Consider the following 243,882-nt stretch of genomic DNA (forward strand, 5'->3'; position numbering starts at 1 on the left):
CGGGGGATTTGTGGGTGTGAGAAAAATTTCAAAACGTGCCCGAATAAATTACATACTACACCAAATCCACCCTCCGTCGAAGAAATATGGAGATAGAGAAGACCTTTTGCAATGGAATTTGGGTTCCTAGACATATTGAGGGTGACGCGGGGGATGTACACAAATGGATGGTAAAACCATTTCAATTACCATAAACGATGATGAAATTCTGTGTATAACCGATTCAGTTGAATTTTCTCTGCTATCTGACATGATATTTTCATGTTTAGCTTTTCCTCCAAATTGTTTCCCAACTGATCTTTCGCGTTTTTCCACAAGTTTTTCTTTCGCTCATAAAATAAGCCAACACACCGTTTACACAAAGAGGAATTTTAATTAAGTCCCGAAGTTTATATTTCTTGTAAATGTCGAATCGGAAACATTTTGTTTAATTTTTTTTTTATTGTCCAATTCTTGCATGTTTTTTTTTGACCTCATTCATATACGTTGTTTCTTGCATTAGAGAATAAAGGTAGAGGAGGGTAGATTTATGAATTTCATTGTCATGACAATTTACCTACGCGCACCAATAATTGAGGTATTTGTACAAGAAAGAAGATATTTTTTGGGAGGAAATAACAAAACATTTCATGTGATTAAAATATTAGGGAGGACAGGGGCAATGTGTTATTAATTTCCTCATTTTTTATATGAAGATTAAGAATCCTTATAAATTTTCTTCTCAAAGAATTAAGGATTTTTCTGTCTTAATTGCAATGAAAAATTGAGTTCATCGCACTCAAAGCTTTTCAAAAAACTAATAAGAAATAATTCGCCATAAGTTTTATTATAATATTCATTTATTGGAAACATTGGGCCTAATTCAGCGACCAAGAAACCCTTGAAATCTTTGAATTTTGTACTGAAATTTCAAGATTTAAAGCGAATTCCAAGGGTTTCTTGGTCGCTGAATTAGGCCCATTATTCCATAAGTTTCCAACTACAATAAAATGGTTAAGCTAATGATATGTAATTTGACTCATCCCATCCACCCCCACACAGCTACAGGGGGTGAACCAAATCATTATTTTTGCATACAGACAAACAAATGGAAATGAATATTAATAGCAATTTGTAAAACAACATAATTATACCTCTAAGCAGTTCTCACACAACTTTAATATTCAGCAATCGCTTTGAGCGCAATATTGGCAAAAATAATTTATTAAATTGTTCCGCATAACTCTCTCCGATAAGCAAATGACGTCCTTTGATAAATTTTGGAAACTTTATGGGGCACTTGACCCGAACCATCAGGCGATCGAAAATTCCACACAAAGAGAGAATTAATAAATTAGTCTTAAGTACGTCCAATCGGATACCCAATAGAGCGTGATGCGAATGGCATGATTTTATCTATAGTATAGGGATATTAAATTAATTATAACATGGCAATATATTGTGAAATTTGTAGCATTGGCCAATACTCCAATATTCTCGGGAACATAGCGTAGAGCGCTTGAAATAACGACTCCTCTATCAAAAGTGGAATTAATACAGCAATTTATTGTTAAATTTCCTCGCCATATATAATTATATGGACGAAGGGATGGATGGGTTTTTTAAGGCACCAACAAACCACAGACATTGTTTCGAGAGCTTTATTCAGCTTTATGCTGTAAAGAGAAAGAGAGAGTGTTTTGTGTGTATTTAGTGGGATATTATTATGTACTACAACTATAAATATAATGTATAAAGTAAAATGTATTGAATCCCAAGAGATGTTCTTTGTAGAGTTTTCCACATGAGGGAATTTTCGAGCATTAAATAATTTTCACTATCCAATACATAAAGTGAATAAATAGTTTCACGTGTATGTAAAATAAAATCTACAGGAAAAACTACAAAATCAATACCTACAGTTTTATATGTACTTTTGTGCCTTATAAAGTGTGTTGAAGAACACCAGACAGTGTAGTAGCTTTTATAATATCCTGGGGTTCCATCTTTTGATAAAAAAAAATAGGATTTTGGTCATAAAATTGTGCATTTAATCAGGAGAATATTCCGTTTCAGTAAGGATGATGTCAAATGCACAATTTTCTGGGAAAATTCTAATTTTCTGATAAAAAGATTTAACCCATATTTTGTATATAGATTATCCTTAATGTTTTTCTTAAGATAAATTAAAAGGATTTAAGAAAATGTTATTTAAAACAGCAAGCACAAAGACATTTTCAGTGTACAGTCGTACCCCGCTTAATCAAGTCTTGGTTAAACACTTCTCACCCATTAATTTTAATGCGTAAGAAGAGTTTAACCAAGACTTGATTATGCGGGGTATGACTGTATAAAGGAAAAGCACAAAACTATTAAAATTCAAACTGCAGACGTTTGAATAAAGTTCCTATATTTATCCTGCAGAAGAATTTCTTTTAAATGTTTTTATTTCATTTTACCTCAAAGTTCACATGAAAAAGAAATTTTAGATGAAAAAAAAAACTCATTCTTTGTCTGAATTTTCTCATGCATTTCGTCAGTGGACCACCCATCGTATAAATTAAAACTGAAATTTTCTCTCTTAATAATCTCATGGTTTTTCATTTAACCATTATATAGATGGTGAAGTTTACAGCACCCCCTGAAAAGGAAATGCTTTTCTCGCTCTACATACCAGTCGTTATGACCGTGTACATTTCTCTTCAAATGAACAGAGTGGAGTATCCGGGAGTCATTCATAGCATCTGGGAAGTGCAATCACTCTCAGATTAGATCATTGTGCTATCATCATCATTCTTTCTCTATACTGCGTCCTCCTTGCGTTTTTACCATCTACTACTCTCGTGTGAATATTTTCTTCTATCCCGCAATTGAAGAACATCGTCTTGGTGGATTTTACTTCCATTCGCCGAGACAAAGACCATCCGAGAGGAGAATGAAAGGGGATGTAACACAAGTGAGCCACACATTCTGTCGACAATGGATAAATGATGTACATAGTGATCGGGGAAGAAATTATATATGTCGTGCTTAGGGGCATGTGCCACAGTGAAGAATGTTAGCACTCAATAATGCTCTCACATGTGCTTTTTCCACCCTCTCAAACACACACAAAAAATTCATTCTGTCGAACTTATGCCTAAACATTGTTATACAAAATGATTAAAATGTTAAGTGGGTGATTGAGATAGTAAGGAAATTTTCTTCTTCGCACCGGAAGCATAAGAAAATAAAATAAAATGTTTGAGTTAAGATTTTGGAATTAAAGTGAATTTCCTACGTAATACGGTGAGGTCGTTAAGGATAATCAACGTTTTGAGAATCATACTATTTTTAAAAAACCCTATATTTCTTCCTAAAAGACGGTCATTTAAAAACTTAAATTTTCCCCGTGAAAAGTGTAAAATGAACCCAAAACTTTATGCTAAATGGCTGTGTGCTCAAATGGAGTGAAATTGCATTGAAACTAAAATTCCTCTTGAAGACATTGTAGCACAAGAAAACTTTTCAAATTACATGAAAATTTTTCTTCTTGAAAGTTCCTTTGAGAAATTCAAACGTAATTCATTAATATCTTTGATCAATTTTTTTGTACAGCTCTTACACAAAGAGTTTTGAGTCGTATATGTATTATTAGTTGTAGTGACTGGAAGCTTTTTTTTTATTTATGACTAGATTTATCGTTGAATTCCTTTCCACTGTTGCTTATTTCACTGCTTTTCCTTGTTTCTTCTCTGTGGAAGCTATTGGAGTTGTATAAGGAGAAAACTTTTACAATCACGTCGTACACAAGCTTTTATCTTCTCAAACAGATAAAAAACTTGGATAAAAATCCTACATGATTCGGGTTTTTTTTTCAGGGGTGGTGTATTGTCTTTCACGTGAATAGAATAGATGAAGGGGAGTTAAAAGAAATATTGAGAGATAAGAATATAAAAAAAAGAGATAAGAATATTGAGACAAAAAAAACCTAATAGAATTCTTATATACGAAAAAAAATGCTAGATTTGATTTCACCTTCATTTCCCGTTCTATTCCACAAATACCTTCGTCTTGAGTTTTATTTCTTCCCACTGACACTTAAATATTTTCTCATGCGTCGCACACAGCCCTTTGTTTTTCACCCCTAAAATTAGATTTTCCACCTTCCTGCCCTCCAGAGTATACTCCTTTTACATTTTCTCCATATTTAGCACAAAGGGAAATCATTTATATAAAATAAAATAACTTTAAGTAGCGAAAGAAAAAAGTACAATTGGTTCTCTCCTCTGAATGTCCACCCACTGCTGGTGCAAATTTAAAATTTTCCGCACAAGAAGCTCTTTTTAGGGCGAAATTTACTGTGAATATTTCTCGTGAGATAAAATTTTATTCAACTTTTTTTTATGTAAATGTCTTTTCATAGACCATCATGTGAGAAGAATTCAATCCCTTTTTGTGTGTCGTTTCTTCCCTCCTCGAAAAAAGGGATAAAGCGTTCAATTTTGTGGACAAATCTCTCCGTATATGTATTTCACCACAAAATAAGAAAGCTTTTCGATATTATCCCAAAAGCTTCTGCTAATATTGCTCCTTTTTTTCCTTCGTCGACGGTATTTTGAGAAGAAGGGAAAGAAAAAAAAAATAAACCCTTGTGGTGTGTGGTTCAATTTGCCCTCCATGTGTGTGCCACACAAAAGGAATCTCATGTTTGGAAAATGATTCCCATGGTGTTGTTCTAAGTGTATATTGTTAACTTGATATATGTATGTAGTACATGACATCAATAGAATGGATTGTATATTATATGTATGTATTTCTTTTTATAGAGAGAGCTTTTAATCTACCTACCAACTATTGAGGCATTCATTTGCAATATTTCTTTAAATTATTCATAAATAGTTCAGAAACAATATTTCTTGGGAAAATCCAGAAAATCTCGTATAGTAAAGGGATGAAGATTCATTGATATATGCTAAAATATATCCAGAGCTATGTATTCTTCATATACATATGATAATAAATATACTGCAAAACATTTTGAGTGCATAATGGAGACTGTGCGAGGTAAATTGGGGGAACAAACACAGCTTTGCTGGGAAAGACGAGAAAGAAACTATGTTTTATATTTAAAAAGAATGTCTTGAATGCTACATATTTGCAAGAAATATTTTCTTCTATTTAATAAAAGGAAGAAAAAATAAAAACTTACGTAAAACTGAGTGAACAAAATTAATGGAGTAAGTTGGACAACCTTCTATTTGAAAGCTTCTTTTTTCACAAAGCTCCAACCGAAACTTTCTGATAATTTAACTTTCACACAGCTTTCAATAAAAGTTATTTTGGAGCGGTTTTTCCAATGAACCATTTAACCTCATTTTATTATACAGTCCAAAAAAGCGATACCATCGTAATATCACATAAATAATTCAGAACAAATTAAAATAAATTAAATTTAAAATTTCAAGAGATCTCTTAATAGATTTTGAGTGCAGCTGTGAGTGAGCAAAATGTGACTTTTCTTCTCTTTTAAAAACTTTTCCGTGTAGATTTTCACAAACTATTTCATGAAAAAAAAACCTCCCTATACAATTATAAGGATGAATTGAATGAGATTAAAAGTTATTCCCCAGCAGTCTTTTTTCATGCTCCAATGCACTTAATACAGCAAAGTGCAGTTTTTCACCAAAAGGGGGGAAAAAGAACGAATGACATGGAGCTTTCAGTGTGTTGGTTATACATTTTAATTTATTTGCACAGACAGCGTGAATTATTTCTGGTTTCCGGTGTGTACCTCATTCTATGTCAAAACATCAATAAATGGGGCTGAATAGTATGAAATAATTTATATATTTTTTCCCTTCAGGGGAAATTCATTTCACTACCGTGCGACACAATTTATTTATTCATAATCTCTTTATATGTATATCGTTGATTTTATCTCTCGTACTTAAGATGTGTCCTCGCCACATCAATCCAATTTCTTATTTGTCATCTTGCGTCAATTAACGAATAATTATGCCTTTGAGGCGGTAACAATCAATGTGAAAATGCCATGAAATCCATAACACGGTGTAACGAAATTTATGTTTCAACTAAGCAGAGATGTCAATTTTTTTTTAACTAAGAAGAAAATAAGACAAATATAAAAATATAAAAATAATTAAAAGTAATTTAGAATAATTAATTGGTCGAATGCAATAAAGGGTTGAGAATGTGAATATTATTAAGTCATATGCCGTGACAATTGTTGTAGGTCTTGAAAAAGCTCTAATCGAGATCAAAACGCCGGCGGAAGGTAAATTAAAAAAAAAAAAAGAAAACTTCATAGCCTCTTAAGAAATCTTATAGGAGTTGTTTGCCTTGCACTTTATCTCATTTCCACCTCAGCTTTTCTTTGATGAGAAATGCGGGAAATGCGACTTTTCAAGCTTTTTTAAACTTTTTTGCAACTTCACCAGAGGCTTCCATTTCCCATAAATTCTTCTTGCACACAACTTTCTGTGAATTCTTGAAAAATAAACAGCAAAATCAATAACCACATAGGGTTATTTAAATAATAGAGAAACTTGGGGGAATTTAGCCATTTTTCAAGGGTTTCAGAAAATTCAACATTCACTCCTTTCACGTGAAAATAGAGGAAAGTGTTGTCGAACTGAGAGGTCGATAAATTTCCTATAAAGGATATTTTTTATATTGCCACAAATGATCGATATTACTGTCAAAGGTACACAAAAGATGGCCAAACTCCTTGAGGCTACATGTGAAGAAATTCTATATAACTTTAAAATCTATTTTTGGGCAATCTTCTTTGCAATTCTCAAAATAGAAATAACTTTGAAACATATGAAAACTTTGTAGCATTAATGTGTCTATTAACTTTCTCGCACGGTTTGTATTTTATAGCTCTGCAATAAACATATTCCCTGGGGTGGTCAGACAAGTCGTAATTTTGACACTAGCCTTTCCAAGAACCACCATGATGAATTAAAGTTGAGGTTGTTAACGCTTATTTTGAGAATTCATAAATATTGGGGAAATTTTGTGAGTCTAGGATTAAAATAGAAATCGTTCCTAATGTGAAATGTCCTTTTTTCTTTTAATAGTTTTTATTCTGTATATAAAAAAAATGGCTTGAATGTGACTTTATGAAAAGAAAATTAAATCTGTCCTTCAGGACTTTTTTCTCTACGACGAAAACTTTGCAAGATATAGATCTCACACAGCTAAAAAAAATAATCTTCAAGTAATTTTTTAATAGTTTTTTTTCAAAGGAATTTAGGCTGGGTACTGTAGAGATAAAAAAAAACTGAACATGACAGGGGTGAAAAAAAAGTCAAAAGAAAGAACCTGGCATATTTATAATTGAAGCTATCAATCAATGCAAAAAGTGTGTTTGATGGTTGTTTTGGAAATAAAAATGCTGTTGCACGGTGTTGTTATTGAGGTATGTGTCAGCAAAGGGATCTATGAGCGTTAATCAAATACCACTGAAATTCATATTTGACCCTTCAACTTCAGCACTAAACTGATGGGATATAATAGAAGCTTTTCTTCTTCCCCCCAAAAAAAAATTAATAACGTGGCGCCAAATGAGATGAACAGATGCGATGGGGCACAGAATTAGGGATGAGATACGGGGAGGTCTTTTCCTTTGCGTGGATTTCCCACGAAATATAGCCCATAAATGCCAGAAGCCAACATTTTTCCATCTCACTTTTCTTTCTGCATCAGTGGAGACATGGCCAAATTAATAATTGCCCCATCATCGATTTAATTTACATCGCTTCTGCCTTTCAAGAGGGACTTACGTGCTTTCGGATGATTGCTTTCTCTTCCAACTCCTGTGATCCCCACTCGACAGGTATTATAGCGCGCGGTGTACCTCTTCTGAATAGGATATTCAGCCAGCACTGTTTTTGTGCTTTTTTATGTATCTTGTTGGAAAAATGTTGGAACTTTTAGGAGAAAAAAAAAGACACTCTAGAGTACTCCTGTTTCACTTTTTCTTCCTTTACAAAACAGTAAAAAAGTAACTCTCACACTCCATAAGCCGCGAGGGGAGTGATAAATTTTTCACATGAACAACCAAGACAAATGTCCATATAAATCACTTATGAAATATTTAACGTGTTCACTAAATGGTGCACGATGGGAAAAAAATCAATTGGTTTTTTTTTATTCTCATAAACTTCTTCTATAAGTTTGTCTTGATGTTCTTGCACGATAGGAGTGGGATTGTTGATAAGAAGGAATGTGTTGCTTCAGCACACGCTCCCTTGTTGATGAAGTCACTCCTGGTGCTTCTTCATAAAAGACCGCTCTCTGAGAAAATTTCCTCAATGATACCCAACTCAGTGATATGACTTAAGTTTGTGTCCGACACATTCGACTGTCGCAGCGAAACTGTTATCGTACACAGTTCATCGTCCCACAAGAAGGGGAGTGAGCTTTCTGTTATAATATACAAATCAAAAGCTCTCGCAAGTGGGGGTAGATGTTGGGTCCTCTCGTGCGCATGGAAAGTACATAATATGGGGGGAAAATGTAGCGTGGAAAATGTTTCCCCTCATGGAGAGAGAGAGAGGACTGCAGATTCATGCAGATGGGCTTAAATAGTGTGCTAAATGGGAAAATTATTGTTCGTCTTGTAGATAGATAATAGCGCGAGTGGCAATATCTCCGCAACGCAAAGTTCCATATTAATGGTTTTTGTGTCTGCGAAGCTTTTGTATTGTACCTACATATATGTTTATACCTCTTCATGTCCATCTCTCTCAGGAGGGTGAGCTTTTTGTGACATTCCCCGTTCAACATAATATCCAATATATAGAGGATCCTGCCTTTGTTCCTTATCCACCTTCACTCTGGGTGAGATGTCAATAAAATAGGAAAAACAAGAAATAGGAAAGAAGAGAAATAAAGAGAGGAAATCAGACAAATATTTGTGTGATGCCACAGAGTTGGGCTGCTGAAATATCCACACCCACAAAAAATTCGGTACGACGGTTTACCCCACAATCTAATTAGGATTGCAATAAATTTCCTTGTTAGCAAATTGTTAGTGAATTGGACCAATTTTGCCATACAGTGAATTTCATTGATTAAACATCCCTCCGCTCCCAAAATGTACCACACATCTCCACCCACAAATGTGTGTGTATTTATATTAGGTAAATACACTTTGCACGCATTGTGACAAATGCGGGGGTTGATGAAAAGAGAAGAAAATTCTCTGTGTGGAGTCAATTGTGTCAATTTGATATTTAATGGCTTTTGGCAGGTATGCGGTGAAGCAATTGCAAACATTTAGGAGAAGTGGAAAACATATTTCCAGTCTCCCCCGCAATATTATCATTTGGATACACTTCAATAGATTCCTAATAGACATTGATGGGAGTTTTGTGACTAAACCGATATATTTTGTGACATTTTGTGTAAAGAAACATTTTTTTTATATCTCTCTTCACGGATCACACCATGAGATTGGAAATTTTGGGTTATATAGCTTAAAAGCCACACCAGGTAGATCAGATATGAACTTCTAAATATAAAGTCTTACAGACGGGAGGATGACTAAGCGAAATGTATTCGCAATAGTAAATGTTGGTGGGGAAAACATAATTTTCCTAATAGCAATTTTATTTGCTTCAAAGGGATACTGAAAAATCACCTGAAAAGTAAGAAAAAAAAATATCATCATAATCGATTACTGACTTCTTGTTATAAAAGTTTAGATGCACAAAAATCAAAAGATTTCCTTTGTACAGGATTTCTCTCTCCTTTTTCCTTGTTGAAGAGGTAAAAGCTCTTTACTTTGAAAAGATTGAGAAGATAGCAAATTACTTATTCTATAAAGACTCAAGTCCTTTTCTCAAAGGAGTTTAGTCACTGATATTAGGAATAATTCCTCATACGAGGAACATTTGGAACAAGGTTAATCTTTTAGAGAATAAAAAAAAACCACAATGATGAAGCAGTTTTTTTGCATTTTTGGACAAATCTTAGCCGATTTTTCCCCGTAAATCCTAGTTTAAAAAGAAATTGGAAGTTTCTTTGGCTTTTTCTTATTCTGCTCTAATCTCTTACAAGGAAGGAGGAATTTTTCCATTAAATGGAACATTCACATGGATATTTATCTGTGTTTCCGATATTGAAGGTATCTTTAGTATTATAGTATAAAGTCCCATTTAATTGTTTGGTTTGAACAGGGGAGATTAGATTTTAAAGAGCACAAAAATATGCATTAAACTTGATAGTTAAAAACATTTATAAAACGTAAAATTAATTTATTTAATTATGCATTTACAAGATTAAAAAAAATCTATTACCTAGTAAATTTAACAACATATTAATAAATCAATTTTACCTGTAGGTAGATCGAGCACTTTGGAAAGTTCACTTTGTTGGCTCTTTGATAGCGAAAACTTTATCTTGCAAGGTGCCATAGCGACGAGATATTTTACCTTTGCAAGAGGTGGAGTATTTTGAGTGAAAATATTTCTTTCTTTTGTACTTCGAAAGTCTTCAAAGTGTAGCACGTGTGGTGGATATGGGTCAAAAGATTTCTCTTCAGAAAAAGCTAAGAAAAAAAAATGTTCTGTGTGAAGTAACCCCCAAGACGTCTTCTCAAGCGTAAATTTACACAGATTCTGGGGAGCTTTCAATGAAGTTCAGGGAGAAAATAAAAATACAAAATACTGACGTGTATCCAATACTAATACGGTGTTACTCAATTAAGCTTTTCATGGTGCAAAAGTAAAGGTAAAAACAAGAACAAAACATTTGTACTGGTTCTACGATTCAGGGTATTGTGGCATAACGTAATTGTCCGCACATAAAATCACAAAAACTCCCATTAAACAAATGGATTTGTTTTGCAATAATGTAAAATATTTCAATCCTATCATGTACATCAGTTGGAATTGTTCGAACTTTTTACTCTAATATTGTTTGAAAAATCAATGAACATATCGCAAGGGTTGTTTGCAGGGGGAGTTAACATGTCAAGCATTGTTTATAATTTAGTTCAATTTAATTAATTTATAATAGAATGTGATAGCTAATGAAAAACTATAGAAACTTCCTCCCTCATACGTGGTTTAATTCATCAAACTCAAGAATTTTACGAGGAGTACCTATCATATATAAAGAAAATTGTTTTGAGCTAAATTAGGTTTAAGCTTTAGATTTTTTTTGCAATAATGTCTATTTATTACGTAAGTTGATAAAGATATAGAAAGCTCTTTTTGTAACTTCAGGAATTTATTAAAATGTTATCTCTTCGGATATAAGCTTTTCTACTTCCTTCTACTTCTTCTCCTTCTTCACACTTAAAATCATTAAATTTTAATAGTTCTTTTATCTGAAAAAAATATTCAAACAAACTTACAATTGACAATGAAGTATATTATCTTGATGAAACTTTTGGTTGTCACGTTTACATACTTTACATTGTACATAGTTGCAATAAAGTACATTGTGTCGTATATCGTGAGTTTCTCACACAAATTATGACGGTATACCATACTTTCACATCAGAGTGAGAAAATATTTATCAATGAACTTATGTAATAGAAAGTTTACATGGAGTCTTTAACGGTAGAAGAATTTCTCAAGCGATTTACCAAAGAATCTATTCAATCTATTTTATCATTGATGTAAATAAAATCACGTTGAGTGCTCTTTTGCAAAAGAGTTCTTATGTGGTTTCAAGAGGAAATAATGAGCTTTTTCTCCCACTTCAAATCCCTATTAACATCCAATGACGTTGAAGTTCATCTAATTTGCAGTTTCTTACATAACAGGGACTCATTCCAATTAAAGCTCACGACGATAAGTAGACCAAGTTGTAGTTTAATTAGCAAGAAACTGAAATGAAGGCAATGAAAATGTATATAGCTTTACAAAAGCTTTCAAGAAGAAGAAAAATATGGAAAAATATTCTTCCAAAGATATTTTTTTATATTCAACCTTTAACGATATAAGTGAGTTCTCTTTCAGGGAAATATTAATAGAGAAGTGAGTAATTGAGGAATTAAATATTTTCAGAAAATTAAAAATTCAATGTCTTGAAAGTTAATAATTAAAAAAAAATATCTATAATTAATTTTCACTGGTTTTCCAAGTTTAAAAAGAAGTGTTTGTCTTTGTCTTTTTATGGTTTGTGGAAAAGTGTTGGCAAAAAGAAAATAATGATTCGAGTTGATTTTCCAAGGAAACCGAAGGTCTGATTTCTTGGAATTTATATAGGATATATACTTCCGTGACAAAAAGTGAGAAAAACAATTCAGGGCAATTGGGGGTAAAATTTTATCCGAAAATAATTGGGTTGAAAGAAGTGAAGAAAGAAATTCTATATATTACCTCCAGGAGGAAACATAAGCCTCTTTTCCTGAACAAGAAAATGGGAAAAAACGAAAGAATATGATTTCTAAGGATGAGGAAAAACATTTCTCTAATGTGGAATTTTCTTATATCCCAACAAACATTTTATTTGGCTTAAAAGACTAAAAGTTCTAAAAAGGTGTTATAATGGTGTAACACAGAACTTTTTGTCTTATAAAGGGATTAAATAGGCTATATATTCTACTAGAATTTTGCTCTTATAAGCCATGATTGTAGTTCTCTATAGGACTTCGATATGAGTCATTTGTTCTCAAAAAAATAATTCCAATAGTCTCTTCTTATAAAAGCCTACAGCCCATCCATATAGGATCAATCATCTACAAGAAAATATGTTTCATAATGGGGTATTATAAGTTAAAAATACTCAAAAGAAAGCTTATAGCATTCAATAAGAATTTTATAGAACTGCTTATAAGATTTTTATGAAACCTCTTTCTCCCTTAATGAAAAATTATTATTAAAGTTTAATTTTTATTGCTAAATATAAGTTATTATTTGAGATCTAATCGATCTAATATGCGCAACAATACATCATCTAGTTGATTTTTCAAAGAAAAAAAAAAGAAAATATTTTTTCTCGTGTTTAATTAGCTTTGACATATCGCCTCTACCATGCAAAAGTATGGTAGCTGAGAAAGGCAAATTTTCACATGAAAAAGTAAATTTATCGCGTACGTACAATACTTTCTCAAGGGAGATGCGAAATTTTGTTAGAGCATTTTTGAGGAGCTAACTAGATCGTTATAAGAATTCAATTCTCAGAAGGTTCTAAAGAGTTCCCATAATGTTCTACGAGTATAAAAGTGTACCAAATATCCCGTATACTTCGGTAGAAATAAATTCTAAGGAGTTTTGTTAAATACGAAATTCACACACTTGCCTGGCAAGATATGTGTGTATTCTTAACTCTTTCAGATATGTTCCCGGAATGCAGAGGAAGTTATCCAAGACATATGTTCATCAATTATACATATGAATTAATGAATTAATCATATAATATAATCACAAAATAATATGATATATAAATACGAAATATCAAAAAAATCAAAATAATATAGAAAATTGGAAAAAAATAATAATTAAAAATCTTTTTTAAAAATTTTACGAATTTTTTGTTAGTTCTATAATGTTCTCATAAGCAGTGCTATAAGTTTCTCATAGTATATTATAAGACGCACTAATAAGTAATCAAAATTTCTTATAATATTTTTTATAGACAGTTATAAGACTGTTATAGGATAAACCTGGAGAATTCTTGTAGGCCCTTATTAGTGCGCCAGATTGGCTCATAATGGTCTGAGAGACATATATGAGCTATCTACAAGCGTTCTCTAGGAAATTCATGGTTTTATAAATTTTACTTGAAGTATTCAATGAGAATACTATAGAACTTATTTTGTTCGTTGGGATGTATATATATTTTTTTTCATTTTACCTTTGTTTATATGGTTACGATTGAAAAGCTTAACTTTAATTTTAATTTTCAATCATCCTGGCGGAGTTGAGAGAGGTATGGTGTCATTGTTTTCCTCAATTGAAGTGACTCTCCCCATCCCTTTCAGGACACCCCAACACGTGTGACAGGTAATCAACAGCCCCATGAAATTTCATTTAGTCCCGAGGAACATGTTTCATTATTACTTTCCCCCATTTATGTAGTGGATACCACGACAGCACAATATCTTGTGGACTGAAAAGAGGAAAAGTTCAAACTAACGTTTGTGAGGTTTGTGATGTATGGCAATCCTCTCTGTAAGTATCCTGTTTTCGGATTAACCGTGGGCAGTTTAGAAGAGATGAATTGATCCATTTGTGGATTTATGCTGTAGCATGCAACATAGAAAATCCAAATGATCCAAATGGAAAATGATAGAGACGATACTGAAATCCTTCCCTCGGGCGTTTACATTTCCGTCGCACGTGTTTTGACTTCTTGTTCTTGGCAAGACGCATCTGATTGTGAAGGAAACAACCCCGTAGGCTAAACTCCCACCCACCCACCTATTCTACTTTGATATTTTCCCACGATGTCGGAAAAGTGTGACCACTTTATAAGTACTGTGTGAGATGATATGCTGACAAACACAAGGATCACACAATGTATGAGTTTTCTCCATTCTACATACATACTTTTTAGTTCTTATGAAGTGTTATATATGTACATCATATTATGTTGTATATACCCCCAGTTGCAAATCATCAAGTTTAACCACTTTCACAACATCCTTTACGAAATATTCACCACATAACTACACCCCCGAGTTATCAGGGAGTGCTGAAGACAACATAAACATTTTCACTGGCAGCTCAACAAAGTGCACCAAGGCGGAAACATTTTGCACACACAACCACGAAAACTAGACGCTACTCGACTATTTCATTATCACCACCTCTCCGGTGAGGCTGGAAAAGTCACTCAGCCATGTGAAAGATGCATAAACTTTGCCAGAATGACGAGCTTTCATTATATTTACTTCAAATGAGGCCGCACGGAGAAAAATAAATAGCCAAGGTAGACACAAAAAATATTTCTCCCAGCTATTTGGCGTTAGAATATAATAATGTCCAGGGTAGAAATGGATTATGTCTCTCCCAGACATTTGAAATTTCTAGCTCAGAAATTTTAGAGAAAAATCAAAACATTCAAAAATTAGGTTATGGGATGGTGTTGTTGATTTCACTGAAGAAATGCAATTTTCCTGTGAACTCATTTACAGTACCATCTCATGATTTTTCGGAAAATCTGAGTTTTCCCAGTGATTTATGAGAATCACCATGTTTATGTGTGTTTTGTGCATGTTCTATTCATAGTGGTTCCTTCTCTTCCTTTTGTGGATTCTTTCTCATTGTTTCTCAGATTCGCGACGATCTCAATGACCTTCCCGCGGAAATTCTTAACATTTTCCTGGACATTTTCAACCTGCTATGGTCTCCTAGGAGTCACTGAAGGTTTTCCTTAGTGCTAAATTTAGTGAAATTGTGCATAATGAGATCTTCCCGGACAGAGAATTTAATCATCAGAGAACTGAACTTTATTCCCTGATTTTTCAAGATTCTAGCTTCTACCATTCCCAAGGATCTGTTTAGGTAGTCTTACAGCTATTCCCTATAATCACATCAACCAATTCAATTCTCTATGGGAAGAAAAATGATAAAATTTTGCAGGTAGTTAAAATTATTTTCTTCCTGACAATAGAACTCAAGCTGGCTCTATTAAAAAAAATTATGCGTGGTAGAGACATATAAGAATTTCTGGCTTGGATATTTGTCAATTTCTGTACCGTACAACTTTTTTCTTTCCGTGCGGTGTGTATATTCTACTAGTATACTCTCAACCACTCTGCGCCTCATTGTGTCAACCATCAGAAATTGTGCAAAATTATATATGTACGAAAAAAGCCTCCTAGGCAGAGCCTTAATATTTTTACAAGTGCAAATAATGGTGGGAAAACACTCTCGAAATTACCATGAATTTTCACATAATTAATGAACAATTTTTCAAACCACTTTTCCCACCACAACCCACCACGCAAAATATACTCTTGAGGCAATTTTTATTACTCCATGAAAACTACATCTGCACAGCTTTCATGTAAACCCCGATGCTTTGAAAGTTTTCCCCGTTTTCCCAACATTTTTGCATTTCATCGTTTGCTCTAATTAACCAAAGGGACTCTGTGATATTTATGCAACAAAATATTTCACGTATTTTTTGGGAGACACAGAAGAGCTTCCATAAATGTTTTGTGCAAAAAAAGCTTTATTACATTTTACTAAAAAAAAAATAAATGGGGTATTTTAGTCATTTTACATTAACTATTTTTTTGCAGATAAAATTTATTTAAATTTATAAAACGTTGAGGAAATTTAAAATTTTGTTTTTTGGATCTTTTTACACAAAAACTATTGAAAACTCAGAAAATGGGCCTTTGTATTGAAATTTCAAGATTTCAAGCGAATTTCAAGGGTTTCTTGGTCGTTGAATTAGGCCCATTTTATTTAGGTTTTATAATCAAGAAAAAAGCATTTTTTATGCAAAATTGTCTTATCTAGCCATATTTAAACGTTCAGTTTTGTTAAAGTGTTTGAATGGTTAAAATAATTTTCTTTGATCAATGTTGCTTTTTCATTTAAAGTAATTGCAAATATTTATTCACTGTTTTACCATACCCATCTATTTTGAAAACCACATAATTATAACCCATTATGGATGGTTAGTCATTTGAATTAGGGATATTTGGTTAGTACATACACATAGGTACCTACATACATTTTGAGTGTCATAATATGTAAACTGCACAGTGCACATATCATATGCTATCTTCATCTATATGTCGTTATGTTTCAAATGAATAGGGCAATTTCCACTTCGGATCAAGTGGTTTAAATCACACTCAATGTAGCCCATAATGATGATATTTAACCACATCACATTTATCTGTGACTTCCATATTTTCTGCATATACAAGTGTGGTCTGAACCTCTGCACACATCATCAGGATATTCCGGAAATTTATGAACTTTAACATTGTTTCAAATGCAAAGAAATTAAGCATATTTACTACAAGGTGGTTGAGTTGTGGGATACGGTATTACATTAGTAATGAATAGATTTAGTGAATAACAGCTGTTCGGAAAACTTATGAAATAAAATAATATTTGAATTTGGCGCGCACTCGAAGTGGTGAATTCGTGTGGTGAAAATAGAGAATGTAGGGAAAAAAGAATGATTTGGCGGTAAAAATGACAGATCGGTTTTGGAAGGCAAGGAATACGGATGCAAACGTGCCTGCTCCGTAATAAAGTGTAATTTATCGCGTATAATTCGGGGAATTTCGCGAACAACAGCTATCAGGCAAAGGCACACAATTTGTTGGATATATACATATATTTGTAGGTAATCTTTTTTTTACATTAACACTTACAATTATTTATTTTTATTACCTACAAATAAAATAAATAGAGTTAATGGATAAATACATAATCTAATTTACGTTAAACCTCGTTCACCATTTTATTATTTAGAAGAAATTAACATTTAAATTATTTTTATTACAATCATACCGACATAAATTTTATTGTAATAAAATAATAATGTTTTATTGTAATACATATATGATTTGAAAATAGAATTAAATTTTCGTTGCATGAAAATTACATAACAACAAATTTTCCAAATTCCATTTTACATTTTTCATGAAAATCCACATGGACTAGTTAACAAGATATTCCTTTTCCGCATAAGAGAAAATAGCTTTGGAACTTTATAAACTTGTATGAGCTTTTGCACATTTACTTAACCCCCAATGTTTGTAACTAAATAGTTATATCGCCATGAAATTGCAATGTGGATAAGAAAGATAAATTGAATTGGTTTTGGTACTTTTACTGTGAGAATTGCTCTAAAAGGAAACTTGTTAAGAAGAACTTCAGCTTCATTTCCTTTTAAACTCAACCCAATTTTCTAATCCTTCTTCGTTTAAAGTTTGTCACTGTGAAATTGTAATACATATATTGTTCTTTTATATTTTGGGAGAGGGTGTTCTGTGTTCTCTGAAAAAAAAGTGAAAATGATGAAAATGATTGTTGGATGTAACAAAGGTTTTCAATAAATTACATCTTTTGTACTGACAAAAAAATAAATGTTGGACGTTATTTTCACGTGAGTGTCGGAAAAAATGGACGTGAAATTGTTTTTAACAAATAAAAAAATCTAAATTAAATTTCCTTGCAAATGAATACATAGCATACAATGTACAATCTACTAGTTGACTCATTTGTGTGACCAGCATGACGAAAAATTCCGTAATTAAAAAATAGTAGAGCTTTTAAAGGATAGTGGGGCATTCTTGGATAGTTTTGTGAATTAGATATCTTCTCTCTATTTATATATTTTTAAAGAATATTGCTAAGCTTAAATTAAATAGAGGTGTAATTTAAAAAAAAAATAATATTTTATATTTTAAAGTGATTCTTCATTTTAATCTAAAATGAAAATAATTTAGGATCCAAAAACTTTTAATCACTCTCTGCTAAATTGCCCCACTTTCCCTTATATTGTAACCCCAGATTGTTGAGAATTTAATGATTTTTGAAGTTTCATATTTCATATTTTAAAACGAAAGTATTTGGGCGATAGAAAATCTTTAAAATCCAGGCTTTACTTCAGAGGTCTAAAATAATTATTTCCACAAAGAAATAAAAAAGATTTGGAACTTTTAAACGTTATTGTAAGAGAAGTACCAAAAGTTAGAATTTCACATGAAAATTGGCAAAATCTTTTAATTTTAATAAAAAATATATTTCCTTTAAAATGATTTTTGGCTCGTGGCTACATTCCTGAAATCAAATATATGTTATAATCTCTCATGTACCTACACGTTGAAATCATAGAGTATGTTATGTACACAAAAAAGTGATAAAATGTGGTATTAAAATGTCCATCATGTGCAAATTATTTGTGATGGCTATAATTGATTTTTTTTTCAAAAATGTCGCATTTATAAATTTATTTAAAGGTGCAAAAACTCCCTGAAACAGGTGCATAATTTCTTATCTTTGCAATGCAATTTCAGTGGTATAATTGCTTTTGAAAGGATGCAATAGAACGAAGCAAAATTCCACCCCTTTGATGTATCATGCATTAAATTTTCACCTCGACGCTCAACTCGGTGCTTTTTCTGCGCGTGAGATGCAAAAGGGAGGTGTTTTGGTGGTCGATTTGTGTGGCAATTCACACAAAATGTTTCCCCTTTCAGTGGTGTGGCAACGTGAGGGAAATTGATGTGAAAAGTTTTACTGCATGCTTTTAAGCACTCCAAATCTTTTGCAACCACATATGGTAAAAAAAAAGCTCCTGCAGAGAAAACTAAAAGACGGTTGAACATTTTACTTTCAGTTGAAAAAGTATTTTTTCTTCCTTTTTTTTACCTGATTGGCAGAATCTCACTTTTCAATTTCATTTGAACAAATGTGGTTTCCTTTTCTCACTTGCTTTTCCTCCGCCTTTTGCAAGTGAAATTCAATTTTAGTTTCAAAATAGTTTATATCAACTAAACCCACATTTATGTATGTATGTCAGCTTCTAACTTTGGACACGTGTATTTAAATTTGAAACCGAAAACAAGTGAAAAATAGCATAAAAGTTTTCTTTTGCATTTTTTTCATCTTTTCATTTTGAAATAAATTAAAATTTCTCACAACCTTGAAAAAAATTTTGCCATCGTTCTATAACTACTACCTATATAATTAAAAAAAAGAAGTTTGTTTTAGAAAACTTTATTCATAATCCTTTTTCAAATTTTTATCTTTCAATTGAGAAAAATTATATAGAAAAGCTTTCGTGATTTTTTCCATACTTAAGGCGTTTTTCTTAAGATATTATGTTACCAAAGAAGAGCTAAAAGGATGCTGGTTTTGTATTCGAACCCATGACCTTTTATAAAGTGTTTTATGAATATTTCAATCCTTATATTAATCTGATTCGTCCTAAATCCAACTGTAAATTTTTCTTTATCTAAAATTCGTTGTTTTTTTTTGCAAAAAATTGCTTAAATTGAGAGTTTTTTCAAGTATAAATGTTTTGAAATGCTCTCAAATATAAATTTCTCTGCAAGAAAATATAAGGTAGAATCCAAAGAAAAAAATGGTTCAATTTGGCTAATCCTCTCCTATTAATTTTTATACACTCCGCAGTTTCTTTAGAAATCCAATGTTATTTTCTTTAAAAAAAAAAGGTTTCGTATCTAATCTATATCTAACCCTAGAAGGTGCTGTAAATAATTAATTTGTACTGTCGACATAAAAATTCTTTATATCAAATTATCCATTTCGTATCCACTCTACTGGAAGGCGAAGCAACTCAAGGAGATATACGTTGGAATTTAAGGAAGAGGAAAAAAAACGATACGCTCTTCAGGTACTTTTGCAAATAATACCTCGGAAATTAAATGCTTCAGAAAAAGGATCATTGTACATGGCATCTAAATTGTTTGTTTTCCCCGTTTTTCCCCACACCCTTCTCTCGAAGTTTCATGATGTACTTTCACACCTCATGCAAAATTTATTCAACATATCTCACCCACGAGGCAGATTAATTAATTGTCCCACATTTTCGTGGATGCGAATGTGGGTATGTGAATTTTCAATTAAATTCTCTCGATGGGAACGAACTTTCAGTTCAAGCATCAAAAGCTTTCATATCTTTCTCACTGGGAAATTAGTTTAAATTGATTCGGAAGTGAAGCTATTACAGCATTTTTTGAGATTTCAATAAACCGTAATAAACTTTATTGATTTGATTTCTTCAACGTTTTCCACGGTGTGACCTTCATATAATAAAGTTTTCTTTTTTCTTAGATAAATTCGATATTCTTCTCATGAATTCTACGGTTGAAAAGTTATCCCCACATTGAGAAGCAAATTTGCGGAAAAGTGCAATGGCATATGGTAAAAGAACTTTTCTATCTTGCAGCCCTTCTGTGAAAGCTCCAAAAACTTTTGCTTTAGCAGTCTTGGATGCTGTAGTTGTGCTCAAAGTAAGTGGCTCTTGAGAAATTACTCTGTGTGAGTATTGTGCATAAAAGGGCTCACATGGAGCTCTTAATACAATTTCCATGTTCTGCAAGCTCAATATAGTGTTGTTCAACATCAAACATTTGTACAAAAGATATCCTTTTTTCTATATAAGTAAATCAACTAAAGACATTTTCTCGAATAAATGCTCCTGGGAAGATAATTTATAAAATTAATATATAATTGATTTATTGCTTGTAAAATAAAATTCAGTTAAGCGTTAATTCGTGTGAAAATACCACATTTTAGCTTTTCATTTATATGTTAGGAAAATGATATATAGCGAAAACTTTTGGTGCTGATGGCATATGCCCTGTGTATAACCAACTATGTATCTTTTAGTGTGTAACAAAACACATGTCACAGTAATTGCATCGTTACAGAAAGCCCCCTTTCCTTGTAAAACCACAAATAAACATTTTATACGACGTTTGTATTCTCCTCGCAGCTCACTCTCTCTTTGGTTTTCATTTTGCATTTAGAATTTCAAAGTCACATTCGCGGAAAATTAATTGGCATAAAATCTTGAATTGTCTGAGCTCCTAAAAGACAGCATGTGGTGCAATACGCTTTATATGCGAGAGGATTCTTCGTATAACTCGTGAAGCTTTCATTTGAAATATAACTGATATGAAGCATGAAAATCCTATCCTAAAAGTTGTGTTAAAAGTAAAATCTTGAGCAATAATTCTTATACTTAAAAGTCATAGAATTTCTCGTGAAAACTTAAGCTGGAATTTTAAAATAAAGAAGATTTTAAGATGTTTTGAAGAAAACTTTTACAAGAGCTCTCACACTTGCTAAAGTTTTGCGCTATCATATGGAAAAATTTCAGAACACACCCAATACGAACTTCTCTTATATTATGTACATTTGAAAAGCCGGCTATTATGTAATGACTGGTAATCGTTGACCCAGAGAGTAATATTTCTTTTTAACATTTCTTCATGTTTTGATAACAAATTGTCTAAACAAAATGATACAGTGTGTGCCTAAGAAATGGCTGATGAACAAAATAAATATCAATGAGGAAAATTGAGAATAAATATTGAGACCACAGAGTAAATGTTAAATCCATTATGTGAAGAAAATTATACAGAGAAGTATTTGCATAATTTAACTAGAAAAATATTGCTGCGTTATGGAGGTGAGGAAGAAAGTTTGCGTTCTATTTAGAATATTTTTTAGCAGGTATATAACTTGTTCTAAAACTTAAAGGAGTTTATTCGTTTTGTGGGGCTCTCTGAAAGTTACCAAAACAATCAATCAGACAAATTTTTTAATTGTTTTTTACAAGAATTTAGTTTTGGATGCCATAAGAATCCAAATGTTATTAAATCAAAGCTTTTTTCTTTTCATTTGTATATAAAGGAAATAAAACTTAAAAAAAACCCACGAACTTTTCAAGTAATCTTGACGGTCATTAACAAACTAGACGAGATAAAAATGAAATTTCCTTGAAGTCTTCAAAAGATTCTATAATGTATGCATATTTTGATTAATAAGTGAGGTGAAAAAAAAAACAACAGCGAAACAACTGAAGAAGATGAACTCTAATGAAGTAAGAAAAGAAACCGACCTAGACACTGAAATATCAACACCGGCTCAACAGGTTTCACCACTCTCGTACACATAATCTTTGCATAAAGTTTAAACATTTCAATTTATTTGCATCAATAGGGGATAATTTTTTTCTTATCGTTTCTGCGAATTTTCTTGCAAAAAACATAATATTTAAAATATGTATACATAATAAAAATTTCCATCGCAGAAAAATCGGTTCTTTACAAAATTTTTTCTGACTTTAGGCAAAAGGGAATAAAAAAAAATTCTTTAACTCTCTTTACAGTTTAATGGAAAAACGGAAGAAAAACGAGTCAAAGAAAATATTTTTCATTTGGGAATTTCCCTTTTACGTTCATTCTACGAAATGTTATGTTGTTGTGAGTTTAAAACAAAATAAGGAACTGATTATCGCCTTTGGATTTAGAAGACAAAATAATTTTTAGAATTTCAATTTTAAGATAAAAGTAGGAAAACACCAGCTATAATTTTGGAATAAAAAATAGATTTAACAGAAAATGAGTAAAATTTTAGATAATTTTCCTCTTCTCAAAATCTCAAAGCAGATGTTTTTTAAAAAAATGAATTTTTACTTTAAAAAAAATCTTCAAGGAAATTTATTTATTTTACACTCTCTTTCATTCGATGGAATATAATAAATAAGAAAATACATTAACTACCGTGACCATCTTGATTTATTTTCAATTAAAATCTCCCCCTTTATGCCTCTTTATGATTCTCAAATGGTTTCTGAGAAATATTTTTCACGGATTTGTTTGAATTTATTGCCTTTATCGGAAGTGCAAGTGTAAAGAGGAAAAAAAATGAGAAAATCTATTGCACAACATCAAAGGAGAATATTATCAAATACATATTGCTATCGCGGAGAAAATGCGAGTTGAAAAAAAAAATAGAAAAATTCAAACGCGTTGGACGAAAGATGTGACAGTATATGGAGAACGTTGTATAGAAAAAAAAACCCCAATGATGTGGTTTTGTGTATTTAAATGAAATATAATAAATTGCCCGTAACGAAGTTGTGGTGCTGCTGTATAAAAGCCTGATAATTCCCGAAGATGACCAGTTGTGTCTTGAATTTCAACTCACACACTTCTCAAAGTTTTATTTCTTTTTCACAATTTCAGTGTTTTTAGTGCAGTAAAATAGTGATAGTAGTGAATAAGAAAAAATAAATAGGAAAATCACAAAAATGGAATCTCAATTCAGTGAGTTTTCTGAGTTATTGCCTTTGTAGAATTATCTTTTGTATTTTTAGCTCGATTACATTCATGCTTTCGTGTGTGCACAAGGGGATGGTTTAACCTCATTTTCAGTGAAGAAAAGTCACTTTTTGTTGAACAAAATGTATGAGGAATTCTCGAATCTCGCTCAATCTCGACCGATTCCCGAGAAACACTTTAACTTTTTTTATATTAATAATGTTATTTCGATAATGAGATAGGGATCAATCGAAAGCTAATTAAATGTACTTTCGATTGCAAGTGGAATTGTTCAAATTGATCCCTTCTTTTGATCGGAAGAACCTGCTGCCTCACTAAAAGTACTGATTTCTCGGGGTTGGGCATCCCATTGTGTGTGCATGATGTTCAATTTATCTGATAAAGAGTTTTTCCCCTGCGGTGTGATAACATACATGTGTGGAAAACTGATAAAATTCCCCGGAGTTTTGATCGAATAAAAAGTACCCTACCTAGCTGCTGCTAAAATACCAGAAAACCATTTATACGTTCCCCTGTGAGAGAGTGAAGTGCGAGTGTCTTCTTGTGCATTTTTAATTTCTCTGAGGTATTGCAGAATGTGAAAGAATTTTTCCAATTTTCCACACAATTCTAACATGACACATTCGTTCGATCAATTGCACGATTTTTCCATAAATATTCTATTTTTCAACTATTCAGGAAAAAAAGTTTAATTAGTGATTTTTTTTACCAACAATACATTTTTATTATCAGGTGGACGTAAAAACCCAGAAACATTTCTGGTTTTTTCACATTCCGTGATATTTATACCTACCTATATTACTCTCTGTGCCATACATATCAATGAGTATTTTGCTCACTTGACCCGGTGGTTTTGTGATGTAATTAGTGAAATTCTCGTTGTGCTTTTTCATACCGGATTTATCAATATGCTCTAAGTTTTTTTTTGCTCATAATTTTCACAAAAAGCAACACTGTGAGCTGATAATTAAAATAATTGGTTGATGTGCTTTCTATTGGGAAGAATGGGGATAATAGATCAAAAGCGATTTTGTAAGCTTTTTTTTTCTCTGAAGCATTGTGTTTTTCGTTCAATATGCAAAAGGAAAAAAAAATGTTTTTCCTATTGTTCAGAAATGTTCCTTTCGTTGCTCTAACTATATGGAATTGAAGGAATTGAATAGGGCACATTTCGCTTTTCGAGACATTTTTTTTTTAATTTCAGTTTATTTTTATACATTTAAAGCTTTATTCTTTAAAAAAAATATATTAATCATACTATAGTATTTAATTAATAAATAAATACTTTAGCAGAATTTTAGTTAACAATTTAACTTCTTTCGATTCAATCTACAAGAAAATCAAATTCATTGAATTCTTTTAGTTTTTTTCTTGTAAAACATTAAACAAAAAAAAAACTATAAAACACTATTTTCCAAAAACGGACAATAACTTGAACAAGAACTTGAATAATCAATTTCATGAGTTTTTAGTGCTCTTAAAATAATTCTAATGATTTCTCACGACCTTCGTGATTAATATTGAGACGGTTTCAATTTGTTCTGGGCATTTAAGGCAAGATTTCTCTCATTAGAACTCTTAGAATAGATACTAAAAAATATATAAATAAAAATAATCCCTTTTTATAATTTTCTTAAATAAAAAAAACGCACTGAAAAAAAATTTTTTTTTAAAGAAAAATTCGAAAATGCGTGCCTTTAATGCCATCTTCCTCTTCAAACCCAAAGATTACTCAAGGCTAGCAGTGTCAGCGTTTGCTCATACAAAAGCCGGGGAATTTTAATGTTTTTTTCTCTGAACGCATACGCCTCGATTTTTGTGCTCGCCCGAGAAGGCGAATGATTCATTCCACCAGCACAAATAGTTTACGTCATTGTGCGATAAAGATTGCGGGCTTCGATGAAATTCAGTCTTTTGGTGGTGCTCAGTAGAATAAAATCTGGTATTCTAGTCAAGCATTAGGCAGCTCTTTGAATATTTTAATCACTCCTCGCAGTATTCTTGTGAATCAAGCAGTAGGATATTTAGCTGAAGAACTTGTTTAAATTCCAGTGACAACTTTCGTTCTACTCCTCGCAATATCCAGCACAATGGCCGATCCAGTCCCAGTATCCAAGAGTTTCTCCAAATTCGCCATCCAACTCTATCAGGTATGTCAGCAGCATCCTCTTTCAATAGCATTTCCAGGAGTAGAGCATTAAAACATAATTTCTCTTCAATTTGTAGCAATGTGTTGCTGAGAAGGGAGGAAATGTCATTCTTTCCCCATTCTCCGTTCAGTCGGCACTCAGTTTAGCCCTCATGGGGGCCACTGGGGAGACTGCGCGCGAAATGTCCACCGTCATGGGATATGGAACTCAAGATAGGAATGCCATTGCCGACAATTTCGCCACTCTGCTCTCTACGTACAAGGATAGCCCACTCCTGAAGATCGCCAATAAGATTTATGTCCAAAATAAATACCATGTCAAGGCGCAATTCAATGACATTGCCACGAAGAAATTCAATTCTGAGGCTCAATCACTCAATTTTGCCCAGAATGTTGAATCAGCTAAGACAATCAATACATGGGTTGAGGATAAGACCAATGATAAGATCAAGGATCTCATCCCAGCTGATGCTCTCAATGAGGATACACGAATGGTCCTCGTCAATGCGATCTACTTCAAGGGGCTGTGGGAGAATAAATTCAAGCCTGAAGATACGAAAAAGATGCCTTTCCATGTCACAAAGACATCCGAAGTTGATGTTGATATGATGTACACCAAAGCGGTGAGTATTATCTATTTTTTCTTTTATATTTCGGCTGTTGAAATGTCGTATTTGCTGAAGAAATCGCAGTTTTTTATGATATTTGCTTTTGCAGATAGCGAAATATAATTTTATATATAATTCATAGTAGAGAGCTAGTATATAATGAACTTAAAGTAGGTACCTAAGGGAAAATTTAAAGCTACAATTATTGCAATGAACGTTAAATCAAATGATTTTTTTTTCTATTTTATGAAATCCGAAAAGAAAATTAATTAGAAAAGCATCTTTAAGCAGATGAGGTCACGCTAAAACGCTAAAAGAAAGGTCATCTCAAAGTACTCATTGAATAATTAAAAATCACAAAAAAGATATCAAAATTAAATTAATTTTATTAAGGATTAATTAATGGTTAAAGCTCCAAAACATTTTGTTACAAAATTACATAATTTATATGATTTTCGCAAATATGACCAAAAAATTCGCATTAAAAGTAGCTCTTTCCATCACTTTTATGTGTGATTTACTTCAAATTCTTATCACAGTTCATTAGAGAAATCCATTTGCTTCATAAAGCATTTTTTTTGATAACGCTAAGAAAAAAAATTCACTGCAGTACATAAAATTTATCAATTCGATATCAAAATGGAGCTTAACCCCTTCAACTTTCAATTATATATAGCATGGATTGTTGCATAATGAAATGATTTTGATAAACTCCTTCGGTTATCTGTCTATTCAATAAAAAAAATCGAAAAAATTTATTCTTTTCTGCAGAACTTCAAGTATGGAATTCTGGAGGATTTGAACGCCGTGGCTTTGGAGATGCCTTACAAAGATTCCGATTTGTCAATGTTGATCATTTTGCCAAATGAGATTGATGGTTTACCAGCTCTTGAAGCCGCTCTCGGTAACAAGGATTTGAGTGAAATTACCCAGAATCTCTACAAGACGGAAGTCATGGTTTACCTTCCGAAATTCAAGATTGAATATGAGATTGAGCTGAAGAATGTCCTCTCCAAGATGGGAATGGCACAGATGTTTAGCAATGGAGCTGAATTCAAAGATTTGCTCGAGGAGGAAGAGCCTCTTAAGGTTTCCAAAGTTATCCACAAGGCATTTATTGAGGTGAATGAGGAAGGTGCTGAAGCGGCTGCAGCTACTGGTAAGTCGCAAATTAAATTTATTTTGATGCATTTTAGACCCACTGCACGTACCCCATGCTTTATATCTGTTTTTATATATTATGGGGCTGTGGCTTTTGGTAGTTGCGTATTTTCTTCCTTTGAAAAAAAAAATACAGATTTCCCAAAAAAGAGAATTCACCTTCTCTGTAGTATTCTACACTTCTAAATTCATATAGCAAATGCCCAATGTTTAATCACATAATCTTTCCAATATTCATCTTCCTCCTTTATAGGGGTTAATATAAGGCTTAAACGCTCACTTATTGATCGCAATGTGGAACTTTTTACCATCGACCATCCATGTAGATTCTATTTGATGTCCACATCGGATAGAATTGCAATTTTTGAAGGAGCTCTCATTGATTTTCCGCGTGATTCTTTGTCTACTCACGAAGAGCTGTAGGGACATTCCATGCTGTGTAAACATTCTCAGTGAATTTTCACGTTTTTAAATAAATGTCGTTTGCCTTTTCGTTTCATATTTCCTCTGTCTATAGAGAACATACAAAGATGTTAATTTTTATTACAAAATAATTAAATATTTAGCTAAAGAAGATCTTCACATGCATCAAAGATTCGAACCATTACTTATGTGTATGTTTATGAGTGGAAAAAATAGATGGTTCTTACATATGTATGTAAACACATACACACATAGCAAACTTTAAATTTAAACCAATCTTTTCTGTTTCATCTTCTTTTTTTCTCCACGGAGTACAATTTCCTCCCACACAATTTACCTGTTAATTATTGACTTTGTGCAAGAATTCTCCCCATGTTTACACTGAGATCCTAAAATATTTACAGTTCACTAAATTTCTTGTAATTGGTTTGCTCTTCATTATGTTTATACATAGTATACCTGTATTTATGCGATGAAAATATCCAAATCCACCACAGTTCAATCTTCTGTTTTTACTTCACAACAACCCTTCTTGCTATTTTCTGCCCAACTTCTCCCTTGAAAGAAATTATTCAAATTTTTGCAAACGACGTCATAATTCCATTTTATACAAGGAGCTCTATATGAGACTTTGATGTGTCGGCATCTTTATTCTCTCTCAGCTTTTGATTCTGCAAATGCAATAGCTTTTTGGGGATTTGAAATACGGTGAAATCATGCTTTACGTTATAACACTTCTATGTAGCTTCTAAGAGTTTCCACTATCCTTTATCATCCCTATATTGAATTATATATACTATTACATTTCCGCAAATACGCTCGCACGTTCTCACAGGCGTGAAAATTAAATTTTGGGTCTTCAAATTGCAGCTGCTATATGGGATGAATGTCTGAGTCTGCTTGAAATTTCAAGTGAAATCAAAATTAACCATCCATTCATGTTTGCTGTAATGAATGGTTCTTCTGCATTTTTTGTGGGATGCCTAAAAAATCTATAAAAAAAATATTATAAATAAAAATGATTTATTAGTTTATGATGCTGCGATGTCTCGCATGATTTGGGACAAAAATATGTGGGTAAACATAAAAATAATAAGAATAATATTTTCATTCTGCTATTTGGGCTATATTTCTGACAACATTATCATTGTATTCATAATAAAAACAACCGCACGTAATGCAAATTACAGAATATGGCATTTTCTTGTGCTGTAATTGCATTTTATAGAGAAAATAGACATTGAACTTGTTCAAAATGATTTATCACTTTCGGAATAAAAGGAATTATTCAATAAATGTCAAGACTATTTCCATCATTTTATGGGACGATTTTAATCAACAAATAAAAGAGTCTAATAAATTTACTTTGCAATATTTTTAAATATTGCTTTACAACAAACGGAAATTTATAAAGCTTCAACTTTTTTAAACAACTTATAACTGAATCTTGGTGAAAAATTGATGAATTTTCCAAACTTTGAAAGTTTGGAAAGTTTGAAATAAAACCAGAACATTTTAGTTTCAATTTTTTTTTAGTAAAAACACTCTCCTCGAAGAAATTCTGCTTTTGCTTCTGGCAAATTTACTTTGTCTTTCCAAAAGAGAAATTTTTAAATTACTTTTGAAATTCTAAGAAAAATTCACATTTCACAACCTTTGTAGAAAACTCAAAGTCTTCAAATCAAATTTTTCTCTTGAATGAGTCCATAACTAACTTACAATAAGATATTCTTCTATATTGTTTCTTCACATCTACCCCATCTTCCCCTAATACTTATTTCAAAATGAATCAATTTTTAATCGTTTATTAAATTTATTCTTTTGTGAATATAATAAAACAATTATTTCATAATTTAAATTCCCAGCAAGGGACTACATAATATAAAGGAAGATATCGATTTGTCTACCTATTCATTTTTCTATTTTCACAGCTGTATTGGTAGTGAGGAAAACTGCTCGTGTTAGGCATGTTGATACTTTTAAAGCTGATCATTCATTCTTCTATGTAATTAAAAATGCCGAGGAAAAAATGCTTTTCAGTGGAAGAGTTCACAATTTTTAAAATCTATCAGTTAAATACAAATTTTTGTTATTTCTTTTAAAGAAAATACTCTATTATCTACTTCATAAAGTCGTGTTCGTACAATAAAATTTATTCAAATTGACAAAAAAGTGTTTAATTTAATTTGATGGAACTTTTTGCATAAAATTCAAAGTTATTAATACATTCATTTCGACTTTAATTAATTAACAATATTGTTTCATAATGAAATTGAATTAACATAAATAATCATATAAAATGAAAATTGCCTCGGAAATTAATTTGGGAATGAATAAAAAATGTTTCAGGCGTCATCTTTGTCCCGGGATCTGCGCCGATGCCACAAGAAATAGAATTCCTTGTAGACCATCCATTTTATTTTGTTATCCTTAAGGATCCACAGAACATCGTTTTTAGTGGACGTATCTCAAAATTCTAAATTTTCGATTATTATTGTCTTTCAATGTGCAGTAGGTAATTTTTCAATGCAACGAATACCTTTTGAGTCGTTTTTTACGTGAAAAATATCTAATTATTACTTTTAGGACTCTTGATGGTGGATTCATTGGCAACTTATTCTAATCCAGACAAATTTTTGGCCGATCATCCATTTTTCATTGAAATTTTGGAAAAGAAAAATATTATCTTTGCTGGGTCGTTAAAGAAATTGTAAAAAATATCATAAGGAGGAGCTTTATGTATGTACTGCTTACCTCAAATTATTTTAAAAACTACCTCATTTGTTTCTTAAATAAAACAAGAACGTTAAGAAACTATATTATAATGAGCACTAACTAAAATGATAATGGCTTGAGGGATGTTAAATATTTCATATTGTTGCTCATACTGTCCGAATTTTCTTTTAAATTTTTTTTCATTATAAATGATATATTTTTGGGAATATATTTTCTACAATACCTACCTATAATTTTTTCAGCTGTTATTTTCATGTTCGGTTCTTCACCATATCCTAGGCAATATCCTAAATTCTTCGTTGATCGTCCATTTTACTTTGCCATTCTTCAAGATTCACATTATACCATCTTTAATGGACAAGTTCAGAAATTCTAAATTTAAAAAAAAAATGTGACAAAATTGTGCATCAATTAATAATCTAATGAATTTATAATCCATATTTAGTTGTTTAGTGTAAAAAGTGTGAGCAATAAAACAAGTTTTTAATTGGCAATATATTTTTTAATAAAATTTTTAAATGGTTTATTTTTCCATTTATGAATGATGAACTCTTCCAACTGTTAAATTTCAAAAATTTTGAATCTATACTTATAGAAATTGAAGAATTTTAAACTCTATTTATACTAATGATGGCTTTTCACTTGAATCTCACTGATGTTTCACACACTGTCGCAAGATTTCTGGCTGTTTTTTTATATTATTTTATTTACCTTTATGGATAAAACCTCCTATTGTATTTATAAATTTTTCAGGTGTTATATTCATGCTGGCTTCTATACCAGCCCCTAAACAAGAAATAATTTTCCACGCGGATCATCCATTTTTCTTTGCAATTCTTCAGGATTCACATTATTCCATCTTTAATGGACAAGTTCAGAAATTCTAAATTGCAAAATTTGAAGACAAACAATTCTGCGTGAATAAAAACTAATATAATTTCTATTAAGTTGTTTACTATGAGCAAAATAAAGTACATTTAATTGGCAATAAATATAAAATTTTATTTTTAAATTCTTAGGTGACGCTTCAACTAAATATATTTTGAAGTTTCTAAAAAGAAAATACATTTACACTAGATAGACGCCATACGGCAACAAATGACTCTGTGTATTTAAACGCCGTGTAATAAAATGCTGCTAAATTAACCCGACTGGCAAGAAAGATGCAAATGTTCGTTCTTGATTTTTAGCTCCTTCTGATTTCAGAGGAAATTTGTTAAAAAGTTAGTGAAAGGGTTATTGAATATTTGAGTAATTAAGAGATGTGTGCAGTCAGTCAGAGAATGTTATAAAGAAAATGACAGCATCCAATCCTTAAAAATACTAGGACGGCCGGGTAGACTTTTTCGACGAAATTAATTTTTTACGTCATACGTATAAAAACAATTTTCGAGTACTATATATTCTTCTAATATATTCCATCAAATATGGTGTCGGAAGTAATTCCATCCAATCTAATTGATCCAACCAATTAAAAGTGATATCGGCCAATGAAAATTGCATGCTCTACTTCCCAAGCTTAAAATTCTTCATTTCACAATAAAAATTCTTTTCAACGAAGAGTTGAGAATTTGAGCAAAAAAATATTTTTTCCACAGGAGCTCTGTATGTTACACGATCAGGACATGAGACACTTTTCCTTGAAAAACTCAGAGTGGATCATCCCTTCTTCTTTGCAATACTTTCCACAAATAGAGTCTCCGTTTTTAGTGGAAGTGTTCGGAATTTGTGAAAATTCTTCTCAGTTTGTGTTACTGGAAATGTTTAACTAAAAACTTCGTTAAGTGTTAGCTTTCTTTTATTGAAAAAAAAAAAATACTTCATTCAATAAAATTTTATAAAGTTTTTCATATGATGAATTATATAGCCCTTATTCATTTACATTAATTTTCAATATGTATTTAACGACCTATTTAGACCTTTGAAAAAATTAAGACTTAAAGTTTTTTTTTTGAAGTCATTGAAATTCAAAAGATTTCCCCACTAAATAATAAAATAATTCATATAAGTGTTTAAGCTTTTGTGATTAACTTTTAACGTGTAAAAGCTCATGGGATATCTGCATGAGTGAATTAAAGTTGTTGTGGGATTTTTTGTGGATTTAAAAAAATGTAATTGGTTGTATCTTCGCAGGTATAATATTCGTTGAATATTCTGCACGTTACATTAAAGAAGACATATTGAATGTGAATCATCCGTTCTTCTTTGCAATTCGAAATACCGAAGGAACCGTTCTCTTCAATGGAAACGTTCGCAATTTCATAAAATAAATTGGCAAATTCTTGAATGAAAACAAAAAAAACTTGGTAAAATTTTATTTTCTATTCTTTTTTTCATTGATTTCGGACGACATGCAAATAATTTGGTTTTCTTTGGTTTTTCTCTCAATCACAAGAGCAATCATCAAAAAATAACTTGAAAAATTCGTCTCAAACATTTTTCATTTCATTCTTTTTAATTTTTCTTTTGTGATGGATAAAATATTCTCATTGTTTGTTTGGGAAATTCTTAGGAAGATATTATTCTATTTTCCGCAGGAGCTATCTTTCTCACAAGAACAGCACATGTGGCAATATTCCGAAAGACATTCAAGGTGGACCATCCCTACTTCTTTGTAATCAAATCCAATGAAAATGTTCCAGTTTTTAGTGGGAGTGTCAAGGAATTTTAACGCACAATGAAAACTTTTTTAAGCTAACTTTTTCTTCCTAAAGTAACTCGGCTTATATAGTTTCACTACATTCTTACTATGTTGTTTTAGTATTTCCCTGGTACAACGAATAAAATGTGATGAAGAACGTTAATGGATTATTTTTTTTTATTTTAGAATTCTTTCTTACCCTAATTTGTAGTCTTTGATAGATCTTTTCTTCTTGTGATTAGTTTTTTTTCCCAAGTTCTGAGAAATAATGGAAAATGGATGTAGGTAATAATTATGGTTGAATTTGCTGTTGAATAATTTTAGATGAATAACATGTGAATTATGATATTTATCATAATTTCAGGTTTAATCGTGGATGTTAGAATCAGCCTGCATTACATGTTTTCGAGAATTTTTCAAGCTGATCATGCATTTTTCTTTTTCATTAAGAATTCCGAAGGATCTGTATATTTTTCAGGGAGTTTTCATAAAATGAAATAAATAATTTTGCAATCAAGTTCATGTTTTAAGATTTACGAAACTATCTTCTCTTTATGTTCTCTTTGGCATTTCCTTTCTACATCTAAATTCTATTCTATGATTAAAAAAAATAAAACTATGAAATAAACTGTTTTAAAAACACGTGAAGCTACCGAAAATGTAGTTTACATAAGCTACAAAGTGATTGAACTCTGGTCAGTGGCTTGCAGTGGTCCTGTTTAATTATAAATGAATATATTTTATTAATACAGTGGGACCCCAGTACAACGACCACTTGATTATACTACTCTCGCGCATTGAAAATAATGAGTGCGAAGAGTACATCCGAGTGGTTGTTGTACTGGGGTCCCACTGTAATCAAAATATAGTCTGCGTATGATACTAACAAAAAAAGCAAATAATAAATATTCGTGGCTTTTTTCATTGCAGTCGATTAATTTTTTTGTGGAGAATTTCAATATTAAACACTTCAAAGAGGACAAAATTATTGCCAATACAGCTCACTTAATTACCTGTACAGCTTGTACATTAATTAAATATTGATTGACAGTCATTTTATATTTATTTTACTGAAAATTATATTCAGTGAAACAAACTTGAGTGTGTTATTATTAATTCTTCCGAAAAAAATTGTGGGAAAGAGGACTTATGTATATATTTCAAAAATTAATTATTTTTAAGTCTTTCATCAATATTATCTCTGTGGGAAACTGGGGCAAACTTTGTTATGAAAAGAAATTTAAAAATTTCAGAGCGCTGAAAATTAACTAATTGGTTCTAGCTAAAACTTTTTTAATACTTTAGGGAAACTACAGAAATTATTTTCTCATTTTTCTCCTATTTATTTTAAATTTTCTTTCAGTCCTATTAAAATTAAAAATATTTCTAAAGATCCATAACTCATCTTTTTAGCTTTTTCGATTTCTTTTTTTATGCTTAATTTTTCAAAATCATTCTTAATTGTTTATTTTTCTTGTCGGGCTGAAAAACTTAAAAAAATACATAAGATAAAGGATATTAGGTACCTATTCTAAATTTCATAATTTTATTTAATATTTTTTTCTGTTAGGGAGATCAATTCAAAAATTTTCTTATTTTGTAGGTGTTATAATTGCTCCATTATCAGTTCGTCGTGAACTTAAGTTTACTGCAAATCATCCCTTCGTTTATGTCATTCGATCCAAAACTGAAACACTCTTCGTTGGTGCTGTGAAGAAATTTTAAAAATCTGTGAAAACTCTGGTTCCTGAATAAATGAATGAATATTAATGATAAGCTAGAACTTTTTTTTGCTGAGGTATACATTGACAATGAGAACGATTGCAATGAGGTGTTAGGACATTTCAAAAAAAAAATTCTTTAAATTTAAATATACCTATTGGTTAAGGTTAACCCTAAGGTTTCTTTTGATTCTAAAGCGTACTACAAAATCATACTACACCATAAACCTTCTGTTCAGGCATTCATTTTATATTATTGGTGTAAAGTTTTTTTTTCTAAAAATATTTTCCTGTTGCCAACAATCTTTCATGTAACTTTTAGCCCTTAAATGGTAAACTGAAACACTTTTGCATTCAATCTTTGAATTGTAAATCAATTTTTTTTAAAGAAAATTCTGGAAACTTTTCTTTTTAGGCTCTACATTTCAAACGTTTGGAAAACGTCCTAGAATAGATTTTATGGCAGATCATCCCTTTGTCTATGCTATTCAATCCAATGAAATCAATACAATATTCTTAGGTGCTGTTAAGCAGTTTTAAGAGAATTTCTTATGAAGACAACATTTGCAGAAAATAATATTAAATATTATAAAATTATCTTGAAAAAAAAAATGATTTCACTGTATTTCTATCCCTTTATGTGTTCTCTGTTTTTAATTTTGTAAATTAACGAGCTTATGTACCTCTCAATGTGCTTTACTACATATTTGGTTCTCATGAGAGGTTTGAGGATTGTCCTGAAAATGATTTCTTCCTCTGTTTCAGCTGTCTTATTTATGCGTTGCATGGCAATGGATCCGACCGTCTTCAAAGTTGATCATCCGTTTATTTATACACTCAAAACACCAAGAGAAATTCTCTTTATGGGCTCTTATGCACAAAAATGCGACAACTAATAATATAAATACTGCACTATATACCACTGAAATTGATTAAAAAGAAAAAACTTTGAGAAGTGTGTAATAAAATCCTTAAAATCAATCATAAATTTTTCATATCTTTCTGCTGATAAAAGTTTTATTAATTTTTTTTAAGTTTTCTTTTGAAAATTAATTCAGTTCATAGTGCTGCGGTGAAGTGGAGATGGGGTGGAAATACGTGAGTGAATAAAAATCAAATGAATTAATCTAATTAGGTATATTAGGATCTAAAACTTGCATTTAAAGTAGATTTAAAGATGGAATTTAACTCGTTTTCATTTCTAAAGGCATATAAGAATTGTAATTGACGCCCTCAAAGGATTGACCTCTTTATTCCAAAAATCCTGAATTTACCTCATTATATACACAACGTTTTCTTCTCCTTATTCATTTTCTAAGCTGCAATATACGAAATTTCTCTTTGGGGAATTTAATTCTTGCACAGAGAAGATGTAATCCGTAACACTCTGGAGAAATTACGTTCTGGATAATTAAATTAACTTAATGGCCGACAATTTAATCATACCGCATAAAAACTTCCTAATAAATCACTAAAACGATGGTAATATGAAGGATTAAAAGAAGCAAAAAACTTCCAGTCAGCACTTTTTGGCAATTAAAATTATTTCATTCGTACTTGCAATTCATTTCTTGCATTTAAATTGAAACGTTTTCCTAATTTGTCGAATGAAACTTTCCATATAAATCATCTCTTTGTGCAAAAAAAAGCTAGTCAATGTTTTAGTTGAGTTTTTCTCTTTCTGTCTTTGCTTTCTTAGCGCAATTTATGTGGAGATTTCAAGTGAATTCTCGCAGAAAATGTTTAAAGTGTTGAACGTTGACTTGGTGGTGTAATAAATCTATTTCATGTCGCAAATTGTAATCCAAAGAATAAACTGCAAGAGTAACTTATTGAAAACTTTACAGCAGTTTTAGCGTGCTTCACCACAAGTGTACATATGGCTAAACCCAGAATATATTTTAAAGCCAATCATCCGTTTTTGGCTCTCGTAAATACGCCCCATCGTTATGTTTTATTTGCAGCTTCAGTTACTAATTTTCCTTAAAAAATGTATAAAATTATTTTACAATAAAAGTTAAAAAGTTTCCTACAAGAAAAGCTTTTTGGGAGATAAGATTTTCTCTTTTATCGTGGATAATCAAAGACGGAGTGAGGAATCTATTCAAATTCCTATCTGACTTTAAAGAAAATTCGCATTTAATCTCTCTGATTGTGATATAAATCTTTTATTTTCTTTCCTTTCAATTTGTCAGTTATAAGATTTTTGCTATTCTGGGAAAAATCTTATAAAATTTTGACAATCGGATTTTTGAAGGAAAATTATTTTCCCGGGGCTCTTAAACGATCCATCTGTCAATATTTTAAAATAACTTTTAAGTTGTTAGAAAAGATAAGAGAAGATTTTTATCAGAATCTACACACTAAAAATAATTTTAGTTAATTTGCTACTAAATTCACCGTAAATGTACTTTTACGAGAAAATTTATCTTTTTTAAACGTAAAACCAGTGAATTTCCTAGGATTATGGTTAAATTAAATAATTCTTCTATTTTATTAGGAAATTGATCTAGTTATAAAAATTTTTAGTAAAAAACCTTAACCTTGTGACAACACACAACTTAGAAGAATTGAAGCACTCTGCATTAAAAAACTAAGAGAGGTTTCGTACTTTTTACGGTGAAAATAAACTATTTTCTTCAGCTTACAGGAAATTTATGTTCAAAAAGACTAAAATTTTAGTAAAATAAAAAAACTAAGACGTCCACAGAAATACCGTAGAATGCCCATTCCGTAAAATTTACGATGAAAAATTTTTTAGTGTGTTCTCCAATGTATAAAGTTTTCCTTTAAAGTTTTAAGAAGGTGAATTCACAGAGTGTTTAAAATTTTCATTTTGTATATAACATACACTACCCTAAAAAAGTTTCCGGGCAAGGAAAAATGGGGTATTTTTGAAGGCAAATTTCAAGTGGCTATATCTCCGGCTGTGGTCAACCGATTTTCAAAAATTTATTAGTTTTGGAAAGGTACATTTCTCACCTTTCCAAAACTGGCAAATTTTTGAAAATCGGTTAACCCGTTATTTATTGGCAGCCATTTTGGTAAAGCTAGGAAAAAGCTTATTTTTCACGATTTCACAAATTTTGACTTTGACCTCTTGCATCTTGGCCGCTAGTGCACCGATTTTGATGAATAGATAGTCGTTGGAAAGGTAATTTAATTCCCTTTCCAGATCTGCTAAATTTTTGAAAATCGGTCAAGCGGTTCGGTTGTAACAGTCATTCTATTGAACTATAGTGAAAAAATACACTTTTGACTATATCTCAGCTTAGGGTTGACCGATTTGGACAAACTCGGATTCAAATGGTAGCTAATAATGCCCTCTAACTTTTAAAAAAAATTTCATCCCGATCCGTCACGTGGTTCTTTTTTAATGTTTTTTTATGTGACCCCCTTATGTTACAAAAAGTGTACCCTAACTTCATTCGCTTCCCAGATTTTTTTATAAGTTACACCTGGCTCAAATTTCATCAGAATTAATAGTAGATATTATCATCTATCTTTTAAAAAAAATTTCACTCAAATCCATCAAGGGGTTCTCCTGTAATGTCAATTTTTGTGAAGCCATGACCCATTTTTGCGTTAAAAGTTGTCATTTTGACTTAAGCAATCCATCAGCTCTTGAGCGTGATTTGACTCAAATCCTTGTTAAATCGTCTTAAAAATGTTAGTAAAGATGTCCTGGACCTTATTTTGATTTGTTATCCCCATTTAATGAAAAAAAAAAATTTGACGATTTTTCGCCCAAAATCTTAATATTACCAACCTCAAGAGCCACAATATGAGTATTAGCAGATTTCAAGTTAGGAATTTATTATTTTTATTTAGAATCAAATCCCATTGGCATAACAATATAAAAGAAGGTCAAGGATGTTTGTACAAATATTTTAAATACAATTTGAGTCTTGATTTAGTGGGGGGAGGGGGGGTATAACAGGTAAAAGACAAAAATCGCGCATAGCTTCACAAAAATTGACATTACAGGAGAACCCCTTGATGGATTTGAGTGAAATTTTTTTAAAAGTTAGATGATAATATCTACTATTAATTCTGATGAAATTTGAGCCAGGTGTAACTTATAAAAAAATCTGGGAAGCGAATGAAGTTAGGGTACACTTTTTGTAACATAAGGGGGTCACATAAAAAAACATTAAAAAAGAACCACGTGACGGATCGGGATGAATTTTTTTTTTAAAGTTAGAGGGCATTATTAGCTACCATTTGAATCCGAGTTTGTCCAAATCGGTCAACCCTAAGCTGAGATATAGTCAAAAGTGTATTTTTTCACTATAGTTCAATAGAATGACTGTTACAACCGAACCGCTTGACCGATTTTCAAAAATTTAGCAGATCTGGAAAGGGAATTAAATTACCTTTCCAACGACTATCTATTCATCAAAATCGGTGCACTAACGGCCGAGATGCAAGAGGTCAAAGTCAAAATTTGTGAAATCGTGAAAAATAAGCTTTTTCCTAGCTTTACCAAAATGGCTGCCAATAAATAACGGGTTAACCGATTTTCAAAAATTTGCCAGTTTTGGAAAGGTGAGAAATGTACCTTTCCGAAACTAATAAATTTTTGAAAATCGGTTGACCACAGCCGGAGATATAGCCACTTGAAATTTGCCTTCAAAAATACCCCATTTTTCCTTGCCCGGAAACTTTTTTAGGGTAGTGTACATATGTAGGTACATAAATAAATTCAATCCATTTGGCAAATGATTCCACACAGAGATGCACACGAGAGTGATTTATTGAAAACATTGCAACACTTTCTAGAATTTGGAGTGAAAATGCCCACGGGATGGTCTAAAATTGTATTTCAACACAAATATAAAATCTATATAATTTTTTTGGCTTTCGTAAATACGCCCCTATTGCAAAAATTAGCTCTGCTAAGCTTTAGTCACGTGTTTTTCACTAATAATGCTGTGAAAATTTTGTATTATGTGTCGCTGTAATACCTTAAAACGATTTTAGCAAGTTTAGTTTCGTTGCGCAATATTGTACGCAAAACATATCAGTTTTCACGTTTTGTTGGAGAATTTCATGGAATTTATTACAAAAGGATTTTCGTGAATATTTTAGAGCACTCTGTAGCTTTTTGCTTATGTACAGAGCTTTTGAATATTTCTTTGATTTAATGAAGAAGCGTGATAATTTAAATTTGGTCTTTTTCACAGCTGTAATTGTCATGACATTTGCTGCAGTTTTCCCGGAAGAAATGCGCATTGACCACCCATTCTACTTTGCAATTGTGGATTCAAAGACACATATGACGTATTTCAGTGGTTCAATTGCCAAAGAGAATTTTCAGTAAATGAAAATTTTGTACAGAATTCAATCATATTTTGTGCATCAACACCAGGCTATGTATGTTGGATGAAGAGGATGGAGAATAAACAAAAAATAAATAAATAACAGAAAACATCACATGTTGAGAAAAATAATATTCATTCGCGAATATGATGCAATATGGGGAAAAGCTGGGAAATTGCAAAATGTATCACAAAGCTGTTTCGGAGAATATTGAGAATGAAGAGGACGATATTGCTGTTGTGCCCAGGTAACCGTTCACCAAAGTTAAATTGCAGGTTGGGGTCCAATTAGCGAACTTTGCAAATTCCCTGCTGTCCAGAACACAAAGAGTGTGTGAGGTAGCAAGGGGGGGTGGGAGAGGTGTGGGTGTGCGGGATGTCTGCATGAGCGGGAAAGTACATTGCATATTTTGCATGGATGGTAATCCATTGTTTGGTATGGCACATCAGTAAGTGACTATTACAATCTTGATGACAATTAATTCAACTCTCTGACGGAAATTCCCTTTTCCAAGAAGGGTATCCATTTGCAATGAGCTATGTCCTCTCTAACACACAAACAATAAGGGACTAAGGAAGGAAATATTTGTTTTACTATGTTTCCCATTTTGATCTACAAACTTCAATCACTTCAATGTTGTATTTAATTTATTTCATTTGAAGCACCTTTTGAGGGTAGTTTTAATTAAAAATGTTGACGAGTATTTAACGACAACACACCCAAACTACTCAATTCCCATTTACCAACCCCTTTTTTCTCGTATCAAACCCAATGGAATATACTCGTGTTAATTAACACGCTCCAAAATGCAATTTTTTCTTCTGCATATATACGTTACGTGGATGTATGCCCAACGATGTGGACCAGACTGTGAGAATTTGCAGATACGTTATAGAATAAATTGCATTCTATCTCTTCTTCAAATTCACAATCATACCTCAACATTTATTTTTGCTCCCATTCACATGGAGTTCCACATACCTTTACATACTTCTCCTTGGCGTGGGTGTTTCTTCGTAAGGTGGTATTCCATCGGGTCAGTTCACATGGTTGAAGTGCTAATGAAGCGTACACAAATTACAAGGATGCTCATATATATACAAAGTACATAACTAAGCACAAGAATTTATTGCTATTTTTGGCGTGTGAATGAGCATCAAACACTAAATTGCCAATTGATTTGCACACTCAACAAAACCCGTCCACCTCAATCATGTCAATTGCAATTTCTTTCCCTTCAAGTTCTCCCCATAATCTCCATGTAGATACTCTCTATCGACACACGAAATCATTTTATTAGTTTCACCTATCATAGGATTATTTAATGTTGTAGGAAAATGTTATTCCATACGATATACCATCGTGGTATCCCAGTGAGTAGGATAAATAGCATCCGGTTAACCTTGATAGCGGTCAAATAGGTAACAAAGTTCTGTCTTTTGAAAAAAATCGAAGGAAAAGTAAAGAGAAATTATTTATTTCTTAAAATTGAAATTCAAAGATTCAAAATGAGTTCATATAACGTATTTGCATAACGGTCATCAAGTAGATCTCAGCAGCATGAAATTAAATCTGTTACACATTCACAAAGGATTTCGTGTTTGCAAAAGGATCCACATCTTTCGGACAACTGACTCCTCCGAGTCCAAGTCAAAGAGCTATTATAATGAGAACCGTAATTGGTGCCTGAGGAAGGAGAAATAAAGCTGCGAAACGTAGCAAAAAATAATAAACGAGGAATTTCAAAAAAGGTCAGATCCCGCGTTTGACTCCACCAACATTGAGAAATGACCGAAGTCCAATATAAATTTGAATATTAAAGGATTGCATTGCATCTGCGAATTTATTCACATCCTCAACCCTTTAAAATCCATTGGGTCATACGCTGACCCAAAGGCTCAATTTTGAAAATGTTTCATTTTGTAAAGATATTTTATGAATATTCAGTTCAAATTAGTACAAGACTATGTCTTTACAATTCTTGATCATTTTATGACCACAAAAGGACATTCCCAAGGACCCACAGGATCAGGAAGGACGAAAAACTGAAAATTTTTGAGTTGGAATTTTTTGCCAAAAATGTCTTATTTGAGCTCAAAGAAACCCATAAAAATTATTTTTAGTTCAATCAACTTGCTAGATTGATCGCGGAACTTAAAGGCTTAAAATCATCCGTAATTGGTTCTACCTTCATTTATTCCATATTCGAAAATTGATCCGTTTTAGCACAGGTTTTATCCTACTTTATACGCATCCTCACGGTTCTGCATGTACTTACAAACTAATTATTTTTTTCACAAACGGCTTCATATCATAAGTTAATCTTTATCTGAGAACTAATCCGCATAATTAACCTTTTCGCGGCCATATAGAAACGTAGATTCATTGAAATATTTTTTTTGATTGATCCTTTGTATTCTTAAGAATTTTTTTTAAATCGGATTTTCAGTTAAATATTTTGGTTAAAAAATTTTATCAAATAAAAAAACTAAAATAACATTTTATCAAAAGACTTATTATAAATATACGTAGGTTTCCAAGAAGGGGATTTCTCCGTTGAAACGTTTTTAGATAATCTCTCCTAATAGAAATAATTACCTAATTTGCCTAATTTAAATCCAGCAAAATTCAATATTTTTACTTTAGGTAAATCGATTCTTTTTTTTTTCAAAATAAAACCGTTTTATTGAAATATGTTATGTCTATTATATCTAGCAATAATAAGTGTGGAGAAAAGTTATAATTTCTATTGCCACAACTTAAATTTATTAATCGGCTTTGAAAACTATAACTTTGGGACAAATTATTGTAACGTTCCACGATGGCTTAACTCTCTGCACTCTCATGTGGTGAACTTTACATTCCAATTTCAATTTGCAAATTTACTTTTGCACTGTTTCACCGAAAGATCTTCAAATGGTATTCAAATTGAATTTTAGAAAAGTCAATTTAGGTGTTCTTGATAACAATTTGAAATACAAGGAATGGCTACATTGGCGATGTCATAGTAAAATAAAAGTAAATTGAGAGTTGTCTAAAACAAGCATTTCAAAAAAGTCAAGAAATTTGCTTTATTTAAATTAAATTACGGGCGAACTTAGGGGAAATTTGTATAGAAAGAAATCACTACATTGTGTTTAATCTAATCACGCTAAAAGTAGATTAAATTAGCTCTATTATTTACTAACCTTTCGCAGAATTTAAATAGAGTATGACGGAAACAATCGTATACCGTAAAGAAGGAATCTTCAAAGAACTTTTCTTTCCTAATTGAGCATGCAAAACTCCTTCACGTTGAATTTTATGTTGTTATGTTGAACTTTTTAACTTTCAGGATTTACTATTGTTGCTCTGAGTTATACTGCACCAAAGAAATTTAAAGCAAACCATCCATTCTACTTTGCCATCGTCAGTTCGAAGGAGAAGCTGATTTTCTTCAATGGACATCAAGAAACATTTTAGTAATAAAAAAATAAACTTTTACAGGAAAGGTCAGTATTTTGATACACAAATATGAAATTTTTCCTACAATTTATTATATAATTTCCTTATTCTGTGAAATAAATATGCATGACTGAAAAAAAAAAAACGAATTTATTGAAGTACAGTATAAGCGATACTTGCATAAGATGCAGCAGCTTTTATGATCTGTAAGTAGAAGAAATTTTATTATTACTTTTACTTAAAAATTAATTAGTGAACATATAATTCTTAAAAAAAAAGAAATAAATCAAATCGATTCGATTAAAGGAAAACTTTTCTTGTGCAAAAAAATACACGTATCTCCACATTCCCCTAAAATTAAATAAAAGAAAGAATTAATTTACCTGAGCAAAGGTGTAGATTGATATAACTCCAAATCCAAATGCCTCAATTTTAGCTGGTCTTTGGAATCTTGTTAGAAGGAGAAGAAGATTCTTTTGGCTTTCAATGGGCATTTCGTACCATTTTGTCATGTAAAGTGCCTCTGCAATGGCCTCTGAGCTATTCTGTAGGAGTTGTCCGAAGAAGCAGAGAATAAAAATTTGCGACAAGACTATTGCAACGCAAACAAGTGCCGCTAGAACGAACTTTGCATTGAATGATTGGAAAATATACAAAATCGTGCAGAGGTAGAGGATGATCGTTATGAGTTTGTGGAAGTAGACGTGCCAATAGCAGTGGAGTAATGTCTTTGAATTTGCCGTAACAATTTGGTGAATTTGGCAAATTGTTCTGAGGATATCTTTGCTGTTTTTTTGGGCGACTTCTGGTTCATTAAGTTCCTCAATTAGTTCCAGAATAGCTTGATTTTCACCACGATAATAGCAGATTGTCGTCATGATCACCGCATCTGCGCCCATTATTGCTTCGAGGATTGCAAAATAGAGGAGAATTTGGTAAGTGATGTTACATGGATAGAAAAATAGACTACTTTGAGGAATTCCAGGGATAAGAAAGAGCATTGGAGCAGTAAAGTTTGTCAGGAATAGGTCAAAGGATGTTATAATTATGCCACCAATTGACACAAAAATTATAAATATCCTAAAAAGAATTTACAAAAAAAATTATTAAAATAATATATTGAGAGCTTTTTGGTAAAATCTTACTTTGTCCACTTCAAGGCAACTTTAATATTCTCCTCGAGGTGTTTCTTTCGAATCGCCCAGGAAGCTTCCTTTGAATCCATCATTCCATCAAAGTAGGAAAACATGTTGAAGAATTCATCCCTGTAGTAGATCATCATGAGCAAATAAACCAACAAGCACTGATGTATCCCAATTAAGAAGACAATATTGAAGGCAAACGCTAGTAAATCACTCAAATCAAAACGATAGAGAAGATTCCATAAAATGCAGTATTGACCGAAAATTAAAATCATCGGATAAGTTAAAAGTTTGATTTTTTCAATTCCAAATCGCGAACAAATGGGTAAGAAATCACCGCGAAAAATACAAAAGAATGTTGCAACAATTCCCTTGAGCTCACTGTGATGATCCTTAATCATTCTGACAACTTTAATTAGTGACTGTACGGTGTGAACTGTACCCCAAAACTGGGAACTTAACCCTTTTATGTTGTCTAATTTTGTGATTGATTTATAAGAAATGCATTAGATGCCTAATTAGGTGCTACTAAAGTTTTGGGAAAGGAATAGTTCTGGGTTTTTAGGCTTATTTCTTTACATAAAACAATTTTATGTCTTAAAATGTGTTGTCTTTTTAATTTACAGCCCTATGCTTTCGGTATTAGATGATTTGAATTTAGAATTTAAGTCTTAATTCATTTTTTTTTGAAAAATACAAAAAGTCGTTTAGCATGGTTTTATTAGAATCTTAATTGCTCAATAATTGATTATAAAAGATGCGTAAAAAATGAAGAATAAGCCAAAAGCTAATTGAATTAGCTAGATCAGTTAATCAGTAAAGAATGAAAGATTCCTTAGTAGGTTAGTTCGGTTTTATCATGAATAATTCACAAGATTTTACAAACAAAAATTAAGAAAAAACGGAAAAGTAATATCCGGATAAAAAACTATAAAAATATTTTGAAATAAAAAATACAGACTCAATATTTTACAAAATCGATTTTTATTCTGTTTCAACTAATAGTTATTTTTTTTTAATTTCACGCTAAATTCAATTATAACAAAATAATTGTTGAAAAAGTGATTTTTTTTTTAACTACAATTGTGTACAATTTAAAGTGAAATTACTGAGCAATTTATTGTGAGAGTCATATAATCTTAAAGAAGAATTTAAAAAAAAATCTTAGAATAAAGTTCTAAAATAATCTTAATATTTTGCAGAAGATTTTTTTAAACAATAGCCAACATTACCTTTTTGAAATTCTCAAAACCTTAAAAACTACCTTTTTCACTGTCAGCTTTCTTTAGAGTTTCCAGAAAGTTTCCTAATCCCGCCTTTTCCCCAAAAAAAGAACTATTGCCTCCCAATAATTTTTTTTTAGTTTCTTTAATGAAACAATTAAAAAATCCTTAATTAGGTATCTCATTATCCAATTAGTTTTAAAAATATAATTATGATGGCTGACGTAGGTCGCTCCATTAACTAGACAAAAACTAACTCCGTTATAAAGTATGAAGTCCATCGGTTAGTTGGCTGAAGTTTCTCTCTCGAAACTCATCAGTAGTTTTAAAATGTATTTTCTTTATGTTTACAGAACAGATATTAGTGAAAATCATATCAAAAATCGTATCCAAGGTAAAAGTGAATACACTTTTTTGTTTTTTTTAGTTTTCTTTCTTCGAATAGCGCCGTATTTTCCGATTTATTGAAATATTTCCCAATTGTACTATTTTTAGATTCAGAAAACTCGAAAATTATCTTTTTTTTTAGTTTTAATTGTTTTTCAAAATCGAATAAAGTTGGTTATTTATTTAACAAAAAGTTAGGTGCGTTTCTTCATAGAACTGGTTAAATAAAGATTTTTAGAACTTTCTACATACAAGAATCTTCATAATTTCATTTGAAGTCAGACTTTCTAAAAAAAAATTTTAAAATTCTTTGTTCTGTTATATCTGACATAACCTTCCCTTGTGAGTTAAGTATTTTAAAACTTTTATTATTGAATTTAAATTTAAATAAAATCATTTTTAATCTTTGTGGTATATTCAGAAACCTAATTTAAAAAGAAACTAGAAGACAGAAAATAACAGCATAGCTGCCTATCAAATCGAATTTATTCGCTATTTATATTTTTAGTAGAATAACTTTTTAAAAAAAATCCTTCAATACATATTTAGAAAATATCAGGAAATTTTTTTATTAAAAAACTAGAAATGAAAAGTAAAAAAAAATAATGAGAAAAAGTAATTAAAATATCATGAGCAATTTTTGTAGTTCTTCTATCATATTTGACTTCGTGAACCATTTATTTATCACAGATATATTGTGTATAAAAAAGGTGGTAGCAAAATAACATAAAAAAATTTGTGGCATAGTGTAAAATTGAAGACTGAGAAATATTAAATCGATAACTTCAATAAGATAAGGTACTTTACTTTCTAGGCGAGTAATAAATCCTACACACGATTTTTAAAATTATAAATACTTACCTATTTTGTTTAGGATAATTTTCATCAATTTTATATCATTTTTATTATATAAATTACTTACCATCTATCCGTTAAATCTCGCACCATAGGTTAAACGAAAGAATTTCAAGGAAATAAATTGAAAAACTAAATTTTTTAACGAAGTCAAATTGTTTTTTTTTATTTTATTTCTCTCCCACTTTAATTTCAAATTTTCTTTTCGATACGTCAGAAACGTACATTATTTATCTTTCTTCTTTTTTGGAATAAGTCCCTTCTTACGGAACTCCTTACGAACGTGTTGATAAACATTGAGCAGCTTACCTTTACACGTGGTAGTTCTTCGTGATGGTGTATAGTACACCAATGGATCCTCATTCGGGAAAACTTGTTTGATGACATTAGCCATGTGTAGGAATGCTCCTCTGTCCAGTCTGAAATTTAAGAAAAAAATCTCTCTTAAACTTTAGACATTGAATTTAATTTAAATTTTGAAAAAAATTTACTCAATATCGTAGTCTTTCTTCAAAATAGTGCCAATTACTGCATTCACGAGAAGTTTGCTCTCCGTATTTGATAGACGAGATTTGTCTTTTAATCTCGCCTGAAGAGATGGCAGCTTTACCTCAATTAATTTGATGAGATCCTAGAAGGATATTTTAATGCGATTTTATTTTATTTCTTTTTTTTGAGTTTTTTTATTTGGACAACATACCTCTTTAGTCATAAGCCAGTTATAGATTCCCGTGAGTGCCCTTTCATCTTCAAGCTGTTTTTTGCGCATGTTGTTTCCTTCTCTTCCTGGAGATAGCGGATAGGTCATGGACACGGCTAAGGGATCCTCCTCGTAGACTATCTTTGTTTGTTCTACTTCTATTTCATCTGAAAAAATGAGATTTTCCTTTATTTTTAAAGGTTTCATACAATCTAGCTTTAAAACCTTATAAATCATCTATAAATAAATGACCACAATCAAATATTATACGCTTAGTAGGTTAGACTAGAGGAGAACATGAAGATCCTTAACCACAACACAACGAAATAATTAAAATTAAAAATATTTTCAATAAATTTTACTCAAAATTTATTCGATTTAACAATTTGTTACAATATATGGAAACTTGTATATAGATAATACGAATATATTTAAAAATGTATTTATATCTTATTCTACTGCTTAAAACAAAAAATTTAAATTTAGGAAATGTCGTGAAATGTCTTTAAAATTTAGATGAAAAACTACAAAGAAATGATTTTGGAACCATATTAGCCGATTCAACAAAAATAATTGTTGATTTCTGATTGCTTAAGGTGGTTCTTTAAATTTTGAAACATTCCTTAAAAATAATAATATAAATTTCTCGCCAATTAAATTTAAACTTATTCAAAAAAAAAAAACAGATCAATATATGAAAAAAGTCTGCAAAACAATCGAGATAGATTATAAAGAGGAATAATTATAAAGATATTAACTAAAAAAAAATATTTCCAAGTCAATGTTTCAATTCGAAACATTTTTCTAAATGAAAAGACGTATTAAATTGAATCAGGGTTTTTATCAATTTCAGAGTTTATTAACATTTTGTTGAAAGCTTCAAAATGAATATGTAATGATATCTTCTTTGCCGCCATAAAAAATAATATTATTCAGAATCCTGAAAATTTTCTAAATATTTATGATTTATTTTTATTAAAAACTTCTTTTAATTCCAACATAATTTACCCCTTAATAAAAAAAATGATAATAAAGAATTTCTTAAGAAGTTGTGAAGGAAAAAAAAACTATTTTTAATGAAAGAAGAGCGTCCTTTGAAGGAAATTCGATGTGATGAATTAATTTACTTTTTTTTCTACAGATTATCATTTTGAAAATTAGCATAGCGTCTGCGTCTTCTGCGAGTTGTCGTGGATTTCTCAAGGTATCCCTGTTCTCGCAGTTTCGAACGGAATAAGTGGTAGGCATGGTAGAGCTTTCCCTTTGAGTGAGGAACAATTGAACCACACTGTGGGGTGAAATAGACAGAAGGATCCTCCTTGGGGAAGACTTCTGTTATCACTTGGCAAAGGTAGAACATTGCATTCCTTGGCAATCTAAAACAGGAAAAATTAAAAAATTTCAAAATTATCAATTTATTGAAAATGTGGGAAAAGACTATAGTTACTCTAGTCGATAGTTTTCAGATAGCACCGCTGTAATAATCAGTCTCGCGAGGTTATTTCTGTCAGCATTCGTGAGGAGCCATCGCTTTTGATACTTTTCATACAAATTCAAGTCATTCTTCTCAAGGATTTGAATCAAATACTGCAATTAAAAATTAATTTCAACTTTTAGAATAAAATTCTAATTATAGTTTTAGAAAAAAATTTCTCTGAAACCAACCTCAGCCGTAAGCAACCAGGTGTAGTCACCATCACGTTGTTGAGACATATAGACAACTTCCATTGAATCCGAATCCGAAAAGGGATCTGAAAAATAAATTAAATTTTTATTTAGAAAAAAACCTTTTTTTTAATTTTTTTCTTAATCTACGGAAAAGCAATTTAAGATTATTTGCCACTAAACTAATTCCCATTTCAAAAAGAAAAAATATCTTTATATTTATTTCATATTTTTTTTTTAGTATTTATTCAACTCAAACTTTTAGAATTACATTATACCTATAAAATTCTTATATAAAAACTATGTTAGAAAAATAAATTTTAAATGGCTATAAAAAGTCTCAATGTGCAAAAATTTCTCAAAAATTTTGTATGAGAGTTCAAAAAAAAATACATTTAAAATTCTTCGCAGAAAACATAAATCGGGATACATAAAAATGATTTTTTTAATATGTAAAAAATTCAAGGAACTTTTCTTTAATTTTATAGTCTGGACTTTCTCTTTAGGACTCCCTCATTAAATAATTTTCTTCGATAGTTGTGATAGGCATTGTAGAGTTTCCCGCCTTTCTGCTTTCCTGCCACACCTGGGAAGAAGTAAACGTAGGCCTCCTCTTCCGGGAAAACTTCAATAATGCAGTTTGTCAAGTAGAAAAAGGCCTCTCGGTCTAGCCTAAAAAAAATTAAGGAGATTTGTTAGAAAATTGTAGTTTAAGATTTAAATTAAACTACTGTCCTAAAAATAAGTGAAAAGGAGTTTATATGTTTCCGTATAGATAAACAGGATATGCGTAACCTATTAGAATTTTAAAAGAAATAAGACTAAGAAATCGCCAAAGAAAAATTTCACATTTTCTATTGAAATTAACCTAAAAAAAGCCGACAAGATTTTCTCAAAAATGTATACAATGACGTCATTATTCCTTTTTAATTTTGAATGAAAGAAAAGTAAACGATTTTGATATTAACTGGTTTTGGAATCAATAAGCAAATTGCTACGGAAACAAGAAAATTTCCGCCAGTTTTATTTTCAATTTTTTTAAAAGGAAAACCGAAAATTTTCCAAAGGAATCCTAAAATAAAGAAATATCCATTTAACCAAATTTCGACTTACTCAAGCTCACAACAAGATCCAAGAACTTCATTTATAATTAACCTTGCAATTTTGCAACGATCTGTATTGTTGAGCTCTTCACGATGTTGGTATTTGTCGTAGAGAATATAATTTTCCTTCCTTATCAATTCAATTAGTTTCTGAAAAGTAATTAAAAATTTTCCTTATTAAAAAGTTTTTAAAATAAATAAGAAAAAAAAATAGCTCACCTTTGCCGTCATGAGGAACTTAAAATCTCCAACGGATATTCTCCTCTGGAGCTCAAAAATATCAGCACTTGGGAGCTTACTTGGCAACTTGTATAGATATGTATCTGAAAGAAAGAATTGCATTCTAAAGTTAGATTAAATTTAAAGAAAAAAAAACTAAAAATTTCAAAAGAAAAATACGCAAAAGCTTCCAAAGTGCAGAATACAGAGAAAGAAAAATAATGAAAATTTTCTAAAATGTGAATTTATTTCAGTGAATATTTTTTTTTAATATTTAATAATAATAAAGATTTATCTTTAAAAACTACTACTACAAAAAAATTAAATGTAATGTCAAGGAACAAAGGGTTATAATAAAGTCTGTTTAGCTGCAAAAATACTTTCGGTAGCAAATATAGGAAAGTATTTTTTTTCTTCTTCTAACTAATCTTCTAATGTATTTATGATTAATATTTTGTTGATTTCTTTGATTAAATTCCTGCGCATTTAATAGCACAATGTTATAGGTTTTAATGTAATGTGTGTGTGTGTTTGTATTCAATGGCAATTTAGTAATCATAATCCCGTCGCTTAATAAGGCCGTGCTTCTTTAACTCCAATCGACGATTCTGGAAACGTTTGTAAAGTTTTCCACTGGTGGGCTTCTTCTTTGACGATGGGACATAGTATGTCTCTATCCGTTCATTGGGGAAAACATGCTTTATCAATGTGAAAAGGTAGATGATGGACTTTTTCCCCAGTCTACAATACAAATAGATTTTTTTTTTAAATTTTAGAGTAAAAAAATTTTTTTTTTCAAAGATTTTTCTTACTCAATTTCAACATCTTTATCCAGAAGGTGTTCAATGATCAGTCTAACCAAGAGATTTTGATCCGGATTCTCCAAATTCATTCGCAGTCTTGCTTTCTCATACAAAGCAGCCCCTTTGCGCTTTAGCATCCAAACAAATTCCTGAAATTAATTTTTAAAGATTTTCCTTTTTAAAAATTTTTATTAATTCTCTAAATACCATTAAGTAATTTGTTTTAAAGAAATAAATTTTAAAATTAGGAACAAACAAGACGTCTTAAAGTTTCAAATTTTATAACAAGATGGCGAATTTTTCACAGTGGCTGGGGCATTGAAGGACGCCATTATGACATCGTTTTAGCATAAATCTTAGCTCTTAAGTTGAAAAAAAAAATGAAAGACTAATTTTAAAACAAAAATAAGGCATAAAATGGTTAATTAATCAAAAAAAACTCATAGTCTGATTTGAAAAATCGATAAAAACATAATAATAATCATTTTACGAGAATTTAAACTTTATTGAAAAAATATTAAAAAAAAAATAGTCATTCATATTACTCTACTATTAAATGTTTTCTAAAGTAAAAATAATCCCTTTTATAGGAAAATGCAAATAGATTGAAAAAAAACGTTTTAAATAAATTAGGTACGTTTCCTAAAAAAAAACGATTTTTTTAATCTTTAGGCTCTTAAGGAGAATTTCATAAATTTTTAAAAAAAAAAACTAAAATTACATTTTGATACTGCTGCATAAGAAAGTCTGTATAAATACGTAAACTTAAAGAAAGTTTTGTTAAAATTGAATAATTTTTTTGGACTTGATAAAAGTCTTAAACTGACTAATTTTCATTATTTTTTTCTTTCAAATTTTTTGCCATTAGGGAATTTTTAAAATTCTTTTTTAAGGAAAAGCAATGGACTATGTCCGTTCATATTATATGGAACTAGACCGGAAATTAAAAAAAAATATATATATATATATATAACCTAACTTTAGCTGTGATTCTTTCTCTGTTAAAATAGAAAAGCTTTCGTCCTACCACCTAAAATACATTTAATTTTAAACTCATAAAGAAATCCCAACATTTCGGTTCCAAGACTGCCCTTCATCAGGCTTGAATTATAGTAAAAAAAATCTTTAGATTCTCACCTTAAGAGTCAACAATTTGTCAAATGGCCCGGCGAAATCATAACGAATTTTGATGGGTTGATGAATCATCATTGGATGCTTGAACAAAGGCATGTGATGGCCATAGATATTAGGTGCGTCACTTGAGTCCGAATCAATGAAAAGTGGATCTAAAAAGAAGGAGAAGAAAGTTGTACAGTTAGTTGAGAAATTGAGTGGACAGAATTGTTTTGTTAGTTTGAACAAACATTCTAAATTCAGGCACAACGATTTTCTGCATACGCCATAAGACAACATTTCGCAATGAAATATCTATTTTAACGATTTCTCTCTAAATACATTTTTCATTTTCATTTAAACAAAATTTTTTTGAAAAGAATATTGAAATATTTCTTTATATTTCTCTGAAGTTTCTTTAGGAAAGTCTTCATTGATCTATATTTCCATCTGGTTTACCAAGTTATAAAAGTCGGGGCTTCTTGCTCTTCTTAAACCTAAAACAATTAAAGAAAAAATCAGAGTTAGTTTTTTAATAATATTTTTGAGGAATTAAAATTCTTACACGTGTTATAAGGTTGGTGGAAAAGGTCCTTCTATTGCATTAAATTCAATTTTTTTTTTATTATGTGCGGACACGTCCGAATACCAAATTCACACCAATTCAATCTCGACAAGTCCTAAAGAGATAAAAAAAAAGTAAATATGATAATAAAAATAATTATTATGGACAAAAAAATTCTTCTAACATTTTAATTTGAAAAATAGCCATCCATCCTGAATTCCTATCGAGTTTTCTTCTTGTTCTTACGAGCTTTTGCCTTAGCTTTCGGTTTTGCTTTCGGCTTGACTTTTGCCTTTTGAACTTGCTTTCCTTTTCCTGTAGTTTTTTCGGGTTTCCCAAGAACACGCAGTCTGTGGTATGTAAAGTAGAGCTTTCCAGTGGGGAGCTGATCATTTTTTGATGGTACATAGTAGTCACTCACTGTCTCCGAGGGGAAAACTTCCTTGATCACTTTAATCAAGTGAAGGAATGCAAACGTTCCCAGCCTAAAAAATTAACGTATTCGCTCTACAAATCCATATACGAAAGATTAAAAAAAATTGCTTTCTTACTTAATATTTTTCCTCAAGCCCAACAAATGATCTACAATTGCCAATGACAGCATTAATTGTTCATTTACATCCAGCTTCTCTTTTCCCGTTGCCTTCTTGTGCAGGACCTCGTATTGTTGGTTTTTTAGCAATTCCCAGAGAGTCTGCAAAAAAAAATTCAGATTGTTTTAGAAAAGTTTTCAGATAGATTCAAAGGGTAAGGGCAGCTAACTTGAGCAGTAAAGGTCCAGTTGAATTTTGATTGGGAACTTAGTGTCCCAGCGCGCTTTCTTATTTCATCCTTTAGGCTCTCTTCATCCGTCTGTGGTGCTACTTTTACTGCTCTATCGTGACGATCACGACGGAATTTGCTCTCAATCAAAATAGGTGATCCACGATCATCTTCACTGCTTCCATCTGTTTCTGGTTTGTACGTTGGATCACAATCTGAATCACTCTGTGGCTCAGTCTTGATTGTATCTAAAGGAGATTCTTTAAAAAAATATATAAATATTTATCAAAATCTTTCTTTTTTTTTGTAAAAAGTATGTTAAAAAATAAAAGAATTTCTATGTAGATTGAAAAAATAAATAAACACAAATAATTCATTGAATTCAAAAAGAACTTTAAAAAATAAAAGGAAGAAATATATGCATATTTTGAACAGGAAAGGAATGTATTTATTTCATTTCTATTATAGATTCCAAAAAGTAATAAGCTACATAGTATTAAAGTTTTTTCACAAAATGATATTTTAATCTTTTGCATGTATTATCTTTGCTCCAAATTAATTTTTTTTTGAATTATTCCAGATAATTAAAAATAAAAAAATAATACACAAAACCAAAATTCATTAAGGCATAATTAAGACTTGAGGGCATAGAAAATTATTCAATGTTATTATTCAAATTCCTTCAGACTTTCATCGTTTCATTTCTATTTCTGTTTCTGTTTTTTTTTTATTTTTTATTTAATTTCGGTTATAATTTAAAAAAGAAAAGTAACAAACATAATCCAACATGTTTTTTTTTAAGTTAAGAAGTGACTTTAGCAACTAATTCTTTGCTATTACAGCAGAGGTAAAGTCTTCTAATCTAATAATTTCTAATGCCTAATATCTAACATTTTAGTCATAGTTTAAGAATCACACGCAGAACACTCATCTATATCTAAAAATTTCTATTGAGATTTCTTCTTATTTTTCGTGGATTTTGCCTTGGACGTTCCCTTAGGTTTTGCATATCGGGTTTTCTTGTATTTTCTGTCTCCAATGGTTTTTCCCGGGTACCTCCAAAAACGCAATCTGTGGTATGTTACGTAGAGTGACCCAGTGGCGGGGCGACCATTATTCCATGGTTCAAAGTAGTATTCCTCCTTCTCCAATGGAAAAACTTCCAAAATAGCACGGCAAATTTGAAGGAAAGCATATTTTCCCACCCTAAAATACAGTTTAAAAAAATTAATAAATAAACCGCCAAAGAGAAAAAAAAGGGAAGTATATTTTCTTTCTTACTGTATATCCTTATCCAATCCAAGCAAATATCCAATAATCATTTTGGACAACTCCAAACGATCTTGCTTTGACAACATTTCTCGTGTAATTGCTTTCTTGTACAGTTTTTCATGTTTTAAATTAAGCAATTTCCAAAGATCCTACAAATAAATATTAAAAATTAAATTTAGGAATAAAAAAAAAGGGAAATAAAAATATTTATTTGGCATTACTTGGGTATTAAAAAGCCATTCGAGATTTCCTTGAGAGTTGAAATGAAGCTTTTTAATATCGCATCGCCGCAATTCCTCCACATCTACATCTTCATCATCATCATCATTAATTTGGACAATTTGAAGTAAATTTTCCTGCAGAATTACATCGTGTTCTCCATTAAATTCCAAATCACCAAGTGGATCTACAAAAAAAATTAATAAAAAGCTTGTTGAAGTGATTTGAAAAATTCTAAGAAAATATAGAGCATCAAAAATATTTAAATGATCTAATTAGAAACATATGACATCATTGAATATCGTAGTGTTGGGTAACACTTTAAATTTAAAACAATTTCATAAAAAAAATGAAATAAGAAAAAAAATAGATAGTTAAGTAAATAACAAAATTCTATATAAAAAGGAATCACTTCTTAATGAATTTTATCTCAAATAATTACTGAGAATTTTAATTCTTGTGCATAAACTTTATTGTAAATTTTTGTTAAATAAAATTAAACTTCACATACTTCTTGTTCTATTTATTTTAATTTGTTCGAGACGATGGCTTAGTGGACTTGATAATCCCTTTTTTAAGAAGAACCCAACGATAATTTCTATAAGTATCTAGGAGTCTTCCTGTTGAATGTATCCTTTTCCGAGTTGGTACAAAATAGTATTTCTCATTTTCCAATGGAAAAACTTCCTTGATAGCACGGCAGATTTGTAGAAAACCATATTTTCCAATCCTAAAATATAATTTCAATCAAGTAAAACCAACAAAGTTTAAAAAAAATGTGTTTTTCTTACTTGATGTCCTTGAACAATCCCATCAAACTTTTGATTATCATTTGACAAAGCTTCTTTCGATCACAATCATTGAGAGCCTTATTTTTACAAGCTTTCCTGTGGAGTTCATTCTCATTTCGCAACAAGTCTCTGAGATGCTGGAAAAGAAGGAAATCAATTTTTATTTTATTTTTTTTTTTTTTGTATTAAATGATTATCCATGAAATTATTTCAAACTTTAGCATTGAAGAGCCAATCGAGATCTCCTTGCGTATCAAATTGAAGTTTTTTGATTTTCTGAAGGCGCAACTTATTAACAGCTGCGTCGTCGTCTCCTCCATCGACTCCAACAGATTCGCTTTCATTAGTTCCAACAATGATTTCGTCATCATCTTCAACTTCAAATTCATCGTCAAATTCCACTGAGGATTCCCTCTTAAAATATCTGCTCTGAGGATTCTCGTCTTCGTCCGAAGATTCATGGAGAGGATCTACGTGAGATTAATGAATGCAAAAAAGTAATAAATAAATTGTCTGATTAAAAAACAAAAATAAATTTAAAAAATGGAGATATTTTGAAAATTTTGTAAAAATCATTTAAAAGAAAGATGTAAAATATGTGAAAATACTTTTTTTTATTCATACGCACATATTATTTACTTTTTTTTGATAATAATATATTATTTTATTTAATGAATCATTGTTATATTATAAAATTAAATATTTATTATAATTAATTGTTCTTATAATTCTAATTTTATCATTTCTTTATTTTATTTATTCCTCGCATACTTTAGGAGTTTAAGAAACAAATAAGTTGCACCCAAGAAATTGAAATTTCACAGAAATAAAATTCGCTGGTAAACTCTTAACTAGGTTTAAATAAAATATTTTTTTATTCTTAATGGTTAGACATGTCTAACATTAGGTTTATTGCACGATAAAAAAAATAAATTCTTCCTTTTTGAGATTTTTTGAGATCATTAGAACTCAAAATAAAAATTCATACAGATTTTTCATTTTGCACTTCAGATTGATTTTTCTGAACTTTAATTTTTTTCCCGAAGGCTTTTCTAGGACAAAAACTTCTAATCACATATATTTATCTTCCAACTCTTTCAAGAATATCCTGCAGTCCCCCAAAATGAATAAACTTCTTTACTGATGCAATTATTTGGCATAATTTTTGGAATAATATATGCAAAAACTGACTTGTTTTCACCCTCAAACGCATCAAATAAGGTCAATTGTTGCAATTTTATATTTGCATTTTTTTTTAGATACTTTGTATATTTTTTCCAAAAGTAGGATGAAAAATCCTTAGCCCAGTTATGATCAGGAACAAGGGGTGTTTATCTGGCGAATATTTTGGTTTTTTAAGCGAATCATTTGACTTTACATGAATTCCTTTTGCTAAAAACCGAACAACTCAAAACCGAATAAAAATCCAAAAACGTTTTTAGGACTTTTGGTTTGAATTTCCTTGGCAAATTATGCGAATATTAGCGAATAATTCAAATTATATATTCCGAAGAACCGAATAATTTCGTCCAGATAAAATTGCTTGCTCAGGAATGTTTTTTGAAATTATCGCAAATCTTATATGTATTTAAAATTGTCTAGAAAAGTCAGTTTTTAACCAAAATTCCTTAAATGTCGCACAAAAAGTTCTCAGCATTTGATTTTTATGAAAATAAAAACTTTTTATGCTATTTTCATGAAGTAAAATTAAGTTTTAAAAAAATTCCAAGTAGTACATATAGTAGGTACAAGAGGAGGGATATATCAGGGCTAATAATACTTAATGTACATATATAGTTAAGTTAGTTTATTTTACACACGTCTTCTTAATAATTACACTCTTGTCTCGAATTATTACGTCCTTTAATATCGGATTGAGTAAAGGACCTAATATTACGAGACAGTAGTACTACCTACATATACATATATGTATCTATGAAAATAGGGGAGAGCGGGGTTAAAAAAGTCACCTAAGGGTTTAGAAAAAGCTCAAAATATCATATTTTTCAAACAGATAAAGTGGAATGCATAGCTCATTTATTTAGGAAATTTATTGCCCTATAACTCTTTCTCAGATCATTTTGCTCTATCTAGCTAGGAAATATGATATTTTAGGCTTTTTTCAAACCCTTAAGTGACTTTATTAGCCCCGCCCTCCCCTATATATAAATTAAAAACTACCACATGATGCATGCGTTTTTTTTATGTTTTATGTATTTATTATAATATTCATTAGTTCGGATTAGAAAATTATTCTGCCAAAATCCGCGACCCCTTTTTACCATATTTAACCATTCTCCAGTATATTCTACAAAAATTTCTACTTTGGATTCAATTTAATACTTCTTTGTGTAGCTTCAGTGAAAATTCTGAGGTAGTCTCCTTGCAGCAGATACCTCAAGAAGACCGCACTTGTTGGCTGTGTAGCGGTAGTGCTGGTAGCTGTTGTACAACTTCCCTTTGCACATTTTTCCATCACCCGATGGGGTGTAGTATGTTTCCGGATCTTCTTGCGGAAATACATCAATGATGACATTGCACAAATGAATCAGAGCATCTCTCCCGAGTCTAGAAAAAAGAAGGTTCTCTTTGAAAAATTTACTTTCAATTTTAGGAAGAAAAAAAACTCACTTCAGTTTACAATTCGTTGAGAGAATTGATGAAATTATTGTTCTGGATAATTTACTTTGATCGCAATTTGTGAGAGGTTCACGATTTTTGGCCTTTTGGTACAGGACCATTGCATTTTTGCGAAGTAACTCCAAAACTTCCTGCACAGAAAAGAGAGAGAGAGAAAGTTCGTTAGGAATAGATGAAAAATTTTAAGGTTTAGTAAGAAAAAAACTAACTTGTGGTGTAATGAGCCAATCGAATGAAGATTTGAGAGTGGAAAGTCTTTCCATGTAGAGTCTTCGAGAGCTTTCACGGAAATGTCTGAATTGTCTCATTAAATCAGAACCTGAAAAGAATCTCACAATTAGTAAATCTGTTAATAAAAAAAAAATAAAACCCAAAATGAGAAATAGAAATATTTACACCGGACGGATATTTTCTACTTAAATAAATGATAAATTTTTTTAAATAAATAAATAAAAAATATTAGAAAAAAAATCATAAAAATTAGTTTGTAAGTAGGGGAAGGATCCTACAAGTAGGAGAATCGTACAGAGAAGGGGCAAATAGAAATACATTGAAGATTTGCGATTAAATCTGAAATCCACATTTATTTAAGCTTTATTATTTGATCATTAGATCATGGTTAAGTACACACAATAATATATTTTATGTTAATTCCAAAATCCACATTACAGAGTTAGTTATAGGGTGATTAATAAGAGAGATTATTAAGGGGTGGGGGTGGTTAATAAGTTAGTGTGCTGGATTAGATGTGCACAAAAAGCCAATTTATTTGTGCTCATGCTTAAGCTGCTTCTTTGCATTATTGCAAAATTGCGCATTGACGTGCCGACGCAAATTGCTGAGAATGTTGGTCTTGTAGCCGCACATGTAGCTGCAGTAGTACTTTGGTGGTACACCACATTCATTCTTGAGATGGCACACGAGGCTGTTGCGCCACTTGTAGTTGCGATTGCAGTTGAGACAAACCCACGGTTTGTCCTGCCCCGAAACATACCGAATGGCATCCCTGAATCTGCCCTCATCTTTCATCTCCATCGTGCGCTTCTCCTGCTTCACCGGGGCAACTGCACGCTTCTCTTCCTTCACCGCAGCCCGTCGACCCTTGTCAACCTTCCCCGCGGCAGCACCCTTCACTGGCAGGAAGGACGATGCTCGCCACATAAGTCGCGACGGCATACCCTTGCTCTGGGTAGCCGCACCAAATCTCCCCGCAGGGGCTTTACGCATTCGTGAAGGAGTTTTAGTAATGTTAGTCATGTGAGGTTCTATTTTTAACTTTATCATGCGACCACCACCACCTAGAGATGCTAAGGAGAAGAAAGAAAACAAAGAGAAAAGAAATTATGTTAGTATGGGATTTAATTATTTAAAAAAAAATTAGCCACAAACTATTGGAATCATTCACTCAAAAAAAAAAGTAAAACATAAACGGAAAACGATCTGAAAATAAAAAAGAAAAGAAAAACATAAAAAAGTATGATTACATAACAAATAAGCAATAAATTTCACAATTTTTTTCAAAGTTTTTTTTCTTTCTATTACACATTTCCTTTAATTTTTCCACAAGAGAGGTATACAAACATAGTTTTTTCTCCTCTATTAAAAATAACTCATCAATAAATATATAATTTATCCCTGAAAGAAGTCTCACCTTTTCTTTATTTCTCTCTCTAAAAAAACCAGAGATAATTCTACTGAAAGGAAAAGAAGTTTAAGCCTAAATACTAAATATTGAGACAATCTCGTATATATTTTCATGATAATTATTTGTTTTTTCTTTACATGGAGAAAAATGGTGTTTAATTTCACAGAAAAAATAAATTTTCTTTGTACAAAACTCGTGACTAGTTTGGCTCTAAAAATAGCTCTGTACTTGATGTCCTGTAGTGGAAGATGGTCAAGAGACTTTGTATTTGCTAGAGATAGTATTTAATACAGACACCCGATTCCAAATGCCTCTTGAGGTGTGTACTCTGTGAAAATGCTTTTCCGCACATCATACAACGGAATTTCTTCTGTCCACCACATTCGTATCTGAAAGAAAATAAAATAAGTTAATTAGAATGGAAAGAGAAATTTTTCCCAAATGAAAAAAGAAATTGAAAATTTAAAGAATGGTCTGACTTGATGTAAGCTCTAACTTATGGGAATTCTTTTGTAAATCTTTATGAAATAAAGTTGAAATAAAATTTTAAAAATATGCCCTACGCCAGAAAATTTAAATCATTCAAAATGTAGAATTTTCTAATACATATTATGCTCACACGAAAAGCAGAAGAAAAAAATGAAAAATATTATTTATTATTCAATTTTAAAAAAAGTTATTGGCAAAAGCTTTTTTTTGCAGTGAAATGGAAAATTTTTACTTTTCCTCCGGTCTGCGTCGGAAATGAAATCTCAGTTCAGAATTAAACGCGCAATTCTGCCAGAGCTTTCGGCACAAGACAGTGCCTTCCTCAGTGGATCATGTGCATACAATTTCTGAACATCGTCAAATAGTTTCTTGCAGAAGGCATACTAACATGGAGAGGGCAACAGCGTAGTTGAAAAATTGTCGTCCAGCAGAGACTTCAACATTTCATGTCGGCTTTTTTTTGCTTTTTTGAATAAATTTCTTAGTGTGAAAGGTTTAAAATCGTTTCGATTATGACTTCTAAACATGTTTAGATTCCGTAAGACGGGGTGTTTTGGGATTTATTTTTAGAGGTATTTTTAAGGCTAATTTTTAAAAAATACTGATTGGATTTCAAGGGCAACCTTAGCTAAAATTTTCCGGGGAGTCCGACAACGGCCACAATTTTCATCCCCCTTCAACCCCACCCCCCAAAAATTAGGTTTTTTTTTTGTTGAGAAAATTCGTTCAAGAATAGGCTTTTGGAGTTTCTAATGAAAGCCCTTGAAATCCTAAACCAATTTTAAGTCTCCTTAAGCAAAGTATAGACTTGGTTTAAGCTTGGTTTATGTCTGGTTTACGTCTGGTTTCAAGCTTTTTATGTGTGGTATCAAATGAAAGAAATCTTAATTTCTTTAAATTCTAAATCAATTTTAGATAAATATACATAAAAAATTAGATCTGGTTTATCTTTGGTTTAAAGTTTTTTTTTAAGTGGGATGTTAAATGAAATCTCTATTGATTTCCTTAATTTCTATCTGTCTGATAGAAGTTTTCTTCTCAATTAACTTTTTCTTCATCTTTTTGCAAATCTCTTTTTTCAATTAACCTGTAAATCCTCAAAATTGGTCTCAATTTTAAATTTCTTTTATTTAGCTGTTGAAAAGTTCCTTTACTGTACACAGACTTAAAGAAGTATGGTTGTAAACTTCCAGTTGCTCAAAAAAATGAATTTAAAACTTAAAAACAACTCCTTAATTTCTAGGACAATTCTAAGATATAGCGAAAACCAAATGATTTTAAGAGCTCTCTATTGAGCTATAGCTGAGTATATAAACTAAAATTAATTACCCAAAACAATGATTTCGATTTGCAATGATTTCAATTTTTTTTTTTCAAAAGAATATAGGTTTTTGTTTTGCTGACGTTTCGATTTTGATAGAACCTTCTTCAGGCCTTTTGACAATAAATTCTGCTGCGTATATTAAGCAAAATTAATTACTCAAAACGTCGCAGATTAGCGTTGAAATGATTTCGTTTTTACAAACGGATAAAGAGGTTTGTGAGATGACGTTTCGATTTCAATAGAACCTTCTTCAGGCCTTATGACAATAAATATTTCAAATACGAAAGAAACTCGTCTAAAGCATCATAAAAAATCTGGCAAAAAACTCACCTAATATGCCTCTGAAGTGAACTCGGTTCTTTGTAACTCTTCCCACAATTTTGCCTTGGACATTCATATCGTCCATTTGCATTTCTTAATTTTGAGAGATCAGAAAATTTGAGATTGTACCACATATCCCAAATATCTCGCTGACCAACACAGTTATCACCGTCTGGAAGTAAATTCAAAGAAAAATCTCCATTAGTATGGATAGAAAAACAAATCACGTAAAAAGAATCATTTAAAAAAAAAGAACCGAAGAAAAAAAATTCCAAAAGAAAATTATATCAAATAAGTGCTCAGTTAGTAAATTGTGATATAATATTTTTTTCTTTATTTCTATTTACACGAATTTTCTTCTTTTTTTCTTTGTTAACTAATTTATCTACTCTTTAGTTTTTCCTACAAAGGTTTTTCTTGTTTAGTTTAGTTTTTTGGGATATTTTTAATGTTCAGAAGATTATTTTAAATCATCAAACTTGAATTTTGCATCTCAGACTGAGAAATTTCCTCCGTCGGGCCTCAAATATTTCTCTAGAATAAAGAGAGAAAAAAAACAGTGAAGGGAGGTGAGTTTTGGTGAGATAGAGAGAGAGAAATAAGTCTTACCAGAAGATGGAAAAACTCTAACTTACCTCAGTTTTTGAAGGGAAAATGTGAAACGAAAAATTAAAAAATTAGGAAATATGGATTTCCTTTCGTTTCGTGGTACTTTGGCGCGATTTCTTTTTTAGTATTTTCTTCGACGCCTCTGAGGTCTCATGTGGGTCCTAATGTGATCCTTCATTGTGTCGGACCTGCGATTAACGTAGGGACAGAAGGGACAGCCCAGCTTTTCGCGTGATGATGCCGTGTAGACGCATTCACAGCGCTGATGGCGACTCAGGCTTGTTTTGAATTTGTATGATTTTTGGCAGAATTCACACTGATGCCGTGACCCGTCCGGCATCACCTGCGGCATCGTACTCCGGTCCACCTTGTAGTCCTGGTAGTATTCGTCGTAGTAGTAACCTGCAATGGTATCAAATGGCCAAAGAAGAAAGCCAAGCATTAGTAAAAAAGAAAAAAAGAAATCCGCGTGCGAGAAAAAATCTCTTCAAAGGCGCTTTGTTAGTTTGTTAAGAAAAGCTCTTTTGGTTTTTTTTTGGTTTCTACTTAAAAAGACATCATCATATAATATTATTTAAATTTCACAAATTTAATTTACATGGCGAAAGTGGAAATCCCCCATTGCCTCAATGAAAGACTACACACAATTTCCAATAAATCTAATACATGAGAGATGAGAAAAATCTTCAAATTTAGATGATTTGTTGCTTCATGATATCTCTGTGAAAGGTTGTTATGTGGCGGTGCATGTTGAAGAATTTGGTGGTTTTGTACGTGCATCCAATAAAGGGGCACGAATGTAAATTTTTTGGTGGTTGCTCATGGCATTCGCGCCTCTTGTGCTGAATCAGTGTGCTAAAGCTCTGGCAAGCTTTGAAGCAACACTGGCAGTACCAAATGCCATCAAATGCCTTCTCCTCTTCATCCTCATCCACGGACCATTCCTTATCATCTGCAACGAAAGGGAAAAACAAAGGAAAATCAAGTCAATAAACATTTAGAAAATCCCCTCAAATCCTACATTTTTTCTTCATCTATACTCCACTAAATAAAGAGACCTCACAATTTCAATCAATAAATCTTATTATTCTTTTCATTTTTTTGTACATTTTAGATAATTCTTTTTTCTTCTTTGACTTCCCTAAGACAACAAGGTAGTTTCAGTTCCATTTTGAACTTCACATAAAACCATAACTAAACGATGTGTGTTAGTGATAACAGATATTACATATCAAACCCACGATGCAATTGCAATGTCCCATAATTTGCAATTTCGAGATTATATTTTAAAGAGCCTCCTCGTGTAAACTCACTACAGTTCGATTAAATATTGCAGAAACCTGAAAAGTAAAATTAAAAATTAGTTTCTTGAATTAAAACAAAAAAAAATCATTAGATACTACACCAAATTTCCTAAGCCTGGGACATGTTTGGTGGTTAAAGATTTGAAGGTGATTTGTGCAGAGAGGACTCTTCAAATTTATTTTTAAAATAATTTTAGCTGAGCTATTGGTTTCATTTTGTACCTTTAACGCCTACAAACCTAGCTTGTGAAAGAAAATTTCATTTTGTTGATAAATCTCTGAGAAAAAATTAAGAAATTTCACGGAAAATTGGTAGAAATGGCACGAGTTAAGTCCAAAGCTTTACCATCAAAATGTAAAGGTTACAGAAAGACGTTCCCAAGTAGGTATCATTTGTCAGTTACATCCGGAAGATGCTGCATATAAAGCAAGTGGGAATGTTCACTAGTTAGACAGACTTAAGATTCCTTAAGAAAGACTTAAGTTTTCTTAAAATTCTTAAAGATTACTTAAGATTCTTTAATTATTCTTACGAATGTCTTAAGTTTTCTTAAGGTTCCTTGAGAAAAAAAACTTAAAATTTCTTAGGAAAAATTTAAGATTCTTAAGTTTTTTAAAGGGAAACTAAAGATTTCTCAAATAAATCGAGCAAAATGGATATTTTTGATGATTTTTACAAATTTCGATGCCCGAAAGCGATCAGAAAAATCAGCGAACAATATGAATTTAACCTAATTCAGCTTAACTGAAGAAACCTTAAGTTTTGCTTTAAAAAAACTTAAAAATCTTCAATTGTTCTATGAGATCTTAAGTTTTTTCTTAAGGAATCTTAAGAAATCTTAATAAAATTTAAGACATCTTAAAGAAAACTTAAAGAATATTAAGAAAATTTAAGACTTTCTTAAGAAAACTTAAGTCTGTCTCAATAGTGAATTTCACCTACAGTCAGCTGTTAAGCTCTTCATTCTTGAACAACTTGGCCAATGAACCATCAGTGAAGCTAAGAAGGCCAATGCTTTTTACACCGTAACGCCCCTTAATTTCAAGTAAAAGACTTTCATTTCATTATTTTTTTTAATAATTTGGTTTTTAGAATATTTCTAATAAGAGAAGAATTTCTTTTCTCTCAATGCATTTGTGGGTCAAATGTGATTTGATTAGAAGGAAATTGTTAAAAATAAATAAAATAAAAAGAAATTATAGATAGGTAGGGGAGAGCGGGGTTAAAAAAGTCACTTAAGGGTTTAGAAAAAGCTCAAAATATCATATTTCCCAAATGGATAAAGCGAAATGTATAGCTCATTTCTTTAGGAAATTTACTGCCCTACAACTCTTTCTCAGATCATTTTGTTCTATCTAGCTTGGAAATATTATATTTTTGGCTTTTTCCAAACCCTTAAGTGACTTTATTAGCCCCGCCCTCCCCTACTGAAAATAATTAAAAATTTGCTTAAAAAAAAACTACAAAAAGTGACCAAAAGCTCTTGAAAAATTCAGAAAAATAAACTCTTAATTCAATTGAATAATTTTTTTTATAGTTTATTAAAAATCTTTTAAAAGGTTTGATTTTTTGTATTATTTGCAAATTACAAAAAATCATCCTTAATGATAATGCCCAATTTGTGTTAAAATTATTATTTTATTAATTAATTATTATTATTTTTTTTTAATTGCTAAATTTTAATGTTCTTTCCTCTCAAAACTTGGAAAGTAAAAAAAGGGTGTGGTTTTTGCGTTTTTCGGAAACTCTTTCTTACTTTTGAAAGATTTAAAAAAAATAATTTTTTGATCTTACATGATCTTTTTTCTTAAGGATTTTTATCTAATAAGTTCATGAAATGAACAACAATGAGTAAACTCCTTTTGTGATTTTTTTTCAATCTTTTTTTTTTAATTTCTTTTAACGCAAAATCTATCTGTCTTTTCTCTAGTATTAAATTAAAAAATATAATACATTAATTGATTTTAATCAATGAAAATCGATGTTTTTTTTCAAATCTTTTTTAACATCTTTTTGATCTTTCTTTTCAATAGATGAAAAAAGATTTTTTATTGTGAATTTTAGTTTACTTTTTATTAGGGAATTTGGTGCAAAAGAATGTTAAAAATTTAAAGAAAAAACTCACCTTTTCCTCCCAGAATTCCTTCAGCTAGGAAATTCCTTCGAATTTGCCATCAAAATGAGTCCTCATGTGAACACTGAGCTTATCCCTTCGACGATTCGCGTAGTTGCAGAAAGGACAGTAGAGCATCTCGGCGAATCTCGTCATGGGGCAATCATACTTCTGATGTCGCTTTAAACTTGAATTAACTCTGTAGATCTTCCCACAGTAGTCACACCGAAATGACGATCCGGATGTACCTGTGGATGAAACAGAGATACAGCAAATTAGTTTTAAACACAAAAAACGATGGCGTAATGATGCAAATTGCGAATCACTTTTAGTTTTATTTTTTTTTTATCTTTTCTGTTAGTACCAGAGCGCGATAAAACCTGAAAGGAGACTCCAAAAGAAAATAAAATGTTAGTCATTGTTTTACATTGAAAGTGTATGTTGGAAAGGGATGCTGTAGAAGGGAAAATGTGTTAAAATATCCCACCTGTGATCTTTCTGTACAGGGTGCACCAGAACAGAGACTGAGAAGAAAAGATCAAGAGTGAAAAGACCAAAAGAAATGTCTCTCTTTTTCTTACATTTTACTTTACAATGTTATACAGCAATTTTATTCACTTAAGTGATCTTTCTTTCTTATTTTTTTTTGGATAATTTATTACAGATGGTTGCTGGAGGTTTTCTTCGTCTCCCTTAATCCTCTCAGGAGGATCAGTCGCTTTTGAGGGGTTTGGTTGAGTGGGTGGTGTAATGCCTCTTGAGATGGTATTTCCTCTTGAAGTACTTCTGGCACTGATTGCACTGGAATTTGCGTTCTGAACCACAATCAAGCCGCACATGGCGACTCATTGTGGCGTAGGTGTGGTAAGCTCGGCCACAGCCATTGGAACAGGGGAAGAAGCCCGGCATCCAAAAGTCGCTCGAAGAATCTGCATTGGCATTCATCATGAAATAGAGGAAAAATACCAAGAAAAAAAATATTCATCATTAGTACGTGCATTGAGTCACTAAAGTGATCGAGCGGTGTGTGCTAAAAGATTTTTATTAAAGTTAATTTTCAAAACGAAAAAAAATACCTTTGCTGAATAAAACAAAAATAAAGAGGCAAAAATTTTGAAGAAAAAAAATCAAATAATAAAAATTTAAAAATTGATTAAACATGCAGTAAAAAGGAAATTAATGAATATTTGAGTACAAAAGAGTGACTGTTTTACAATTTATTCCTTAATTTACATTCAGTTCATACGGCAATACAATAATCTCTTTCTCTGTATATCGTTTTTGATTGATTTTCATTTAATATAGTCTTGGTTAATAAATCTAATTCGCTTTCAGTTAAAAATACGATTTTTTTCTTTCTAAATACTTTAAGAGTAAAATGATGTTAGCACTGTGAGAGAAGGGTAATTTTTAAAGGAATTTTACGAGGTATTTTTTTTAAATTATTCAGTTGAATCTTGTGCCGAAATAAATTTCCTTAATTTATTTAGAAAGTTGTTGTTTTTAAAATTTTCCTTAACAGCTTTTTTTTGGAAAATTGAAAAGAAAATATTCAAACATAATTTTATTTTCTTAACATATTTCTTGAAAAAAAAACGTTGAACAAAGAGATCATTATTTATCGATTAAGAAGAAAAGAAATAAAAAAAAAACATATTTTGTTGATTAATTAGATTGAATTCCGAAATCAAATTAAAATTTTAATCAAAACTTCGATGTTGAATGAAAAATATTATACAAGATCTTTCTTAAAAACAAATTAATTTTCTAAATAATTTGTTTTCATTCAAATCAAATATTTTTCTTAAAAAGTCATAATTAACAGCAGAAAAATTAATTAATAATTATTTAATTATAAAAATAAAATTACACAATTTTATCTCTTTGAAGATTGTTTGTTTTGATTTATATAAAAGAAATACATTTTTCTCAGAAAATAAAGGAGTCTAGTCATTTTAGTGTAGTCCCAATTTAAAAAAAAACTCATGTCACACCCCCAGTGTAATTTAAGGGGGTCTCCTTTGAGAGCTGGTGAAATTAAATGTTTTTATTTTTCTTGGGGTTCTTCTTAGATTTGGTTTTCCGGTGTTAGCCACATTTAAAGACTTATTATTGAAGAGTAAGAAAATTACTTTCCACCATCTTAGGTGTGACGCCATCTTGTGATTTTCAACGATACTGTTTCAAAGCACAAAAGTAAGTTTTTCTCAGGATCTACTGGATGGATTTTGATGGGATAAATAGAAAATGAAAAAGGAAATATCAATGCACAATTTGTAGGAACAGAATTTTGAATTTCCATTCTGGAACTGATAAAAGTGGAAAAACGTCAAAAATATCTGAATAAATATCACATTTTTCCATTTTTCTCAGCCCCAGAATGGAAATTCAAAATTCTGTTCCTACAAATTCTGCATTGATATTTCCTCTTTCATTTGCTTTTTATCGCATCAAAATCCATCCGGTAGAACCTGAGAAAAACCTACTTTTGTGTTTTAGGGTAGTTCTGTGAAAAAGTCGAAAAATCACAAGATGGCGTCGCATCTAAGATGGCGAAAAGCGATTTTTTTTACTCTTCAAAAATTAGGCTTCAAACGTAACTAAATGTTTTTTTTTTTATGTTTTTTTTTACAAATCTTTTCAGATATATTTGCCAGTTAATTCCAGTGATCAATAGAAAGTCTTTTTAACTCTTCTTCAGCTTATTCTTCTAGATTAATTATCTTCAAATAAGACAATGGCATGATCAAGCGTTCATAGACTCCTTCCATCTGCAGACCTTCAATTTTCATTAAATAATCGACTTTGAACAAATACCCAAAAAAAAAAATTAATGGAAACACTTTTTGGCACAAAATTCCCCTGATGTAGTAGATGTGAAAAGAAATGCGTTTAAAATTGAGAACAAACCACAAAGTATATGCAAAATATGAACAATCTTTGGCCATATTGAGTTGTTTCACAAATTTCAGCATCATCCCTAGGACATTTTGCTAGGATGGAGACGCTTCATGTGCTGCTTTAGATTCCATTTCCTCCGGAATCTCCTTAGACAGATTGAGCAGAAGATTTTCTTCTCAACACCACATTCGTGATTCATGTGACGCAACATAATGCTGCGCGTTGAGTAGCTACGGCCACATTTGCGGCACGTATAGTTATCGCCCATTCGTACAACTCTCTTTGTAACTGGCTTCCCCAGCGTACTATCGGCGAACTGTGCCACGTAGTAGTAGTCACCCCAGTAATCTGAAAGAGACAATATAGCAGGTAAGATGAATTGTTTTACCTTTGAAATTGAAAAGAAAAAATAAATAAATAATAATAAAAGCTCAATTACCCTAATACTCATCTCTCACAAAAAATCCTCCCTCTAAGCACACACACAAGAGACCATCAAAGGTAAAATTAAAAAAAAAACACAGAAGCATCAGCAAATAAAAGTTAATTCAAAAAATAATTAAATTAATAAACTGAATTTCATCGATAAGAAAATAAAAATTTACGAGAAGAAGCTTTTTTATGTTGTAAAATCTCTCAAGAAAAAGACCTCCATTGTACATTGAAGAGGATTTTTTTTCGTTTCATTTCTTTTTTTTTTAATCAAAGGAAATAGAAATCTGTTAAATTGCAAAAAATCTCATGATTTCTGTTTTTTTTTTCTTCTTCTTTTAGCACAAAATCTAATGAAAATCACATTTCAAAATTGAGCAAGAGCTTAATTTTTCTCTGCTCTGCGGCACAATCATTCGAAATTCGTGTCATCCGCATAGGCTGACTGGAGGTACTGATCGAGTAGACCATCCTTCGCATGTCTCTCCATGTGTTTGGGTAAATTTCGTTTCTGTGTCACAATTTTGGGGCACAGTGGGCACTGGGCACCTCTTCCGCATTCCTTTCGATGGGCTGGAAGGGAAAGAGAAATCCCCCAAGGAAATTCAGAAAAATTTAATTTCTTTTCAATTAATTTTTTAAGGTAAAAAAATTACCTTTGAGAGCACTGAATTTCTTGTACTTGACACCACACTGCGGACAAACATATCGCGGCAGGCCATCATCCATGAACATTACTAGGGGTCCACCGTCTTGTAGGAGATCTACAAAATAAATCATATTTGTTAGATCAAGAAAATTTCATTTTTTTTTCACAAAAATATTACTTCTTGACCCAAAAAAAAACCTGAAAAAAAATTCTAGGCGTAAGAATAAAGTTAAAAATAAATTTAAAAAAACTACAAGTGCCAGTGAGAGATGAACTGACTGGTGATGATTTCAAATGATACGTAACTGACCTTATTTTTTCAGTTGTTTGAATTGAAATTAAAAATTAATTTCTTTTAAAAATTTCTTGAATTTATGTAAAGATGTTTTTCAAAGTCACGTAATTTTTTAAGCAAAGAAATATTTTTCAATATAAAATTAGAAATTGAAATAATAAATTAAAAAATAAATAAAACAAATTTTTACTAAATAAAAATAAATTTTCAATCATTAAATTAAACTTATTAAAAAAAAATGATTAATCTTTTTTTTTTTAATAAAAGGATAAGAAATAAAAATTTATTCAAGTTCCAGAGTTTATTCATGTTCCAGAGCTTTTCTTTTTAATTAAATTTTACCTAACCTTTGTGAGCCTGATGAAGGGGTTCTGAGTAAAGGATTTTTATTGTAAATAAACAAAAACATGTGAAATTAGGAGAAGACTGAATTCTATAATAAAGGTCTTCTTATCCTTGAGTTCTTACATTCCCAAAAATTTCGATTTGTCTAAACTCCTTCATCAGGTTCGCTAAAATAAAAAAAAATATATTTAAAAAATATTTTAAAAAAATTTAGAAAAATTACATAAAATCCTTTATTTCTAAAAATCTGTTTAAAAATAATTATTTATGATTTGTGTAAAAGACTAATGGGAATGGTTTTATGATGGTCAAGAAAAGTACAACACCTTCATGATCAGCGACGTTTTACTTTAGACGAAAACTTTTTTTTTAGTCTACAAATTAACAAAAAAGAAATCAAATTAATTAATTAATTAAAGATTCCTTGTTTTGTCAATTTGTAAAGCCCGAAGAAACTTTTGAATAAAGTAAAACGGTGCTTGATGTAGTTTTTTTTCTTTGACTATTCAAAATTCATCCCCAAATTTTTAAAATTCTACAATCACTCAAACTGGCACTTTGTAATTTTTTTGTAAGGAATCCTCAAAGGTTCTAAATTCAAAGTTAAGCTACAGGTTATTTTTTTCGAAGGTTAAAAAATAAATAAAACTAAATTCAAAAGAAATATTTTTTGCATACGAACCTCCACCACTTAAAAACTCCTAAAAGTAAAATTTTAAGGACTAAAAAATCCCCTGAGAATTGGAATAGTCACAAATTGCAATTTTGATTGTTTTATTAATATTCTTATCTTCTTTTTTTAAGTGTAAATTAAAAGCAAGGATTTCTTCTCCATAATGGCAACCTCCACTGTACAATCACAAAATTATTGCGAAGGATTTTTCTTTTAAATCTTTTTTTTTTGTTTTCAAGGATTCTATTGGTGATGAGACTATTCCCGAATCTGCTTGTAAGCTTCAATTGGTGAGAGTTTGTGGACATGCTGCAGGTGCCGGATGACAATGAAGCCATATGTGAATTTCTTGTGACAAATTGGACACGGATAGCGCCTCTTGATGTCACATTCATTGCGAACATGACGAATTAGGGAATATTTTACTTGGTACCTGCAAAAGAAGTCAAATATCGTTAATTTTAACAAATTAAATATAAATTTTAATTTTTTTTTTTGCACTTTTTTGCGTACTTTCTTCCACAATTTGCATTGGGACAAATATAGAAACCGCCTGATTTGATAATTGCCACCGTGGATCGCTTCAATTGACTCCGTGGAGGACGATTTGTGGCATCCATTGGATCTGCGAAAGAAAACAAAATGACCGTATTAGTGGGAGAATTGTAGAAATTACAATTTTGCTAAAAATACAGAAAGAGAGAGAATAACAAAACAAAAAATAAACATTTTGAGTAGATACCATAATCTAATTTAAAAAAAAAATGTTATTCCTAAAAGATTTACTTCCACAACTAGCACAGAAAGTAATAATTCTTTTTTTTTATGATTTTGTTTCCATTTATTTAAAGACTTCTTCTTTTTTTTTAATAGTACTTTTAGTGATAGTAATTTATATTATCCAAAAAAAAAAGCTCCAACTTCCAAACTTCTTCTCAGACTCTACTGATTGACAATTTTTTTTAAAATAATTTTTAACAAATCATTTTTTTTTATTTCAAAAAGAGTTCAAAGAAAAAGTATTAAAGAATAACAAATTATTTTTTTCTCAACTATAATTCAACTGTTTTCTATGTGACAAAAAATATAGTTTTCTTTTTTTAATAGCTATTAGATAAATGGTGTTGTGGTGTATTAAAGAACAAAAAAAAACAAAAAAGAGTTATCTAAATAATTATTTGGTTAACTGATGATCTTCTATTGTTACTTGACCCAAAACCCCGTTTTATTGTTAAAAATATTTCATTTTCATGATATTTTTTTTCTTTCTTTCTTTCCTTCATCACTAAATTATGGTTATTTCTGTAATTTTCTTTTTCTCACAATAAAATATGTTTGAAGATTATGTTTTTCTTGTTTTTAAAAAAAAAGTATTGTTTATATAATTTAAACAAAATAAAACTCCACTGTGTCAGTATTTTTTCATTATCTATGTTTTCTTTTCCTATTTTATTATTATTTATTTTGAAAAAAAAATGAAAAATCTGCTCTACAGCTTCATTGCTGATCTGTTATTGTTTTTTTTTCTTCGCTATTTTTACAATGTATTTTTAAAAAAAAATCTTCACTGTTGCTTCTATGACTGGGTTGCAAATGTAGGATTTGCATGTCCTACAAAATGCTCGGTAAAAAAAATTGACTGTAAATTATTGTAAATATTTTTTTTTTTAGAGGGGAAAATGTGTTTCTCTTTTTTTTCTTTCATCTCTCTTTATCCATTTCTGCACAATTTTTTTCTCAACTTCTAGAAACAAAAAAAAATTAAAGAAAATATTATTTGTTAATTACAATCACAAATAATCACATCAATATTTCCGTTCACAGCTCCATGGTTATATTTTTTTCATCTTCTCTTATTTTCATCTTCATCAACTAATTCAATGATGTTCCACTATTTCATCTTTTCTCCCAACTTCTCACCTTTTTTTCTTTCTCATTTAAATATTGTTTTATGTAAAATTTAATTGATGTATTGTATATAGAATATAATTAAAAATATATATTTAATATATATAAATCGATTATGTAAATATGTTTTATAGTGTTATTATGTTATTTACAAATCTTTCCATTTTTTCACCGTTTTCTCTTTTTTTTTTCAACTATAAATTAATTAATGGTTTTATTTTTTATTTTTTCATTTTAATTCACTTATAATTCATTTCCTAATATTATATTTCCAAAATATCAAATTTACACCGTTTTCAAATTTCCTCATTCGGCGCTTTTCTTTTGTTTTTTTTTTTACTTCATAAATTTCCTCTCTGAGAGATCAACATTATTGCAAAAAGAAATTTTTTTTAAATAAAATAAAATAAAATTCAGTGTGGAAATAATTTTTTTTATGATTTAACAATTCATTTTTTTTACTTTGTAATAGAAATTAATTTCTCTATCACTGGAGGAAATATTTAAAAAAAAAAATGTTTTTCTTTAAAAAAAATATAGAATGGTAATAAAATATCGACTAAATTAATCACGACTATGTTGCCTTGGCGCTTGCGCCCAAAAGTTCAGTAACTAATTATATATATATACTTTTCTTCCTTCTGTACAAATTCATCTTCAACCACTAGAATAAAAATCTTCTTCATCATCATCCACCACTCCGTGTGGCGGCGGGTGAAAGAGACCCACTAACTGACTATACTTTGATATCACATTCCAATTTTTCTTTTTTTTTTCACTTTTAAAAAAACCAATTTATCGTTTCTTTTTTTACAACATTCCTCACACATTTGCCCACAGCTGTGGGACATGCGGAGGATCGTATGTGTGTGTGTGTGTCTGTTTAATTGCAGCAAATGGAGGAATAGCCAAATAGGGGCACTGGGGGTGATTTTTCGTGAGGGAGGGGGCTGGGCGTTTTGTGGGGAAAGCAAAATAATTTTGAAGGTACGCAGAAGGTAGTCCAGAATCGGACAGCCGGGCGATCGTGCGAAGGGCAGGTAGGGGCGCGATCGCACATGGATCACCGGCTCGATCATCATCGATTCTGGTGGGTGCGCATATGAAGGACGAGATTGTGCTTATGCTTGGACTTTTTGTGGCACACTGGACACTCAAATTTGGGCTCAACCCCACACTCGAACCGTATGTGTCGGTTCAAGCTGTGCGGACGCGCATAGGAATTCCCGCACCGATTGCACGTGTACGCCCCACCGGGTGTCGTGAGATTAGCCCCCAGCAGCCGGACACCACGTAGAGCTGACAGCGATGGCGTCAGGGTGGCACTGTGCTGGTGCGGCGGTGGCACCACCGTTGGCTCATGCACGAGACTCGTGCTTGCCGTGGGTGTACTGGCTGTTGCCACGGGTGGGCACATGGCGAATGGATTTGGCACCGTGGCAGCCGTGGCGGGCTGTGCTGATGCCGCCGCCAGCTCCCTGAGGCATGTGGCTGGTGTGAGGAGGCGCAGATCGCACGGTTGCTCATCCTCCGATTGCTGTGACACCGGACTCATCTTCCCGTGGTATCCTGTTGGGAAAAACTACAAGAGTTAGTGACACCCTCGCACACACCGCTAAAACGCTTCAACAGTGACAGATCAATTAAGAAAGAAATGTGTTAAGGACAATGGACTTTTTTTGCATCAGGATCTTTTGCCTCATAAAAGTAAATTAAACGGAAATGACTGTGCAGCGATCGCACAAAATATACGATCTCTTCAGCAATCTAAATCCGCATCAGCGACAAACACACACATGGATCATTTTTTTTTCTCTCTCTATCTAGCATCCGGCTGTAATCTTCCAGCACGATCACCGATCGTATGCCAAAAGGATCAATTTTTTTAACGGTGCGATCGCGAAGCCAATTTCTCTTTTCAAATCTTGAAGATCATTCTTCATTTCTTCTTTTTTTGTTTGTTTTAAATTTAATTTTACATCCGATTACAGCTTCTTCACTCACTTGCGCCAGATTATATCAATGAGAATATTAATGAAAATATATAAGATCGTGTTAGGAAATAAATAAATTGCAATATAAAAAAAAGATCACCCAACCAACACCATATTTGAATGCTCTGAATATATAATGCACATAATATATAGCTATCATTATTGTCATAGTTTTAATGATATAACAGTGTGGTATATAAATAAATGTATCGATAAAAAAAGGTATTAAAAAAAATTTACAATATATTTTTTTATAAAAATATTCCATGATCGTTGCATATAAATTTTTCTGAAGATTGCTGACGATAAAAATAAATGAATACAGAAATGTGATTGACCAAAAAGAAATGGGAGGAAAGACACATTTCGGGGATTTCTTTTATTATCTTTGATTTTTTTGTTTGTTTTCTTCTCCTCATTGGTGTGTGGAAGAAATAAATCCATTGATCTTCGCATTAATTATTTTATCAGGTAGTCTCCCATTTGGCCATGCTACTTCTCATTTAAAACTAATTTTCCCCATCTTATAATTTCTACGATCATCTTCCTTCTCAACTTTTGACATCCGGGCTGACCTGAAAGAGAAAAAATATATTAGTAAAAAATACTTTGTAATAAAAAAAAGTCCCGATCGCGCGATCGAATGATCTTCACTGCTGAATCTCGATGCTCCATGACTTTGGCTCCAATTTTATTTTCTTCGCTTTTATTTATGTTAATAAATCCTTTATTCACTTCAAATTACATTCACTCTGTGATGATCTACATTTACTGTGTTGGTAATATTTTTTTTTAATTTATATTTTTTCATCTCATTTTTGAAATATATTAGATTAATTTCTATATAATTTCATTGAATAAATTAAGTAACGCAGAGACTAGATCAAGCAAGATGCTTATTAGACTAGATTTCTTTTCTTCCTTCTTTATTAATGGAATTTATCTTTCTATAACTCATCTACTCATTTTTTATATTATTTTATTTTTAACCAACTACAATCTATGCAATAAATTACTATTGATTATTATATATTTTTTTTTAATTTAAATGCCATCGTATGCACAAAGAACACAAATTTTAAACAAACATAAAAATTATCTCGTGTTAAGTATTTTTTTCTCCTTAAAAGGATTTTTTTCTTCTCCAAGGACAAACAGGATGCAATGATCATTAATAATTGTGGATTGAGAAATTGTTAGTTACAATTACACAAATATAATATTTCCTAGGGATGACGTGTACGTTTGAAGCCCAAGTGTCAGTACTTGTGCAGTACTGCAGTACTGCAATACTGACAAAAAAAAACAAAAGTAGCAGTACTGTGACATTTCGTTGGGAGTTTGTGTAGTTGAAAATCACTGCAGTAAATGAATTATCCTGAGGAACACCATGAAGTGTCTGAAATGTTTTAGATAAGTCTAAAATTTAAGCTTCTACTACTAAATGAAATAGTAGAGGGCTGTCGGGATTATCCACGCGGGGGCATTTTTACGAATAACAGTGTATCAATCTCACAATCTTATTGATTAATTAAATGAAAGAGTTACTCTAGTGGAATCTGACGAAATTTTAATATCTTTGTTGGTATAGGATAAATCCTTCCGATTGGGTCAGCCAATGGATGGTAGGTCAACCCAAACGCATCCTTTCAATCTTAGGGCCAGAGTTTTCGACGCTTTGATTCCCAAACAAAGACACAATTGAGTAAGTTAGGAAATTTTGAAAAATTGAAAAAATGAAATAATGGGCCTTATTCAGCGACCAAGAAACCCTTGAAATTCGCTTGAAATCTTTAAATTTCAGTACAAAATTTAAAGATTTCAAGGGTTTCTTGATCGAAAATTTACAAAAAATGTTAATAAAAATTTCAGCCACTGAGGAAGACACACAGAAGCGTCGAAAGCTTTGGCTCTAATAGCCTTCTAGCAGTTAATCAATTAACAATTGAAATTACTGCTTTTTCGTTTATAAAATTTTACTAAAAAAATAACAATATGGCACAAAGGAATTAAAAAAATATAAGTCCACAAAATTTTTAGTGAAATAATGATTTTTATGGTTTTTACTAGAAGAGAGAGTTACAGAGGGCTCTCGTGGTGCATTACATAAGGGCCAGTTACGTAATCTATGGAAACTTTAGCTTTCTCAGTATCTTGTGAAAAATCTGAATTTCAAAGAAGAACAAAATGAATTAAATACTTCATTTACTGCAGTAATCTTCAGTCATCTTTACACTGAAACTATTTACTGCATTATGCAGTAGAACTTAATAGCGATACTTTAAGCTCTAAAGCATTAGCTGTCTTAATTTTCAGTACATACTACTCAAAGAAGTTCTATTGACCTATGATTCATTGGATAAAGTATTAGAGACTTTGCTACTTTGGTTAGTAGACTCAGAGTACAAAGGAGATACTTTTAAGTATTTCAATTAATTCTTCTCTCGTACATCACACTTCAAAGTGTCAGTACTTGATCTCAAAACATTTATAACTGGAACTTCCAATCAATAAACATCACAGTACTTCAAAACTTTTAATTGGGATTTATTGGTCAGTTAAAAATTGCAGTATTAGAGAAATATGAAAGAGGATCTTTTCTGAATGTCCTACATTTTTTTTTAATACGACATTTCGGACATCGTAGCCCCTTCATCAGGTCTGAAATAGTTTTTTTCTGCACGTCACTTTACGAGTTTCAATACTTGATTTTCAAGGGGAATTCATTACTCTCTCCATTTTTATGTGAATGCAGTAAAATCAAAGTATTACCCAGAATTTGGTAGACCTGATGAAGAACTAAGGAAAATCTCCGAAGCGTAGTATAAATGACTTGTATTTCTTGCAAAATTTTAACTTTGATTAGTCGAAATGAAAGATTGGTAAAATCCATCGTTTTGCCTTTTCGTCCTTTAGGGATTTTGTTTTGTCCTTAAATCTTTTTTTTATGCCATGTTTTCTGCTTTAATGAGATCTCGATTTTTGCAAAATTTCGAATTGAGATGCCTTTTCAAGTTGCTGTGAATGTTGGTCTTGTAGCCACACATTCGACTACAAAAGTACTTTGGTGGGAGACCACATTCATTCTTGAGATGGCACTTTAAGCTATTCTTCCATTTGTAGTTGCGATTGCAATTACGGCAGATCCATGGCTTTTCACCCCCAATATACAGGATATCATCCTGACTGAGTAGCTGTTCCTCCTTCTTCACGCGAATTGCACTGTTGTTGAAATCCCCGGCATTCGGGGTGGTGCCTTGGCGTTCACCCTGTTGCCCACTCGGCGTTGGGGGCTTTGACTCATCCACCCCAAATACGGGTTGTCGCTTGATAATGATGGACCTGATGCCGGTTTTTGCATTTGACTTTACACACGTCGTCCGCCAGAGCGGTGGGGGCGGATTGTCGGCCCTTTTCGTCCACGTGGGTGGATTAGTAATGTTTAAGTTATAGTTAAATGATGTGTAGTGAGGAGGTGTGTTAGTAGGGCTAGTGGGCTCTAGTTTTATCATAGTTAGACCACCACCAAGACCATTACCACCTGGATAGAAGGGGGATAAAATAGGTGCTGTTAGTTACATTGAGAGAGAGAGAGAAAACAATGTAGTTTGTTTTATTAGTTATACAGATCAGTGATCGTACATCACACGATCGCATGTTAGCACAAGAGAAAGAAAAGAAAATCAAACACACAAAACTAATGTCCCACAAATATCACACACAAAGATCATTCACACCTTCAGAAAAGCGTTCTTACTTTTTTTTTTGTTTTTGTTGAAAAGAAAAAATAAAATTTAAAAAAAAAATGCGAAAGAAACTAAAAAGAAAAAAAAATAGAAAATAAAGTTAATTGATTAGAGAAATACTCAAGCAGTTCATTAGTATTTATTTTTTTGTCTTGTAAATAAATCTGACGACTTCTTATTCTTCATTGTTGGAAGATCGATGGGCTCATAAGATCACGCGATCACCTCCCATTAATTTTATTCTTCTTTTTTTCTCTCTTTCCACATGCCATGTTTAAGCAAAACGTGGGAGCAATTAATCATTCTCATGTTCGTCTTCCTAAAAAAAAAAGAGAAAAAGACATTAGTTAGTGGTGTGAAGGTAAATCAAACCAACTTGATCCTCAAGTGATCCTCAAATGATCCTCAGTTGATCCTCCAAGTAATTTCCACCAGAAAAGAATCCTAGATTTAAAGAGAAACAAAAAAAAGACACAAAAATGGAAGAAATATTTGTTAAAAAAAAAGTGCAAAAAAAGAATTTGTATAAAAGCATTGAATTTTTATTAATGATAATAAAACTAGAAAAAATATGTATAAATCCTAAATCTGATATTGTGGTAAGTTTTTTCTTCGTTTTTTTTTATTTCTCAGCAGTTTAATGAAATGTCTTTTCATTTTTTATTTATGATTGCTAAATGGTATGTAAGATTCATTTCACAAATTCTACATTTTATTTATTCTTCTTTTCATAATATATTTTTTGTTTTAAATCCATTGGAATGCTAAGTAAAATGTGATTTATCATCTGTTTAATCATTTTTTTTTATCTCACGTAAACAAAACTCTGGATATAAAAGTTAAAATTGTATTAAAAAATAATAAAAAAAATATTAATGAATAATATAACAATTGAGTATTCATGAGTATATATAATATAATTATTAATTAATAATAAAATGAATTGACGCACATAAAATTATAGAAAGACATAAAAAAAGAAACTTTTTTTTAGCCACATTTACAAGGAATTATCTCTCTCGTCGTAACTTGTTCTCTCAAATAAATTGATTAATTTGCAAAGATTAATAAGGAAAAAGAAGTTTTGAGAAATGCAAATTACAATTTTGGACCCTTCACCATCAACTATAATATATATTTTTTTTAATTTTATATTTTGTCTTTTATAATTCTCATATTTTTTTTTTAAATATATTTCCTCTATCTTATTAACCAATTGTTTTTTTTTAATCACTAATTAGAGCGAGGTCCCTAATTTCAATAACTCGCTGTCTTTTTTTTTTTGTTGATAATTTTTATTAATTTTCTGGAAAAAAATATACAAAAAAAAAATCATCGCCTTTCATTTCATATTTCTCCAATTTTTTCGCTCTTGAAGGTCATTTTATTATTTAAAAAAAAATATTATCAAAGAATTTCTCTCTGTGGAAAGTAAGTTTTCTTTGTTAGATGTCTTTTATAAGCAGAAAGCAGTACTAAAAATAGGTTCAAGGACCTCTCCTATAACATAATATGCAATAAAGACTTTTTTCTTGTTTTATTTATTTTTTTAAATCTATAAGCAAAGTGTAAATGTGATTTTTTTTCTTTTCTTTCTCTATTCCTATTTTAAACAAAGAATCCTACATGTTTTTAACAGACATACCTGTCCTCTCACCCTTTTATTCATCTGAGTCTGAAGTTTAAATTGTTATTTAAAAAAAAAATTGAAGCAACATGTCACCCTAGCACATGATTAAACCTTAAAATTACAAAAAAAATCATTTTATAATTTACATAAAACTCCATATTCTCGTATCTCATCAGTTATGTAATTTCTTTAAACAATAATTATTCAATATATATTTAAAAATTATAAATATATATAGAAAAAAGGCACGTGGTAGGAATCTATTGTAGTTTTTCATCTTTCTTCGTTGAGGTAAATTGTTGTTACTATTACTTTTAAAAAAAATTTCATAAGTTACTATTTTTTCGTTTTTTTTTTTTACTATCTTGTTAATAAAGTCCGTTTACAACAACACAAATGACAAAAAAAATGCTGCAAATTATCGCGATTTGCGGTAACAAGTCTTTTCTCAAGTATTTCCAGTTTAATTTTTCCTTCTTTAAGAAGAAATCTATTTTTTAATGTTTTTTTTTTTAACTTTTCATTATATTTTGTTGTGTGTAGAAAAATGAAAATTAATTCTCCTTTCAATACTTTGCGGTGTGTGTGTGTGTGAATTGTGATCTTTTGATGTAAATGCATTTATTTCATTTTGTTCTGGTTCATCAGTTTTCTGTTCTCTATATTTTTATTTTTATTTTAAAAAAATCTATGAGTAGAATGTCTATTAAAAAAAAAATAATCTTGACTGAATGGAAAAAGAGGAAAACTATACAAATTCTACCATTACAATGTAATATATATTTAAAAAATTATATTATTAAATGATTTTGCATTTTATATTTCATTTTAATTTTTTTTTTCAATCACCCTACATCAAATAATTTCCTTTTCAAACTCAATCGTTTTTTTTTTAACTTCTCAACTTTGATTGTAAAAAATTGCTCTTATTTTTTGCCACATTTCGTGTCTTCTAATTTCTATTATTTTCTCTTTTTTTTTTAAACCTAAAATATATCACTTTCTTACGATATCTACATAGTAATAAAGGTTTTAAAAAAAAAGTTGAAAAAAGACGCAGATTATTCCACTCGTCGTCGTTTTTTTTTAATAATAAATCTAATATGGTTAATAGTCCGTCATGAGTTCGAGAATGGAAATACAAAATAGTAAATTTCACTTTATAAATCCTTAAGAATCAAAATAATAGATCTAATATAAAATATATGTATGTATAAAATGCACCGTAATCGTATTTTTCTTTTTTTTATATATATAATATTTCTATATAGTAAAAAAACGATGTAATTTCATCAATTCGTGGAATGCTTCATGAGTGTTTTATCCTTTTTTTTTAAGGACAACAATTTCACTGATTTTTTCTCTTAAAAAAAAAGATATTAAAATTATTATTTAAATTATATATCATTCACCTTCCGCGCATCCCCTTCTGTGGCTAAAACATCCGGGGCGTGTGGAGGTTTGTGAGGAATAAGGGAAAAGAGGGAATAATGAGAAGGCAACGCGTTTACCCGCCCCCATCTATCAGATGGTATTATTGTGTGAGGATAAATCACTTCCCTCCTCCAATTTCATATCCTTATCGTGTTCCAACTTGATGAATTTCTCCTTGTGCATCCTCTCCATGTGCCGCCCGATGTGCATCTTTTGCTTTGCTCTGTAGACACAGAAGGGACACTGGAATTGCGGCTCCTTGCCGCATTCCCACTTCTGGTGGTTCCGCAGCGACGATTTTAACTTGTAGAGACGCCCACAGTCGGGGCAGGAGAACCCCGGATTGAGATCCCCCTTGCCACCGCCCTCCTGATTCACTGATAAATCCGTTGGGAACACCAGGGGGTGCACACCCTCACGCAGCTGCGTCCAGAGTTGGGCAATTTCATGTAAAATTATTTGTTTACATGATTTTTACATTTTACATGTAAAAAGCGTGTAAAGTATACAAAAATGTAAAAAAGATGTAAAGAATTTGTAAAAAACAAATATTTGAGAGAGAAATGAGCGGAAAAACCTAAAGTTTGATTTTTCTTTGAAGTAATTAACTAAAAGTCCTTAAATCAAAAAGTTGTTTTACATTAACGGAAAAATTAATTTGTAAAAAGTTTGTCAATTTTATTAAAATGTTTTTAATTTCTTAATATGTATGCAAAATTACTGATTGGTCAGAAACTTAGGGGGGAAATCATCTTTTAAATGAAACCCGTTAAAATATTTTTTAAAAAAATCTCAAAATAAGAAACTTAGGTCAATATTAATACATAGTTTCCTTTTTGTAAAGAAATCGATGAAATATCATTGATTTCATTCTATTGATGTTCTTAAAGCCCACTAAATGATTTTAAAATGGATATTTTTCGTATTTCGATAAAAAAATACTAAAAGTTAAAGCTCAAATTACCATGATAGGTCATTACGCGTTTATTTGAGATGAAAACTTATACATTTTTTCATGGAGAAAACGAATCTAAAAGGTAAAGTATACATAAATGCCATATTAAGAATTTTGAATATAGGAAAGAATGGGTCAAAAAAAGGGAATGAGTTCAATTTCAACAAATTTTCTCCTTTATAATGGAGCTGAAAACAATTTTTACAAAAACTATAAATGAACTTTCCCATAAAAGTATGAGAATTTACGAACCTTTAACAAATTAATTTTATCTGTAATTTTATAAAACATTTGAATAGCGTTAATAAAATCATAAATGCATAAAAATTTACTTTACAATTTTGTCTCTGATTAAGATTTTTTTGTGTCTGAATAAATAAAATAACTTTTTACATAATTTTACAAAATAATTAAATTTTTTTGTCACTTAAAGAAATATCTTGCTACCATTATTTTTCTTTACATTATTTATGTAAAATTAAAATGTAAAGAAAAGTATGTAAAGAAAAGAGCATGTAAAGAAGGGAATTGTTTACAAGTAAAAAACCATGTAAAATGTAAAAATGTAAACAAACCGCCCAACCCTGGCTGCGTCACCAACGGCATGGCTAGTCTCGCATTCCACTGATCCCATGTTAGCCCGGCTATTCGTGTGATGCTTAAATCTTCAGCTGATGCTGCATTTTTTTTTTCAAATGCATTTTATTTGATTTTTTTTCGTTTGTTTTTGCACCCACATATGAAACACGTTTTTTGTGTTTTTTGTATTTTTTTTCATTGTTGGTTTTTCATGCCAACAAAAAAAATTGGGGAAAAAACAAAAAGAAAAACAAATTAATTAAAATAAAGAAAAAAATAAACATAAACTATTTTACATTATACAAAAAAAATACAACAAATTATAAAAAAAAATTAATAAATTAGAAGTCGATAACAAGCGATAAATTACAAAATTAAAAAAAAATTGGGGAAAGTGTAATAGAAAAATAAAAAAGGGGGAGAAAGAATTAGTAAAGGCAAGCAGTAAAAAAAATAACTAAAAAGTCCGATATTACAAAGGAAGCTAAGTGACAAGCATTTTAGAATAATAAAGAAAGATCTAAAATAGAAAAAAAATTGTTTTTATAAACTATAGATGCAAAATAAATAAATACGACACTCATATAAAAAATGTATTTCAGTAAACAACAAAAAAAAATATTAAAAAGCCATTACATTTGGTTTGTCTTTTTGGTCTTTTTTTCTTTTCAATTTATGCGGTAAGTTCCATCTTTCAGAACGTCTTTTGGTGTCATTTTTTTGTGTTAATTCTGTTGGTGTAAAGGATTTTCACCTTTTTTTATGTTTTTGGTTTTTTTTTTCTTTTTTCAAAAAACAAAAGAAAAAAATGTGGGAACGTAGGTTTGTTCTGTTTTTTTTTCTTTCATAAACTAAACGATTAACAATTCCATATTTAAGAATAATAATTTAAAAAAAAACACACAAAATTATTCATTCACAAAAATGAATTGTTTTGAATTAATTACCAAAATATTCATCATTTTCACTTTTATTCCATTTCCCGGAGAATCTTTCATCGAGTCTTCCCGTTGAATGTCTTCCGCTAGATCTTTTCGAATTTTTTTTATTAATTTTTCCTTAAAGTTTTTTTTTAATCATTTTCGAAGTTTCTTCATTGGCGTCTACCTAAAAAAAAAAGAAAAATACGTTAGTGATAGGAAGTGGAAACTCTCTGAGATACTTACAGATTTTTTTTAAAAGATTCTCCGATCCTTTGGTCCTTAACTTCTTTTCAGACATATCTGGTAAAATCGAAATGAAAATCCATCGATGACCTAAAAATAGTTAAAAATGTTAGTAAAAATATAATTTTTAAAAATTCACAAGTCCCACAAAAAGTTCCCAAAAAATGCCTCCAGAAGCGCCAAGACTCGAAGAAAAAATAACCTGAAAATAGAAGAAAAAAAAAACAAGAAAAAAATATAAAAACACAGAATGAAGGCGGAGACTTTTTGTTCAAAAAGTTTATTCAACATTCATTATATTGAGTTATAATATATATAGTTTATATTATATTTTGAATCTTACTTTCAAAATTTATTTTTTGTATTTTTTTTCCATCTTACACGCTATGTCCTTAAATCTAGGCAATTATTTTTCTTTTTTTTTGCTTAAAATCTATATTTTTCTTTCATTTTTTTTTCTTTAAAATACGAATTCTTTGATATAATGAAGTGATTTTTTTTGTATTATTTGTATTTTATGAGTTAGTAAAAATAATTTCTCATTTTTCTCGATTTTTTCTTCTTCTTCAGTATTAGAGACAATGAAAATGCTATAAACTAGTTCTTTTTTTTTTACTTATAAAGTAAGTGTTAATGCAACTATAAGTCGACAAAAAAATTTTAAATAGATGCATAATTTCTCTCAAGTCTAGCATTTTATACGAACTAATTATGATGACTTACTAATTTTTATTTTTTATTATTTTATTATAAAATGAAAAATAAGAATTATGATTAAGCTTACGTGATAAATGATTAAGACTTTTGTTGTTGACTAAACACTAAGAAAACTCCATTAAAAGAGACAAAAAAATCATATATAATAATAGTAAAATGTGAGAAAACTATAACCTATTGGGATTACTAAAAAAAAGTTTAAGCATTGTAAATATTTTTTTTTTATAAATTCTTCTTAAAGTTTTGTAATGCAAATTGTTATTTTTAAAGAACAAAATTCTTCTTTTCTGTCCACCTACCACTATGCGCACTAATGCTAGAAATCTATACTCACTGAAACTAGACAAGATTTATTTTCATTATTAAATTTTCTTTCTTTTTTTTTTAATTATTTGTGAATTATTTCAACATTCTGAAAATATTGTTGGGATTGGTGCTCTTAGTGGAAATATTTCCTCTATTTTGTTTATGTTTAAATCTTTTTTTTTCTTCAGCTCTTCCTGCCCAGCTTTTGGTGATTTTTTTTTTTGTATGATAAATAAAATATCTTCATGGGCAGTTTAGTTTGCAGAAAAGAAGTCACTTCTAAGACAAAATACTCATTTATAGGGCTTAATTACTAAAGTACAGCATTAAAAAAACTCAATCTGACTACATTGGCAAACAGAAGTCTCAAAAAAGTGCTTTTCTTTTCACTTAAAAAATAATAATTTTCACCAAATAACGTACACTGGGATATCCAAATGATATTTAATAATTTTTCAATTTAAATAAATAAATTCCTAAGAACCCTTCGAGGGGTAATATTTGATTTTGGCTTAATGAAAATAATTTTTCTTATTAAATTTTTGAAAAGAACAATTCATTAAAGAAAAGAAAAAAGGTTTGTCATTAATACAATTTCAAAGTTTTTACTTTAACTCTTTTTTTCGAGAAATTTTTTAATGAGAAATAAGTTTTTTTTTATCATTAGAATTAGAATTATCATGAGTCTTCTCTGTTTTTTTCCAGTAAAATGACAATACTTCTCTCAATTCTTTAACACTGTATCCCAAAATAAAATTTAATAATGAAAATTATTTTACTTCTAGGAAATTTAGATTTTTTTGATAAAAAAAAATAGAAAAAATCAAAAGATAAATAAAAAGTTGAAGATATTAGTGATTGAGTGTTGTGTATAAGCGTCTGGGGCAGCGACGTTTCGGAATATAATTTCTTAATTGATGCCAAAGGTAATAAAAACTCAAATTTCCTGGACAGAAGAGAGATCCCATGAAAGTAATTGATTTTTGTCCTCTTCTCTTTTGGAAATGAGAACAAAAACTAAGAATATTCATGAGATTTTTTCAAATTTTGAAACATTTTTTCAACCTTTTTTATAAACTCCTTGATTAGTTATTAAGTAAACAAAAAAAAATAATTCAAATTAATACCCCCAATACCAATGAAAACACTGCTTGACATTGTTCGGTAAGCCGAACTGAACCCGAACTCCGAACAAGATTGCAAAGCAGCGTTTCCATTGGCTAATTTCTTTCAGTTCATAACCTCAAAGATTTCAAAGGCAACTTTAGGAGCTCAGAACTCCTTCCGAAAGCGTCGGCAGGGAATACGCGTCTTAATCCAGCCGAATTAAGGGGGTATTTTTGGGTTTTTCTAGAGCTTGGTTTTCCGGTGTTGGCCACATTTAAAGATTTATAATTGAAGAGTAAGAAAATCACTTTTAGCCATCTTAGATGCGACGCCATTTTGTAATTTTACAACTTTTCCACAGAACTACCCTAAAACACAAAAGTAGGTTTTTCTCAGGATCTACTGAATGGATTTTAATGGGGTAAAAAGCAAATGAAAGAGGACATGTCAGTGGAAAATGTACCAGAACAAAATTTTGAATTTCCATTCTGGGGCTGAAAAAAGTGGAAAAACATCAAAAATATCTGAACAAAATTCACATTTTTCCACTTTTCTCAGTCCCAGAATGGAAATTCAAAATTCTGTTCCTACAAAATCTGCATTGCTATTTCTTCTTTCATTTGCTTTTCACCCCATCAAAATCCATCCAGTAGATCCTGAGAAAAACCTACATTTGTGCTTTTAGGAAAATCACACTTAAGATGGCGGAAAGTGATTTTCTTACACTTCAATAATTAGGCTACAATAATGTAACCAACATCGGAAAACCAAGTTTAAGAAAAATTTTTTTTTTATCTCCACTGTTTGCACTTCTGTGTTAAACACATTTGAACTTGTTTAAGAAAAATGAAAGCATTTATATTAATTCCATTAATTTGCCCAAGAGACCCCCCTTAAAACAACTATCTCCGAAGCTTTCGACGCAGTTTGCGCATCTTCCTCAGGGGTCAGTAAAGTCTAACTTTTGCGGATTGCGTCAATATCGCGTATATCTCGCTCAGCGATATATTAGAGGGCTTTTCGGATTTTTTATCTACTTCTTCACAATTTTCCACAAATTTCAACATTTACAACTTCTTAATCGAACTCTTTTTCTCTTTAAGCCTACAAGATGGACGAGAAATTTCTCGTCCATCTGTTGTAGCCTTTATTAGATTTCTTTGATTTTTTTTTTCAATTTTGCAGAGTTTAAAATATTTCTTTATTAATTCATTTCGACATTAAGTGATAAATAAAATTGCTTTATGCAATACACAAAGAAACGAACACATACGATTCATATTACAGCTACATGAGTGAATTAAATTAAAATCTTTCACTTTTTTTGGGTGGGAAAGTCAGTTAGTTTAAAACTTTATGAAATCATACAAGATATGAATTTTACTAATGAAAATTCCTGATAAATCTGAAATTAAGACACAAAACAAATAATTATCCCAGTGTACCCATAATCTTCCACCTTCTCAATCCAACACTGCGACAAATACAATTATAGAGCTCTTTTTATATGTCTAAAAAAAAGGAGAAATATCTCATAATGTTTAATGCATTATTTCGTTTTTAAAAATAAAATAAAAAATATGAGGGGAGCAACGCTAAAAGAGATGCAAACGTTTTTTGTTTAAAAAGGAAAAAAAAATCATTCAAGTACAAAAGGAGACAAGGAAGCAAAGGAAGGTATTGATGAGTGTCAAGAGGGGTTCTTACAGCGAAGCACACACAAACCACACCCCCATCTACATTGACCGATGCTTTCGGCGTGTCTCCAGCTGTGGCATTTCCGAATGGTGCTTCCGTATGTGCACCCCGAGGTTCCCCCTCTGCTTCGCCCTGTACGCACAGTGTGGGCACTGATGCATTGGCTCCTTCCCGCCGCACTCCACATTCTCATGCCGGCGCAACGTTGACTTCCACCTGTACTTCTTGCCACAGTGCCGACATATATACTGCCGCCCCCCATCGTCATTGGAGTCACTTTGGGAAAATTCATAATTCTGCAGGGGACGCCCCTCAATGAATGCAAATTTGGTGTCATCTGCCGAACGACTTTCGTAATTCGAATCGGCACGCGTCTGATCGCGCTCTATGCTGTCGGTGGTGGAGTCCGAGAAGCCAATTTGTGTACCATCGGGCAATTCAATGTCGTCAATTTCGTAATTTGACAAATCACCCATGATACTTGATTGGAGATCTTCATTTATATTGGATGACTTATTGGAATTTGGTGCAATTATAATTGAGGCGGGTACTTTGGCAATTTCAGTCTCGATCACACTAAGTGTCGATGCACCACCACTTGCTGTTGTGGTGTTGGGTGCTGCACTCGCGGCACTCCCTCCTCCTCCCACACTGACACCCCCCACGGTGGCAGCCCCACCCAATAGCGCCCCAGCTGCCTCCCCAAATTGCTTCCCATACTTCCGCGAAAGGGAAAAATTGAGAAGTTCAAATTTGTTAATTGGCTTGTGCATTGACACTGGGACTGGCTGCTTCATTGAGTACTTTATCCGTGGATGATTCTTCGTTGCCACTTTCGGTGGTACAACAGCAGCAGCAGCTGATGTGACAACAGATGTGGTGACAGCTGTGGGCTTTGACGCCTTCTGCGATTGCTCCTGCAAAGCTCTCTTTGCATCTGCAATGGGAACAAAAAAAAAGAGCCACATCGGGTTTTGTTAGTTTAATCCACCTTTCCTTTCACACACTTTCTTTCATTTTTTTTTCAAAATTCTTCTCACATTCCTTTTCCTACCAAAATGCACTACTCTCGTTTTTTTTTAACACAGCAAAATAAATAAATAAATAAATAAGAAAACCTCTCTGTGGGTTTTTATAAATATTTTAAAATAATAAACTTAATAGCATAAAATGCACAATAAAAAATAAATCTCAAGAAATAGCAGATAGGGTGTAGAAGAGAGTGCTAATTAGAAATTAGACAAATAATCTGTAAGAAAAAAGGGGGATTAATCATTTCGCATGCTACTAGCAAAATCAATAATACAAAATTTTTAATTTAAAAAGAAAAAATTCTTCTCATCTAACATGCACTGAAGAAGCTACAAAGAGAGCTATTCACGATCTGAGGAGTTAGTCCCCAAGGAGGTTACCAAATTTAATTTTTAAATTATCATAGGGCATTGTCAAAGACTCAAGAAAAGCGTGATCATTTCCCGGAAAAGCGCTGGGAAATATACGAATTTTCACATTTTATGTCAAATCGAGTGAAAACTTTTTTGATTTTTTTCTTAATTTCTAGTTATTCTAGAAAATTCTTTTCTGCGTCATATGAAAGCTATTTAAAGGCCTAACAATATATATTTAAACCATTTTCCTACGGTGGAAAACTCGCGAGATTTTCCGGCATTGAACTTTTCTTTTGCTTCCCATTTCTCCAATATTGTTCGTGACCAATTTTAAAATATCTCATTTTGTAGCATTTTTAATTATCTTTCATTTGGTATAACATTTGCCGGGGAAATCCGCTGGGAAAACTCGCTACAGAATGATTTTCCAAAGTTAAACGCGTTTTCACGTTGGAAAAAAAGAGATGGCCAATTTTTTTCTAGAAGAATTCTTAGAACATTCTAGAAACATCAAAGAGAAGAAATCGTTTATCTCTTTTTCTCCAACGCGAAAATGTGCTTAACTTTGGAAAATCATTCTGTAGCGAGTTTTCCCAGCGGATTTCCCCGGCAAGTGTTATACCAAATGAAAGATAATTAAAAATGCTACAAAATACGCTACATTAAAATTGGTCACGTACAATACTGGAGAAATGGGAAGCGAAAGAAAAGTTCAATGCCGGAAAATCTCGCGAGTTTTCCACCGTAGGAAAATGGTTTAAATATATATTGTTAGGCCTTTAAATAGCTTTCATATGACGCAGAAAAGAATTTTCTAGAATAACTAGAAATTAAGAAAAAAATCAAAAAAGTTTTCACTCGATTTGACATAAAATGTGAAAATTCGTATATTTCCCAGCGCTTTTCCGGGAAATGATCACGCTTTTCTTGAGTCTTTGACAATGCCCTATGATAATTTAAAAATTAAATTTGGTTACCTCCTTGGGGACTAACTCCTCAGATCGTGAATAGCTCTCTTTCTATCGAAGTCATGTTCTCTAGTTTTTGAACATTTGCATTGAAATGATGAGTGTCTTTGCATCACCATTTAAATGCAAATTAATTTTTTTTTCACTTGTCGTCACTCTTTTAGAGAATTTTGACGGTTTAAATAATAAATCCGTGCTCATTGGGTACCTGATGAAAGTTCACACAGAGCCGAAAGCTCTGAAAGTTTATAAATTATTTTTTATTTAAACAAAAAAATATTTCCCAAATTTCTTAAAATTTTCTTTAAATTAAAAATAAAATATAAAAATATTTAAATAATCTTAGAATATTAAAAAAGAAAATAGTTAATATCCTGACATTGTAAGGTTTTTCTAAAATAAACTTTGAAATATAGTTTTATAGTCAAATGTAACCTGAAGAAGTAGAAATACATTCCCGAAAAACTTCCATCTAATTTCATTCATACAATTTTTCGGGGATGATTACAACCTTCATCAGGGTCACATGAACAAAATTAAAAAGAAGAAAACAAATAATTTTGTGTTAAAAAATAATAAATAATGTTAAAGAATTCGTTATAAAACATTCAAACTTTTAATTACTATTTAAATTAAGACTTTAAAAAAAGGCTTTAATTGTAAAATTTAAACTCTTCGTTGTAATGGTCCCTTCAATTTTAATAATTTCTTCTAACTAAAAAAAACTCTTGTTGTAGCTAAGTTTAAGTCTTATCATTCTACTCTTAACAAACATAATAAGTCTCTAACTTCATTTAAAAGAAAAAAAAACTAAGAAATCTTATGGGAACCTATTGCTTAATTATACGTTAGCCATCATTTTTTTCATTTCCTCAATTAGGAAGGATGTAAAAAGGAACGTAGTAGAAAGGATTAAAGAAGACTAAATTAGCAATCACGGACAGTCGAAGATTACTCCAACATCTAATGCCATTTTTGACCTCTTGAGACTATCGACATGACTAAGATAGTCAAGTAATTTCTTCAGTGTTTTTAACATTTCAATCCCAAAAGCAAATACATTTTCCGTTTTAGTTTTTACAATTTTTTCTTTTTTTTTTTTTATTAAAAACTCCTTTTTGAGAAGTACGAAGAGTTTTCTTTTTTCTTCAAACACATAATCCTTATTTTAGATCAATTCAGATTCAATATAGATTTTTAAAGTTTTTAAGGAATTTACACAGAAATTCCTTTGAAAATGTTTAAAATTGAAATAATTTTTTTGACAGCCCCTGAAGAAGATCCGGATCTTAAAGGCTAAACCATACGTTTTCTTAAAAAAACGCGTTTACCTTGTTTTTTTTTTGACAAAGTGCGAGTGAGAAAAAACAACATAAACGCGTTTTTTAAGAAAACGTATGGTTAACACTTGACGGAATGCTTTGAAGAGAACTTTTATTTTATTTTGAATATTGATTCTTCCTTTTATATCTTTTACTTTTTCTACTTCATCTAAATAGATTTATTCAACTCTCTTTGCGTCCAATGACGTCTTAGTGTTAATGACTAACTAACCTATCAATTAATTCTTCTTGGCTTTGTTTTTTATCGTATTTAGGATCTAGTTAAAAATCCAGCTTTATACCGAATTGAACTAAAAATCAAGATGGAGTCGTTGATGTTTTAACCCTTTCAGGTCCTTTTGTGGTCATAAAATGATGAGGAATTGTAAAGACATAATCTTATACGAATTTGGACTCAATGGGCCTTATTCAGCGATCAAGAAATCCTTGAAATTCGCTTGAAATCTTTAAATTTTGTACTGAAATTTAAAGATTTCAAGCGAATTTCAAGGGTTTCTTGGTCGCTGAATAGGGCCCAATATTTATAAAATAACTATACAAAATGAATCATTTTCAAAATCGAGCCTTTGTGTCAGCATATGACCCAATGGACCAGAAAGGGTTACCTTATATAGACAACGAACGGTCCTTATAAGGAAAAAGGGATAAAAAGGAACATTCTACCCATTTTCATTCCATTATCTGATCATTTTCTTATTTTATTCCTTAAGAAAATGCCTCGAAATGCTTTCAAAATGGGTAAAAAAATGTTTCTTTTTAATAGGTACATTTTGTGCTCTAACTAGAAAAACATAATCCTAAAAATAAATACATGTGCTGTGCTATTGAATATGTATAATTAGGTAATATTATGAGTAAGTTTAGGATGATTGTAAACATAGTATATTGAGGAAGATAAAACAAATGGTTCTAAATTATGTATTTGATGAGTATGATGGTAACACAAAAAATATGTAAGAGTCACTTAACTAATGAGAGAGAGAGAGATGAGTATTTGAGAGTAGTAATGTAAAATGTATATAAAATATATAATAAACATAAAAACACAAAAGTTCGTGACACTTTATTTCGAGAAAAGCAACAACAGAAAATATGATTTACATTTAAAAATAAATAATGTTTTTTTTTCTTTTTCACTTAAATAATGAGAAAATGTATTGAGAAACAGAGAGAGAGAGAGAAATGAGAACATGAGGATGGTGTTGTTGGAGGATCACTGAAAAATGGATGAGGATCGTGAAATCGTGAGGATTGTGATGTAGTGTTTTTTGAGGGAGTTTGTGATGTTTTAAGATTTAACAAAAAAAACTTCAAATGGACGGAATTGGAAGAGAAGAGATTTAAGAATCAATATTTTACCACTGATATCCGTAATAACTGCCCTTTTAGTCTCCCCCTCAGCTGTCTCTTTCCGTTTTTCCGTTGATGGCGTATTGATTTCCAGCAGAACAAATTTATCATTTTTCTGTGTCACCACAATATTCTCATTTTCCAGGAGGCATCCACTGAGAACATCCCCAAATGTAATTTCACGTTTCACATCTGAAAAATATATTTTTGATAAATTAGTTTAGGGCCTACATCCACCGACTATCCCTTAAGAATTACATTTTATTGTTTAATTAAAATTTAAAAAATAAAAAAAAAACCATGATTGTTTTGATGTGATCAAGTATGTGTTTGTGATCAGTCTATAAAAAAAAACCTATGCCGGCCGGATTAGTGAGAAAAGGTATTAGGGAACAAATATACCGTTAAAAAAAATTCCAAAATAAGATGAAAAGTTAAAAAATGAGAAAGTTAAGGACACTCCACAATGTACAAGAATTTTTTTTCGCTGTTTATTCGTTGCACCCTGCAAGGGAAGAATCATTGAGAAACATCGAATAAAAGATCATTTTATTTGTTATCTTGAGGATCTATAATATGATCATCACGTCACACTTGTACGGAAATGCACATTCCGATGCTTGAGATTCATATGTGATTTTAAGCTGTGCCGATATCTCGTCACATAGGAGCACAACCTGCACTGTTCCATGGGCTCAACGCCACACTCAAACTTCAAATGCCTCTGCAAATTCTTCTTATACGTGTACATCTTCTGGCATCGTGGGCACGTATGCTGGTACATACGATCGTGCCCACTAATTTCATTTAGATGCGTTTCCGATGCCAACACATAGACACGATCGCCCGATGGGCCAAAGTCTGAAAGAAAGAATAATTTGTCATGTTAGTAAAAAACAGAAAAATAAACAAGATGATCAATATTTTTTTACTTGAAATTAAAAAGCGCATAAATCACCGCATAGTCAACCCGGAAGCGAATCAAAAGAGACAGATCAGTTGAAAATATTTTTTTTCTCATTTTTTTTTACAATACACAAATTTTTATTTATTTAATTTCAATCTAAATTAAGGATTTTTTTCTCTTTTCTATAGATTGAATTAAAAGTCTCTGTAAGAAAGGCTTTTCTTGCGATCATTTCAAATGGAGCTAATTTAACAAAAAAAAAAACTTTTTTCCTTCTTCTTTAAAACTACGACCCAGCGACATTTGAATGCCTCTTGAGGATATGACCCTGCAATTGGTTATTTCGTTTGAATTTCACGGCACAGTATGAGCACTGATACTGTGGTTCCTTGCCACATTCATATCTGTAGTGTCTCTTCATATTCTTGGACAGTGTAAAGCGTGTACCGCACTGTGGGCACGGATACCGTCGTCGGTTGTCCTGTTCATCCACCCCACGGACGTAGGAACGCTCTTTTGGCTCCTTGAGATCCTCACTATTGGCACTACTCTCCTCCACGGCATTGTACATGTAGTTGTACAGATTGCAGCTGACAATCCCACCCCCAGCACCTGATTGTGCCGCCGTCGCTGCAAAGCTCGTTCCTGTATAATTGCCCCCTTGTCCGTACGTTTGACTCGTTGCAGCATCATACATGAAGTCATCGCACAGATTGATGTATTCCCCATGAAATTGCCCATCTGAAAGAGATAAAAACATTCACAGATATCGCAACTATCCTGCTAAAAAAAAAGAAAAATTTAAGAAATAAAAAATAGAACAAAATTGTAAATGATAGAGAAGCTTTTAGTAATGTCAAACTTTTTTTTTTTAATGTAAGACCAGTTAGTTCCATAATATAGGGCGGAATTCACTACTCAGTCAGGCTTAAAATCTTAAGCCTGACTTAAAAATTCTAAGTCGGTCTTAAAATTTAAAGTCGAAAAGACAGAACTTAATTTCAATTTCGAATTCAAAGAACTTGAATTCAATTAAAAATAAATATCAAATTGCATTGAATAGAGAACAAGAAATTTATAAAAGTTAATGTTTCATTATAATATTTTTTTTCTTTTATTTTTTTTATTTAATTTTATTTTTTTTTATTTAATTTTCTATTTTATTTCCTTTTATGTTATTCTTTTTTTATTTTTTATTTCATTTATTTTTTTTTATTTCTTATTTTTTTTTTAATCTTATTTTATTTTATTAATTTTTATTTCTTTTATTTCTTTTTATTTATTTTTTTATATTATTTTTTTTATATTATTTTTTTTTATTTTATTTATTTTTTATTTTATTTATTTTTGTTATTTATTTTATATATATTTTTTTAATATATGTTTTTTTTATTTTATTAGTAAAAGAAAAAATCGTGACTTCTTGATGAAATGTGTATAATTCACTGTAAACCACTTTCCCAGATTAAGCCCTTGACATGGGCGTAATTCACTACTCAGTCCGGTTTACAATTTTAAGTCCGTCTTAAGGTTTTAAATCTGACTTAAATTTTTTGAGTCGTAACGAAAAAAATTTCACCAAAAAGTCACGACTTTTCCTTTTACTAATAAAATAAAATAAAACAAAATAAGTAAAATAGAATAAAACAAAATAAGTAAAATAAAATAAAATAAAAAATATAAAATAAAGTAAAAAAAATATAAAATAAAAAAAATAATAAAACAAAATAAAATAAAAATATTTTAATGAAGTTGTAGACTTAACTTTTATAAATTTCTTGTTCTCTATTCAATGCAAATTAAGATTTATTTTTAATCAAATTCAAGTTCTTATTCAGAAAATCTTACATATTTTCCAGCACAATTCAGGAAAATCTAAGCCTGACTTAAAACCTTAAGACGGACTTAAAATTTTAAGCCCGACTTATTAGTGAATTCGGCCTATAATCTACACGCCACACCCTCTGGCTATTGAAAGACTACCGAGGATTTGGGGTATATTTTAAGAGGATCTCTGATTTGTTTTTTTTTACAATAATTTGTTTTTCATTTGTAAATTTGCAATGAATATGATTTACATTTTTCTTTGCGCCGAAGGATCTTTTAGTGAATTTCTGCAAAATGCTTAAGTAGGGTTTCCTTGTAGATACACCCAAAGGAACACAGGTGACACTTGTACGTTATCCTACCAGCTGGTGTCTTTGTTGTCCTCCCAAATCTCTGATATGAAATAACTTCCTTCACATCATCCTCAATTGCATCCACTGTATCATCTTCAACTGTTTCAACGATTATTCCCTCCTGTGGAATCTTCTTCAGTGTCAAGTATTCAATTTCAACAGGTTCATCATCTGAAACGATACAAAAATCAACATTTCCAGTTAGTCTACTAATCACACACACCAGAAAGAAACTCTCAAGCTTCCCAAGAAAACTCAATTAAAAGAAACATCCAAATTATTCCAAAGAAAAAATTGGTTCAGAATTTATTTGTAGGCAAACTTATGTAGCTACAGTTCTCTCTAACTTGAAACTCTTCCTCTTGGTACTCCTCCACAACCTCCTGATACTCAACATCACTACTTTGCAACTTCTCCCGCGGACTCTGCTGCATTTTCTCCCCCTTTGAGCGTCTCTTTCGTCGTGAATCTGGGAAATGTATGTACGTGTGCAATTTGAGATTATCCTTCCGTTTGCAATGGTAGTCACACACGGGGCATTTGAACAATGTCTTGGGCCCTGTATAATCACACTCAAAATTTCGATGACGCTGCAGACTCTTCATGGACATATAGGTTTTGCCGCAGTCAACACAGCAGTATCGAACTGCAACTGAAAATGCACACAAATACCAAATTACCACAAAAGCCATCAATCCCGATATGGTAACAACAAATAAATTAAGTAAAATTAAAACTTTAGACTACAACTCATTCGTATCTATGTAGGCTTTCTAACAAATTTCATTGCATTCAGCGCAACAAAAAAATATATTAAAAGTTATTAAAACATAACTCATCTATATACATATAACTAAAAGTTCCATAAAACTCAAATTAATTGCAAAAGTTCTTTTAACAAAATCCTTTGTTTTTTTTTTTGCTATATTTTCACACAAAACAAATCAAAATCTCCTTCGGAAGAGAAACTTTTTTGAAAAGAGTGATAAAAAAAACTCTGATGATGCTTCAGTTTTGTTCAGTGTGCTCTCTTTTTGTGCTTTCCAAACACCCCCATCGACGGATCACGTCCATCTAGAATATTTAAATTAGAATTATATTAGAAAAAAGTTTGTTCCTAACTATTCTTCTTTTTTTTCTCTCAAAATTTGTTCCCCAGAGACCCCGTTTTTGTTAATAAAAATCTCATCTTTGCACAAAAATTTATTACAAAATCATTATTTTTTTCATAGAAAATCTTTTTTTTTATCCAAAACTATCTCTCTCTAAAAAAATGTTTATAAAAAAATTCAAGATTATTTTCTTGTTTTCTTTTTTTAATATAATTTAAATTAAGTAAGACAAAAAAATCTATTATCTAACACATAAGGTAACTTAAAATGGAATTACAAAAATATAAGGAAAAAATATCATTTTTTTTGTGCGAAGAAATATTCTTCGAATGGTAAATGCAATAATCTATGGCTTGAGTGTCTTTTATCTTTGTTTTGTTTTTCATTTTCTTATATAATAATCATTATAAAAATAATACAAAAAAACCTTAAAAATAAATATAAATAATTATTTCTTAAGTTTAAATATAAAAGGAAATGTGATGAAATAGAAATAGTAACAGTCGGTTGCATTTTGTTGGACTTTTGGATAATTCAAAAACTTAAGTTTGTAATTAGTTTTTTTTTCTCTAGCTAAAAAGGAATGTTGAAAGTACTGCAAAAGTAATGCTAAAACGCTTATTTACGTAAATACTGTAAAATGTTGATAAATATGCTGAATTTGTTAAAAAATAAATAAATATTTAGAGTTTTTGCTTTATTTTTTGAACTTTGATTTGTACGTACTTGTCCTAAGAACTTTTAATGCAGGTATTAAAAAATTAATTCAGATTTTTGATAATCCGGTTAAACACCCACGTCAGAATTCAAAATATTAATTCAGATTAGAACTTGATATTCAAAAACTATTTTGTGTGAGAATGGGCCCAATTCAGCAACCAAGAAACCCATGAAATTTGCTTGAAATCTTGAATTTTCAGTATATCGAGAGACTACATTGTAAAACCGGCTAACCGACTTAGCCGTTTTTGCAATGTAGCCCTTGAAAAATTTCAAAGATTTCACTGCTTTCTTGGTCATTGAATAAGTCCCAATATTTCAAAAACTTTGCCGTATTCTTGAAGTTCTCAAGAACCGAAAGTTCCAAAAAAGAAAATATTTAAGAAAGAATTTTAATTAATTCACAAGAATAATTAAAATTAAGAAATATAATTTATTGCAAGGAGCAATACCATTCAGAATTAGTTTTGTTACTTTCAAAGTATTTTTTATTTAAAAAAAAAATGAAAACAAATGAATTTTTTTTTCAGGATCTTTTTAATTAAGAAATGAAGTTTTCGATTGTTTTTAAAAAATAAATCGTTTTTTTTTCTCAAAACTACAACGGTTAAAATGATTAAAACAGCTAGAAAAGGTAGAAAAGCCAGACCTTAGCCCTTCAAAAAAAAATCCCACAAAAAATACAAACCGCTGTATTTGTCACAAAGTAGTTTTAAAAAAATAATGTCATTCAAAAGAGATCTTTCCATACAAAATAGAACACTCATTTGTCCCATTATTATTTTTTCTTCAAAGTAGTATATAAGTAGTAAGAAAAATTGATCCAAAAATGTGGATACAAAAAAGTAAAAAAAAAACACACGCTTTTTGTCATGAAAATATAAATCATAAAACTCCTTATTTTTAAATAATAAAAAAAATCAGAGACAAGAATACAAACTTATATGCTAAGAAATTATGTGATTAAAATATTTTAGATAAAAATTAGAGCTGTTTTTCCCTACTAAGCAGCTCCTCTCACATGAAGAGACAAAAATACTGATGAATTGAAAATTCTTTTAAAAGAAAGTGCAAGAAAGAAATTGAAAAAAAAAGAAAATCTCGTACATATCATTAAAAAATATTTTTAAAGTTAATTAATATAGCCTTATTATGTTTTTGTCAAATACTTTTGAGACCAATAAATTTGTTATAGAAAAATATATGTCCACAGCGTGGAATAATATTATTTCCTTCCCTTTCACTCTCTCTCTCTTTCTTAAATCTATCGTATCTTTGTTTTCTGTTTTTCTTTTTTTTTTGTTAAATATATATACTCTATAAAATATATATCAGAAAAATTTCTATATCAAAAAACTTTGATGCAAAAATAGCCTTGGCAGGTAAGAAGAAAAAAACGTAGAAGATTTCTCTTTTACTGCATATCATTTGGTACGAATTTCTGTGGTTGCGTTGAGCCCGTCAATTGGGGGCTTTTAATTGTAGCCGATGGCAATTCGGCTGCTTTAAATTGAATGTTCATCTTCATCTGAAAATCCTCCGGAAGTGGTGACGAGCTACCCTTGCGCTTGGCACGATTGCCACCCCCCGTTGCGCCGGGGGTCGAAGCAGATGGCATTGATGTGGACTGATGCGGATTTGAGCGCTTCCCGAGAATTGCCCCAGCGGAGAATTTGTCAAAATTCATCAAACGATTGTAGATTTCAATGCTATCAGCAAGTGTTGCCCCCTCTGTGGGTGCTACACCCACCACCGCCGCCGCCGCATCATCCTTCTTTGTCAACCCACCAATGGAGAATTTCTCAAAATTCATCAAACGATTGTAAATCTCCATATTTTCATCCAACTGCTGCGCCTCACCACCCGCTGGGGCTTCCTTCTTTGGCACAATAAGACTTATGGCACGATTGTACATCTCCACCTCATCCTGCGAACTCCCATTATTCATCCCACTAATGTCCATCCCCGATGAATTTGGCGTCATTGGCTCCATCTTTGGCGTCACGATGCCATGCTTTGAGTTCAAATGACGCACCAAATGGTATTTTCGACGAAATTTCGACGGACACATGCTACAATTGAATCTCGGCGGTATACCAATGCACTCATCGCGCATATGGCGCTGCAAATGGCGCTTACGCAGATAACTCTTGTCACAAACATTGCAAAAGAAACGCTGAGATTCTGAGTCATTGTTTAAAAATTGTATCGATGGTGTGCATGTCAATTGTTCTGCAATTAAATGTGGAAGAGAAGAAAAAAAGAAAACAACTCATCATTTTTTGTGTTGTGGGTGTCACTGTGTTTTTCTTTTTCTTGTCTAATTGTATAATTAAGCAAACTTTTCTTTCTAATTTAAAAAAAAAAACACAAACCAAAAAAACTTTCTTTTACTAAATAAAACAACTAGAAAAAAATACTAATTTCAAATAAAAATCCATTCAAAAGAAAAAAAAAAGCTAAAAATAAAATCTAAGTTTGTGTAATTGTGTCTCTGGCATTGAGAAAAAAGCACAATGGCACAAAAAAATAAACAAATTTTTGCAAAAAAAAAAACTAACATTTTTGTTCTACACAAAAAAACTATCAAATTTAACATTTTACGACTTAAAACCATAAAAAACGTGCATCTAAAATTAAATTCTAATTCAAAAACGTACAAAAAAGGACTTTTAAAATTTATTTATTTTAGAAAAAGTCTTTTTTCTCATTTTTTTTTTAAATTTTTAAATAAAGAGTTGTTTTCATTGTTTAATGTTTGGCAAACACCTAAAATCTAGCTCTAGATATTCTTTTAAAATACCTTCAATTATTGATTTTTTTTAAAGTAAAAACAAAATTAACCTTTTAATACTTTAGGCCATTGCTCTAGAATATTTTCCAAGTTCAAAAATAAACTGAATTTGTCTGAAAAAATGAAGAATAAAAATTACAAACTAAACAAAATGAAAAAAAAATCAGCTAAAAAGAATTACCAAAATTTTTATGATAAAATAATTTTAATATTTCGTCACTAGAACGATTTTTGAAATGAATTCTATAGAACGTATTGGCCGCTATAAGATATTTTTTGTTTTACTTTAATTCTTATTTTCTTTTCTAGGGAAGAACTTTGCTGACTAAGAAAGTCTATGCTTAATATTTCTAAATTTATATTTTATTTTAAATAAATCTTCCTGTTGATATCCCTTCCCCAACCGATTCAATAAGTTATTAAGCTAATTTGCATTTTCTTTCTATTCAATATATCTCATACAATTTTTAAAATTTTACTAATTACTAAAGTTTTTTTTTAACTTTAGAATTCTAGCTAAATTTAAAGTGTTTGCCAGTTTGGGATTTTAGAAAAAAAATAAATTATTAGAAATTCTTGTTTATTTCTTGCTTTCATTGGCCTTTTTATTTTTAAATTAAAAACTTAAAAAAAATTCAAAGATTTTACAATTAATTCAAAAATCTCGAACCTTTTAGTTTAAAATAGTTTTTATAGTCAAAGTTTAAAGCAACATTAAAAAATTTTGAAATTAGTTTAATTAATTGAAATTCTAACTTTAAATATAATAAAGTTAATAATATTATTTATCTCTCAGTTATTAACTTTTTCATAATTTTTTTTTCAAGAATTTCTTATATATTATTTTCTTTCTAGAATCCACTAAAAAGGTTTTAGAGTAGAATTTGATTAAGTGCTTTGTATAAGTGTATGTGTTTTTGACCCATAGTTCTTATGTATCTTTTGCAAAGGAAATAAATTCAATGGGGTGGGCGAGAAGGACAATTCATCCTGAAAGATTTATAATAAATCCTTTTGGTTTTAAGTAAAAAGTCATTCATTTCAGAAGAATAATTTCTTTATTTTTTTTTTCTTCATTTTCTATTTGTTTTTTACACAATTTGTCTTTTTTTTTCTTCTTTTTTTTTCTACAATTTCCTATAGACTCCGTGTTTATACCGCAAATGCAACTTCAAATCGTACTTCCATGTGCACACAAATGAGCACAAATTGCACGTAAAATGCGTCACCTTTGCGGATGTTTTCTTTGCAATGGCAACTGGTGAGGATGTCAGTGGACGTGGGTATGCATTTCGCTCAATTATACATTCATTGCAGCTTCCGGTATTTGTGCAACATTTATACATTGGCCTTATCGTCACTTCAGGCTCAAAAGCTGGCCCAAGTGAATCTGAAAGTAAGTTTTTAGAAGAATCGCAAATTTCATCATTTGTTCTATTCCTTTTTCCTCTTTCTATGACAAAAACCCATAAATTCTTTTTACATTTTTTTTTCCTATGAAATATGACCTTTTACCACCCAAAAGTGTCTGTATTTTCTTACTAATTATTATATTAAAAGAGATAAAAACAAAATAAATTGCAAATTCCAAATGAAAAAAAAATATTAGATAGATGTTAGAAATTTTGATGAAATAAAAGAAATCCCAAAGATCTTTTTCTTTTCTTAAAAATTATTCTTCTAATATCCCATAAATTTGTTATAAAGTGTTATATCCATCCATCCACATAGAAGAACCCGTCGTCAAGAGATTTTGTTTAATTGAAAATTTATAGATTTATTTTAAAAGAATTTTTTTTTTATCATTTAAAAAAAAATCATGTAATTACATGGAATTCATCTTAAATTGATAAATGGAATTGATTTCTTTTTTTTTTTTTAATTCTCTTCATTTTTTGTAAAAGATTTTTTTTTGGCACACACCTAAAACGATTAATTGGTTTTTTTTTTTGTCATTTCATAGTTTTCCAGAAAAGCGCATCAGCTCAAGTTTTTTTTTTATTCCCGTGATAAAATTTATGTATTTTGGTATGTAAGTGCATCAATTTGTTTCTTCTTCAAATTATGCACCGTATTCATGTGACGTCTCATGTTGCTGCATTGAGTAAAATTTCTGTTGCATATTGGACATGGATAGACAACAATATTTGCCAATCCGGTGCACTCGTGCTTCACATGTCTGGCCAAATTTCCACTGTGCCAATACGTTTTGTCACATCCACTGCATCTGTATATTGCAGAACTGCAACAAAATCAGTTTTTTTTCCTTCATTCAAAAACTTCTTCATTTTGTTTCTTAATTAATTTGCAATCGTGCAGTTCTTTGCAATTTTTTCTTCTTTTTTTTCTAAATAATTAAGAAAGTTTTGCAGTTTTTTTTTTGTTCTCTACATTACCTCTTCCGTGATGACCATTGATTATTCCGACGTCTAATCACCGCCGTAGAGCGTCTACCTCGACGAGCCACACAGCGAGTAGACTTTACAACGCCACGCAAATAGGAATCTGTGTACAGTTTTGAGGAAAGTTCCATTTCAGTTTGTGAGAAGATTCATTTTCTTTTTTTTTTTTTCATCTTCTTAACACGTATTTTGCTTTTTTTAACACCTACTTTCATTATCATTTTATGGCATTAAATAACTTTAATAATTCTACGCTGATTGAAAATTAGCAAAAGTTATGTAAAATCTTCTTTTTTTTCTCAATATTTTCTTCTTTAAAAAGCTTCATAGATTTTTTTAGATGAATATTCTGTTGAAATTATTGTGAAAATAAAAAAATATTGTGAAGCCCAATTTGCAATTCAAGGATTCTGAATAACATTTCCATTTTTTTTTAAATAATTGAATGTCTTCTCAAAAACTTTCTATCAACCAATAAGTGAGCTAAGAAAATTGTTAAAATACAGCATTCAATTCATTTTAGTAAATGAATTTCCTTCGAAAAATCATCATGAGAAAATTTAAAAGCGATGAAATGAAGAATATAATAATGCCCAATGAAAGTAAGTGTTAAAAGCTCTCCATATTCCGAAATATATATATATTTCTCTTCACTACTTTGTTTCGAAAGCTTTCCCCCAACATGCAACAAACTTTTTCGAACTAAATAATTTTAACTTTTTACGAACGTGTCGATGAAACAAATGTTTCCCTCCCGGAATGAAACATTTTCTCACTCAAATGTATGAAAGTTTTCATTGTGTGCGTGTTAAATGTAATGGTGTGTGTCTGTGTTAAAAATGTTTCATGTGAAAATGTTTCTCCGGAATGTCGAAAAAGCAGACATTTGTAAATTTAGTCAAGACACATTTTTTAAAAATCACAAAACGTTTGAAATAAAAGCTACACCACTTTGCGTTGTACGTTGGCCCTCAAAAATTGATACGAAAGATAGTAAAACTATAAAAAATAAATAAATAGAACATAAAATTAAGGTAAAAATTCGTTTAAGAAGGAAATTAATGTTGCAAAATCGAATCTAAAACGTTCACAATATTTTATCCGATTTTTTTAACGAACGACTCAATGACGAAAAAAATATACAATCAGTTCAAAAAATGCATTTTCCTAATAAAGTAATTACTTTTTTTTTCATTGATAATTACGTCAAAGAAACTATGAAATCTATTATTCACAAAATTCAATATTATCCCTTATTAAAAAGCTCTAGCAATACTTTCTTTTACTAATTGAAGCTTTTCATACTTGATCATTTTCTTATGAGATTTTTCTACAAATCTCTGGAGAATATTTCTTTATTTAATCTTTCATTAAAATTAATTCAAGAATATTCTCATAAATCAAAAGAATAATTCTGAAACCTTTTCCTTTGTCAAAAGTTTCTGTCTGAAAAATCTCCGATACTGAGATGAGAATTTATGAATATTAAATTATTATTTAATTGTGTTCTAAACACCTCCCCACCCCACCTTGTTCATAACAAGATTACAGAAAGTCAATCAATTAAAGCTCTTTCTCTGAAAAAATTCATCACTTACTTTGTAAGCTTAATCCTTTAACTCTAAAGGACACAAAAAGCCATTAAGGTCTATTTTGTCCATTTAATTCATTTTTCATTAAAAAAAAACTATTTTCTGTCTTTGACTTTAGAAAGAAATAGATAATAGAAACACCACCAAATTGAAGTGAACCAAAAGATGGCGCTAATCTTAAGCAAAAATAAAGCTAAAAAGCTCTTTGAATTTCCGAAATCACCTTCAAACCATTCTTAGACACAAAAAAAAAGAAAGTTTTCTCGTTAAAACTTTCAAGATCCTAATTTCCCCGTAAAAAGAATCCCAACTAACGCCACCTCTTGATACACATTTTTCCTTTGGAAAGGATGTTCATTTATCTAATTTTCCTTAATTAAAAAAATATTCACAAAACCAGAGTTAAATGAATTTGATGAATTAACTTAAAATGTTCTAAAAAGGCATGAAAATTTGCAAAATAAACACAAAACTTGCAGAAAATATATTAACTTTTGTGAAAAAAAAAATCTTTCGAGGATTCTTTCCAGATTTTCAATTTTTGCTATAAAAAATCTGAAAAGGAAGTCTCGTTTGACACATACCATAAAAATTGACAATTACGTTATAATAAATTATTTATAGTCTCAAAATCAATTTAGTTCTTAAGGGACGTGTTCTTGCACTAAGGTACATCCCTATAAAATTCTAAATTGATTTTACGATTTATATTTTTATGTAACAAAATGTCAAAATTTATAGTAGGTATGTGTCAAGTGTGCTATAATTTTTATAAGAACTCCTCTCTTTAATTAAAATAATTATTATTTCTGAAATTCCTTAAACTTGTACAATTTTTTTAAAATATATTTAAATTTTCTTGCTAAAAATTTAATGAAAAACACCAAAATATTCCATTTTTTATAGCACAAAACATGTGTCTTGGCTATAAAATTTAAATTCTCAAAAATTCACAGCGAAAAAGTTCAATATTTTACCTTTTGTATATTGTAGAAGAATCAAGTTTTTCACTTCTATTTTGTATGCTGTGAAACTTAAATAAGAATATATTTGAATGCATAAACTACGTTGTACGAGATTTTCTCGAGATTTATCATGAATTTTCTTGGCTCCCGAACCTCATGTACGATTATTTCCGTACTGAGAATGGGAGAAAATTCAATGAAATAATTAAAGTGTAAACTTTAAATAAAATATTATTTAAAAAAATGCATTTTTTGAATTGACCATACCTTATTTTTTTGTCTTTTTTCCTTTTGATTAAATTTTTCCCGCACGCGCAAACACTTCCACAGATTTATATCGTTGGAAAAAACACACAAAACTCGCGAGAAAACGTGGCTGAAAAGGAATTTTTCTTTTTTTTTATGATTGGCTGAAAGAGAAATACCTTCATTATGGCAATAAAATATTTCTTTGCAATTGATATAGGTAAAAATACGCACAATATAAAATTTTATCGCACATAGAAGAAATATTAAAATGAATAATAAAATATAATTTATATATCAAAATAGAAATAAGAAGAAAAAATAGTCACCGTATCGATACATTACGGTAACCTCATACTTACTTCTCTCTCTCTCTCTCTCTCTCACAAAAACCTCTCTTTTAATAGCATTTATATATTTATATATGTAGGTATTATTAACTATTTTCATGAACTCTGTGTGCTTTTAGCGCGTTCATTAAACTCTCGGAACGCTTTTTCGTGTAATATGTATGTCTCTCATTCACAGTGTTATATTATTGAGTGTTGTTGGTGTTGAAGATCTTTTTCTTTTCTTCTTTTTTATTTGCGCGCATTTTGATGTTCCCCCCAACACGAAAGCAATGTGGAGAGCTTTTTCTTCCAATATCGTGTACTCTGTTGTACACTCTTTTGTGGAATTTGTCGTGTTAAGGGGGGGGGGGGAGAGTTGGGAAAAGGAGCACACATAGTTATGTGGTGGCAATTTGCGAAAAGTATGAGTAAAGAAAAAAAAAACAAGACGGTGAAGGAAGAAGAAAATATATGGAGTTGTAAGAAGAGAGTATGTGGCTTTTATAAATAAAACACACATCTCTCCCAACACTTTTCTTCTTCTTCACTCTCTTCTTTTTTATTTTACTCCATCTTTACACATATATACATACCTCCACATACATCACAGAAAGTATGCTCTCCCCTTTTCCTCTGCGCCACCCCCCACCGTTGTAGGTAGGTAAGTATTGTGTGTTTGTGTGTTTATGGATGAAAATACCTCACTGTAAATTAATTAAAATTTACAGCTACATTGAATTACGATTGGAGACTTCATAATATACGTCGGGGGATCGTATGTTGTCGAGGAGAGCTCCTCCACTCTCTCTATGTACCCGCGGCGCCCCCTTAAAACCTCACGATGATTGTATTTTCTTCACTTGAACTTTTCTTCAACACATCTTTTTTTTTTTGCTTTTCTTCACACGCTCTCATGCCCTTCCCTCGGCCAATGTCTCTTCGTCGTTTAATTTGCTTTTTAACCACGCACACAGATACATATATATATTGCAATATTTTGCAGCAGCAAATTTCACAAGAAGAAACTCATATTGGTTGTGGCTGATTTTCTGTCTTGTGTATTTGTTAAAATAATTCTCTTTGGCCGAGGAAATTGCAGATGAATGACATCATCATTTCACACACTTTTCTTCTCTCTCTCTCTCTTTCTGAAGAAATTATTTTTTTAAGTTGGTTTTTTTATTAATTAATTCACATTTCACTTGTTTTTTAAATTTTCTTGCACATTTCACTATCAAAAAAAAAATAATCCCAAAACATCTCAAGATCCACCGAAATCCTACAAATCTTCTCATTTAGAAAATTTTCTTAATCAAAAAATTTCCATTATAAATTGCAAAAAGATTTGTAGATTTGAGAATCTTAAGATTTATTTGGAAGGTAGGTTAAAGAAGTTGAGGGAAAAAAATCTCAAAGCTCTTTCACGCGAACCGATCAAATAAACAACAACAAAAAAAGAGCTCCAAAATTGACCGACATTTCTCTCGTGTCAACCGATTTATAAAATTCGCGTTAAACGATTTTTTTGTTTTGTTTCTCCTCTCAAGTCACGAGAAAAAAAATGCCCGGTTTAAAAAAAAAATAAACGAAAATGACGAAAAGAAAGAAGAGAAATTATACATAAAAAAAATTGAGAATAAAAATGAAGATAAAATACTGAAGATGTGTGTAAAGTAAATATATAAAAAATAAAGGAAAAAGCATTTTGGATAGTCCATGCGAAAATGAAATAAATAAATTATAAATAAATAAAATGAAAATAATGCTTTTTCTTTTCAGAAGCAATAAATAAGTGGATGATTTGTGTGTTTTATAGTAGGTAGAGGTTGTATATAAAACATATAGTAATGTTTATGTATAAATAAATTAGGGTTTTTAAAAAAATATATAAATAATATATGTACAGAATTAGAGTGAAAAATAATATTGTGATAAGATTAGAAAAAATATTAATGGTATAATAATAAAATAAAGTAGGATGCTTTTTTTATCAATAGAAGGCCAACGTTCCCCATAGGTTTTTTTTTGTTCATAATATTCTTTTTGTTTCATTAAAACATTTAAAAAAAAAAGAAGTTGTATAAAAAAACAAATAATATCAATATGAATTAGCAATGAATGTCCTCTCATTTTTTTTCTTGATTATTTTTATATCTTCTTTCAAACTCTCATTTGAAGATAAATATTCATGTTGCTTTTTTTTTTAAATAAACTTATTGTCTAAAATGTATTATTAGGAAGGTCGATTAGCAAGAAAAATTAATTAGATAAAAAAATAATGATAAATTATGAGTATAAATATAATTTAAAAAAAAAACTTTTTCTCTGAAGGATGTAAAATTAAAAAATGAAACTAAAGAAAAAACTTCTTTTATACATATCACCCCACATAAATTACTAATTAAAAAAGAAATACCATGGAAATTCTTTCAAAAAACATTTCTTTTCAATAAATTCCTTTTTTTTATTTATTCTTTCAAAGCAATTTCTCACGAAACGAGCCAGAGACACAAACCAATGAAAAAAACAAGCAAAACATTTTTTTCTTTAATCGTGAAAACTCGAGAAATTCACCTCAAAATAATTTCCATGCTATTTTCTTTTTTTCTTTCATATTTTTTTTTGTCTCAAATCTACCACAATCACCAATTTGTAAGAAAATACAGAAAAAAAAACTCATTACTACACGTTTTTCACACTGTAGTCGACGTGATGAAAATTTTTAATCAAGTTAAAAAGGTGTGAAAGAAACAAAAATGATTTGCTATTGAGATTGTAAATTCTTTTTCTCGGTATAAATGAAGAAAAGACAAAAAAATGAACATATATCGGTACATAAAAGCAATTATGATGTCTATTGCTTCATTATGAACATTATAAACGAGATAAGACATGAAAGTCTCTTTATACTTGTTTGGAATTAGTTTTTCATTCACATTTTTCATCAAACACTGATTCCTTAATAAATTTCCAATTGAATGGGATAGAAAATAATTTTTTATTTCCTTAAATATTTTCATTAGAAATTAAAAAAATAAAATATTAAAATTATTAATAAATAAAAGAATAATCAAGATATTTATATTTTCTATCCTCAATTGGAAATTTTATTTATTTTTTGCACTTACCTGCATTAAATTTTTTTTTAAAAATTCATAATTTTTCAACACAATTATATAAAAAAAAATCAAAATCTACAACTAAAATGCAAAATATTTTTGCGCATAATCCAATAAAAACTACCAACTAAAATGCATTTTAATTTGCAAATTATTAATGCTTGAATTTATTTTTCTTTCTTTTTTTTTAAATTCATTTTTCATTTTAGAATCAGTGTTTAATTTTCTGTATATGCAATTACGGGGATTTTCTTTTTCAATTCAATTTTCATCACGTTTCATTTCGACTTCAGTGTCATTGACTATGCAACAAAAAAAAAACTTTTATTACGATCCGTGATTTGTATGAAAATGCTTCGACGGTTTTAATGGTTACAACAACAACGAAAACTTTTCTCTCTCTCTCATTTCCAACAATATTTTCTCAATTTCTCGGACGCGCGCGCGCACAAAACATAAAAGCATATAAATGCAATTAATGTCATTAAATTCAAAAATTGTAAAATGCGCGCTAGTTTGAGGAACAAGCGTGCACATTTCTTGCTAATTTGCAATGGAATTTCACGAGATGGCAAAATTGTTGACACGGACAATTTTTTTTGGCGGATTTTCTTTTTTTTTGAAATTTATTTGTTTTGAGAGAAAATTTGCACACACGCACACACCTCGTCACATTTATCATACCAATCACTTTTTAAGAGGATCGTCTTGATGAAATGATTTTTCAGCCTACCTTGTGCATCCCGATGTTGTCCAGCTGCTTCCTGTCCGGCCATAAACACTTCATCTTGAGATCTTTCAATTTGCCATTGAGCGTATCCTGAAGAATAATAAGAAAAAAAGAAAAGAAAAATTATTAATTAAATAAAATTTATTCATTAAAAAAAGATTTTTTAAAGAATCTCAGAGCTTTAAAATTCTCAAAGAAAATTTTATTATAAAAAATTTTCATTCAGTAAAAATTAAATATTAGTTGGTTTTCCAGTATTGTAATCGTCGGAAAAACCGACCACCTCAGATCGGGCTCAAACTTGGTATGAGCACGTTTCAGACATCCCACAATGGCGGTAGAAACAGATACAGACTTCGAGTTTGAAGTTTTCTATACAAATGTTGATGTAAAATTTCATTTTTTTTTTGCATTTTCAAAATCCAAAATGGCCGCCGTACGCCATTTTGAAATACCGTCAACCAGTTCCCTTATAGCTACAGGTCTGAAATTTTAGTATGTTTTAGGGCTCAGTGAGACGTTTTCATCGACTATTCATACTTGAAAATCGGTCAAGCGGTTTAGCAAATATGGCGGCTTAAAACAAAAAGTGTTTTTTCGATATAACTCGAGAACGTCTTAACCGATTTTGACCAACTCAAGCTCAAATCAAAGGTTTCAAGAAGCCCTATAACTGTCTGGAACATTCCAAGTTTCAAAAATGACCGCAAGAGGCGCTAAAAGCAAAAACAAAAATTGCCTAAAAAGGGGCAATATCTCCGAATCCACATTATCGATTTCCTTTAAATTTTGTTATGTTGTAGCTGGATTCAATATCTTTCACCAACTCGAAAATGAAGAAAATCTATGTGGTCGTTTAGAAGATATAGCCATTTGAAAAATTCTTGAATTTGAAAAGTTCTAAGAGCCATATCTCTTGAACGACTTGTCCGATTTTACTCAACTTGGTATCAAATTAAAGGTTTTACGATTTTCTATAAATTTCTAAAGCATCAGAATGATCTAGAACTATTCCTAGTGAACAAAAAATGCAAAAACCTGTTTTTGTGAAACAAAAATCCGCCATTTTGTGTTCTGTAGGTCAATTATTTATTCAAATTTATTCAAATCATAGCTTATTCTAAAACCTTTCCATAACTAGTCCAGAAATTTCTGTAAGTCTTATCGAACCAGAGACTGTACGTACATAGTAGCGCTCAAAAATCAATTTAGACGCATAAACAAACTTTTTCACGTTGTGGGACACCAACTCTTATAACTGGACGCATTATGATTGACTTTCTTGAAATATATTCTGTGAAACTTTACAATACTTCCCAATGAGAAAAAAAAACCAATAAATTATTTTCTAGAACGCTCAGATTGATGAAAATATTGGGAAAGTTTTGTGACTAATAAAATTTTCAAAGTTGCATAGAAAAAAACATTTCAATAAGGGAAATTCCTTCTCAATTATAAAAAAAAAGAAAATTTCTAGAAGATTTCTGTGAGAATTTTTTTTTCAACTCTTTTATGATAAAAAAAAAAGAATTTTTTCTCTCACCTTGACTAGAGCCTTCACCGCCACCATGACTGGGTCCAGCTTGTTCCAAATCCTCGAGCAATTCCTCATCGTCAAGTGTCAGATCCTCAACATTGCCATCGTTGCTTTCGTCATATTCATTTTTTGGTTCGAGCAGCATGTCCGGGTGCGTTGAATGTTCCATTTTATCTTTTGCCGTTGACTCCGTTTCACCACCATGTGCAGCACTCTGTTTACTTCGTGACACTTGCAATGGATGGGTCTCACCACCATCCGCCCTGGCATCACCACTATCATCCACATCCCTCTCAATGTCACCCTTGCTTTCGTGCGATTGGTGGTCAGTCTTTTTGGTAACATTCAATACGCTTGCGGAAGAGGTAGCTGAGGTAATAGTTGGCATTGATGTTGTATGGGTGGACAAAGCAGCATGAGGCATTGAATGTGACGAGGAATTTGAGTGCTGGTCATGATTATCTGTTTCGACACAATGAGCAAAAAAAAAACAAATTACATTATAAGCATAAACATGATTTTTTTTTTACTCAACATTCAATGTTTCTTCTTCATTTTTTTCGGGAGATTAAATGCACCAAAACACATGTTGTTTAATCATTTAATTTCTCCCACGCCATCAATTTCTTTTTCCCCTCCTCCTCCCAATGTCTCCTACATGATTGCTTCTTCTTCTTCTTTTATTTATTTTTCGCTCAAAAAAAAACATACAAAAGTTCAAGGTGAATATCACCATTACCCAGCACCGTGTTTTTTCTTTCTCGCTCACTCTCTCTCTTTCTTTCAAAAATGCATATCAAATTTCTCACATGTCCCCCCCCCCCGCCCCACCCTTCCCATGAGACTTTGCGTTTTTATCCATTTTATTTACCCACAAATTGATGCGCGCAAAGGTGGGTGTTTGAATGCGAGAAGATAGTACGCAAACATGAATTTTGTGTTTTGTTATTTAAATACAAAATTTATAATACGCGAAAATTAAATGAAAAAAAAATGCATTCAATGAAAAATATAAATAAATAAAATTTCTCCTTACCGCCAATATTGTTTGTTTCTATGCTCCTCCGGCGAAATTTCTTTCGCTTTCGTGAATTGGGACTTGTTGACCCCTCTCGAGAATCTGACACATCTGGCTCTGTGTCCAATGTGGCGGGATGCTGCTTCTCAATACGCGGCCTCTTCTGCTCTATTGTGAGTCCAGTACTTGTCTGCTATAAAAATTAAAAGAAAATAAAATAAAAAAAATGCAAAATTCACTGAAATATTGTGATAAAACGAAAAATTAAAAAAAAAATAATCATCTTTATTGAGAACTTTTAAATTCAATTAAATTCATTCCAGAAGAATTATTTAACAAGTTTCCTCTAACTAAATCACCAAGAGGGAAAAACTTAATTTTATTCATTTAAATTATTTTCTCTATTTTTCTGGAAATTACTTTTTTCTGAGGAAATATTTTGGAAATAAATAAGGTTACCACCTCACATTACATTCTGACCCGGAGATTTTACTTTCAAATGTCCGAAATACTAAAAATTACGTCGATCTTTATTTTATTTTTATATATTTTTTTTTTATTTAGAATGTTTTTTTATTATTTAAAAAATTTAAGTCGATTTTTGTTTGCAAGTTTCCCCGTTTTTCGCGAACTTTTTTATCATAATAGATCGGCTTGAGTTTTTTAAGCCAGGCTCAAGTTTACTTAAACCAGGCATGTAGGTTCGACTTCAGAACTTAAGCCTGACTTAAAAAAAAAAACAAATTAAGCTGTTTATTAAGTCAGACCTATTTTTTCTTAAGCCAAACCTTAGTTCCTTTAGGTCAGACTTTTAAGACGCATTTAGCCTCAATTTAGCCTGATCTAACCTTGAAATCTTAAAAGCCTGACCATAAAAAAAAACTTAAGTCTAGCTTAAAGAAGTTTATTCTGGTTTAGAAAAACTCAGATCTGACTCAAGACGATTTTCCCCTTTAGCTAAAAAAGAAAGAGTCTATTTCAATATCCGATTTTTTAGTTTTCTGATACTGCCAAAAATAAAAGCAAAAAAAAAATTAAAACCGTGTGACCCGGAGAAATTCATCCTAAACCCGCAGCCCGGTGATCATACCCTAAAACCCGAAGTCTCCGGGTAAAACATCTAGAGGTGGTAACCGTAATTATTAGAAGAAGCTTTATTTTCAAATAAAGCTTCTTTTCTTTTTAGTTGAATCACGAAATCGTTGAAAATTAAGGTTTTTTTTTATTGATTGTATAAAGGATTCTATTCATTTTTATTAAGACTTAAATTCCACATCAACAAGTTTTAAGAAAATCTCATCATTTTAACATTTTCCATTGTTTTTTCAAAATTATCTAACTCCCAGAAATTTCAAACAATTCTTTTAAAAAGTTCTTCAGAGAAAAACAAACAGCTTAATTTAAACTTCCCTCAAAATTTAAAGTAATTTGAAAAATTTTATATTCAAAATTCTAAATTAAACATTTTTTTTTGCATTTTTTTAACAGAATAAAAGAGAAAACAAACCTTTGCTGCAGGTACACTTGCGTGTGTTTTTGTTGATGTATCAGCTTTCTGAGACGATCCACCACTTCCGCTGCTACCTCGGCTATCGGACAGCCCCTTAATTTGCAGGGATTCAGCTGCCTTGAGCAATGCAGCCAATTGATCTTGTGATATATTCACTTCGCCACGATACATGTAGTCCATCATGGCGCGCAATTCTTGAAATTTCACATCTTTGAGAATAAAGATTGGGTGTTTGTCATATTGTTGAGAGAGTAGTGCCTGTAAAACCGAAAGAAAAAACAATTTCCACCAAATTTAGTAATTGATTTTCCTTTTATTAGAAGCCATATTTGAGGAGCCCTCAAATGGGTATGAGCAATGACAAAATGGACGGTAAAAATCAATAAAGGATCTCCCTTCGTTAGAAAACGTGAAAAACCCACCCTAGTTTTTTTTTGGAGAACTCTCGTTCGCTCTCATCAGGCTCTCTCTCTCTCTCTCTTCCCCACACATATATACCAAAAATTGTACCCAAGAAGACTTTGGGTTGTAATACGCAAAGCAAAGAGAGATCTTTTATGCGATGTTACGCCCACCCACAGAGAGCCCCCTTCTGTGAGCCATTTGTTTCATCAGCATGTTCCCTTTTACTTTGCTGCTTCATCGTTCGTCCCCCTTGATGCTGGCAGACGCATAAGAGAGAGCTTAAGGCACTTTTGCCCCTGGGGGAATACAACGACACAAACCCAAGCATAGGACAGACAAAGGGAATAACACAACATCAAGGGAAGATTTTGGGAACTCGAAAATCCCTTTTCATTTTCTTCTTCCCTCCATCATCATGACCGCCCCCGAATTCTCTCTTCTTCTACCCAAAAAACCAAACGACGCCACAAACCGACCCTCAATTTTCAGGCAGCACCACCACCATCATTCCCCTCAACCCTCTTTGGCAGCAATATCACAAACTCAAGTGCGCATGAGTGAACCACGGAGCCAAAAGTGAACACAACGATATAGCAGCAAAGAAAAAAAAAGAGAACCTTCCCCCATGAGATATCATGGGGTGATTGTATATCGAGAGAACTCTCGAGAAAATGAGTTAGGGTGGGTACACCCAACGCTTGGATTTTCCCATTTTAACGAGGGGTCTTTTTGGGCCTTACAACAGCTACCCTCTTTTGCTCTCTCTGTCTCTCTCTTTGTAGTTAGAGCCATCATCGTTCACAAAGCCGTGTGGGATTGCTAATATCTGTCGCGTAAGATCGAGTTGTTTTCACCCTCACTAGCTCCCTTTTTTCCCGTCCTGTGTCGCAACCAAACATCCCTCGCATCCCAAACGTTAAGCCCCTTTTCTCTATGTCTCTGATTTTCCCTCTGATATCCAAGCACCCTCCATCCTCTCCACCCTCCTCCTCTTCCCTTTGACTGATGTGAAAAAGGAACCCGAATAGTAACCCCGCTTACGTCTCGTAGACAGAGCATACACACCCAACAAACCCCGACCGATATCCTGCTTGAAAATCAACCATTTTATTGTATAAATGTGTAGCCCACCAATACCCGCGTACGCGCCCCAGCTACATATACATTGTGCTTCGAGCCACATTTATATCCAACAACATATAACTACAGTAAAATTTTCAACAGCTTTCGATCAATAGAAAGGTGGGATCTTGCGCACAACTCACATCCGTCGTGCAACATAATCCTCTTTGGGGAGCAAAAAAAAAAAAAAAGAAAAAGAAAGAACATACAACAGCAACACAGAGAAAATGTTGAAAATTCTGAAGCGTTGCCTTCAAATATTGGCTACATTACATCTTTTTCTTTATTCTTTTATTTTTTTTTTTTCTTGTGATTTTTGTATGTCTCCCATGAACCTCAACAACGCCTTTCCCACCTTCATCTTTCCAATACAAAATCATCATTTTTTTTCTTCTTCTCCCCGTATGTGTACGTATAATATATAAATTTTCTTTGTCTCCAACAACATATACAACGATCGATACTTAAATGGGAGATATTTTTGTGATCAATCATTTACCAACATCATCGTTGAATCATCACAAGGGATCCAACATGATACAATGAATAATTCCCCCATTTCGTACATAGCAAAAAAAAAAAAAAGAAAGAAAGACTTTAACATTAATTTTTCACATTCCCCAATCTATTTAGCTACAAACAGGGGCGTAGTCAGAACCAAATTTTAGGGGGAGTTTAGCTATGTTTGTTTCATTTTTTTTTTATTTGTACGATGAAGGTTAAAAATTTCTTGTATTTTTTATAAGAACAAAACGTCCTTAGTGACGATCAATGGATTAAATTCACTAGTTATACGACGTCTTAAGCAAAACCAAAGATTATTTAAATTTCCTTTAGAATTTCTCAAGTTTTCTTAAGCAAAACTAAAGATTAATTAAACCTTAAGAATTTCTTAAATTCAAAAAGAAAAACTCGATTTTTTTTTAGGAAAATATTTAATATCTTCAAGTCTATTTCTTGTCAGGTTAAATTGGTTCAAATTCATATTTTCCAAAGATTTTTCCTGGGGCTGTATTCTCTAAGAGTGAAAAACTCTCGTGATAAACTCCCGAAGGCTTTTTGCAGGGTAAAAGTGAGGAAAACTTTACGTGATCTTGATCCTTTAAGAAAAATAATGTATCCGTATGAAACTCCCGTAAGATTTTCCCGGTTTTCGCGTTTCTTTTAATGCGCTAAATCCCTTAGGAGGTTATCACGGGAGTTTTTCCCTCTTAGAGAATTCATGTCCTGATGCTTTTCAGGCATCTAAATTATTAAAAATCTTCGAAAAACATGCATTTTGCCCGAAAACTCTGACTTAAAAAATCTTAAGTTTTTTTTTGAGAAACTTTAAAAATCTTAAGAAATCTCACGATCCCAAAATCAAAAATTTTAGCGATTTTTGAAAGTTTAATCTGTTCTTCAATTAATTTGGCTCGAGGGGGGTTTTGACCCCCAAAATACCTCCCTCGCTACGCCCCTGGCTACAAACAAACTGTGTTCAAAATTTCTCCATCATCTTATGTGAAAAATGCCCATTCTCAGAGAGGAATTATTTATGTATGTAGCTTGACGAGATCTCTTTACCCTTGGGCAAAATTGAAAGACGCGGAAGAAAATGAAGATTGAATGATTTTCTTCAATCAATTTTTTTTGCCCTTCTTTCTTTTTTCTTCCACAACACAATTCACCGGCAATTTCTTTCTCTGACAGAGGTGAATTTTTTTTTGTATATGGTTATATTGCAACATTGTTGAATGTCGATGCTGAATATCAATAAGTAAAACAACAACAAAAAAAAGCTCTTTGAAGAAAATATATTACTCACCGCAAAATACGGACTGCACGCGGAGAGAACAACTTTGTGTGCTTTCAAAAATTTCCCTTCCGCCGCCAATGTACAATCAACTAGCGTTCCATTTTCCAAAAGTGTGTCGAACACACTTATGAGTGTGCTCTGGTGATTGTTCCATCGTAGACAGAACTGTTGATCATCGTCCATTTTTAGTTTTTCTGCAAAGAAAGAAAAAAACGAGATGCAAAAAATTAATCTTTTAGAAATTCTAAAAGGCAAAATAATTAGAATTTCATGAGATTTGAAAAAGAAAGACGAGAGAGAAAGAGCGCGCGACATGATTTTAATAAATCATTCACTACCTATTTTATTATTGAAATAAATAGCAAATGGGAAGATAAAAGAATTAATAAACTTCTTCTTTTTTTTTTCTCAAATGGGGGAGGGCTTAATCTACATTACTCGACTCAATATAATTTTACTCCTCTCTGAGACTCTTGTGGTTCAATTTAAAAGTAAAAAACAAAAAAAAAAAGCTTGCGCGATCATAAACCCAACTCTCCCGGAGACGAATACTTAATTCCACACCCACGAAAATGGTTTATTAACCGTTCAACAGACTCCACACACGGCAAACTTCGTGACATTCTTTTCCATCGGCTTCTTTCCATCGCCCAAAAGGAAAAAAAAAAGTCAGCCAGCCATCGCATACAAGCATACATATTGCTTATTTTTCAAAGGAAATACGAAAAATATTTTTCGTCTTTTCCATTCTCTCCATTTTCGTACATTCTTCTCCACCAAAACCAATGTCTTTTTCCACATCAAAATTTTTCACACAAAAATAATTCTTCTCCTCTTCAGACCAACTTGAAGTGGAGTTAAAAAAAAATCATCATGGCATTTTTTTTCCAGCTCCCATCAACATTGGAACCTCCACAATCCCTCTGCATCATAATCTTCATGTGTGAGTTTTGCCAGAGTGATGTGAAAAGAATTTCAAAGAGAGATGTGGTTGGAGAAGAAGTAAGAGGAGGAGAAAAAAAAGGGAAGAAAACGAACAATTATTACCTTCTCACATAAAATATATTTTAATATATACGTAAGTATGTATAATATTTTTCAAGAAAAACAACTTGAAGCCCCCAAGCACAAAACAAGAAAGCTCTTTAGTTCTTCCCATGGCATTTTGCTGCTGCAGAAAATCCATGCAATTGTGGTTGTAATGTTAATTCTCTATATGTATTTTATGGTTCCATTTTAGCAAAACTGCACCATCTTCTTTTTTTCCATCATCATCAACACACTTTAATCATCTTCCATTCCTCTCTCTCTCACTCTCTATCCCACCCCTTCTGCTTCACTTGATGAAAATCATTTAATATTTAATAATTAAAAGCAACTTTTTTTTTCTTCTTCTCTTTTTTGCACAACTCATTCAAATTCTATTTTATATTCCGCACGTACTACACGTCAACATATTTTCTATCCCTATCACACATTATTCTATGTTGATTGCCAACAACATCAGACACACACACACACACACACATATTCATACATAAAAGCACCCAACCGATGCGGCACCCATAGAGAAAATGTTTTATATCTCAACGGATAAGCGTAAGAAGTGAAAAATAAAACAGCACAAATACAGTTGAATAAACGTCTCCGGCAAAAGCACAATCAATTTGTGAATGTGTGCAAAAGTGGAAAATATATTGCTATACATATAGCCAACTCATAAGAGATGGGCTTTGAAACTGAAGAAAATATCATTATATGTAGAGGATCATTCACAAAAACTGCAACAAAAATTGAATTGTAGAAGTTATGATGTTGGATATTTCAAGGAACTTTGAAAATTTAGTTTTAATCAATAAAAAAGCTTCTAAATATCAACAATAGAATTTTGATTTTTTTTGGATTATCCAAGGGAGGATCGTGAACAATGAATAGGTTTCTTAAAGATCGGATTTTAGGTCAAGTTCGGTTTAATTAAATTTTATTAAAGGACGACGTTTCAGACTATTTAACTACCAATGCCCTGATGAAGGACTTAGATAGTCCGAAACGTCAGCCTTTAATAAAACTTAGTTAACCGAACTTCAGACCGAAAATCCGATCTTTAAGAAACCCATTTTTTGATTATTTTAAGTTATTGCAAAGATAAGAGCCAGGTAACACCGGTAACAAAATGTCTATTAATTCGCATTTTCAGAACACTTTATTCAGTAATTAAACATAAATCATTAGGATTTTAGTAGACAATGAAGTTCTAAATCTCATACTCAAGTAATTAGATCAAGTTAAATGATTGTAATACAGTTCCGAAACTAAGGTTATAATATTTCAGTAACCACAGATGTTACTAAAATGGAATTTAATTATAATAACTAAGACACTTAGACTTCAATATCTAGAAAACTTCACAATCATATTTTATCTACTTTAAACCTTTTAGAATAAAATGACAGTAACAAACATAACAACATATTACTGGGTTTCATCAATAACTATTGAAGTTCCTGAAATTGTACTTTATTAAGTTTTTTGCCTAACTTCAAGAACAAAATGAAGGATTAATTTAAATCTTTAGATTCTTAGACTGTATTAGAACTAGGATTTAGTACTGATTAGCACAATGTACCCGATTACTGACTAAGGACCTTCTACCGTTTATCTTGATTAGAACATAATGCAGTCAACTGCAAACGAATTAGCAACATAATGTAACTGGCATAAATTTAACCGACAAAATCGATTTTAAGCTTCACAGTATTGGACTTCATCAACGAAAAAAAATTCCAAAAAGTAATCAACACAGTCTCAGTGAACTTTTGAAATATTCAACTCGCGCTTCCCTCTCATGACAACATCGCATGTCATGGAGAGCTTGGCTTACAAATTTCCTGATTAACCGTGCATATCCCCCCGCAGCTGCGCAACATACAACACAACATTCAATATAGCAACTATACTCATAATTTTTTTATGTTTGTATTAAGGCAACTGCAAAGTATGAGACCGGGGGGAGTTGGGAGGAGGGGATATATCGCGAAAATGTTGATATGTGTATTTTTTTTGCCTCTCCTCACATGATTGTTGGGTGAATTGAGTGAGTGAGATAGTCAGAGACACCATTAATGTGTAATACATGAAATATAAAATGCTTTCAAGAAAATATGCGGCAATGGCAATCAAGTTTGAAGGTCAAGATAATGTGACCAACTACTATGGCATAAAATAAGCGCGGCGCACAGGCAACCGTGTGAGCATGAGGCGAGAGATCGTCAGATGTGAAAATGTTTGAAAAAGCTCCCAAGGAGTGCGCGCATGATGTATAAAATAGTATGTAATAAAAAAAAAAGCTTTTGAAAATATTAGCAACACACTCCCCACAACCAAGTTATTCAAATGAAAATTATAATATGTAGAGACGCGAAAAAAAAATTTATATGTTATAGACATATAAGCTTCTTTTTTTCACTCATTCTTCTCTCGGAGTGTGTGACTCATCACGGGGCATATAACATAGTGGGAAATTTTACATTAAAATGCCCACGTAACATTTTCTACATACATATAGTTTAATTCGCATGTTGCAAACACACAAAAACCCCTCTATATGGGCGACACAGGGTTGGTTTTTCCCCGAAAGAGCGTGGCGTCACAACTGGGACGACGAAAAAGGGGTCATAATGCCATGGAAATTATTGAAGGGGACCAACAATACAATAGATGTGAAACCCAAAAATGGAGTGCATCGTGTGCTGCACATATCAAAGAGGGAGGAAATTCAACCAACCCCCTTTTTTCTTTACTTGAGAGCTTATATGGGGAGGGTGACCATACACACAGCAGGATACAACCGTGAGCACCCTCTAAAAGAGCCTGTCTCTCTATCTGCCTGTGAAAATGTGAGTTGTGAATGCATTTTGGACGCCATTTAAGCTACCCAAACATATTTTGCTGGCCATGCACGAGGCCCACGAAAAAAAAAAACGCAGAGCAGCAGTTGAAGAGAAAATAGCCAGGCAGAAAGCAGCACGATACCCAAACGAAATCAACCAAACACGAACCCCTCTTTTTCATCCAACATCCTCTTTTTTTCACATTCTCCCTCTCGCTTTATCCAACTTCCTCCCTCGCTCCATTTTCAACTATATGTATGTACAAAAGCATCAGACAATCTCTTTCTCACTCATTCTCTCTTACTACATATAATACATAATGTACTATGTTGGAAAAAATCAATATCAATAAAGCATTTCCATGATGGCGGCGACCCCGCTCTTAGCTGGACATGACGCCAACACCATTTTCCTTTATTAAACCTACTATGGCGCATCTGTATGTGACTCTTGTGGTGCACTTAAGGGGGCCCCAGAAATATCATATGAAAAACAATATATGTATATTTCCCATTCATTCACATCTTATGATTCTCAAGAAAACCATAAAACTAAAAGAAAATATCCTGTTTTTCCAAAATTCATTAGACAGACTCATCAGACTAAGAAGAAGCCCAATTTAAACCCTCATTTTCGCAATACCTTTACTGATTAAGTTCCTTAACAAATAACCTTAATCAACCTACTATACTACCTATAATTATTAATCATCAATCCTGAAAGTTTCTATACCCCCCAACCAACCTTCTTCAATTGCACGAGCATACAAAACTACATATTTAATAAAATATGCACATGCAAATATTTTACGACTTGTATTTACTTCTCCTCAAAAACTAACACACGAAACCACCTCACACTGTTCATTTGCACGCCACTTTACTCCTATTCTATCCGCACCACAACGAGCTTTTATACCTCAAAGTATGTCAAACTGACTTCAATTACAATAAAAATTCTCTACTCGTGAGGAAAAATACTTTATTCCCCAGGCGAGGTAATTTTACTTCTTTTATTTTTTTTAGCTTTACTCTTCATTTGGAATTTTGAAAAATTATTTTTTGGGGTTTTTCCACGCAAAAACCTCAAAAGACAGAGGATTCCAAGAACTGTTTGAGAGAATTTTATCACACAATGTACTTTACGCAAAGACCGGAAAAAGTGTAGCCTGGGAAAACCATCATAATTCCCTAAATGGAAATTCCATATTTTTTTTATAATACATATCTTTTACATATTACATATCTTTTGTAGAAGAAGAAAAAAGAGCTTCTCTTATATCATCGTGAAAATCCCCCACACGAGGGTCATTGAAATGTCATGTCTTTCATCTTTTTCACGAGAAAAATCACATACAACATACAATAGACAGGCACACATATACCTTATCTAGAAAATTCACTTTTCTCCGGGTAATTAAAGAGAGCAACATAGAGGCAAGTGTATTCAGTATGAGATATGTACCTACTAATGAACAATGACCAAATTTTGTGAAAGCTTTTCTTGGATTTCTGATGATTCATCTTAAAAGCTTCAAAACCTAATATTTCGGATTCATTTTGGGTAGTAATTCCGATGAAATATTGAATCATACAAAGCTTTTAAACTTTTCAAAATCATCCTAAATTTAAGCTTTAATGAATATTAAAAAATACATTTGGGAAATAATTAATACCCTAACATTCGTAAAAGTGCCCTTACGTTCTACTTACCCGGTAAGCCCCCTACTACTACATCAACTACAGATAACAGGTAAAATAAAGAGAGAAAAAAACTCTCTTTGCAGTCCCATCTTGAAGCATATTCCCCTAATCCCTGGAATAATCACACAAGAGCCCCATAATCTTGTCTATTAAATACATTTCCCAAGAATTTCACATCCAATTCTTCACAAATTGATGTAAAAAAAAATTATACATACATATGTAGCAATGGAAGAAACTCACACATGAAATAGTCTTTAAATGTGTGTTACATAAAAAAAAAAGCTATCGTCGCAATTTCACACACCAAGTTTTCCCATTGAAAGCCAACACCAAATTAAAATGAAGCCACTCGAAGACCGGATGAGAATATTTTATACGTCATTATTTTGTGCTTTTTTTGCTGCATTTAAGCCCCCAACTATATGTATGTATGTATATGTATAGAAATAGCCGAGAGTCAGTAAGCACATGAGAGAGTGTTCTATAAGTACAAAATACAAATTTAAAATACAATTTGCGAGATATTCTGCTCATCCATAATCAAGCTCACGCCTCGTTTGTTGGAAAATTGCGGCGTGCATTGCATTATACGGTGTAGATATATACAATTTATGGGTTGGTAGACAGAAAAAGGGGGTAGTGGTGGGCAAAGAAAGCATATATGTAGTATACCTAGGTATTCGCGTCTACTCCTATACTATATAAACCTCAAAAAAAACAACGAAGATGGCAGGAAAGCAAGAAGAAATGTATGTAGTTAAATAGAATGAATTGAGCTTCAATTGAGAAAGCAAAGTGTTATATATATGTGCGAATATTTTTGCTCTTTCTCCCTCTTACACACTCTGTAGAGACCCATCAATTCATTAATATTATTCACACTATATGTATATATATATACATACAATTGAATATTGAAACGGGCTCAAAGAAGTGGAGAGAAGAGCTTTTTAATGCTCGCTTCATTTTCTTTTGCACACGATGGGCGCTTGAGGCAAATGCTATTCCACTTTTCACAAAACCTCTCCTCTCCTTTTTTTACCATCTTCTATACGCTTTACTCTTCTCACTTATGGGTGACTTTTTTTTTCTTCTCCACCATGCATGTATGGAAGAGGTTCGCACAAGAAAAATATATAAATATGCTATACCCGCACAACTTATGCCTTTTTCGAGAGGGGCCCCTTTTTGCTTTTCTTTTGGGCTTGGCAACTCCGGCTTTAGCCCATTACTCCGTCGCTGTCGTACTCGGCCGTGTGGATGGTGCAAAAAGGAGGGAAAAGAACACCCGGACAGTGTGGAAGAGAATTTTCAGCTTTTTTTTTGAAAGCACAACAACCAAAACCACACTACACAATATAACTTTGTGTACAACATATTATACATAAAACTTTAACTAAAAGGCAAATGACGCAGCGGAAACCTAAAACGAATCGACTACACAAACATATTCACAATAATAATGTTTAGGGGGGAACCCGAATGTGAAATTCTCACTACACACCGAAAAAGAGAGACTACCAACTTTCCAAGTATTGCGTGCCCCGCAAATGGATATATAGGTAGTGGAGACGAACGGAAAAGAAGATGGGCGAATGGAAAAATCATTCAATTTTCGTGTTCGAGAACAACCATTTTCTTCGCTTCCATAAAACTATACATATCTAAACTTTTCCATAACAAGCTCTCTTCATTTTTACTCACTACTAAAGTTTACTTGTAATAGGGTTTTGTGGGAAAATTATTTTTCTTAAAAAAACAAAAAAAATAATAAATATTTACCCGAAAACTTCCTTCGCTTGAATTAATGAAAAAATATCCTTTTGTCATTTAGGGCAATCACTCTTTGTTCCACGATACAACTAAGGTCACTATTTCATCATCTATGAAACAAACTCCTTTCTTTTGTTCTCCCTTTTCTCTATATATGTATATATGTATGTAAATATAATACTGCGCCACAGCAATGAAAATTTTTCGTCCTTTCACCTCAACGCGTCACACAACTTTGAGGATCGTGCAAGGAAAAATTTTCAATCCACCCGTTTTCGCATACAAACACATAAAACCCCATACCCGTTTGCGGCACACAAACACACCTACAGCATACATACACACATACATACTTGCAAATACAAGGGGGCCCATTGCACGCAAAAGCTAAACATGGGAGAGAAAACCTCTATACAACACACCTCTCTTTGGTGCCCCGATTCTCAATTGTTTCGTGAAAATATACGTACAAAATTGTACCAAAATTCTCTCAACCCGCTGATACATACATAGGTATACAAAAAAGCCACCAAGTCTTCATGGTCTGTCTGAAAGCACACAAATCCATGAAAATGCGTTGGTGAAGGAAAAGAAAAAAAAAGAAAATTTAAAAAAAAAAGAGAATATCCAATATGGTGGGCAAGTTCTCCCAACAGCAGAGTTTTGGTTCTGAACCAAACCAAGCCATCGTGTGCGCCCCCTCCTGTGCTTCAGCAGCACCAGAACTCTTCATGAGCCAAGCCAGAAGTTAGATGTGTATGTGAGTGTACTGGGAAAAAAGGGGCCGAGGGAAAATTCCCACTTGTGCCCGATGTTGCCTGGTACCACACACAGTGAAGCTCCCATTTGAAAACCCACATAGTTGGTCGGCTGAGAGTGAGATGGATAGATATTGAGGTATACATACATATAGTACTATACCTAGGGGACCCCTCTTTTTGATGATGTTATACACACATCCCATTTCATTCACCCTCATTCACGGCACATTAATACCATCTCTGTTCCCCAATGAAGCATCCAACCATCATGAGGAGGAGAGACCCAAATAAAATTCTTCCATTCATTTGTACAATTCCACAAATTCACATCTTCTCCTCTCGCTCCAACATCTCCAAATACGCTTTGTGTTGTCTCACTGAAAATCACTTCAAGTGCGCAAAGCATCATTGAAACTTTCTGACGCGAACGAACAAACTCTCTTCATGAAGAACTTTCTGTTGTGGATCGAGGAAACTTGCCCAAGAGCGGCGTTCTTCTCTCTTTCTATGCTAACAAATTCTCCATTTCTCACACCCCCCGCAATGTTCCAACAACATAAAAGTGTTGGTAACAAATTTTTCTTCTTAGAAATCCCTAATCGGTATAAACATTTTCTTTAGAATTTTACAAACCTTGAAAAAAAAAAGAGAACCCAAAACCCAACCTTGGATCCCTAAGACACCCTCCATCATATCCCTTTTAACTTTTCAACTTCTTTTTAAAATATTTCTTTTTCTACCCATAAAAGTCCCCAGTTTTTTCTTTATTTGCCTGCTTTTCTTCTTCAAAATCCTCCTAATACAGGCAACAACGAAGCAACTTTGTGGAAGCCTGTTGGTCTGTGTTCTTTTTTCTTCTTTTCTTCCATCATACCTTAAACTTTTTGGCTTTCCAACCTCCAAAATATATATGTAGGTATGCCCCTACCATAAAAGTCCCTATTATTGCCTGTTTTTCTTACCATCCCCTTCTCATCAAAATTTATGGATGACTTATTTTTTTATCTTCTTTACTTTTTTTTTATGTTTCTCGAACCTTTTTTTCCCCAGCCCGTTGAACATCTCAGGGAGAAAAGAGAGTATGGTCAGTGTGTACCCCCCTTTGTATCTCTCTACACCTCACAGATTCGTTGGAAGCTTCAGGAGAAGACCACTCTGTGGGCTCTTACAATTCCCGGTGTGTTATACCTCGACATAAGATCAATTTTTCATCTTTCTTTCGCACACACAACCACCATTGCATACCGGTCTCATCTCTCATGGTGAATTATACATAAAAAAGGAGAAGAACGTACCTACTATATGTACATACATTTCAGAATGTCTCGACTTTGCCTTGGGATGTTGTTTGGATATATATATATGGATGGAAAAGAGAGACGGAAAAGACGCGCAACTTTGGGGGAGATGTGAGAAGGGAAAAACGAGCAGAAGAGGAAAAATTCCACTTTTCAACATCAACCCAGCCAAGCGCTCTTGTGAAGTTTCACGGAGTGCGTGTGCATATTTTTCTTCTCTTCTTTTTTTTCTTTTTCAATATAATACCACCATCCATTGAAATTCTCATAGCCAGACTTTTAAAACTCCAAATGGGTACTCTCCAAATGGATGCACAAATTAAACATCTCCCTGGCACGCATACCCGCTGCTGCTGCTGCAACTTTATTGCGAGAAAATTATATTTTGAACTATATATTGGAAGCTTTCAAGTTGGCATACTCTTACGGATTGCTTTAGCAACACGTCCACGTCAGCAGGCTTTATTAAACTTTTAGCGTTAAACTTTTTAAACTTAAAACTTTCGGTTGAACTTTAAGTATTTAAGAGTTTTCTTATTGAAAATAAATTCTTTGAATAGGAAATTCTTTAATTAGGACGTGAACAAGTTCACCCCTATGATATTTTTCACCGCATTTATCATAAACTGAACTCTTATTTTAAAAAAATTCATTTAAACTTCAGTTTTGCTCGTCAGAAAAGACTTTACAAGACATAAGAAGCTTGAGACTTTTAAATGCATTGAATTAAATAATGATAAGATTAAAAATAAATAAAAAGGTCAGTTTATGTTTACATTTCACAAAATTTCATAATAAAATCATCCTCAGGGATATAATTTGTTGATTTCAACAGTAAATATTGTATTTGTTCAAAGAATTTTATCGTAGGAAAATATAACATATACAGACCTAAGACTTAGGCATCTTAGAATGTTATTTAGGGCATTATTCCCACATAGGATTCATGACGTAAGTTTTAGGCCTAAAAATCCTTAAATGGTGTGGGAGTTAGTTCATAACGTACAATTAAAGAAGACGTTTTGATAGTTGTATTCATTCTTTATCAAAAGTTTAAAAAAAAAACATAACAAACTTTGTCATAAAATGCAAAAATAACGTTGAATACTAAAAAAAATTAGTACAAATTTCAAAGATTTCTTGATCACTGAATAGGACCCAACATTTATAAAAAGAATTTTCAATCATTATTTTGTTCATTTCGCATTTTGTAACATATTTTCTTTCGAATAACAAAAAAATTAGGAAAATCAATTTATTTTAAAAGGGAAATCATTATAAATCAAATAATTATTCTTTTTTTTTATTTCTTAGAACTTTGTAGCAAAATCTCATGGTCTTTAAGTTACCAATTAATACGCAAAACTTTATGTTAAAAGCTTCATTTTCCCTGAAATTCTAAACATAAGCTTTTTTTCTAAGAGGAAACAAAGAAAAATATCATTTTCAATAGGGCAAATGTGCAGACAGACGGACGTGGTAAAAAGGGCCCATTGTTAGGGTATCCAGGCAGGGGGAAGTTGGCACACAACTGATGATGGAGGAAACCTCACGTGTGTGTGGCTGTTGGGAAAACGGACGTGCGGAGTCGGTTTTAAGTTCTGCACCCGGTACCCCGGCAGATGTTCAAATTACACATCAACAATAGAGGGCTTTTTTCCCAACTAGGGGAGGTATATGCTGCCGCGTCGTCAATGCCTGTTAAAAATGGGGGAAAATGCAACCATTGGAGTCCCTCGCAGGCAACAAAATATCATTCATTTTTCTTCTTCCCCTATATGGTCTCCTTTTTGTACGTGAGGGCCCTTCTCCCGGTGTCCATATGGCATCATTTCTCTCCTCTTTGTACGTTTTTGGCTTCCCTTCTGCTTCCCGGCTTCCCCTTTGCGCAGTTGGGTACTCGGCAGGATGGAAAAGCATACATATATTGCGACAAGGGGAGGAAGTTAGGGCTTCAATTACATTCTCGCAGACGCACCACCACCATAGGGAGCCCCGGACTTGATTACCATCCAACATGAACAGGCACGAGAATAATATTTTCGTGCTTCAATGAAATATAAAACGACTCCATGAAAACCTTTTGCGTGGGGAAAAAATGCGCCAGCAAAACCAACCTCAATGGAAACGGAAATCTCTCGTTCGCGTTGAAAGAATTTTTCTCAGAACGCAAAGTTGTTGGAAACTAATGAGGTTCTTCTCTTCGCGACTAGACCATGAGATATGCTACATATTATTTTTTATTTATTATTTCTCAAACGATAAATTTTCTCGTGTGACTGAGCTAATAATAAACAACGGTTTTTCAGCGATAAGGGGAGCCTGTGGCTGTGAGATGAAGAGAAAAGCTCCGCGTCTGATAACAGGTTATCTATCGCAATTATCTCCCTCCTTATCACTCTCTCTCTCTCTCTCCGTTTCTCGTGGAAATTTTGTGCTGTGAGGGGACATCGCGATGGAAAATGTGCGGGGGCACCCTGTTGTAAGCTTTGGTTGGATTTTCCCCGATGGGACACCCTGTGATTCGTGGAATGACGCTATGCGCCGATGCCACGCATACAGCCAACATAAAAATGAGAATGTCTCACACATACACCGACAAATTTTCTCTTGGCTGATTTTCCAAATATCGAGCGAGAACTTTGCTTGCCGAACAAAGCATATTCAAGATGGCGGACGCGACGCCATCGAGAATTTCCACGATTTTCGTGATAATTACGTAATACCCCCAGTGGAAAACATCTGGAAAATACCGGAAAAACCCACCCACACCCCACCCCCGCACAAATTAGCTATAAAATTGGGTTTTTAACATACCTGAGGGCCCCCAGCGGCTTTGTGAAAATTCTACTTTTTTTTTCAATTCACTTTTATCGCCCCCACAGCACTTTTCCACGATGGCAAATGGCACAAAAAGGTGGCGACAATAAAGGTAAATCCACTTACCTTAATTAGCACAGTCTTCATTTAATATCACAAACTTAATACTATTTGAAATTAAACAAAAAATGGAATTTCGCAAATGGCGTCCGGCTTGTTCGAGCAACAACGAGTTTATGGGATTTTCTTCGCTCTCCTCGCGATTCTCGCACTCGCAATTAGGGATGACAGAACTATCGATAGTTACGAGGATAGTGGTAATATCGATCGGTGTGGGCAATCGATAAAATTCGCTCAGATACTATCGAAAACTATCGAACATTTATTATTTTCCCAAGAATTAAATTAAAAACTTGCAAATTACTGCTAAAATATAAAAACTAATACAACCCCAGGCAGACCTACCGTATGCAGATATCCAAAAAGCCCGCAGGAACTGATTTGATTGGTCCGTTTGGTCAAAATCCAGAGAAATATCCTGTAAAAATTGATCCGGGAAAATGTTTTGATTTTTCCATTCACATATTTTCACATATTTGGCCGCTAAATGATCCTAAATTTTCACTTTCCTGGTAAGGGTTTTCCAGTTGTTTTTTACTGAGGAAAATATCCCCAAATGCCGAGAAAATTAAACGAAAAAAACATGTGCGCAAGAAAAAAAGACATGCCATGAAAAAGATGTGAACATGTGACAGAAAAAGACAAAAGATAGGGAAATATGTTAGTGGGAGGGAGAGGGAACTAAAAAATTTTTCAGGGTTCTGATTTTTCAAAAACATTCAAAAGCATAGTATGTACCAGAAATCGTGAAAAAAATCGCGGGAAATCCGCGGATTTTTTTCTTTTTTGTATTTTTGACCAAAACAAATTGAGTTTGGCAAATCTTAGCGAATGATCCGAATCTTCGGCGAATAATCCGAAGATACGAAGATTTTCATTCAGATAGTAATCATCCCTTGCTTCCATACTTATGAATCACTTAATTTTCTAATAAAACAAGAATATAATTTTATAATGCCGGTATCGTAAAAGTTCTATCGATTTTAATTTAAAAGACCGCCAAAAACAACTAAACATCAACTTATCGATATTTTCTTCCGATATATTTGCACCCTAATTTTGAAGCGCCAATTTCACATTGACACATTCCCGTCACCGTATGGATCGGCTCGTCGACTCTGTCGGCATTAACATCCGATTTCGTAGACCGAAATCGGTCTCGATGTCAGCCGATCATGTCGGTGTCTTTTAAATAGGTCGATTTCGGCTTCGACGTCTGCCGATAACGTCGGTATGTCAATTTTTTGGTGCAAAAGTGAAAATTATCAGGTAAGTTTTTCTATTTTTTCATAAAATAATTATTTTAGATACAGAATTAGTGATAAATGTAAAGAAAACTTTAGTTTAGATGCTAGATTATGGTCAGAACATGGGGGATTCTGAAAATCCGGCCAATAAATCTTCCAAATTTGCAATTTAATATTTGCCTTCTTTGGGGTCATTGTTTTTCAGAGTCTCTAACAATTTCATACAACCCTCATTTTTAGGTAAATTTTATTGAATTTTTCTTGGCATGATCTTGATTCTTGCAGTGTGTGATGGTTTTAGATTTATGGTGGAATCTTCGTGTTGCGGAATCAACGACCAGCACTGAGTGTTCTGGGCAAGAGCGACTACCCATGTGGTGAGGAAGTTGGTCTGGTGATCATTGGTTCCGGTTCCGGAGGCTGGCTGCTATTAAAGCTGCCCAGTTGGAGATGAAGGTACGAAACACGTTAAGTTTGGTTTGTTTCCTTGATTCAGTAAGAACTGATAAATTTCTTTTTATCCAGGCCGTGTGCATTGAGAAGAACGACACATGTGGTGTCACCTGCCTTAATGTGTGATATATCCCATCGAAATCTCTCCTCAATAATACCCATGGACATTGCGCAGCTCTTCAAGAAGAGATGTATCTCATTAAGGGCTACGGGAGTATCACGTCAGCCAAGGAAGTCACCGCCAAGGCGGAATCTGGCTAAGAGATGACTGCAATGGGAGCAGAAGTCACCCCATTTCCCCGGTAAGTTCACATTATTATTTCACGGCTGCATTTACCCATTCCAATCTATCTTATGAGAAAGGAGTTTACACGTTTCCTTTATGTAAAATTAAAATTAAATTAAATAGTAAATTTTGTCGATTATTTTGCAGACGGATGGGTCGAAAGGTCATAAAACGAAGGCTTGAAAAATGGTACATATACTTTAGAAATTATTTTGTTTTTAATTTATCTAATGATTAAATTTTTGCTTGTCTTTCTATGCCGGAAGCATCTACAAGGGGTGTCCATATCAACGTACACGCGACTGTGACTTTTAAAAATCCACGTGGGAAGCTAGCTGCCCCTTAGAGGGATACCATCAACGGAAACATCCACAACTCTGCATGGGAGTCTAGCTGCCCCTTAGGGGAATACCGTCGGAGGCACCAGAGGCACTCGCAATTCTTCAGTATTAAAAAAAAACGACGTTCTTCAAGCTTCCGTCGTCGAAGATCTTCGTGTTACAGCATGCATCATGGGATTCACATGCAGATAAGCCCAAAATTAATTTACCTTATCAAAATTGATCAAATGTGCCCTTTTCTATACCCTAATCATACCCTTTTTTCCAAAATATCCTATTTTCCGTAATAATAATTTTATCCAGAAAAATTGTGAAAAATCATCATTTTTTGAGTAAAAAGTGATGATCATGTGTAAAACATGATAATTTTTTATTTGATTATGATGATTTATAAAAAAAATCAAAGACAAAAATATAATTATAAATTGAAAAATATTTTAAAAGAAAAAAAAAGATTTAAAAAATGTTTAAAAAATATAAATAGGTTTTTTTTCTAATTTAATTCTTAACACTCGGAGGACCGGGCAATTTTCACTTACGCGGAGGATGAAATTGGACAGAATGACCAACGGTTTTTTTTTCAAACATTTCAAGGAAATATGGAAGATTGCATTTGCAAAATAACTATGCGTGCATATTTTATTCAATTAATGGGGGGATTTATTGCGCTTCGCGCAAATTTTGGATAAAAAAAATATTATAATGGAAGATTGAAATCGATAGACAATCTAAAATATTGGTTTTTATGGGTGCGCTGAAACCACTTATCAATCTCAAAAGAAAACAATTTATGGAGGCTACCTGAAGGGTTTTTTTTAGATTAATCCTTGTATTTGCTTATTTTAAGTATTGAATTTTCCGGAGTTTTTATGTAAAAAAAAAGTAAACAACACTTTGACAATTGTGCAAAAGAGTATTTCGACGTGCCCGAAGATTATGAACCATATTCCTATCTTTTAACACAGGAGTATGGTTCATAATCTTCGGGCGCGTCGATTTTTTTCGAAAAAAAAACCGTTGGTCACGGTGACCATTTTCATCCTCCGCGTATATTTTCGACTTTGACCTTAATTATCTTTTAAAAAGCAAAATATTTTCCGGATTTTCTTTAGCCTAACTTAAAGTAATTGAAATTCCCTACACATAGACGTGGTACTTATCACGATAGGTTCAATACATTTTAATCTATGACGATTTAAAAACTCGAAATGGACACGGTGTCCACATAAATCCTCTAAGTGTTAATGTAATTCATCCTAAGATGAGAAACATGTAATTTTTATAAATTTTATGTAAAATTGTTATTATTTTGTATTTTATTTTCTATTATCTATTAAATAAAACTGAAAAAAATAAAGAAAACCCGATTTTTTAATAAAAAATAGATCGACGGTCTGCAGACGGTATCGGTTGTGACGTCACAATGGGAGGGTCGATTTTCGAGCCGACTGGGGTCGATTTCGAACCAATTAATTGACCGATTTTGCACCAAAAAAAAGTCTCACGGGGATAGGGCATTCAATGTTAAATGTCGGCAGTCGAATCGATCTATGCGTCGGCAAATCGTCTGTTGATATGCTCGATTTTGTCGTTCGAAATCGACTCTACATCGACAGATTTACGGTGACGGGTTTCAAAAGAAGAAGTGTTACTTTGACATTTCTTTTCTCAAAAAGCACAGGAAAAATAAAATTTCGGTGTTTTTATTTCTATTTCTTGTGACTTTTCGCAGTGAAAAGTGTTTTACAAACAAACTTTGAGGCATTTTCCAGCGGAAAGTGTTCGTTTTGTGTTGCTCTGGAAGGAGGATGAGCGTGAAAAATCTTTAGTAAGCAGAAAATGCACCACAAAGAATTTCGATCAATAAAAGACGTCCGCCGATTTTTTGGGGGAAAATTTTTTAGATTTTTCCTGCATTCAGCCCTAAATATTGAGGGAAATGCCCTTTATTTACAGCCAGGGGATCCTCAGGGGTACCAGGATGGGGGCTAGAGAGAATGTGGGGGTGGCTAAATTAATTTGTTAATCCAGGAAGATGTTCCAAAAATTTTGGTACAGAAATCTTCGCAGAATTTTGACAAAAAGAACCGAATTTTCCCAATTTTCCGGACTTAATTTTTTTATTTTCGTTATTTTCTCTTTTTTCTATGATTCATGATATTATTAATTAATGAAAAAAAATATTTTGAGGAAACATTTCTCATAAATATTTTTCTAAAAATAATCTCTTACGGAAAAATTATTCAAGTCTTGAAATTTTGGTTTTCTTTCTGGTTTCAAAACAAACTTAAGCTCATTAGAATATCAACAAAAACGTCGAATTTTTCCTTAATTAATTAAATAATTAATAGAAAAAAGATTCTATCTAATTTACTTCTTTCTGTTTCCTTTCAGATCAACCACCGAAAGCCAACTAACTTGTAGAGAAGAAACCACAAAATCTAGTCAAAAATTTCAACGAAATGGACTCAACTTGGTCCATGATGCCACAGACAATGAATGCTGATCAGTATTTCAGTATCCGATGGAATAACTACCAGAGAAACATGACTGCAATCTTCCAGGAGCTCCTGGAAAGCCAATCCTTTGTGGATGTTACGCTGGCCTGCGAACAGAATTCCCTCAAAGCTCACAAAGTAAAATATTTTTATTTTTTTTAGCGATTTCTTTTGATTTTTTAAAATGTTTTTTAATGAATTTTTTTAGGTTGTTTTATCAGCATGCTCGCAGTACTTTCGGAAGCTTCTCCTGGAAAATCCCTGCGATCATCCAACAATCATCATGCCGCAAGACATTGAATTTTCTGATCTCAGTTTCATCATAAAATTCGTCTATCAAGGAGAGATAAATGTCACAGAGAGTGAACTACAGGTGAGTTTTATTGCCAATATTTTAATACTAATTCAGGGATGATTTTCTCAAGGAATGGGCAAAGAAAACGTTGAAAATTCTTAAGAAAAATTACCTAGAAATCCAAACTTTCATGCTCACCAATCTTGCAATTATTTCAATAATTCTTTGCCTCTCAAACCTTTTGACATAATTTAATCACCTTTCACCTCTTCCATAGCCCTTTCTCACCCACACCCATTGACCCAATTTTATACAGAAAAAGTCTCAAAAAAAAAGTTTCTTCGAAGCTATCAGTTTGTGAATTTAATCAATTTATTCCATTTCCATCTGGAAGATTTTTTTTGCTCTCTGCAATAAATCAAAAAAGTTCAAATATACAGCAATATTCCTATGGTAAGGTGTATCCCCCTCAAGTTAATTATCAAAATGTAATCAAGAACTAAATTGAGTTACATACATATAGCTCAAGTTGGTGTCTCTGTGTTGATTCAACTGCCCTCTCCCCTCCTCAGAGGGTGGAACAAGAATAGAAGGGAACTTTGAAGAAATTTATTTAAAAGTCCCAGCCATTTCTGGCCCTAAAATGTTCGCTTCTTTTTTTTTTGCTCTTCATCCTCTTGGACGTAAGAATTTGGTCCATGCGGAGTGAGGAGTGGGATTCTGTGTAGGCTAAGAGCAAAAAAAAAAGAAAGAAAGAAAGAAGAAGACACAATATTGAGGTTTTATCGGTGTAGACGAAAAAGGAGATATCTCTGTGATGAGGAGAATTCCTCGGGTTATCTCTGTGGTAGTTGCGTGGCTAAGCCACCGTGAGATTCGTATCATTCCATTGGTCTGCCCCGCATAGACAATGCTGATGAGTTTTGGGGATGGCTATTGAGGTGAAAAATCTCACAAATCGCGGTTTTGACCCAAAAATTTGCACCAAAATCTCTCTCACAGAGCTTTGAAAAATATTTTATATTGTGGGACATTCTATTTTTATTACTAATTTAAAAATTAAGAACAAAAAAAAGACATAAAATACTTTAAAAACAAAAGTCTAAACATTAGGAAGTTTTTTTTTATTAATTCTAAACTAATTTAGACTTTTTTGATTAATTAATGGACAATTTTCTTGCAAAATTAAACTGAAATTTTGAGTTAGTTAGGATATAAACTAAAGAAATTTTTATGTATGCTTCACAACACCTTTAATAACTCGTTTTGATTAATACCTATCATTAAATTTAAAAAAAAAACTAAAAATTAATTAATTAAACAAAAAAATTACAGCCAAAATAACAAAATATCTGTGTTACAAAGCGAAATGTGTCTTAGCTTGTGGGCCTAAAATAGTAACCTACTTATTAATTTTTTAGACCACAAAGTCTTCTTTCTATTTAAAAAAAAATAAACAACTAATTTATAAAAAAAAAACTACAAATTGTAAAAAACTACAATTTATAAAAAGCTACAAAAGACTACAAATTGTATATAGGATGGATACAATTTGTAGTCAATTCAAAAAAATATTTGATCTCAATTTGAAAGGATCTTTCTGAGAGTTCCTGCAATTTAATAAAATTTCAAATAATCATTTGTAACGCTTTATTTGCTTTCTACACTCAACATAATATTTCCAAACTCAAGGAATCTCGAGGAATGCTGGTATTGTGTCTAAAAGAAGATTTCTTCAAGCCTGTGAGGGACCTTAACACGTTTTACCACGAAAAGATTTTTTTGAACATTTTCCATGAAAATCTAAAATTATCTCCTCATTTGAGTGACCACATGATGGTAATCCTTTAAGATTTACGAAATTTGTTAACAGGTGGGGGGATAGACAGAGGTACCAGAGGTATAAAGGCTTCGAAAGTGTTCTCTTTAATAACAACAGTAACAGAACTATGTAGTTTTTTTTTTCTTAGAAATATCAGACATTTAATAACCGAATAAGATTTTTTTCTTTAAGTTTTAAATCGACTTATAAGATTTTACGTCACTATCCGCTAATCTTTAATATATTTTTTAAATCTGATTTAAATATATATATTTTTTAAAGAATATCGAGATTGCTGTAAAATGGTTAAGAAGAACCTTACATAAAGTATTTCCAATTAATTTCTTAATAACTCTTTCCTATATACGGTGAAATACCTTCTTTATCCTTTATAAACAATTAAAAAAAATAATATAGAAATAAATTTATAAACTATAATTTCATTATCTAGGTTAACTAATATTGTGTGAAATTTTCTATTAACTCCGTCTTCATCCGTCTCTTAAGCTAGACTTAATTTTTTTTAAGCTGGACCTAGGTTTTTTTTAGCGAGGCTTAAGTTTTTTTTTTAACTAGACTGAAATTTTGTAAGCTAGGTCCGTTTTTTAAGCTAGGCTTAAATTTTAAATTTAGGCTTTAGCTTTTATTTCAGGCTTAGATTTGTAAGCTAATCTTATATTTTCTTTAAGCTAAGTTTCCTTTTTCTTCACCTCACTTTAGGTTTTTGGCTCAATATTTTTAAGTTTCAAAGTTAGATAAGGTTGAATCAAGGCTGAATGCATTTTTAGGAGATTTTTTTAATTTTGACATGTGACGAATAATTTGATTGTCTTCAACTACTATTGAAATTGTTAAAAATCAATCAAATAACATTTAGTCTTGATTCAACCTTACCTAACTTTAAAATCTTAAAATCTTGACTTAGGAAAAACTAAGGCTTAGCCTAAAAAGTCAAATCTTCAAAGTTGGACTAGGTTTTAACAACTTAAACCGAGCTTGACCTAGCTGACAACTAGCGTTTAAGACGTTTTGAAAGGTAAAAGATATTCTTAGGTAAATAAGGAAGAAAACAAGCATTTTCTTTTTCAAAAATTTCATCAAACCAAATTTTTATTCATTTGAACTTTTATCCGTTTAAAACCTTAGTTCGGTTACCTCTTTCGAATTTACGCGTTTGCCCATATAGTGGTTAAACGTGGTGCCTTTTTGTATTATGAATAAATTGTATAATCGAGACTGACCGTCGGTTGACCGATAAATAAACTGGTGTGCTTCAATTGAATTTCAATGTCATGAAGAAACTTGGTGATTTGTAATTTTAATTTCTTTTCCTTCGCATCATATCACGCGATTATACCGTGTCTTCGTATTTTGTCACCTTCTCAAGACCTCAATTATCACCCTGTTCTTACACAGCCACAATCCCAAGTTACAGAAATGAAAATATGTTTGGTGAAAGGGGATGCTACAGTGAATTTTTTTTTATATAGGTAACCAGACTACATTTATATGTATGTCTATATAAATATTCGACTCCCAATAAGCATAGGGCGAACATCTTAACCCCATCAATCTTTATTAGTAAATTACAGTGTTTTGCTTTTAATTTTAATCAATGGCAGAGTTGATTGTTTGCAAAGAGGGTGAGTGGGGGGGGGGAATGTTGGTGGGTTGAAAATATTTACCAGCAACGATCTTGGCACTGAATGGTGGGAAACCCATTCCTTTTTGGTGAAAGTTCAATTAGAGATAGAGAAAAGAGGATATAAGCAGGAGAATTCAGCAACATGAAGAGCCAACAAATAACAAAACCACAAAATGTCAGTCAACGGGAAACCAAGAAACGATATCCACTTTCCTCATTCCTCATTCATGCCTACATTAATTCCTATTCCTTCGTCACTGAAGATAATTTACGGGTAAAATTAGGTAAATATATTTACGTTGCTTTTCCATTTCTAATTTTCAAGTAGTTTTATCTTTATTTTCTCAAGAGGATAAGTAATGTTTTAAATGATTTTTTATAAAGCGAATGTTTCTGTTTAGGTTAGTGCAATAGCACACCGATTGAGTTATCGAATGTCATGAGATCGAGTCTCAATGTAAACCTTCTTTTTACGACATTTTTTTTACTCGCCAGAAAGTAAATTAAGAATATTTCTTGGAATTTCTTAACAAATCCTACAATTTACGTATGAAATTATAGTAAAGAAGTAAAGAAAGAAGCGAGTGTAATTAATCATCCATAGTGGTCATGAGGGAGAAATCCTTCATTGTAATCGGTAGTCCTCCATGTGGTATCAACAAGCCCCCCTCGTTCCGCGCAAATGGAGGGAAAGGCCCATCAATAAAAGGCCAGAGAGATGGATATGCAATTGTCAGAGAATATTCTGGGGATTTAATCCTTGCAAATGAAGCTATTAACTCAAAGCTCCTCTATGCCAAGCATATACAGCAGCTTTCGCATACACGCCCAGGAGAAATTGGAGCCCAACCAGTGGACTTGCGCCCTTTCAGAGAGGCGCCCCTTTCCTCCCTCCCACCATTCGAAAAACCCTATTAGAGGAGTTTGCATTTAAAGCACCCACCACCACCCCCTTTTCGTTCCGCACCACACCGACACACAAATCCCGGAAAAAAATCAACACAGGAAAAAAGCGCCATGAGAGAACATGGAAAATACTTTGCGCAATTAAAAGAGATTTTTTCCCATCTTTTTTTTTTGCCTGCCCTATAGCTCCCCATTTTATTCTCCTTCTCGCACACACTTTTATATTATTCTCTCTCCTTCTCTGTCTCACTTTTTGCCGCAGACAGGGGATATATATATGTATATATTGGAATATTCCAACAAATGCAAATATACTACATTTACATTTTTTCTGCTTTTCAAAGTAGAAGATTGTCCCTTATAAAGGATTTTTTAATCATTTATTTCTCAAGATTTACCCCAAAATAACTTGCTAATTTAAAATTATATTGTACTCCTCTAAAATGTAAATTAAAATGCGGGAATAATACTTAATTCGAAAGAGAAATGATCAGAATCATTTATTTTGCATTATAGTAATTTTTTAATCAATTAATATGAATTCGTAAGAAAATGAAAGCTTTCAAGATAATTTTACCCTTCAAACTTTTCTTTTGTACATAAAAAGTCTCTTGTACTATCCAGAACAATAATGCCTAATGGAAAGGAATTTATGCACTTTTGTATATGAAAACATCTTATTCAAGGAAACAATCAGGACATGCGGGCTTTGAATAAAATAAAAAAATTAATAAAAATGTTTAAGATACTTTCCATTTTCACCTGAAATCAGCCTAAAGAGAACTTGCTTAAAAATACAAATAATGGGCCTTATTCAGCGACCAAGAAACCCTTGAAATCCTTGAATTTTGTACTGAAATTTCAAGATTTCAAGCGAATTTCAAGGGTTTCTTGGTCGCTGAATAAGGCCCAATGACGTCATACTTGTATTTTTTTAGGGTTTAGAAAAGTCGACCTTTTTGATGTTTTGAATAGTTTAGAAGTTTCGAAATAAGCCGGTTCGTATTTTTTTAATTCTTTAGTTATTGGAATTAAAGTTTTTAATTAAATTTAATTAAATCCAAAAGCGTCGGATTATTTTTAAAGTATTCAAAGCTACGAATCCTACAAAGTGGTTATGTAATTGTTCCTTTCTTTCCAATCCAAGTTTGTAGTATTCACTCTCAGGAATACGCTGTTGCATATGGTCCTCTACTTCATCATCTTCAAAATAATAATTGATTTATTCTTTCAAATCTAATATTACAATGTCATTTACATGTCCAGGTATATTTTTTACAAAGATTTCAATTTGCCTCATCCTGAGGAAATTGTATAGAGTGCAGGAGCAATTAATAATTCTTGCGGTCTCTGTTGGATAGTATACCTACTATAAGTGCATAAGGGTTTTATACTTAGACAAGTATTGAAAACGGCCTCTTAGAGAACCGAAAGTTCTCTTCGCGCAATTTCTAGCCTTATTATTTCGCTTATTAAAACAATCTCAGCTCGGTTTGTGGCATTTGAGATGGGTAGAAAAATAAATGGCTCCAAAGGGTAGCCACGGTCTGCCAAGGGAAAATATTGTTCTTCAATTGACTCAATGAGATGTCTTTGAATTTCTTATTCCCTCCAAATGGGACTTTCATGTGATAATCCAGGAAATCTAGGATTAACCCAAAAAAATCATCTCACTATCCACAACTGCTCTTAACGTTGATACTGTAGAACATTTTCCTATTCCGATAAAGCCTAGCTGGGCGAATCGGATCGTCTTGTGCAGGAGACTTAATATGGACGTGGCTGCAATCAATTGCACCAAGTGCGCCGTGCAGGCAGATTTCTTCAACAAATGCTCAGACAGTTGATTGCCTTGCCTGTTGTGTAATGCATCTGGATTCGGATGCCTGGCTCACATTGCACGATTTATTTAATCAAAGAACGTTATTCACTATACATACAGTAAGTCCCCCGCATGTAACCAAAATTGGGTTTTAAATTATTGTAGGGGATCATTAAAGGTTCAAAATAAGCGTGGTCATTTCCCGGAAAAGCGCTGGGAAACCTACGAATTTTCCGATTTTCTGTTTAACCTATGTTGATTTATTTCTCAATTTATAGCAATTGTAGAATATTGCGATTGGTGTCAAATTAAAGCTATATTAATGCTTAATATTATATATTAAAACCATTTTCCAAAATGCACTAGAAGGTGAAAATTCGGAAAGATTTTCCGAACACGCATTTTTCTTTCGCCTCCCATTTCCACAATATTGCATGGGACCACCTGGAATATCCCTTATTTTGTAGTTTTTTTAATCCCCTTTCATTTGGTATAGCACTTGGTGGGGAAATCCACTGGGAAAACTCGCTACAGAATGATTTTCCAAAATTAAGCACAATTTCGCATTGGAGAAAAAGAGATGGACAATTTTTTTCTAGGGGAACATTCTAGAAACATCAAAGAGGAGAAATCGTTTATCTCTTTTCTTCCAACGCGAAAACGTGCTTAACTTTGGAAAATCATTCTGTAGCGAGTTTTCCCAGTGGATTTCCCCACCAAGTGCTATACCAAATGAAAGGGGATTAAAAAAACTACAAAATAAGGGATATTCCAGGTGGTCCCATGCAATATTGTGGAAATGGGAGGCGAAAGAAAAATGCGTGTTCGGAAAATCTTTCCGAATTTTCACCTTCTAGTGCATTTTGGAAAATGGTTTTAATATATAATATTAAGCATTAATATAGCTTTAATTTGACGCCAATCGCAATATCCTACGATTGCTATAAATTGAGAAATAAATCAACATAGGTTAAACAGAAAATCGGAAAATTCGTAGGTTTCCCAGCGCTTTTCCGGGAAATGACCACGCTTATTTTGAACCTTTAATGATCCCCTACAATAATTTAAAACCCAATTTTGGTTGCATGCGGGGGACTTACTGTATGTATAGTGAATAACGTTCTTTTCAGTTGGAACGTCCCAAGATTTGAGTTGTTTGATCAGACCAATTGCAAACCATGTTAGCATTCTTAAACTTTTCTTGAAATGGTTCTCCGACAATTCAAAGGGATTTTATTTCGATTTCAACAGGAAATCGAATAAAAAAAAGTACATCCGCGGAAGGATCAACAATTTTCAATTCTCTACTAAACTAATTCACATACCGGGTGCTAAACAAGAAAAAGTCGTAAGTCCCTTTGACCGTCAAAGGGACTTACGACTTTTTCTTGTTGCAAAGGAAGTTTAAGGCTGCTCCTTAAGAAAGTTTAAGGACGTCTCTTGAATCAAACTTGAAAAGGAATGACTTAAGTCTAAGAAATGTGTACTCATTTCTTGGAAAAGCGCTAGGAAAATGTTCTATAATAATTTAGGAATGGAAAAAAATGGAGACTGACTCTGAAAAAAAAAGAAAATCCCATTTTTTATCCAAATTAGATTTCATCAATTTGAAAATTTCCGATATTTGGACTTTTTAAGATTTTCTTGGTCGCTGAATAGAACCCAAATATTAAATATAATATTAAAAAATAATAATAATAATTGTTTATTTTCATTCCTGCTTTAATTACATTAGGTCAGGGGGATGCCCAACCCCGAGAAATCAGTACTTTTAGTGAGGCAGCAGGTTCTTCCGATCAAAAGAAGGGATCAGCTTGCACAATTCCACTTGCAATCGAAAGTACATTTAATTAGCTCTCGGTTGATCCCTTCTCATCATCGAAATAACATTATTAATATAAAAAAAGTTAAAGTGTTTCTCGGGAATCGGTCGAGATTGAGCGAGATTCGAGAATTCCTCATACATTTTGTTCAACAAAAAGTGACTTTTCTTCACTGAAAATGAGGTTAAACCATCCCCTTGCATTAGGTACATTGCACAAATTAAATTTCCTTAATTTTATGTAGATGTGATTTTATGTATGTTAGTTATACAATATAAATCTCCCTCTTGGATTTTTACATTTACCTAAAAGCCTCAAAATGACTAGTCTCCTCCAAATATCCACTCTGAATTCAGACGAGTGCCCTCTGGTTAGAATTCTTTCTCATGCGGCTATTTCGCAAATTTTTGCAGAGACACGACTGTTCAATATGTACATATGTGTCTTTGCAGGCATAAGAAAAAAAAATAATCGCAAATTGTAGTTTAGAGAGTGTGCGTTCGTCGCAAATAATTCTTGGTAAATACACTGGAAACCTCGTGACTTGCCCTTTGGCGTGAAACGAAGCGACCTCGACACGACCAAGAGAGCAAAGTGGACGATGTCTCGTCCTATCTCACGCACACACATAGCAGCAGCCAAGAAGCATAGGCCGTTGGAGCTTTTCTTGCTATGTGTTTTATGTACATAGAAGAGGCAAAGAAGAGAATCTCCTAGAGAGGCGCCTGGAGACATATATTCACCACGCAGTGTGCGAAAGAAGTGGCAAATATGGGAGTTGAATGGATATGAATGGGCCAGCATGATGTCGCACTAACAAAAATCGTGGAGCTTTACCAAAAAGCTCCCCATGTGTGTGAGAGAGATGACTACTGAGAGAGAAAAAGTTCTTTCTCACATTTGCTATGTATGTAGGTATGTTGGCAGTATATATAGGCGAGAAATAGTGTGTGGACTTCTTTGAACGTGAAGAGAGAAGATTGTCCTCTCTCTTGTTTACCACTACCCGTGAGAGAGAGAGCGGCGAACCTGCGAGCTTGGGGAGTGTATGTAGCGTGTAGCTTGAGCCGGCTTCGTAGTTTATCGTCAATATTCTTCACAAAATCAACTCCAGAATAACATTCCCTTTCATTTCAAGTTCGACTTCGCCCCACTAGAGGCGCGCGTTATCACCCCGCTCTTGGTTGAAAAAGTTTTTTTTATTTAGTTTTTTCACATCACTCACCGGACAAAGTGTGGTGTGTGGTGGCAGCCAAAAAGCAAAATTCTAAAAGAGACTGAAGCGACTAAAATCATCTTATTACATATAGTTTTTTTTTGTTTATGGTAATAATTGGATTTTTTTCTTGATGTGGGAAATTTATTAAAAGATCAAGTGATTTTTGAGTCTTCCTCCCAAGAGACGGAGCTTTATTCTTTATCGTTTTTTTTTTATTTGTAAATTATATATACTTTATATAGCATATATACATAAAATTTAAATTTGCTGACCAGTGTGGTTAATATTGTAGACAATAGCTGATTTCTGTATCGCGAGAAATTTCCACGCTGTGTGAAATGTTGGAGAAGTCTGTGAAGATAGAGAGAATTGACGCCAAAAACATTGCTGATAAAATGTAATAATGTATATAAATTTTTTTCATATGAAGACAGCTTAAAATAATTTATTCTTTCATGAGTTTTTTTTAACGATTCAACACTTGTGTGATTTTTTGTTTGTTTTTTGAATAGTGTGCTCTAGGTTAGAAGTTTCCTGTGTGCCCAAATTTATCCGTGTGAATTTGCAAAAAGGATAAACACTCAAACGTGTGTGTTGTTGCACCTTGTGGAAAGAAGGTAATTTCCTCTTTTTTTTATTTTGAGAATTTTTATTTAGAAAAAAAACAGGAAGTGTTTTTTTCCATTAAAAAAAAAGACAAAGATCCTTAAAAAAAAAAAGGAAGACTGAAGATTTGTTGATGCGGTTAGCACGAGAATTTTTTTTTCTGTGTGTGGCGTCATTTTATCAATCTTCTTAACTTGGTCTTCCAATGGATTCTCGATGGCCAAAGCGACACAAGGGAACGAAAACACACATTTATCGAATAACACACTAACCCTGCACCACTTTGTACTTGATCCTGTTTTTATGGTGTTTCTCCTCTTTTCCTTCGTCTTTTCCTCTTTCGTCGGATATTCCACGACGTCTTCTTGTGGAGAGAAGACGAATGGAATGCAAGATGCTTCTTCAAGCGACCTGCCGTTTCTTTTTTTTATGTCTCCCTGCTGTATATATATTCTTCTCCCAACCCAATCTCCCAAAGAGGTTGCAAGAAAATTGTTCTTCTCACAGAGAAAGAGAGTGAGGAGCAATAAGCAGTAGTTAGGTACCTATATACCTACTCTTTACCTTACATGAAAATTCAAGAAAAAAAATGGTGCAAAATATCCATGATTCTCACCTCTTTTCCCTATTTCTCAATTTATTTATTTTTTCTTATTTAATAGTCATTTTTTTGTACATTTGCGACGTGCTATTGTTTTACTACACAACAACACAAAAAAAAAGTCCACATTGTCGCGCAATGGAATGGTTTTTCAATTTAATTGAAAATTTACACTCATATCGTCTTTTAATTTCCTTTTCGCATAAATTTGAATTTCTAAAAAGCAGCAAACTCGCGCATACATGAGCCAAAAGCGCTTCATATGGCATTCAAATTAAAAAATTTGCAATCTCTATTCCGTTTGCTATGTGGAAGTATTTTCTATTTATATATAAATGTAGGTATAACGTGGATTTTTTTTTCATTTTCCGTCCAACTTGCAAGGGAAAAAAAGCGACGAATTTCAATTAATCACTTGATGGTGAGAATTTCTTTGCATTTTTCAACCACAATTTTATTCCATAATTTCCAACACCTTTTTTTCTCTCACTCACTCTGCAAATATATATCGTGGAATATAAATTGGGGATCAAATGGAGTGTGGATGCTGTGTGTGTGAGAGATGCTTCTTTTCCAGTTTTGATTTACCACGCCATGTAAAAAAAAAGTAATTTTCCAACAAGAAAAAAGAAAGAGTGGAAAATCTTTTGAGAATCATAGAATTGCGAGGAGAAAAATCAATAGAGACGAAAAGAAATTTTCATTACAACTTTCGTGCTCTCCAGGTCGCATATTGCATATATTATGTATATTTGTCATGAGAATCCAATGATGGGGAGGCAAGAGAGAGGGAGAAAAAAAATAAAAGTCGCAACCACGGAGGGTATAGAGGAAATGGGAAAACGCAAAATAGAGAAAAGTCTCTTCCAGTATAACCCGCAAATCCCCCCAAATGGATGGGAAATAAGTAGTATACATACTAACTGGCCATACAAAGTGAATTTTTGGTCGTGAAGAGGAAACTCGAAAGATTCGATTGAATAATTTTAAACAATTGAACAAGTAACCGCATCAACAGCAGGTAATCTTCCAGTATGGAGGAGAGCGAATGTACATAATCGACCAGCAGGTGCTCAGGTATTTGCTTCTCTCCCCATTATAATATACAGAAAATTATCCGAAAGGTTTGTGAAGCGCAGAGAACTTTGGTTTGTTCATCGTGCAACCCAACCTGACCATCCGAAACCGATGTTATGGGTTCTAAATCCGATTTTCTTTGCCTTTTTTTTGCTATACCCATCTCTCTCTCACTCTAACCATCTTTCTGTCGCGCACACCAACAAATATTCCTCCACCATCGATGAGCTCAAAAGGGGGGATTTCTTCTTTCAAGAGATGAAAAAGAATTCTCAAAGAATGGTCAAGTAATTTTGAAAACTTGGGGATTTTTCTGAATTCGTATTAAATCGTAAAACGATTGGAAACCAACGTCAAACTTTGAAAAGAAACATCGAACGTTTTAACAAATATGTCAAACCTGTCAAATATTAGAAAAAAGGCCTTGTGGTCGTCAAGTTTGTAGCCGTAGTGTGCTTAAACGAAAAAAGAACGTTAGAAGAATGTAAAACTTTGGAAAATAATTTTGAACATTAGAATTGAATACTAATTCGGCTACAAAATCCGTTTATATGGTTTTGTAATCTGAATCTCCATAAATCATGACTCATAAGCGTTTTTGTTATCCAGTTTTAATACTTTTTAAATTTACAAAATAGAATAAATTGTTCTCAAAAACCTTCCTCTTGAAAAATAAAATTAGAAAAATCTTAAAGATTTACAAATAAATTTTAAAGAATATCGCAAAAAAAATTCTTATGAAGATATAGTTTTATAGTACTCGAAAAAAAGTTTTTTTTTAAACTTAAATGTCAGATTTTGATACTTTTTTGATTAAATCTTTTGAAAAACATTAGAATCTGACATGTAGTTACAAAATACTTTTTTACGAGTAAGGGAACGCGACTCCCACGGACCTCCACCAAAGAATTGAAAAGAAGTGAAATTCACTACATAGTAAGACCTGCTTATGTTTCTTAAGGCAGGCTTAAGAATTTTAAAACTAAGCTTAATTATTTCTAAAGTCAGCTCTAGCTTTTTAAGTTTATGCTTTTAAGGTTTAAAGATTAGGTCATGCTGTATCGAAACTGAATACATTCGGTCTTAATTCAGCCGAACCTAACCATTAAACTTTAAAAGCCTCATCATAAAAAACATAAGTATGATCTGAAAGAAACCGGATATAGTTAAGGAAATAGATTAATCTGACGTTTGTAGTGAATTTTTCTAAGGATAGATTGTTTTTTAAATTCGAACTTGCTATTTTGGTCATTTCAATTAAGTTCATTAAGCCTATATTATTAATTATTTATTTCCCTTTTATTCTCTCAATGAGTTGAAAAGGATTAAAAAAACACTAATACAACACACTAGGTTGTGATTTCATAAATATTTCGTGACTGATTGCATGATTCCAAACTCTAAAACTACACAAAGAAATTTAGTTTTAAGTACCTGCTTTAACATAAAAAAATTAATCGATTTTAGATTCAAACCTATAGCCGTTAGAAAACTGAACTCTAATTAAGTTTTCTTCTAAGAAACCTAAAAGAACTCTTATTGGGATTTAAATTATTCATTCTTTTCGTTCACAACTTCGTCTTATTTACTTATTTGAAAAATAATTAGGAAAAATCACAGGTAAAACATGGAAGTGTAAACCTTTTGTTTATCGTTGGTTAACTACCTACTTTAAACTTGCCGATGCATAACACTTCCAAAATAAAAAAAAATGACTTGGAGCTTGTAGACCGCAACCACTATTTCGCAATAGTTAGTTTTTTTGAAATTTATAATACGCGTCACTTGATGGAATTGTTGGAAAGAATCGGTTAATCCATTGTTGCATTGTGTCAAATAAGTCCAATTCTAATATCTTGCGGAAGTCTCTCTCACCTAGAGTTTTCAAAGCGTCGTCAATTGAGCTGGTGTGTGAGTGTGAAATTCATTAACCGCAAATTTTTTTTTTTTTTGATAAATTCGTTGTTGAGGACATTACCATTGGTGTGACATGGTGGAGCTTTGGGAGTTCTACGAGGTGTAGTCGAGGTAGTCCGAAAAATGGGCGAAATATGTAAAGTAGCATTTTTTTTTCGCTGGATCCAGGGGAGGGAAACAGGCTTTCCTGTGTGCTCTATGTCATATATATACATAAAGTATGTATTATATATGATTGTTAATCCAATACTTCACGGAAAGTCGTGCCTTGTGGATCCAAAACATGGCTGACATGAACCATGAAAATGATCATGATCGACACATGCGGTTTATTGAAGGCGAGACAGAATGGGGTACGAGATGATGGGGATACTGCAAGAGTGCGTATTATGTGAACATAATAATTTCATAAAAATTAAAATTACTCCCAACAACTCACGACGAATCAAAATCACATACACCGCGCTTTGTAGCTGTGTTGAAATAGGTGGGACGGGGGCAGGAGAGAAAGAAAAAAAAACTGACGACGCGACATCTAAAAGAAGTTATAAGCATAGTGTGTGGAATAATTTGGATGAGGGAGATGGGTTGTATGGTGTGTGGTTTGGGGTTGAGTGAGACAGAGTGAATTTGAGATTAAAATTATGAATTCATGATTCATGTTTCGCGCTGTATCGAAGGGGTGTGCTGGGGAGACAGAGATGGCCAGTAGATTGGAACACTACTGGAAGAGTGGTTGTACATATATATTTATTAGTAGAGTACCTCCACTCTCTTGGGCAAAGAGTTTGTGTTCTGCTTCGCTCCAATGATGGTGGACTTCTTCAATCGATCGATTGGCTCCAATTTATGTTGTACAGACTTTGACTATATATGACGAGGGGGGGACCATCGATACATATTGGGTGTAGTTACATGAATGTGTATGGGTGCGAGGGCAAAAAAAAAAGCCGAAGATTTGTTTTATTTGTTTGTGCTGCTTCAAGAATTCAACAGCCACTAACCGATCGACAGCAAAAAATGGCGCACACGGGAAGAAAAGAGACAATGTGGGTTTGAGGAAAAAATAAAGTGAGACACACTGATATTCGGGCAACAAAACACCAAAGTTTTAAATATATTGGCCCCGGTTATACATATTTTTGTGCTATGTATATACCCCTCGGTGGTTTGTACAATAGTATTGCATACAGATTGGTAAATAAGGAACCAGCAGGTATAGGAAAGAAGAACGTGAAAAAAAGAGAGCTGGAGAACAATGAAAAAATCAAATGGTTCAGAACATCTCTAATCGATGTAGACAGGAGGGAATGTTCTTTTCGATCATGTTTCTTCCATAATTTTGTTTTATTTGCTATTTCCTTGATTATTCATCGTTCACGGAATGAGAATGTTCACAGAAAAAAAAAGACGAGCAAAAAGAAAAAGCAAGTACGCGTATGTTCCCTCCTTAAGTCGCCCCTGGTTCTTGGACAGTTGTGCTCAACTACGGACGATTGGGTTTTGTATTTCCATCTCACACTCCCGGGACTCACCTCCTCTTTTTCCACCACATTCCCCACCAGTCCGAGAGAAGACTATAAGTTTGGAGAAGACGAAATTCCCTAGGCCACCTTTTATGTTTTCATGGGCAATTGTCTGTCGTTCCCTCAATACAGGCACGTAAGAAGGGTGTTGAGAAGGGAGATTGAGTGTGTTGTATGTATGATTTGGAATAATTATGTGGTGTGCCAGTGTAGTTGTTGTCTGGCCTCATAATGCAGTCTGTGAGATACGCAAAGAAGTGTGCATTGAGAATTTTTGAATTTTGACTAAATGTTCTGGTACATATAACCATAAGTCTGTAGATTGTAGGTCCTGAAGATTCTTCGTTATTAGCTCTGTTAATTGAGCGAGTTAGATTCCCGTCGGTGTCCACTTGTGTATTCTTTTGGCCTACAATTTCCTTACATCTTAAAACATATTCTAACTTCTATCTCAGGAAACCTAGTATTGATGACAAATACGTCTGGGTTAACTGGTTTAGGACTCCTCTGATCAACGACTTTGTAAAAATTTGTCCAGTCTTCTTCGTAAAAGATCCTCTGAGGTAGATTCCGTACCGACTTAGCGTGGACCAGGGCCACATAATTATTTAATAGGCTTGACCGATTGTAAATTGTGCCAATTTCGTTAACTCAACCGAAAGGATGTTACGGAATTTTATGTTTCTTCGTAAACTTACAAATCGTCGTTTACAACACACTATAAAGACAAGTTATAAAAATTTACTCACAACTGCCCAGGGGCCTAAAGGGTGTTCTATAGAATGGATATATTATTAAGTATGAATGTAGTAAAGAGTTATGCGTGTTGAATGTCGTCGCCAAAAGTTTTCAACCTCTGAAATGGGTTAAGTGCGAGAGACTGTGTAATGCCCCACATGAAGTTACAATTCATATTTTTATTTATTGCTACGGGTACATATTTTCGGCGTCTTTTTCTACCTCTTTATCAACCCCTCAGTTCGCATTATCCTACAATATACAGTGTGAATGTATATTTTAGGGTGATTCAAACATTTCAAGGGCAAACCACTTGTCGAAGTGTAGGTATTCCAATTCATCTTGTCAATTGAGGGTTAACCTGTGGTATCACAAAATATGGGCAAGGGGTTAAAAGTTCATATAAGGGTTTCCCTTTAAATGCATGAATTGAATTTTCCTATAAAGCGAAGGTGGGATTGTTTATTCGTCTTCAGTATGTCGAGGAAGTTATGTGTCTCAGACGGTGTAAGAAAATAGCTTTAATATGTTTTCCACCAGACATAATACTTCAATATTCGTTGTCAATTTTGGAACTCCATTAGGAGCTAATACTACTATATAGGGTGGTCAAGATAAGATGAACTGTACTTATGGGCTAAGCCTAGGGTTGGTTAATTAATCTTATTTCTTTTGAACAAAGTTTTACCTAAGCTAAGGCTATAAATATCATGACGTTCAATTATTACCGAAGGATGTTTTCTAATTCGTCTGTAATCGGTAATCTATAATAAGATTGATCGATTTGAGAAATTTGGGAAGAATCGTTATTCAGAATTTTAGCCTACCTAATCTAGTAATATCCTATTAAGAGTAACCGGTCTTATTTTAGGACAACTTAATTTAAAGACCAATTCCCTCTAGTAGCGTAGGCCGAGATGTTATACATATCAATCTAAATGGATTTTTGAGACTAAGATGTTTAAAACTGTTAAATGTTTTTGATTGTTTTTAAATAGAAAAGCTTGGTTAAAAATATGTCTGTAGTCGAAACTTTGTTTACAGACTTAGAAGAAATCGTAGCAGTATTGCATATCCTAAGCCTAAAGCATGAAAAGTTTAAAGTATCTATTTAATTTTTACCTTAAAGAAACCATAAAATAATTCTTAAAAAAAATAATCAAAAAAATGTAGTCTATTAAAAAAAAAGAAATTAAAATGATATTAAAGTCTGCGGTAACATCTTACATATTCTGGGGGTTCCTTATTTGTATATATATGAGTTTCTGTGAATGGGCAAAACCGGTACGTCTCCAACGCAATCTAATCAAGTGTTGTGCAGTAAGATCCCGCCAACTTTTTCTTCTTTGGCAGCCAGACCTGTCTCTTTGTCAAAATGATGTGTGTATACCTTGACATGCTCATTCTGCATAATAGTATGTGCACCTCCTATAAGACGGTCTATTCATCCGCGCGCTGCCTTGGCCATGTGTGGCTGGGTGTTTTGAGGAAGGGAGGGCGCGCTCTTCTTATGTGCTTCTCCATCTTTCTTCTTGAAAAATGAAAAGAAGAAGAAAAAAAAGGAAACAACATAAAACAGCTTCAAGAGCGTGTGTGCGAGAGATGATTTCACTGTCGGTGAACTTGATGATGTGCATCCGCATCGTGGGGCACAAGCGATGACGGGGGGACCGGCACTGCACTGATCGAGAGAGCGCGCGGTGCAATAAAATGAGAAACACTCTCACTCGCTCTGGCGGTGGGTTCAAGGTCTATGTGGCTGGGGCTCTGTGGCTATGTTGTGCACACTCTGGGAGCCCCAATATGCACTCAGGCGGAGGTGCCCGTTTTTTTTTTTTTGCTCAACGCCGCACAGTGTATTTTAGGCAGCGAAAATATATACATGCAAGACCAACTGGTCACGGCCTAGGCATGGAACTCTTGCAAACCATACAAATGAAATTATGCTGCAGAATTTCTTGGAAATTCACTTGAAAATACCTGCCTTTGTGCCTCAACCTTCTCACACTTTTCAATCTTACCGACCAAATTGTTCTCATTCAGTGGTTGAGTTTTTTTCTTTCTGGAAGAAGTACCAGGGGGACCGTATTGCGAGGGCAGGTGAAGGTGATGAGCTTATGCAAGTGAAGGGATGTCTTGGGTGTGAGTGTTGAAAAAAAAATTAGGAATGAGATTTTATATATTTTAAATTTATCAAAAAGGTGTGATCAATTTTTCTTTCTCCCTCTTGCTACAAGCTTTCAACACAGAGTGTCCCTTCATCATGACCACTCGGTCCCTTTCTGGTCCCTTCCTTTCTATCTAAAGGATTTTTGTCCTCAAAGGCACAAGGGAGGGTCGGCCACGAAAAAAAAAGAACGCCGAAGAATATGGAAAAGGGAGGTAGAAGAACGATTTAGGATGAAAGCATCGTGTGGTAAATCTTTCTCTGACAAATCCACAATAATGTTCCAATGCTCATTCTTGGATTTGGCAAAGGATGAAGAAAAGGGGTTTGTCCGTGGAAATTCCCCAGGACTTATGTTGTCTTCCTTTGAACTAATAGTTTGGTTCACTTCAAGTATTCAATAATTTTTTTTTTCTTCAATGATTAATGACACAATAACATTCCACTCAAGATAGGGAGGGGGAGGGAAAAAATTGTAGGGAGGGAAATGAAAAATGTTCATATAGTGCATTTTTTGTGCTCTCAACAACCTCAAAAGTCTCGGGAGAGATTGTAAGGTTTATCGGCATGCTATATACTGTTGTTATTATTCTTGAGATTGAGGGAAAAGAGAATGAATTTTGTTGTCAAAACAATTTTCAATATCTGCATTATGTATGTTATTTATTTTATACATATATCGTAAATAATCTCAATTTTTCTTCCCGCATATCCATTTCATTTTTAACAGTTTTTTTTTATTTCAATTTTAATTTTGAAATGAAACTTTTACAGAGAATGCCTTACACAACGAATTCAGTAGTAAAAGAAACTAATTACCGTTTAAAGACAATTTTTCCTTATTAGTTTTGCACTTTCATCAATGTTGGTTATTTTAGAAGAAATAGAAAACAAAAATAACACAGATTAGTGAAATGTAAAGAAAAAAATGTCAACAGTATGGGGTACAATTTCTGACCAAATGTAATCTCACACTTGGACAAATTGTGATGCGAATGAATGAATGGAAATGTTAATGATCTCATAAAGTATATATGTGGAGACAGTGTGCGATAAAATATGCTTGAAATAAATATGAGTGAAAAATAAACCGAGGAACGCAATTACCAAGCTGAAGAAATTTTATCGTTGACATTGCGTCGTTTCAAACATTCATTGCTGGATCTGCAATTTTGTGATTTATTGTTGCATATGGTTTGTTAGTTCGTCATCTGTGTCAGCACTTGTTAAACCATTTATTGGAATATTTTTATGCTTTACAATGAATATTGGATTCATACAAGTTGATAATTTTGTAACTTGTACGTACAGTGTTAATGTGTTCTAGATTATTCTAAAACGTATACACTACTGTTAAAAAGTACAGAGACAAGAAAAAAACTAAGGAACTTAGGAGGTCCAATCCTTTTAAAATAATGATTATAAAATAAAAAAAAAATTTAAGAAATTTAAGAAAGAAAAAAAAATAAAAAAGGAAAAATGAAAAAAAAGAAAGAACAAGGCCACAAATGTTAGACGAATGTACCCCTGTTAGATTTTGCTCAAATTCGTAGGATGTCTTTTTTAAGGCATTAGAAAGTAAGTCCAGGTGGTCCCAGACTGGATCAGTTACCGGTTTGGCCGCTAGAGGTCATGGAAGATCATATTTTAAAATAAAGAGCGTGATTTTCATATTTTTCAAACTACTATATTTTTACACTATTCGTCCGTCGATGACCCCTCTAGGTGCTGTAGAACCGGAGATATAGACTTCTGAAGTCACTACTCATTTTAACTTTCAAGTTCCTTTTCTACAAGTAGGTTTTGTGCCAGATATCTGTCTGAAATCTGTTGAAAACTGCATAAAAGTCGATATTGAATATTTAAAATGGCCGCCATTTTGTAATATATGTTTATCGACCTAAAAAACTAGGAATAAGACCATCCAAAGACTACCCGTACATAGATCTGCGAATAGAGACAAATCTGATTGCATGTTCTACTAATTTGTAGTGTAGGAATTCTTTCTAAGATCAGATTTCATTAGTAATATGTTCCTGTGTCAGGATTAGAAGAAGATTCTAATATAGGAACTGCAGTAGCCGTCTTAGGATTACATTCTGAACGGTTTCACTGATCTGAAAAATACGTAATCTGAGTATTTCTTTTAGAAGAAAGAAAAAGTTCATATACACGGCGTGCGTCCGTCCCTAATGAGCGATACGATAGGAACAGCACCGAATGGAAATCGCCACTAGCGACAAGAGGTGTCATTAAGCCGTTTGTATAGGACTATCTAAATCATCTAAATACCTGACCGTGGTTTATATAACCGATTTTGATGACTGAACCGTTTTTTGGATAATTTTGTTCTTTTTACAGTAGAAGTAACATCTGTACATCTGATTGTTCGTTAATGTGGACTTCTACTGTACTAGAATTGTTAGGATTCTGGCAATCGGTCAATCCGTTTCTTTTCAATAACCATTTTTGTGAACGACCTAACGATTTTTTTTTAAAAGATAAATCATTTTTACTCGTATCGCCATTGTTAGACAGTTACTATTGGCGCCATTTTGAAAACTGATTTAAGTTAGGATATTTCAATTATTATTCGAGCACTTTCAACGTTATACAGGGCAACCACTGTAATGAAGTTTTGTTTTTCTTTCATGGAAGATATTATAATTTTAAAAAATAGTATCGAGCATAAATACATATCATGTTGTCAAATAAATAAATACATCATTTGTTGTTTGAGGAGACAAGACAAACAAAAAATAGCATTATTTATAATTGTCCCTAACATGAGACTCGCGATCGTTTCTCCAGATGCAAATACGCGGCATTTGCTTTATAGTTTAGGGCCTTCTCTCTTGCTACGTTTTTTTCGGCTCTGGTGATTTTTCATTTAGCATTTTGATGATGCACCACCAGTCTGCTTGTTCTCTTCAGCGAATTTTCTCGTGGCTTTTGCCAATGGTGCCGGTTGATGGCTGCCATTTTGCGACTTTTATCTCCAATTCCACTGTGTGTGCAACACAACACACATATGTTGTGTATGGGGGTATCCGTAGTCGTGGCTCGCGATGGGTGTACATGTGGAAATGGCATAGCCAGACAATGTCCGGCAATTATGGAGGAGCAACGACGGAAAAAAAAAGATAGCAGAGAAGGCCTTTGAGCACTAATAAATCGATATGGTGTGCGATGAGAATTTTTAGAAAAGAATCCAAAAGAGTCTCGTCAAAATGCTTTTTCCATCCATAAAGGACTTTCTATCGCACATATTCCTTTTTGTGTCTATCCACGTTCCAACATATAGCATTGAGAATATCAATATATACTGTTGGGCGTTTCGAAGAAATTGATTTACTTTTGTTAGAAGCTTATGCAAAATATATAGCAAAACAAGTGATGCTTTATGGGGAGGAGAATTGCATTGAGTTCTTTGGAAACGGAGACATGGTATATGCGGCTTTATTATGTCTCGTTGTTATTTATGACTTTTATGAGGTCAATTTTAAAGCTCACTTTAGCCTTCAAGAGTTCATAGAAAATATATATGTATATAGGCACCAATAAATGGGACGCTGAAGAAGGGAGAAGCATGAGAGACATTTTCAATCGTGACTGGCTTCCGTTTCCACTTAAAAGAGCTACTAATTAAGACATGATTTAACGACAATTCAGCTTTAGGCGTCCATTGAACTGTTTCAGCTGGAAACTTCATTAATATAACTTCTTTGGAAAAATCCATCAGATTGATTAGTTACAACATTTCTTTAATTTCACGAAATTCAGGCGAGTTTGAACTTCAATATGAATCATTAAAAAAATCTCAACAAGTCAGAAGAAATCATTAACTTATTAGCAATTTCTGCAATAAAATTCTTACATGGAATTTTTTTCATCTCTTCATCAATGAAAAAAAAAAAGAAAAAGATCCCTCAATAAAAAAATGGTGCAATGATAGACTCAATAATCGTAAGAGCAATATAAGAGTGCCAAAGGGTGTCTGTATAGGGTGTGTGGTGTATGTGTTATAGAGATATTCATCGTTTTTACAGCCCATCGAAAATTTTGTGGCAACATCACCGTAAAAAGTGAAGTGTATTTCATGCCAATAAACCTTTCTTCATCTTTCCCTCCCTTTTTTTGGGGGGGCTCCTTTACTGCCGCATTGACAAATGATCAGCGATTTGCAGCGAACGACCCCCATCATCGCACCTCACATATCCACTCTGTTTGTATCTCTCTAAATTCCCCTAATCTACCCATACTTTCAATCGTACACAAAACCACCCCAAAATTCCACACACACCACCACCAATTGAGGGGGTGAGTTCTGGAATGGATTTTTGCGGGTGATTTCTCTAAGGGGTTGTCTCGCTACATTTTCGTCTTTCACACTAAATTTCATGAAGTGACAAAATGTGATTTCAACAATAGAACATTTTTAGAGTATACCTACATATATGTATCTTTTATGTGGACAGTCAGTGACATTCTAAGAGATTGTCTTTTACCTTTTTGAGACACTTTTTTATAATTAATTTATTTTCTTTAAACAACGATTAATTAAATTAACATAAATCTGCAAGGAGTTTATTCATTTTGAGAAACTTCTTTAACTTTACAGGAAGATACAAACTCAAAATGAAGAAAAATCGGGTATTTTTAAAAAAATAAGTTACGATTTGGACGTGGTTTACGCAGTTTGCTAAATCTTTCACATTTTTTTGTTTGCTCGGTTTAAAATTGTTTTTTTTTTATTTTGTTATTTCGGAATCCTTCATGATCTTTTAGGATACTTTCTAAACTCTACAATTAGGTTTGAAATTTTAATCGGTTTTCGTTTATAAATTTCGCTTTTTTGCGAACTAAACTACGCGCATAAAGTAAATTGTGAAACACCTCAGAAAATGTAAGTTTGACTTAAAAACTTAAGCCTGACTTAAGCCGCTTATTAAGCCAGGCCTATTTTTTTAAGCCGAACTTTAGTTCCTTTAGGTCAGACTTTTAAGACGAATTCGGCCTCTGTTCAGCCGGATCTAACCTTGAAACCTTAAAAGCCTGACCTTAAAAAAACTTGAATCTAGTTTAAAACAAAGGTCTTGCTTAAAAATCTTAGGACTGATTCTTTAACGATCAGTCTTCTTAAAGGCTGATCTTTTTTGAAGAAAACTGTAGTCTAACTTAAAGAAGTTTATTGTGGTTTAGAAAGACTCAGATCTGACTTAAAACGATTTTTCTTTTGTTAAGAAAATCGAAACTTCCTAAATTACAGAGTCTATTCAATTAAAGGCTACATTGTAAAAACGGCTAAGTCGGTTCGGATCACATACAAAGTTAGCCGATTTAGCCGTTTTTACAATGTAGCCCTCGAACTCCTTTCAATTCTTATTTCATTTTTTATGTTGTTTGGTGGTAAATACTTTAGAATATCCTCAGAATCAAAGTTCTTTTTTAAAGATATTATTTTTTCTGAATATTTGTAAATTAATTTCAACAATTTTATTCAATATTCCTTCAATGCAATGAAAAAATTAAAAGATTTCTAAAATTAAAATGCCAGTGAAACAAAAATAAATCACTATGCAAGTCATGCATTGAATTGGCGTCATGTGATTTTTTTTTCACTTCACAATTCCATGAATTTCCTATGTGAATTACAATTTGACTTTTTAATTGATTGCCTCAATGTACAATGTAGAGGATTTTCCTTTATCATCAAATATGTAGAGAAATAAATTAAAAAAAAAATAAAATAAAACTTCAGTCCATGTCAATGATCGCTGGATAGAAAAAAAAAGAACTTTATTTGGGTGAAAAGAATTGCAATTGGGGGTCTCTCGATGTTGTTTTTGTGGAAAATCACTAACTCAGAACCTTCTTGACCTTTTTGCATTTGCATAGGGCATCTAACTAAAGTGCGCGAGAGAGCTGAAAGTAAAATGTTGTAACTTTGGGGGGCAGACATGCCGGGGAATTGTATTATATACAAAAATGAAGAGTTACTGTGGAGTTACTTATTGTTGTGTCAATCCTCTACCCTTTGGACGTTGTTGAAATTAAAATTGTTCTGCAAGATAGCAATATCATTTCGCTCTCAATGTATGTATGCTATATTGTACATAATTTCTATTCAGCTATCTGCAATGTGGTGTTTGTTATTGTGACTGGAAAATGTAGGTAGGTATACTACATAATATATTGTATACACATTTTCCACTGTGAGTGGCGTTATATTTAACATAAGCCAACAATTTTGAAGTTTAATATATACAATAATATCAGCTGATACTGTGTCTATTATTACAGAGTGAGGCAGGGAGTACATAGTGTGTACGTACAATGTTGAAGTACCTATACAACAAATCCGTGGGTAATAGAGAGAGGAGTTATGAATAGAAGAGTGGAATGGGTGGAAAATGATAGCGTGGAAATGGAAAGAGAGAGAGAAATAGAGTGAGAAAGAGACATACTTGCTATTTTCTATAATAATATATAGGATAGGTATCTATGGAATATGATGTATGAGTGCCAACCAGCCACCCAGAAATGTTTACGAATTTGTAACCAAAAGGGAGAAAATCACAACGCAATGTGTATTAACTTCCAGAAGCCACTCAGTTGATGCGTGTGTTAACATGTAATGTATAAGAAGCAGATAAATAGTTTTTCTTTAAGGGGGGGGACGAGGGCTAAACAAGGGAAATTCCTTTGGCCCAAATAGGCGTGTAGAGAATGAGGAAGAGAAAGATGGGGACAAAAAAAAAGAATAAGTGTGGCGGATGAGAGTGAAAACATATTTTGCAAAGAAAGGAAAAAAAGAAGAGAAGAAGTCGAATGGGAGAAAGATGTGGAATGGAGGAGGAATGTGGAGTAAATGGGAGTAAATGGAGGAAAAACAGAAAGGGAGGTAGAGAGAGAAATCACGATGAGATGTTCCGAAGATGGGGGTAGAGAGAAGGAGGAGAAAAAGTATTGAAGGCACAAAAAAGTTTTATGTCTAAATAATGTCTTGTAATGTGACTGCAAATGGGTCTCTTTTGTGGCAAAAGATATTGCCTTGTCTTATAGCTTCCACTTTTCCTCCCTGCCGTATATGTATGTACATAATGCATATAACTTGAATTGCCGTTTAACTGTTTTGATTGTATTTGACAGACTAACCCCCTTTTTCTCATGTATGACACACATTTATCCCGAGGAATTTTGTATGAGATGATGGGGGAGGGTGGAAAATGCTTGGGAAAATGTGGTTCAATTTCCACTGAAATTTGAGTAATTAAGCAAAAGTTGTTTGTCCCATTTTGGTGTAATTTACTCCTAATCGTTGGCCATTGAAAACTTGATACATATTGGCTTTATTGCTGAGTTGTGGAGCTTTATAAAGCCACAATATGCGAAAGTGTTTCAATCAAAAGCTAATAATTTACTTTTTAATTATAATCTTTTACTTTCGAAGCTAATTGTAGCTCGAAGACAATCATTGGCATTGGTTTGAAAAAAATTTCATTCAATAAAATTAGTTCAAATTTTTTAAATATTTTTTTCTGGTCTAGCTCTTACAGTTTCCTAGAAATTAAGGTAGATTCTGATAAAAGTATTTTCTCTTCTTTCCTTGCAATCCGTCAGTTATAAGATTTTTGGTATTCTGGGAAAAATCTTATAAGATTTTGACATTTTATGTCTTTCTTTAAACGGATTTCTGAAAGAAAATTACTTTTCCAGGGCTCTTTAAAATTCTTTCTGGCAGTTTTTTGCAACAACGAATTCTTTGTTTTTCTTTTATAGAACGACAGCAGAACTATTAAAAAACTTCATCTGTCAAAATCTTGCAATAAACTTTTCAGTGGTTGGGAAAGAAAAGAAAAAAATTTCATCAGAATCTACACCATTAATTTGAATTTGGAGGCAAAATATTAAATTTTAAATTCACAAATATTTAGTCTTTCTTTTCTAGTTCTCAAAATATTTTAATTCAATTAGAAGATTTTTGTTAAAAATTAATTTTTAGAAATATAAATTAGGCTTGTAGTACGTGTATTAAATTAAATTAACAAAAATTCTCTTTAAAATTAATACTTTCCTCTGTTTAGTTACATTTTGTTGCATTTTAGGAGTATAGAATATCTCGGTGTAACCGAGTTATGCAATGCAAATTCCACATTTATACATCCCCCGTCCTAAAATGAAAGTGAAAATTGTGGGTGGGAAAAGCATAGAGAGGGGTGAATATTTCATGGGAGTAGGAGACCACAAAAGCTCTCTAATCACGTCCAACCTTGAAAGTTTATTCAACGTACGGAGATGCATCTTTCCTTTTCCAGCTAACCTTGCATTTTCCCACAAGGAGTAAATGCATCCCATAAATGGCTTTTGCAAACTGTTGAATTTTCCCTCTTGCATCTTGAGGGGTTGCAGATTGCTCGCATATAAGGTGCATCACTTGTAGTCTTGCTCCTTCGCGCTGACATATAACCCTATATAGCACCAACAATGCATCTCATGTACCCATTTTCTTCTTTCCACACTGCGTTGTCGTTGAGAGCAAACAAAACCCATCTGAAAATGTTAAGGTGATGGCTCCAGTATGATGTTTTTATGTATTCTTGCGTTTCCCTTTGCTTCCCATCATCTCCTTTCTCGTACATATGACTTTCAAAATGTTGTTACATAGATATATAGTATACATGATATCTTTGCTATATCACACATATCATTTTCACTGTATTTGTATATATTCCTTCCATACACATATTTTTCTTCCTTTCATATTTTTATTATTCTTTTGGTATTTTCTTCAACGTAACTTTTTCCTCAATGGATTTGACTTTTATTTTATGGTGTTATTTTACCCTTCCAACTCTTTTTTCCCGCATTTTTCTATATAACACATACATATTAGATACATAGATGATGATGCTACTTATAACCAGACTCTGAGGATTCTTTTTTTTTCTTTCATTCAACATCATTTTCAACTCCTTAACCTACAATTTTCTTCAGTTATTTTTCATATTCAATGAAGATTGTGTAAAAAATCACAAATTTATAATTCTAGATGGCGCTTGTGATTGTTTAGCCCTCTTGTGGGAAAAATAATTTAATAATTTGAAATAGAGGGGGGCAGTTATAGCTATATTTTTATGCAGAGTTCTTATTCATTGAAAGGGTTGAAAGGTACAAACTATGCCACAAAAAAATTCTGGAGGAAATCATCTAAATGGTTGGAATCCGTGATAAATTTAAAAAAAATCAGAATTCAAAATTTAATTTTTATGGCTAAAAAGAATTGAAAAATAAATTTTTGGATTTAGTTCAAATTGCTTTAAATATTATCAATTAATGAGGAGGTTATTCTGTTTATATTCGTCTGTTCTGTCTATATATCTGAACACTTTTCATCGGGATCATTCATCTCAATTATTTGAAATTCATCTCAAAATAATTTTATCGATTTTAACTGATAAAAAACTCCGTTTAAATGATTAAATTAATTAATCCTTTTTCACCTCAATGACTGTAAAATACATACAATTCTTACGTAAAAATAATAAATTCGAAGAAAATTGCAAATAATTTTTTTTTATTTTGGTTTTTATTTAATTATTTTTATAATTAACCCTACTTAGCCTACATTTTTATATTTTTTTCCCACAAAAAGGGTGTATAACAAGCAATAATCCTGAAGAGAGATTATTCATCTAACGTATATGTACTTATATACATTTTATATATATATTTCTCTGAGTGGGGTGACACTTTGTGGTTCTTATTTTTCTCTTAAAACTTAGTTCCCTCTCTTTCACTCTCTGGGGGTTGTTGGATACATTGAAATGAAAGAGATTGTTCTACATTGGAGTTTACTGGGGAAAAAACTGCTTTGCAGAACTGCGTCGATTTTTTCGTGAATTTTTACACACACACACACACATAGTTTGGGGTGAGCGAGAGAATCAAACGGGGGGAGATTTCGGGGAAAAAAAGAGAATATTTTTCCCCGAGCTTCTCCCTCATAGCCATGAGAATGTTCAATATGGGGGAGACCGAATTGTATACATATACTACACACAGATGGATAGGACGTGTATAGATAGATGCTTGGCCGGGGTAGGGGATGGGTTGGGGGTGGCACAGTCACAATTGAGTGCGGGTAGAGCTGGAAAAAAAACGTCTACACAAAATCAATAATTACCACAGGCACATCTACCACTTTGTTCTTTGCAGTGGCAGCTGGGTGAGAGCGGGATGGAATAAGGGTGTGGACGGAGTGCGAATGAGACGGTGCAACTTCCGACTATGTGGGGGGTGACTGAGGCTGCGGGAGAGTACTGGAGAGTGTGGCCATGGGGATAGGTTTGGGTGCATAGGACGGGCCACAGTGGGGAGAGCTGCTGCTGGGTATCCCCAGTGTTGGATGCTTTACAAGGAAGTCAGGCGCGCTCGATAGTGGCTGCTGGGGGGATGATGACGGGGGGCTAGAAGGGAGTGGATGGGTGGCTTAATGGTTGGAGACAAGCCCCGAAGTAGGGGTGGCCCAGTGAGTGGTTTGAGGGGTTGGGACACGGGTGGAGTTTTATTGATTTAGTTGGGTTCATCTTGTGTGTACCGCGCGCTACTCTGGAAGTCTATGCGGTGTGGTGGTAGCTACTAGAGCCTGCTGAATTGAAAGTTTTCGGGGCTTGACGTGAATAACCCCCTCTCATGCCGTGTCATCCAATCAGAAATGTCATCAGATTTTTTTTATTTCTTGTATTTCGCATCCCTTGCCAAAATCAAAGCGTCCCCTCAGATAAAAAAAAGAGAGAGAATCTCGCGCTTCCAAAAACTCTGAAGAATTGATTAGCGAAACAAAAGGAACTCATTGGCCACGAGAGGCTGATGAGAGAAAAAAAAGCCGTGGAAAGCTCTCCCAATTTGCTGATCAAATCCGACGAAATTTGCACAAGCTTTTTTTGCGGATTTCACGTGCTTCGGGATCGTGCGGGGAAAATGAATTGGAATGCTCTCGCAAAAATTCACCAGAGTACCTCTATTCTATATATGGTTGTTCAATCAATAAAAAAGAGAGCTTTTTTCTGCCCTTTCTGGCCCTCATGTTTTCCCAAACATATTTCTTTTTGGCCTTTGTATTGTTGCCAATTGAGAAGTTTGTTGGAGAAGAATTGACTAACAAAATTATATACATTTCCCCATTTTACCTTCAAACACCCACAATTTTCACCCAACTTCCCCACAGTGCACAGAGTGTCGCTCCTTCTTGAGACGTTCAACGTTGCAAACTCAATGAAGGGTAGTGAAAGTGACGTGAGAAAGCTCAAGAAAGCTCACATATGTGCATATCGAAAGTGAAGATGGGAGAAAGCTCAAAATTCCATGTGCATACTGCGATTATATGCCACGTACATCCTTTACACATTCTATATAAATTCATAGTGAGATGGTTTTCACCAAATATAGCGGGAAATTTCATATGTGCAAAATGCTAAAGTTTCAGCATTTTATACAAAATCATCCCCTCACAATTGGCGTTCCCTTAAAAAAAAATCAGCAAAACCTGCAAAATGGAAAAATAAAAAAAAATACATTCGATGTATAAAATTGTAGCTATATATAGAAATAGAGCAATGACTATTGGTTGAACTGAAAACTACATACATACATATATATGTATATAGCACTGTGCATAGATAGGGTGTCTACAAAAAAACACACACAGAGTGTGGAGAAAGAACTCTTCTAATTTTATTTTTTTTGCCAGAGATGACTTTCCACCAATTCTGGTGGGTTCGTGGGTGGGTTCGTTCAAATCCCCAACCTCGATCTCCCAATTGTGCGCCAACAATTCTCCATCAACCAATTCAGGCAACCACCCTTCCTCCCCAACCTTCCCCAAAATACAATCCACCATAGCAACTCACCCTCTCCCACATCCCCAAGAGCTTCCTAACCATTCGACACAGATCCGCACTCTTGCTACAATTTTTTTTGCAGCACCATTATTTCGAGAAGAGAGAAAAGAAACGGAGTCAATTGAATTGTCTCCGGAAGTATCCTATTTACGTTTTTGACTTAAATACATATAGCAAAATCGATTATGGAGAATGGACATGGGGATTGTGGGGGAAGAATCAAAATTTTCATTTTTTTCTTTCAAAAATTCTCTTTTGTTTAAAAATGTCGAAGAAATTTTAAAAGAATCTTGATAAAATGCTAGAAATTTTAAGAAGTTTACAAGTTTAGATAACTGAAGAATTTGAAATTTAACGCACAAATGAATAAGGAAGAATGGTCTAGTTACAACACCTTAAAAAGAACTGTCTTATAAAAGTTTTTTCAATTAACTTTTCCTTCATCTTTTTTGCAACTTCTTTTTTCAATTAATCTGTAAATCCTTAAAATTAGTCTTAATTTTAAATTTTTTTTATTTGCCTGTTAAAAAGTTCCCTTACTATACACACACTTAAATGAAATATGATTGTAAACTTTCAGTTGCTCAATAAATGAATTTAAACTAAAACTCCTTAAAATTCTAATAAATAAAATTTTCCAAATTAAAAATCTTACAATTTATTATATATTTTTTTATTTTTGAAAAGTCTTAATTCAAATTCGTTTAAAAATACTTAAACAACTTTTTAACATTAGTAACAGGAGAGTATGGGAAGGTATACATACCGCAAATGAATGGTTCCTGTATTCTGAATTGAAAGAAGTCATAAAATCTCTTCCTTGTAGATACTTTTTTTCTGACTTCGGCCCTCCAATGTATCCTCTCTCCAAAAGTTTAGTCTTCGCTATATATGTATATAGTTCTTTAGCTATGTATGTAGGTTTGAATATTGGTACATAAGAGATGTAACCAAAGTGAAAAAGCGCTGCTGGGGCGAGACAGAGTATGTATATGGCGTCCATGTAGAGGCAGGACGCAGGGATGATGAGGAAAAAAAGCTCTGGTGCACGGAATTAGGGTTTCATTGGGTGGAAGGGGGTGGTGTGGGATTTCGACTGTGAAGGGGAGGGGGGCCTCCAGTGGGAGTGGAGCTGTACACAAAAGCAATCATGGCGTGTATTAGTGTTTTCTGTTTGTACGATTGAGCTGGTATACGCTGCTGATGCTGCCACAGTGGGAGCTCTGCTCCTGATGCCTGTGGGTGCAAGTCGACAAGGGGGCGGGAAGGCCTGGCTCTGACTGAGTGACTAGCAGCAAAGTAAACGGCGAACTGGCATAGGGTGGGCAAAATTATCCCTCTCTCTTCGTACTGTACGTATAAACTTGCATGGCAGTGCGAATAGAAAAGCTATCTGATGTGTTTTCCCGAGAATGATGGGGGTGAGCTAGCTGAAAGAGTCTCATTCTCTACTAGAACACACTATGCGAATATCGTGTTTTAGATGTAACACATCTTCCCCATTCACTTCCCCGTGAATTTTGTGTCGTTGGACTTCTTTCTTTTTTTTTCTTTGTACCGATACAGAGTTCTCCTACTCCGACAAACCCCAGTTCATCCATTGCTGTTGAAAGAATTTTGCAAACTATGGAAAATTGATGAGCAAAAAAAACAGAGATAACGTGAAGAGCGAGAAAAGTTTTTTTTTTAATTACAAAAAGTATGTATTGATTAAATTCGATCATTGTATCTGAAAACCCTGAACGGTTATACAGGAATAAATTACAAATGGTGGCAGCGGTGGGATCTTTTCCATGTATACTGTAATATAGGATATCTTATTCGCACAAATATGATTCAAATGAATAGAATATTTTTTTAAAGAATTTTTGAAGAATTCCCTAGATTTCTAAAATCTAACCCTTTCCAACTCATCCAATTTTACAGTGTACATACACTTGAAACAAAAAATACATTATAAATCAGAATAAATGTAGAATTTAAAAAATTCTCATGGAATAAATGAATTTTCAATCGCACTTTTGAACATCAAATCCCTCATGGAAAAATCTTCCCGCCCGCAAGAGGGTGTGTTGAGAATTTTTAGGGTTTTTGCTATTTCTCCTTCATCGCACATACTCCACACACCTTGATGCCTCACTCTATTTATACTTCCCTTATCATCATTATCTTCTTATGTTGGGTGACTGACGATGAGTGAACTCAAGAGTTATTTTGCCACTTTTTTTCCCACCGCTTTCACTCCCACGTCCTCCCTCGTGGGTTCTTTTCTCTCTTGTTTTTTTTAGTATAATTTGACTTGTGTGATTGCACCACACCTTCAATATTTCATCGACAGTGTCTCCCCTTATATTTGTAGCTGCTATATAGTGAAGGAAAAGTGTATGAGGGAGGCATTCAGACGCCACCCAGCCTAAAAAAAAGTCAATGAAGCTGTGTGGTAGGAGTGATGGAGGATGATTTCTAGGTGGGACAGAATGACGAAGTAACAACACTAGGATAGAAATGAAAAGAAAAAAATTCCACAGGAGAAGTGTTGTGCAAAATGTGAGAATATTGTATGCTACATTATGTTGTTATATGTATATGGTGTGGGGAAAGAGGAAAAATGGTGAAGATGAGAAGAAAATAGTAGTGAAAGAAGAGACAAAGAATGGGTGGCTTAACTAATCAATACACGCAGCAGGAAGTGGCAAAAGCAAGTGTTTCCAGCGCTCAAGAAGTAGGTTCAAGGCCGTTGAATCTCTTCTTTATATTCTCAACTTTTCGTTCTTCTTTTTTTTGCTCTATGCGACATTCAAGAATGATGGAGAGCGGGGGTTTCTCACCGTAAAAAGACATGGTACACACACTTTCTGGATGGCTGACTTCTCATGAATATACGACTTATTTCTCTGCGCTTTATACCTTTAACACAAGAGCACTATATGGAGAGTCTATCAAGCGGATTACATGAAAAAAATTAATCAGCTTTTGATTGTTTTGTATCTCTGTATTTTAAAAAAATTACATTTTTTTTGTTACTTTAAAAAATAATTTAAGTTCCTCATTTTTGATAATTTCTTTTCATATTTTAGGCTTTATTAGATGCCTAGAATTTTGAGAATTAAGAATTTATTTTTTTCCCAATTTAAGAAAATTGGGAAAAGATAAATTTTTAAATAAGGTAGAGCGGAGTTAAATGGTTCAATTTATTACTTAAATGAATTTCTATATTTTTCCTGAAGAATCAGGGAAAAATTTTAAACGAAAAGGTTAGATTTTGTCAAAAAACTTTTCTTAAAACTCAGAAATTTATATATTTAAATTTTATTCTTTTAAAATATTTTAAATGGGCCTTGTTCAGCGACCAAGAAACCCTTGAAATCTTTGAATTTTGTACTGAAATTTCAAGATTTCAAGCGAATTTGAAGGGTTTCTTAGACGTTGAATAAGGCCCAATATTTCAATAGTTTCTTTCTTACTTTAATAAGCAAAGATGATGGATCTACCGTAAATTAATAATCAAGAAAATAAGAAGTCAGATTTTTGGTCGTTTTTAGGCTAATTATTTTTTATTCTTTGCCAACGTTTCGGACTGTATGAGTCCTTCCTCAGGGTCTAGAACATTTAAAGAAATAAATAAGATTCTATTATTTTATTAATTTCTTGATTAAAAAGCAAAGATTCTACTAAAGGAAACTTTAAAGGGCTAGTAAATCTTTTGTTTTCCTTTTGAAACACGAAATAAGAACATTTTAAGAATCTTTAAAAATCTTGAAACATCTTTCAAATTGATGAGAAATAAAAGAAAATATTTTCAAAAAAATCCACCCCAAATCATAAAATTCTTTTCTAAAAGGAAACTACTCTAATTTAGCCCACCTTTCCCCTATGTCATAAATTCTTATAGCTTAAAAAGTGGATTAATGAATAAATAGTGAAACATCAATTTCTTTAAAGCCCTCAATAATGCTTTAAAGAATGCGACGTTGGTATGATGTGGGATGTTAAAGAAGTTTAAGGAAAAGAATAGGAAGAGAGAAGGAAGAAGAAAGTCATCATTGCTGCTGCTGAGAAAGGTATATAAGGCTGAAGAGGAATCTCCCAAAGTGAAAAGTGTGGAAGAGAATTGTTTTTGGCAAATATATAGCAACGTCTTCATCATCATTTGATCGCATTTCCTCCCAGAGTTTGTGTCTCTGTTTTGTTTTCGTTTTCCCTCCCATTTTATTATTTTTCCCTCCACACCACACATTTACTTCTTTTGGGCCAATGTTAAATAATAATGATGTCATAAGAGATGGGAAGTTCCTTTTTTTACGATGGGTGAAAAATTTAATAGTCCCACCAAGTGAGGGGAATGCCGAATTGAAAGAAAGTTGCGGGGAAATGCATCAAATGGGGATGAGGGGATGAATGGAAAAAAACAACTCGCCAAATTTTGCATGAGATCTTCGAGTTTTTTTTTTTTTTGGTTTTCCTCCACCATTCCTTTGGGCATCTTCTTCGCCTTTCGCTCCGCAACATGCCTCATGCTCGGGGAATTATGCGAACGTGTGTGTTACAATAAATATTCGGAAGTGGCAGTAAAATGGTATTTTACGATGAGGGGTGAGAAAGTGTGAGGAACACACGTGGAGGGATGCTTTTGGAGCATCCAGCAGAGGAAAAGAAAGAAGAGCATTGTGACAGGGGTGGAAGACATGAAAGTTTTTTTTTTCTTGGGTGAATTGTTAAGTACTTATCTGACTCTCGTAAATTTATATCGTATAATGTTTCGTTTTTTTTCTTTCTTTTCTTTTTCGGTTCACAATTTTTGGCGGTACAGAGTCTCCTGCGAACAGCTGAAAAATTGAAAATCCGATGCTTGTGCGAGGAAGTGAGTGAAACAAGTGGCGAAGGTAGAAGCTGCGAGAGGAATATTGGAAGGATCCCACCGTCACCGGCTAGCAAACGTACCAAAAATAGCCAAAAAGTAAGCTCAAGTGAACAGAGAGCAAGTACAGCGGGCAGTACGGAGCCCGGGAGAAAGAGACTGAGTAGCAGAAGTGATCCGGGTGGGGACGTGGAGAATGGTGCTGTAGTTGTGCTGGAGCCACGACAGGTGTTGGCACGTGATCAAAAAACCATGACGAGCCTGGGAATGGGTATGGGCATCAATGGAGGCTTAATGGGTGTTTCAATGGGCTTCCTGGATTTTGCCCCAGAACCACCGGCACCCTCCGCTACTCCAGTCACCGAGCATGTCGACTTGAATTGCACACCCAGTTCAGACACCAGAGACTTATCGAGTGAGTCACTTTTTCCCCCTTTTTTTTACACATATATTGCATTCAATCCCTCCCCCCGCATTTTGGGAGCAGCACATTCTAGCACCATCAAACCCATTTCTCAACTTCCACGTCAGATCCGTCCGCCCATGTGAGGAGTCCCCATACATAGGAATTTATGACTACCACTTTATGACTCCTTCCTGTCTTTTTCTCAATCACTGGTTTCCGCAGGATATTTTTTTTTTTAGAATTCCATGGCTTTTCTAATGCGCTATTTATAGCTGGTTATACAGACATCATTGAAGGGGCTGTTTCATCCCTTAATTCGCATATACAATCCATTCATGCGAGGCTTTGAGAAAATTCATCCATTCACGATTTTATTTTTTGGCAATTTTTATTTTACTATTAACTTCCTAACTCATATCCAGAATATCATGATGCTATTTGTCGGAGAAAAATTAGTCCAGGGAACTTACCGTTGTATTATTACTCGATGAGTTATGGGATCGAATCCACCCTTGTTCAGTTTTTTTAACTACCAGAATGTTTTTTTTTTACGATTTATAACCATTTAATATAGAAGAGAATTGCCTAAGTTGAACACCTGTGTTTAAACTTTAAAGACTTCGATTAAAGAAGAAACCTTCTTCATGAATTAAGTCCACCCTTAAAGTCAAGAAAATATGAAAAAGAATTAAAGAACATAAATTTCAAGTTCAATTAAGTTCTTTGTTGAATTTAATTTCAAACAGTGTGAGATCTTTTGCATGAATTAGTCGACCAATTTTGAAGATTTCTCATTACTAATTCTATCCACCTCCCCCCAGGGATGGTGTTGGAAGAAAGAAAGGAGATGGAAACATTGAGTTAACTTCTGTAATTTGCTATCGAAAATTCAAAGACGAACTTTTCGCCATGCGGTATTGTTCAACATGCACATACTTTTCTATTCTATCTAGATATTATTTTCAAGCTTTTATTGTGACTGTTTTTTTTTACAATTCTGTGAAAGCTTAATTTTAAAGCTTGTTAAATGTAAAAATTCCAAATGCTAAGGGAAACTTTTCGCTAGTGAATTACAGAATAACATTTTTCTAAAACTCTGGAAAATTCTTATCATTCGGGCGATGGATCTTTGTTGAGATTTTGCATTTTTCATCCCTTCATTGATTGTCTTGAATATCTTGGGCTATTTTAACCCTTTCGCGTCCAACGTGAAACATAAAAAACATTGAAACATGCGCTCATTTAACACGATACTTAATCTATATGAATGTTCGCAGAAGACATTTTTCAGGTAAAACGTCTTCTTTGACTTTTTCTGTGTGAATTTCATGTATTTTTAACCTGAGAAAAAAAAACAATCAAGTTAATAAAAATTTGGAAAAATAAAATGTTTCATGTTTGGGTCTACGTTATGATCCAATGGACGTGAAAGGGTTACTAAATTTCTAATTCATTTTATAGGAATTCTCTAATTTGCTAGCGAAAATATCTAAAAGAATATTTTTCCACAGGCGAGTTCTTTTGCATGCGAGAACGCAGTTTAAAATTAATTTCTGAATTTGAACTTATTTTTTAATTAAATTGTTTTGTTGAGAACATTAAATACATTTTTGTTGTTGAAACATTTGAATGAATTTATTTTGTGAGAAAACTGAAAGAAAATTCAATTAAAGGAAGGTTATTTTATTTAAACAATATTTCCGTGTGGTCAATAAAAAATTCTATTTGTTAAAAAAACCTTCGCAAAATGAAAAATCTTTTATTGATGAATAAAAATAGAAAGACTAAAGGACAATATGCATAATATATGGAAGAGTCCTTGATGTAAAATGACACGTTTCTTTTCATTAAATTTGCTGCAAGTCGAGTTAGATTGAAGAGTCAAGAAAACCGTAGTAATTTTCTGGGAAATGTTGAGGAAATTAATTGTTTTTTGTTGCATTTTTATTCTTTTTACTTTAAGGGAGGTCTCTTTTGAGAGCTGATAAAGTTAAATGTTTTTATTTTTCTTGAGGTTTTCCTTTAACATGGTTTTCCAGTGTTGGCCACATTTAAAGATTTATTATTGAAAAATAAGAAATTAACTTTCCGCCATCTTAGGTGCGACGCCATCTTGTGATTGTCTTCAAAACACAAAAGTAGGTTTTTCTCAGGATCTACTGGATGGATTTTGATGGGGTAAGAAGCAAATGAAAGAGGAAATACCAAAGCAGATTTTGTAGGAACAGAATTTTGAATTTCCATTCTAGGGCTGAGAAAAGTGGAAAAACATCAAAAATATCTGAACAAAAGTCACATTTTTCCACTTCTCTCAGCCCCAGAATGGAAATTCAAAATTCTGTTCCTACAAAATCTGCATTGATATTTCTTCTTTCATTTGCTTTTCACCCCATCAAAATCCATCCAGTAGATCCTGAGAAAAACCTACTTTTGTGTTTTGAGGAAAATCACAAGATGGCGTCGCACCTAAGATGGCGGAAAGTTATTTTCTTATTTTTCAATAATAAATCTTTAAATGTGGCCAACACTGGAAAACCATGGTTAAGGAAAACCTCAAGAAAAATAAAAACATTATTAATTTCATCAGCTCTCAAAAGAGACCTCCCGTAACCATCATCGGAAAACTAAGTTTAAGAAAAAACCCAAGAAAAATGAAAACATTGAAAATGTGTAAATTCCTACAGCTTGCCCAAGAAACCCCCCTTAGTCGATTAGAATTTTTACAAGTGCAACGTTTTGGAGACCATTGTCTCCTTCATCAGGAACGAATAGTTTTGGGGGAGCATCGTACTTGACGGAAGATACAATTAAAGCCACGTTCTTCATGAATCTTCAATCATATCATTTAATTTTTTTTTTATTTATTGTGATTAATGTCCTTTAAGTGTTCAAGAATAAAAATTGAGAATTTTTCTTCAAAAGGAAAATCTCAACTAATGAATATTTTCGCTATCGAATTACAGAAGAGATTCCACTCTTTGTTTCTAATTTGAAATATCAATTTTAGTTCAAGAATTCGTAGCACCTGAGCATCGTCCTGAATCATTAAGATCCTATTCACACTATCGTAAGAATCTCAATTTCTATTTTCTTTCAAAAAATTTATTTTTTATCAAATCTCTGCGGAGGATTGATTGGGATTTTCTTGATTTTCTTTGTGTGCTGGGACTTGTAGATTCAACACCAAATGGCGAGGTGCGAATTAAACTTGAAACCCTTCGCTCGATGGATCCCTCCGAGACTCTTGAAATGGAGAATCATCATATCCATACAATTCACCAGTTAGATCATCCCCAATCGCACCATCAGCCAACACATCATCACCATCAAGCGCCGCAGCATGCACAGCAGCAACAGCAGCAGGTGCAGCAAGCGCATTCACCACCGCTACCGCAGCAAGCGCATCACCAGTCGCAGCAGCAGCAGCAGCAGCAGCAAACAATTCAGCAGCAACAGCAGCGTCAACCACAGAATGCGCATCAGTCGCCGGTGCAGACGCAGCAACAGACACAGCCTCTTACGCCGCAACCGCAGAGGCATCACACTGCCAGCCCACAAGAAAGTCACCTCCATGAGCAGCCAGACATTAAGCCCACAGTCCATCACTCGATTGTCTCATCGTCATCGAGTATGGATGTGGATCAGGGTACGTTGGAGCATGAACCCATGCATGGGATCATCGTTACGCCCGAGATTGCCACCATGATGACCCCAAGCCAAATGGGTAAAGGTTGTTGAGAATCTCTCTGATTGTTTTATTTTCTTCTTTAAAAAATCATTAAAATTGAAGAAAAATTTTTCATGTGCAACATTTCCCTTTCCCTTTAAGACAAAAACAAGAGAAAAAAAAACATTCCTTTGCAGATATTTACAATTCAGACGCCAGCGAGGATTCAAAGATGATGTCAAATGGATCACCAAGCAATAGCAACAGTGCAACGCAGTATACAAGTCTTACGCCACAGCATGAAAATAGAACTCCAGGTGGGCCAAAAACATGGACACAGGAAGACATGGAGGCAGCCCTTGATGCACTGAGGAATCACAATATGAGCCTCACAAAGGCTTCCGTGACATTTGGTATCCCATCGACGACACTGTGGCAACGTGCCCATCGACTGGGCATTGATACGCCGAAGAAGGAGGGTCCCACCAAGTCATGGAGTGAGGATTCACTCAATAATGCCCTCGAAGCACTGAGAACGGGCACAATATCCGCCAATAAGGCATCCAAGGCCTTTGGTATCCCATCGTCGACTCTCTACAAAATTGCCCGACGCGAGGGTATACGCCTGGCGGCACCATTCAATGCAGCACCCACAACGTGGACACCGGAGGATCTTGAGAGAGCCCTAGAGGCAATCAGAGCGGGTCATGCCTCTGTACAGAAAGCCAGTACTGAATTTGGAATTCCTACAGGTAAGAAAAAGACAGAAAGATTATTTTTAGCTGTGTTTGGAGCTTTTGTGTACTGAGCAAAATCGAAAGTTGTCAGATCGGGCTCAAACTTGCGATGAGCATAAATTAGGGACCCTACATTCCAAAAAACGTAATATCGCCATTTTAAATAACCTCAAAATTTTGTTTTCGCTATGGATAAGCCCCTATTATAGCTAGAGGTCTGAAATTTTGATATGTTGTAGGGAACATCAAGAGCTTTCCAACGATACCCCATTTTCGAAAATCGGTCAAGCCGTTTAGTCAATATGGCTGCCACAATTTTTCATCGAAAATCGACCATAACTCGAAAACGGTTTGATCGATTTTGATCAATCTGGGGTCAAATGAAAGCTCTCAACAAGTCCTATAACTCTCTAGAATATACGAAGTTTCAAAAGTGACCGCTTGGGAGCTAAAAATCAAATAAAAATTTTCGATTAGTTTTCGATGAATATCTCGAAAATGCCATTATAGATTTGCTTCAAATGATATATTATAGCCTACTATAACATGTTTTCATTAAAGATAAAATAAATAAATAAAATTATTTCGCCATTTTGAAAATACTGAGTTCCAATTTTAACATGTCATATCTCGGGTTCTACAAGTCCGATTTTGATCAACTCAAGCGCAAATGAAAAGTTTCGCGAAACCCTACAAAATGTTTAGAACTTTGCATCTTCGAAAAATGACCACAAGAGGTGCTAAAATCAAAATCAAAATGTTGTGGGATTGTAAATTGTAAATTGACCGAATCTCCAACAAAATCAAAATTTTCGATGAGTTTTCGATAAATATCTCGAAAACGCCATTATCGATTTGCTTCAAATTTTGATATACATATTATAGCCCACTATAACTTAAAATGTCGCCATTTTGAAAACATTGGGTTCCATCTTTGACATGTCATATCTCGGGTTCTACACGTCCGATTTTGATCAACTCAAGCGCAAATGAAAGGTGTCATGAAACCCTACAAATGTCTAGTATATTGCAACTTCAAGAAATGACCGTGAAAGGCGCTAGAACCAGGAACAAAATTTTCGAAAATTTCGAACTCGAATTTTTCGTAAATGGCGACGTTTTTTTTCATTTTTCGATATGTTTCGAAAAATTTTCGAAGCTTCCAATCTTATTCGATTATTCGAATAATCGAAGCATTTTAAAAACGAAGCAGAATTCTTTTGCAGTGCTTAGAATTTTTCTCAACAATTCGAAGCTTCGACAAGTTCCGTTGGATCCGTTTTCGAGATATGGCCTTGTAAAGATATCTTGGGGGATGACTTCTTCTTTTCCCGCCTTTGGGCGTATTCAAATTAATTTACGTTCTAGTTTGCTGTCGCAAAATTGGTCAGCTATTAAATTAAAGTTACTAAAATTTTTGTAAAAAAAAAACATTCAGGAACACTGTATGGTCGCTGCAAGAGGGAAGGAATTGAGTTGTCGCGATCAAATCCAACGCCATGGTCTGAAGATGCTATGATGGAAGCCTTAGAAGCTGTTCGTGTTGGTCAGATGTCGATCAACCAAGCTGCCATTCACTACAATTTGCCATATAGTTCACTCTATGGGCGCTTCAAGAGGGGAAAATACGATACAGCCAGCGATGGGAGTCAAATTGATCATAGTCCGGAGAATACTGTAAGATTGTCTCTTTTCTTCTTCCCGAAATTTGCCGCGGCATTCAGTTGTTGATCTTTTTTTTGTTTGTTGTTTCTTGTGCAGCAACACCATCAATTGCAGTACACAACAACAGTGATGCAACAGCCGCCGCAGCAGCAACATCCAGTCCACATGCATCATCATCCACCACCACAGATGGTGGCTGTGGTTACGTCACAACCACCGCCACCGCCAACGCCACATCCGCAGCCAATTCAGGCGCCCCATCATCCGCCCACGACGTCCAACCCAACGCAGAATCATCCCAATAGCCACGTATACCACCACCACAGTCAGCAGCATCATCACATGGAAAGGAGTTGAAAATCGCCGCCAATGCGGACACCTCGGCGGAAGTTGTTGAGATTGCTGAAGCGCCGGAAGCATTGTGCGAGGATTTGAGAAGTACGACAAGGGTGGTAAGAGTTTAATTTGCAGGGGATTGTGGAAATGAGGGAGAGAGAGAGAGATAAAAATGAGAAAGAGAGAATAAACGTAACATCAAATAATAGGATTAATCAGTAGAATATCGATCTAAGAATGGTAATAATAATTTAGTGAACAAATAGGAGGATCCTCATGTGGAAATTGCATTCAACTTTCACCTTTTATTTAATTTTTTTTTATAATTAGGGGAGGACTAAAGAAATTTTTTATTCTTTCGAGAAACTTCTTCCTATTTTGGTTACGACTTCGATATTGAATAAAAAAAATCTGGCAAAGATTATTTTACAATAGTGTAGACACAAACCATAAAAGTAGAAAGATGATTGTTTTTTTTTACAAATTGAAAAGAAACATCCTGTGGGTTATATTTTATTTACATGGATTTGTAAAATTTTTCTTATTTTTTTTTAAATATATTTTTTAACCAAAATTTCAGATTTTTATAGCAAAATGTGTTTCAGCTATATCTAGATTTTTGGATCTATGAAATCTTGTAATTGGTGCTATAAAATTGGAAAACAGCACCCTCAATTTCAATTATAGTATAACATTATAGTAACTGAGAGCTGATCTGTTGCAAAATTTTTCTTATTTTTTAAAAATATATTTAAACTAAATTTCAGATTTTTATAGCAATTTGTGTCTTTGTTACATTTACAGTTTTCGGTCTATGAAATCTTGTCATTGATGCTATAAAATTGAGAAATGGCGCCTTCATTTTTAATTACAGTATAAAAAATTATAGCAACCGAGAGCTGACATGAAGTCAAGACACATTCAGTGCCATAAAACAAGTTTTCTGTTTTTTATTTTCTCGTCTTGGTTCTGAACAGATGGAGTCGGATTTTGGTTAACTTTTTCGCCACTTGGCGGAGGATTTTTCGCGGTGAAATTTTTCTTCTTAGTGCAAAAAAAAGTGAGAATTATGGGAAAAATGGATTGCAGTGACCACAGAGGGGCTCTCTTATGTTCTCCATTCATTTTTCAGACAAAAATTTGCACAATTCTGTTTTTTCTTGCGTCACAAAATGTGTATTGAGGTTATGTTAGGTGGAGGATTTTCCCCGAGCGAAAATAGTCTGTTAAGTGTCAAAAAAATGCTCCTCACGAAAACGTCAACCAAAATTCGTCTCCATCTGTTCAGAGCAATTGTCCAGTATGTTGCTCGTTGATATTTCATACTCTGAATGAGCAATTATTGGTTTGTCCAATTTTTATCCGGATTTCTAACCTAACATTTTTACCATTATATTCAATGGGGATGAATGAGACAGAAAATCAAAATTGTACTGAATTTATGTGAATATCTAAGGTTAGAAATCCGTGTAAATATTGGACAACCCAATAAAAGGTGATTTTTTTTAATTTGTCTAGGATGCTATAAAATATCATTTTAATGAAAACTCTCTGTCCTGAATTGCTATAAAATTAACCAACTGCGCCCTCTATTATTTTTTTATAAAGAAATCGCAAAGTTTATGAAATATTTTAAAAGTTTCAAAGGATTTGTAGAAAATTAAAAATTTAAGAATTTATTCTTCTTTTAGTTTATTTTTGTTTGTACAATTAAGACTGCTTTTTAAAAATCATAAAACTTTTAAAATATTTCAATGCAAATTTTACATTTTTTTTGTTGAAAAATTGTGGGAAAATTGAATGCAATTTCCACCCAAAATAAAATAAAAATGGAGACAAAACCTATATGGCCGACTACATACTACATAGTATCTATATAGAAAACAGTTTCATTACACGAGTTTTAAGTAAAGAAAAAATAGAAAATATTTTTCGAGAGACATAAAAAAAGGAAAGTTAATCTTCCATTTTACTAGTTTATAGCAATTATGTTTTTTCATTAAGATTATTAAGAAAGTTATTTGTATACACTTTGCATGTTTCGTTATGAAGAAGGTAAAAAAAAAACGAGGAGGAAGAATAAATAAAGCAAAATTGGTGATATTTTGTCTGATTTTTTTAGTTGCGATCAATTGATAAATGAATTTATTAATTGAAACAATTTTATTGTTGCATCGTTAATTGATTAACAAGTTAAAACGGGGGAATACAGAGAGGGAGAGAAAGAGTTACTGTGACTATGTTAATACTTACATATTGATTGGGAGATTATAAATAAATTGTCATCCAACAATTACACACTAATCCGAATCACAAATGCAGGGCGACTGAAAAGAGTGCAATGATTTTCATGTAGAAGGCATCAAAAAAAAAATTCAAAACTTATTGACTTTAATACGAAATCAAAACTTTTACAACAAAAAAAAACTGAATTTTGGGCCTTTAATTTTTCTCACAACTTTGCAACTTTTTCAAGCCTAAATTCTTTTATTCAGAGATGAAGACAATTTGTGGGAGGATTAAAATGCATAAATCGTTGTAAATAGATTTTAAAATGGATGAAAACATAAACACTACATAGTAGGGGTCATAGAACTGATGAGAGACTATAAAATAAATAAAAAATAAAATAAATAAAGTGAAGAATCTAAAAAAAAAATGCTATATAAAACGGAGAAATAAACGAGGATTTTGGAAAGCAGATGGAAATAATAATGTGAATTATGAGTAAAGAAAAAAAATAAAATTTTAGAATATGATAAAATTTGTAGCCTAAGTTCGTGTAACTGATATGTGTACAAATGTAAAAGCATATTTTAAAATGCCTCATAATGCGTTTTATTCCCTTTCCCTTTTAAAATTAGGGGTCTTTTTTGTGTCTTTAACCCTTCTGTGGCGGTTTACTTAATTGAATTCAGCGTAAATTAGCAATTTTTGACCATTTTAAAACAAAATTAACCTTTCGCGTCCACGTGAAACATAGGGTGGAATTTACTACTGAGTCGGACTTAAACATTTAAGTCGGTCTTAAGGTTTTAAGCCAGTTTTTTAAGTCTGTCTTAAGGTTTTAAGCCAGTTTTTTTTAAGTTGGCCTTAAAATTTGTAAGTCGGTCTTAAGGTTTTAAGTCAGTTTTTTAAAGTCTGACTTAAAATTTTTAAGTCGTTCTTATGGTTTTAAGTCGGTTTTTTTAAGTCGGTCTTATTTGTAAGTCGATCTTTAGGTCTTAAGCTAGCTTTTTTTAAGTTGGCCTTAAAATTTGTAAGTCGGTCATAAGGTTTTAAGTCAGTTTTTTAAAGTCTGACTTAAAATTTTTAAGTCGTTCTTATGGTTTTAAGTCGGTCTTATTTGTAAGTCGATCTTATTTGTAAGTCGATCTTAAGGTTTTAAGCCAGTTTTTTAAGTCGCTCTTAAAATTTGAAAGTCAGTCTTGAAATTTTAAAGTCAGATTAACATTTTTCCAAAATTTGTAAAATTTATTGAAAAATATGCAATTTGTTAATAAAACTTAAAAATTTTAAGACCGACTTACAAATTTTAAGACTGACTAAAAACTTTTAAATTAGACTTAAAACCTTAACCCTTTAACGTCCAACGTGAAACATAAAAACATTGAAACATGCGCTCTTTTATCGCGATTTTTATTCTATGAATTTTTTTAGAAGACTTTTCTCGCTCTGAACGTCTTCTTTGACCTCTTATGCGTGAATTTGATGCATTTGTAACATGGAAAAACAATTACATTCATAAATAATTGAAAAAATAAAATGTTTCACGTTTGGGTCAGCGTATGACCCAAAAAACCTTAAAGGGTTAAAAGTGACTTAAAAACCGACTTAAATTTTTAAGTCCGACTGAGTAGTGAATTCCTCCCATAGAATAGAAACATTGAAATATGCGGTCTTTTTATAACGATTATTTTTTTAGAAGCTTTCAGATGACTTTTCTCAGCCAGGACGTTTTCTTTAGCCCAATTTACAAAAATTTAATTAATTTTTAACTTGAACAAACATTTAAATTCATTTAAATTCAAGAAAATAGAATGTTTCACGTTGTAGTCTACGTATGACCCAGAGAACGCGAAAGAGTTAAAAACATTGGCGGCTAAAGAATATTTCATATTTCATACTTGCAGTGTTTCATACTTATTTGAAACATGCTCCTATTGGATTTTTGGGATATTATCGCATTTTTTATAGCTAGAGGCGGAGTTTATGGCTTCAAGAAAAGTATTAAAGACGTTTTGTCCGAGCAATGTCTTCACAGAGCATCCACAGCTTAAAAATCGCATTGAAAAAAATTGAATGTTTTTTTTATGTTTTATGCAGTCCTGAAAGGGTTAGACTTTCGCGGCAACATTAAATGTAAAATCATTGAAACATTCGATCCTTTTATTACTTTTTATTAAGAAAAACCTTTTCTTTTATCTCTTTTTGGTAAATAAACGTAAATTCCGTATTTTCAACCTCACAAAATATTAAAATAATTGAAATTAAGTTATATGAAAAGTTTCTTTACATTAGCGTACGATTCAATCTCTGGCGTGAAAGGGTTAACGACAAACCTTAAAAAATTTTTCGGCTCATTCCTTCGTTTTTCGAGCAACATAGCCTCGCAATGAAGCTCATGAATTTCTCATGGAAAATGCAGAAAAAGCTACAAAATTGGAATTATATTGCAGCTTTCTTCCGCCACGGAATAATTTTCAGCTCATTGCGAATCACGTAAGAATCAAATAAGAATCGCAAAGAGAATCAATGTGTTGTGACATGCCCCCTGGATGGGGTTTGACAGTTTGTTTTCTTTTTGACAGCAAAAAAAAAGTTCGGTGAAATTATTAAAAAAATATAAAATAAACAAATAAGGAAAGGGGGAAACTAATGAAAGGAAGAAAAAGGGAGGATGGAAAAGGACAGTGAGGAAAAGAAAGCAGCGTGGACGGAGGCGGACATGACGGCGGCGTTGGATGCAATTCGCGAGGAGCAAATGAATCTTGTGAAAGCGAGCGTCCAATTTGGCATTCCGGCCTCGACGCTGTGGCAGCGGGCAACGCGACTGGGTATCCCGGTGCCGAAGAATGGTGTAAAGACCAAGACGTCCAATAAGGATGGGCTGGCGGAGGCGGTGGTGTTGCTGAAAAATGGGGAGATTTCCGTGAATAAGGCGAGTAAAGTGTTTGGAATTCCGCCGTCGACGCTGTACAAGATTGCCAAGAGGGAGAAAATACAGCTGTCGCCGCCATTCAACACGTCCGCCACGTCCTGGACGCAGGACACCCTCGCCACGGCAATGGACGCCATCCGGAATGGGCACATGTCGGTTCACATGGCGAGCACAAAGTTCAAAATACCGTCCGGCACGCTGTATGGGCGCTGCAAGCGCGAGGGGCTGGAACTATCGCGCACCAGCCCGGCTCAGTGGTCACCCAAGGACCTCAAGGAGGCACTCGATGCCATCCGATCGGGGCAAATGTCGATAAATCAGGCGTCGGAGCACTTTAAAATCTCCTACAGCGCCCTGTACAAGCGGGTCAAGCCAAATCTCGCGCGTCACGAAGGTCACACCGGTGGGTATGAGGGTGAGCGCGCCGACACAAGTAGTGCACTCACGGAAACATCGGAATCCTCCACGGAGGTGACGGAGAATGCGGCGGCTGGTGGTGGGTGCGATGACGTGCGCAAAGGCAATAGGATTATCGAGCAGAATGGGTGCTTCATCACGGTATTGGATCCGTGCCACGTGGAAGAGAAACCAATGCCCGTTGTACCCATGGAGCATCACCACCATCACCAGCACATGGATGTACCGCATCAAGCTGCCGACAATCGCCACGACGGTGGCTACAGGGTCAACGGGAGTCCCATTGGGATGGGCTACTTGGACTTTGCGCCGGAACCACCCGCTCCAAGTGCCATCCCCGTCACGGGATACCTTGACTACTCTGCCCCAGAACCCAAATACAGCACAAGTGGTGAGCAACAGTTCGTTATCATGCACATACTATTCAATCAAATTATCTCCTTCCCCCTCTTTTTTACCCCTTTTTGTCGCGCCCCCAAAATCTTACTCCAGATCTCTCTTATTTTCCTTTCAAAGATTAAAAAGAAATAAAAAAACAATTCCAAAAAAACTCCAATTGGAGTTTTTTTTTTTAAATGGAAAATCTCATAAAAAAATTATATTATATCATAATTCCCTCAATTTTCCCACACACATGCACACCACAACAGACCGTGTGCGCTCAATTGCATGGTGTAAGCAGTAATTTCTAAAATTGGGAAATTCTTTTGCCAGTTTCTTTGCAAAATTCGTCAGCGCCTTTGGTGGAAATTCTTCCACCTCTTGCAAATTCTAAAGAACCACAGCCGTGCTATATAGGTTGTCCCACAAAATTACCTTATTTCTCGTTAATTTATTGCTCTTTCCAATAGGAACAAGTGAAAGTCTGTGCTTATCTTATCACCTTCACAGTGATTGAGGGGTTATTTTTTGTTGTTCAACTACATATTTGGGAGATAAAAGAAATTTTTTTAAAAGGTTCTCCTGAAATGCTTAAAAATTCAATGGAAATTTTTAAAGGGAATGAAAGGAATTCTCGGAAAAAGAATTACTAGAAGATTTATTGGTTAAATCTTCTAAACCAAATATTTATTTTAAAAAATCAGTAAAATCATTTTGATAAATATTCTTTGCTTGATTGGATTGAAAATTGATTATTTTGGTAACTTAGAAAGCTGGGAAATGTTCAAGAAAAGTACCTTAAAATTGAGAAAAATTTCAAGAATTTATTCCTTATTTAATCCTCTAATACATTTTAATTTGGGTTTAAATAAAAAAATGTACTGGTAAGCTGACCAAGCTTACGAGAGCTATGTTTCTTTCAGTGTACCAATTTTGTGAGAGCAAATTAGAACGCGAATTTGTTTAAATACATGCAAAATCGGGAAAAGTTGAAAAGTCATCCCCCAAGAAATCTTTAAAATGCCATATCTCGGGAACGGCTCCATAGATTTTCGAGTTTGAGCTATCGTTGGAAAGGTCTTAACCTCAACTATAATATATTAAAATATGAAGTAAATCGATAATGGCATTTTCGAAATATTCGAGTTCGAAATTTTCGAAAATTTTGATTTTGACTTTAGCGCCTCTCGCGGCCATTTCTCGAAGTTGCAATGTTCTAGACATTTGTAGGGCTTCACGAAACCTTTCATTTGCACTTGAGTTGATCAAAATCCGACTTGTAGAACCCGAGATATGACATGCCAACTTTGGAAGGCTATATCTCGAGAACGGCGACATAGATTTTCTTCATTTTTGGCATGGAGCTAGATAATATGGTCAGCTATAACATATCAAAAAATGAAGCAAATCGATAATGGCGTTTTCGAGATATTCATCGAAAACTAATCAAAAATTTTGTTTTTGATTTTTGGCCCCCTAGCGGTCACTTTTGAAACTTCGGATGTTCTAGAGAGTTGTAGGGTTTGTTGAGATCTTTCATTTGACCCTGGGTTGATCAAAATCGGTCAAGCCGTTTTCGAGTTATGGTCGATTTTCGATGAAAAATTGTGGCGGCCATATTGACTAAACGGCTTAACCGATTTTCGAAAATGAGGCATCGTTGGAAAGCTCTTGATGGCCCCTACAACATATAAAAATTTCAGCCCTCTAGCTGTAATAGGGGCTGAGATATAGGCAAAACAAAATTTTGAGGTTATTCAAAATGGCGGACGGGGGGGTGGGGGGTAAAATTTGACATCATAATCGGATGTCTTCCAGTCGATATTTAAACTTTGCCGTTTACCGCAAGTCTCTATCTATCACCGTTCTCTCGCAATTTAGCGTTGTACTCCGGCCGGACGGCCGGACGGCCGGAAAAAAAATTTTTTGGCGCATACGTTTTTTGGAATGTGGGGACCCTAATTCGTGCTCATCCCAAGTTTGAGCCCGATCTGACGACTTTCGATTTTGCTCGGTACACAAAAGCTGTGTCTGAAAGAAACACAGCTAAAAATATTTTGCTGAGAAATAAATCAGGAGACGTCATTATTCGAACCTAAGCCCTTTAGATTCTGATGTTGCTTTTATTACACTAAAAATAAAGAAAAGGGCGAGAAATTTGTTATAAAACAATACATAAACTAACTTTTATATCTTTGAAAACCTTTTAAAAAAAGTAAAATTATTGCTAAGAAAAAGTTTATTTGCTTAAATAAATCTCGGGGAAATCATCTAAACGGATGGAACCCGTTATAAAATTAAATAAAAAATTAAATAAATCTTTAATGTTTTATACAGATTAAACTGTTCAAAAAACAAAAGTAATTCCCTGACAAAATTAGCGTAAAATTAAATTGATTGTTGTAAAAAGTTTAAAACAATTTTTTAATTAGAATCATTAAACGGCTGAACCGATTTAAGGCAGAAAAAATGTCTTTCGTGGGACTCGAACCTACGTTTCTTTGATACAATTAAAGTTACATGGGATGCACCTAGAACCTCTCAGCTATCTAGGGTTTTTTTTGTGAAGTTAAAAGTTTTAATTACAAAGAATATTTCAAAATTATACTTAAGGAACTTTGACAGTTTTCTGTAAACATAAACATAATTTGTCAATCTGGGACAACCAAGGAGGGTTTATCCGGATGAAATTATTTGGATCTTCGTAAACATTTGGATTATTCGCCAGGGAAATTCAAATATAAGTCTACTAATTGTAAGCCTAAAATCGATAAATTAAAGTAAAAAAAAACACATTTAAATCAAACCGAAAAGTAGTAAATTCAACCAAAAAAAGAGTAAATTTAAGCCGATAAATATTTGGTTTTAACAAAACTTAAAAAAAAATCATTAAAGCCTAAAAAAAGAGGACTAAATTCAAACAGAAAAATAGTAAATTAAACCCAAAAAAGACTAAATTCAAACCAAAAAGTTCTAAATACGTTTTTGGTTTCTTTTTTTTCGGTTTTGAGTTACCTATTCGGTTTTTAGCAAAAGATATTCATGTAAAGTCAAATATTAAGTTCTTAGGAAATATTTGGATGATTCGCTTTAAAAGCCAAAATATTCGCCAGATAAACACCCCTTGGGGACAACTTTGTAGAATATTATTATTTTATTATTACGGGTTCCATCCGTTTAGATGATTTCCCCGAACTTTGTAGAATAAAAACCACAAACATACCCCCTATTACGCTACAATAGTAAGAAGTTTATTAAAACATTTCTTCTTTCTTCGTTTCATTCACAAAATGAAAACTTTTCTTCTCATTTTTTTTCAATCAACAAAATATTAAAACGAACAACGTGAGCTTATAGTTTTTTATGCAAAACTACTCAATATACATTTACCTTGATAGATTCGTGGAACTCTCTTTGGATTGATATGTTGCAAATACATAAGAGAGAGAATTTTCTTTTTTTTTTTTCACATTTTAATGAAAAGAAAAGTTCTTCCCCTCAAAACATTGTATTGAAGCGGGCAAAGTTTTGCATTTGGATGATTTCAGTTCTTCTCAAATAAATCGATAGAATCATCTGGAACGAATAATTTTCTAAAACAGTTTTTAGTTTCTCTTGATCAGTGAAGCTGAAAGTTGAACTTTCAGCCAATTACTGTGCGCGCGTTTTTTTTTTTGTGGCACGACACTGTAGGGTGAGTGATGGTGGGATATTCTTTCTATCCTATTATGTACTTCTCTCTTCCAGACGAAGAGCTCTTTTATCTTTCTTTTTTTTTCATTTCTTGTCCTTGCAAAAAAAGGAAGTTAGCTTTACTCCCGTAATGAGTTACTTCCCCCACACACACCAAAATGTGATCTCTATCAGTACGGAAGTATTCTTTGGGGGATTTTTTTTTGCACAAGAAAAGAATTTTTTAATTCTCCGAATGAATTAAAAAAAATTACAGAATATTCTTAAAAATTTTATTATATTTTATCATCAAATATCACGTGATTTGAGACTAACTTTCCAAAAGAAATGAAAAAATATCTCAAAGCAGCAACACTGCTCTGAGTATGAGGGATAAATTCTAAAATGCTTATCGACTCGTTGTTATCTACACCATGAATGGGGAGTCGATGTTGCATGATCTGTGCTGCCATGAGAGTGAGATATTTTAATTTAATACAAATTATAAGGTTTGCTGTATACAACACCACGTAATATAATAAAGTACAACCCGTAAATACAAGTGTAATTTGCAACAAAGTATCATTAATAATTGTAATTTTAAAAGATTCTGCGTTGCTTATAGGATACAAAATATTATATTGATGGAATTTAAATTGATCCATTCATCAAAGCCCTTTATATAATTCTTTATGAGTTTAGTGTCTCATATTGTGGGGAAATTGTGAATTTTTTTTATAGCTGTAATTACCATATTTTCGTGTTTTATATTTAGATTTTTGAAAAAAAAAAGAATTGAGGGCAAGTTAAGCTCGAAATTAAAAACATTCTATAGAATTTATTCTTCGTATTAAAATTTTCTTTGAATTAAATTAGGGTCACATTCCAATCTTATTTAGATTTCTAGTAGAAAGATTAGCATCTCAACACTCATGATTTATAAATTTTTAACACGTTCATCGATGATGATTTCCATACATATTTTTACTAAAATCAGTTCAATAGATTTTTAAAAACGAAAGTCAAGAAAGAACTTTTCTGAAAAAAAAAGATAGCGTGATTCCTAAAAAAAAATTAATTCATAGATGGTCTGAAATGGATTTAGAATTTTAGTTTAATTCTCCTTTAAAGAATATTTTAAAAATCGCTTGAGCCGTTAAAACTTAAAAACCGATCAAGCCGTTTTAGTAAAATATCTCCTTAAGCAGTTAAAGGTTAAGAAAAATTAATTTTGAGCGGCTAAAACCAGGTCAAAAAAATCTGAGCAGTTGAAAGCTAATACGAATTGAGCAGCAACCAAATTTTAGCACTATCGTAGCTTGGGTCTCTGCACTGTAGACGCTATATAGGGACTGTGGGCAACTCCCCCAGTAACCTCAACTCTCAGCATCATGACTAAACTGTGTTGGTGGAGCTACGACGGCTACAATTAATGACTAAAATCGCGATTCTGCTGCTGATTTTTACTTTAAAATTTTAAGTTTTTAAATTTATTTTTCTTTTCCGAAATGTCGCTGGAAAGAATAAAATCAGGGGAACGTAGCCCAATTCAAACCTCTTAAGGTTTTTTTTTTAATCCGCTATTTTTTAAAACTGATCAAACTTTAAATATAGAAAGTTATGGGAGTTAAAAGAGCATTAAATGGGCTTTAACACTTGGAGGACGGAGGTTTCTAACCCTTTAAAATTTTGACCTTCATTTTCGCTCAAAAGAATATATTTTTCCAAGTTTTCTTTCGACGATATGTTCAATAGATTTTAATTCTGTGGCGATTGAAAAAACTCGATTTGGCCACTTTGGCCAGAAAAATCCTCCAAGGGTTAATATTTTTTCATTCATTTCATTTCATTTATTTTCCTTTAACTCGGGTTGCGTCTGCCGCCGTCTTACCACTACCAGCCTCTCCAGGAAAACGGCAGAAAACCTGGTTCTTTGACTGTATGTGTCAATCAATGTTTTACAAAATTAATATTAACAATATGTTCACAGTACAGCCTAAATGTTTTCGAGAGAAAATTCTCACTATGTATGGTGGGGAGGAAAAGGGAAAGTAGGGCAGACTCCGAGGAAAGGTAAGCGACAACAGGTCCAAGGACACGCTTCGTTGTCGCTGAGTTCATTCAATAAACAATTTAAAAATATAAATAACAATAATTTAATAGAGAACAAAGAAATCTATTATCAATATCACAAAATCTTACGTTACGTTATCTTACGTTAAAATGGTACCGAAAAGAATATTGCTTTATGCAAACCTTTGGAGGTCCGAATTGGACCACGTTCCCCTAATAAAAATTATTTCCTTAAGATGATTTTAATTTAAAATATTTTGTTTTTGAAAGCTCTCTAATGTAATTTTCCATAATATATGTTCTTCATTCTTATTATTCATTTATCTTGCCCCACTCCTCCCTTTTAGATGTTCACGTGTATAAGAAATCCACCGATGATGGTTGATTAAGAATTCAATCTTGTGTATTGTAAGTTAATTGAAAATTTCCCAACAGCAAAACGTTACAGTTTGTTTTACATGAATTTCTCTGACCTCGAAAGTCACAATATCGGAATGCAAAATCACAATGTCTCTCGGGTGGTTGGATTCTTTGTTGTAGCCCACACTCCTGTGGATTCTTTTTTTTCTTTGGAAACTTTGTGGTAAAATCTCCTTTCCAGGAATCCCAAAATCTCCCTCTTGAACCATAAAACAATCTTTTTAAATGGATGATTTATTATTAAATGAGGCATTTTCTTTTAGCTGCATATCCTTATCCGTCAAATGGATACGGAAACTTGAGACCACTGGATCCAATGGAGGGTGTACCACAAATTCACAATCATCATCAACTTCCTCAGTATGTCCAGCAGCAGCATCCTGGCATGCAACCCATGGGGACGCCCATGCATCACCAGATGCCGCAAATGAGAGCTTACACGGAACCAGTGGATTATCTCAAAATGTCACATGACACACTTCCGCCGCATCAAGTTCCGGCCGAACACAGCGATGTGAACACCTTCAATCACCTCTAGTGTGTGTGCGTGTGTGTGTGGGTGCGTTTTAACCCCAATGCGACGTCAGGGCCGTTTTTTCTTAGGACAGCGTGCGGATATATTTACATTTTTGGCAAAATATTGCGCCAAAATCAAAATGAAACAAGTAACCACCACCACCCCCCAGTTCATCACCCCCCAGCACCGACTTTTCTTCTCGAACCCCCCTCACGGAAAACTTCACAACAACAACAACAACATGGACAAAAACCTTTTCGCGCAGCAACCAAAGGGAGGCGGAAGACGGTACAAATTTCAACTGTAAGTAGCAAAAAAAAAACAACAAAACTTTTTTAAGACATCCCCCCTTACCCTCCCACCCCAAACAAAGGTGATGGAGGGAAAAAAATGGAAAATTTTTATCCTCCTTCCGAGAGAGAGAGAGAAAAGGAACGAAAAAAAAGAAAACTCTTAATACCATCCCAAAAAAAAACAGACTGATTTTTTTCTTACGTTCCCTCATTCAGAGAGCAAACAAAAAAAATATAAATAAATAAAATGAAAGAAAAAAGCGCTCTTTTGCGCCATTTCATTCATTTTACAATGCTTTTCGTATCAAATCAAAATATTCTTGAAGAGATTTTTTGAACAATAATGTACAAGACAATTTTTTACAACAAAATACAATAGACATGTTTGAAAAAATTAATATACCTCCAGTAATAAGTAAAAAAAAAAACTTTTTTACAATATAAAAAATAAAACAAAAAAAATAAATAAATTTTTCTTTTTACAACCAAAATAAATATAGCCAGAACAAAGCAATTTAGACAAATTTGAAAAAGGAAAAAAAATAGATAAAAACTACCCATGAAGAAGCCCAGGAAGTGCGCAAAGTTGATTTATCCTTTTGGAATGTGAAGCATTTTTCTTGTTTCAAGAAGGGAAAGTATTTGGGATTAGTCGGTTACATTGGCTATTAAATGAAATTAAAGTTTGACTTTGGGGTCAATTCTGCCAAAAATCTTTTATTGCATTTGGAGAGTTGAAAGATTTTATGTATTCTGTGTAAAATATTTCAAGAATTTGACAGTCTTTTTCTCCTTTTAGTTGTGTAATAAAAAGAAAAATTCTTATCCAAAATTATTTTAGAAATTATTAATGGATTCTTGGAAGAATAAATCTTTTGTTTATTTATTTATAGTACGACAAGAGTAAGATTTTAAAATATGAACTTACAAAATCTTGAAACTTTGAAGTTGAAAGAAAAGATTTTTGACAGAATCGAACTATTTTAAAGACATTTTATTATATTTTACTTTATTGGGGTAGATTCTGATACAAATCTTTTCTTTTCTTACAATTGAAAAGTTGTTGTAAGATTTTGACAGATGAGTATTTTTAAATCATTCTATTGTCGTTTTAGAAAAGAAAAACAAAGAATTTGTTGTTCAGGAAAATAGTCAGAAAGATCTCTAAAGAGGCATGGAAAAGTAATTTTTCTTCAAAAATCTAATAAAATATAGAAAGAAAATGTCAAAATCTTAAAAGATTTTTCCCAGAATACCAAAAATCTTATAACTGACGAATTGTTAGAAAAGAAAAGATTTTTATCTGACAAGGGAAGGTTACCCAAGGAGCACGCCGGCGACTCTAGCCATTTTGGATAACCATACAGCTATCCATATGGTGTCAACTCACGGAGTGTGCCACGACTGAAGTACAATTTCTAATATTTTGAAGAATTAAAAATATTTGGCAATTTTTTTTGATTAGTTTTAGTTAATATATGATGGAACAGATGTATTCAGAGCAAAATAATTGTAAATTAGCTAAAATTAACAAAATCAGTCGTGATCAGTCTGCTCCACGCCTCAATTTTGGTGCCAACACAGAGTCGTAGCTACGCCTGAATTTTGGTTCCAACAAAAATCGGAGTTTACGCCTTAATTTTGGTGCCAACACAAAGTCGTGGCTACGCCTAAATTTTGGTACCAACACAGAGTCGTAGCTATGCCTCAATTTTGGTACCAACACAGAGTCGTGGCTACGCGTGAATTTTGGTTCCAACAAAAATCGGAGCTTACGCATCAGTTTTGGTGCCAACACAGAGTCGTGGCTACGCGTGACTTTTGGTACCAAAAAATTTCAGAGTCTTCGGCTCACTTTTGGTTCCAAAAGAGACGCGTGGCGCGCCTCTGTTTTGGGTTCATTTTTTTTTATACCATTTCATTATTAAAAAAATGATTTATAAATTAATTTAATGTGGTGTAAAAACACTTTTTATACCTTCTTGTGTAGGATTTTTTTTCTAGAAAATTTAAGCTATGTTATGGATTTTTTTTAAAATAAAACTTAAAAAAATTTATAATTGAAAAATAAAATTTTTAACATAACCTATTTTGAGGATACATCCGGGAATGACCTCCGGAAAAAAATGTGAATGTAAACAAACAAAGTTCTTTATAAAAATTCGTGTTTTGACATAAAATATACCATATATATATTTTTAAATAAACGCCAAAGTATTATATATAGCGCTTTGTAACATATTTAGTTATCTACATGGGCTTAAAAATTTATTTAATAACCATTTCGGTGAAAAAAATAATTTTTTTGACATGTGGCTTAGATTATTTTGCAATGTGTTTCTGTACAGTACAAAGTGAGGAACTTTTGGGATTGTTTGTACCAAAGGAATATTTTTTTGTTATAAAAGTTAAAATTTTTAAATGAATTTTACAAAACAAACTGAAAGGTTTAAAAAAACAGATTTTTTTTAATCATTGCAAAATGTTTAGTAATCTCTTCATAACATGAAAAGTTTATTTTTAGCATAAGAAAAGTAAAAATGCTTTTGTACAACTGCACAAGGGTTATCGCACCTTGCCTCACAAGCGCAATAAAAAAGTAGACGATATCCCTATGTAGAAGTTATGATTCTTTTGGGGGTTAACGATTATCAAAACATATAAGTAAAGTAAAAAAAACACATTGTTTTAATTAATTTATTCATCTCCAAAAATATCGACAATGTTACAAGATGAAATTTATTTATTTTATTTTTTAAACCTTATGACCTAGTTTTTTCAATTCACAAAGCATTAGCATTTCTTTGACGAAATGGTTCTATATTTTTTCAACCTTACAAAGATCCAATAATCTTTTTTTTGTTTTTGTCTTCTGATAAATTCTATTTTTTCTTATTATTCCTCTCAACTCTCTCGAAGCTGTATTTTAAAAATCTCTTAAAATATTCGTAATTAAGGTGAATCGTGTATGCTTTGTCTGCATTATTGACAATTTGGTAGAATGTGTCGAATACATTTTTTAAGCTGGAGAAATTCTGTTTTCTGTTATTCTTTGATTTACCACTCCAAGAAAAAGAAGTAAAAATACAACGATCAAACATATCGTCCACTAATTTGTAGACGATCTTTTTGTACTTTCCTTCTCCTGTGGCCCCATGAATCTTGCCAAATTCTTCAATTACGTTTTCTTTGAAATCATTCTCATTTAGCTTTTCTTCAAGAGCACATAGATCTTTAGAGCTTTTGATGGGAAAGTATGTCTTTCTAACGCATTCTGTTACTTTTTTCTGCTGCTTGTTTCCAGAAGAGTCTCTCAAAAGAATAGTAGTCACATGATCCAACTTAGTTTCAATTCTAGCCTGTCCCTTTGTTAGATTTGCAATGGCCAAAATTATGTCGTTCGCGTTTTTGACACTGATTTCTTCCTTATCGCTGAAGCTAAACGCTGCAAAATGTATTAATGTTATTCATATATACATTGATTCAAACAAAATTAAATTTTTTTGATTAATAACAAGAAATAGCTTACAAGACACTGGTGAGTTTTGTGCCTTCGGAGATGTATCCGTGCTGTCAGAAGAATATTCTGCGTGTGAATCTCTTGATACCAAATTAATGCGATTGTGGTCTTCTGTGTCGCAGTCTTGAAGATTCCCATTCACACTAAACTGCGATTTCTGCGACAGTTTCGACTGTTTTGCTCTATGTTCCACTGAGTCGTGTGCTTCATCTTCCGGTGATTTTCTTTTTAGCGACTTCTTTGCCGAAACAATAGAGGTGCTAGAATTTTCTGAAACTGCTGAGGCTGCGATGTTACGTATAGACGAATCGAAGTTTTTTTGTATAAAGGATTTTTTCTGATCAGTGTGTCTCGTCAAAACATCTTCCTCATTTTCAGTTTCGACTTTGCATAGCATTTTTTCGAGATGTAGGGCTTCATCCCACGTAGTAATGCCATGTTTTTTAATCTCACAATTAAGCTTTTCCCATGTTTCCTCTGTAATTCAAAAAAAATTATAAGAATAGGAATTAAAGAAAAAAAACTTACAATTAATGTAAACTATTTTAAATGTCTTCCATAAAAATATATATGTAGGTATAATATAGAGCACTGAAAATTTATTTTTTAGAATTTACGATAAGAAATAGGTATACGAATTAGGCAATCTGAAGAAAAAAATATTCTATTGGTTTTTTGTCGTATCAATTTTTTTTATTAATTAATGTGCTATAAATTTTTTTCAAAAAAAATCATTCATACTATAAAATTTGATAAACAAATAATTCTTTCGGTATTTTTCACTTTTTGTAATGGAATTCTAAAAAAGCAACGTTTTTTTATATAATATAAAATTCCTTCTCAAAAAATTATGCGCATTTTGATACGTTTCATTCATATATTCCCTATGAGATTTACTTACCTGGAACCGCCTGTTTCCTCCTTAACTTTCTCAAATTTCTGTTATCTCGCGGCCAATAAAGATGTCCATCTTTCACCCAAATAGATGGTATGGCCACAATAGCTGGTCCATTTTTCTCAATTGTTTTAACAATAGAGTACATTTTAAATATATATATATATATATCGAAAAGTCACAATTTTTGTCAATTCGTTTGTTTATGAAATACTTTTGCACACTTGAAAAATTCACAAAAAGCACTTTTTAGGCTTATATAGAAAACTTATACTTTGATAGCCAACTTAAAAAAACACTTTGGCACGAAAGAAAAAAAAAACAGTAGTTTCGTATGACATGTATCCTTCAAACACCAGAATTGAACTAACATGAAGGAAAGCCTTTTTTCAATTTATATAGAAGTACTTGTATGCAGAAAGTAGGGTACATAATGATCAATCTGCAATAGGAAAGAATTATTCTTAAAAGGGATCAGACTACTTATGTTGCTTAATTTGGGTGAAAGAAATTATCTCTGTCTATTCACTTTGTCTGAAACATGTATTCTTGGATTTTGGGCCTGAATGTATTTCTTCTAATTAATGAATATTTTGTGAAAGAAATGTTTTAAGATTTTCTAGGAACGGTTATATGAATTAATAGTGATTACTTTTCTTTCCAAAACTAATCATTCCTTTTCCTTTAAATTGCAAGAATTTATGCTCTTAGGAGATATACATATATTTTTCACAAAATTTTTCAGGTACATATATACAGTTCAGACAGTTCGAGTTTAAATTTTATGAGTTGTTGGAATCTAGATTGTGAAAATAATTATTTAAAAATATAATTCATAAATACAATACGAAAAAAGAATCAAGGATTTGTTTGAGTCCACATCAAAAGAATTCACACTCACGACTCTCACCTCTTTCATTTAAGCTAATAAATAATGCCCAAATCTGGTGCCCGTCGAAAAGAATTATCCTACTGAGCACCCATATATTAAATTATCTTACGGAAAAACCCATCACTAAGCAAGGTTCCAAAATTCCAAAAATATAATGATTTAAAAAGTCCTACCTAAGGTCGTAAATTTATATTCTCAGAAATGGTCAGTTTGGTGATTTAATGACTGGTATTTCCAAACCCCTTAACAAACCCGATTTGCTGTTGCATGTTAGTTCTAGATGTTTGGTTTTTTTTTCAATTATGTGCCTATGTACTTTTATTTTATGGTTGCACCTGAAATATTTCAGTTGTTTTGTCTCGTTTATATCTATACAGTACCTGTTTCTAATTTTTTTCTAAGAAGGTATATGGATTAACAAAAGTGTGAAATATGACAGTTCTGCATATTTGCCTATTACAGGGAAAACTATGGTAACTACAGTGGGACCCCAGTACAATGACTACTCGGTTGAACTACTGTCGCACATTAAAAATAATGAGTATGAATAGTACATCCGAGTGGTCGTTGTACTGGGGTCCCACTGTATATAATAAGTAGATACTACATAATATATTACGAAAAAGAAACACTGTACATAAACATAGACGCTTTTTCAACATTCAGACAAAACTGTCCCTTAAAAATTGACACAGTTGTACATGATTTGTCCTCCGTATAAGACCTCTTCGAAATACGTATGAACAAAACGTTTTGGAATAGCGTCATATTAAAAAAAAAACTTAGCTAATAAAGCTTTTAAGTAAAAAATTTATTTAAAAAGAAAGTGTTCATTACAGTGTGACTATTTTTGATTACTATTACTAAGCAAAATTACAATGGACAAAAGAGAATTTAAATATTCCTCATCATTTTATTACCGTGTTGCAAAGGCTTCTAATGAATATTGTGCTCTTTCTCAACGTACACATCACATTTCTAGTGATGTAATTAATGAAATTCCATCATCTATAGATGAACATCATCTAGATAATCCTGATTCTACGTATATCGAGAATTGGATAGGTAATTGATAATTACATATACACTTTTTTACATACTGCTTCAGATTACACCGTAAAAAATATTTTTCAGACTTGATTGAAAGTGATTCTGACGATTCAGAAACTTATGAGGATGGTGAGGATGAACACAATAATGAAGATTCATTTCAAGATCAACTGGCTGGCTGGATTATTACAAATGGTATTACACATGCCGCTTCTAATCAATTACTTAAACTCTTGAAAACAAAAGAATGCTTAAAAAATTTGCCATCGGATGTAAGGACGATTGTGAAAACACCAAGAAATGTACGCATTGAAAAAATGGGATCTGGAGAGTTTTGGTATAATTCAATAGAATCCACGCTAATTTCACATTTTAAAACTTTGGCTGAAGATACAACAATTTCTTTACAATTTCACATCGATGGATTGCAGTTTGCAAAAAGTACTAAGACCCATTTCTGGCCAGTACTATTTAGGATAATTGAAAAACCTAAAATAGAACCCCAGGTAGCCGCAATATACTGTGGTGAAAGTAAACCAGAAAGCGTACACCATTACCTTAATTACTTTGTGGGTGAAATGAACAATCTTGTGACGAATGGAATCATCATTAATACACACAAATTGAATGTTACAATTCATAGTTTCGTGTGTGATTCTCCTGCACGATCATTTGTTAAGGGAATAGTGTACTTTAATCACTATTCCGGATGTAGTAAATGTACGGTTAGTGGATCATTTTTTGATTGCATGGTATTCACACGAATAGATGCAGTCAAACGAGACGATTCTAGTTTTCGTTCAAGAAGAGAACCAGAGCACCATAAAACCACATCACCATTGGAAAATTTACCTATAGACATGGTGGAACATTTTCCAGTTTCTGATAATCTTCACCTCTTTGATCTGGGTATTATGAAGCGTCAACTAGAAGGATGGACCACCGGAAAATTTAATTATAGGACAAAATGGTCAAATGCACAAATTACTGAAATATGTCAGCTCTTAAAATTTGCGAATGAGAGTAGACCTATTGAACTTCATCGACAAATTAGGACTTTAAGATATCTTTCAATATGGAAAGGAACAGAATATCGTACATTTCTTTTGTACCTGGGAATTGTTATTCTAAAAGATTTTCTTAAGCCAAATGTTTACTACCATTTCAGTTTGCTATTTTGTGCCTATTCCATATATTCAGCTAGATATTATCAAAAATACAGAGATATTGCACATGAATTAATTGAAGAATATGTAAAATCCTATTCTTATTTTTACGGACCATCTTCAGTCGTGAGCAATGTGCATAATTTAATTCACGTAATAGACGACGTACGTCTTTTTGGAGAACTGGAAAATATAAGTACTTATCCGTTTGAAAGTTACTTAGGAATATTTAAAAAATTGGTTAGATCTGGCAACAGACCTCTAGCTCAGGTAGCTAAAAGATTTTGTGAAATAAGTACATACAAAAATAAAAAAAAGGAGGAAACAAAAAATTATCCAATATTAACACGTGAGGGATTAGGCGTTACTTTTGAATTAGAAAAAGGCTTTACTCTAAAAAATGACCATAAAAACAAATGGTTTTTGTCAGCTGAAAATGAAATAGTAGAAATGATAAATGTAAATTATTTTAACGATGAATTAAAAATAGTTGGAGACAAACTCGTAGACAAGGCAAACAGTTTTTTTACAAACCCAATTGATTCTTCATTTTTAAATATTTATTCTGTTGAAAATATTAATAAGAAATCGAGAAAGCATTATAGACTTGAAGATGTGAAATGTAAACTGTTTCAACAAAATTATAGAAGTATGAATGTATTTTTGCCAATATTACACACACTTAAATAATTTTTCTATTTTTTTTTTATTATTCGTGTTGGATAAATTGTATTATTGTTGGATTTCTGATAATTTGCAGTAACCAATTTACATATTTCTAGAATCTAGCTTGACAAAAAAAAATATTCGGGACAGAAATAAAATATCTTATGCAGTATTATTATCTTCAGATTTGCAGAGTAGGCAGAGAACTTACGTATTAAAAAAATGTAACTAATTGTGAGGCAACCAGGAACATTATTGTGAGAAAAAAAATCTTCAAAAATAAAAACAGCAATAAAATGAAAATTTTGGGATAAAATTAACTCAAGGCACTCTAAGTTTAAGAAAAGACTTAAAATATTCTCTTCTTCTCAGACCATTTTGCAATGTATTGATTTTCCTAAATCTTGGAATGCCTTTTTTGTCTTACTATATCCTCTACTATTCCTTTTGCATAAAAAATATATACATATTACAAAAGATATATCACTTATTTAATTTTTGACTGATTACAATAGCTGTTCATACGGATTTTTGTGGAGCAAATGCGTTAGCAACATAAAAAATTCTCTCATGTGTTGAAGAAAATTGTACTGAAATGCAACGCTTTTTCATGTATTCGACGAATGGTTGTCTTTTTGAGGGTACTTTTAGCTACACGTGGCATGGATATTTTATAAAATTTTATTTATTGAAAACTAAAGCTTTTTATGCCATTTTAATAATGTTTCTAGCATAAGAAACATAATGCAATGCTGTATTAAATAAGCATAATGATGTGGGTATAATTTCAATTTTTTTTAATTTTCTAATTTTTCAAAGAAATATTAATTTTTATGAAATGAGAGGGCCATTTATGGCTCTTCTAATTAATATACTACTTAAAAATCAATCTCGCATATGTTTTTCACGCGTGAAAACGCGTGAATTTTTCTTGGTGAATATTATTGCCAAGACGAGGTATTTTTGCCGAAGTACATCTCCATGAAATTTGGCCATTTGCCTCCCGGTGAGGCAAAATAGAAAAGGGAACACTATCGTAAAAGGAGAACATTAGGTAGGGAAAATAATGTGTTTGTGAGAAAGAAAGATAGAAAAAAAATAAGTGGCTTGAAATTTTTACCAAATATTCTTTACAATGTATAAAAACCCTGTGTTAAGGGTTTTTTTCTACAGATCCGTAGTTTAATAGTTATAATTAATTAAATTTTCCCATATAAAATTCATTTCGGGAGAGCAAAGCGCTCGACAGAAACGCAAGAGAGAGAACTGCGCGCGCGTCTGTGTGAGTGAATAGTGGTAGAGTAGCGATCGCACGGGCAAAGAACTGCTTACCACTATTCACTCACACAGACGCGCGCGCAGTTCTCTCTCTTGCGTTTCTGTCGAGCGCTTTGCTCTCCCGAAATGAATTTATATGGGAAAATTTAATTAATTATAACTATTAAACTACGGATCTGTAGAAAAAAACCCTTAACACAGGGTTTCTATACATTGTAAAGAATATTTGGTGAAAATTTCAAGCCATTCCATGCTCTTAAATGTATAACCTTCCCTTGTGAATCTAACCTCATTGTCTAAACATTTTGTTAAATCTGACGGAAGATTTTTAACGTTTTTATAATTTTTTTATATGACAAAATATTTTCAAATTCGTGAAGACTTGAGAAAAATCTCCAGAAAAAAAAACAATAAGACGTTGGAAGAAATTAAGAAGTTAGTCACAATCGTGACGTCATTGTTTACATTTTTGAGTAAATTTTTGCTGATTTCTCTCAGCTAATTCTAATAGAAAACAAGAATTCTCTTTGGAGATTTATTTCTCTTTTTTTTTTAAATTCTCTAAAAAGAAAAGAATTTTAATTCTATCTAATGAGGTTATGACTCATATATTGGTGAATAAATTCCTTTTTGGCAGTGAAAATTCACATTGGAACTCATATTTCTTGATTTTATTTTTCTGTGTGCAATACCAGTTCATAAGAAAACCCCAGTTTAGAAAATAAAATCAACAATTAAAATAATTTTTGATTGTATTTATGAATATCAAGATGAAATTTATTTATTTAATTATATATTGTATTTTAATCTCATCAGGTGCTTAGAGAAGATGAATTTTTGCATTTCAAAGAAAACTCTAAATAATCACAAAGGAGTTTATTCATTTTAATGCTTTTCCTATATTATTGTATATGGAAATATTTTACACAGAATCATAAAATGTTAAAGAAAAATCAAAAATATTATCTTTTAAGATTAATTTGGAGAGATTTTCACAAAAAAAAAACATTAATCATGCCCAATATTTGAAACATTTTTCAGGGCTTCATTTAATTGTCTTTTATTTTTTAAATGAATTGTTCTGTTGTTTTCAAAATAAAAGATTATTATTCGAAGCACCTGAAAGTTTTATAATTTAGTTTTTAAATTACTCGTGATAAATGAGATGCAATTGGGGCGTGGTTTAGGGAGGTTTTTGGTAAATATTTCTAAGGTTCTTTTTTTATAACCGATACTTTCGTGTAAAATGGAGATTTTTTTTTGGCTTTTCTTGAATATTTTTTCATTCTGTATTCACGAGATTTTGCTCGATTATTAAATATAAAGTGAACTGATCTCATGAGAAAGATTAAAAATGAATAAACTCCTTCAAAACTAACCCAGATAGGTAGAAGAACGCCAAAAAACTGAAAATAAATCAAAATAAAAAATTAACGAGGAAATTGCTTCATAAACTCAACTTACTACTTCTCCTGGATTTTCTCGGTGCGATTTTCCATTTTCAAATATCACATTTTTATACAAAAAAATATATAATTTGTATCGTATATCGTGTCTCTTTTAAATCCCTCTTTGTTTTAATTTTTTAATGAACTTTTAGGACGACAAAAAATACCAAAAAAAAATGAACAATCACCTTTAGAAGAAAAAAAATTTTCCACAATTTTCACAAACACAGAAAATATTTAAGAAAACAAACAAAAAATTAGACACTTTTATGAAAAAAGAAAACAAACATTAAACACTCACAACAAAAACACTTTCTTAAACAACACAACACACACACTTTTATTATTATTAAAAGAAAAAAATTAATTCTAGAAAAAAAAAGATGAATATTGAGTAGAAGAGTTAAAAACATGAGGTTTTTACGTATAAATGTCACTTAACAAGTAAAATATTAATTACATTTTTATAGCACTTAATGAAAGAAGAAAAAAATTCATTGGCGAGGCATCAAGTTTTATGAGTTGATATTTTTTTCTACAAAAAAATTCATTTTAAAAAGAAAAAATCATCCACGACAAAATAGAAAAAAAGAATTAAAACACTTTTACGTGATTTTTCGTATTTGTATTTTTTTGTTCTTCAAACTATTGATTTATTGGCGTATTTTTAGTGGAAAAGGGGAGCATAAATTGACAATTTAATCCCCCTTCTCTTATTGAAAAAGATAAAAATTAAAAAAAAAAACATTACATTTCTATTACAAAAATTAAAAAAGAAAAATATTACATTAGATAATATTTTAGATGATTTAAAAAAATTAAATCAATCATTTATATTTTTTTTCTTGTCTGGAAAACATCTTTTTGCGATTTTTCTAATTTTTATTTTTAATGCTATGAAGGAGAAGTGAAAGAAAGTTTAGAAAATCAAAAGAGAAAAATAACAAAACAAAAAAATACGAGAATCTCGTTTTTTTATTTAAAAAAAAAACAAAAATAAAAGGAAAAATTTCGATGGTTGAAGCAAAAAACAAAAAAAAAATATTATCATGTATAGAAAAGAGAAAAAAAATTGAAAATATAGTGAAAAAATTTCTTTAGTAAACAAAAAAATGAAGTAATTGTGTCATGTGTGCAATAATTGTCACTTAAATTTTGTTTCTTCAACTTAATCTGATTTTTTATTACATTTTTATTGTGTTTTATTTTGCAAATCTTATAGGTTACAGAGAACTTATTATATCAAGGGAACATTGTAAATTAAAGGAAGATTTGAATGAGTTTTAATTTTTTTTTAATAATTCTTTAAGAGGTGCAACGCGTGACAAAAGTTCTTTCCTACAAAACTCATAATTTAGTGTAGTCTGTTTAAATTAACATTGCACTGTAGCTCCACTCCGCGAATTGGAGCCAATGGAAGTCTCTAACCGAATTTATCAGCCAATTAGAAAGCTCTACGTCATTGATTCTTCTTCTTATTAATTTACATTTCATTTTATAATTAATTGTTTGTAATTATTGTTGATTTGAATAGTTCATTGAGAAAATAATTAAATGATCTTGTAATAGAAAATTTAATTTTTAAGAGAGAAAATGACTAGGAGAAACTTAGAGAGAGATAGAGAGAGAAACCGTGTACGCTTATTGGCTAGGCACGCAAACAGACTCTCTTTCTCACTCTATTCGTGTTTCTTCTCATCTTTTTGCTCTCTTAAAAATTTAATTTTCTACGTTAAGCAATTCAATTAATTTAATGTACTAAACAATGAGTCCTAAAGGAGAAAACACCCTAAAATGCAAAATCTATAATCCAATCTTAAAAAAAAATATTAAATAATATTAAAACTCATTCCAAGCCATTTAATTTGCAATGTTCCCTTGAGAGAGAGAAAAACAGAAGAATTACTTGGAAGCAAAAATGAGAAAACAATCTTTGTTTGTTTTTTTTCTTTTAACTAAAGCCTCAACTACATTTTTTATAGTAATCAAATTTTTAATAATTTCAATTGCGTTATTTTATTATCATCTCTTAGCTTCTATAATACCTTTTAAATGAGAAAAAAATAATACCACTATTATGCTCTAGTTATTACATTTTAATATTAAAAAAAAAGAAGGAGAAGATGAGGAAGAGAAATTATTCATTATTAAATTTATTAGCAAAAAAAAAGTGAAAACTTAAACGTTAAATCACAAAAATAATTCTTGTTGCATTTTTTCTTCATTTTTTAAATTCTTTTTAGAATTTTTAAAATTCCTTCCCCCCTAAAAAATAAATTTTCTCTTTGCAAAATCAAAATTTTTAATAAACTTAAACAATTTGTTTTTCTTTGCTATTGATCTTTTTATCTCATTTTTAGAGTTAAAAAAAAATTTATATAAATATATCTATTATAATAAATCAAAAGTATTTTTTTCCTCTCTTTATTTTGACTTCTGTTACACGTTTTTATTCTTATTATACAATTTAAACAAAAAAAAATGAAATGAGAAATGAGAAGAGAAAAAAATATTGAAATACAAAAAAAATCTATGAAAAAAATGAAAATAAAAAAACTGAAAAATTAGCGTAATTAAAAATAAGCCTATAGATTAAATGTGAAGAAATATTATTATTATATATTATATAAAAATTATGAAAGAAATAAAGGAATGCATTTCAATGGATTTTACACAAAAAAAAAAAACAATAAAGAGAGACAGCATTTCTTTCTTTCGCTGGCCTTTTTTTGGGCTTATAAAAAATATTATTTAAAAAAAAAACTAAAGCAGCTGAGAGATCTACAACATTGCACGTTGTGAGGGTCAAAAAGAGAATCGAGAACCACATTATTGAAAAAAAAAAAAATAACGTCAAAGCGTTGCTATTTTTTTAGTAGGTCAATTCTCTCTTCCCTCCAACACACATATGAGATTTTTTTGTGTTCTGCTTCGTTCACATTTTTGTCATTCTAAAAAAAAATCGCCACTCCATATACAATTTTTTTAAACTTAATTTCATATTTTTTTCTTTTCTTTTTTTTTGTAAACTTCACTTCCTTCCCAATTACTCAATACCATGTGCGAAAATCATCACAAGTCCGGGCTCCACCATTACGTCTTCGGCCATGTGTGCGTTATCACAACTTAAAACAAGAACAGCTTGCTTTCCTGTAAAAGATACCCCCCCCCCCCACCCAAAAGAGAGTAAGAAAGAGAAAAAAAACAAATTTAATTGCGCCTTCGTTTTCCTTTTCTTCAAATCACAAATTTACTTTAAAAAAAATCCCCTTATCAAGTTTTTTTTTCTATATGTTGATTGACTTTTAGCAAGAAGGAGGGTTCCATTGATAAATACGTAAAATGAATACAAAACATTTTGAAGCAAATATGTACATATCGCAAATGAAAAAAAAAAAGAATGAGAAGAAAAAGCTTGTTATATAGTTTGTAACAATGCACAATCGCGAGCAATTGTGAGGGGAGGTGGGAGGCGGGAAGAAAATGGGGAGAGAGAGAGAAAAAAGCAAACTGAGAAAAAAATCAATGTGGGTGGGAAAAAGTAGAGGGCACCTCTCTTACTCTCCCACACCGAGAGAATGAGAGAAAGCAAAGAAATTGAAAGAAGAGAAGAAAAAAAAATACAAAACAGAACAAACCTGGAATTCTTCGACAGACATAATTATCGTAGATTCGACGGTTATTCTGTCGCGTCTCGAGAGAACTCAAGCCCCGTGGCCATCGTCTTTCATGGCAATTCTCCATGAGATCATCAATTATATGCGGTGGACATCCGGATTCCGACAGGGCTCTCTTGATCATCAGCTGCGTCAAAGAAAAAAAAGGGGAAGCAAACATCTTATTCATTTTTTTGTTGTTCATCAAACGGAAGGGGAGTTGTGATGAAAGAAGTAAAAGCGAGAAAGAAAACCATGCATGTGAGCAATTTAAATGGGCAGACTCTTGAATCTGGGCAACGCCATTTGATTATTATAAAATTATAACGAAAGAGAACTGCTCTTGTATCACAGATTTGTACAAGAAATAGTGAAGCAGTTTTTGGCTTTTTTTTTGTAATGAAATAGCCAAAGATATTCAAGGGGTATTTATCTGAATGAAAATCTTCGAATTATTCATCAAAATTCGGATGATCCACAAAAATTCGTCAAGATTAGGATTGTTTTTCAAGAAGATTAGAAATAATCGTTAAGATTCGGATTTTTTTGTTAACACTTGGAGGACTTCACTGATGGTACTTGATACCAATCTTAACCTTAAAATCGTCTTCTCGATGAATTTAGCATCTATATGTAGGAAAGTTCAATTAAGATTTCAGATAACAGAAAGAAAATCGCGTGAAAAGTCTTTTCTTTGGAAGATAATTGAGGTTAAAGTCAGAATCCAACGCGGAGGATCAAATTGGTAGTAATTACCAGTCAAAATCCCATACATTTTAGCCATTGTTTTGAGGTTATTTTTCCTCATATTTCCCGTATTTCCCAAATAAAGTACTCTTGTTCACTTTTCCTCGGAGAAAATCATTAATACGGACTAATTTTATTGCCGGAAGTGACTAAAAAGTTACTTGAAGAATCAAAGCTTGTGATGATTTAGGCGCAATAATAAATTATGTAAAATTGTAGCTAAAAAAGTCGTTTGAATTGGCAATTTTGCATCGATTCTACGCATTTTTTTTCAGTAAGGATTTTCTCATTTAAATATTTAGTAATTCGGTGTAGGAATGCTTGAAGGAGATCAAGAATTAGTGAAACTTTCCATCCTCGATCAATAAACTGATTAATAATTAATTATTGAGCATATTTTATCAACTGGTACTTATTACCAATTTGATCCTCCGCGTTGTGCCAAATGTTGGGTCCTCCAAGTGTTAAAAAAGATTCATATTATTCGTTAAAATTCGGATGATTTGTAAAGATTCAAGCTTTTTGCCAAAATTGGGATTATTCGTTAAGTTTCGGATTATTCATCGAGATTCAGATTTTACTTGTCAATAAGATTTGAACAATTTGTCAAGATTAAGATTATTCGTCAAGACTCGGATAATTCGTTAAATTACTTTTCAAGAAAATTCGTTAAGATTCGATTATTCCCTAAAATTCGGATAATTCGCAAAAATTCGACATGAATCGGATTATTTGACGAGATTCGGATTAATTATCAACAGAGGATTTAAAAAAAAATTGTCAAGATTAGAATGATTCGCAAAATAATCAAAATATTCAACAGATACACACCCCTTGAAGATGTTTATTTATTATGAAAACTTGAGGACTTTTATAAATTTTTAGTCAATTTGAAACATGAACAAAAAAAAACTTTCTTGCGTTTTTATTTTACAAAATAATTTTTTTTATTTCATGTTTTTTTAATATTTTGAGTAACTTGTTCTTAAAGAATTCATTATAAATATTCGTTAATTTTAATGAAAAAAAGTAGAATTTAATAGGTACTTAAAACTTTTTAAGAGATGGATTCTGCCAAAAAACTTTTTGGTTTCTTATAATTCGTTATAAGATTTTGACAATTATTATTTTTAAATCGTTCTTTTATCGTGTTTCAGAAGAAAAAAAACAAGATATTACTATATTAAAATTGATTAGAAAGTTTCTAAAATAATTATGAAAATATTGTTACGCCCGGAAAATTAAGTTGTGAAAGCCCCACGAAAATCACCGACAACAAATACCCGCAAAGGCGCACTCGTGCCCCTAAGCGGGAGATACTCGGCAAGCGACACGAAAGAACACCGAGAATTGCGCTCGGGAGTTGATCGGCGAGAGTCGCACGCGAGAGATACGAAAGAGCACCGAGAGTGGCCGAGCATGCAGCGTGGGTTATAAATACCGCTGCGCTGCAGCAGCAGCATGATTCCGGTGTGAGCATTGCAGCAGAACACATCTGCCTAAGTCAAGCGAGCATCCGCGAAATTCTCCCAGCAGAGCCGAGCGAGAGCCGAGCGAAAACGCTATTTATTAGCGAGAGCCGAGCGAGAGCCGAGCGATAAGCTGGTGCGGGCGGAAGCCCGATATAAGCTGAGCGAGAGCCGAGCATTAGCCGAGCGAGAGCCAGCCAGCCGAGCCCACATAGCCATCGGCCGAAGCCGAAGTGGGACCCGAAGTTCCGTCCCCGAGTGGACGAAGGGCACGAAGCCATTGTACCCCGAAGTGGGCCGAAGAAGGAAGCCAAGTCGAGGAAGACGGGCTCAGCTCGCCGATATAGCCGAGCGAGCCGCCCCCGAAGGAAGGCAGCAGCAGCAGCGGTAGCGATCCACCACTCGGGCGGAGCCGTGCCGGAGCCGAGCGGAGGCCGAGCGAAAGCCCTTGTCATATTGGGGCGGAGCCGTGCCGGAGCCGAGCGGAGGCCGAGCGAAAGCCCTTGTCGTGTGGGAAGGAGCCGAACCAGCAGCGCTCGCGAGAGGGAGACGAAGCACAGCCGCCCACGAAAGGGCGTGTATAAAAGGCGCGGTGGAGGGAATTTCTTTCAATAAACTTATACAAGAGGAATTCCCTGCGTTTTCATTGTCGGTTCCATTCGGGAAGATTCGCCAAGGGGACGAAATACGGAGCAATTCGTAACAATATATTCTTATTTTAAAGAAATAAACAAACTATCAAAATATTTAAATATTTTTCACAGAATGGGGTAGATTCAGATAAAAATCTTTTCTTTTTTTTTCAATTCGTCATGATTTTTAGTAATTCTGAGAAAAATCTTATAAGATTTTGATAATTTGTTTCTTTAATCGTGTTTTTGGAGAAAAATTATTTTTCCAGAGCTATTCAAAAAATTTTCTGATTGTTTTTCAGAAGAACAATTTTTTGTTTTTCTTTTATAGAATGACAATAGAACGATTTTGTAAACTTCAACTGTCAAAATCTTACAATTTTTAAGATTTGAAAAAAAAAAGAAAAAAAAAAGACTTTTAACAGAAACAACTCCCTTAAGTTAGAAAAAAAAATGCCCAAAAATGATATAAAAATACGTTAAAATATTTTTAAAAAATCATTTTGCAAGTCCATTAATAAATTAGGCATTAAGGCATGCCTAAGGTGCCTAAGAAATTCATTTATATGGAGTCAAATCAAGCATGGAAAACATTTTAAAAAAAAGGATTGAAGATGAAAGAAAAAGTCGAAAAGAGACTCACCTGAAGTGCTTCGTCGGGCGTTGAGATCATTCCACCCCAGCGTGTGACACGGGCCCGGGCCAATGTATTACTCCATCTGACCACCTCGTCGCGCTCCATTTGGTCAGCAATGGAGCGCACAACGGGATTTGAGACTCGCATTGCCCGCATAAAGTCCTTGAAGAGCTGCAATTCACGCTTCAGCTCATTTATCGTGAGATTCTGATCACCAATCTCCACCTTCAGCTCCCCCAGCTTCTGCTGTTGCGTGTGTATGAGCGATCGTAGCTCACGCACGCAATTGTGATCCTTGTACTCATCCTTCGGAATGACAAAGCCGCACCCCTTTTCACACGGCAGCGGCCTCTTGGGGTTGTACTCGCACTCCCCCAGATGCACCGCAAGGCTATCCAATTTCAGTACCAACGTACATCCGTACACAGCATTGTCGCAGGCAATACAAAGTCTGGGAAAGAGAAAAAATCTCTCTTTAGTCTTCTCCTCCTCTACGTTCATCAATATTTCATCAATTTTGCTCCATTTGTTTTGTATAAATGTACAGAGTTTAGTAGGTACGTGTGTACTCGTTTTTTTTTTAATAGTTTGTACACAAAACAGTATAATTAATGCAGATACATAAGTACTTTCCACCACCAAGGTGATTGCGTAACATGCGGTAATTGTGCAAAAATTATTGCAATCAAATGTTGGAAGAAAATGAAAATATAGGTTCAAGCAATTTACATAATTTTTCAATTTAAATAATATGTAATTTAGGTTCTTTTCTACTTGTTTTGTCAATCTTGCCATCGAGGATCATTTTAGATTATACTGCGGATCTGGATCTTCAGGTAAGATATTTTTTTAGAAGGATAATAAGGCTAGATAAGGGCTATATATATTAGGTAATTCCTAGAGATAATTTTCCTTTAAAGAATTACTTTAACAAGTTTAGGATTATTTGAAATAATGTCAAAACTTTGTAGTTTGAGCCGAATTTTCAGTAAAAATGGAAAATTTTTATAAAGAAAGATATTTATGATTTCAGTTCAGAGATCAATTGAAGTCAATTTAAACCAGTTTTATCGGTTTTATCCAATATAGAAACAATTTTTAGTGAAAATTACTTTTCTATTAATATTAGTTTCGTTATTTAAGTAAATTTTTTTTTATTTTTCAGAAAAATAAAAAGAATTCTTGAAAAATGTTTGAATATATGAGATGGATTCGGTCAAAAAAACTTTTCTTACAATTCGAGTGTTTAAAGAATTTTTGAATCTTATAAAAATATTGGAAGATTTTCATAATAATGTAATTTTTATAGTCATGTTAAAAACGAAAAATACTCTTTTAGAATTCTTTAGACTTTTTTGAAAGATTTTTAGAACAAAACATTTAACAGCAATAGAACGATTTTTAAAGCATTAATCTGTCAAAAACTCATAACTAAACATTTTCAATTTTTAATATAAAATAGAAAAGTTTTTTTTTTGACTGAATTTACCCCTATTTTTAATATTTCATTTTAGATTCCTCTTATTCAATTAAAAAATAAAGTTTTAGTAAAAATATTGTGCAAAATGAACTGAAAGGTCGTTAAAAAGATATCTCTTTTTTATATTTTTATAATTAGTAGCAAAGACAGTTAAATCTTTATTTCTTAGACAGTTACATAAATGTTATTGTAGCTCTTATTTTAAACAAATATGAAAAATATTTTTAAAAAGAATGTCTTCAAAGATTAGAAAGTGTCCCAATAACATTTTCCAGAAGTAAGGAACATTCTATTTCTAAGCAATCTCTGTTTATCTTATACCAATCTTATTTCTTTATCCTTTTTCCTGAACTCTAGATAATTAGAGGAATAAAATCATAAGAGGACAGAGAGTGGGTACAACAGTTTGTCCTTTCTAGACCTAAATATGGATATCTCAAATCCATTGCATCGATCTCATTTACTAATATACTATTTAGGATTAAAAAAAAAATGTTAGAAAATGTTGGTATCCCTTTTCGTCCTCTGATCAAACTGTCTTAATGTAGCTAATTTCTTTTCTCAAATTGTTAAAAAAAATGAGCCCTGAAGATTCCTTGATCCCAAACCCGCACAAAACTACAGAAAGATAGGAATATGGTTCATAATCTTCGGGCACGTCGAAATGTTCAAAGAAATCTGCATGGGAGTGTAATCTTTATGTGAAGATGTTGTATACCTTGAGAGAAGGTTCCTCAGGATGCGTGGAACACTTCGTAAATTGGCTGTTGTGATGGCATTCCTATCAACTGGACACGTTGGCTGCCTGGAGAGCCATTCTGTGATGCAGGCTCTGCAGAAGGCATGTTCGCAGACTCCAGCCTACAAGAAAAAAGAGAGCAGAACAATTCTCATTAGTCCCTTTCACATTTGGAGACTTTTTTGAGTGTCTATTCCTCCTTCCCCGTGATCTTCTGGACGCACTAAAACACATCTATTTGGTAGCTAATCAAGTAGGTCAGCAGGAGGGAATTTTCTTCGGAGGAACTTGTTTTCTTTCAACTCAAACTAAAGACATATTGCGATTTGTCGTCTCTCACCTGAAGAGGTTCCTCCAGGACTCCAGAGCATATGGGGCAAATGAGTTCTTCGTCCACTTCACCCTGAAAACGGGTTAAGTCGAATCCCATGGCACTGGGTACCTCTCAAACAGTGCAGAGGAATGGAAAACAAGGTGGAAAAGTTGCTTCACTTCCGGATTGCAGATAACCCTTCTTTTTTATTGTTTTTCACATTGCACAACTCAATGGAATGGCTGGATGGCCTTCCCTACACCACATACCGCTCTAGCACCAACTCTAGGAATGTCCAAAAGGAGGATTGTCAGTAAAATTTCGCAAAATTTGCCAAAAAAGTGCAAAAAAAAATCGCGATAATTTTTCTTCCTCTTCTTCCTGCGGATTTTGCCGTCACTGTCCACAGATGCGACAGCTGCTGGTTCAAGCAGCGAACAATTTACCACGCTTGATGGGTAAGCCACCTTACCTATGTTTTATTTGAAATGTAACGAACTTTCTGGGCAAGATTTCGCGCCATTTTTCGCACACGAAAAGCACGTGACTCACAAGGAAATGCGGGAAGAAAAATTCTGCTGGGGGAACATGAAAAAATGCACAATTTCTCATATGAAATATTTACATGAAAGACATTGTATTTTATAAGATAAGCAATAACGTATTGCAATAGGAATGTCTCTCGTCGTGAACATTAACAAATAATACATTACAAAAGTATATAAGAATTATTTTGTAGTGATGAAGTCTTTGTGGCGCGGGAAAAAGTAAAATTTTCAGCAGAGAGGCTCATTTTTGAGTGTCTGACTTCGGCGTCATTGGCTCCTGTCTTCGCATCCTTGACTACCATGTAGCAGAGGGACAACAATCTCCCTCATTTCATTCTTTGTCCGCTCAGAGAGGAGCTCCTGCAGAAGTCGGTCGAGTTCTGCATCATTTAGCGCCTCTGAGATTATCGTGCTTATGGCCCCTTTTAGTACTGATGTCACCTCCTTTGGTGGTCCCAGGAGTACCAGGCTTACGGATGATGCTGCCAATTCCTTGTGCAAATCCCCCAATCCTCGAGCTGCTGTGAAGTCGAATTCTATATGGAAAAACGAGGTGGAAAGATTTAGAAAATAATTATTTTAATGAAGAAAAAAAAACTCACCGTGAAGATTCCTGCAATCCAGGACAACTGGAGCCTTTCCGTGCTCCTTGACTGCTTTGGAGATCCCATTACGAACCCACTCGATGGCTGGGAAATAGAGGAGACTATGTCGTGGCCGTACGAGGATGTAGTTCACCCCTGAAATAGTCACAGATCTCTCCACAATTAATGCGGGACGAGCAGCTCGGTAGACGAGGAAACCCAAATCTGCAACAACTCCAGCCAGCAATCCTATCTCCACACCCACCCACAGGCTGAGGATGAATGTGATGGCACCAGGAAGTAATTCGCGTCGGCTGCATCGCCACAGCGGACGTATTACCTCGTACTCAATCATAAAGATCACTGCGGAGATGATGACGGCACTGAGGGCAGCACGGGGGATGTAGTGAAAGTATGGCGTAAGAAGGCCAAGAGCCAGGAGAACGAGGGCTCCGGTGTAGATACCACCGATTGGTGTCCGCACGCCGCTGGCGTGATTCACGGCACTGCGTGAAAAGGATCCCGTAACAGGCATCGAAGACACGAAAGATCCCAAAACATTGCTGAGGGAAAGTGCAACAAGTTCACGTGTTGCATCAATTCCACTCCCCCCAAATGCTTTTGATATGGCCACATTACCCAAGACTGCTATTATGGGTACAAGAGCTATTGAGGCTCCCAATTCTGATATCTAAAAAAAAGAAGAAAAATCCAATTTATTAAGGAAAAATCTCTAAAAGTTAAAAACTTTTTGTCTCACCATGTCCTTAAAATCCATCTCAACCAATGTTCCATTCGTATCAGCTCGAGTGGTTGAAAAAGGCGGAAGTCCGAAATCCGGTAAGCCACTACGCACGGTTCCGGTGAGAATAAAAGGCGCCTTTCCGGATTGTGCGGCAAAATAGGCCCCAAGGCTGGTAAAAAATACCAATAGGGCATTCCTCGATGTACCAATTAGCCAGAGAGCTCCACAGAAGATTCTTCTTCCTTTCGTTGCATTTTCCGGTGCCTTAAAGTCTTTTAGTTTCTATTTAAAAAAAAAAGAATATTTTACAAGATTCTGGAAGATTTCTATCCATAGCTTTGGGAATCTTACCCTCATCAGCAGAAGGATTCCAATGGAGCAGAGTCCAAGAGCAGCGTCAGAAGGACGAATTTGGTCGGCTGTTGTGAAAACTGTTTGAACTGTTGCAATGAAACCAGAACCTCCGCCACCTTTGAGCCCGAGGAGTCCCTTCAGCTGTGATGCCCCAATGATAACAGCTGTGGCTGACGTGAAGCCCACAGTGACGGGAGTTGAAATGAGATCCACAAGAGCTCCCAGCCGAAGCAGGGCCATCATGCACTCCACAATCCCAGCAAGGAAGCACAGCAGGATGGCGAGATGTGGTCCTGATTCACCACCTAAGCCCGTGTGGCGGCTTGTCATGAGGGATAGGAGAGCCGTCGGGCCAATGGTTACTTCTCGGCATCCACCGAGGAGTGCATACACCACTCCACCCATGAAGGCCGAGTACAGTCCATACTGCGGCTCCAGGCCCGCAAGTGTAGCATAAGCGAGTCCTTGGGGTAGCACTGTGAGACCCACAGTGACACCCGCAATTACATCCGCTACAGCATCTTGGCCTCTGTAGCCGCGGAGCCAACGTGCTCCCGGAATCCATTTTTCCATCTTATTCAATCCCATTCTTTTGCCTTCTTTTCAGTATATACCGATCCTCCTAATATTGGTAGTAGGATCTAGAATGCGCCACGAATGAGTGCGCTCCTACTTGCCGATATCTGTTGAAAAAAAAATTCAAATGAAAATAAATGTTAATAAGAAATCGTAGAAAAATTAAAGGAAGATGGCTTAAACCGGTTTTGTAAGATTTTTTTCTTTATAATCCGGGTCATATCTGGGTGGATTTATTAAAGACAGTTTAGTATATTCGTGGAAGACACAGAGGGCGGAATTGACTACTTAGTCGGGCTTAAAAATTAAAGTTAAGTCGGTCTTAAGGTTTTTAGTCAGTTTTTTTAAGTCAGACTTGAAAAAACTGACTGACCTTAAGACCGAACTTACAAATTTTAAAACCAATTTAAAATTTTAAATCAGACTTAAAAAAACTGACTCAAAACCTTAAGACCGACTTAAAAACTTTCAGTCTGACTTAAAAAACTGACTCAAAACCTTTAGACCGAACTTACAAATTTTACTTAAAACCTTAAGACCAACTTATAAACCGACTTAAACTTTAAGCCCAGCTTAGTAGTGAATTCCACCAAGAGTCCTTCCCAACGGTAGATCATTCTTTGGTTTTTTTATGTGCTACGAGCAAAGCATAGATCACAATATTTTAATATTATTTTAACACCCAAAAAACTATTTTGAATGATTTTTTGAGCTACAGATAATTCGGTATCTTGCTTTTTAATTTAATTAAATTAATGCTTCGATCTGGATGAGATCTTTCTCGGAGCTTTGAAAGGTGCTTTGACTATCGTCACAATTTTTTTTTAATCTATTGAATTATGATTTTGTGATCTTTTTACTAATAATAGGCGTGAACGGGGCAAAAAAAGTCACTTAAGGGTTTGAAAAGCTAGATAGAACAAAATGATCTAATAAAGAAATGAGCTTACATTTTGCTTTATCTGAACTTTTTCCAACCCTTTAAATTACTACAGTGGGACCCCAGTACAACGACCACTTGGTTGAACTACTCTCGCGCATTAAAAATAATGAGTGTGAAGAGTACATCCGAGTGGTCGTTGTACTGGGGTCCCACTGTATTTTAAGTTTTTTAAAATCTAAGTTGCCCTATTATTCGGCCCATTTTACCCCATCTACCTCTAAGTGATTAATTTTCAGATCAACCACAAAAGTTCCTCTGAAATCAATAATTATAATTGAATTTTATCCTCTTGTGTATTGTTTTATAAATTAGAAGAATTCTAATTAAAAAATGAAGGTATTTTTAAATTGAATTCTTCGTTTAAACAAATCTTATTAGCTCTTCTTTTATGATTAATGTTTGTCAAAATATAAATCAGAAGAAATCTATAAGGCAATATTTATTCTACGTAGGAAAAACTTCTTTTTGCACTTTTTGCTTACTCTATAAGAACTTTCTAAACATCAGCATATTTTGGTATACCTACAAATTTTTATCTTAATCGCACGTTTTTCTGACTATATATGTACAACATATATATATTCCGCACTGTCCAAAGTCCACTTTTCATGCATAAAATTTAAAATTTTATTCTGAGTGAAACAGGTCTGTGCATTTTGCCACTTTTTGATCTTCGTTGAATGGCAGAATTATACATGCTCCCCACAATGGCTAATCTATCTCTCTTTGGTCCTCTCTTCGCGATGAAACTCGCGAATTGACCAGTATAAAGAAATCCACGAATCCACGTTGTCCATGACCTTAGTTGTGATCAAAAAAAAAAAAAACTCGCACGAGACCGGCGAGGCACGTTTGACGACGCTACAGAAGAACAGACAAAAAAAGACGACAATTCCTTCACAGGAGGAGCATTTTTGGCATAAAGGTAGCGTGAAATTTGTAAACAAACCTTGGCTAAATTCGTGGTACAATTTGCTTATAAAAATCCTACAATTCTAATCATGAACACCAATCATTAAAAATAATTGTGTGTCTTCAACGAACTTGACCGGCAGAGTCGCGTGATTCAGTATTGGGTGGGATTTTGGTGATGTGAAATACAAAAAATCCCTGATATTGTAATTAAGTGTAAATTAAACAATTGGGCGAAATTCACTAGTAAGTCGAGCTTAAAATTTTAAGTCTTCTAAATTTTTAATCAAATTATAAGTCTTCCTTAAAATAAAAAGTCGATTTTTAAGCCTGTCCTAAAAAGAGCCGATTTTTAAATCAGTCTTATAATTTTAAGTCGGGCTTAAAAATTTAAGTCGCTTTTAAAATTTGAAGTCAATTTTTTAAATCGGACTTAAACTGACTTAAAATTTTAAGACTGACTTTAAACGCGGCTTAAAATTTTAAACTCGACTTACTAGTGAATTTCGCCCAATATATGGCAATACCCCAGCTCCATAAGCATCTAATCTAAAGTCCGCCTTAAAATTATGATAAATCTGGAAAGTTGATTTTTTGCAGTAATTAAAAGAAAAATTCATCGAGAGAAATAAGTAGAGGAACGTGGACCAATTCGGAGCTCCAAAGGCCCCCGCAGAATGAGAAAAAAAATTAAAGCAATATTCTTAAATTTGGTACCATTTTAAGGCTCATTTAATGTTATTTTTACTCCCATAACTTTCTACATTTAAAGTTTTATCAGTTTTAAGTAAATAGCGGATTGAAAAAGGCCGTAAGTGGTCTGAATTGGGCCACGTTCCCCTATATATTGTATAGCTTCGTTCCACTATCTTGCGAATGTTAACCTGCTCATAGAGTGAGTACCCATAAAGTGTTGGTTGCTATAATGACCAGCTTTCCCCAAAGAAATGTTCTATTCAGTCCCATTTGACGCATTTTTTTTTAAATCTTTCCAATTGAGCTACATTTATAAATTGCAGCACATACCAATGGTTAATATGAGAATCATCATTCGGATAAACTTTGTGAGTTTTATCACAACCAATTTACTGTTGATTTTTTCAGCATTTTCAACTAAATGAATTCTCTCTTTCTGAATGAAATTGCATTTTTATATTACTAGTACATATATTACTATCTCTTTCATAATAAGCCGGTTGTTGAATCACTTTTTGCAATTTCACCATGAATCTAATCGAAAGCACCTGCTAGTTTGCTTTTCAATCAGATTTGAACAATATATGATACAAAAAAAGCAAAGTTAAACTCTACACACAGAAAACGCTAAATGGACGCTACACATCGCCATCTCAAGCGAACAAATTAGAGGTGTTTTAGTGAGCTTTTTTTTAATGTTGTAGTTTTTTATTCTACACAAAAAAACGGCGGATTTTGCATCGCAAAGGAACTACGTGTTGTGGTGTTTTATGTGCACGGTTAGCTATAAAATTAAAAATGTTTATTTCAAAAGTTTCATGGAATTGCCTTTAGAATATTATTTGTAGTTATTTTTGTAATGGAGATATATCTGCTTTTTATCATTCTCATAGAGCCCAAAGGCTCTCTATGTATTTATTTTTGTTGAATTGATATGGGAAAATCGAGAAAATCATAAATCATTGACCTCGCATTGATCTCGTATTAATGATTCTAAAAATTTACCATCAAATATTTTTTCAATAAAATACAAATTCTATAACAAAAGTAATTAAAAAAAAAGCTCTGAAGCATGTATTTTGTTCCAAATTATGTGGTCAATTCAAAGCTCTTTCAGAGATCGACCAACAGCAAAAAACCTAAGAAATAGGTAGGGCAAAAGAAAGGAAAATTCTTCTCTGGCACAAAACAAGTTATTGACTTCAATTTCTGCAATTTTCACTCAAACCACAACACGCTTCGATACTTCCATCCTCCTCATCAACAACCACCACTGAATTTTTGTAATAAATACAAAATTAGCACAAAAAAAGGTCATCACGCATTTTTTTTTTCTAAATGAAAATCCATCCACTATTATTGTTTACCTAACGTTCGAGTTGTAACAAAAAGCCGTGTGTGGAAAAGAAAGTTCTGCACTGTGTGTAAAAAAAAAGACTTAAAAATAAATCTTTTCTCCGGAGGTAAACAGAAATTTGTACGCGCGGCACAGAGAAGCGGTGAAACCAGTCTTCTTCACTGCAGAACGACGAGAGGCAAACTGATACCGCGACCAGTTCCTTAGCACTATTTTCATTCCATGACCAGCCACATCGCTGCGATTTGCCTGATTCGTTCCTCTGGTATGCTCCGAGTGATCACGATTCCCCCACATATGGATAAAATTTCTATATAGCTGGGGCTTTTCTCTCACTCCCCGGACTGGATGCTTTTGCTTTTGCCCTGTTCGTCTCCTTTATCTTCCACATACTGCATGTGAGTAATATTACTGCACACAATCTGTCCATTCCGTCTAAATAGTGTGAGGAAGTACACATTGTAGTTCAATCGGATATTCTGTTAGCATGCCTCATTAGAAAAATAAATTTTCCTATAAAAGGAAACTTATTTTACGTTGGAATTAGTGCATCGTGATAATAAAATAAAACTATTTTTGCAAAAAAACTATTAACACAAAGAGAAGGATCGATTTTATGCCATAAGCAATGTTGTTTCAATATTTTCTATTACAAAATTACATTTTTTTAAATATTATTTTGAAGAAAAAAATGAAAGTAATTTTAATGATCAGTTTTTACGTTTTAACCCTTTAAAGCCCGATGTAATTATGCTAAAATAAAATGCTAAAAATCCAGTAAAAACGTAGGTAATGGGCCTAATTCAGCGACCAAGAAACGCTTTAAATCTTTGATTTTTGTACTGAAACTTAAAGATTTCAATCGAATTTTAAGCATTTCAAGGGTTTCTTAGTCGCTTAATTAGGCCCAATGTTCGTACTTATTTTTCTGTTTTATTGGGTGCCCTGAAGAAGGTACTTTTATGGTCGAAATGTCAGTTAAAAGGTATAAAAATTACGAGATAATTTCACATATTTTACGCAATAAAAAAATCTTCCTCTGTGTTAAGTTTTTTTTTAATCCGCAGTTAAGTAAAAAATGATTAATGATGAAGCATTATTGATTTCTAGCGACGTTTCGGCAAAGATTGCACTTCAAATGACGAAGGTTCAATAATTTGAAAGTTTGTTGAATTTTAATTTGTTAGTCTCGAGTATATTAAGAATTGATTGAAAATGACCAAAGAACTAAAACTCTACACTCATAGAAAAAATTCTGTATTTATCACTGCAAAAGCGGTGTTTCATATAAGAGAATTCCGTATTTATCACTTTGCGGTGATAAAACGGGAGTTTGTTCTATGAGTGTAGGGGAACGTGGCCTACATTTAAAGTATATTTTAACTACATTTTAACTTTCTACATTTAACGTTTAATCAGTTTTAAGTAATAGCGGATTGAAAAAGGCCGTAAGTGGTCCGAATTGGGCCACTTTTCCCTACATATTTTTTTCAAAGAAATCTTACACTTGATATACGAGTGGAAGTCACTTATAAAAGCCTTTTGTTCCTTATCTATCAGCCAAAATTATAGAGCGCGAAAAGAGCTCTTCTTAAGTATGCTAATTTTTGTTCTTATGCTTCGAGTTAGAGCCTTCAATGCAATATTGTAATTAAGTAGAATAAAAATATGAAAAATAAAATATATTCTTTGTTTCCCAGAAAACAATAGCTTTCAATTTAAAATGTAATAAAGAAGGTAATATTTTATAACAAATTTCTTCTAAGAAATTTATTTTTACGACCGTGTCTTACTAATTAAATATCAATTTGTCATGCTTTTAAGCATGATTTCCTGTAGATTTTCAAGTAAATATTTTCAGTAATTTCTTCCCTGGAAAATTTATATTGATGCTACGAGAAAATTCTTATAATCAATAAAGTTTCAAATAAAATAAATTTTATTATATTTTATCAAGTTTCTGTGAATTCGAGAAATATTTTATTTTATTAATTTTCATTAAAAAAAAAACATTTATGAATTTCTAGATTTTCAAAGATTATATTTATACTGTATCAGACTCATTAATTCCTAAAATTAATTTAATCATTTTTGAAATGTTTACTTGACTAAATTAGCTGTAATTTCGCTTCTAAAATTTGCAATTCTTTTTTTTTCAGAAGTTAATGGATTTATTGCCCAACTTTTAACTCAACCACAAAGAGAAAAATTTCTCGAGACATTTCCCTTTTGTATGTAGTTTGTATCTTACTAAAAGAGATAACTCTTTGCGTGCACATTGGTGCTGATTCAAGTTAATTTTTGCCCCAACAATCGCACTTGGAGATCTTTGTGGATTTCTTGGGAGACATCAACAAATTGCCTGGAAGTAGAATCACAGCAAAGCTAAAAGATAGATTGGAGTGAATTGTTGCCTCATCAAGGCAATTAGGCGAATCATACGACATGCCTGCAATCACATGCGGAGACCTACAAATAAAATTTCAATTTTCAACCCAATGTTCAGGGCTCATTTCTCTGGTGGGCATCCAACAAAAATCCAACACTGGACATTTCCGGCTCTTCAAGAGCTTGGAAAATTGTCTCTCGAGGATTGCAACATTCAAAGTCATTGTCCACCACAGAGATGATTTCAATCAGTTTCGCGTGATCGGAGGTTGTTTTTTTTTCTTCACAATTTGCTCCCATTTGTCATGCAGCAGAACTTTTGCTGTAGCACAGCATCAATGTATTTTTGAGGGATTAATTTTGAGCAGATTGTGCAAAAAAAGAGCGACCTTTCCGCAAAAAGCTTGACCAAAAAGGCAAATCTATTGGAAAATTTAATTGCATGGTGTGACTTGACCTCCATGGGTTTAGCATAAATCCCCACACGGTGAGTTTAATGTACTTTAGCCCTGAAATGCACAGCTTATTGCAAAGTATGTTACCTCTTATTTCTGCATCATTGTTGCAAGATGAGAAAATCAATCGGGTTTATTTCTTTTTCTTATAAAACTGCAAAAATTCACTCAAAGACTAAAAAACGGCAGTAGAAGAACACCAACCCATTGACATTTTAAATGGCACTGCGCGCGCGCGGGCTTTACCACATCACTATCTATATCTATATATAGGGGAGACCGGGGTAAAAAAAAAGTCATTCTTATAGGAAATTTCCTAGCCTACAACTTTGTCTCAGACCGCTTTTCTCTATTTCCCCGGGAAATATGAGTTTTCGAGCATTTCCTGAACCCTTCCACTTCTGACTTTTTTTTTAAACTCGGCGGGTAAATATAATCATCAGCGGGGTAAATAAAGTCGGTGGAATTTTCCGACATTTCCAATGAATTTCCACCTGAGAGATTGGTAGTAGATGATAGCTAAACTTCTCACCTTTTAATCCGCAACAAAGAATTTTATTTTTTTATACACCAAAACAGAAAATTTTGCGATTTTCTCAAGCGATTGATTGACTATATTTACCCCTATTTTGATTCAAATAATTGTACAGAAAAATCAGTAAAAATTAGTGAAAAATACATCTGGGCAACGTTTTCTACATTAACCCAGCTAGTGAGAAAAATTATTAGATTGGAATAGATTAGATAGTCTCAAAGAAAAATGTCTCAAAATGATTTTTTCCAAGGGGTATTTATATGAATGAAATTATTCGGATCTTCGGAAATATTCACAATTATTCGATTAAATATTCAGATGATTTGCCAAAGAATTCAAAATAATTAGTTTTTAATCTCAAAATGGCTCAAATTGAGAAGCAGAAGCCTAAAAAATATTTAATCAAGCTTCCAAAGGAGTAAATTCTTAACCCGAAACGTGGTAAATTCAAGCCTAATAAAAAAGTACTAAATCAAGCATAAAAATATTTCTTTTTCAGTCCTAATAAGTCAGGGATTAAAGAATAAAAGCTTAAAAGTTAAATTGATGCCTAGAAAGTTCAAAATCATAGTAAATTCAAGCCGAAAAGTAGTAAGTTCAACCCAAAACGTGGTAATTTCAAGCCTAAAAGTATTATTTGGTTTGCAACTCTAGAAAAGCAGAATCTTCGATCTTAAAACGCTTAAAATAATTGAATGAAAGCTAAAAAAAAGTGGTAAACTCATGCCAAAGTGGATAATTTTAATTTTTTCCGTTTCATATTAGTCGGATGTTTATGGTTCAGATCTTCATAAATATTCGAATGATTCGCCATAATGGTCAAAATATTTGTCAGATAAACACCCCTTGATTTTTTCTCAATACGCAAAAGTTTGAGAAATGGGCCCAAAATTTTGTTTGTTTTTTAAATCCTACACTATTGCTCAGATAATCTCCAAATTTCAGTCAATTATTAAAGGTTTGTAAGGCTTTCCAACATAATTTTTTTACCCCGGTCTCCCCTATATGTATTTTTTCATGCCATCTCGTGTTACATAGCTTCTCATAAAAAGAAAGCTCTTTTAGGTTCCCTTCGCTCAACTTTTCAGCGGGAAAATTGAAATTCTTTAGTTTTATTTCTTCTGCTTTGTAGTAAATTTATTTCTTTAAATTTTTTTAAGCATTCAAAAATATCACTGACTCTTCCTTTTGGTGCGATACTTACTAAAGCCAAGCTTTATGAGTTCCCTATTTTCAAAAGACCACGCAAGCACGGTGATTAGGGCACAGAAAGCCCCCAAAAGTAAATGATACAGCACAGATCTACTGAGAATCATTGCTTCGGATACTTTGCAAGCTACTCCGCAGGCAATAAGTGTGATGAGGAAGAGTGGACCAGGAAGGATATTCCTCAGGGGGTTCTCCTCCAGTGGTTTGTACTGACGAATAATAAAACGAATGCTGTAGCTAATGCGGAAGATCATATTGGCGCAATTTGCCAAGATGAACCCCACGGGTCCAAGGAGATTGGTCAGTTGGTATGAGAGCGCAAGGAAGGTTACTGAGAAGATTGCCATGTAGTAGTTGTATCTGTTTGAGAAAAAATTGCAAGAATTGCAAGGAAAGAATTAAAAAAAAATCATTCCCAACTTACCCATCAATCTCCTTGCTGGTATTCGTGGCAAACATGTAACCCTCTGTGATCCCATTGACAGCCAGGAGAATAATAGCCAAACTATGCCACCGTAGAAGGAGTTCCGGTAGTCCACCGGCTACGAAATCCTGCCCACCGTAGAGCAGAAGAATCGTTCCAGAGTAGCTCTGTCCAAAGACAAAGCCCACAAGTCCAATGGACATGACAACTTTGCAGACATTCGCCAGAACTTTGCTTGCTTCGGTAACTTTTTCTGCTTCTTGCTCCTTCAGCTGCACATCCCGCGCGATTGTTTGGGTGAAGTAGAAGTAGCTACTGTCCTCAATTGGACGGAAAATGAATCTTGCCGCTAGGCTACCCATGTTGTTGACCACATCGTACGTTGCTTGTTCACTGAACGACAGCACGGGACTCACGGACATGACGTACTTCTCCCCCTCAGTTAGGATTTGCTTGAGAATTCCCTGCTTCACGAAACTAAGAATAAGCACCTGGAGATCGGAATTCAGGGATTTTTCACCAGGTGGGAGGATTTTGGGGAGGAATTGATGGAGAGATGTAAAGGGAAAATCGTCCATGTGGTCAAAGTGAGTGCCCATTTGTTCAAGGAGGACTTTCTTCTCCTCCTTCTTGGCACGTCTGCGGAAATTGTTGAGTTTCTTCGTGTAGAGGTAGAAGAAGATGTAGTGACCTAGAATTATTGTCATGGCGCTGGAGAATTGAGCTATACCAAAGGCATAGATTGCAATTGATTTGTTGGTTGTGACGATTGCAATGAAGACAGCCGATCGAACAACTGCAATTGCACGAATAGAGAGCAATTAGCAAAGTAATTAGCCTTCTGTGGGTAAACAGAAGGGAAGTAGAACTCACAAATGTGGAGGGTATCGAGGAAAACCTTGAGCCTCACAAAGCAGAAGACTTGACCCACAAAGACAGGGGCCTCGGCACACATCTCAATCACGCAGGACACCGCGATGGCGTAGCATCCAAAGGTATATTGATCCTGAAGCTGCGGGTCAACTGATGAGAGAACATTGCGCCAGATGTAGAGAAGGGGGAGACAGAGGAATGCACAAATGGGAACCCTGCCAGATAGAACGGAGACAATTAGTCTGATCTCATATGAACCATCAGCGACTGGCGCATTCCACGTACGTGAGCCACATTTGATTAATCAGCTGTGGCCATGTGCAGGAGCTGCGTTGGAGACTCGTGGCACTAAGGGCAGCCCGGCTTGTTGCCTCACGCGACAGGAAGAGCAATGTACTTTCCAGCAGTAGTAGCCTCACATTCATAATCCCCAGCACATCGCGTCCCACTGATCGCACAATGTAGGCATTAATGCCGAATGTGATGCACCGACACAGGATCTACAGGGAGGGAATCCTTTTCAATTGCAAGCGCCCCATTGTTATTCAATTGCTCCTCTATTTTTAGCAACGTCTCTGAGGTCAGTTTTTTGACTGCCAGACGTTTATTTTTATGCTAAATTTAGTTACATCTCCTTCCAATTGTATAAAAATAATAAATCCCAACACCTGTTCTCTCAATAATTATGCTCAATGCTCAAATAAATGCAAAAATTGTGAAATTTACCTGAAAGACAATGTTGAAGGAGGCATTTTGTAAGCTACTCTTTAGGATATTTCTACCCATTTTGCAGACTCCCAGCACTTGTAATTAACTAAAAAGGTCTATCACTACTTGCTACATCAATATTCACGTGCAAGAAGACGCGTCATCCCGTGAAAATTGGTGAAATTGAGAAAAATCACAAACTCCAACTTTCTTTACAAAAAAATCAACGTCACCTACGTCTGCCACACATGAAAACACGCAGACAGATACGCAATGCGATTATTCACTAGACGATAAATTGACATTTCTTCTTCTTCTTCAGAAGGTCTTTCACAGCGAGTAGTTTGAAGAAGAAGATATTTGCGTGAAAAAGTCCGATGATATTTTTTCTCACGGCTTTTTTGGTGTTTTGCAATTGCAATTGATTGAAGAGTTTTTCGTGGGTGGAAGTGGAAAAATTGGTGAGCGGAAGTGACTAATTAGTTGAGTGATAGCGACCACAGGAAAAGCAAAATGGATAAAAGAAAACTATCGTAAGTAGCAATATGCAGACGAGAATGCAAAGGTGGCCTATAGTGCCAGTGATTCAATTGTGTACAACGCGATGTTTGACCAAAGTTGTCATCTCACCAAAATTTCATTGAGACAAAATGTAGCTCTTTATGCTTATTTATTAATTCTTGAACACAATTTTAAATCTTATTTATGGAACAAAGATTGAAAAGGTCTAGCCTACTGAGCAAATTGCAAACTGATTGTGTAAAACGCGTTTCTATAGGGCTACAAAGCTATAAAATTGTAAGACAGCGCCCTTTTAAGTTTGTCAGCTGTGTTAGACAAGGATATTAGTCCGGGATTGGTTTTTCTTTTAGACAACCTAGCAATTTGTTAAGACTGATCCACCAAATATTAGGCCTTATTCAGCGACCAAGAAGCCCTTGAAATCTTTAAATTTTCCACTGAAATTTTAAGATTTTATGCGAATTTAAAGGGTTTCTTACTCGTTGAATAAGGAAGCTATCACATTTAAGTTCTAAGCACTTATGCTAAAGATTTTACATGTGAAAGAACGAGAAAAAATAGCGTTGTTGTCTCGTACTCACGTAGAGGTTATGATGCTCAAGCACTTGGAGCTTAAGTGTGATAGCACTGCCCCGTAAGGCCAATTAGTTAAAGATTTGCAGAAGGAAAAGACGTTCCTTTTGTTTCTAACTGAGTCACCTCCATCAGGCCACATAAAAATAGAAAATCCTTAGAAATAGGCGCAGAATATTGGATGGTAGGTTTCAGTTAAAATCTTACTTTAATATCAGTGTTTTTTTTTTAATATTACTCTTTTAGCTCATTATTTTTAATGAATGAGAAGAACACATTGTGACGTTGACTGAAGTTTTCCCAATAAAAAAATAAAATTATAGTTTTAATCATTAAAAAAAAAATTTTTTTTCGATATTCTCAACTCTTTCGCGTCCAACGTGAAACATAAAAACATTGAAACATGCGCTTTTTATCACTATATTTATTCTATGAATGCTCTCAGATTACATTTTTGAGGAAAAACGTCTTTTTGGCCGCTTTTGCGTGAATTACATTAATTTATAACTAGGAAAAGCAAATTGAATTCATTAGCAATTGGAAAAATAAAATGTTTCATGTTTGGGTCTATGTATGACCAAAAAAACGCGAAAGGGGTAATATAATTCATTAAAAATGATAAAAAGTCGTGATAAGAAATTTCTCTCGAGAACAATATCAGTGAAATTTTGCGGAAGTGCACGAGATGAAAGCGATCGATACTGCTCGTAGAAATGAAAAGATTTCTATTGCCACATGAAAAAAGTATCATTATGCTCAAATTCCAAGCTTTGTAGGTTAAAACTAAATGATAAATTCCATCGTGGATATTGGCAAAAGGCGTGGGTGCTCCAGAAATGTGTTTGAGACATGTGACAATGCCCATTCTGAGGCATCTTGCTGCAGCATTAGTCATCCATTCGCCCCATTTGGAGGTTCTAATTGGAGCAAAATACCGCAAAGGTGATAAAAGGGAATCCATTTCCTGCTGTGGAGCCCCCTTTTCCGGGGGGTTTTGGACCAATGAGGATGACCATCAAGGTGCTTGAGAGTAGAACATGCTTTGTGATTGAGAAGAAAGGACAGCTGCCCTGTGGAAAATATATAGGAGCAGCTGCTTGGAAGTGTTTTTTCAGCTCTGCGCGGTCGCAATTGAGGACTTCATCATGGAGAGAGAGAGAGCCCTTTTTCCAAGGGGGTGGATAGGTCAAGGCAAATGCCTCCCTAAAGTCTCGCGTTTATGTCGTTTACGAGTGTACTACCCACAAAAAAAAAACTTCTCCGGATGAGGGCACTCCAAGGAGTTCCAGGTTTTTTTTTAAGTATTCATCGCAAGGGCAAACTACGTGCTTTTCATGTGAAAACTCCTTCCCATGGAGAGATGGAAAGCCATACTGATTAGACAGTGAGCAATACAAAATGAGAATTCTCTGGAAAATACTCTAAAAATTGTCTTTACGCACCCAAAAGTTCTTTATCAAAAAAAAATCCCACTATCTTTGGGTATTAAAAAATCGTATATACCTTACTGATAAGATGATATAATTGTGTGTTAATTTCCACTGAATCTTCTTCTTTTTTCCCCTCAATTTTCTTCCAGAACCGCCGGAGATACACTCTATGAGACCCTAGGACTACCCAAAACTGCCACGGCTGATGATATTAAGAAGACCTATCGAAAATTGGCCCTCAAGTATCATCCAGATAAAAATCCCAATAACCCAGAAGCTGCTGAGAAAGTAAGTTTAGACTCCAAGATAATTTTGTGCTGAATTTGTTGATTTATAGTCGTGGATAATGCATTCTGAAGGAAATCAGATACTTATGCAAAGAATTCAACATAAAACTTGAACTTTTAATCAAGGGGCTTTTATTTGAATGAAAATCTTCGGATCATCGGATTATTCGCCAAGATTCGATTAATTTGCTAAAATTCGGTAGATTCGTCTATTATTATGTAACTAAACCTAAATTCGAGTTCAATTCATTTTTTGCAAGCCAGTCATCTTAAAAAGAATCAGGATTTTATCAACCAACAATCTGCCGACAAAATCCAGGATATCTTTAGAAGAACACTCTAATGATTCGCTAAGATTCACAAAGTTTCGCCGAATATATCCAAAAATTTTCCAGATAAACACCCCTTGACTTTTATAAAGGAATTTTCAAAAATTGTCGTTCTTCATTTCTTAATCTTCAGAAGATCTAAATCAGTCTTTTAATACTTTCCTAAAGAGCTAATAAAACAAAGACATCACATTAAATATTTTTTTTAAACGGGCACTCATCGTATAAGCGATAGAAATCGTGATTCATTCTTCTAATCCATGAATGCAATAAAAAAAATTGCAACGTAGTTTATGTACATTGGACGATTTTTTATCATTAAAGAAAAAGAATCTCTATAAATATTTATTTTATCAGTTAAGTATGAAATTGATATCCTATCTCTTTTTTTGTTTTTGCAGTTCAAAGAAGTCAATCGAGCTCATTCCATCCTCAGTGATCTCACCAAAAGGAATATTTATGACAACTACGGCTCCCTTGGTCTCTATATTGCTGAGCAATTTGGCGAGGAGAACGTCAATGCTTATTTCGTCGTTACTTCTCCGGCATGCAAAGCAAGTTTCCTATTTTTTTTTTTTCGGCATTGAATACCCTCTAATTTCTCACAAACAAATAAATTTGTATACAGGCTCTATTCTTGATCTGTGGCATCGTGACGGGATGCTACTGCTGCTGCTGCTGCTTCTGTTGTTGCTGCAACTTCTGCTGTGGGAAATACAAACCAATGCCACCTGAACATTCCGGAGATTATCACCATTTGAACGTGAGTGGTGTAGGTTGACGCTTTCATTACTAATTTATGGCTGTTGTGATCACAAATTCTCACCCAAAACAACAAGAAAAGATCGTTGAAAAAAAAACTGTGTAAGATGCTAGAGACATGCAAGAGAAAAGTTTGCATGAGAACACACACAAAGGTGTAGTAGTGAAGAAAAAAAAATTACTCTTTTGTTTTTTTTGGGGAATGGAAGGTGAATGAGGAAGGTAAGTGCTTCCATTCGCAATTGGATGTGTGTACATAAAAAAAAGTTTCTCTGAGGATTTTTATTTAAAGTCAAATCACCTTAAAAATGCATAATATTAACATATTTAATGCCTTTGCATAATGCTAGAAGAGTAATACAGTGTGTACCATATAAAATGATGCAAAAAAGGTTGGGTAAAAGTGAGAGGAAGATTTTCTACATTAATCTATCCCAACAGTTCTTTTTTGGTGATTTTATATGGGTCATGCTGTGTTATAATTAATATATTTGCAAAGTAATTCTTTTTCCTACCTTTGTTATTAAAAACTTTTTCAGGGGCGTAGCCAAGAAGGGTATTTGGGCATCTAAAAAATAATCCAAAAGTTTAGGTTTTTCTTTAGAGATAATAATAAATTATTTTCATCTTAGAAATTTTATTAACCTCTAGGCCGCCAAGCGGGGTTGTTGAACGACCCCAGCCCTATATTTCGTGCTAAAACTTAATAAATATAAAAGCTAGCGTTCCCATCTTTTGGAAATAAATTCCTTGGTTATCTGAGGAGGTTGTGTAAAAATTTCAGCTCAATCCGACTACCACAAGAAAAGTTATTAAGGAAAATGTAGAAGAAGGGAATTCAAAAATTGGTGTAACGGCCATGCTGCGGAAAATTTCTTAGAATGAAGTTAGTCACGTCATGAACCGTGTGCTAGTGGGGTTGTTTTTATTTCTCACCCTACCTTCTCAGTGTCAAAATTATCGCGAATAAGTAGCATAAATCGCATAAAACATAGTCAGAAGCACATAAGTGTTGAAAAGAATAAAGAATTTTCTAGAAATATTGCCATTTATCACGGTGCGGGAAGTGAGGGGAATGCGGGGAAGTAGTGGAAAAAATAGTGGTTGCGGTAAACTTCGTGGCAAATTTCTCAAGAAGAAATTGTGAAAAATGAGTGAAAAATGTTTTTCCCTAATATCTTCTTCTACGTGTTTTGTGGTGGAAAATTTGTGATGCAGGGGGAAAGAGGACTATATAAGGAGTCTAAAGGTAGTGACCCGACAGTTCCCGGTTTTATAGTTTATGAGAAAATCGACTTCCTTCTTGGGGTCGTTCAACGACCCCACCTTGGCGCTCTAAGGAAGCTCCAAGGTCTTGGCGGCCTGCAGGTTAAAATAATATAATAATAATAATTTTTTTATTTCTTTTTCCACTTTCTGCGTCTGCCGACGACTTCATTACCAACCTCACCGAGAAAACGGCAGAAAACTCGGATCACTGGTTGTATATGCCAGAGAATTCGTATTTACATTCAATTTACATGTTTATATTCAAAAGACACTTGAAATTATACAATGCAAAAGGTTTTCCCCACAATTTAAAAATGAATGAGAGCTTCTCGGCAGAGCTGAAATGGAAAAAGTAAGGGCCAGCAAAATTCCAGTAAAGGAATGTATGGTGCTGGTCCTGGGTTCAAAAAGAATTTTCAAACGTTGGAAAAGAATGACAACGTTAAAAAATATGGCAAACCTTAGAAAAGAAACGTCAGGCGTTAGAGCAAAATGTCAAGTCTTAAAAAAGAAGTGTCAAACGTTCATTAAGTTTCATGTCTTTTAATCCACTTTACACGTCATATTAATTGAAGAAAGACAAACACCCTCCTTTAACCCTTTAACGACCATTGGGTCATACGCTGACCCAAAGGCTCGATTTTGAAAATGTTTCATTTTGTATAGATATTTTATGAATATTGAGTTTAAGTTAGTATAAAACTATGTCTTTACAATCCCTGATCATTTTATGACCACAAAAGAACATCCCTAAGGACTCACAGGATCAGGAAGAACGAAAAACCGAAAATTTTTGAGTTGGGACCTTTTGCCAAAAATGTCTTATTTGAGCTCAAAGGAATCCATAAAAATTATTTTTAGTTCAATGAAGTCGTTTGATTGATCGCGAACCTGAAAGGGTTAATTAATTAACGCCCCTGAACTTTTTATAACTATATAACTACAGGTAAGGGTGGTAAAAATCTTTGAAAAATATTGCACCAAAATATAAGTAGAAGATATTAAATCAAAATAATTCATTACCTATTCAATCCTGTATCATACATAATTTATTATATAACATATACAACGCTAATATCTGCACGCTATTTCTTACATATTCCTTCACGTTTTTCAGAATAAATTAGTCTTGTTTTCCTTTTTTTTTACATAAAAGTTTTAATGAGAATAATAAATTAAAATATTTACTTGTTACTAATATGAATATGCCAAATTACTTTTATTGTTAGTAGATCACATCATTGCAAAGTGGTTGTGTACTCCTGCTCTTTAAAAAAAGAAAAGAAAAAGATCAATCTCTCACAAATTCATCCATCACCCATCATCATCACATAAAATCACGTGCTGCTATCGTTTTCTTTCTGTGCAAAAAGAATCTCTATCTTTATTTTTCGAATTGGTGGTTTTTTTGTGTTTTAAATTTTATTTTTCAACACCAACACATTTGAATTTTGATATTTTGATTTTTTTTTGTGAAAATACAAAATGTTTTGATTTTTGAATCAATTTTTATTTTTTATAAAAAAAAGGATTTTTTGACTTCATCCCATTATTTTTCAAAAATATTATTGTTTTCTTTTTGTTTTCTTTCTTCCTTCTTTTTATGTTAATTAGCGAGATGGAGGCAATGCTAGTAATATGCCTGGAGGATCAGGTCCAACGACACAACAGCCAAGGAGACGAGTAAGTAGTCGCATTTTTTTTTATCAATTGAGTCACATTCTTTTCGACAATTCACAGGGAATCCTCTCTATAAAGAATTCAAATCATTGGTATATTTCTCATGGCTTTCTGTTCAAATTTATTTAAACTTTCGTTTTGCATGCTCTTTGTTATTTTCTTTCCTTTTTCTTATTTAATTGTATATTAAAAAAAAAGTATCCAAAATTAGTAAAAGATACACCAAGACACACACACAGACACTTTATTAAGTAAATGTGTTGGGAGAGACGATGGATGTTGTTGTCCACTCGTTCGAATTTTAATGCGCGATAAGTGAGGCTCTTCTCTGTACTTTTGCAGGAGGATTTGGCTGATCTGGAGGATGTTAAGGTGGGTGGTGGTCCGGTGACTTCGCAGCCAACTGCTGGACAGGCGAGTGGTGCTGGAATGCCAGTGTACGCAATGCCACCACCACCAGCTTCTAGTACAAATCCCTTCTACTCTGGTGCCACAGAGTCTACTTCACTGAATACAAGTGAACAAACCACCTACACTCCCGGTAAGTCCGCTACAGCCATTTACATTTTCAAGAATTGTTAATGTAAAAAGAAAAAGAAATAATATTATAATTGATTGGCGATTGCCTTAAATATTGCTGCGTGTATAACACTTACAAAGTATTCTTATTATCTCTTTTTTTTTCGTTTCGTCTATCATCCTATTTGCCCCACAAAACTTCAGGACAATAAAATCATGATCATTAACCAGAAAAGTTTTGAAAGAAAAAAAAATATATATATATATACCTTTTCTCACATAATGGAAAAAAGCTGAATGTAGGATATGTGTTGAGGTTTGTTTTACAAATCATTCACTACAACGTTTTTTTTATCTCCTTTTCTCTAATATCTAACTATTAGTAGTTTTTCTTTCTTCTTTATTAAAAAAAAAAACATAATAATTGGAGTTTTCTTTAATAAAAATGTAATAAATTGCACTATATACCCCCTTCTTTTTAAACTTTCTTCCCCTTTTCCCATTTAACATTGAATGTTCTAAAAGAGAGAGAGAAAGAGCTCTAAATTGGAATGAGTCATGCATATAAAATTAACTTCTTATGCAGAAAATTAATATAATGGTTTAGAAAATGCACGCAATTTGAATGTGGAAAAGTTTTGTGGATAGAGGAGAATTTTTCATTTAGTTTATCCTTAACAATAATATGGGAATTTGTATGAGAATTTTTTTGAATTCTGTATTTTCAGTCAGTTAGCTGATATTTTCTATTTAAAGCTCAAAAAGTTTACTTTCTTTTCATTAATTAGTTGATATTTCTACTACACATTTAATTTCCAAAATTAATTATGCACAATAATTTTTAAACTTATTGTGACTGCATGATACACAAAAATTTAGATTTAATATTTTGGTCATTTAGTAAGCGAAATATGAAAAATTCACGGAAAATAGTGAATTTGTATGGAAAAAATATAAAGAAATTGAAATAAAATTTTATTTAAAGTGAAATAGTAGATTATTCCAACATATTTTTCTTTAGATTAAAATTGCGTCCTAAGCGCAGTAAAAACAACTGAAATTGACCCCAAATTACCAAATAATTCCGATCAAGCCAAATTTTGCACCATTTCATTCAGAAAATTATAAGAAACTTTTTTTATATTTACGAGAATGTGCTAAAATGCGAGCTTGTTAAGGAAAATGCGTTTGAAAAATTTTCCATACATTTTTCCATCGAAGCCATTGAACGAACAAGTGATGTCGTGGAATTTTGTGTTCCGTTGAAGTACACACAGATAAATTTTGACCAAAAGTGGCAGTGAAACTGTCCATTTCCGTGAGTGTGCCACTCGCATTTGTTAATGACTAGTATTTCCTATATCTTTTACATTAGACAGTGCGACTCAAACTGCGAATATGTCCGAATATTTCACTCGCATTCGACTAATACGAATAATTTTCTGTGTGTACGTTTTGACAGATGAGAGAATATTTGAGTAAATATTTTCATATTTTGGGAAATTTTTCGTGAAATAAATTTGTGTTTAACTTATTATTTCTACATTTTCTACATCTTTTTAACCTGCTGGCCGCCAAGACCTTGGAGCTTCCTTAGAGCGCCAAGGTGGGGTCGTTGAACGACCCCAAGAAGGAAGTCGATTTTCTCATAAACTATAAAACCGGGAACTGTCGGGTCACTACATTTAGACTCCTTATATAGTCCTCTTGCCCCTTGTATCACAAATTCGCCACCCGGAAACACGCAGAAGAAGATATTAGGGAAAAACATTTTTCACTCATTTTTCACACTTTCTTCGTGAGAAATTTGCCACGAAGTTGACCGCAACTGCTATTTTTTTTCACTACTTCCCCACATTCCCCTCACTTCCCGCACCGTGATAAATGGCAATATTTCTCAAATATTCTTTATTGTTTTGCACATTTATATGCTTCTAATTATGTTTTATGTTGTTTATGTTACTTATTCGCGATAATTCTGACACTGAGATGTTAAAGTGAGAAAGTAAACACAACCCTTCAACCCCCTTCAACCATATGATTTATGATGTGACTAACTTCATTCTAAGAAATTTTCCGCAGCATGGCCGTTACACCAATTTTTGAATTCCCTTCTTCTACATTTTCCTTAACACTTGGAGGACCCAACATTTGGCACAACGCGGAGGATCAAATTGGTAATAAGTACCAGTTGATAAAATATGCTCAATAATTAATTATTAATCAGTTTAATGAACAAGGATCGAAAGTTTCACTAATTCCCAATCTCTTTGAAGCATTCCTACACCTAATTACTAAATATTTAATTGAGAAAATCGTCACTGAAAAAAAAATTGCGTCGAATCGATGCAAAATTGCCAATTCAAACGACTTTTTTAGCTACAATTTTACATAATTTATTATTGCGCCTAAATCATCACAAACTTTGATTCTTAAAGTAACTTTTTAGTCACTTCCGGCAATAAAATTAGTCCTCATTAATGATTTTCATCGGGGAAAAGTGAACAAGAGTACTTTATTTGGGAAATATGGGGATACATAACCTCAAAACCATGGCTAAAATGTATGTGATTTTGACTGGTAGTTATTACCAAATTGATCCTCCGCGTTGGATTCTGACTTTGACCTCAATTATCTTCCAAAGAAAAGACTTTTCTCGAGAATTTCTTTCTGCTATCTTAAAGTTATTAAAATTCCCTACACATAGATGCTAAATTCATCGAGATAAGTCCAATAGATTTTATTCTGTGACGATTTTAAGGTTCCAATTGGTAGAAATTACCAGTAAAGTCCTCCGGTGTTAATAACTTTTCTTGTGGTGGACGGATTGAGCTGAAATTTTTACACAACCTTCTCAGATAACCAAAGAACTTATTTCCAAAAGATGGGAATGGTATCTTTTATATTTGTTAAGTTATAGCACGAAATATAGGGCTGGGGTCGTTCAACGACCCCGCTTGGCGGCCTAGAGGTTAATCTGTTGAGTGGAAAGTGGTTTCTGTGAGCAATTTCTTGGAATACTTCAATGACGTCACTTGAACATTCAATGGCTATGATGGTTTCAATGAGAAAATGTATGGAAATATTTAAACGCATTTTCTCAAACGACCATAAGTTTTACAGCATTTTCGCAAATATTAGGAAGGTTTTTTATAATTTTCTGAATCGAATGGTGCAAAATTTGACATGATCGGAATTATTTGGAAGTTATTTTACTTCTCAGCTGGCTTATTATTTTGTCGTTCACAAAAAGTAAAATCAGACTATCGTGTCTGCGTAGTAGGACCGACGTCAAAAAGACTTCTCCGCGGTATAACGGCTTCAGAATAAGGAAATTTGCCTTCAGAGTGGGACAATTAGTATCCTGCCTTTCCAATAGTACAAATTGTCCCACTCTGGAAGCAAATTTCCTTATTCTGAAGCCGTTTTTCCGCGGAGAAGTTTTTTTGACGACGGTCCTACTACGCAGACACGACTGTATTAAAAACGACGTTTCTTGCATATTAGGTTTCATTTAGTACATAATTTGAATGAGGATAGAGCATTAAGTTCTTGGCTTTAATTCTTTCCAATAAATTTGAGAAGGTTTCAGATAAAATTCTAAATTTTCTAAAAATAAAAGTTGAAGAAATAGAATAATTTCTATTTATTTTATCCACCTAAGCATGCAAATTACTCACCTCAAGCTTTTTTTTTTACTTTTTCTAATTCTTTGTTTTGTTTTACTAACATTTTTTTTTAATTTTGTGTTATTTTAGATACCAAAACTCGATATTGACATCACAATGTAAATACGTAGTTTTTAGTATGTCAACAGACGAGTTTATGGGATAGAATGCAAATTAACATTAAAAAGCACATATTTGTACATTAATTTTTGATTGGAAGTAAGTTGCATTTTTCATTTTTATCGTATTAACTCTGCTTCACAATCTCTGTTGTAGCTAAAATATTAATTATTTATTTATTTTTCATTTAATAGCTTCTCTTGTAAATTCAACAACTAATATTTTTCTTTTCATCTGTTTTGTGTGCCTTGCTAAATCACGATAAAGTCTCTCAAAATGTGTGAATTAAAAAGTATTTTCTTTCCTAATTTTTTTTTCTTTCCAATTCAAATATATTTGCATAATCTTTTCTTTGGCAAACACAACACAATCACGATGACGATGTTAATTGGTTCTTTTGCAGGAATGACTTCATCCCCACGACATGGTTGAAAAGAAAGTTGAAGAGAGAACTTACATTAAAATTTCGATAAAAGAAAAAAACACCGCATGGAGTTCATGACCGTGAGAGGAAAAAGAATGGAATGAACACATACGATATGTTTTAATTAAAAATTCGTAAATACATGGAATTATAATATTATTCACTTTCAAGTGACAACACTTTTTTTTGGAGAAACAAATTTAAAAAAAAAAGTGTCATGCAGAAAAAGAGGAAACAATTAAAAGTAAAAAGAAAAACAATCGTAGCACCAGATAAAAATAAATAAAAAGAAAATATATTTACTTTGAAATATTTTCATGATAACATAAAAGAGAGAAAAAATGAAAGGAGAAAACTTTTAGTAACTACCACATCTTTGCTGCTGCAGATTTATGACTAAAAAATAATAATTAATTAATTAAACAATGTATTTAAAGTAAAGTAAAAAAATGAAAATTGAAATAAATATATTGCGTGTCTATTATATTTAAATTATGAATGAAATAAATTAAATTATATGACCGGAGATAATATTTACCAAATAGATTTTAAAACAAGTTAATCAAATTATTAAAAAAAAAATAAATTGAAGTGTTTTCTCGTTCATTGGAAAACTATATTTTTGTAAATATATGACTCCAAAAAAAACTAAAGCAGAAATTCTTGAATTTTTGCTCATCCTTCCAGCAGTTTTTAACAATTTTATTTTGTTGAAATTTTGCTTTTTTGTATTCTCTTTACTTGCAAACAATATTATACTCTAAAGTTCTAAAAGAAAACTTATCTATTTTTTCCTTAAGAAAAAAAGTATCTTTTGCCAAAAAATGTTAATTGAATTTTGAAAAAAAAAAATTAAATCTTAAAAAAACCGAAAACATAGTCACTTATAACTTGTTATGTGAATTTATATTTTAGATTAAAAACAATTTGTTGAGAAACATAAAAAATGTAAATTTGAGAGTTAAAAGCACATAAATGTTATTTGAAGTCTATTTATTAAAAAAAAATTAAAAGAAAAGATTTCAGCAAGTATTTTTTAGCCTTAAATGTCCGAAAGAATGATTCTTGAAATAAATTTAAAAAAAAAAGAGAACACATCTTTAGACAATATAATCTTTAATATCTTTAATTTTCACATATCTTTCTTTCATTATTACCTTTAATGAAAAAAAAAAAAACAATTCAATTAAATTGTAAATGCTACAAAATAGAAGAAAATGCAGAAAGATTTTATGTATATCAACGAAATTGAAAAATAAAATCTGTATCACGTGAAATGTTTTTTTGTTTGTATTTTTAGTTTTTTATTCTAAAAAAAAATATAAAAAAAATCTTTTTTTTGACTATTTTTTGAATTTGGCGCTAGAAATGTAGTTCCAAAAACCACCACTGGTACTTTTCGGCACTGTTGGTTCAAGAGAAAATGAGAAGGATGCATTTCACTGCTATCTGTTTCCCTCACACAGTCAGTTTTTCGCAATTTTCTCGCGTTTTCCACTGAATTTCTCGGCCGGAAGTGGTTTTTAGTGACCAGGAAGCGACGCCGCGTCGATTGGCATCAAACATTCCAAAAGTTTGCGAAAATCCATTTCCGGGAAATGAGAGTCGTGTAAAATCCCCAACCGTCAAAATTTCCGCGGGCCCCAAATTCCGCACGTGGGAGCTCCCCGAGGGCTCCAGAGCACCCGTAAGTGCCCCAGGAGCCCCGAAAATGTGTTTTGTGCCCAAAAATTGGCGGAAAAACAAGGAAATCACGAATTTTGTCGAAATGCAAAAAAAGTTCGTTAAAGTTCAAATATTATTATTTTTTGAGCCCTTTTTAAGTTAAGAGGGTTAAGAGATTGGAGAACCTATTGTGACATAACCTCAACTAATCAGCTGCGCACAAGAAAAAAAAACAGAAATTAAAAATAAATCGCGTTTTTCTGATGATTTTGCGGAGTTTATTGCTTAATTTAGCGTGAATTGAAAGGTGGAATGAATATTTTTGAATTATTAAGAAGTTTATTTGCAAGAATGCTGCAAATTCTGCTGAATAAGAAAGAAATCACAAATGCCCTCAGTGTGTACGTGAAATGCAACACAGGAAGCACACTTTCCCTGCAGCTGGATCCCAGTTGGGACATTAAGAATGTGAAGGAGATTATTGCCCCTCAATTGGGCTTTTCCTCTGCTGACGAAGTGAAGATTATCTTTGCTGGGAAGGAGCTGGGCGACGCAATCACCTTGAACGTAAATAGACAACGAACCTTGCTCTTTTGGGATCTTTAAATGGAATAGAACTGATTGATGTTTTGTTTTAGGAATGTGATTTGGGTCAGAGGACAATTCTTCATGCCGTCAAGACACGCAGGCAGCCGCTGAAACGGCCTGAAAGTACTCCCCTGACTGAGGAGGATGGGGAATCTGAGGAGGCCTATCGTCCTCTGTCGGAGTCGTTGCTTGAAGGGGAGACGGAGGTGCAGGATACTCCGGAAGATGGTGGTAAGTTTCACAGAGGAATCTGATAAGCATGTCAATTAAAATGGCATTCTGGTGTTCATTTAGAACCACGTAAGGCACCACAGAAAGCCCAATTCTTTGTGTACTGTTCCCAATGCTCAAAGTTGTGCACCGGGAAGCTTCGTGTTCGCTGTGCCACATGCCGTGGAGGTGCCTTCACTGTACACCGTGACCCGGAATGCTGGGACGATGTACTGCGACCCCACAAAGTCCGTGGGCACTGTGAATCCCAGGCAATTCCCTGTGTAGCATCCGTGGCTGAGGGAGACCCGCCTTTTGCGGAATTCTACTTTAGATGCGCTGAGCATCCTGCTCAAGGAGAGGATGACTACGCTGTGGCCCTTAATCTTGTTAAAGTCAATTCACGCGAAGTTCCGTGCTTAGCGTGCACGGAAACTTCCTCCCCTGTGCTTGTTTTTCCCTGTGAAGCTGGACACGTAGCATGCCTCGATTGCTTCCGAGACTTTTGTCAATCCCGCCTGGGTGAGAGGCAATTTATCTCAACAGAGCACCTGGGTTACACGCTGTCGTGTCCCGTGGGCTGTGCTGAGTCCTTCATCGAAGAATCCCATCACTTCCGTTTGCTACCTAAACCCCTGTATGAGCGCTATCAGCGCTTCGCAACGGAGGAATTTGTTCTGCAACAGGGTGGTGTACTCTGTCCACAGCCTGGCTGTGGGATGGGGCTCCTCGTGGAGGAGGATTGTCGACGTGTGCAATGCCAAAATGGCTGTGGCTACGTCTTCTGCCGACAATGCCTTCAGGGCTATCATTTGGGTGAATGTATTGCCGATTCTGCAGCCAGACTCTCAGAAGTTCAGCAATTCTCCGTGGATCCCAATGTGAGTTTCCGCGTGATTCAAGCAAATGTCCCAGAGAGAGGCTAAATAATTTTTTGTGGGTTGAATAAAAATTTCAGAGAGCCGCTGAGGCGAAATGGGATGAAGCAACGAGGACCACAATAAAAATCTCTACAAAACCATGCCCAAAGTGCCGAACAGCTACAGAACGAGATGGTGGCTGCATGCATATGGTCTGCACGAGGGCTGGATGTGGATTTGAGTGGTGCTGGGTGTGTCAAGTCGCATGGAGTACTGAATGCATGGGGGCTCACTGGTTTGGCTGAGCAGCAATCCGTGCAATGAAACTTTTGATGACTTATTGTGTGATAAAGATTTTGTTAATAAGTTTAGCAATTCACTTTTAACCAAATATAGACTAGTTGAAATTCAATTTTTTTGATTTTTTTTACGAAACTATTGACTTTTTTTTCTTTGCGATCCCAGCGGAAAATGCTAAATATTTTTAGCGATTCTTTATCCTTTTTTGATTCCCTAAAAGATTGGTAGGGTCAAAATTGTTTTCTCCATTTTCTCGAATTAGGTACTTGGCCCATATCAACTGCATGAACTCCTTTCAAATACTGCAACGCCATTTGCAGTTTTTTTTTTCACTCTAAAAAATGTTTTAGAAATTTTGTAGACTTGTCGCAGTTTTCATCTTTTTCAAATTAATTTTGCGTAATCAATAAGTGTCAATTTTCCTGCAATAAATTAACTTTAAAAAGAAGAAACCTCCGCGGAGTCTATAAAAAAAAATTTGAAACATATTTTAGAGGGACAAAAACTGCAAATGGCGTCGCAATATTTGAATATTTTGGCAAACATTTGCATTTTTCTATGTAATCCCAGTGGATATTGGGGAGTTTCTTTTGCGATTTTTCTATTTTTTTTTTAAATTCTCCACAAGACGAAATGGGTCAAAATTGTTCTGCGATAGAGGAAGTTTTTACATGGCCAGTGCATGAACTCCTTTAAAATAACTCCCCCCAAAATTTCGTTCTGGCTACGCCCGACTGAGGGTCCGAAGTAATTTAAAAAATTAATTTGCAAATTAAATTTCTTTATTTTAATTCTTTTCATCTTTGAGCTTTACAGCAACACTGTACACAAGGAGTAATATAGAATATTTACATTTAATAATTTTGCTATCTCAACGGATGCATTGTTTCTGAAGATCCTCCAGCAAAGGACTTCCTTCTTCTTCTTCTGTACTGACTGGGCTTCCTATTTGGTATTGTAGGATTTAGCTAGGGCAGCTTGATCTTCTACCTTCTTTTGTTCCTTGAGATCTGCATGCCAATCTCTATTTATTTTCGACACTGTATCACCTCGTTCAGCTGCCTGTTTTCCACTATAAACTGTCATCAAAGAAAGGAAAATAGTTAGTTTAGAAAATTCTTAACATTCTCATGAAAATCAGGAAGTTTGCACACCGAGTGGGAGAAATTTACCCATAATGATGCATCCAATGAGTGTGGCCACAATCATGTAGTTTGATATACGAATCCTTGCCTTGCTACGGCTCTTTTCCATTTCTTCCCGACTAAAGTGACCAAATTAAAAAATTAATCTTGAGATGATCTCGTGACTGAAGCAAAGAAAATTCTCTCACCTCACATAGTTGGGAACATCTTCCTTACTCTTGTACTTCTTTGTCCACACAAGAATGCGTTTCTCGAAATCATTTGGCTTGTAGGCTTGATTCATTGACACCTGACCCTTCTTTGCATCACCAGGTGCCCCCTGTGCCGGTTCCGTTGGTGCTGTAGCCGGTGTATTCGATGTATCTTTCTGCCGCACAAATGAACTTCCGGACAGAAGTCGAAGGCAGAGATTATTGGTCATAGGAGTCCTCATCTGTGACGACATTCTCACAAAATTCATCCTCAAGGTTGAACTAATTGTAGGAATCATCTGCGGAAGCATAAAAATCCCAGAATATTAAATTTAGGAGAAATTTTAATGAGCTTTTTGGAATTGCATAATTCTGTAACATATAATTAGTAAAAAAAAATGTAATTTTCCTCTAATTGCTGTACGAACCTTAATTAATTAAGATTAATTCCTTGATTCAAACAGATCGTAAAATAATATTTATTTATTTGGGAAATTCTGATTTTTCTTCTACACCTTATTTTGGTTTTACGATGGAAGATCCTAAAGTCACATCAGACAACACTAAATGAAACCTAATTTTTGAATTTATGTTTAACGGAAAGTTAGTGCGCTATTCATGATAAAAGATTTTTTCTTATTATTCTTGATTTTTTCAAAATCTCCTTTTATTCTTAACATAAAAAAATTGAGCTGCATTTTTTTTTGATATTTTCTCTTCGTTCTTTAATCAGTCGAATTAAAAACTATACAAAAGTTAGCATTCAAATTGAAAATGTGATTTAAAAATATCAAAAATTCAACATGGCGTCGAAGAATTCAGTAGAATTCATGTAAAGTTTGGTAAAATTAACAATCATGCACAAAACTTTGCGCTATAACTTCAGATAAGCCTTCCTTGCTCTATCTTATTAGACAATGCTTATTTATGAGCCTTTTGTAAGTCATTGTGTAACTTTTAGTACACCCGAATCTCCCCTATAATTTCAATTATCACAACTCATCCCTGTTAAAAAGTAGGTATTGAGTAGTGTTTGTTGGGAGATGAAGCGAAGCAAGGAGAAGAAGGCTAAAATGTTGATGCTGGAAGAAGTAAGAGAAGAACGAGCATTTTGAGAAGAAAAAATGAAGCCTCTCCTCCAGAGATTTATTATCCAAGTCATTCGAAGACAATAAAATGGTAAAGAAAACCATCGAGTGAGCGTGATGCTCTTTGGATGGTGGAGGAAAAATGTTCAATTTGGACATGTTCCATTGCTGGTGCTCACCCTTTTTCTCTCTCTCATCTCTTGTCGTTTCACCGACCAAAGCCGCGTCCAAGATGAAAGAATTTGTCCGTTAATCATGGAAAGAATATATATATGTAGGTACATTTTTTTCATCCTCAAAAGCCACCTCATCTCACTCCTCGCATGATGGCTGTGGTTGGATTGGATAAAGTCAAATATGATAAATGCCGTTGAAGATGTATCACAAAGAGATAATTGATTGAAGGAGTACCTCCATTGTTGGTTTCTTCTTTTTTTTCAACCCATTGTGTGGAGAATCAAGTGAAAAATCAGTAATAAGGGGAGTATGTACAATTTAGCGTGGCCATTTTCATTTTATTTTATTAAAAACGAGGTAAATTGTCGCTTCGCTCCAATTTACCTCGCCCCGCTTCGCGGGGATTTGTTGCGCTTCGCGCAAATTTTAGAGAGAAAATAAATTGTGATGGTTTAAAGGCAGATTTGGGCCACTTATCAAACCCAAAAGAAAAAACTTGCAAAGAGAAGAAATCATTTTCATACAATACTTTAGGCGCCAAATTCAAAAATTTGCAAAAACTGCATGAAATCTCTATGGGGGCTACCTGAAGGGGGGCTTTGGGGGGAAAATGAATACGGCCATCTGAAACCGCCTGTTATAAGGGGTCTCTGTACCAAATTTCATCGCGATCGGACAAACGGTGTGGATTTGTATAAAAAAGTCGGAACGACGATTACCAACAAACAGGCCTTTCTTTATTATATAGATATTTTGACTGAAAACGACTCTGAATCGCGGGAAATTGCGACAGAAGTTGTGATATCATCGTAAACATTTTATTTTCGAATCATTTTTTTTTGTTAAAGTAATAATAATAATTTATTTCACCCTTTTACAGACTAGTGTTTTAGGAATTTTGTTAAAGTATAAGAGAAATGGGAGGAAATTAAACATTTGGAGTAATAGAAAAATACAGAATTTTACAGAAAACATGATACTAATGTTCAAAATCGTTAAACTTTAAATTTGTAACAAGATTTTAACACTT

The 243,882-nt window shown here is 32.9% G+C and overlaps 14 protein-coding genes and 1 long non-coding RNA gene across 65 annotated transcripts in view; 7 read left to right on the plus strand and 8 right to left on the minus strand.

Moving 5' to 3' along the window:
- LOC129791959 (GTP-binding protein Di-Ras2) overlaps window positions 1-8,350 on the minus strand; it is a 51,304-nt gene extending 42,954 nt beyond the window's left edge. Inside the window, exons 1-2 of the mRNA XM_055830643.1 lie at window positions 8,002-8,350; window positions 7,770-7,916 (exon numbers count right to left, since the gene is read on the minus strand). The gene's annotated coding sequence lies outside the window, so the exon portion shown is untranslated. The remainder of the gene's footprint in view (window positions 1-7,769; window positions 7,917-8,001) is intronic.
- Window positions 8,351-23,507: 15,157 nt separating this feature from the next.
- LOC129791919 (serine protease inhibitor 42Dd-like) lies at window positions 23,508-44,094 on the plus strand. 34 transcript variants are annotated; one of them, XM_055830579.1, is made up of 5 exons: window positions 23,508-23,729; window positions 25,797-25,894; window positions 25,971-26,516; window positions 27,273-27,660; window positions 35,949-36,164. In XM_055830579.1, exons 1-5 carry the CDS (start codon window positions 23,714-23,716, stop codon window positions 36,077-36,079), a joined length of 1,179 nt encoding a protein of 392 aa, XP_055686554.1. In that variant the 5' UTR covers window positions 23,508-23,713; the 3' UTR covers window positions 36,080-36,164. The 34 variants fall into 34 exon arrangements, with proteins under 34 accessions (XP_055686554.1, XP_055686557.1, XP_055686549.1 ...); XM_055830582.1 differs by lacking the exon at window positions 35,949-36,164 and adding an exon at window positions 43,840-44,094 and having other exon boundaries at window positions 23,514-23,729; XM_055830574.1 differs by lacking the exon at window positions 35,949-36,164 and adding an exon at window positions 33,359-33,625 and having other exon boundaries at window positions 23,523-23,729.
- LOC129791970 (odorant receptor 4-like) lies at window positions 43,984-45,270 on the minus strand. Its single transcript, XM_055830661.1, has 2 exons — window positions 44,333-45,270; window positions 43,984-44,153 (listed from the first exon to the last, which is right to left on the minus strand). Exons 1-2 carry the CDS (start codon window positions 44,948-44,950, stop codon window positions 44,100-44,102), a joined length of 672 nt encoding a protein of 223 aa, XP_055686636.1. The 5' UTR covers window positions 44,951-45,270; the 3' UTR covers window positions 43,984-44,099.
- An 8,188-nt stretch (window positions 45,271-53,458) lies between these two features.
- On the minus strand, window positions 53,459-131,817 carry LOC129791832 (longitudinals lacking protein, isoforms F/I/K/T-like). 7 transcript variants are annotated; one of them, XR_008750746.1, is made up of 11 exons: window positions 131,662-131,817; window positions 119,297-119,481; window positions 115,960-116,220; window positions 114,471-114,645; window positions 113,441-113,896; window positions 111,901-111,987; window positions 54,487-54,746; window positions 54,276-54,418; window positions 53,909-54,209; window positions 53,725-53,839; window positions 53,459-53,656 (listed from the first exon to the last, which is right to left on the minus strand). XR_008750746.1 is itself a non-coding variant. In XM_055830386.1 (8 exons), exons 2-8 carry the CDS (start codon window positions 119,468-119,470, stop codon window positions 89,788-89,790), a joined length of 2,235 nt encoding a protein of 744 aa, XP_055686361.1. In that variant the 5' UTR covers window positions 119,471-119,481; window positions 131,662-131,817; the 3' UTR covers window positions 89,562-89,787. The 7 variants fall into 7 exon arrangements, 6 of the variants coding, with proteins under 6 accessions (XP_055686361.1, XP_055686362.1, XP_055686363.1 ...); XM_055830386.1 differs by lacking the exons at window positions 53,459-53,656; window positions 53,725-53,839; window positions 53,909-54,209; window positions 54,276-54,418; window positions 54,487-54,746 and adding exons at window positions 89,562-90,686; window positions 94,808-94,990; XM_055830387.1 differs by lacking the exons at window positions 53,459-53,656; window positions 53,725-53,839; window positions 53,909-54,209; window positions 54,276-54,418; window positions 54,487-54,746 and adding exons at window positions 89,562-90,686; window positions 94,808-94,990 and having other exon boundaries at window positions 126,666-131,814.
- A 938-nt stretch (window positions 131,818-132,755) lies between these two features.
- LOC129792032 (uncharacterized) lies at window positions 132,756-135,222 on the plus strand. 2 transcript variants are annotated; one of them, XR_008750762.1, is made up of 5 exons: window positions 132,756-132,924; window positions 133,188-133,358; window positions 133,428-133,657; window positions 133,789-133,830; window positions 133,908-135,222. It is a non-coding gene; the product is annotated as an uncharacterized LOC129792032 (long non-coding RNA). The 2 variants fall into 2 exon arrangements; XR_008750761.1 differs by having other exon boundaries at window positions 132,756-133,358.
- Window positions 135,223-135,618: 396 nt separating this feature from the next.
- LOC129791821 (protein bric-a-brac 1) lies at window positions 135,619-180,319 on the plus strand. 4 transcript variants are annotated; one of them, XM_055830365.1, is made up of 9 exons: window positions 135,619-135,810; window positions 136,377-136,618; window positions 136,689-136,853; window positions 171,358-171,820; window positions 174,819-174,878; window positions 174,987-175,535; window positions 175,676-176,230; window positions 177,654-177,892; window positions 177,977-180,319. In XM_055830365.1, exons 2-9 carry the CDS (start codon window positions 136,445-136,447, stop codon window positions 178,235-178,237), a joined length of 2,466 nt encoding a protein of 821 aa, XP_055686340.1. In that variant the 5' UTR covers window positions 135,619-135,810; window positions 136,377-136,444; the 3' UTR covers window positions 178,238-180,319. The 4 variants fall into 4 exon arrangements, with proteins under 4 accessions (XP_055686340.1, XP_055686342.1, XP_055686339.1 ...); XM_055830364.1 differs by having other exon boundaries at window positions 135,624-135,810; window positions 174,987-175,541; XM_055830367.1 differs by lacking the exon at window positions 174,819-174,878.
- A 2,642-nt stretch (window positions 180,320-182,961) lies between these two features.
- LOC129791909 (uncharacterized) lies at window positions 182,962-204,894 on the plus strand. 2 transcript variants are annotated; one of them, XR_008750749.1, is made up of 3 exons: window positions 183,002-184,185; window positions 190,604-191,160; window positions 202,218-204,894. XR_008750749.1 is itself a non-coding variant. In XM_055830529.1 (2 exons), exons 1-2 carry the CDS (start codon window positions 183,117-183,119, stop codon window positions 190,876-190,878), a joined length of 1,344 nt encoding a protein of 447 aa, XP_055686504.1. In that variant the 5' UTR covers window positions 182,962-183,116; the 3' UTR covers window positions 190,879-191,660. The 2 variants fall into 2 exon arrangements, 1 of the variants encoding a protein (XP_055686504.1); XM_055830529.1 differs by lacking the exon at window positions 202,218-204,894 and having other exon boundaries at window positions 182,962-184,185; window positions 190,604-191,660.
- LOC129791929 (uncharacterized) lies at window positions 193,840-196,924 on the minus strand. Its single transcript, XM_055830596.1, has 3 exons — window positions 195,572-196,924; window positions 194,680-195,147; window positions 193,840-194,595 (listed from the first exon to the last, which is right to left on the minus strand). The coding sequence occupies exons 1-3, from the start codon at window positions 195,711-195,713 to the stop codon at window positions 194,033-194,035; spliced, it is 1,173 nt and encodes a 390-aa protein (XP_055686571.1). The 5' UTR covers window positions 195,714-196,924; the 3' UTR covers window positions 193,840-194,032.
- On the plus strand, window positions 197,053-200,431 carry LOC129791845 (uncharacterized). Its single transcript, XM_055830425.1, has 2 exons — window positions 197,053-197,522; window positions 197,592-200,431. The coding sequence occupies exons 1-2, from the start codon at window positions 197,336-197,338 to the stop codon at window positions 199,361-199,363; spliced, it is 1,959 nt and encodes a 652-aa protein (XP_055686400.1). The 5' UTR covers window positions 197,053-197,335; the 3' UTR covers window positions 199,364-200,431.
- On the minus strand, window positions 202,676-212,161 carry LOC129791944 (E3 ubiquitin-protein ligase NRDP1). Its single transcript, XM_055830623.1, has 5 exons — window positions 211,766-212,161; window positions 211,405-211,547; window positions 209,213-209,657; window positions 205,704-205,869; window positions 202,676-205,215 (listed from the first exon to the last, which is right to left on the minus strand). Exons 1-5 carry the CDS (start codon window positions 211,853-211,855, stop codon window positions 205,112-205,114), a joined length of 948 nt encoding a protein of 315 aa, XP_055686598.1. The 5' UTR covers window positions 211,856-212,161; the 3' UTR covers window positions 202,676-205,111.
- Window positions 212,162-212,342: 181 nt separating this feature from the next.
- Window positions 212,343-221,558, minus strand: LOC129791858 (sodium-independent sulfate anion transporter). Of its 2 annotated transcripts, none has more exons than XM_055830447.1 (5): window positions 221,384-221,558; window positions 213,967-214,652; window positions 213,631-213,897; window positions 212,889-213,561; window positions 212,343-212,822 (listed from the first exon to the last, which is right to left on the minus strand). In XM_055830447.1, the coding sequence occupies exons 2-5, from the start codon at window positions 214,555-214,557 to the stop codon at window positions 212,554-212,556; spliced, it is 1,800 nt and encodes a 599-aa protein (XP_055686422.1). In that variant the 5' UTR covers window positions 214,558-214,652; window positions 221,384-221,558; the 3' UTR covers window positions 212,343-212,553. The 2 variants fall into 2 exon arrangements, with proteins under 2 accessions (XP_055686422.1, XP_055686421.1); XM_055830446.1 differs by lacking the exon at window positions 221,384-221,558 and adding an exon at window positions 218,464-218,868.
- Window positions 221,559-222,941: 1,383 nt separating this feature from the next.
- Window positions 222,942-225,288, minus strand: LOC129791867 (protein RFT1 homolog). Its single transcript, XM_055830463.1, has 5 exons — window positions 225,064-225,288; window positions 224,623-224,837; window positions 224,338-224,552; window positions 223,465-224,260; window positions 222,942-223,400 (listed from the first exon to the last, which is right to left on the minus strand). The coding sequence occupies exons 1-5, from the start codon at window positions 225,121-225,123 to the stop codon at window positions 223,004-223,006; spliced, it is 1,683 nt and encodes a 560-aa protein (XP_055686438.1). The 5' UTR covers window positions 225,124-225,288; the 3' UTR covers window positions 222,942-223,003.
- Window positions 225,289-225,461: 173 nt separating this feature from the next.
- LOC129791962 (dnaJ homolog subfamily C member 5 homolog) lies at window positions 225,462-237,905 on the plus strand. 5 transcript variants are annotated; one of them, XR_008750753.1, is made up of 8 exons: window positions 225,462-225,578; window positions 227,720-227,858; window positions 228,588-228,740; window positions 228,815-228,958; window positions 231,832-231,900; window positions 232,240-232,438; window positions 232,621-232,732; window positions 236,608-237,905. XR_008750753.1 is itself a non-coding variant. In XM_055830646.1 (7 exons), the coding sequence occupies exons 1-7, from the start codon at window positions 225,559-225,561 to the stop codon at window positions 236,634-236,636; spliced, it is 753 nt and encodes a 250-aa protein (XP_055686621.1). In that variant the 5' UTR covers window positions 225,462-225,558; the 3' UTR covers window positions 236,637-237,905. The 5 variants fall into 5 exon arrangements, 3 of the variants coding, with proteins under 3 accessions (XP_055686621.1, XP_055686622.1, XP_055686624.1); XR_008750754.1 differs by having other exon boundaries at window positions 228,815-228,949; XM_055830646.1 differs by lacking the exon at window positions 232,621-232,732.
- Window positions 237,906-238,469: 564 nt separating this feature from the next.
- Window positions 238,470-240,363, plus strand: LOC129791900 (E3 ubiquitin-protein ligase parkin). Its single transcript, XM_055830518.1, has 4 exons — window positions 238,470-238,860; window positions 238,932-239,112; window positions 239,176-239,972; window positions 240,050-240,363. Exons 1-4 carry the CDS (start codon window positions 238,606-238,608, stop codon window positions 240,254-240,256), a joined length of 1,440 nt encoding a protein of 479 aa, XP_055686493.1. The 5' UTR covers window positions 238,470-238,605; the 3' UTR covers window positions 240,257-240,363.
- Window positions 240,364-241,015: 652 nt separating this feature from the next.
- LOC129791991 (UPF0389 protein CG9231) lies at window positions 241,016-242,137 on the minus strand. 2 transcript variants are annotated; one of them, XM_055830702.1, is made up of 4 exons: window positions 242,016-242,137; window positions 241,585-241,886; window positions 241,424-241,515; window positions 241,016-241,330 (listed from the first exon to the last, which is right to left on the minus strand). In XM_055830702.1, exons 2-4 carry the CDS (start codon window positions 241,884-241,886, stop codon window positions 241,197-241,199), a joined length of 528 nt encoding a protein of 175 aa, XP_055686677.1. In that variant the 5' UTR covers window positions 242,016-242,137; the 3' UTR covers window positions 241,016-241,196. The 2 variants fall into 2 exon arrangements, with proteins under 2 accessions (XP_055686677.1, XP_055686676.1); XM_055830701.1 differs by having other exon boundaries at window positions 241,406-241,515; window positions 242,016-242,131.
- Between the last annotated feature and the right edge of the window lie 1,745 nt (window positions 242,138-243,882).

Source organism: Lutzomyia longipalpis, chromosome 3 (genome assembly GCF_024334085.1).
Source record: "Lutzomyia longipalpis isolate SR_M1_2022 chromosome 3, ASM2433408v1".
NCBI lineage: Eukaryota > Metazoa > Arthropoda > Insecta > Diptera > Psychodidae > Lutzomyia > Lutzomyia longipalpis.

Excerpts from the sequence above, each read along its gene's own strand:
- LOC129791919 (XM_055830550.1), top strand. The coding sequence starts at position 24,728 with ATGTGCTTTCTATTGGGAAGAATGGGGATAATAGATCAAAAGCGATTT. Across the intron at positions 24,777-25,796 it reads AATAGATCAAAAGCGATTTT|TGACAACTTTCGTTCTACTC; the intron begins GTAAGCTTTTTT and ends TTTAAATTCCAG. Across the intron at positions 26,517-27,272 it reads ATATGATGTACACCAAAGCG|AACTTCAAGTATGGAATTCT; the intron begins GTGAGTATTATC and ends TCTTTTCTGCAG.
- LOC129791970 (XM_055830661.1), bottom strand. The coding sequence starts at position 44,950 with ATGCTCTTTCTTATCCCTGGAATTCCTCAAAGTAGTCTATTTTTCTAT. Across the intron at positions 44,154-44,332 it reads CAATCTACACCTTTGCTCAG|ATCATAAAAGCTGCTGCATC; the intron begins GTAAATTAATTC and ends TTCTACTTACAG.
- LOC129791832 (XM_055830386.1), bottom strand. The coding sequence starts at position 119,470 with ATGGACGATGATCAACAGTTCTGTCTACGATGGAACAATCACCAGAGC. Across the intron at positions 111,988-113,440 it reads CGGTGAAGGCTCTAGTCAAG|GATACGCTCAATGGCAAATT; the intron begins GTGAGAGAAAAA and ends ATTATTCTTCAG. Across the intron at positions 94,991-111,900 it reads ACAACATCGGGATGCACAAG|ATGTGAAACGTGAAATTACA; the intron begins GTAGGCTGAAAA and ends TATATTTTTCAG.
- LOC129791821 (XM_055830364.1), top strand. The coding sequence starts at position 136,445 with ATGGACTCAACTTGGTCCATGATGCCACAGACAATGAATGCTGATCAG. Across the intron at positions 136,619-136,688 it reads ATTCCCTCAAAGCTCACAAA|GTTGTTTTATCAGCATGCTC; the intron begins GTAAAATATTTT and ends GAATTTTTTTAG. Across the intron at positions 136,854-171,357 it reads TCACAGAGAGTGAACTACAG|AGTCTCCTGCGAACAGCTGA; the intron begins GTGAGTTTTATT and ends TTGGCGGTACAG.
- LOC129791909 (XM_055830529.1), top strand. The coding sequence starts at position 183,117 with ATGGAAAAGGACAGTGAGGAAAAGAAAGCAGCGTGGACGGAGGCGGAC. Across the intron at positions 184,186-190,603 it reads ACCCAAATACAGCACAAGTG|CTGCATATCCTTATCCGTCA; the intron begins GTGAGCAACAGT and ends ATTTTCTTTTAG.
- LOC129791929 (XM_055830596.1), bottom strand. The coding sequence starts at position 195,713 with ATGTACTCTATTGTTAAAACAATTGAGAAAAATGGACCAGCTATTGTG. Across the intron at positions 195,148-195,571 it reads GAGGAAACAGGCGGTTCCAG|AGGAAACATGGGAAAAGCTT; the intron begins GTAAGTAAATCT and ends TTTGAATTACAG. Across the intron at positions 194,596-194,679 it reads ACAAAACTCACCAGTGTCTT|CGTTTAGCTTCAGCGATAAG; the intron begins GTAAGCTATTTC and ends TACATTTTGCAG.
- LOC129791845 (XM_055830425.1), top strand. The coding sequence starts at position 197,336 with ATGGACAAAAGAGAATTTAAATATTCCTCATCATTTTATTACCGTGTT. Across the intron at positions 197,523-197,591 it reads GTATATCGAGAATTGGATAG|ACTTGATTGAAAGTGATTCT; the intron begins GTAATTGATAAT and ends AATATTTTTCAG.
- LOC129791944 (XM_055830623.1), bottom strand. The coding sequence starts at position 211,855 with ATGGGATTCGACTTAACCCGTTTTCAGGGTGAAGTGGACGAAGAACTC. Across the intron at positions 209,658-211,404 it reads CTGAGGAACCTTCTCTCAAG|ACTTTGTATTGCCTGCGACA; the intron begins GTATACAACATC and ends TCTCTTTCCCAG. Across the intron at positions 205,870-209,212 it reads CGCCCGACGAAGCACTTCAG|CTGATGATCAAGAGAGCCCT; the intron begins GTGAGTCTCTTT and ends TCTTTGACGCAG.
- LOC129791858 (XM_055830447.1), bottom strand. The coding sequence starts at position 214,557 with ATGGGATTGAATAAGATGGAAAAATGGATTCCGGGAGCACGTTGGCTC. Across the intron at positions 213,898-213,966 it reads GAATCCTTCTGCTGATGAGG|AAACTAAAAGACTTTAAGGC; the intron begins GTAAGATTCCCA and ends TTTTTTAAATAG. Across the intron at positions 212,823-212,888 it reads GGATTGCAGGAATCTTCACG|AATTCGACTTCACAGCAGCT; the intron begins GTGAGTTTTTTT and ends TTTTCCATATAG.
- LOC129791867 (XM_055830463.1), bottom strand. The coding sequence starts at position 225,123 with ATGGGTAGAAATATCCTAAAGAGTAGCTTACAAAATGCCTCCTTCAAC. Across the intron at positions 224,261-224,337 it reads CCTCGATACCCTCCACATTT|TTGTTCGATCGGCTGTCTTC; the intron begins GTGAGTTCTACT and ends GTGCAATTGCAG. Across the intron at positions 223,401-223,464 it reads ACCAGCAAGGAGATTGATGG|ATACAACTACTACATGGCAA; the intron begins GTAAGTTGGGAA and ends TTTCTCAAACAG.
- LOC129791962 (XM_055830646.1), top strand. The coding sequence starts at position 225,559 with ATGGATAAAAGAAAACTATC. Across the intron at positions 225,579-227,719 it reads ATGGATAAAAGAAAACTATC|AACCGCCGGAGATACACTCT; the intron begins GTAAGTAGCAAT and ends ATTTTCTTCCAG. Across the intron at positions 228,959-231,831 it reads ACCATTTGAACGTGAGTGGT|CGAGATGGAGGCAATGCTAG; the intron begins GTAGGTTGACGC and ends TATGTTAATTAG.
- LOC129791900 (XM_055830518.1), top strand. The coding sequence starts at position 238,606 with ATGAATATTTTTGAATTATTAAGAAGTTTATTTGCAAGAATGCTGCAA. Across the intron at positions 238,861-238,931 it reads GCGACGCAATCACCTTGAAC|GAATGTGATTTGGGTCAGAG; the intron begins GTAAATAGACAA and ends GTTTTGTTTTAG. Across the intron at positions 239,973-240,049 it reads AATTCTCCGTGGATCCCAAT|AGAGCCGCTGAGGCGAAATG; the intron begins GTGAGTTTCCGC and ends TAAAAATTTCAG.
- LOC129791991 (XM_055830701.1), bottom strand. The coding sequence starts at position 241,886 with ATGATTCCTACAATTAGTTCAACCTTGAGGATGAATTTTGTGAGAATG. Across the intron at positions 241,516-241,584 it reads GATGTTCCCAACTATGTGAG|TCGGGAAGAAATGGAAAAGA; the intron begins GTGAGAGAATTT and ends TGGTCACTTTAG. Across the intron at positions 241,331-241,405 it reads GGGTAAATTTCTCCCACTCG|TTTATAGTGGAAAACAGGCA; the intron begins GTGTGCAAACTT and ends CTTTGATGACAG.